The sequence below is a fragment of the Athene noctua genome, chromosome 18, assembly GCF_965140245.1.
Source record: "Athene noctua chromosome 18, bAthNoc1.hap1.1, whole genome shotgun sequence".
Lineage (NCBI taxonomy): Eukaryota > Metazoa > Chordata > Aves > Strigiformes > Strigidae > Athene > Athene noctua.
In genome coordinates, this window is record NC_134054.1 from 2,711,067 (window position 1) to 2,992,146 (window position 281,080).

Consider the following 281,080-nt stretch of genomic DNA (forward strand, 5'->3'; position numbering starts at 1 on the left):
ATAACTCAGCTCCCCAAAAATGCCATAAAGTCACCAGGTCCAGGGACACACCAACACTTCAGACTGCAGCCAGCACATCTCCCTAGGATGCTTTTGCTGCTGTCCAGACTCTGGGTTTCCCCTGGATTTGGGACGGTTAAGTCTGTCCTTAGTCAGATGCTGAGGCCATCGTGTGCTGCTGTACCTGTGGCTGCAGAGGCTCAGCCACCACTGCTCTAGGTGGGCACGTTACTTCCTTCTCCCCGTGTTCACATAATGACGGAGCTTCACAGCCCCAACAGAGCAGCTCGGTGGCCTCTCCCTGCTGCCTACACAGCTTCAGAGGGAAGGGGAAGCAGGATCCACCAAAAAGGGAACAAGCTTTTTCTCACTGGTTCCCCCCAAAGACTTGTGTTTTTCATTTCTCTGGTGAAGCTCAAAGGATACTGAAAGATTGCTCAACCTGAGTCCAACCCTTGAGAAATGAAAATGGGCCATAGACTTCAGTGGCACAGATCTGACCCCAGATGTTACCCTTCCACCTCCCATGTAGGAGGTGAAAATGTAACCTTAAATGACCCGATGTGGCCAAGAGCCAAAGATTTCCTGGCCAGCTCTGGAGTGGAAAGGCTCCAGTGCTCTCACGCTTTTGGCCGGCGAACACTTACCTGATCTGCAATTTTCTGTTCTCCTGCCCCATGCAAGGGCTTGGGGTGCCTGGAGCAAACCCACGCTAACTCCTAGCTCTCTTCCACCTCTTTCTCAGGTGCCTTCTTCCACAGAGAAAGTCTGATCCTGGTCTTGGGAGATCATGTCTCAGCTCCCTGGACTGCCACTGATGCCCTAGGGGACATTCAGCCTTCCGTGCCTCAGTTTCCCACCTGTGAGAAGCTGATACAGTAGGTGTCACCCTGGCTGATTCATCCTGCAGCCCTCAGGACCATTTCTATTTTAATCTCTGAATTTTACATGCTTAAAACCACATGGATGCTTGCTGGAAGCCATCCACGCTTGTCACAGGGAGAAGCAAGATGAGTAAAAGTCTGGGTAAAACTTTGGTGCAGTAAAAACAAACATTTTCCCCACTGTAATATTAACAATTATAGTGGTCATTGTAAGAGAAGGAGCCACACACCCCTCCTGCCCCCATGGCCACATCACACTGTGGTTTGAGTTTCCAAGCCAGCCATGCACTGCTATGCAAGCAGCCAGTGCTCTTTCCAGGACACAGTTTGTAGCTGGCAAAGGGTGAGGCAGAGCTCTGGAAGAGGATGGGGTGCTCTTTGCCTACAGAAGAAACAGGGAAGAACATGAAAGGGGTGCAGAAATCAGAGCTGGGATGGAAACAGGAGACTGCTGGAGCCCTGCACCAAGGCAGAACAGCTGCGCAACCATTGCTGCAGACGTTTGTCTGCCCTGTTCTGGAGCCCGCTGAGGACAGGAGATCTGCAGCATCCCTGGCAATGCCAGCATGGCTCTGTCCTTACTGCTAGAAAGCCTTTTCCCGTGCCAGTCCTAACCTCCGTGAGGCTGATAATTCCCATGACTTCTCTTATTGACCGTGGCTTATGGAGGAGACAACTTCCTCACACTTTGTGATGACCTTTTCTTTGTGTCAAAACATCTGCCTTGGCTTGGTCCTCCCTCAAGCACAAAGCCCCGGTGCTGCCAGGTTTCCCACCCTTTGCTCACCAGACTTGGCTTGGCCACAGCACCCAGGTGGGATGCAGCACCATGGGGACACTTCCCCAGCACGGAGCCGAGCTGAGCAGAGGGTTGGTTTGCGCATCCTCCTCTCATGCCCCTCCGTTCAGCTCCGTCTGATTTGCCCTCTTGCACAAGAGCACGCTTTAGCCGGCAAAGATGCTCGGCAGCTCCAGCTGCGCCCGCTCAGCTGCTGCCCTTTCACCTGCCCCAAGAGCTGCCTCCTGGCTTTGCTCAGTGACTCCTTGAGGTCAGATGCTGCTGCAAAAAGTCCCCTCACATGCAGAGAGCTGGCCCTGTCCCAACCTTGCCTGAACAAAAACCTCACTCCCGAAGCTGGAATCCCCTGTTTCTCACATTTCAGATCTTCCGCGCCTGCTCCAGTTCCCCCAGGCCTTTGCAGCAGGGTGGTCTCTGGGCTGGGTCGCCCCCCCGGGCCATCGGCAGCCCGGGCAAGGCGGCACCGGGCAGGGGCAGAGCCCTGGGCAGCAGCCCGGGCTGGAGCGGCTCTCGCACGGGCTGAGGTTTCCACCCTGTGTCCTGCCGGAGAACTGCAGGGATGGAGGGGGGCTGAGCACCACTCGGGGGGTGGGGGCAGCTCAGCCGTCCCTGGCTGCACCCAGCTGGGCCATGCACCCCTGGAAAGCACCTCCCCAGGGAGGGCTCTGCCTCTGGCAGCTTTCCCGGGGTCAGCCTGGAGGAGAGATGATGTGAGGCCGGTGGGAGTCGGTGGGTACCGTGATAGCTGTGACCATGGTGACACTCAGCCCAGCAGCCTCTGTCCCAGCTGCTTCTGAGCCTCCAGAGCCACCTCCACCTGCCATGTGCCAGAGCTCCTGGTGAACCCTCAGCAGCGCTCCGTGCCTTCAGGTGCCAAAGCCTGGATTTGGGAGCTTGTTCTGGGCACCACAAGTTGAAGACATGCCCATAACCAGTTGGCCTTGCTACATGGCACGATGGGGCTGAATAAACCTTCTGGGAAACCACCAGAGCTGGCTGCACATCGGCGATGGGCTGTGCTGCCCCCAGGCCTGGGGAGATCCAGCCGTGCTCCTGGGCAGCCCACACATCGGGCTGCGGAGGTGGCAGCGTTTGAGGGATGCTGTGAGCCCAGGGCATCTGCAGTCCCCACTTCTTCCCTGCTCACAGCCCTGACACCCAGGGCAGCCACGAGCTCCTCGAGGCAGCACCCACCCAGCCATGCCCACACTCCTGTCACCCCTGCTGCCCAAAGGAAGAGGCACATTCTGAATGCACATTTTGTGATGGACGAGGAAGGCATCAGGTGTAAATCTGAAATTCAGATCAGAGAGTAGAAACCACAGGTGCCTGTGTCCCTCCGGAGCTGGGCTCTGCTTCCCCAAATACAGGTGCCAAAATACCTCTGCAAGTCCCAGCCTGGAGGAGCAGGGGACAGCCAAGCTCCTCAGCCGGGATCCTTGGGGCTCTTGGGGATCTCCAGTGTTTTTGCTCCAAAATGAGCCTGCAGCCAGATCCAGGAGAGTGAGGACAGGGACCTCACCCCTTTCCCGCATCCAGGGGGGGACCCTCCGCCCCGGGCAGTCCCCATCCCTGTCCTGGGGCTGCACCAGGGGCTTCGTGCTGAGCCCCAGTAGATGGCAGCAGGGCCTCAAGGTGTTTCAGTGGATTTATATATATATATATATATATATATATATATATGTACTTTTTTTTTTTCTTCTGTTTGTTTTAAATAAAAAAAAGACACCCCGTGCAAATCCACTGCAGATGCATCTTGGGATAAGCCAAACAAGGAGAGGGACATTTGTCCTGGTCGTCTGTGTCAACCACCTACCCAGGTGACAAACTCAACGTCCCCTGTTGGCATCTGAATTATGTGCCCAGATTAGCAGTGAGGAGAAAATGGTATTTGTAGACAGGGTTTATCTCACCCTCGGGTAGATGACCAAAATGGGACAGAGCTCTCACCTTCTGGACACACAATCCCCCCCAGCCCGACAAAGAGGCCCAAAGTGGGACAGAGCTGGCCTGTGCCAGCCAGGGGAGGGCTCTGCTGCGCAGGGATAGCTCCGGCTGCCTCCCGAGTGAATTGGCGGCACAGACCCAGGTAAAACATGTAAAAGGAGACATCAAGGTAGCAGCAATGCCATTTGAGGTCACTGCTGTCTTCGATGGGAAAGGTTTGGGGCCATCCTGCTTCATCCAGAAGGACAAAGTCCATCAGGCAGAGGTGCTTTCAGCAAAGGTTTCGGGAGGACCTGACCTGCCAGGGGCTGGGAATATGCAGGGGTTGCAGAGGGCAGAAAAATGCCAGTGCACATCTCCTGAACAACTCCTAGTACATACCCTTGCCATGCAAAATCCCAGGTGAAACCTCCCACCACAGGGAGTGAGCCCTTCCCATGCTGGGAATTCAGCTCCCACTCCGGCACATGAGCCACTGCTGAAGTCACACCGACTTCAACATGCGTTCACCCTTGTATTTAATGTTAGGTATGTGCTTTAAGGGCTTTTCTGGAGGGGTGCAGGTAAAAGGATGCTGGGAGCTTTGGGGAAAGCTACCTGTGACAGTAAGAGCACCTGACAAACCTTTCAGGGATACCCCCCAGCCTGCTTACCTCTAGCCCTCCGGCTGGAATAACTCCCATAAAAATAAAGGGAAGGGGACAGGACAGGGACTTGTAGGTCTTGGGCTGGGAAAAGCTGCAGGTGCTGACTGGGAAGCTGGCAGTGGAGGATGCCTGAGAGTTGCCATGGTCAGTACAGGTTCAGCAAGCCAGTGACCAAACCAGGGAGCTGCCTGCAAGCTGGTGGTGACCCCAGCAAGGCTTTCCCAGGGGGACCACACTGCCTGGAGCGAGCCACCATAACTATGGCATTTTCCCAAGCCCTGGTGGAAACGCCATTTAACTTTTCTCCTGGGCTGAAAAACTGCATCACGTTCACCGAGGGAGCACACAACTTTTGGGAGCCTGTTATAAAGATACTAGAAAGTTGTCTCTGCTGAGTGACCCAGCAAAGCCCCTGGAGCAGCCCCTCAGGAATCTTCCTTTGGGGACAACAAGGCAGGAGGGTCCGAGCAGGCAGGGTGAAGGGAGCTGGGCGGGTGGGCAGCGGGTAGCCCTGAGCAAGGACCACAGCAAGTGTAGGACATCTCCAGGCAGGAGACCCCCCACGGACACTGTGCTATCCTTAAATCCTTAAACTTCAACCAATTTGTCACACACACACACACACACACACAGGGCTAGTTTCATCTTGATGCTCTAATTTTCATTTATAGGAAAGCCACTCCATGTTCGGAAAATCCTCTGAGGTTTTGTTGGTGTTTCTAGGCTCAGATTTGCATTTAAACAACATGATTATGCAACCAAAACCGCTGGTGTATCAGAGGCCAGCAAGGGTGGATGTGTTATGGGTATCTCCATAGTCTCCAGGTCTCATGTGGTGCAGAGTTGTGTACCTTCATCTGTGTGTTCTGGGATGGCACAGGAACAGCTTATGCCGTATACTAACTCTCACAGCAGTCACGCTTTATTACATCTGTCACCACACACCTATGGATGCCATCAGGTGACCAGGAGACCTGTGTCAGGGCAGAAGGAGGGAGCAGTGATGCAGGCAGTGAGGTCTTGGTGTGGTGTTTGATGGACGTGAGCTGGTCACAGCTGGAATTCATCCTCTGATGGGTGGCGTCTGAGTGCATTGACTGGGGAGATGGGGACAGGCAGGACCCGGGAGATAAGACTGTTTTCCAGCAGAATCAAACCCAGGCAGTGTGCTGGGAGAATGGTTTTTCTTTTCTCTAACACATGACAAACACTGAAAAACAATAGGGATTATTGAAGCCATAGAGGGTAGGCATGGGGCATTAGCATGCCAGGACAGAAAAAGCAGCTTTTACCTCCTCCTGCCCCTTGCTACTAAGGCATCTGGGAGCAGGGATGAGAACCACAACCACCACAGGCTTCAGTCTGTAGCAGCCTTTGCTGCTGCGCAGAGGAAAGAGTTTTATAAAGGATGAGAGCATCATTCCCCGGCTTAATATCTGGGGATATTGAGACCTACCCGGAGTTGCCCACTTGCCTTCTCTCACCATTGCCTCAATCCCCATCCTTCACACTTCCCAGCCCCTCTCCCCGCCAGCAGTCCTGGTGCTCGGGAACGCCGGGACGTGCGCGGCGGGGATCAGCTTGCAGGCGGGAGACGGTGCCGCTGAGCAGCAGCCGACAGCAAGGAATTCGGCTAGGGAAACAAGCGCTCCCCAGCTGCTTTGCCCTTCCAAGGGAGCCAGATGAGACAGGGCGGTGCCCGCCGCCGGGCACTGGCACCCGCCACGCTGGGGCAGGAGGTCTCCCGCATGGGTTTGGGATGGTGTGGACCCCCCCAGAGCGCAGGAACAGCGTGCAGGGAGTGCTGTGACAGGGCAGTCACGGTGCCCCTTGGCTGTGCTCACTCAGATGCACCCGTCCCCCACTGCCAACCCTCCCATGGGTGCAACACCAATGAATGACAGCACTGGAAGTGTGGAGACAGCCCCTAGATAAGGCTCTGGAGCTCTGCCCCAGCGCTGGGGTGGGCAGCCCTGCGTAGCCAGGATCTCTGCGTACCCCAGCCCGGGGATGGAGCAGGGCCAGGGCTCTGTGTCCTCAGGAGGGAGACACAGGCAGGTTCCTCCGCTGGTGCTGCTGGTCCCATCCCCAGCAGGCCGTGTCCAGGGCTCACACAATGCTTTGCTGCCCAGCCTGAGCCGTGCTCCCGCTGCCTAACTGGAAGTTCCCCTATTAAAGGGTTATAGCCACTCCAAGGCCACTTCATCCCAGCTTAATACATACTTAATTATAATTAGGTTAGGACAGCTGCCAAAAAGAGACCAAATTCTGCAAAGTGCTCTGGGTAAGGCTCCTGAAAAACATGTTTCCCGTGGTCCTGCCAAGGTGACATGTCATCGCACAGGGCCAGGCACAGTCTCAGCAGCCCCCCTTTGCAAAGGCAGGTTGAAGATGCCAGGAAGCCCCCAGCACCCGCCTCATGTCAAGACGATACTTTGCTTAAGGAAGGTGCAAAACCTGGATGGCCGTTTGCATGACCCTCTTTGCCTAGACCCATGGATAAACCCAGCCGTGCTGGCTCGGTTCCTACAGATCCCCCACTTCTTCCCTAAGGGGACAGGATGCTTTCTGGATTTTTTTTTTTTTTTGTATTTTTAAACAAAGAAAACAACGAAACACCCACTTCGTCCGTGATGCTGAAATAAAGCCTGCCCCAGGACTGCCACATGGAGCTGAGCCCCATGAGCCCACTCATCATTTCAAAGCAAATGCTGGAGAAGAGTTAATTATCTGGCAAAGGGAGTTACTAGGTGGTGGGAATTCAGAAGCTCTAGGGACCCACGTTTCAATAATCCTGCTCCTTAGGTAGCTGAAATACACCCAGTCCTGTCTGCCCTGTCCCCAGCCTCAGCCATGCACCCTCCCTCTCCCCCTGAAGCTCTGCCCAGGTTCCATCTTTACCTTACACTGGCTTAAGAAGATCAAATTCCTTTTCACAGCTCTATTCTGAATCAGTGGGGAGGAAAATTCCCAGCAAGATCTGCGTTTCAGCTCCCCGTCCTTTCGTAAGTCCCATATGAAATTATGGTTTTGGGTTCTCCTAAACAGTCTCTGTCAAGGTAGGAAGTGTCTACATGGACCATTTTCTTACACCAGAGACAAAGAGCACTGGACTGATATCAACAGTGTTCATTGTGTCCAGCAGATGTAGGTGAGGAATCATCTCTGCTCAAATTAATTACTTTAAAGGAACCTTACTTATTTTAAAGGAACATTTCTCCTTGTACATTGCTCACTGCAGTGTCCCTGCCCTCTGCAAGGCTGTGGTTTCGCTGTCCTGGCTGCTCTCTCTTTGCTCTGGGCAACGTTTGGCCACTGCCATAACACTGACCAGTTTTCTTCTCCCTATGGGTTCCCTTTGCACCAGAACCCTCGTGTCTGAGTTGCTGCTCAGATTTTGCTCAGAGCAGTGAGTAAAAGGATCAATTTTCTTTGAGTAATACTGCTCTAAACGCAAGAGGAAGACACTTGTTGTCATCCTCCCTAAACAGGGCCCAGGGGCAGATGCTTCTGAATCAAGGCTCTTTTCCTCCCGAAGGGACAGGAGGCAGCTCACGGCAGGCACAGGTGCCTCCGGCCAGGCAGGGAAGCCCTGCTCGGCTCTCGGCTTGGTTTTGCTCCCTCTCTGCAGGAAGCAAAGAAACTTTGCTTTGCTCCCTGCAAAGCCACCACACTTGCAAGAAAAAGTAGAAATAATTAAAAAAATGAGATGTCAGGGATGATTGATGGCTGTGGAGGTCAGACTACACCCAAGGATCCCACCCTGAGTGTCTTCCCTTCTGCTCCGTTTGCTGCCAATTACCCGTAAACGAGAGCAGGGACGGGCAGGAGCAGGATCCCTGCCAGGCTCTTCCTCAGCACAGGAAGGTCACGGTCACCACGGGGCAGCCGGTGCCAGGGCGGTGGCATCCTCTGCCCCAGGGACAGCCAGAGATAGCAGCTGCTGCAAAAGTGCTTGAGCCCACCAAGCCTGGGTCATCTCCAAACAGCACAGATGTGAAAGCACGTCCCAAAGCCTCCTTCCACCGGGAGCGGAGGGGCAGCTGAAGTGAGACACTAAACCCCTCTGCAAAATGCAGGGTGCAGTCAGAGCTGGGTACCTGGGGCAGGGACCCTCACTTGGAGTCCCAAACGGCCTTAAGGCAGGGGACAGAAGCTGAGCTGGGTGGTCTTAGGTGGGTGCAGAGCCTGAGGTCCTCAGAGAGGTCTGTCTCCAGAGACCAGGGACAGCAGGGATTTGGGAATTGCTCTGATGCCTCTCTGAGTCAGGCCCACAAGTAGAGAAAATAGTCCTAAAACCATCAGAAAGTCTTTGAAAAGGGTGGGCTTGCTCCCAGGTCCCCTGAGACCAGGTGGATGTTTTGATCATCTAAAAATGTCAGCAGAATGGCTTCTGCTGCACCAGTAAAGATGTGCAGGACAAACACTGCTCATTTTTGTCCTACCAGGTCTTCCAAAAGCCCAACAAACTTGGCAGAAGTCTCTCTGGATGAAATATTTTACTGAATAATTCAGCTGTCCCCATCCCCTCCTCCCCAAGCAGATCCCCAGCAAAGTTTATGCAAGAATCTGCCTCCTCCAAGCCAAAACCTGTTTTTGTCACCCTGCACGTCCCATATTTCAGCCTGGCAGCAGAGCCCTCCAGATCCATGAAAGTGGGGTCACACCACCAGTACCCAGAAGCATGCAGGGTTCGTTCCCTCCATTGGTGCAGGTGGTCCTGCCAGGCCTCCATCAATTCACTGTGGTGAGGTTTCTTCAGCTGTGCTGGGGCCATTCCCAGCAGAACGAGCTCCCAATTGTCTTCTGGTGTTTTTTTCCCACTGAGCTTGGAACATTCTTGTAAGGTCACTGTGCTCCTCTTGTCCCACTCCTTGTAATATATTGCTCAGAAGAGTAATTTTACCTTGGAAATAGCTTGAAAATACAGGGTAGCCTTCTTAGGGATGCATGAGCAACAGAAGTCTGGAGGGTCTGTGTGGGTTTCTGGGCCATGCCATGTAACATCCACTTTTTCACCTCAGCAGTATGTCTAATGTATGTCAGCATTTTCCGGGCTAAACTGCATTATTTTTTGTTCTGCTACATCTGCACCCATCCAAATTAAACCATTGTTTCTGCAGAGAAGCAGACAAATAAATCACAGGGTTTAACAATTTTACCATCAAGGAGCACCTCTGTTTCCTTGAGTATATTTGGTCCCTGCCTTGCTGTAGCTCTCTGCAGTGGCTGAGCCACCTGCATGTCCCCAAGAGTGCGTGAGCCATTCGGGTACCCGCTCGGTATGGCTGGGAGCTCCCCGGGCTGCTGCGTGTCAGGCTGGTCTGCTCCAAATAAATCGAATATTACACACAGAGCTTTCTAGTCTGCCTGCCCTAAAGAAAACATTTTGCGAGAGAAAATATACTATTCCAGAGGCTTATCTCACTTGGTGGCAATTCTGGGTGTATAATTGAAAACCGAGTTGATCATTAGAGGTTCACAGAGATGCTGAATAGCCCAGTGTTCAGTGGTCTCTGCCAGCCACGGCCAATTTACATTAAAGGCTTGATTCCTTCTACAGCCCACTTCTCAGCCCCTGGGAAATCTCCTCGTTGCTTATTCCTCCTTTGCAAGGACTGTCTAGTGTAAGGAAAAGTCTTGCCTAGCTCTGCTCTCATGCTGCCAGTTCTGCCTGTGGTTTTGACAGGCTGAACCGGGATGTCACTGGCCATGTGCATTTGCTGCAGAAGATTCATCATCAGCCACATGCCCACCTCTCCCCCCACCAAAAATTGATAGGCAGGCTCTACCTACTATTCCCTAAAAATTTTTTTTTTGCACAAAATTTGTGCAATATTTTGCAGAAATGAGAGGAGCCAGAGGTGTGCTTTCCCAGGAAGTGATGAGAAAACTGGATTACAGGCCAGGGATCTACAAAGTGATCAGGGGTTTATGACGAGCTGCACTTGTGTGGGAGCAAAGCTTAAATATTAGCGCAAGAAGAATAATACTAACTGCCTGCCGAGAACCAAAGAGCTTTAGGGTGGGGAATTAAATGTCATGTGCAAGTGTTGTGATCTGTGCTGGCAGAAACATCAGTCCGGGAATAGCCAGCAGTGCCTTCTTGCCTAATTCCCTTGGGACATCCTGGGGCACCGGCCAGCCCTTCTCCCCTTCCTGCGGGGTGTTTCTGTAACGCCCCCCCCACCCCCAGTGTGGGCCGTGCCTCTGCACCGGGGCGCTCAGGAGCAGCATCCCTGCATCCCCTCATCCCTCCATCCCCTCATCCCTGCATCCCCTCATCCCTCCATCCCTGCACACACCCGCTCCCTCGCCCTCCTCCTTCACCCTCCCATCGTAAACCTCGCCGGCCCGCAAGGAGCGACCGGTTGTTCTCTTTTTGCATCCCCGAGCCGGCCCTTCGGAGCTCAGGGAATCATGAAACCCCCCGGGCTCCCTCCGCGGCGGCCCAGCCGGCGGCAAAGAGCCGCGGCCGGCGTGGGGCGAGTCTGGCCGGGGCCGCCGGGCTGCCCCCTCCTTCGCCCCGGGGCCAGCGGGCGGCAGGCGGCGCGTCCCGCCGGGAGCTCCCGGAGCCCCGAGCGAGGACCGGCGGCGGCGGCTCAGCCCTGCCCGGAGGCCCGCGGGGCCCGGCGGCCCCGAGCCCCCCGCCCCGCCGGAGGTAAGAGCTGCGGCAGCCGGCGGGGCCGTGCCTGAGCCGGGGAGGGGGGAGCCGGAGCGGGACTCCGCGGAGTCTCCTCGCCCGCTCCGCTGCCCCCCCCCCTCCTGCTCCCCGCACCTGCGGAGTGAGGCTGGCGGGGGGCACCCCGGGCCGCCCCCGGTGCCCGGGTTTAAAAGATCACGGAGATATTTTCACACCTCAAACCGCCCCCCCCCCCCTTCCTCCCTCCCCTCCAGCCCCCATCGCCTTGATTTAGCCCTTGGTAATTAATTTGGCATTTCAGAATAGCTACTGGGCTGGATAATGGCCTCATTCATCTCCCCAGCCTAATCTGAACAGAATCTGGAAGAAAAGCTTTCAGAAAGACAGAAACTGCCATTCGGCAACTGCTCAAAAGAACTGTCACTCCAGGGGAATAAATCGCTCCTGATTATTTCAACCCGGGTCTTCTCTGCTTTTCCAGCCGCTCCCGGTCCCCGCCGGGGGGACGGCCCCCAGATATTTGAGGAGGGGAAGATCTGGTTGGGTTTTCCCCCTCCCTTCTCCAAATCGCAAGGCCGGGCGGTGGCAGGGGGAGGTGGGCCCGGGGCAGCGCATTGTTCCCGGGGAGGTGGACGAGCTCCGGCACCCGAAGCGATTTGACTTTTAAAAGAGGCTCTGAGAGCCGGGGCCGCTTTTCCCGGCTGCCCCCGGTGGGCTGAAGTAAAGCCCTTCTCCCTCCTGCTCCACCGGGGCTTCTCCCCCGCCAGCCTCGGGGGGAACGGGCCGCTCAGCCCCTGCGCCCGCACTCGGGCTGCCCCGGCCCGGCGCAGGTACCGCAGATACCGGAGATCTCCGCTCCCGGTGCTGGTGCCGGCGATGCTCCGGCCCCGGTGGGAGCGAGAGCGCAGCGGGGTCGCACCGGGGCTGCAGCCGGCGAGGATCCGTGTGTGTCCCCACCCCCAGCCAGGGCAGGCCCGGGGCTAACGAACGGAAAATCAAACCCGAATGGGGGGCGAGCCGGGAGTGGGGGGGCACGGCCCTGTGGCCCGAGCACCCCCCTTCCTCCATCCCTCCGGGACGGCCCCAGACCCCCCCTGCCTCGGGGGGGGCGGACGGACAGACTCGGGCCCGGGCCCCCGGGGAGCTGCACCTCGGTCCCCGCGGAGCTGCTTACACGCATTTAATAGCTCGAGGGCGAGGTAATTAGAGGAAAGCCTCAGTAAATCACGTTAATGACCGCAAGAGCCATTACAAACCCCGGGGGTTGTGAAACACCGAACAAGCCCAGCGAGAAGGGCAGGAGGGAGGCGGCCGCCGGGCAGCCCCGTCCCCCCGCGCTCGGCAGCGCCGGATGGTTCTTAAATTAACACCCTGCTAATGGGATTAATCAGCACCTCGGGTTTGCGGGGGAGTTTCGCCTGGGTCGGGTTTTTTTAGACACCCCCCCTTATTTTTTGCTGCGAGGCAGTAAAGACCAATGTGGGCTGGAGGGGTCGGGGCTTTAAAAAACTCTCATGGATTTTAAAGAAACGCCGAAATTTCTGCCCTGCGGCCGGGGCCGGCGAGAGGGTCGCGGGGGGTCGGGGGCAGCCGGAGCCAAACCCGCATCTTGCCCCGGGGGAAACGCGGGCCCGGGCAGCAGCACCTGCCGCGCTCCGAGCCGGGCCCCGCGGCCCCCCCCGCCGGGCACAGGAGCCGGTCGCCCCGTCCCTCCGCCGCCCCGGCCCGGCTCGGACACGGGCAGACGGATCCTCCGCGGGGAAGAGCTGGTCTCGGACACGCGTGGTCGGAGGAGAAGCACAGAGAGCGAGGGCTCAGACACGCCGGGCGGGGATGGGCAGAGCAGGGACCCGGGGGGTCCACGGGTCCGGGTTTGGGGCGCCTGGCGGTGCCGGGGTCCCCGGGGGCCAGGCAGATGCACCGGCTCCGGCGGGTGTCACCTGAGCAGGCTCGAGGGGCGCAGCCCGGGCCCGCACAGCCGGGGCCGAGGCGGGGAGAGCCCGCATCGGGCGGCCGTGCCCCCGGGGGCCTCCCGCAGCCGCTCCCCGGACCTGTCCCCGGCGGCCCGGGACAGTCTGGTCTGAATTTCCCCACCCCCACCCCAATCCCTCCGTAGAGCTCCTCCAGAGCTGGACGGTACCACTGGCACACCCCCACACCCCCACACCCCCCCCATCCTGCAAAATCTGTCCGGAGTTCAAGAGCGGGGAGAAAAATCTCTCCGGGGCTGGGATACACCGGGACTGGGCGTGTGGGTGACCCGGCTGTGCCGGGCTGCGTCCCTGGGCGGCTCGGATGGGACCAGCAGGACTGAGACCCCCCCCAGTCCCGGGCCGATAGCATCGCCATACACAGAGCCCGACACACACACCCCCCCTTCGGCGAAGGAACAGCAAAGGCAGCGGGAGCAGGACGGAGGGGCCGTTTCCCGGGGAAGAGTTAACAAATCTCGTCAGTGGCGGGGTTGGGGGGGGGATCCGGGGGGAGCGATGGGGGCAGGGAGGCTGCGGAGCCCCCGCTGCCCTGCAGGGAAGGCGGTTGCATTGCCAAAGACGCCCCGCTGGGCTAGCAGGCCCGGGAGCAGATTAATCAGGCACTAATTCAATTTACAACAACCACTTTTATTCAGCTCGGTGGCAAGGAATTCAAAGCGGGGAGAGGGGCGGGCGGAGGGGAGGGGGCGGAGGCCGGCCTGGGGCTCGTCGCTGCCTGGGCAGCCCCGTCCCCTCGGGCCGCCCCGCCGGGGCTCGCCGGGGAGGGGACCGCGCCGCCGTGCCAGGGCCCGGCCGCTTGAGTGACACGGCGTGGGCAGCGCTCCGAGAGAGGGCACCTCCGTTGGAAAAATAAAAGTGCCCTTTTAATCAAGGAGGGAGGGAAGGGGGGCGAGCAGGGCGGCCGGGAGCCGCGGGAGCAAACCTCTCCGCGCCCTCCCGGCACCGTCTCTCCGGGACCTCGGTACCGTCCGTCGGGGCGGCGGGGTCCCCCCGGCCGGGATGAGCGAGCCGGGGCGGATCCGGGGGGAGGCAGCCGTCGGGGGGGGCGGCCCGCCCGGCACCGGGGGGGCCGCTGGGGAGGGAAGGGGAGCCCGGGGCTGGGGCACGGCCCGGTGCGGGACAAGTGCCGCCCTTTAACCCCTTCCTCGCCCCTTCCAGCTGCGCACCGAGGGGGGGCGGCGCGAGTCGGCGCGCAGCCCCTGTGCCCGGGCTGTCCCCGGGGCTGTGCCGGGAAAACGGCCCCTTCACCGAGATCAGCCCCCTCAGACAACCTGCCGGGGGTGGCCAGGCCCCTTAGTTCCCGTGTCGTGCCCAAGGACCGGAGATTTCCCCCAGTTCAACCTCCCCGGCATCGCGGGTTCTTTCTCGGGCCGAACCCGCCGGGAGCCCCCTCGAAGGGGGCCGGTGCCCAAGCGGGCTCCGGGCTCCTGTACTGGACGGTGGCTCTGCCTCGGCCCCCCCTCCCAGTCCAGTTGAGGGGGTCAGGCCCTACCTGGCCTGGTAGAGAAGGGGAGGCCAGCAGCGATCAGCCGGGAGTGGGCCCGATCCTGTCCCTCTCGGCGTCCCCGCAGGCAGGCGGGGGGGCTCCTCCCGGCCGCTCCCCCCCTCTCCCCGCCCCATGTCCCGGAGCATCCCCAGCTCCCGGGGCGGGGGCAGCCCTGGCCTCCCCCAGCCCCGTCGGGGCCACAGAGGGGCAGGGGGCGGGTGGGGGGAGCAGGAGGGCCCTTCCCCGGCTCCTCGGGGCTGCTTGAGAGCCCCGCGGCGGCGCTGGCGCCCATCACCGCGGTGTCGGGGCGGGCTCCGTCCCTCTCCCATCCCCCCCCCTCGCCCTCCCCGAGGCCTGTGCGTGTCTCTGGCTGAGCCGCCAGTGGATGTCGTTGTTCTGTTCCTTGAGCGCGATGTCACTCCTTTAGCATGACCTCAAACGCGGCGGGGGCTGGGACCGCCAGTCATTCTCCGTGCGAGAGCCGGGGCGGGAGGCAGGCGGGACCCAGCCCCGCCGCCAGCCGCACTTTTGTGGTGCCGCCGCCGCCGCGGTCTCCCCTTTCTCCGCGGGGCTGGCCGCGGGGCGGGCGATGCTCCGGGCTCCCTGAGCCGCTGCACCGCGTCCGTCGGCCAAGTCGCCCCGCGGAGCTGCGCGCCAGAGCGGCGGCTCCCCTCCCTCCTCTCCCCACGCCGCGCGGAGGTTGCGCAGGATGCCGCGGAGGGGCGCGGAGGCGCCGCTGGCCCTGCTGCTGGCGGCGGCGTGGCTGGCGCAGCCCCTGCGCGGCGGCTACCACGGCGTGAGCATGTTCGCCGTGCAGACGGCTCAGCCCGACCCCTGCTACGACGAGCACGGGCTGCCCCGCCGCTGCATCCCCGACTTCGTCAACTCGGCCTTCGGGAAGGAGGTGAAGGTGTCGAGCACCTGCGGGAAGCCGCCGTCGCGGTACTGCGTGGTGACGGAGAAGGGCGAGGAGCAGGTCCGCTCCTGCCACCTCTGCAACGCCTCCGACCCCAAGCGCGCCCACCCGCCCTCCTTCCTCACCGACCTCAACAACCCGCACAACCTGACCTGCTGGCAGTCCGACAGCTACGTCCAGTACCCCCACAACGTCACCCTCACCCTCTCCCTGGGCAAGAAATTCGAGGTGACCTACGTCAGCCTGCAGTTCTGCTCGCCGCGCCCCGAGTCCATGGCCATCCACAAGTCCATGGACTACGGCAAGACCTGGGTGCCCTTCCAGTTCTACTCCACGCAGTGCCGCAAGATGTACAACAAGCCCAGCCGCGCCGCCATCACCAAGCAGAACGAGCAGGAGGCGGTCTGCACCGACTCGCACACCGACGTGCGGCCCCTCTCCGGCGGGCTCATCGCCTTCAGCACCCTGGACGGCCGCCCCACCGCCCACGACTTCGACAACTCGCCCGTGCTGCAGGACTGGGTGACGGCCACCGACATCAGGGTGACCTTCAGCCGCCTCCACACCTTCGGCGACGAGAGCGAGGATGACTCCGAGCTGGCCCGCGATTCCTACTTCTACGCCGTCTCCGACTTGCAGGTCGGCGGGCGGTGCAAGTGCAACGGCCACGCGTCGCGCTGTGTCCGTGACCGCGACGACAGCTTGGTGTGCGACTGCAAGCACAACACGGCCGGCCCCGAGTGCGACCGCTGCAAGCCCTTCCACTACGACCGGCCCTGGCAGAGAGCGACGGCCCGGGAGGCCAACGAGTGCGTGGGTGAGTCCCACGCCGCGGGCACGGACGCTCCGGCGGACGCGGGGGGAAGGACGGGGAGAGGGCGCCGAGGTCCCCGGAAGGGCCAGGGAGAGGGAGGGGAGAGCGAAGCACGGGGCCGGGGAGCGAAGGACATGGGGACATCCAGGACCCGGCGAGGACCTTCAGGGACAGGTTGCGAAAGGCACGGGGACACCCAGGACCCGTCAAGGACAGGGAGAGAAAGGCCTGGGGACATCCAGGGACACGGCGAGCAGCGTAGGGACATCCAGGGACACGGGGAGCGGGACGAGGACAGGCAGGGAGACGGAAAGCAGGACAGGGCGAGGACACGGAGGTACCCGGGAGAGTAGGTCGAAGGAGGGGACACCCAGGGACCCAGAACCGCGGAGCAGGGGATGTGAAGGCACTCGGAAGCGCAGGGCATGGGACACCGGAGCGCCCGGCAGCGCAAGGCAGGGGACAGTGGGGCACCCGGGAACCCACTGGTGACAACGCCGAGGGAACCCGAGGTGCAGGGCAGGGGGCACGGGGAACTGGAGACCACCGGGCAGGGGACGGCGAGGCACATGATTTCGGGACAGGGGATACCGAGAGCCCCGGAGGCGTGGCACGGGAGACACCGAAACACCCGGGAGCGCAGGACGGGGGCAGCGGGGGACTCTGGAGCACAGAGCAGGGGACACCGGGAGACTCAGAAACTCGGGACAGGGGACAAGGAGCTCAGGAGAGGAGAAAAGGGACACTCAGGAAATCGGTAAACACCGTTCGTGTCCGGAGAAGTGCTGAGGAGCCCTGGCTGGCTGGGAAGGCTCTCCCGTCCCGGGCAGCTCCCGCCGGGGGGTCCCGGCATCCCGGAGCTCGCCGGCAGCCCTGCTCCTTTCCCCGGAACACAGGTTCCAGCTCGCCCGAGAGGCTCCGTGCCCGGACGGGACGGGGACGGGCTCCGCTCCTCCGGAGGCAGAAGGCGGCCGGGCGCCGGGGATGCTGCATCCTCAGGGGGGCGGGCGGCCCCGGGGGGGGCGGCGGCGGGGACTTGAAGGAGCCCCAGGACCAAATGAGAAACGGGGAGCAGCCGGTTCGCTCCGTCCTGGGAGAGAAACGCGCGCGGTCCTGGCTGTAAGCGAGCCCCAGACTCCGGGCTGTCCCCGAGGGGAGACGGGGCGTCCCTCGACTCTGCCCGGGGTTGCCAAGGATGAACGGTTTAGGGTGTTCGTCCCCGCATATCCCGCCGACGGCTCCCGCCGATCTTCCACCCCCTGCTCCCCAGCGGATTCCGGTGAGCTGCCGATCCCCTCCTCTCCGCGGTTTAGGGGGCCGGTGCCATCCCCCGGGGTCAGCCGTGTGCCGGGGGTGACCCAGCCCCGGGGTCGGGGATGCGCCCCGGGCTCAACTCAGCTCTCAAGACCTCCCGGCCCCGCCGAGCGCGGCCCCGGCACCACGCGCCGCCGCCTTGTTTACGCGGAAAGCTCCGACGACAGGAAAAAAACCTCGCCGAGCGGCCAGGCTTGGGCATTTTTTTTTTTTCTTTCTTTCTTTCCCTTCTACTTTTTTTTTTTTTTTTTCTTTCCCCCCAAATCACAATCAGATGTGCCCCTTGCAGAGAGCAGTTTCTCTGCCGGCGCCTTCAACACCGAGGCACGGCCAAGCCTGGGTTATCTCGCGGGGAGAGGCGGGCCCGGTCCTGCAGCCCGGTGGCACCGGGGCACACGCGGTGGCGGCGCCGGGGGAAGGTGCGGGGGTCCCGGCGGCGGTGCCGGCCCCCGGGGCGATGCTCGGCCCCGCTCCGGAGCTGCGGCGCACGTCGGGGCGGAGCGGGCGCGGCCCCGGGGCGGCGGGAGGCGGCGGGGAGATGCCGTTTCCCGGCGGGAAAGGCGGTGGGTGCCGCTCGGATGCGCCAGCAGCGCCGAGCCGGGGTTCATCTCTGGGTTTGCCTTTCTCCCCTCCCGACGGGGTCCCTCCGCCCGGCAGCGCTCGGGGCCGGGAATCCGCGGGTTCGTTATTTCCCACCGCCGCCCCAGGCGGGCCCGGCGCTGCCCCTGCGCCTGCAGCAGCTCCAGGGGAGCGGGAGGGGGTCAGCCCCCGCAGGCCTCTGTCCCGTCTCAAGGCGGGGACGCGCTCCCTGCGTGCAGAGTTACCTCTGTCGGCGGTGCCATAAAATCTGGTGCGATCTCAGGGTGCTGTTGGACGCCTGGTCTATCTGCAGGGTCACGAAGTTCTCCTAAAAATGCTTCCGTTCAGTTCTTATGCTGGCCCCATGCACTTACCATCCTTCTCCCTTCCAATTTACTTCCAATAAAAAGGAAACAAGTTCCCAGTTTCCAGTAACATGTGTGACTTTTGTGCCAGGCTTTGCACTTCAGACCATTCACAGTCCTAGCCACGTCAGACTTCTGCAAACGAAAATCACTCCATTTCTCCCTTTTGCTGGGAAGTGAATGTTTTGCAAGGATGAAGCTACCGTAAAATAATTTTTCTCAGCCCGTTTCGGCTGCACATTCCCTGGGGCCATACCTATCAGTCTGCAAAACCAACCACGGCAAACAACTGCGTGGCCCTGCCAAGCCCACACTGCCTGGAGTAATCCCCCTAGATAAAGATCACAATAACCCTATTCAGCTCCCACCCACTTGCTCATGACCATCGGCCCACCCTGGTTTCTCTCCTAAATCTGGAGAGAAAGTCAGGCTTTGCGGTCTTCGGGGGCCTCGGACCCAGCCCTCGCCGGGCAGAGGCAGGGGACGAGCGGTGAGTTGGTGGGGATGTTGCTGGCTGCACGCTGGAGGGATCTTCAACCTCTTGAGCAGGAAGGCAGAGGAGGCCAGACCCTCCCGTGCAGCAGCGCTGAGGGGGAGGTGAATTAGCCAAATTAGCCGAATTTGCCTCAACCAGTGGTGTGAGAACTGATTACCTTTTTTTCACTGAATTCGTTCTTTTTTTTTTTTTTCCTGGAAAATTGTTTTTTTCAACCAGGGAGAAAAATGATAGAATGTGTCTGCTCTGCTTAAAAATTTGGGTGTTTTCTTTGGTAAGCCCATTCCCCCTGCCAAAACCGAATCTTTGTTCCTATTCATGCTTATTTGGGGCTGAGAAAGAAACGCGCTGGTGTTTCTGACAAAAAGTCAAAATTTCCCACGGGAATGTTTTTCACGAGCCAGATCTAATTTTTCTTTATCACTTCTTGCTGCCTGCATGAGCCTGTGCACCGTGCATGGGGAGAACAGGGCCTGGCCCAAGGAGATGCTCTCCAGGGACCTGCTCCTGCAGAACGAGCCTGGCCAGCAGAGCTTTTCACAAATTCAGGTTCCCATCAACTTTACCTGGCAAATAACTCATCCACGTAGAGCTTGGCCTTACAGTCCGGCTTTGGCCGGGCGCCTGGGAACTAGCATGCTCCAGGGAGGACACAGCTTGGAGACAAGCTTGGAGGTCTGTTCTCCATCCTCCCTCTCTCCAGCGCTGTCAGACCGGCTCCATTTGCTCAGCGTTGGGCCAGCCCAAGCCCTGTGTCTCCAACCCAGTTTGTCCTGATGAAGCTTCCAGCTCCCCTGTGAGAGGAGACTGCAGCTGCAAAAGGCCTGGACTAAAATGTTGTAAGAGCTCAACTGCTGGTGAGCTTGTGTGGACACATGAAAATGCAGGCAGGGGCTTCGACCAGATTTAGCAATCTCAATAAAATGCAGTCGACACCATTCCACAGTTTCTCACGTTATTTTGGAAAAGAACATGGACAAGCATGGCTTTTGAATACTCCCTTTAGTTTGCGTAAAAGACCTTTGCATTTGCCTTGGCTGGAGAAAGCGCCCTGAGACAAGCCCAGGCTGCAGCCCGCTGACAGGCACTTTGTGCTCGACCTCCAGGCTCTGGGGCTGGCTCTGGGGCTCCGCAGCCCTTTTCCCCACGGGGCCGGGAGATGCACCAGCACCTGCACGTGTGTCTGACGTCAGCGACGTTTGCAGGTGCTGGGCGCCTCTCAGATTTTGGCCCTATGTGATGCCTGGAGAGTGTTTAACAATAACAAGTGCGATTGCAGTGAGAGAAAAGGAAACATACTGTGTTTTCAGATACGGGATTTGGCACAAGGCATACGCGAAGCCTGGTGTTAGACAGGCTCTGCTCCACGGTGTGCACTGCAGTTAGGGTTCCCAGGCTGGGATGTGTCTCATGTCAGAGCAATTTGTGAGCAAGTCTCTCCTCCAGCTAAAAGGAAACTTCATCTCAGACACAGAGGGGACCAGGAACTACCAGAGAACAGCCCGCCAAACACTCCCAATGAAAAACTTCCTTCCAGACAAACCTGGGGCTTTATCGTCTCCGTGGTGGTCTGGGGAGGTATTTGCAGGGCAGTGCTTACTAAAATGGCTGGTGGGCTCCCCTCCACCTCATCACAACCAGGGAAATCAAATCCTTCCTCAGCAGTGAGCTCTCCTCACTCTGGTCCTGCAGAGAGACCGTAGGATTTCCTCTCAGGGACTTCCTAGTGTCCCCTACTAAATTTAGGTGATCTCCTTATCAAATGTAGATGATCCTTTTTCTTCGCCTGCATTTAGCATTTCTACTTAAAAAACCTTCCACGGTTTTTGTTCTGCCTGTAACCATTTTCCATGGGGCAGGCACAGTGGGGTGTGAGGTAGCCCTATGAGATGGTTCCTTCCCATTCCTCTTGGCCTCTAAATGGGACAAGGAGTCAAGCTGGCTTCAGGCCCACCAGAGCATGTCTGCAGCCATTGCTCAGCTGGGAGAGCAGCCCCCGATGCCTGTCTGCCGCGTCACGCAGCAGAGTGGGGGGTCAGGGCAATCCCTGGGGCCACCGATGGGTGACAGTGGCTAAGACCACCCGTCAGGCCAGGAAGGACTGGGCTGGTGGGAGATGTCCTTTCTGTTGTCCTCTCCTGTGGTGATTTAGGACTTTGCAAATGGTCTGTCTCAGAAGGGGACAGAGGAAGAGCGGGCTCTCTCTGGGGCAGAGTGGGTAGTGGAGTGGGACGTAGGACCAGCAGAGTTGGCAGAGACCTGGTGGGACAGGGGCACATCCATTGCACCCTCTTCTGCTTTGGTTCATGGCACCATGGTGGGAAGGGAGTCAGACAGAGGACTCAGAGTTTTGTAAATCCCTCTGTGAGGAGAAGGGGCTGTCTGGGTATCCCCGGCATTTACCCTGCTTATCTCTTCCAGAGGTAGGGGAAGGTTGCAAGCATCCTTTCTCACCTTGTGAAGCAACAATATTTCTTATCTGTCCAAAGAGGCTCTGAGCAGCATTTCTGAGGTGCCCATGCAGGATCCGCAGGGTGTAGCACCCCCCACCCATCCGAGACAGACACTGGGCAGCACAGCACAACTATGTCCCTAACTTGAGCCAGCCAGGCAAGGCTGACAGGTGGGGTTTGGAGCTGCTGTGTGCTGATACTGCCCATTACCTTCTGAGGATACTAGCAATAGTCATAATTTCTGATATCCAGGCTCATCTTGTCCCCCTGTGCCTCAGTTTTCCCATTTATAGAGAGTAAAGGGAGGGTGTGAAAAATACTTCGGTCTTGGGGTGAGAAAGGCGTGAGGCGGTCTCATCGCATCCTTGTGTCTAGGGAAGCACGGCAGCTGGGGCAGCTCCACCAGCGACATGGCACCAGCCAGTGACTGGAACGGGCCCTGTGCAGGCTGGACCTCTCACGGGACCACGTGCTGCCCATGGAGCCACAGGTCCTTTGCACCCCAGTCCTGGGTCAGCTCCCGGTGGGTTGTTCTGCATGGGGAATTGCACGGGCTGTGGGTAACACTGTATTGCTGAGCAGATGGGTGCTGTAGCCATAGAAATATGGGCCCATAAGCTGCTGAGACTCCCATTGTAGCCTCCCAAGTGGGCCTTGCATGGGCAGAGCTTTCTCACAGGCTTTTATTCTCAGGAAGCTTAAAGTTAAACTGATTTCCAACAGAAAAGTTTTTACACCAACAAACAAACAAACAAAAAAGCGCAGTTAAGGCTAAAACAAAACCAGGCTTGGCACTCTGGGTTGGACACTTGCCTTCCCTTGAGCTTGTCCACGGCTAATCTCTGCCCTCCTCTTTCTGGGCCAAAGCATGTCATCCTTATTCAGCCTACGCTGTCCTCGCTTCGGCAAACTCCCCGTGACCACCCGGGGGGACGTGCTGCCTCTCCCAGGACAGAGCGAGAAGCACACAAGGGCTCTTAAATCCCGGCTGCCTGCAGGGATCCTGCCTGTAAAATCACCACTGGGGTTCTGATTTTCCTGCCTGGCCTGTGAAGTGGGGGCAGCTGGGATGCATGAGTCTGTCTTTATATTCTTAATGTATCTTCCCTTCATCCTCGGGGGTGGGGGATGGACTTTCTGACCATGGAGTGTTGCTGCCTTCTTTGGGCCCAGGTCTCTTCTGCCTCCCTTTTGGGATGCCCCATTTTTTTCGTACAGTGTTTTTGGAGGTTCTTGCACATATTACGGGCTATTGCATGCCAGGGCTGGGCTGTGCAAGCAGAGTTTTCCTGGGGATATTTTGGACTATTTTGGGGTGCTGTGATGTGTTTCTTCCCCAGCCAGTTTTGCCTTGGGGGACACGCAGGTCAGAGAAGATCTTGGATCAGGACAACTGGAACCAGCTGGTTACCTTCATAGCATTGCAAAGGTTGCACATCATTTCTCCTTGTGTTGCTGTCAAACAGCAGAAATAAACCCAAACCAGCCTCAGGACACACCAAATATCACATCCAACCTTTCCTAGAGAGCACAGACACAGCTGCCTGCAGCACAGGATGCACCAGCCCTCGATATACTGGGGGGTTTCACAGCCCCCAGACCCGACTCCACCTGGATCATTTATTTATGATATGTTCATGAATGCACCAAACACGTCCCCCCGATTTTTCAGGCAGAAGCAAAGGAGGTAGAGGTTTTGCTGCTGGGATCAGTCTGCACAGACAGCTTAGACCCGGGGTAAGGGTTTGGCAGTGGCAGAGCCCAGCAGTCACATCTGCTTCATCCCCAGGGTGTCTCCGGAGCGGTGGCTGCCGTTTGGCCTTTGCGGCTGCAGTCAGTGGGGGACGTTTCCTTTGCACGACCCAAACTCCCCTCCCCGAGCATCCCTGCCAGATCCCTGCTGCTCCCCGCAAGGCAGCGTGGCAGAGCTGGGGCGCCTGGCACGGCCACGGGGCTCAGCCTGGCTCTGCGGCCAGTTGTTACGGGGAGATGGCGCTGAGCCTGAGCGGGAATCAAAGCACAGCTCATAAAAAAACCAAGCCAGATCCTCACCCGGTGCAAACCCGGCTCTGTCCAGTGGCACTGTCTCACCTCCACTAGCCACGCTCCAAAAAATCCCCTGATGGCTGGGACCAGGCTGCCAGGCTGAAGTGATGGGCAGGCTTTTAAAAAGATATCTGTATAATAGCTTCCATTTATACGGGGATTAGGATGCCCTGGGGACTGATAAGGAGACAGGGAGGCTTTTCCTGCTCTGAGCCAGTGCAGTGGTGGAGGCTGCTGAGGGGAGCGGAGCGGGGAGCTCGGCTGCTCTTGCTCCATCCCGGGCGGGAGCAGCCAGTGTTTGCAGCAGAGATCAGCGGCACGGAGGGGCTCAGCCACACACCGGCTGGGAGTTTGTGTTAGGCTCAGCAGAAGGCGGGGGATTAACGCATGGAGAGGAAAAAATCTTGCCGTTTTTTTAGTGATACTGAAGAAGCAGGTTCTGACCTGGGAGAGCACAGACACCCATGTCGGCAGTGTGTTGGGAATGGAGGAGGCACACAGCTCAGCTTGATTTATGGATTTATTTTGAACAGCGCTGTTTTTAGTGGAGACTGGAGTTTAAAAACTGATGGAGTGATATGGCCAGAGAGACGGCTTCATCCCAGGGCTCCGCAGGGACGGTGCTGGGTGCCCTGAGGACTCAGCTGGCACTGGAGGGACTGCTGCATCGACAGCACAAACTAGGCACAAAACTGCTGCTGCTCACAACGTGCATCTCCTGGGCAAAGGGACCGCTGCATCGCTGGGGAGCGCAGCAGGCAGAGAAAGCAATAGATGGGAAAGAGCCCCGTTTCATGTCCCACACACAGCTGTGAGAGCAGGGAGGGTGCAGGCAGGAGTTTTCCTTTCAGACTTCTTCAAAGTGTCTTATAAATGATGGGAGGATTGAAAATCCTATCTGCATCTCCCTCCTTGATTGAGGCTCCATTTCACTCTCTCCTGGAAGTGCAGGATTTTTCTAAATTATTTTATAATGAAAGGTTATGGGCTGGCAGGGGACCTCTGGTTTTGCACACCAGCCATTGTCACCCGGGCTGTGGTACCACCTGGAGAGGGATCCCCTCTTGTGCTGAGCCTGGCACAGGGACATGGTACCCTGGGGTGTTGTGTGGGGAGCCGCAGCCCCCAGCCCCGCTGCTGTGATGTGCCCCTGGGATGGAAGAGCTGATGATGGTAAAGGACGACCCCAGGAGACCTTTGCCATCTTCTGCCAAAAATGAGCAGTGAGAAAGAGATTGTGTGGGCAGGCGAGTGGAAATGCTGGTGTGTGTGTGTGTGTGTAGGGGTTTGCAAGCAGCCTTGGGGCTCCCTGATTGAGGTCCAAAGCTGCTGCATCTCCTCTGTTTGGAGAGAGAAGGGTGGAGAGCCAGAAGCCTACAGCTATCACTCCCAAATTTACTTAGAAAATGGCAAAATTGACATGAGGACCAGGAGCAGCTGGGGTGCTGATGCAGGCTGTGAGCAGCCGAGCTCTGCAGGTTTGTTTTACAGTAAATTTATTCTTTTTGAGCTGCTGTGGGGAGCTGCTGGGTTGGGAAATACTTTCTGATTGCAGGGAAGTAGACACATGATGGAGCAGGAAGACCACTCCCCAGTTTCTCAGGGTGCTAGGGAGTGGGGGGGTTTCTTTCCCCCACCATTCCAGGTGGGAATTAGAAGAAATGCAGGAGCAGAGCTGCTGGCTCAGCAGTCCCCGTTTTGTGCGCTCGCTCTCCGGGCTGTGTGCCATATCCACGCTGGGTCTGCGAGCTCCCAGCTTGCGTGAGGCGAAGCCCAGCTGTTCCGTCCCTGATCACCATCTTTACACACACTTGTGTACTCCAAGTTCACAGATTTGGATGGAAAGATGGATGAGCAGTCCATGTCATCTTCCCCATGGTATTTCGGAGACATCCATCACCCAGATCCCTACCAGGCTGCACGCTGCATCGCTGCGTGGATTATGATCTGTGTTTCATTTTGACTGAGTATGACTATTTTCATGGCAGCTCCATGGGGCAAATTAATGTCCCTTAATGTCAGCCATTCAGGGTATTTAGGGTCCAGTCTTAGGGTGTGACCATAGTGGGTGAAGAAAGCAAGAACAGCGCATCTGATCAGAAAAAGTGATTTTTTTTACACCACTGGGGATTACCCAGTGCCCAGCAGCCCAGTGCAGCACCTTGGTTTGCTCTCACAGCTCCAGAAGTACTTTTCCTTCAGGGTCCAGCATATGATCTCTGGTCAGGAGATGCTCTGGGAAGGGCTGAGCCATGTGGGCGGGGAGGTGAGAGGGGGTGAGGGAGACAGTGTGGGTAAGCGAGACCTGAATCTCCCTTTTCTCACCTTCCTCTTCTTCATGCTAGACCTTCCCTAGACCCCGCTCCCCATCCAGGGAGGCTTCGGCTCTTCTTGCACCACTGTCCACTGCAGCATGTATTAATGCATAACCCAAGGGAGCCTGTCCCAGAAGCAAATGCAGTCCTGGGGGATGTACAAGAGGTATTGGGACACTGTAAACGGAACAGGGAAGAAGGAAGGTAAAGGATGGGTAGAATTATAGATGGGAGAAAATGGTCTGGTTTTAAAAATCGGCCATCGCAGCGCATGAGGTGAGCAGGGCAGCCCGTAGAGCATCCTCGGGATGGCTAAAGCCAGCTGCTCCCTCCTGGTGCTGGCAAGAGGCTGTTGTTTTCCAGCCTCATCTGATAAGCGGCGCAGAACCAGGCAGGCAGCCGTCATGCATTTTGCCTTCCTCTGGCATTGCAGGCTGTCCCGAGCCAGGCTGTTTACTCGGTCGTCCGCCCGCCCTTTTGCAATAGGGAGTCAGTTCTGGTTAATGTTGGAGATTGTAACGTGATTACCGAAAGTCTCATGAAATTAAATCACTTTGCTTCAAAGCGGCCGGGGAGGGGGAGCGTCTCTCTGGCAGCAGGGATGGCCGAGCGGATATTGAAAGCAGACTGGTAGCCAGTATTGCATCGCACACAATTGGGCTCTGACAGTGTGAAGGCAAATACAAACAGCAGCTTGTGTTTGCACACAAAGGCTCTGTGCACCAGTATCCCCGGCCCTGTACTTTACACCCTCGGCTCTTGGGCAAAAAGTCCTGGGAGGGTAGGAGGGAGGGAAACTCCACTGAATATTTAGAAATGAATTGAACTGTGCAAACATGCCATTGGGAAGCTCTAAGTGTAACGCTTTGGATCAGCTACCCGCCGGGGCTGGAACACAACTGCCGGACTTGAAAGGGCGACTTTCACGCTGAAGCAAAACTGGACAAAAGAAGATAAATGAAATGGGCTCCCGGCGGGGTTTGGTTTGTTTGTTTTTGTAACTCGGCTAATATTCCCGCATTGTTCAGCCCAGCGGCCCAGTGCCTATCCTTCACATGCTGCTCGTAAATCGGGGCTAAGCAGGCAGCGCAGGCAGCAGGCAGTGTGGGGCAGGGAGGGGATCAGCTCCTCCGCTTCGGGTCCCTGGGGACCGTGGGGTTGTCCTCTGCGGCTGTCGTGGTGCAGGGAGTTGGATGTTCTCTGTCTACAGGGTCACAATCACTCTGCGCCATGCCAGGAAGGTCCCAGACGCAGCAGGGATGCCCAGCCCTGTTAATTCCGAGGTGAACCTGGATTTAGCCCCTGGCATTTTTGGGCACAGTGCATCACCTCGCCTAGGAGAGGCAGGATCAAGGGGGTCCAAGGGCCACATAGCTTTGCTAATGGCTTGTTCTGCAGCTGAGTGTGGCATGTCCTAATGATTTCCATGGAGTTGGCAGCAAACCTGCTGTGATTTGCCCGAGTGGGGACCTCCCAGATGAACTGTGGGTACTAGTGGTGGTGTGTCAGCTGTCTCCATCCCATGGTCCAGCAGCAGAGTGAGGAGCAGTGCTCGGCCTCACTGCGCCGTGCCGGGGGATGTGTGTCTGCTGAGCTCGGAGCCTGCCCAGGGCTGGGGGGATGCTGCTTTCCTGGGATGGACCATGTGTGCAGGATCGGGGCATTGCAGGGTCCCAAAACCGGCCCTGGTGGACACAGCCAGGTTAATATACTCAATTGATTTTAAGGTGAAAGGATCCCCAGATGTAAACGTCTTGAAAATTCACTTGCCCCCAGGATTTTAGGCAGAGAAGCGGGTCTAATACAGCGATATTTCTCTAGTTAGCACTGAGTCAAATAAAGCTTAATAACTGGCTGCATAAAAGTCTTGATCAAATCAAATCACAAAAATAGCGATGCCTTTAAAACATTAAATAACATTTAACATGCTCCATAGCATTTAGTTTTCACAAGCCTCTGTGAAACCACCAAATGTTCACAAAAATTTGGCAAACTGATTTCTCCAGAAATCCAACCCCCCAAATGAGCTATTTGTTAGTCTCCACTTCACAAAGTTTTACCCAATCAAAAAAAAAAAAAAAAATCCCAACAAAACCCCAGACAGCATATCACGTGCTTGGGGCGACCAAAGAAATCCCCCGATTTGGGTTGACCAATGAATGTCCCCAGTAATGAAAAGCGAACAATTTGTCGGCAGCCCATGCACTTGAAAACGAATGATCCAAATTATTCAGCAAGTCTCCCTGGATAGTGAATCCATTGAAAGGGGATCGAGACAGAGTCATAAATTATTCATTACCCAAAAGAGAATGAAATGCATATAATCATAACAATAATAATAACAACAACAATCGCAACACTAATAATAGCAACAAGAATTCAGCCAGCTCTGCTGAGAGAACCAGGGAGGCATGAAGACTCACAGACTTTACTTTCCCTTTATTCCAGCAGCCCTTTAGAGCAGCTGTGTTAAATAAAGGAATCTAAAGCGGGTCATCATTTGGAAGAAATCGCCAATAATTTGATTCTCTTGTCTTGACTAGGGGTGATGTAGTTTGTACTCTGGTCCTTAGCAGTGAGGAGGTCCACGAACTCACACCCATCACTGTTAATTGCTTAATATAATGAATTTCTCAGGGTCCTGGACTACTTTTAAGGCGTCTGTGGAAGTGGCTGCAGCAGAGACGTGTACTGTACCACTGTCCCTGGGAAATTTATAGGTGTCCATGAACTGAAAGAGAAGTGGAAAGTGCTGGCCTAACACATATCCCCAGGATTCGACTCTTCCTGGCTTGAATGGGACCTTGATTGCAGAGTCACCCGGGACCCATTGAGGCAGTAAGAGAGCTAAGGAGAGGCCACAACACTTGTCACACAGCCCGTGAGTTTCCTGTTGTCGCTGGCACGCATGTTTTTGGCTGGGAGAACTGTGCTGCAGATACGCCGTGTGCCTGAGTTTGGTGCGTTTCAGCTCTCCGTCAATTTGCTGCCCTTGGGACCTGAGGTTTCATTTGGGCATCTTTTATTTGGGACCCTCTTCCACCAACCCCTTCTGGAGGGATTTTCTCTAAGGGGAGTGCACTGCTGGGCGATGGCCGGGCGATATTGAAGATTCAAATACATTTATATGCTTGCACCGTGTTGTAAAGTGCCCAACTACAACTTTGGCATGCAAATGAATCCCTGTTAGTAGCGAAGGGGCTCAGCCGTGGCACTCGGCCATCTCCCAACGGTTTCCCACAGGTTGCCCCCTGTTTTCAAGGGGGGGGGGGGGGTGTCAAAGGGCTGTAGGGTCCCTTTGCCACCGTTGGGCTTCCTCAGAGCTTTCTCCACCTGCACTATCAGCAAGGAGAGGGGAGGTGTCCTGCTGTTTCATGTATGCAGGAAAAAAGTGGTATTTTTTAAGGCTAGGAAGCAGCAGGTTGGGCCAGAAAGGAGCAAAGCGCTTTCCCCATATGGCTCCAACAGCTTTGGGTGCTGTGGTGGGTGCTCAGCACCCACATGGTTTGGGCTGAATAGGTCAGTGCTGCAGCAAAGTGGGGCAGGTTCAGCACGACAGAGCCAGCCTGTGGCAGCTATTTTGGAGAACGGTGTGTCAAAATACATAGTCATAGAGCCTGATTTTTATTTGTTTGCTGAAATAATCTGCAGTTCAGGCTCAGCCCTGCTCAGGTGGGGGAGGTGTGAGAGGATGGGGGAGAGGCAGAGGAGGGTCTGGGGCTGGCAGGGGCACGGCAGGGTGCCCGTCCGCTGAGCCTGGTGCCAGTGAGCGCTGGGGTCTCGTGGTGTGGTGGTGCCTCTCCCCATGGCTGTGGCAGGAGATCCAAGCTCGTAGATCCTCTACTGAAGGGCAGCAGTAATGCAAGAAGGAGAAGAAAGAGTTCCTGCTGGCATTTTTGTTGGAAGTCGACTGTGTATTAAGTGGAGCACGGTTTTCATTACCAGCTCCATTTTGGTACAATAAATCAAGAACTAGAAAACACACTTTTGGCCTAGATTCTGCCCTCAGTTATGAGTGGCAGTAACCAGAGGCAAAATCCAGCTTCGGCCTCAGTGTTGCAGCCCATATGTTCACCTTTTGGAATTAATTTCTTCTGGTAATTTCTGTGTAATTATACAGCATTGAAGGCTGATTATATGCTTCCTCTCACGGGCAATTAATATTGCTGATCTAGTGCCAAGGGTGCGCTTTGCACTGTACAAACCCATGAAGAAAGACAAGTTCAGCCTCCAGTGCCTGCTGCAAGGTGACAATCTGGACTCTGTTACCTTCAGTGAGGGACTCTGGATCACCCCGCTCCCTGCACTCAGTCCTTGGAGGAGATGGGGCCACCAGCTAGCAATTTAGCACCAACCAGGCACTTGCTGTTCAGCTGTAGAAAGAACATGGAGTGTTTGTGTGAGCTCCAGCTGCTGCTGAAGTATTTGGGAGGTCATTTCTGCCAAGCGGGCTGGAAGAACCTGTAATTGCAACAGATGCTATCCGACGGTGGTAGCCCTGTGGGTGAGCAGAGAAGCTCATCTCCCCAGAGCAATAATCTAATTTATATCTCATAAGACAGTTTTATTTTTCTGAGTTACCAATGCCTTTTTTTGCCAGAGAACTGGCAGATCTGTGCAAACTCCCTGGGGCTTCGGCCGCAGCCCTTGCTCCTGCTTGAGACAGGGGGAGTGGAGAGTTGTAAAAGAAACTTCTCGCATCAGGTTATGGTGCCTATAAAATTAGCCCTGTTAGAAGCTGGTTGCCCATTTAAACAATTTAAATGGATAACAGAGGCATCCCCTTGCAGCTTCTGTAAAAAACCCGAGCTTAACTAGATGTAAAGGAGAACAGCAATAGGTTTCTTGAGTCAGGTTTCTGCGTGGCTCAGATGCTGCTGTGGCGTTGGGATTTGTTTGCTTCTTCCTGCATGCAAACGGCTTCAGTTCTGATGACAGAGTGAGAAAGCGAGTGGGAGGAGGAGAAATCATTTCTAGTTTCACCACTGGTTTCCATGGGCTTTGGACGAAGCCTTGCTCTCCCTCTGTGCAATTTGTTCTCCCCTCCTGGGTTTGGGCAGAAGGTCGGGCTTGGCTGCATGTGGGCTTTGCTCGCGCTGATGAATTTGCTCCTGTTCTGCCAGATGCAACAACATAACCCCGAACGGGAGAGTCTAAAACCAAGCAGGCAAGGGGCTGCCTCCAGGAGTCTGGCTGCCCTGACTGCTGGCGTGTGGGGTTGTCCTTGCAACCCCTCCTTTGCAGAGGGAGGGCTCCCCCAAAGGCAGCCTGTAGCATTTTGCAGGGCAGTGGGGCATGGGCCACACAGCCACCAGCTCCCCCGCGGCTCCGGCTGCTTTCTTAGGCTCCTCAAACGGGAGAAGCGGCAATTTCACCTCCCTTGCGAGTTCCTGGGGCCGGCTCTGCGTCCCAGGCCACAGGGAGACAAAATGCATTCAGATAGCAATGCCCTTTCTGCTCATGCCCTGGTATAGTCCCTCAGCTCAGAGAGTCACTGTCAGGGGAAAATTAATAGAAAAATGTGGAAAAAAAGGGAAGTTTTTCTGCATCTCCCATGCATCCAGCAAAGAGCAGCTCTCAGAATCCGATTCACTTGGTCTGAGGAGTGCAGCCTCATCATGCACACATTCCCACCCCTGCGGGAAGTATTTTTTAAGTCACTCTGTCACATCTGTGCTTGGGAACTTAAAATAAACGCCTCATGCTCAGTCCCAGCTTGAGATCCCAGGTAGCAAATACTACGCAAGCCACAAGTTGTCAGTAGGTTTGAGAGTGAACGCTCCCTTGCAAAAGCGACAGCAGCTCGTCCCTGCTAGCTAGTGCCACCTGTTAGCTGTGATGGCAGCACCCATCCTCAGATAGCTTTCACCCGCCTCCCCAGACCTCAGTTCCCAGGTTCACAGGCTCATATTTTCCTTTACTCCTTCCTCTCACGGTGGCAGAGAGAAGCTGGGAAATAGAGGCACTGAAACCCACATATGACAAGCAGAAAAAATGACCAAACCATCTCACAGGAGAGAAAACCAGCTGCTTTCACCCCACAGCAGGACCGTGCAGCCAGGTGCTAAGACGAAGGGACAGTCTGAGGTCTGTCCCTGCCCTGGGGGGGATACTGGGGAAGCAGTCACAGCCACTGAGCATCTCTCCAGGCTCCCAGCTTCTGAGACAGCCTCCTGAGAGTTTAATTTTTGGGAAGCTTTAACATCCCCAGCTTACCAAGCACTGAAAGAAAGGTCAGCTAATCCTTCACAACGTCTGAATGAATTCAGGCCCAGAAGTGAGATTACTAAACAGGGAAGCGGGAGGCCGGGAGAGCTGCATGGATACAGGGACCCTTCCCATAGTCAGGCCTGGCTTTCTAAAGAAATGGACCTTTTATTTCAGTTCTCATCCCCCGGTAGGAGGGGAGGGGGGTGGGCAGACGTGGCCAAAGCACCCAACTCCCCTCCCCCAGCAGCAGTCTTGCGAGTGCAAGCGCTGGCAGGGCTTGGTGGAGGGGAGCCCAAAAGAGAGCTGAGCAAGGGTCCCCTCAGCTGGGGCAGCCGGGGTGCCCTGTGCACACTGAGCAGCTTCTGTGGCCTGAGCATCCCCACTGGATACCCTGCTCTGGGTCTCAGTTCAAGCGTTTGGGAAGAAAACCCAAAAAAACAGGCTCCCTGTGTCCCTTCTAACTGCTTCATTGGCTTTTGACCCATGTCTCTGAAGGCACCAAGGTCCAGCACTCCCTTTGCCAGGGCAGCAGGCACCCAAATGCTTCTGTGCACAGGGTGATGCTAACCGAACCCATGAATTTAAGGCAACGTGGCCATTTCTGTGCCCTCACCACTTGCTGCTGTGCTTTCAGGTCCCCTTTGTGGGACACCCAGAGAGAGCACCCAAGGGACCGAACTGTGTCAGAGCCTGGATGAGCAGGGTGAGGTGGGTGCCAGGCTGCTCCTTGGTGCAGCACCCCTTCCCGAGGTGCCCATGGCCATGCTGGGGGCTGTGGGGTGGCACAGGCACCCCCTTTCTGGGCTGCACCCACACTCCTTTGTGAACCCCCAGGGCGATGACATGACAGGACCACTAAGAACTCGCTTTTCTTCTGCAAATCAACTGTCCTTCTCAATGCTGGAAGAGTGGAGCCCATTGAATGCAGGCAAGAAGCAGACCCCCGGGGTGTGGATGCACTGTGGATGAGCCATGGTAACCTGGCTACAAGTGAGACAACGCAGACACCCAGACCCCGAGCCTCCCTGCCAGGCTCCCGAGTCTCCCCAGATTGGGTATTCAGGCCACAGGTTTTTCTCTATTGACCTCAAAACACTGTTCTGCATGGGAGAATTTTCTTTCTTTCTCTCTTGGTAACTGCAGAATCAAGTGTTTGCAGTTGGAAACTTTTGCTACCACAACGGCAAGCTGGTAATTCAGCCGGGAGCTGTTTGCCCAGTGGTGGGCCTTCATTCTCAAGGTCCGGGGGCCAGCTAGGAGAAAATGGACAGGATGCTTTTTTCAGGCACACTGTGATGACTCCAGCAACATGGGATGCTGTAACACCACGAGCAGAGCACCCAATACCATCACGTCATGCAGTTGCCAGGTCCTACCCCCGTCCTCTGTCTTCCCTGAAAAGCACTGGGTGCCCTTCCCCAGCTGGCTGGGGGTGTCTGATGGAAAAAGCCCATCCAGCCAACGGAGCTCCAAGTGAACAGCCCCAGGTTAGACCTTCTCCGTAGCTTTGGTTTTCTTGCAGATGCCCTGTAAGCAGTGGCTGAAATCTTGTCTGGCCATGTGATTCCATCAGCACTGGGTGAAGTTCACGGCTGCCACAGGTTTTCAGGTCCCATGGAATGCTCAGCACTTCCCAGCTACTCCAGGAAAAACAACACTGGGAGACTGACATCTTAGCCCCCTCTGGGACTGCACAGTGCTCCCTCGGTCCTGGCAGATCCCCCCTGTAGGGAATAAACTCCTGGTGCTGGGGAATAAGGACCTGTGTGATGAGATGTTTTAATAACAGCTATGGACATAGGCACACAGATCTGTTATAGATGCAGCTGTGATGCTGTGAAATGCAAAGTTTAATTACTCAGCAACTTGGATCTTGAGACTCCTGGACGGTAAATATCCAAATTAGAGCTAGGAAATTCTTAAACTCAGCCCCGAAATTTGGCATTCACTGGCAGGATCATGGGAGGGGTGGCAAAAGGGCTCTGGGATGTGCTAGAGCCACCAGTCAGGAGCAGTTTTTCCCTTGGGTGTGATACCTGTCACAGGCAATAGGCCCGGTGCCACCAGAAGCATCTTTGAGAAGAACCTGCTGGGATTAGCACGTGCAGGCAGAAGGCAGGGGCTCATGCAAGGGGAGAAAGGTGTGGGGCAGTCATGAGCAGAAGGGTTAAAATAAGGCCCATGTGTCTTTTGGGGAGATGTTTATCACTGAATTTGTGGGAAAGCTTCCAACTGCAGGCCTGATTAAAATACATACTGATTCTAGGGTATCTGAGCATGACATCTGGTGTGACATTGCACCACATTGCACAGTACCTGCCCTGGGGAAAATGAGGCACGGGTCGGGGAACTAACCAATTAGCAATGCAGTGGCAACCAGAGAGGCTCTTTGGCCCTAATTCTCCATTCTTTTATCTGATTCTGCATGTTGTTACTCGAATTCTTGATTTACTGGAAGGGAAGAGAGAGGAGACTCATCCTCGCTGTACTGGGGAGCATTAAAGTGAAGGTTGAGGTACACAGCATTTTGGGGGGGTACACGTTTAGCTCAGCCTGATCTCAGACTGGGCTGGCTTCAGGTATATCTGAAGATTCCCATCTGCCTCTTGGCTGTGCCTAAACAGCTGTGAACGTTAACCACAGGCATCTATGAGAGATGCCCAGCGAGTTGCCTATCCCAAGAGGAGGGTAAGAGGTGGGGAGGGGGTTGCCAGGGGAAGAGGGGAAGAGGACAGCTCAGTTTTAGGCAAGATCAGAGGGCCCAGCCCCTGCCCATGTCCTGGGTGAGCGTCCCCTCCTGTCCAAGCCCCATTCCCAGCCTCCCGGTCAGTACGCTACACAGCTACCGCGTCCTCTGCAGACGTTGCCCCCAGCTATTCAAACACTCTCTGGATCATTAAACATATTGAGCAACATCAGTCCTGTGACTGGTTAATTAGTAAAGAGTTGACTAATTAGTTAATCATGTTTACCAAGTGCTTTGAAAGTGCTCAATGTTATTATTTTTAATTATGACTCTGCCCCAGGCACTGTTCACCTCCCCACATGCCAAGCCTCGCAGGGTTCAAACTCTTTGTCTCTGCTACCCGAGGCTAGTTTTAAGATGGGAATTTGCCTCTTATCCTCTGGTTACCAGGTTTCTTTAACAGCCTCTTGTGTGGGATTTTAGAAAAGCCCCTCACAAAGTCTTCATATACCCTGGCACACTTAACTCGCTCTTTCAAAGCCGTCTTATCCATTAAGGAGGCAGGATTGGCTCTTGCAAAGCCGTACACAGTAGTGCCTTTGTGCACACCTCATCTCGCATCCCTCTTCTGACCTTAATAAAAGCTCAACTGATATCCAGACTCGCTCTCCCATCCCAGCCTGGGAGGCTCCAATCCTCAGTGCCACGGACACCTCTGTTTTGGGAGCTTCCTGTCCTATGTGAGCGAACCCAAAGTTCCCCATCAAAAGAATAACAAGGTTATTCCGCATCTGCCTTCAGGCTGAACAGGAGAGGACAATGCTGGTGGAGGGCAGGAAGAGAAAGTGTACTGCAAAGATTTCATCTACTGAGAAGAATGAGAAGGGGGTTTGTTAGTCAGGGGAGAGTCTTGGCATCTCTGAAGAATCAACAAGTCTAATTGCCCTGGGACTTCCTTCATTTGTAAAAATGTCATCAGCTCATTAAACAATGTCATAAAGAGCCCGAGCCACCTCTTATCACTGTGCGATCTGAAGAGGAGTCTTCTAGCACCAGCTGCAGAAATAAGACCCACCTCCACATAGCACTGAGATAGAAGAAAATCTGGAGCTTGAGCAGAAAATAAGCTATAAAAGTCACATAAGGCTGCCACAGGAGCAGGGTTTGGGAATACTTCTGCCCGCATGAGTTTATCAGGGGGGCACATGGCCAGCTGGAGTACATTGTATGGAGACTACTCCAGGATGTGGCTCCTTAGTACTGCTGCCTTCACCCAAAAACTCGTAGTTGGGAGCTCTTGGTTTATGCTCTCTAAAAAGTGCTGTGTTGTCAGGGCTCACCATCTCCAGGTAAGACTCACTGAAATAACTGCTGCCAACCTTGGCCTGTGCTTGTGGTGATGTGGCTGCAGAATCATGGACATGTTGGTTGGGAAGTGGGAAGATATTTCCTCTTGCACTCTGAATTTCCTCCTTGGAAATCCTCCCTCCTTTCACGGCTGCTATTGAAGCCCAGAGACGCCATGTGACTAAAGTGGGCATCAGTTAAAATTCCAGCAATAACTGGGGATGAATCCCAGTCTCAGGCTCTGTAACTGGACCTTAGACTGGCCATACTGATCAGAAGAAAAGACCTGTTGGTGCAGGATCCCGTTTCCAACCTGAGGAGCACCAGACTCCCTGAGAGGGAGTTTGAGTATGGGGCAATCGTGGTAATACCTCGCTAGTGTATTCTCTGTAATTTAGAGGTTTCTGAGCCAAAGATGGCATCCTTGTAATTAGTTTCAGTAGCATATTAGTAGTAATAGTAGTTCAATGGCTTTTGCTTCCATGGATCACACATCTGGGACATTTTCAAGTTCTTTATATGAATTAACTGTTAGGGGATAGGGGCTTAAAAGTGGTTGGGACCATTTGGAGTCCAAAAACTTGATCCTCATTTGTGTTGCATTTTGTGCACCCTTTCATAAATGTCAGAAGGCCATAAGGTCCCCTAGACTCCATTTATGCTATGGCCCCTGCACATTATCTGCCTTAAGAGCAACCGCCCATGGAGCTGCGCAGCAGAGACTGGATTAGTGGTTGTATGGGGGCATGCGGGAAGGGCAGCAGCACTGGGCCTCAATTTAATGTCTTGCCACCAGGGCAGCTTTCCACCTTGTCTGACAAACCATTTCTCTGCTCCATAAAGCTCTTCTTGCAGTGAGCAACAGGAAATCTTCCCCATCCTTCCCACCATCTCAGTGCTGGGATAGGGAAAACCCATTTTCTCTGAAGTACTCCTGTGGCAAGGCAGGACTTCCAGCCCCGCTCCTCAGCCTGGACAGTTGATGGGGTGGCTGGACTGCCACAGCCAGCCATCCCCCCGGGTGTCAGAGCAGTCCCACTGGCCCATCCCAGTTGTTGCCTCAACGTTTCCATCCAGGAGGAGAGCCTGCTAAATCTCTTTTTCTTCAAAAAGAGAGAGAAGCCAAGGAAGTCTGGAAGGGAGGGGAGACAAACACATCTGCACCTGGGAAATGTCATGTTTGGTTTTTCAACTCAAAATGGGCAGTGACAGCAGCTCCGTGGGGGTGTAAGTAGAGGGAGCAGTGCAGATTTATAGCTGTGGGTCATGCTCAAGCTGAGCCAAGTATTCTGCCTAGCATCAGTTTTATGAACAAGATGAAGTGCAGAACCTCAAATGCAGGCGGCCTATTAGAGGAGAAACACTGGGAGAGAAGGAACAGGGAGAGGCCATCCTGCCCCTCTCTCTGCTCTGGTCTGGGTCTCTCACTTCAAAGCTGGATTTGGACGGGTTGGGGATTGCAATGACCAAGCATGACCAGGCCTTCCCAGGTCCTGGGTTTGGTGCCACAAGCCTGTAGAAGTCATGCACTGTAAGCCATAGCAAAGCAGCTAGAGTCTGAAGCAAACAGGAGTCAAGAACTGCCCTCTTTCAAAACAAAATAAAATTCACAGCAATTCCCAACCCTGCAGGAGGGAGTAATGCTAGATCAAGAATTGAAACCTCTTAGACAACTTGAAATTCAACACCCTGTTGGGCATTGAAATTACCAGTTCAAGGAGAAGCTGTAGAGATTGTCACAACACCACAGAACATAAGGACCCAAATGATGCCAGGATTTCCCTTTCTGGCCAGATACCCAGACTGAATCTCTTGTAAATTCAGAACCTCATATAAAAGATTAAGCAAAATTACCGGAGGCTCCCAGTTCTCACTGAGATAAATGTGGTGCAGACCTTTTTCATAGATGTGGGCGAGATTGTCACTTCATCACAGTTTTGTACTGAAAGCTGTGTTTCAGCTGGGCTTTGACGTATAATTGATGAATGATGCAATGGTGTATTGTGACTATAATACCCCCAAATTGTCTTCTTTGGCAATGCCTTTTGATGTACCTCTTCAAAGAAATGCGGCAAATCCTGCCCTTTCCCATATGAAGCAGAGACCTGGAAAGTCTTTGCAAATATGGAAAAAGTGCCTTTAGTGTTGAGGTTGATTCTTCTGCATCCTAAGTCTTTAAGCTGACACAGGTGATGTTTTTTGACTGATACTTTTGCTGCGTCTCCATCAGACCTTGTGTGGTTGGTATAGATGTTGTGGTGGGGAAGTCTGCCTTTTGATTTGGTCCTGGAGTCCAGTGTTTAACAGTCAGTGAATCTATGCAAAAGGCCTCAGCAGATAGAAAGGACAAGACTTTGCAGGGTTAGGGCAGTGTGGCACACTGTCTGATTCTGTATTTCAGTAGCTGGTTCAGAAGTTTCTGCCAGAAGAGCAATATCTTGGTGCTACCACCAGAGACAGCTCTAGTGCTCAAGCATTCAACTTGAAACAATTATGTGAGAAACAAGTATCTTAGAAATGGGAAAAAATCTGCATGCTGTACAAAGCACAGGATATGTAGGGTTCCCAGAGAAAGCTGCAAGCACCCCCTAAATCATTAACAGCCAAAGCTTGGATGGTCATGTACCCCAGCATGGTGTGGTCAGGAACCTGCCAACAGTGTTTGACAGCTTCCAGTGTCGTTGGGGGGGTGTGTCTTTGTTTCCTCCAGTCACTGTTTGGGTATCTGTTTCTCCACTCTGCTAGCTGTATTCATGCTTGGTTTGTATTTGGTGAGGTTGGCTTGGCAGGATTTGTCTGTGAGAAATGGTGATTGTTTCTACTGGAGTTGGAGGAAAGCAGTGGTGGCAAGGGCAGGAGGACACAATCCCATCGTCATTGTTGCATGTCAGTCTATAACAGGGTGACGTGACTGTGGTGTTTCCCACCTCTGCTTGGACAGCAGACCCCCATGGCTACATCCCTCCAAGGGAAACAAACCCCAGCCCGGCTGAAAGCACCTCTGGGTGCAGTGTCTGTCAGTGTGTCTGTCAGCCCTGTCCCTGCGCAGCTGGGCAGAGGCCAGGAGTGACTCTGTTTTGTTAGCTCCCTCCCTCCCCCCCCCCCCCCTTTGTTTTGAGGGTCTCCTGCTCCCAGCACCTCTCCCTTCTCAGGGTGTTTCCCCAGCCCTTCTCTTTACTGCTCTATGTCTCTTTGTGTGGCCTTGCTCCCACAGGACTCCACAGCTCCCTATAGGTACATAAATATTCCTATAAATAGAGGCTTACCCCTATATGTTGGCCTTCCCAACTTCTCCCTATACCAGCTCTTCACGTGGCCAGCTTTGGATGCAAGAGCTGCCTGGGCTGTGCATTCTGGACACCTGAGCGTGCAATAGCGCCCAGGCTGGGCATTGAAGCTGAATTTTTCTATAGGTGTCCCATAACCCTGGCCCTGGGCCCAGCTGAAGCTTCCCTGCAAGCGGTGGCTCATCTCTGGAAGGACAAAGCTGTGCTCCCCTCTGTGTGCTCTCATCATGGGAGTCACCCATAACTTCCCACGTGCAGGAGGGGCATCTCACCATGTAAAGTAGTGGGACGATCAATTTAGTTGTTTGCTGTTAAGTGCTTGACACCCACACAATATGCTGGGCAAATGAAGGGCATGGTGAATCAGTTGTTAATGAGTTAAAAATCCTACGAGCTTTGATACAAAACAATATGAAAATACTGTTATTTATTTATGGGCTTCTAAAGGCTCGTTCCATGCTGGATAAATCTGATGGGAGAGCTGATGGCAGTCTCTCCTCCGGAGTTAATTGAAGCATCCCCATTGATCACAGTGGGAGCAGGGCAGAGCCCCGACGGGAAAATGCCAGTGCTGGGTTACCTGCGCAGCTCCCACCATGCCAAGGATAAACAGAGCGACGTGTCTGAGCAGCGCCTGCTGTACAAACCGCAAAGGGCACAGCTCTCCAGGTGGCCTGTGTTGGTTTCCAAGCCAGCTGAGAGACTCGACAGAATGGTTTTATTTTCCGAGGAAGCCTTAGTCAGAGCTTAGTTCCCTCCAGCTTCAGTTTTAGCTTTTACTCTCCGTACTGCCGTGGCGCCTTGTCAGCACCGCTGACCTTCTGGCTCAGCGAGGCCGGCAAGGACCTTCATTCAAAGCCTGCCAAGGTGCTTTGGGGCCGGCCAAGCAAGGCGGCGATGCTTCTCCAGCCCAGCCAGGGTGGGTGGTGGTGTTCCTCCTGCCCAGCCAGGCAGGACAGCAATGCTTCTCCAGCCAAGCTAAGGCGGGTGGCAATGCCCCTCCAGCCTGACCAAGGCAGGTGGTGATGCTCCTGCAGTGTGGCCAACACCGGTGGTGGCACTCCTCCAACGGCTATGGTGGAGGCTCAGGAGCAGCCGCTTGTCATGCCCCTGCAGCAGGATTTGAACCTGATGTGGGTGGCAGGGTTTCACACCCCCTGGACCCACTTGACAAAGCCTGACCTGTGCAGTGAATGGGGCAGGGACAGTCTGTGTGGCTGGGGAGCTCATTTCTAAGCCTTTGAGCCATGTCCCCTACCAGCACTTGGAGTGGGACATGGGGATGGGTAGATGCTGATGGGGCAGGATGGGAACATGTGTGACTTCGTGCAGGAGCGGGACAAATGAAGCCAGTAGGATCTTGATCCAAGTCAAACAGAAGGAGGTCACTCCTCCAGCACCGTGGGCAAGCTGGGGAAATCCTTGCCCTTGGCTGCAGTGGATGATAGAGGTTTTTATGGACTCAGGGGGAGACTGTGGGGAAAAAGGCGTTAGTTTAGATGCTCTATTGACATCTAAGGCTAGCCTGAGTCTCTCATTGTGTTTGTGCTGTTAGGAGAAAATTGAGCATTGTCTGCACACCTTGGGATTGGGGAAGGGGCCAGCCAGTTCAGCCTTGTTCCTCAGGAGCAAAGCCCAAAGAGGAGCGTTAAGCAGAGGAAAACCATGTCAAAGGGGGATATAACGGCAGATTACAGGGAGCTCCTGGGGTGACATTGAGCTGACCAGCCCTGGTCAGCTCAGGCATTAGAATGCATTGTGCTGGCCATTCCCCCCAACCTCTGCCCTCACAGGAAAACCTGAGCTGCCCCTTCCCCATAACCCCACCATTTGTGCTGGCATGGAGTCAATTGACAGGTTGCCCTTTTATTCACATGATCAGCTCCCCAGGAATGTTTCCGTAAGCATTTTGATCCCACAGCATGTCAATGGTGGCCCGGAAAGGGATGGACCCTGCCCCAGGGTGCCTGAGGTCTGGGGAAGCTGAAGGTCTATTCAGCTGAAGAATACTCCAAGCCAGCAGGTGGGACACGGGAACCCTTAATCCCAAATCATTTTTCTTGCTGGCATCCTTTTTTTGTTTTGAATTATTATTATTATGTCCAGCAGTGAGGCGTGGGCTCGCTGCCTGGGAGAGCGATATTATTCGCCTCCTTTTGTGCATGGTACCATGTTTGAATTGAGAAACAAAGCTGAGCAGCTTGTGCGTCCTGTTGGAAGCCTTCCTATCCCGCTGGGGATCCGGGACCTTTTCATCTTAGCCCATACACTCCATAGGCTTCTGCCTCTTCCCATCTTTAAGTCTTTAGTAAATATCATAAAAGAGAAAATAAAGGCAATCCCCAGGGCTCAGGAGTCTTACCTTCCCTACATTAAGAGGAGAAAAAGAGAAAGCAGAGATTTAGCCTTATTTTATCATTTTTCATGCAGAGCTTGCAGACAGGAAACAGTATTTAGCCCCATTTTGCAGGCTGGAGGCAGTTTGGAACAGGGTCTCTTTTACTCTTTGTGTGTGTATCCAAATTTTGGGGCGATTCGGACCCTGATCCAGGCTCCTGTGCCTGCGGCAGAAGTCATCAGATGCAGCTGTGAGAAGGAAAGCAAAGCACTGCCAGGCAAATATCAGCTTGCGTGCCCCCAGCCCAGCGATGCCGAGGCTGCAGGCAGGGTGGACAGGGAAAGGGGGTGCTCACTCCGCCTGGAAACCAGCTGGAGACAATTCAGCTTCAAACTGGGCACCCAGAAACCGACCCACCCGTTACTGAAATGACAGCAGGCAAAGCAGGGGAGGTTGTGTCCTGGTGCTGGCGGGAAGGAAGTTACATTGCTGCTAATAAAGGAGCTGTTTGAAAACATTCAACTTCTTTTAATTTACTGTTTCAAATTGGATGTGAATGTTTGGAGGAATCTCTTCCCTTTCCATGAAGTTTTTGATTATCTGATGGAAAGCAATTCAAAACAGGACAGAAATATTTCCCTTTTTTGTTTTAAATCCAAACTTTTGGCTTGGCTTGGCTTTCAAAACCCCAAATGAAACCATTTCAATCTGAAATAAACCCAGAAATGTTTCTACTACATTTAGATGTTTTTCATTGGAAAAAAAAAAATGCTTCCTCCAAGAATCTCCAACAAAGGGGTCACTCCTGTGATTTCTGTCTGAAGCACATATACCGTGTAATCAGTTTTAGGTTTGACACCCAGGCAGGTTGGCAAAAGCCATAACTCAGCTTCCCAGCTCTGGTTGTATGCTCTGACAACAACTGCAGTTGCACAACTCCTTGTTATTTCCTATGCAGAGGAACTTCATGGCAGTAGGTTTCTTGGCACAGATATCGGGGATGGCACTTTTTTGTATGAATAACGATGTTCACATGTGGTTGTTGTTCATTCTTTACTCTTTAATACTTCCTTTCTTTCAAAGACATTTCCAGGCCAGGTTTTCAGTTACGTTCATCAGAGATAGAGGAAGAGTCTGTCTGCAGAGCAGCTATTGTTCCTGGTTCTGCTGTGCCTGGAGAGTGGTGGAGGTGCTGGGTGGCTCAAGGTGGGTCAAGGGACCTTTTGAGGGACCCTCACCCACAATGCCATGTCCCCTCTGCAGAGAGGCACCACCTAAGGGATATTCATCTCCTCTCCAGCAATGTCAACAAGGTGGGAACTGGTCCCCAGCTCCAGGACAGCCTAATGCAGGAGATGTGGGGGAGGTTAGGGAAGGGGAAACTGGCAAAGGGAGCTCTCCTGCCGGCACTGGGGCAGGCAGAGAGATACGGCAGCTGACGGAGATCACGATCTCACACCTCACCAAGTAGGCACACAGAGCACAACCCAGAAGCCAAAATTTGTCCATGCAAATAGCTGTATAATTAAGAGCTCACAGAAAAATAGTCCATTCCCAAGAAACCCCTGAGGAGCAGAAGGGCTTAAACTCCTCATGACTCTTATTTTCAGTACCTCATTCAGCTGGCGTGAGCCCAGGTCTCCACTGGTGCAAACACAACTGAAAAATAAATGGATTTACTGCCCTGATTGCTTAAAAAAGTTGCAAGAGAACACATCTTGGTCTGTAAGAGCATAGGAGGAAATCAGTGTTTGCTCTCTCCTGTGAGGGACAGCCACTGTCAGCAGCACTGTCCTGCAGGAGATCTGCAATGTGCGGTACTGCTAATAACAAAACCTGTAGTTGCTTTAACTTAAAAAGTTTGCCTGATATCGTTGGGTTGGTTTAAAGCTTTTCACTTGGGGTGTGTGGGCGAGGGTTCGTGTGTGAGTGTTTACCAGTCCAGCAAGGAATGTAGCTTCAATGGCTTCTCTGAAGGTTTGGATACAGCTCACTAGAGCTCTGCAGGTTCCCCGAGGACTCTAATAATTGGTACATTTGGTTTGCTTTTCCTCATTATTTCTAAGTTTTCCAGCTCTAACGCCAAAGGAGCCTGTATTCTATGTAATTATTACTCAAAACTTTGAAAACATTAAGTAGGAAAAATAGGCCATTAAACAACTAAGAAGCAAAGTAACAAGTGTGAATTATGGCTCTGCCCTGTGGTTTGACTGTGATGGGTTTGTTCCACCCATGGAGAGATCTTGGAGAAGGGTAGGTTGAGTGGGTTGTTTTGCTTAATCTCTCTGCTGTCAGAGTTGCAGTCCCTGGAGAACGCAGATCTATAGAGAAATGTGCCTACCCTTTGAAACGCAGCGCACATGCCCAGCTTCCAGCAAAGAACTTTTGTTCTGCTCTGATTTATACAGTTCTCCGGGGCAAAGAGAAGTGGCTGTCATGGTTGCAGGGATTACTTGCTACTAGAGGGAAGGGTGGACTGTGCAAGAATAATTTGTTCTCTTGACTAGGCATGGAAATCCCACTCTCCCTTCCCCAGTCTCCATCCTGCTGCCCCCCATCTCTCACCCACAAGAGGATGCTGACCCCCAAGGTCCTGCATGCTGCCCCGAGGCTGGCCAGAACCAGCTCTGTTCCCTGATGTCCAGGGGGTGGGAAATGCCTGACAAAGGGTGATCCCCTTCCCCTCACACTGAAAAATAACGTGGGGACAGCTCTGCCCCATGCTCAGGGCTGAAAGGGGGATATCGAGTCCGAGCATCTCACCCAGAGCGGTGCAGAACAGCTATTGCAGACAGCAGCTCATTGCACCCCTGAGACACCTGCCCAGGGGTGAGGTGCAGCACCCTGGAGGTGACTGCTTCTCCCCTGTGACTCTGAAAGGGAATTTGGTGGAATGTGGTGAAATCTAGCTCAGATGTAACCCACATGGCTACCAAAACACAGACTGTAAAGCATGGGGGCTCTCACCGTGTCCACAGTTTTCTTATCCACTACCACATTTAGTGCAAGTTCTCCACAATGATCTTCTAAATATATACAGTGCTTAGCACAGTGTGGCCCAGCTTGGGCTGAGGTTTCTAAGAGCTACTTCAATTCAAAGAAAGCCTGTGGGCCTGCTCCTGGTGTAGGGATGTCCCAGGGGGCTCCTGGAGGACTTGAGCCCCTCTGGCCATGGTGGTGGGCCCGGGCCCATCCCATAGAGCATGAAAGCCTCAGAGGGCTCAGGTTATTCATCCCAGGGTCACTTGCCAACAACGGTAACTCTTTCATTCCAACGGAGGACATGACTTCACGTATCTGCTCCCAGGATTTTTCTGCTTGTTTGTTTTGTTTTCATCCTCCGAGGAGGACAGGGAGGGTGATGCCTCCACATGCACAGGGCCAGCCACCTCTGAACCCCAGCACCAGAAGCCCTTTTCATGCTCTATAAATTTTATTGGAGAATCTGTTTCGCTTGGGGGAGGGGGGGTATTTTTTTTCTCCCCCAGTAATGCACCATGAAAAGGCTCATTAAAAAGTGAGCTCCTCGTTCTGATTAATCCTTCCAAGCAGGCAGAGGTGACACATGCTAATGACATTTGCAGCCGGGCTTGTCCCCTGAGACGCCTGCTGCTATTGCAGGCCGAGTACTGCCGAAGGAGACAGCGTGTTGGACGTCGGAAAGGTTGCTCTTGGCTGCAGCATTCATTTGTAGTGGAGAAATGCCTGCAGGAGCCAGGCAATTTCTGTCTCTCCAGCAGGCCTAGGAGACTTTGTTCTCCAGATGCATCTCGCTGACTGTCCTCCTGCGGACATAGACTGTTCACGGCCTCCAGAAGGGCTTGGGAAGACGAGGAATGGACATCCCTGGCGTCTGCAGAGATCCCTGCGGCACGTACCAAGCTGCTGACTGAGGACTTCTCCAAGGCACCAGAGCGCCTGTCTACACCAGGTTGTTTTGTTAACCTCAGACTGCTGCTTGGCCCCTGCCAAAGCTCTGATGTTCTTGGAAGACGCCAGGCTAACGAGACGCCTTTCCAAAACAACAGCTGACTTAACGAAGCAGCCGGCCATTGGTTTAGCAAGCACTGATCCCCAGAAAATGGGAGTGAGGTGATTCTCATTGGATCTCATGACATTCCCTCTCCCCATCACTGCCTGGGTTTGGTGACAGGGAGGTCTACCTTCACCCCAAACCCTTCTCCACTACTTTCCTTACAAGCCAAACACGACTTCTTGTCTGGGATGCAGGTCCAGGTTAAGTGTGGTGAGAACCCAGACTTGAAAATTTTTTCAGCCCCTTCCTGTTGGAAACCAAGATCCCTGTCCAGATGGAGAAAGGAACAACCAGGGATGTTCCCAGACTGGGTCATGGACATGCCTGGGGCCACCCAAGGTGTGCCGGATGGAGGGCAAACCCTGCTCAGGAGATGCCGAGCAGCCTGAGCTGTGCTGACATTTCTCTGCTTGGACCCAGCTCCATAGTGACACAAGGCAGAAAACCATCACAAGAAAGCTCTTGCATCCTGCCAGCTTCCCTTGCCCTTAGCAAACATCCAGTCCTTAATGCACAGAGTGTTTCACGTAAGCTTTGACATGTACCAGCGAGATGTACCCGGCACTGACTCTCAATGGCTTTGCTTTTCTCAGAGGGTCCTGGCCATCGTGGCCAAGAAACATAAGGGCTCTGTAATGCTTTGTTGGGCCAGGAATAAAGTGAATTTGTTGAAAGAAGGTTACCATGTTATATAAGTAAGAAAAGGGGAGTTGTATTTAAACTGGCACAGGGGAGTTGTTTTCACTTAAACAGAGCTATGCACAGAACATAGCTCATGGCTTCTTCTTCGGTGAGGTCTTGTTCATTTTGGCCTGAGCAGCTCTGGGTCAGGGAGGCAAAGCTGCAGTCCATCCATGGGGGAGGCAGGAGAAGGGGAGAGATGCAAAGGGCAGGACAGAGCATTCCACGTGGCTGGAGCCGGGAACTCGTCTGGCACGAGCAGACACGGCCCCTTGCCGGCTCCTTAGCTGCCAATGCGGGGTCCAGCTGGGGCTGATGCAGTGCAGTCCCAGCCAGCATTGGGTCCAGTGGCTGCCCTGAGCTTCTCCCTCCCAATCCCAGTCACTCCCAGCTTGGTAGCTCAAAGCATCCCTTGCAGATGAGCCAAGCTGGAGCATTCCCAGTACTCCCCTGGTGTGAGTTTGAGGTGAATTCAGGCTCCAGCACAGAGAGGATGAACTGGAGCTAATTTTACTGTATCAGGGCTTTCACCAGTTGAAGGTGTTTGAAATCAGTAGGAGCTGGACATGGAGGTGGTGGAGCATCCCTGACTTGGCTGCTCAGCACAGTGAGTCCTCATGAGCACAGTCAGGTGAGCAGGCATGAGGGCTGCTGCTGCAGGCAGGGAGGCCACACCACCCAGCATTGTGGTCAGCAGGCAGGGATTGTCCCTAACACAGAGATGTGCTAATAGGGTGCATATAGCTCTTTTCTGGCTCCACACTGAGTAGTTTCTATACAAGCAGGGCAGCTGAATGCAGCAAGAGCTGGATTTGGTGGGTATGCGGTCACCTCCCTACTCAGCATCACCTTTCTACAAGGCAGCTGATGTGCAGCTGGGGCTCAACTCTGACTGTTCTGCCTCTGCATCCCCTGTCCACATCAGGAGCAGTGCTGCTTCTCAGCCTCAGGACAGCAGTCTCGTCTGCCAAGAGGCCTTCAGTCATGTTGGGGGTCTTGGGAGGGTGCAGAGCAGCAGATCCACAAACCAGATCAGCCAGAAAAGGTTTATTGAGAGTTTGCTGTCTAAAATATTTGTAGAAAACCTGAACTGAAGAAACAAGGCTTAAATGTGATGCTTGGTATATTGTGCTCTCTGCCAAGCAAACTATTTCAAAAGGCTCACCATTTACCTTGAAATTGCAAAAAGACACGCTGTCTCAGCAGGTCAGTTGAGCTCAGAGCCACGCATCAACATCTTTTAGATGAAGCGTACAAGGTGTCTCCCATTTATTGCCACAGAGATGCACTACTGTCCCAAAGGAGCATTTATAGTTAAATGGGCAATGTAACTAAGGCTGGAGAAAAAAAAATCACATTGAACTTTGCCAAAAGAAGCGGTGAAAGGCACTGGTTGTAGGAGGGAGTAGGACATGAGACTTTTTTTCTTCATGTAGTTGAAAAAGGGTGGCAAGAGCATGAGCAGCTTTGCAGACGAACCCCCCAGGGCCATGGAGGGGTCTGGTGGACCTTTCCTACCTCTTCCTTTGGGGTCCTGGCACAGCGAGCTGTGAGATCCTTCCCTGCTTTATCTTGGGTGGCTGAACCAGCCTGTGTTAAAAGGAGATGAACATAATACAATAGAGTTCGACTTTGTTTCTGTGCTGTGCGGTTCATTCAGAGGGATTACAGGCGCTTTTCAGCCTGTTACCACCTGGAGAGGCAAATACAAGGGAACGCTGGTTCAAATAGGCTACCCACCGAGCAGCCTTAGTTCTGCCAGAGCCAAAGTTGCAGAAGGTTAAAAATGATCCGGGCAGGATCCAGACCGAACAATTGCCCAGAGCAGGGGGACGTGTTGGGCGCACAGGGACGCCAGCCAGCGCTGCCTGGGTTTGTTAGCAAAGGGTTTGGAGTCGTTGGCTGCAGACAGTCAAGGGGGCAGCATGCTGGGGTGAGGCCCTGAGTGGGATGCAGGCATGAAACCGAGCTTAAGATGCCTTTAAAGGAAGTTATCTCTTGCATTTTTTAAAGAAAAAAGAGTTGCATAAGGAGTAAGGTTGAAGGTTGATGGGGCTGAGTTAAAGACCTGCATGGTTGGTCTGTTTCTGCCCCTGTTTCCTGCTGTGGGTATTATGGCTGAAGGGATAAATGCATCAGGGTGTAGGGCCAGGTGTTCAGACCTTGTCTCTTCTCCATGCTGATGCGTCCCCAGATGCAGCATCTCTGTGTCCTACAAGACAGGATGGAGTCACCCCGAGCGCCATGGGGTGGGGGGAGTGAGCAGTGCTCCTCCATCCCCTGTGTTGCTGGGGCCGATGGAGAGAATCCCAAAGGCCCAGCGCAGGGTAGAAACTTGAAACCCCCTCTGACATAGACCAGCTGAGCATCTCAGACCCATGGCCATTTCCCTCATCTCCAGTCATTCTGAAAGCAATGGTTTTTCCATCCAGGTGGAGTCCCTGAGCTTCAGTTTGAATAATGTTTATTTGGGGCTGTTTTGTCTGGCTTTTCAGTTTATTAAAAATGTGAGCTGAGTGTCAGGGAATACAAATATTGTTTTCAAGGCTTTATTGCTGATGAAGCCTCACTAGAAGTATGCATTCTATGTCTTTAGGGTGATACACTTGCAAAGTCCTTGCAGCTCTGCTGCTGGGCACAAATGAGACAAGAAGCAGGGCAAGCAACACCCCGTACCCACTGGATGCTCTTTAGTCCACAATCCCCTCAAAGAGCTCCCAAAGAAAAGGTCCTGATTGGGTCAACATCTATTGCTTCAGTCTCATCTTGAGCAGGTGATGATGGAGGGCAGACACCTGCTTGTAGTGGAGGGGGCTCGTGCTCCTCTCTTTAGTCAGTGCTGCACAGGCTGTGGTTTCACAGTCCCTGGGGCAATTCTGCTCACAGGCTGCTGGCCACAGCCACACAGTGAACAGATCCAGGACTGGAACCAGTGATAAATGACCCAGCAGAAGTTTAAAAAAAAAGAGACCAAGGTCTTGTTTCTCAGCTGGGATGCTCTCCCTACAGCTGTCCAAAGAGAGGGGAAAGGACCTGTCTGTGTCCGTGCTGCTCCATCACTCAGGAGGGCATCAGGGGCATGGTCAGGACTTCTGCCCAATCTCCAGCATACCATGGGGGTGTCCCATCCCCAGGACACTCTGAGTAGTCCAGCACCTCTGCCTATACTGCCAGCACCACGCTGCACCCACAGCAGTCTGGTCCATCTGCAGGAGCAGCTCCTGCAATGAGCTGTGTGGCTGCAGAGGACTGCTGTGTGCCATCAATCTTAATCCAGAGAAGATTGTGCCCCAGAGACCGGCAGTTTGGAAGCCTGCCCAAGCAGCAGCCAGCAGTGAGTAGCTGTGCTGCAGCCCTCCCAGCCACCCACCACTGGTGCCCAGACAGAAACATCCCCATCCCATCCTTGGGGAGTGGCTCTGAGGTTGCATTTGAAACGTCATGGGAAAACATCAATTTTTATGTCTCCCCTTTGCTGGCAAACACAGCTGAAAGGACCTCGCATGTGCTGCCAGCTCCAGCGCTCCTATCCCTACGTGCCGGTCAGTCGGAGGTGGGGAAGTGTCCCGGGAAGGGCTGGATGTCTGACAAGACTGAGCTGTACCCAGAGCCCAGCTGCTGGCACCAGCTCAACTCTCACCCACAGACGTCTCAGTGTGAGGCTGCAGTAGATACTCTGATTTCAGATTACAAGTGTCAGTTTAGTTTAGCTTGTTAACAAAAGCAATAAATAAATCCCTCTCACTTGCACTCCCCGAAATAGTGCAGCTGGAACAAATCTGCTTTGTTGCTTTCAAAGGGAGAAGGGTTTTCTCCCTCTGGGAGAACGTGCTTGGCCATAGGTGAAGAAGACTTGAGCCCCTGGTGGGGAACACCAGAGAGCTTTAGGAAGATTGTTCAAGCCTGGTTTTAAAAGAAGCAATGTTTGTCCTGGTGAAGATAAGTTTGTTGCTCTGCTTGTGATTGGACGTCCCCAGGTCTTTCAGGTGAAAACACGTCTGTTTTCCAAGTGGAGTCAGAAACCATCCCACTGTTGACTGCCAGAACCTCAGTCCAACACCCTGCATGGCAGCCAGAAAATTCTAAGGGCCAAATTCAAGCCCATAAGAACTTAAAAGAGCTTCAACCACTAACGCAGGGCTAAGAGCCATGTCCCCTTTGCCTCTCAGCTTCTCCTTGCTGTACCACCCTTGCTAGACTGGCATTTGCTCTTGACCACTCCTGCTCCTCTGGGTCTGACAGAAAGGTGATTTGGTGAGTGTTATGGGTTCGTTTTCCTCATCTCAACCCCAGAGTCCCTGTTTTTGCGGTTTTCAAAGACATTGTTTCCTAATGTAGGAACATCCCTTTAGGCCCTGAGCGTTCCCTGACATCAGCGCGAGCGCGGCGCAGCCCGTCAGTTTACAAACATCTGGGTTCCTAGGAAATGCCGCATATTCCTGCCGGTACTCTGCTGTCTGTTAACGCTTATAAAATTATGTTTATTTCCTGCCGTGGGGATCAGGCTTCAGCTCAGGGTTATTTCCAGGGCTGCGGCGAGCTTTGTGCCAGAGATACAAACCATGGCAAAAAAATACTTAAAAGCCTTGTGTTCAGCAATGGGCAAACCACAGACACTTCAGAGGTTTCGCTTGGGAAACTGGTTGCCCGAAGGCAGGCAAGAGAGCTGATGTGCATAGGAGTCCCTGAGCTGCTCTGGGGCTGGGTGCAGTGTGGGGATGATCATCCTGCTCAGCTCTGAGACCGTGGCTGATGACGTGGTACCTGGCTCACGTGGGACAGTGGCACCCATCACCCCTAGGGACGTGGCTGGGCTTCCCCATGGAGATAGCTGGTGGTCCGCATAGCAGATGGCCCAGAAACACAGCCAAAAACTTCTGTGGGAGGGATTTTGCACATCAGCCCCTGCTGCAGTCAGGCTTTTGGAGCTAATATGTATCTGGGTCTCCCTGAGACGTCCAGGTTTGCTCTGGAGCAAGCAAAGGCAGAGACAGGGTGTTGCTTCAGGCCACTCTGGCTCATCTAGCTGGGGTGGAAAGGGTGGGTTTTGGGCAGTCGTCTCTGTTCTGGAGGGGTCTCCCATCCCAGGGCGTAGCTGTGTGGCCCTGCACACCCTGGGGGGGATGCTGAGAGTGGGCGAGTGCCTGCGGCTCGGGCCAAGATGGGAACTGCAAAAGCTTTTCTGTCCGGAGGTGGGCTTGAGCTCAAGCTTGTTTCCTTTTCCTTGCCAAAGCATCTGCTGTCTTGCACATTTCCCTTCCCCCTTTCCCTCCAGGATTTCAGGCCATAGAAATGTTTTATCTGATCCCCCACCTCAAAACTCCCTTTAGTTTGATCATCTGTGGCTTGATTTCCCTCCTCTGGTTGCCTTGAGGTGACCTCAAGGGCTTTGTGGTGCCCTTTCACAGCGGAAAACCAAAATGCTGCTTTTCAGAAATGCCCAGATGGGTATTTCCAATGACCTAACAGGAAAAATCAGCATTTCTTTACAGCTCAATCACCATGACTTTGTGAGCAGCTCCAGCTGGTCCCAAGCTGCTGTAATCAATCGATAATTTGTTTGGCTGGAAAATGCCCCTGGCTGGGTTGGGATCCCGCAGTCTCAGGGCTGGTGGGTCTGGGTCCTGTGACGATCACTGTGGTCCAGCCGTGCAGGACTGCAAATTTGAAAATTGGGCTGTAACAACTGTGAAAGTGTGATGCCCAGTGAGGAGCCTGTTAACCAGGAGCACTCTCAAGGCTGCTGGGGCTGAGCAAGTCTGGCTGCTTCAGGGGTATGGCAGATATTTTACCTAGGCAAGGGCAGGACTAGACTTGCCACCATGGGAAGTGGCTGTGAGATGCATCATCTCACACACCCCCAGCCGGCCACATCGCTTATTCAAGGTGATTTCTGTTGAAGTCAGGGGTGGAAGTGGAAGACAACCCCAAAACGCCCACTTCTCTCTGCAGTAGTACATATAAACTTCTGTCACCGTGTAGCCTTGGGCTGCAGGTGGCACAGTGTGCTGCATTTTGGGGGACACATCCACCCTCGAGGGTGGAACTGGAGGTCTTCCCCCTGTCACTCTATCGTAAACCCTCTTTGAGCTGCATGGCTCATCTGCAAGACATCTGGAAGGCCTCGCCTCCTGCTCACGCCACGTACAGCTGGCTCGGGCCATGAGGAGCCCATTGCCCACACCAGAAACGCTCCTCAGCCCAAAACGCTCACAGGGGATTCAGGACAAAGGACAAGCAGGGATGTCATGGAGGAAGAGTTTGGGGAAAAAGGGAGCAGCTGAAGTTTGAAACACCAGAGAAATCACTGGCACAGCAGCACCATGGACCCAGCACTTGGGGTCTGCTCCCGAGGCACTCAACATCCTCAGCCCCCAGCGAAGCCAAGGCAGTTTCCATCTGCCCGAATCAGGCGTTTCACTGACTATGTATTGTTATGGAAAGCCTCTTGCCGGGCCCTGTGAAGTCATTTAGACTCATTTTGTGGCCATGCTGGAATGCACTAACCAGGAGTTGTTTTGAGGTCAGAAAGGAATAAGTCTTTTGCAGACAATTGATGTTGTTATAAAAACATCCACGAGAGAGGAGGGGGGAGGGAGGTCCTCTTTCCTGTTTGGGAAATATTTTCTCACTGCATCCATCAAGCAAAAGAATCCTGTATGAAAAATTAATTTTTAAAAAAGTTTCTGGGGCACACGCGCCTGAAAATGAACCACAGCAGGATCAGAAGTTTGGCTCAGAGCAAAGTCCAAGACTCAAAAGTAGAGGTCAGATTAAAATACAGGCCTCCTTGCTCCCAGCCGGTTGCTGTAACTGGAGGAAATGCAGTTTCCCTAAAAGAAATGCAATCTCCTCTCTGTAACACTTGGGCAAAATTCATGAACTTCAGCTGAAACCTGGAGCAGGTCTCCCACTGAGACAGACTGGGTCTAAGTCTAGCGCAGCAGCTGGGACTTCAGGAAAGAGGGGATCACTGCAGAAAAGAAAAAAAAATCCAAGATAAAGGGATTAGTACTGTCACCCTGCCCTCCAAATAGTTAATCTTCCAGCCCAGGGCAATCAGCTTTTCCAACCCTGTCCCGAAGCAGTACGATGTTAACCCAGGTGTGACCTGAGAAGCAGCTGCATCATGTGGCACTGTCACACTGAGGCCACCCCCTTGCCATGAGAGCTAAGCCTGGCTTTCCACACCACTAGAACGACATGCTCCCTGGCACAGGGCTGGCCTGGACCAGCTTCCTCCAAGTTTCCAGACACAGTGTGGAGTCATACATCCAGAGACCCTTCCCATGGGGCGTTTGTGATGGAGAGAAAGGTGGAGCAAGAGCATTCTGGACATGAGCTGAGAAGTGTCTCTGACAGGTTAGATATAAGCTATAGGCATAACTTCAGGGTATATTTGGTTGGGAATACGTTATAATGGCTGGCTTCAGGATCTATGGGGATGTGGCTCAATTCTGCCTGTCCCCAGGCTGCCCCATGTCCACTTAAGAACCTGATCATACTCCCTCCTTGCTGTCACCACAGGGATGGTCATGGACCAGGTTCAGATCCAGAAGTCTTCTCTCAAGGTGGTGGGATGGGCAATTTTAGGGCCAAATGGCCCATCCCTTGGCTCAAGTGGCACAAGCCCATCTCAGAGCATCCTCTTTGCCACCACCAGCGTCACCACTCAACCCTGTGGTTTCCCAGGGATGTCTACACATCTGCAGCCCTCATTTGAAAGGATCCAGACCTGAAGACTGTGCCGGGGCAGTCTGAGTTGTGGAGCTAATTGCCCATGATAAGCTAATTAAAGGAGTCTGATAAAATCTGCCTGGCAGTACCACGAGCATGTGGCCCAGATCTCCCTGAGGGCAGGGAAGAAGGAGGCTGCTGGAACACCCAGCGCTTTGTTAGATCCCCTGTGCCATCCCCTCTCCTCCTCCCCTGCCCTCAAGAGGTTGTCAGCACCTTTGCTTAGGCCTGGGGTTGACATTGCTCAGTCACTTCTCTGCCCCAGGGTGTTTTTTGGCAGTGACCCTGGGGTTATGGGTGTGAGCACTGGATGCTGACAGGGGCTTCATAGCAACAGCCCAGTGGAGAACAGGGAGCTTGGGAGATGCAGGTGATGTGACATTAGGAAAGGAGGGACCCCAGCATTGTCCTCCTGCTACCAGGAAACTCACCCCTGGGCACGTTCATTCCTCAAGTCTTAGCTAAAATGAAAAGCAAAGAGTTTCTACATCTGAAAACTTCTGCCCCAAAGCACGTGCAGCTTTATGTGTTTGGGTGTTCATGTCAAGCTCCTCTCCAACGACCTGCCCGGTTGCCATGAATGCTCTCACATCCAGGGATTAACCGTGCTCTTCAAACAGTTCTGGTCTTTCCTGGACCCCCTGAGTGAAAGGAACAGCAAGGGTCAGGCCAGCCAAGGGCTGTGGCATTCATGGGAGGTACACCCCAGCAGAAAAGCTGGGAAATCCCTGTGTTTGACTAGCTTTGATCTGGATTAAATCCTTCAGAGAGAAACAGAAGAACAGCCCAGTGTGTTTTGACACCATCAAAGTTTGCCCTAAGCGACCCTTAAAAGTGTTCAGGTAGCCACAGGCTCTGGGCTGGGCAGTGAAGCGCTGCTGCATTTCCAGGTGCATTGTCCTTGCCCGAGGGGGGCTGTAGGGCCAGATTTGGTGTCTTTGCTTCAGGACTGAGTACGTGTCTGCCTGCTTCATCCTTGGTGATGCTGGGTCAGTGGGATACTCCCAGCCCCCCACCACCTCAGGGCTGGGCTGAGCTGGGCAGAGGTGGGATCTGAGCATCCTTCATGGGTGTCCTCTGGTGCTGGCAGAGTGTGTCCAAACCCACCCATTCCCCTTGTCCTGCACCAAGCATTTTTTCCATCCATGCCCTCAGGACTATGCTCAAGCACTGGCTTAAGGTAGAGGAGACTTGTCTTGAAGTCCCTGCCCTACACTGTCCAATAAGTGCCATGACCCCAAAGATACTTGTATTTCCAGCTCATTGGTTCTTTCTGTAAGGAGCCTAACACCTCTAAAACCCCACACTATAACCCTTTCACGCCTTGGTTTCACCATTTATAAAAGTGAATAGCTGTTTGTGAGGATGAGCACAGGCAGACCATGAGACTCCTTGAGATGTTGGCATCTAAGGACCAGCAGGCCTGCTGAACAATCAGGTAATAGCCCATCACTTACCACAGCCCAGACTGTCTCTGGAGTGAGATTTCACCCCGTGCAGACTATCACTAGTCAGCTGTGAAGCAGGTGAAAGGAAAAAGAACGTATCCCGTGGCAAGCAGAGAGAAAGTGAGAAGGTGAAATACCATGTTCCAGATGGACATGTGTGTGGGACATCAGAGCTGACAGCTGTTCCCCTGCAGAGGGTGGGATATGACCTTTTAACATTCACAGGTGCTGGGGTCCTGATGTTAAACATTGCAGGATAGCGCAGGAGGGTCCTGTTCACGTGTGGGATCACAGAGCTGCCTTCGCAGAGGCCTCTGCCGCAGGCAGAGGATGCTGTGCTCATCCATGTCGGCCGCTCACCCTCCCCAGTGTACTCGAGCCCAGGCAGCAATCAACATTTTTGCCCAGAGCCTGTTACAGAAAACCACTAACAGTAGCACTGCTCCCCTGATAAGGCAGGATAAGTCTGTCAGCTTTTGATAAAACCCCAGTCTCCAGGAAAATACACCAGTGCCTTGCAGGGGAGTCCTGGGACTGCCCAGCCTCGCTGGGGAGCACCAAGCAGAAAGCTGCCATCCTGCAGCAGTGGGGGTAGCAGGGCAGACAAGCTTGTCCCAACACCTCCATGAAATACTTTCATGTCCTTGCCAATGATAACGCCGATTGGGAGGTCAGGCATATAAGCCAGAGTTTTCCTTCTTTCTCAGATCCCCCGATAACATCCCGGCGATAAGATAGCTCTGTTTACTCGGGCTCAGCCGTGGCCACAAAGGAGAGCTTTGTCCACAGCCCCAAAGGTGCAAATTTTGCTGAGCAAACACAGGCATCCCGAGCAATTCACACCTGAATGGGGTTTCAAATGCCAGCCCAGAACCAGTACAGGGTCCAGGTGAATGTGGGACGGGTGGTGGGTGCTCGCCCCATCAGCCGCTGGGATTCATGTTCTGTACTGTGTGGTTGCAGCATTAGCTCAGGTTTTGGAAGACTTGGAAGCAGAATTTTAACCCATCTCTGTTGAGGTTTCCCAGCTAGAGGTGAATTTTTGTAACTCATCTAACATCTTTCTGCAGACCCATAGGCAATTTTGGCTCCTGTTGCCCAGAGCTCTTAGTCTTTCCCACAACAAAACCCTCTCAGGGTTCCTCTGAGGCATGTGCCCACTTCCAGAACAAGGAAAGAGAGACACAGCGGTGTTAGGCAGCTTGCCCAGGATTGCACTGGGCTCGGTAGCAGAGCCATAGAAGTACCTTCTCTGCATCTGGTGGCGTTGGTTCATGTGCCAGAGCACTGGGAAGGGGATGGTGCGGCTGCATTTGTCACCAGCTGTGATGGCCCAGGGAAGAGTGTCCCCACACATCCGCGCAGTGTGGGGCAGGAGTGGGCTTGGAAGAGGGGATTGCTGACTCTGCTGGTTGCCTTGGCATTGACAGCTACTGAATTTTGGGGTGTTTGTAGAGCAGGAACAAGGACAGGGCAGAGGGAACATCCATGTGCCAGTCATAGGCTTCCCACCTTCCTCCAGCCATGCACTGGGCGTTGGTGGCCCTTGTTTTCATAGTCACTGTAGAACTGATTGAATGGAGATTAATTTGCCGCAATCTACTGCATTTTATTAGCATAACAGGGAGGTGTTGTGGTGATGCCTAGCCCCCAGGCTCCTGGAATGATGTTTCCCATGTACACTTCTGCCTCAGAAGAGCACTTTGCAGATTTGCAAGGGCTCATACCCTTTTCAGGTTTGTTTGCTGGTGAACCAAACCAGGCTGAAGTGATTAAGGAACATCATTGCCAGAAAAACAGAGACCCACCATGCAGGGAAGAAGACGACTTATTTTGGACCAGTGGTGCTTTATCTCTTCTTTTCAAAACAGTAGTTCTTCACTGCACAACAGCTGATGCAAGAAACCAGTCCTACAAAGCACTCATCTGTTTTGAAATGCATTCATTAATATAACAGGGTTGGAAAACATTTTCAAAAAATGTGTGACTCTCAATCTCAGTTCTGGCAGCTTAGAGTTGCTCAAGGCTTTGGTTTCTTATCTGGACCTGTGTGTCCTTTTCAACACAGACAGGGCTTTGTAGTTGGGGATGGCATGGGAAGAGATGAGTTTTTCTGCCCCTCCCGCTCTGGCCTCCAGGCTGGGAAGGACCGCTGTGCTGGGGAGCATCTCCTCACCAGGGAAAGAGCCACCGAGCCAAAGTGGCCAAGTCCAGGCTGCACTGCATGGAGGGGAGACAGCCTGCATGACCAGCCTCTCCACGGCAGCACAGATGCTCATCCCTGCTCTGCCGGGTGGAAATGAATGCACTGAGCTGCCAACTGCTCCCCTGAGCCAGCTCGGCCTCAGAGAGAAACCAAAACCCTTCCCGAGAGCCGTCATCTGTCAAGCTTGTGTTACTGTCTGGCACGTCAAGTAGCCAAGCCAAGATTTGTAATTCATGGGGAAGGGGAGGAGGCCGTGGCAAGTGCTCCCAAAGCCAACCTGTGCTCCATCTCACAGCGTGAGGCAAGGGCTGGAGCAGCATCTGCAGGCACAGGCAGCACCATCTCACCGTCTCCCCAATGCAGGGGACCATCTCTGTGGAGAGTCCCTATTGCTGGGGCTTTTGTCCATGCTGTAACACAGCAGCTCCATGGGTCACTTGTGGGAGATGCCTGCAGGGTAGCATCCTTTCCTGGCTCTGAGAGGATGCTGTCTTCTCAGGCAGGGGTCCCCTTTTCCTTGCTGGCACAGGGGTAGGGGGTTCTGGGAGAGTGCAAATACCCATATGCAGCCACTGGCACTGCCTGGGGTGATGAGGAGATGCAATCCTGACAGAGAGGAGGGAAGGCAGCATCGAACCGATGTCAGGGGAAGGACAAAAGGGTCATTCACAGGAGAAAGTGGTGCCAACTCATCCTGCAAGGGGAAATCAGGTCTCCATAGAGGTGTTTCTGGCACAGGGACCCAGACTCCACGTCACCTCGGGGGGGATGCTGCTGGGTTTGGGGGGAGATGACCAGCCATGGGTTATGTACAGCTTCATGACAGGCTCTGGTGCAGCCCGTAGCTCCCAGCCACAGGGTCCTTTTGGTAGCAGGTCTGGCTGAGGCCAGTTTAACAATTCCCCTGGCCCTGCTCCAGACAAGATTGGGAAATGATCTAGGGTTAAAAAAACACAACAAGTTCCTGAACACGCTTTGTTTGTTTTTAAACTAGAGCCCAGCATAGCCTGACCTCACAGGCAGTTGAATGAGCACAACCGGAGAGGCAGTGAGTGGGCACATGAGTGGCATCATTTTAAGCTGGGTGTGCCCTGGAGGAATCACAGGCTGAGCTAGTTTAAAACCGCTTTGCATTGCTTTAGTTTTCTGGCTCCTTGGGGCAGTGATAGAAGGAGAGTTAAGACTGTTTGTATCCCTGGTCCTTTTAGGCTGAGCATTTTTAATACAGATTTTTAAATCTTTTGACTCTTTGCTGGGTTGGTTGCATTATCAGGCCTTTTGCATTTTGAGTAACCTTTGCTCTGAATGTGCAAATTCTTTCAATATCTGTTTCTGCTGTGACATTAACCTTCAAGTGGCTGATAAACTCCTGCATCAGAAATGTAGGAAAACTTACAGGAAGGTGTCTTGTGCTGTGCTGTGGTAGTGATGGCCTGGGTACTGGGTGTGCTGGGTCCTGTCCCTTGGTCAGGGCTGGAGCATCACTTTGAGGTTTGCAGTGCTCAGATCCCCATCACTATGAGCCTTTCTTTTTGAGCTGCGGGGCTCTGGTTTTACAGAAAGAGAAAAGTATTGATGAGACCAGGCACTCAGGGACTGGGATGCTGATTTTGGCACCTTGAAAAGCATCTGCTCAACCTGCAGCAGTTCATAGCTGCCCATTGAGGTTAGCAGACTGGACAGGTAGGAGGTAAGCACCACCACAGTGTAGAGTAGGGAGAAGGGAAAGGTCTTCTTGTAAAGTACCACAACCCCTGCAGCAGTCAGAGGAAAGGTGCTGCTAAGATCTGTACCAAGATAAGAGGGAAACCATAAGGCCAGAGCCTAAGTGGATAAATTGTTCCCAAGTGGATTCCCCTTGGGCTCTAAATAGACATCGACACTTAATGAGCACCTCAGAGCTTGGTTAGGGTGGGCAGAGGGGGGGTGGCCATGTGCTTTCTCTAATAACCTGTAAGTTGTTGGGTGAGCTCTCCCAGTAGCTCCTGCCTTTGGATGGCATCTGGATGAATTACAGGATGCAAACAATTAATTTCAAAGTATTTACAGTCTCAGGAGGCTGGATATGGATAGTGCAATTAAATGAAGCAAACTGATGACAGCCTGAATTCATCTCCCAGATTGAAATAAAGAGTTCACTTCTTGACTTTTCCTTTCTCAAAAAAAATAATTAATTAAGCTCTTCCCAGGCTGAAGCCTATCGGAAAACTTCCTGCACAATACCTGATTTGCAGGGAAAATCTCCTGGTCAAATCCCACAGCTACTGAAGAAAACAGAGCTGTTGCTAGATCACCTAGAATGTGCCTGTGAGTGCCACCACTTCACTGGCTGTGCTGGGGCCTGAGTGTGGGTTCAATGTGCTGGCAGTTTCAGTGCGGGCCAGAAGAGCCTGGCCCATGCCCTGCCCATGTCCTTCCCAGCCACAGATCAGCCCCCAGATGAGGTCCAGCCCTCAGAGATGGTTTCTCCAGTCCTTGCTGAGGCAAACTCTTGATGTAGACTATGAGGCTGGAGCCCTCATATCCAGACAGCTTTCAGAGGTGCTCTAGATGGAAGAAGACTCCAGTCTCTGTTGAAGGGCAGCCGATGTCCCCTCCCAGCACACTGGCTGGAGTAAGCAAGGACAATTTGCAACCCATTTCCAGGCACTGTGTACAACCCTGTGTGCTGCACCAGGGCTAGGCTTGCTTTGTGATTTGCATCCTGTATTGAGTAAGACTGCTTTTGTCTTGAGAGAAAATGCCTTGGGTGAGAGGCTGCCACAGATCTCAACATTTCAATGCAATACAACAGGCCCACAGGTTTTTCATTCATCCTTATTGCCTGCTGATAGACAGTCAACTGCCTGGTGGCTTTGAAGGAGCCATCGAAGGTCACTGGAGATGTCCCTGGGGGTTCAAGTCAGGAATACACAAGTCAGTGGGACCTCGACGGTTTCAAGCAGCTGTTTGCCACGTGTGCCGGCTAGCAATGGGGAGATCTCCACTGCTCAGAGATTGTTAAAATCTGGCTCATAATCTGAACATCTCAAAGCTGTAAATCTCCCAGGAATAAGCCTTGCTCTTGCTCCTCTGATACTTCCTGCAGGGCCAGAAATACCATGTGGACAGCCAGGAAATACCTAGTGAGATTTCAGTGTTCCAGTCCAGTCTGGAACTAATAAATGTGGAAGCAGTTATGAAAATATTTCCCTCCTTGAAATTAATAAAAACATGTATCAGACCACAGTCAGGTTCACGTCACAGGTTAAGTCACAAGTAGTGTCTGTTGCTGTTGAAACCAGTTCCCATGGTTGGGGGGCTGCAGAGGGACGGAGAAGCAGCCACCATGCCTGGTTTGCATCAACTGCTGGGTGCTCTCCGAAGGGATCTTGTGCTATTGGGAAGAGCTTTGATCTCACAGCACTGGAGAAAATTTGATAATTGTGAGTGTCGACAAAGTAACCCTCAGCAGCTGATCTGATGGGACTTGTTCTTTCCTCTTTTGGGTTTGGTCTGTGAGCAGCTCTGCACTTTCTCCCTATATCTGCTCTCAAAACCACACGCCAGAGATTACATACTGGTTGTTGGCTTTGCCAAGCTCTCTGCCACCCAGTTTTGAGGGCCAGTGTTTGAGCTGACTACAGGTGCTGATGGACACCTGGTTCACCATGGATGTGCCTGGTTTACCCCTAGTGTCTGCTGGGGTGAGGGCAACCCCCAAAACACTTTCATGGATTGAATCTGTCAAGCTCTGCTGTTTAGCATTTGCTCTTCCTACCCACTCCCCAGCATGTGCTGAAAGTTCACCCCTCCTGCTGACGGGCCTGCCAGTGACCACCTCTGCTGGGGGGTCTGATGTAAGGAGGTAGATCTCGTACCAAAGGCAGGAGGGAGAAATGCAGGTTGGCACTGCTGGACTCAGCACCCAAGAGTCCAGCAGCAGGACAAACATCTACTGCCCTGTCTTACAGGCATAGTTTTGAGCTTGGTTTGGCCAGTGAAAATAAGATCTTCGGGGAATTTAGCTGCAAAATTCTATCAACTATGACCGAACATTGTCCCCCATTCTTCCGTGAGTCAGAAACTCAGCCGAGCTTGAGCAGTTCTTCCTAGAGACAGCAAAGGACACATCCCTACCAGGGAGCAATGTTTTTCTTTTTAAGCCTTGGCTTCAAATATAAGGGAAATAGATTTTCTTTAAGGAAAGAAATCCCCAAATTTGTTAGCATTGGCACAACACTGTATTTTTCACTAGCCTTGTTTCTCATTAGCAGTTGAATCATTTTAGCAGGAACTTTTCCAGAAATATTCAGCCTGAGTCAGACACCCGGTCTCAAACATTTCAGCCCAGTGTGTTTGGCATTTTTTTATGTAAAAGAAAATGAGGGTCTTATAATTGGAAATCTCAGGCAGGCGTAAATGTTGCTGTTACCAGCTTGGGCGTCAGTACTGCAGAGCGTTGTTATACTTTGCAGAACCAATGTTGACAGGGGGCATCTCCAGGGCCTCCTGGTCCCTGGGGCATGTAGAGGTTTGGGAACTGGGCAAAGTGGGAAGTGAAGGGCACTTGGAGCGTGCAGCATCCCCAGGGAGGTCTTGGGTCACTCTGATGCCATCTTGTCTACAGCTTTTTCGCAGAATACCATTCCTCAGGTTTTTCATGCATGGAAAAGTCTTCTGTTCCGCAACCCCTTTTTATGCCACCGGGAAGATTTTCTCAGCATGTTTCTCCACAGGATCTCTCTCTTGCTTCACCTACATTTGCAGTTTGGTCTTTCCTTTCTCTTAGGGGTGTTTCTCATGGGTGGAGAGGGGTGAGAGGGATCTGGCCTCGCAGGGAGCAGGTCAGAGTGCAAGGCGCTGCCCAGAAAGCCTCCAGCCCCAGCAGTGGGGGTCTCTGGGATGCATCAGCAAGGATGGGACTTTCCTTCCCACACCACCAGTGCATACTTACTTTTGCTGTAAGACAGGTTTGTGGCTCCTGTTTCATGGGTGATGCCAGCCATAGCTGCATATTTTGTGGTGTGTCCACACACTTTTCTCCATCTTTTTGCTCTGACTGTGGGGGAAACCTGGGGCCTGGCGCAGACCCTGTGTCTCCCCCTTGCAGCCACAACACCTCGATGGATTTCCCCCTCAGTGGATTAGCTTGAGCAAACCAAACCAATTTCCGATCCTCCTCCTTACTCAGACTTAACAGCGCACGCAAATGAATTTTCCTGAGCAAACGTTTTTGTTTAGTGTTGGCCAACTGGGTCTGTGGTGGGTGGCAGCAAGCCACACGGGATGGCATGGGACCGCCTGCCCTGCAAGCAGAGATGGATCTGGCTGCTCAGTCCCTACGGCTCCAAGCTCCTGGGGCCGCGTGCAGAGGCTGTACTGTACAGGACTTTGCTGCTGCTGGTGTTCATCCATGCTTTGCCATTTTGACGCAGCAAGCATGGACAGAAAGCCCCTCCCCAGGTCAGGCAGCATCCATGCCCCCCAGGGGACATCCACCGGGATCACTCACTGGGCACAGCCCCGCAGCCCAACACACCACAGCCTGTGCTGGACCAGAGGGGTCTGGTGGCGTGCAGCAGTGCAGGAGCTCATCCAGCACCTCCAAGTTCATGTCCAGCTGCTCCAAAACCTCAAACCAGCTGGCAGCAGGCTTGAAGGGACATGATGCTGTAGGGGACCAGGGACACCTTCCCACTGTCTGCATTTCTCTTTACCTCCCAGTCCAGTAAGTAGATAAGTCTCTGGTCTCAGGTCTCTCCACTGTCCTCTCTCTTTGACTTGTCTGTTTGCTTGACCGTTATGGCCCTCAAAAATAATATCCCTGAAGAAATCTCCAGGGGTGCCCTGGGAGCAAAGCCCCTCCACAGATGGGCATAGGCAGGGTGCCCTTCTCAGTGGCTGGGACAATGCACGCAAGGCTTGCTCCTGCAGATGAGAAAAAATGGCTCAGGCTGAGCTAGCAATTTTCTGGCAAAAAAACTTATCTGGGAAAGGGACAATTTTAAGGAGAATGAGACTATTCATAAATTCAAGTAAAATTTAGAGATTACTTTCAGCCCCTGGGTTCTTCTATCCTCCCTTTTCCCTTCCCCCCTCCCCTGAATTATTGTTTGCAAAAATTAAAACAAAATGTTTTGGGGTTTTTGTTTGTTTAAAAAGTAATTTGCATTTTTAAAATTGCCAAAATATAAGTTTTGGAAGGGTGGGGTCTTTTGAAAGGGCAGCATTGTCATTGCTGAATGAAAACTGTGGAGAGGAATGCGTCCTGGGAGACACAGGGCGCTGGGACACGGGGCCCGGGGGACACGGCAGCGGCACAAAAGACCACAACCATAGCTCCCACTGCGCAGCTCCAGCCTGCGCCCCCCATTCACCTATCTCCTTTTGTTCTCCCAAATGGAAAATCCTGCCCGCCTTGACCTTCTTCGATGGATTCATTTGACCAATTCACTGTTTTTAATGTGGAGATGCCTGTGCTGCAGTTTCTTCACCCAGCTCCAAACTGCATTTCTCCTCTTTTCCATTCTGACTTTCTCCAGTTTTCTGAACATCTGCATTTAAGTGATATCTGGTTATTCATATCGGAGCTTGGCGGCCCAGGTAGGGACTTATGAAGCACTGTACATCTGTGCACAATAAAGTCAGTGAACAAAAGGCTTGTGAGGTCCTTGGCAAAATAAGAAAGAAGAGAGCAGGAGACATCAGCACTGAGTTTAGTTGAGCAACTGGAGCCAAAACCTTTCACTGGAGAGGTCTCAGCACCTGGCACATGTTTTACCCAGAGCTGGGTCTGTGCTGGGTCTGCAGCCTGTGCAGGGGTATCTTCCCCATGTGAAAAGCAAAGCGTGTGGAGTGTAGGTGATACCAGTATTGGGAAGTGATTTTTATTACAGCCAGCAAAGGCATTCATAGAAAGAAAAGATGGGTTGCTAAAGAGCAACTTACTGTGGCAGGGAAATTCAAACCAAGAAGCACTGGCTGGAAATTAAAGCCAGGCCAATTCATGTTAGGAACTAGGCAAAATGCTTTAGCACAGCAGGGGATTAACCGTTGGGCTGAGGGAGAGGGTGGGCGGGAGCTGCGTTTCCTGAGTGCCTCCATCCAGGGAAAATGTGGCCGGGCAAGCCGCACACCCTGCCTGCGGCTCCCGGGGATCGTGCACAGATTTGGAGTTGGGATCCAAAAGCATCATGACCTGCTGCTGGGTCCCTGCTGGTCCTAACATCTGGCCCCCAGCGATAGCAGTGTGACCAGGCATTGCCACACGCTTCTCTGGGCCCCCGCTGCCGATTTTCTCCAAGGCTGTAGCACCAGTGTGATGGATCCCATCGCAATGTGTCCCAGCCTCATCCCCAGCAAGGTCTTTGATGCCTAGATGGGTCATTTATTGCATTGCCCTAATTCTTCCATCCCTATGTGCTACTGTCAGGAAAAAATAGCATAGCTATTTTCCTTCAGTCGGACCAAGACTCTCCCACTGGGCATCTGCAAACACATCAGGCTATAGGCAGAACTACCAGCTAGGCCTGGCTGGTGGCCAGTGGTGCACAACACTGGCCATTCAAGACCAGGGTGAGCACAGGAGACAGTAATTTCAATTAAAATCATTCTTCTTGAGTCAGTTTGGCCCCTTCTGACAGCACAAGCAGGTAGATCAGGAGGGGGTGAATGATGGAAAAGCACCCGTGTACATGGGGTTAGGAGGCAGTCGGTGCCCAGCGGATGTCCTCAGAGCCCTGGGAGTGCAGGTGGAAGGAGGGCACAAAGCTGAGGTTAGGCTGATGGAGCCAAAAAAGCTGGAACGTTACAGTGGTGGCCATCACTCCTTTGCTGCTTGCGGTGCTTGCGTGGAGCTCGCAGGGAGACCAGGTGCAGGGATGCTGGAGGTGGAGAGGGGCTTGACCAGCCCACACCTTCTCCCAGCTCATTCACTCCCTCCTGGAGGGTTTATACCCCGAGGTATAAAATCACAATGCACAATCTTTAGGTTGTTTTCTCTGGACGAGGACAGGGACGGCCGTTCTGGGGGATTCCTTGCAGCTTCTTGTGAGGTTCAGCTTCTTCCCTTCTCCAGACACTGGATTTTCCCATCCCTGGAAGATCAGTGTAAAACTGATCCCAGGAGCAGGGCTGCGAGCAGCTCTGCACACTCCACTTATTCCTCCACATTCCCGCACAGCTCTGCCCTGGTGGGACCAGCACAAATATTTGCAAAGATCTTGAGAAAATCCCAGGAGTTCTTCTTTCCTGGCTTTGTAAAAACATTTCTGCTTATCAAGCAACCCAAAGAAATGCGAAGATTTTCACTCGCTCTTCGGGTGGGCTCAGCTTTGAATTTTAAAAAGGCATTTGTCAATGCAATCTTGCAAAATACTTGAGTACCAAGTCCAGCTCTTCTAAAATACAAGTTTTAGGAGGAGGTGAGCTTTCATGCTCTTTGGAAAACACACATTTCTGCCAGATTAAAGGAAGAACTAGGTCTTCTGTGAGGCCATGCCACCCCCCTGGAGAAATGTGTCCTCATATTGGTCAACAGGGACTAAATCCTGCGGTTTGTAGCACCAAAGAGAGGGTTGCTAGTGAATCTCGAGGCTTTGAATGATAGAGGCGTGCCTGCACGGTCACAGTCTACAGCAGGGATGACAGACCCTCAGACTGAGGGACTTAAATCTTCTTTTCCTCTGCTTGAGCTGAGTCCTCAGGCCATGCTGTTGATACAGGTGTTGCCTCGGTGGTTAGCTGTAGCCAAGAGGACATCCTTCATGTTGCAGCCCTGTTGCACCTCTCAGCCAGTCCACGCCTGGGAGAAGGCTCTGCCCTGAGCCAAGGAACCAGCCCTCAACGCTGTGCCTCCCGCATGCCTGGTAAAAGGGTTTAATCTTATCATCTCGGTCGCCTCTTTGTAAAACAAGGATTGGGACTTCAACAATGCCACGTCCTTCCCGAAAGCTTAGCTCATGTGTTCTGCAGGGCAAGAATCACCTCTAACCCTCTATTTGTACAGTGCTGACTGCAGCAGAGCCATCGAGGTGGCAGGGGTTGCTCAGCATGCCATGAGAAAAGGAGAACCCATAGCTGAGTGGCTGCTGGGCTGCTCCTGGCAAAGCACGAAGTGCTCTTCCCGAGATTAAGATGGAAAGGGAAAAACTCACAAGGGGGGGATGAAAAAAGTGCTGGGTGTGTGCTCCCGCACTTCTATTAGATCCAAACAGTCTAAGTGTGCTCACAGTGTCACAAACGTGTCTGTGAGACTGGCCAGATCTAAAAAGCAACAATTCGATCTGCATGCAGGAGCTGTGTCTCCGGTCTCCTTGATGGTCATGTTTTGGGAGATGACAAATGCACCCGCAGGCTGGTGGGCTCATCTAAGGAGAGGCAAACCGCAGTTCAAAGTCGTGGCCTCACTCGGTGTCAGGAATCTCACTTTCTCATGGCTGGTAAACTGCCCTCGGGTCACTCTTCTCACCATTAGCATGTTGGTGGCTGCTTCTCCTGCTCTGTCAGCGTTTGGTGGGGACGCGACGTTGGGCCTCACCATGTCAGCCAGAAGAATTCAGATGGCAAAGCACGGAGAGAGCAATCTCCATCCCACTGGCTGGACGTGTCTGGAGGATTTTGCTCTCCCCTTTGCTTTCATGTCATGAGTTAGCTAGGGATTGTTCCTGATAAATAATCCGGAACTGCACTGTAATTTTCTGGGCTGAAATTTGATAATTAAGCAAATATAGCATGTCTTTGTCTTGGGTAAGCACCATAAGGTAAACAGGAAGGAATGAGGGATTAAGACATCTCTGCTCTAAAGGAAGGTGACAAGCCCAGAGCCGTGACACCTTCGTGCCGAGCCGAGAGGCCCAGCTGTGGGTTGGCATTGCACAGATGCATTGTTCAGGGGTGAAGAGCAAATAAAAGCAAAGGGAAAAGAAAACAAGCTGTAAAATTCTCGGCAAAGCACAGAGCCCCAGCAACTGCCTCTTGATGTTCCTGTGACAGCTCTGGGGAGAGGCAGGCGAGGGGTCGAGCTTTTGAAGTCCTTAAGTTGTCCTTTGCAAAGGCCCCCTGTTAAAATAGTCCCTGTGTTGACATTAGGCTGCATATGGTGGAGAAATTGGACATCTCCCGGCAGGTTCAGTCACAGCACATGCAATCAAATCAGAGGGGGACTTTTTGGCGTTTGACTAACTGGGTGTCAGGCTGGCCCGGTCCCAGTGGCAGGGTGAGAGATGCGGAGGCAGAGGTGAGATTTTATCAGCATGCTCAGGGCTGCAGGCGCGTAACAGAGCCTTGAGCTACGGGTACCAAGGGCAGGAAGGAAAGCTGGGGAAGAAGGTAGCTGAGAAGGTCTTGAAATTATCTTTGGAGCCCAAACACACACATGCGTTGGGACTGGTGAGAGTGGACATACTGAGAAGATCAGGCAGGTGATGTTGGAAACCCCCTTTCCCTCCGGGTGCAGACAGAGGGGCCTCTCGGGGTACTGGGAAGCAGGGGGGGTCCCAATAGTTTCGGGGGGAGCTTTGCAGCACAGTGTGAAACACCACAGTGCAAGAGCAAATGAGAAGGGAGATGACCAGCGCTCACATGGGGCAAAGCGGTTGCAACAAAGCTGGGGGAGCAGCCAGGGAGTTGTGCATTGCCATTTCCTAACCAAGGATGGGCTCCCTCTGCTCACAGCTCTGCCTGCACTCAGCTTGTGATTCACACTAAGAGTGGGGAGAGGCAAAAAGGCGTATTTGTTGCAAGTCACAATGGTGAAATGAGGTCTTGGTGACCTCAGCTTCCCCTCCAAAAATCTGGAGTCACCACATAGTACTGGTCAAGGAGGGATGCAGGTTAGCAGTTGGATTCCCTTAGCCAGAGGTACCACCAGAGCATCCCGCCCTGTGACACCCCCTCTGCGGTGGGGCTCCCCAGGCAGGACCTCGAGGGTGTCCAGCCCCATGCACACAGGCTCCCCCGGGGTTGGCACCTCCGTGGCTGGCGCAGATGCTGACGGTCTCTGCTCTTTGCCTCTCGCAGCCTGTAACTGCAACCTCCACGCCCGGCGGTGCCGCTTCAACATGGAGCTCTACAAGCTGTCGGGGCGCAAGAGCGGTGGCGTCTGCCTGAACTGCCGGCACAACACTGCGGGGCGGCACTGCCACTACTGCAAGGAGGGCTTCTACCGGGACCTCAGCAAGCCCATCTCCCACCGCAAGGCCTGCAAAGGTACCGGGTCAGGGGTGGGATGGCTGGGACCGCACAGCTCCTTCTCCTCTGACCCCTTCCGCTGTCCCTGCTTCCACAGCTCTTGCTCTCACCAAATTCCTGCTGCTCGTCCCTCTCCCAAACCAAGCCCCTGAAATTAATTTTCTTACCCCCACGTTCCCTGCTGTCACCTCTCCTTGGTCTCCCCAGCTTCCCGGTGAGGACAAGGCCACCAAAATACAAAAAGTCCTCACTGCTAAGGAGGACTTTAAATTATTTCAAGTTTTATCACCTATAAATCATGCTTCATCTGCTCCGATAGCCACAGCTAACTTCGTCATCACATATGTAAGGGCGGAGTTGCACAGAACCCCAGATACAGGTTTAGACGTAGTTCCTGTAATTCAGCCTCCTCCAAACCCTCTCTCCTGCTCTCACCCTCCACCCTCGCCCCCAGTGCTGCTCGGGGCACAGGCAGTGGTTAGCCCATGCACAAAATATTTCCCTCCTTGGGATGAGGTGAGAACAGTAAAACAAACGGGAAACAATTTTATTTTGAGCTCAGCAAATGGAGTTTTTTGAGGTTTCCTCTTCGGCGGTGGATGTGAAGGCGAGCAGGGCTTCAGCTGGGGTGGGAGAAGCAATAAGAGCAAATCCCACAAATGAACTTTTTTAACTCTCTGCTGTCTGCTGGAAGAGATCTCAATCCTGAACATGAGACATAGCTAAAGGAATCAAGCAAACACTAAGAAGCCAGATTAGAAGATGCTGGGATTTCCTGCAGAAAGCTACAGCTCTTTTTCTCTCTAAAGATTTGTTTCAACAAGAAACGGAAAGCTTTTTGGCCCGAGCTGCGTATTTTTGGCTGGAAAGCTTTGGGTCTTCAGCATTTTCAATTTTTTAATGAAAATGCTTCTTCATGGTTTTTTTTGTTTTTTTTTTTTTTCCACTGAAAACAGACACTCTTTGCCAAAACAGAAAAAGAAATTACTTCTTTAGACGGCCCTACTCCCCCTTTTTTCACCTTGTAAAAACTATTTCAACGAGACGTTTTTGACCCGCCCTGTGCTGAGGCTGCTAACAAGCTACAGCTTCAGCCGACACGCGGGCTCGTGGGATGTGAACCCAGCCCGTAGCTCTGGCAGGGAGAGGACCTGTCGTTTCAGGGTCCGGGGAGCCAGAAGGTAGGGGTGCAGGGGGGCTGAGATGCTCCCACGCCAGCCCCAACACCCAGCATCCTGGCCGGACCCCCACTCCAGCAGCGAGCTGCCTGCGGCGCGCAGCCGCGCCTTGCCCCTGGTCCCGAGCGGATATGTGTCGTAATAAAGTTCATATTTCTGCTTTCATGGCCGGGTTGCAGCTGAAGTAACAGCGCGTTAGGTTGAGGCAAACAAAGGGAAATTGTGAAGGCGTGGGTTCTCCTTGAGTGGGGCTGGGCAGTGATGCAGGCGGGCATCCAGAGGCGCTTGCTGATGTCCAGAACCTGATTTTCATTTACCTTCCCGCTCCCCAGAAAGGGTTTTGGGGGTCTGGGGCAGTGGTGGGAATTCTAACCCCTCCTCACACAGTTAACTCCTTCCCAGGGCTCTGATTTATCCTGGCTGCCTCCCCAGCGTGGAGGCTTCTGGGGATGTGGTGGGATTTGGGGGAGAGGAGTGGTCTTTCCATGGGGTCATTGTGCATCCATAGGGATTCCAGTCCTCTGGGATCAGCACAGGGAGCACGGAGCAGGGAGGGGATGTTCAGCTGGAGGGTAGAGCAAATCCTATCCCCTGTCCATCTCCAGATTTTATGTCCCAGGAAATGCAGTCCCTGCCCTGTGTTGGCAGTGATGGCCACACTTAAACCCCTCTGTCTCATTGATCCTGACATTTCCCAGGACCTTCCTCATTCCTGCTTTTCCCAGCTCTCCTGCCCATCCAGGCAGCCTGCTCCCGCTCTCCTGCCCATTTATTCTTGCTGGTCTCTGGCCCCTCACTCGTGCATTACTCTCTGTGGCTGATAGCACCGGGGTACTACCCAAAAAGCACAACCAGGTGGCAGATGGGAAATCTCAGAGCTGTGCTGTGCCTCAGTTTCCCCAAGCGAGCTCCCAGGAAGATGCTCTCTGGCCTTCACGAGGGACTCTGCAACATTTTAAGGCTGAATTTCTCAGTTGCTGGGTCATTCACTCTATTAAATGCTCTTTGCAATTGTCGTTTTCTCATCCCCCTGCCTTCTCGAACCGCTCCTGCTCTTGAAATCTGAGATCGCCAAATTTAAATAGTTCTCCAACCCCCCATGGTTTATAACAAAAATGTGGCTATTGGAGCTAACAGATACAAAGGTATGTAATAAATATGCTGGTGCATGAACAGCTCCCCGACTTGCAGACTATTAGCACAATTTCACAGTAGTTGGAATGGTTTATTGTTGGCGTAATCCATCGTCCTATACAAAAGCGGGTGAAATGAAGTTTCCTACAGCAAAGGCATTCCTTTGAAAACTCGTTTTCCTGAGCTCTGTTTATGACACAAGGGATTTTATGTTCCCTCTATTTTTCTTCCCTGATTCAGATACTGTTCTGAAATAATTGTTGAAAACCGGCATTTTTGAAAAACAAACCCTACCATCTAACAACTTCAGTCATTTCTCCATTGATAACAATATTAATTTATCATCTCACCAAGCCATCTGCCGATGGGCAAAGCTCTCCCAGAGTCTCATCTAGACCGAATGTGTTTAGAATTAGGGAATTAACCACCCTGTAGCATCTGCCATCTCCCTCACAACTGCCTGACATCTCATCTCACCCAGCAGATTGTGTTTTCTCTGTAAGACTTGATTCTTTCAACCACCGCATTGCTCCATTCATGTCCTACATGTAACACATTGAAACAAATGCATATAATAGAGCACTGGTGCCTTGTGAGCCGATAGAGAGCTGCCAAGGAAGCATGCAGCACACTTAACCACCCTGGCAAGCAAGCCTGAGCTCAGGCGAACTCACAGCAAATGTTCCATGAAAGAGCTGCTGAAGAGATTTTTGTATTAATTCAACTTCATTAATTCAGTCTAACAGACATGTCCAGCTAAACATCTTTCCTCTCACTTGTGTTTTTCATCTCTCACTCCATCCTATGCACTAGGTTATGTACCTCAATCCATAATGCATCTAAGGTCAGAAAATTAGAGAGGCGTGAGTTGCATTGGTTTAAATGGTTGGTTTGGGTATTTGTGCAAAAATACTACATTGCAGAAATGTTTGCACAGTACCTTCTTTTTTTTTTAACTTGGAGAAAAAGAAAATGCCACACACTTTTGCACATGTTGCAGGGCATGGTGAGAGGCTCAGGCAGCAAAAGGTGAGCAGAAAGTAGAGCAGGGCAATGCCCTTCTGCCTGGGCAGAGGGCTGGTTGGTTTTCTAATAGACAAATCTATAATAATTTTTAATTAAAAGATTTTTTTTAATGATTTGAAATTATCAGGTGAAGGCGTAAGTTGGGCTTTAAGGACGACTTTTACGCTGCTGGTTAAAAGTGATGCAGCCATGCCATATTCCTTGCCTCTGCATTTGCTTCCAACTGTTTTCTTGCAAAAGCGATAAAAGCAAAAAAGTTGCAGTGATCAGAGATGCCCTGTCGCAGAGCCACGCAACAGGCAGAGCATGGCATGAAGCCTGCAAACCACATGCAAAGGAATTGATGACAGATGGAGCAGGGATATTGCATGAAGTGGCAACGCTGGGTGCGCGCCAGAGCCTGCCAGGCTGGAGCCGGGAGCTGACGGACGACCGTGGCTGCTGCGGGTGGGTGGTCAGGCAAACCCAGGGACACCAGTTACTCAAGCGAGGGCTCGGGCTCCCCCGGCATTTTGAGGTCAGACTGCACAACTGATCTCTGCGTGGCCCCGGACGGGGACTCTCAGCCTGGACAAGTCCGGCGGTAGTGCCAGTCCTCCACCGTGGGGGGTGGCTGTGCTCATCTCCAGGGGCACCAGCGTAGGATGCCCTTTGCACTGGCACATAGATCAAAAGCCTGGTCCTGCTCACACCCCTTAGGTGTGTGGGCTGTCCCAGGAAACCACAAAATCCTAGCTATAAGAAATTTTGCATGTTCATCTTTTAAAACTCAGAACAAGGGCAAATTGTTCCTCTTTTCTCACTGATTTTTGTGAGAGCATGAAGAGCTCCCAAAGCGCTGAAGTCCTTCTGCTTTCCCTCTGCTCCAAATGATGTTGCAAGTGACATTCCACATCTGGGTCCTGCAAACCTCCGTCCTCTCTGCTCTGTCGTGGGCTGCTGTAAATCAGGGCCCTAGTGTTAGTTCTTTTGATTAAATTCACTCCTGATATTTGCCAGATTATTGGCACTAATGTAATTCTATTGGAACAGAGACTCTGCAGGATTTTATAGTCTGGCTGTAAAAAAGCTCTGCACTTCAGGGAAAGGATTTACACACTTTTTGATGAAAAGATGACAAATGATACGCATTATGAATGCACTTGTGCTGAGGCTGCCAGTGTAAACCCCTTGCAGAGGGGCAGGATTTGGCACCTGGAGAGGTCACATTCATTAGGACTCAGTGTTTTGGTAAAAAAATAGGATTGCTTGCCTCCCCGGTGCTGTTGCAGTCCCACACCCATGCCTAGCCTGGCAGACTTTTCCATCAGCGTTGGAGAATTATTTAATGGCTCATGAGAGAAAAAAAAAAAAAAAAAAAGCACTCCCAGCCTACCTTGCCCATCCTGGCTTGTACCCTCAAGACTTTGACATTTGCCTTTTGGAGAGTTTGGGTTCAAGCAGAGAGGATGAATGCTGTCCCCGTGAGCTCAGCCTCTGGTCCATTATTTCATGGGTGCAGATGCAGGTTTTCTTCCCACCCAGCTGCAAGCATTTAGTGGGGGGGGGAACACTAACGCATCTGAACCCCTTTGGCCCCTTGTGCTGCCTGGAGAGGAGAGCAGAGCCCCTGGTGACAGGGACAGTGGGAGGAGTCCCCTGTCTCTCTCCACTGACTATAGAGGGAGCTGCGTGACCAGCTTAAAGCAGAGAGCTCATTTCCACAGGGCTGGAGCCAGGGCAGATGTAACCTCTTCTTGCTGCCCGGAGCCCCACTGAGAAGTTGGGATGCAGGAGGCAGCCGCGATAAAACCCACATTAGACAGCAGAGTCTGAGTATGGGCTCGCTGCACCAATGTACTGGTGTCCCACGGGCCACGTCCCAGTGTAGGGCAGCAATATCAGCCCGGCCATGGTGCATCTCTGCGGGTTTCAGTTGTGGTCAGCATCCCTCTGGCCTCAGAGATGTCCCCTGCCACCACGGTCCCCAAACCACAGCTAGGTGGGGGGTAGGCAAGCTCACAACTAACACATCCCAAAGCCATAGGCATGGTCTGGCTAAAACCCCTAAATCAGGGCTCCCTGGGGCAGCAGGGCCACCAGTGGTGGCTCCTGGCAGGGCTCCTGTCCCCAGCCTTTCCTTGTCTGCAGCGAACACCAGCTCCCACAGGCTCCCTCCTGTCACTACAGGGACCCTGTCACTGCTGGACATCCGTGCAGGAGATCTACCCTTAGTGTCCACCTTAGGAGGCAGTGAAGTGCATCCTAAGAGATATGCTCCTCTCCCCAGAGCAACTTCATTTTGATGCCCATCTCTAGTCCAGCTCATTTGTGGTTTCACAAGGCAAAGATCAAGGCAATACTTTCTATGAATTCCCCCCAGGGAGTTGTCCTTAATTATCAAATTTCCTTCTCTTCCTTTTCTCCTTTTCTTCCTCTTTGAAGACCAGCTGGAGCTACAGTTCAGACGAGAGATGAGCCAACTCGTAGTGCTGGCAGGGCTTGGACCGAGTTCTTGTATCAAGGCTTGGTCACCTCTGAAAAATCACATTGCTGGAGAAAATCCAAACTTCCAAGGCACTGATCTACCAGACACAGACTTTATCTTCTCCATAGGGCATGCTCTTCCACTGCTGTGAGAACAATTTTCTAGCTGTATTTCTATACTGCATTTGTTAGTGGTTATGCCTTAGTCACCCCCTTCCCCAAGGCCCCATAATTCTTTATATCGATATTATTCCAAGTGCTGAGCACTGATTTATGGTTTCTACATCTAAAACTTGTCATCAACAACCCCCAGGCACACACAAACCAGTCAGAGAAAGTTTATAGAAATGCAGCTTTAAACTGTCCCACGCACACGGGTCACTGCATGGAAGTGTCACAGGTCAGTGCAGGAGGCTTGAGTGCCACTGCCACCCAGTGCCACCACCCCCGTGGCACCTCCAGAACCCCGGGCAGAGTTGCACCATTCACCCGCTTGGGCTGGAAAGGTCCCAAAGCAAAGAACGGACATGATTATTGCAGAAACTCTTAAACTGTTTTGAGTGAGTAGTGTGAAAACATGGAAAAGGAGTGATTTATTTTTTTAAATGAAGACTTGAGCTCAACAGAAGACGTCTACCTGGCTATGCCAGCTTTTAAACATCCATGACTTTAATGACATATGAGCAGCTATGTCAAGTTAAGCAGCTGCTTCTGTGAGAGACGGAGTGGGAAGAGTTTGCTGTGTCACAGCAGTGGAATATTCCTGTGGCAAACCCAGCAATTGAGACACTTTCTAATTGTTTCAAGCCAGATGGGGCTCCATGTGCCAGCCTTCACCCTGCTCTCCCTTCCACGCGTGCCTTCCAGTTCCAAGGATTTTCTAATTAAGCCTGATCTATGTGAGCCATCAGTGAGGAACAAACCAAATGTTAGAGCCACGCACAGCCCTTTCCTCCAGCCCAGGGCAGCTCCACCACCTCCACGCACTGCATGGGGATGATGCCACACACTGAAGCACACATTTAGGGACAACAAACATCACATTCCAGTTTCATATTTGCAGCCACTGGTGATCTGAAGGGGTCATAATTTTGGTCCTCTATGTATCTGCCCCTGGAAGTGCTCTAGCATTGGGGCTGGTTCTCCATTTTGGTGCAAATTAACTGGGACAAGGGTAAAATCCTTCTGTCTGGTCTTTCCAGAAACTCGATGCTGACTTCCTCCTCTCTCTGGCTTACAGAGCCACCTCCCACAATACAGCAGCACCTAAACAAATACTTGCTTTCAGTGGAATATATTTTAGGCAGTCTGGGATCAAAACCTGGATGGTCAGAGAAAGCACAAAGGACTGGTAGGACACTCCCCTCCCTGGGGGCTGGCAGAGCACCAAGGGCCATTGCTGTGGGCAAGGAGGCTCTGCCATCCATCTCCCAGGTGAAGTGCACATACCAGGGGTCTCTGGGCTGCTACAGTCTCCAGAAGTTGGCCCTGGAAGTTTGGTCATTAACAAAAAAAGAGAGGAAAAAAGAAGGGAAAGGTTTGTCTGTGCCTGGTGTTAAGATCAGAGCAAAACCACCTCCATGCCAAAAATTTCCTTAAGCTGCATCTGTCTTCAAGCTCCAAGGAAGTCAATAATTTCACATATTGCTCCCACCCAGGCGGGTTTTGCTGCATGATTTGACTCCCTGAAAGCCCACACTCTTGGGGCCACTGGGCTGGGCAGAGGCTGTGCCCCCCAGCCCCGCTGCAGTGCCAAGGGAGGGGAGCTGCTTCACAGTCTGGGCCCCTGGTTCTCCTCCAAAAAGCCACATCAGCACTTCCAGAGCTCTTTTCAACAAAGTTTCCCTCTCTTCCAGGAGCATCTTTTGGACTTTGTCAAATCAGTAGAGACTAACTTCAATTTAAAGGCAAATTTGAAACAAAATCAGTTTAGGGAAGGGGAAGTGAGGAAGGGGCTTTTGACATATCTTCCAACAGACTGGGAAGACACCTGAAAATAAACAAGGCAACATCTCATGGAGCAGGACCTGACCTGCAGCACAGACCCTGGAGTTGGATCCGCTTGGCATCCCCAGGCCAGGCAGGAGCACCCGCTCCCCCAGGAGATGCAGCCAGGGCCCCGGCCGTGCCCCCCATGTCGTGCTCCCGCGGATGCTCTCCCACAGAAGCACCCATCACTTGCTTCTTCCACCCAAATGACTAAAACCAGGACCTGAAGCACCACCTCCCAGGAGAAGGACAACACCAGGTGAGCTGGTTTAGAGATGCATCTCCACTGCAATGGGAGACCTCCATCACTTTCAGCACAGGACAGAGGAACAGCCCCACGAAGGGATGAGCTGAAAAAGCATACAGAAAGGGTAGAATCCATGGCAAAAACTGCCAGCACTGTGTGGGGCTCGCAGAAGTTGGGGTGAAATGCTCTGCTGACTCCAGGGAGCCAAGACATGTGATGGAGGCATCTGAGCCAGAGACCCTCTGAAGAACCCTGGGCTCTCCATTGCACCCTGGAAACCCCCAGCAGCTTCTGAGGGCAGATACAGCTCACAGCTGAGTCCCAAATCCATGTTAGACATTTGGATGACCTAGCTTAATAGGAAAATTTAGACAGTGCTGACTCCCTGACAGGAGCTCTGCCTTTCTGAAAAATCAGATCCTTGCAATCGTGGTGCCTGAGAGGAGTTTTACTGGCTAAATTTGGAGCTGACCACCTTCAAAACTGTGGTTTAGGTTTGGTCTTTCAGCAGAAATACATCCATGAGCAATCCTGAAGGGCAGGTTTGGACTGTGGTTTTTCAGAAGTGGCAGGGTTTGACACAATAGAGGGGAATTTGCACCCTATTAGAACGACCCAACAAACAGACTAAAATCCAGTTCTCCATCACAAGTCTCAGACTAAGAACAAAAGTTGCTAAATTCATTTGTGCAGCCAGACCTTTGCATATCTCCAAGACAGAGGAAAGAAAAGGAATAATATGCTTTCCCCATAAATATTTTCAAACTGTTGAGATAATTTCCTGCTTCAGATCATTTCCCAAGAGTGAAAAGTCCTCCAGGCTCTCAGGTCTTGAACATTAAAACAAAGTTCAGTCCTGCTCGCTCATTCATGTGCCCTGTTCTGATTTTAAGCATACTAAAATGAAAAGGCTTTTTTCTAATAGAAAAAGAGGCATTCTCCAGTTAAACATACACTTCTCAGAGCATCACAAATCGGTGGCCTGGATTTGTGCCCCAGGAGCTCTCATTACAATTTTTCACAGGCACTTGGGGTATTGGGGGGCTCTCCCCACTGTGGATGCTTTAGTGTCTGGTAAGGGCTGTGCACACCAAAGGGATCCCTCTCTCCTGACCTTCTTCTGGAGTTTCCCTCTCATCTACCCAACTGCCTCAGTTTGTGAGGCTTGTGGCAACCTCATTATCTCAGGCTTCTGCTCCGTTGCCAGATTTGATTGAAATATTATTAGTGAGAGAATACGCTTGTAGGAACCTCATTTCCTCAGGAGCCAGGCTAAAAATGCATCAGGGGGAGAAAATGTTTGCTTTATTTTTTTTTTTTCTCTTCAAGAAAAGTATTTTCCAGCCCACTCTTTCTCATGCAGTGTCTCCCATGAGAGCAGGTTGAGCCTTATTTTGCTTTAGAGCCATGAGGACACCATGCCCAGGGACTGTGCCCCACTAAGCTGCTCTCTGCCTGGGCAGATCTGTCCCCTGGGGGTCTTTGACCAGACTTGACTTTTTTAGATGGAAAAATAAAAGGGATGGCATCCTCCATGACAAGACCCAAGTCCTGCCAGCAAAGCAGGGAGAAGGAAGCCCCAGTGCTCCATCCCTGAGCACCTCAGCATCCCCACCACTCTTCCTGCCAGCTCCTCCAGCTCTGCTTCAATCGCTTGAAAGGTAGAGCTCCAAGACAACAGGGGAATTTTTACCAATTTTTTAACAAGAGGATTTTCAAGCATTTTGGAAAGTGCTGCCATAATTGTCTTATTGTCTGTATCACTAATTCCTGCCCATAGCACGCCTGCCCAAAAAGTGGATTTATTACCGTGGTTCAAAGCCCCCTCCGGATTAGCGGCGACTCTTGCTCAGTGGAGGCATTGTGGGCCCCGTCTGTTACTTGTTATGGAGAAGACAAAGAGAAGGTCTAATCTGTGAAATTTGGCCCAAACCGCAGGGCGCCAAAGCCCTTGGCTTCCCTGAGTGCCAGTTCAGGAGGAAGAAATGGGAGAGCCCTGAGAAGTGGCACAGGAGGAGGGACACTGTGAAACGCCAAGAGATTATTTGGCTTTGCCCGATAAAAGGGGGAATTCATTTTCTGCTGGCAAGAAACCTTTAAATCTCCAAGAGAATGTGCCGAGGGACATTGTGCGTGAACATGATCCTTTGGAGAACTAAATCCAGTTCACAATATCACAGACAAGCTGACGATCTCATTGCAAAGCAGTTAACAGTTAATATTTAAAGCCATTATTAGTATTCAGAGTTAACACAGAGACATTTCGACCTCTGCGTCTGGTTAGCGAAGTAGCTGGGGCCAGACTGGGTGGGTACACACTAAATACAACAGTTTCTCTTCCACATGACATAAATCTGTGAGATTTGTAAGATGTGCTGCCTGTGGCAGAGATGCTCTGCCATTAAAAATGGTCTCGTCCATCTCTGCAGGATCCTGTCCACAGAGCCAGCATAAACCTCTCTGCACCATTCTGGTACACAGATATCAGATCATAATGCTCCGCGCTCATGGACAAATAACGAGGGTAGGTCTCCAAAGGAAGGAGCACCGCTTGTTTTGAACTCTTTCCCCAAAGGCAGGAGCCAAAGCAAATCCACTAGAAAAAACTTGCCCCGGTCAGGTCCTTGGGACAGCTTCAGGGCTGGGGTCACCTTTGAGATGGATTACAGCTACAGAGGGACAACTGGACCCACCCCGGGGGTTTCTCACACCTTGCATTCCCTGGGCAGATGTGTTCACTGGAACCAGAATTTAAAGTACCAGAGTTACTAAAGACAGTGGAGCAGGAAAAAAATAACCATGCAACTATAAAAAAGCTTGCTTAAGCAATAATATCTGAACCATACCTCTAAATACTAAAACATAAGACTAAGTGAGATATGTTTACTGCATCAAGGATGACTCCGGCTGCATTATTGAAGCAACAGGCAAATTTCAGCTGAGTTGTTTTGACATTTTGCTGTTAAAAATATTGTTGGAATCAAAGTGTCCACACAAGAAGTTTGATTTTTGGTGCATTTTCTTCCAGCAGAAAGCTTCTGTATATCTACATTTTTTACTCCAGTTGAGGTCTTTGGAGGAAAGAAGGAAAGCAACCAAAGGGAGGCAATTTTGGCTATGATTCTGGAAAAGCATTTAAAAGCATGGTTAAATATAAATGTGTACCTAAGGCACATTGGCTATGTGGGACTTAAATTCATACTTAGCACTGAGCGTGATTTCCTGAAGAAGGTTCTTTCTCAATACAGGAACCTTCATCAATGACTAATACAAATTAAGGTGGGTTTTTTCCAGTTTAATGCATTGCTGTTTTACTGCTTAGTGCACAGACTGACGCAAAGCAGTCACGCTTTGGGCTTTTAAATCTAGAAGCCCTGTGATGTATGTTATCATTGCAGATACAGTGTGACAAGAGGAAATCTGGACACCCTGCAAAATCATCCTTTTTCTGTTGTTCATTCAAATGGATTTTTCATCATTCTGAAAACCTCCCAAGGAAACAGCTTCCCCGAAAACAGGAGGATGTTAATTCTCAAAAAATGCAGGTCCTTTCAGGTACCTTCTCAGAAAATGTCACACTTGAAGAGAGCTAAGCCTGGAGATTTATCCTTCTGTTTACCTTTCAACACACGTGTGGGGGGAAGATTAGCACCTGGGAATCCCTCCGACCAAAATTCAGGGGTGGAAAAATATTTGCATTTTTGTCATGCTATTTGTCAACCTTCGGTGGGCCAGAGACATCCCAGCAAGTTCAGCCACTTTTCCAGGGCATTTTGTATCCTCTCATGCATGGCCCTAAGATTTGCTTTCAGGTAATTTTTTAACCCAAATCCAGCCAAGCGTAGACATGCACTGTTGCCTATGCTCGAGCGGACGATGGCCTGCCCCAGCAGATTCGTGCATATAATAGTGGCTTGTCTTGGAAGCTCCAGACAGAGATATAAAACTCTACGACAGACAGTTTTGCAATACCATGCCCTCAGGGGAAATCTCTTCCTAACTGCAGGCAGTTAGTAGCTGGCTTGGAGTGCTTATATCCGTATATATATTAATCCCAGCTAATGTAACTACAGATGTTCTCATTCATAGGCCTATCTAATCCTGTTGGGTCTTTGCCATGGTGTCTCGTAGCATGAGTTCTACGAGTTAATTACGTGCAGTGCAAAGAAGCATTTCCTTTTATCATTGAAAAAGGTTGCCTTTTAAATGCATTGAATGTCCCTTTGTTCCTGTATTTTAAGGACTAGTGAAGAGGAGCACCTGTCTGACCTTCTCGGCGCTGTGCATTACTTGGCATCCCTCCATCGTCTCTTGGCAAGGCATTTCTAATCTTTTCCATCGCCCTCAGATGGGTGCCTCTCCGTGCCTTTCACTCCAGTTTCCCAGCTGAGGACGTACTATTGATTTCTATAGTGTCATGATATTATATTCAGCGTTACTCTCTACCCCTTTCATAACACAACCTACTATCTTGTTGCTCTTCTGAGCTCCGTTGCAATCAGCCAGATGTTTCATTGACTCCTAGATCTTTTCCTGGAGTGGTTGCAGTTAATTGGGACCCTTCAGCATGTATGAGCCATCCTGTTCTTCCAATTACGCCTCCTCCTGCGCACTGGTTTTTGTCTGCTATCCCCTCACCCATTTGGCCAGTGTGGGTAGGTCTCACAGAGGACCTACGTGGTCTCCTCATGTCTGGAGTAGCCAAGCTGAAGGTGGTCACCTAGAAATGCTGTTAGGTCCTGCTTTCCAGGTCATGGTTGTTATATAAGAAAAATCAGCTTTTGTGGGCAGAGGCACCCCTATTGCTGCCCTCATTCACCATTAAACCCCCACTGTATAACCCTGCTCTTTGTTTTCTCCTCCAAAGCCAGATTTTTCCACACAAAATAACTTTATTTTTTGCTAGTAATTCCCGGTCATCTCCGCCACAGACATTCATTGAAGATTTTTCTTAAAGGCTTTCTGAAGCACTAAATCATGGCAGTTATTTTCCTTCCCCCTGGTGCTGTGTGAACTAACAGATTAAAGACACTTCATTTTCTTACACCAACATCATTCCTGTTTGCTCCTCTCCCAACTCACTCACTGCACCATTGCATCTTCCTCTATGGAGTGACTCTTTTAAGCAAGGCATGAGGATACAGTGGATAAATCAGACATTATCCCCCTTATGATCTCCAGTGATGGTCCAGGCACCCTCCTTTCCCCACCGGTGAGGTTTTCTCAGCTCGGGTGCCTCACGGTCTGTGCTGGGCTCAGTGCAGAGGACTGCTGATTATTCTGCATTGCGGTGGGTGACAAACACTTGCACCCAGGGAAGTTTGGGCATGAAAACATGCTATGTGAATTAAATTGTGCCTATCAGAAAGGCAGTGAGGATGCCAAAGGGATGTTTGCCTCCATCACACCCCCTCTGAGACTCTAGTGAGTCTTCCCTCAGTTTGGGGTTACAACGCAAAGGAATTTGAACGATACTGGAAAAAACAGCATTAATCACCAGCAGTCCAGCTACTCCATGCCTGGGGAAGGAGAAGAGCCTGTAATTGCTGGCTGCAAGTGTTTGCACTGGCCAGGGAACTGCAAATTGCCTTTAATTGCTCATAATTGCTGGCACTGGTTCAGTTCCTCCGGGACAGGGACTGCAAATGTACATCTGCAGACACTGCTTAGACCACCTCCTGCCTCTCCACGCCAGGAGGGTTGAGTTGCTGCTGATTCAAAGAGTTTTCTGGAAGATAGAAAAGTCAAAATGGGGTCAGACATTCAAGGAGCAGAGTGCTGCTGCCCAGGGCAGTCGTCCTGGACTCACAGGGCCCTGTGTTGCAACAAAACATTGGGGACCAGTGGGAGAAAGTACATCCCTACACCCAGAGAGGATTTTCCCCACAGAAAATGTGTCAGAGCCAGCTATCAGTGATCAGCCAGAGGTTTCTCCTGGTGAGGTCCTGGACCAAGGGCTGGTGAGTCCCAGCTCCTCCGCCACTTGCCTACTCTGTAACCTTGGGAAAATCACGCGTGCCCATGGGGACACAGCTAATGCCATGCTGCAGAGTCCTCACAGGAGCCCGGCTTGGGAGGCAGTAGACAACCTCAGACAGATACGGCTGTAAAAATAACCACGGCAGCTTTGGATGAGCTGTGCCGAGTCATTACCTCATGAGGGAAGGAAGCAGCAGCATCGCTATTTATTTATGTGGTGTCCAAAAGAGTGCTCTGTGCTCTGCAGCCTGTCCTCCAGGAGACTGATTCTGTAAATCTTACTCATCACGAAGGCTTTTTTAACTTTTCTTCCTCGTTTTTTCTTCCCCCTCTCTTCCAAGTGGTCCCACTGAAATCAGAGCAATTCGTTCACATGGGGGAGGATTACTCACAGGATGGGGGTTTGCAGGCGATGCCTGAAACCAGCACAAGCAGCCCCAGAGGGGACGCCTGAAACATGAGGCATGTTCCTCCCCATCCTCCTGCCCTTTGCCTCTTCTTGTGTAACCTTTCCCTGATTTGCTTATTTTTGTATTAACTCCTGCATCTCTGCTCTTCTTTAACTCTTTTCTGCCCTGTTCCTTCTTCAGGCTCTTGCTTAATATATTTCTTTTTCCTCTCCCCCAGCAATGTTGAAGCCATCTCTTGGGGCTGCAGCGTGCAGGTTTTCCCACCTAAATGCCGTTCTGCTCTGTGTTCATCACCAGCCACACTGACTTAATGTTAAAACTTTTCCTGTGTTTGACTGACATAAAAAGAAAGTTTTCTGCTGTGAGCAGGTATGCAAGTGGCTGGTTCCCAGAGGCAGCTCAAGGCAGGGGGGGAGTGTAGGACTTTTAATCAAAAACCTCTAATCAGAAGTGTTAGGGAAGGAGGAGAAAAGAAGAGAAAGCTTTGTTGTTTGGTTGGAGTTTTTTCCCTTCCCATGTGAAAAATCATCAGGTTTTGGCAAAGCTCAGTCTCTTCCCATCCAGCACTGGCAGAGCTGGGGGACGGTGGCAGTTTGCTCATGTTCTGGGGTGGGCTGCACAGGGACAGGATGCCCCGTGCAGGGAGGAGGGGACATCCCAGTGCAGGGGGGCTCCAGGCACCATCCAAACCCTGCTGGGAGGGTGACCAGCCTGGGATCTGCTGCCCAGTAAAAGTCAAACTGGGGCCTGCTGGTGCAGGGAGGAGGAGCAGGATGATGCTGGGACAGGTTGGAGGGAAGGTCCAGCCAAACACCAAAACTTGGACATCCAACACAAATTAAGGTGAGATGTGATCTGCTGTCCCCAAATGAGGCACATTTGGGGTGTTTCAGAGCCGGGGGGGGGGGGGGGGTTTGTGGTGCAAGACAAACCAAGAAACATTGTAGGGTCCAGCACAAACCCTCATGGGAGTGACATGCTCCATTTGGGGGATTTGGGGGTGTTTGAAAGCCAAGCCCAGCTGCTGCAACCCGTGGAGACACCTTGTGCTGGTCCTGACCCACAGACCAGCCCCCTCCAGGTTTTGGGCAGTGGGGCAGGTTTTCCCCCAGACCGTCTTCGGGCAGGCAGCTCCCCTGAGGGCAGAAGGAGAGCAGGATCAGTGCTCCCCAGGGAGGGTTTTGGCTGGCTCCTTCCCGAGGATGCTGCACAAGAAAAGGAAAGCTTTCCTGCCTCTCCCTGCCACCGCTCAGCAGGGGCAGACCACAGTCTGGCACGGCGCTTGCAGCTCTTAGAAATCAGGGCTGTTAACAAATGTGCGAGGCCATAATCCTTTTGGAGCAGTGATGATAACAAGCCCCGATGCTTGCTTGCTTTTTTTTTTTTTTTTTTTTTTTTGGCTTTTTTTTTAACAAACAGCTGCGCCGGTAAGTCCCACTGTGGGAAATGAGATGGTGAATGATTTCAAGTGTAGTATTTACATCCCCTGCCAAACCCTTCACATCTGCCCAGCTCTGCCGTCAAGCCTCCATCCATCTGGCCAGGAACAGCAGGTCCTCCAGCCTGCCTGCATCTCACAAGGGCATTTCCTTCCTGCGCCCGCAGTGCCAGCTGCCAGGGATGCTGCTCAGCGGGGAAGAGCTTGAGCAAAAGCACTGAAAAGAGAGTAGGGTTTTTTTTTTTATGTAGTGCACGTGAAATGAATTGCCAACATCTCTGAAAGCAATTACTTCCTGCCCAAGATCTCGTGTGCTAAAGGGGTGATGAAATGCTCCTTGATTTTGTACCTCTTCCTTACAGCCCCCCCCCACTGCTTCAGGGAGCCCAGGGGAGTTTGAAGTTGACTGGGGTGGGGGCAGTGGGTGCTGTGGCTCCTGGAATCCTCCAGCGGTGCTGCCTTGCCTGCTCCCTTCCTCTTCAAGTCCTGCAAATTCTTCATCACAGCACCCATGGGATGAGGCTGTTGCAGTGTCCACGGGTGGGTATCTTTGAGTGGGGACATCCCACGCTGCCTCCCTAGATCTGCAGAACACACTGCTTTGTGCACGAGTGGAGCTCCATCTCCACAGCGGGACTGGCTGTGGCTGGGCCAACCCCTCTCTGGTGCCATCCCTCTGTGCCCAAGTGACAGCTGCGTGCACCCCCTCTGCCAAATACCACCGCTGTTTCAGGTCAGTGCAGTCTCTAGCTGGACGGGATGTTTGCTGGAGGTTCAGTTCCAGCTGCAGAGATGGTGGAGCCGTGATGAGAGAGCTGCTAGCAGCCCGCAGTGCCTGTCCTGCTCCCCGCCGACACCCCAACACCGCCTGCGCCCGCTCTCCTCTCCCCTGACCCTCTTGTTGTGTGTTCCCCCCACAGAGTGCGATTGCCATCCCGTGGGCGCCGCCGGCCAAACCTGTAACCAAACCACGGGTCAATGTCCCTGTAAAGACGGTGTCACCGGCATCACGTGCAATCGATGTGCCAAAGGCTACCAGCAAAGCCGGTCTCCCATTGCTCCCTGCATAAGTAGGTGGATCACTCTTTTGATGTCTGTAGATTAGAGATATTAACCTTTATAAACCTGCAGGAGCCGCTCCCCAGGCTGCGTGGCTACTAACCCCGAGGGGCAGTGCTCGGGGGACGGGGCTGCCTGGGTACCCCTGCCAGCTGCACTGCCTGCAGTAGGGCATATAGTCCAAAACTCACCCCCAGCTTCCAAGTAGTTTGTCTCCTTTATGGGGTGGGTTGTGTGAGTGCATCTACAACCCAATTTGCCAGTCATTTGATTTTGCTTCACAGAGCAAAGGTGCTCCAAGAGCACATTTTCTTTGCAGTACCACATCAGGTCTGGATGCTAAGGCAGATCGCTATAAACAGGGTTTTTCTCTCCAAAATCAGGCTGTGCTGCATTAGCGCAGAGCTCAAATCAGAAGAGCTGATGGTTTGATGCTAAAGGGGATCTTACACTCACACAACCCACCCAGAAACATGTTTTACCACTTGCTTCCCTGGGTTTGATTTAAGTTTGCCTTCCCAAGGCTGCTCTCATCTTCTGCTGTTAAAACAACAGCAGCAAGCACCAGGTGCGGCTCCCAGTCTCTCCATTGCAGCATTTGCTCTGCAAACACCCACATCCCCACTCAGCCCCTGTTGAGCACTTACTGCCTGGGCAGGGTGTGCTTCAGCCCAGTGCCTCTCTCTGCTGCCTGTTGGTTTTGCTGTTCTTGGATCTGTCAGTAGCTCGTGCACCTTGTGAGAGACATCTCCACCTGCCCTAACGAAATGAAACATCAAAATAATGGTGCCTGGGACAGGCTGGGAAGGAGGGGCTGCTCCCCTCAAGATTGACTTCCTACTTCTAAAGGGGAAAAAATGCCCAATGGGAAAAGAAAAGTGAAGGTTGAAAGAATCAAGCCTTTGTTGGGAACCCATAGTCTGCTCCTGAACTGTCCCCTTGCAGCATCTGCCTCTCAGAATGGCCATTGCCAAATTATGGAGCAGATAACCTTTCTCCACCTTCTCCTGCTGTAGAAAACATACATTCCAGGGTGGTTTTTGGTCACTTGAGATTCATTCTTCCCCATGTCGCAATGGGACAGCAAGAGCTCAAACCAGATGCTTGTTTCCCCAAGATGTTACAGTCATGGCTCCGGTATGCTTTGCAGCAAGTATGCGCAAAGGTTTATCATTAATCATTCCCCAGGGTCATGGTAAATCACAGAGTAAATTGTTCCTTGCATCACCTCCCTTGGGATTCATTGCACTAAATAAAGACAGACACAGAATTTCAACATGGTCCAACCAGGCGTTCGGAGCCGGGCTGTGCTCATGCCAGCCGCCCAACTGGGGTGCTCAAGGCTGCCTGCTGGTGTGAGCCTGGCAGGGCTGAACTGCCCTGGTTTAAACCCAGACACCATCCGGGCACCCATGAGAGGCCCTTACTTCTGTGTCACTCTAAAACCTCTTCTCCAACAGGCCACAGCTTTTATTCAAAATGTGTTTCAAGCAATGCTCTGGCCTGGCTATCAAGCCACTGAGCAGTTGTTGGAAGTTTAATCTGCACATACGATGCTAAAGCAATTAAATTGAGGATGTGAGCAACTCACAATTCTCTCATCCTAGAAAAACCCAAACCAGCACATTTTCATCCTTGAAAAATGTCAGTCAGCATGTATCTATGTGTGGGGGGGGATGTAGTTCACACATACTTTATACATGTGTAGTGAAGGGCATTTGCTCTCCATCCCCACCCACACATCTGGCACGGGGAGGGCACCGGCACACTGCAGCTAGCGAGGGGCTCTCCCCCTTGTCTGCAAGAGCACAGTTGCTCTCTGATTTACCACTGCTTATATTTTCCTTGTCCCAAAGACTTATAGTCAAGCAAAAATCACCTCATGGGGAACGAACAAGACACCAGTGGTGTCTGCCTGCACTGCAGCCCATGCTGGCAGGCACAAGCACCCATCCAGCTGCCAGCTTCAGGATGGCTGTGCTGGTTGTTCATGTACTGCCTGACTACGGACCGTGCATTTTGCATGGGTTCATACCTGTGTTTAATTACATGAGATTGAACGACTCAGTCATCTAATGCTCATTGGGCTGCACCCCTGCAATCTGCTCTCACTGCAGTGCAGACAGACCCCAGCAAACCCTGCCTCTGTGGCCAGGCAGCTTCCTGAGAGCAAAAGCAGAAGGAGGCAGATGCTGACCCCCAGCTCACGCCTAAATTCCGCTTTCAAAATGGACTAGTCGGGTGCTCCCCTGCCAGGATTCCAGGGATACACAGACATTGTAGCACTGTGCCCTAAATGCACAAAAGATGTCAGTAATGACAGCTGTGTATGTGCACTGGGGAAAAGTGATGATCTTGCCAAAGTTGGGACCATACAACGTGCTCCATCTGCAGTCCATCCTTTTTAACATCAGCAAACACAGTCAAAATTGGGCATGAAGATCCAGAACATTATGTGGTTTTAACTGCAAAGCCAGCCCGCTATCAAAACCAGGGACCATTGCAGTGGCACCAGATATATTTCTTTCTTTTAAATGTGTGAGGTGACACTTGCATCTCAGCAGACAGATGCAATACTTTCCCTGCATCCTACCTCCCACAGGAGTGGTATCACTGCCTCAGACATGGGTTGAAACAACAGCTGGAAGGGGCAGCCCAGCGACAGGGAGAGGCAGCAATGCTCCCATAGCCTGCTGGGGCTGGCCCGGCACAGCAGGCAGCCACACCACCCTGCCTGGCTTACAGACCCTCCGAGCCCCTGCAAGAGCATCCCTCACCCTGGGGCACAAACCAGGACCTAGCAGTCACAGCAGGTTGTGTCTGGGCAGAATAGAAATTGCTGGCTGTGGCACCATACCAATTATCTGACTGGCTGCATCTTCTTTTATTTTTAGCCACAAGACAAAATATTTGGTTTGAAAAACCCTTTCCAACACCCTCTTGGGAGGCCCAGTTCCCCAGTGGGTATGGTCCTGGTGTGCTGGCTTCTGGGACTCTTGTAGAGTCCTTGCTGAAGGACATGGTTGGGGAATACCCCTTGCTGGTAGACATGCTTGAGAAGGGAAAATGTGGTGTGTGCAGGGGCCAGGTTCTTTAGGATCTGGAATAATACCTCCTTCTTTTATTTCCTCTGCTTTCCTGTCTGCTTCTCGGTGTCCTGCACAGAGATCCCTGCCGCTCCCCCCACCACCGCTGCCAGCAGCACAGAGGAGCCTGCAGGTATGTTGTCTCTTCTTTTAAAGCATCTTCGTGGTAAATGTCTTTTGACCAGTCATCTGCCTGAGATGAAATTGCATTAAATTAATACATAATTTCTGTTGTTTGTACTGGGACAAGTGGTTTCCTTTCATGCCAAAAATGTTCAAGTGTTTGAAACAAGTGTGCAGTATCCCAAGAGATGGGTGTTTCTAGGAGCACATGGGAGTGTAAAGAAGATACAGAAAGATTTTCCTAGAGGTGCTAAATCTATAAACCCACAGGGGTTACCCAATGTGGAACCAATGCTTGATGGAAAAGAGGTAAGGACCCAAGACCACCGCTGGCTGATTATTGAATTTAACCATTATTTAATGGTTACCTTCTCAAGAGGCTAAGAGAACTGTTCTGCCAAGTTTTTCTGGTGGAGAAGGACTGGAGAACCAAAAACACTCTAAAAGAGAACAACAAACCAAAGTGTTGCTTAGTGCTGCATATGAGCATTTCCTTTATTTGCCTAGATCTGTGTGTTTCTTGTGCTAAACAGTCTTAGGAGCTGCTGTGGCCTCTGTGTGTTACAGCAATGTGTCTCGTGTCCAGCTCTGCAGGTCCTTGGGTGGGACACAGCTGTGGTTAGTGGCACTGGTGGGGCCAGTTGTGCTCAGAGGTGTCTCAAGGCCAGTGACTGTAAGAGCAGGGGAAGCATCTTAGCTTGGAGCGGGAGGTCCTGCAGCTGTGGGTCCTGCAGTGAGAGGTCCTGCAGTAGCGGCTGGAGCCTGGGGACAGCAGCACAGCCCTGATGGACTTGGATCACCACATTTATGCCAACTGCAGTACAGAGGATCGTCCTTAGAAAGTTTTGGCACATTACGGTGCGTGTATACTCCCGTTTCCCCCATCTTGTCCTTGAGTCAAACACGATCCGTGCAGTGCCTACCCAGGGGTCAACATGTATCTTCATACACCCCATCTCCACCACCACATCTGCACCAACACCCCGCCATGCTCCCTCATGATTTACACCCATAGAGAGGTGGACACCTGCCCTGCCGTTTCACTGAGGGACTTTCCTGTCCCCAGTTCCCTTGGGTTGGACAGGTCTGAGTAGGGGAGGACGGCAGGAGCCAGAGGGCCCTGAGAAAGGGTGACTTATCCCCTTCTGCTGCCTGCAGATTCCCAGGGTATTTGAACAGTGCCACAGCTGTGAAGCACACGAGGTGTAAAGGCTGTTTACTTTTGTCTCACCAGTGTAGGAGGGTTCATAAATTAAGGATTTTGTACTAAAAGTGATGGACGTTACCTTGAATTGAACTCTGAGCCAAGGCTCATCGCATGGCAGAGCTTTTCACGCAGGCTGAGCCTGTTTGATGCATGCTCAGGAGCACTTCCCGGGATGGGAAACCCAGGGACAAAGGGGCAAGGTCTTCAGTCTTCAGTGTCACAGTAAGATAAAACCCAGAGTTTTCTGTAGGACTGATTTAAAGGACAAGTTCTGCCACCTGTAAACACAGTAGCAGCAGATTGTGTTTCAGTGTCTTCCCTTAGGTTGGTACGAGCAATAGCTCGCAGCCTTGGCTTTGTGCTTATCATTTCACATGTGTGTCTTAAAGTGCCTCCACTGACATGCAGGGCTGAAAGGAGCATGAAGACACACCAAAAACCTGCTGCAGCCAGCGTGCTTCCAGCTCAGGTGCTGGTGATCAGCTCTTTTGCTGCTTTGCCTTATAAATTTGGTACCAACATGAGATGTGTAGTTGGGTGAGTCCATCACAGTGAGGTATTTGGCTGTTAGGAACAGAGACTGTCCCACCTAACCTGAAGCCCAGCAGGGGCAGGTCTTCTCTTCCTTACAACACTATTTCTGACAATACCAGCCTCTGTTACCTGCTTCCATTAGGAGAAATCTTCTTCCCTAACTCCTCAGGAGCTAATTACGTGCCATAGTGCATCTCACCATCTTTCAGCCACAGAGAGCTCATCCCAAAAGCTCTCACTGAACGTCCCATCTTGCTCTGGCTGTAAGGGGATGTCCCCACCTTGGCCAAGACACTGGGCAGGCACACCCCGAGTTTTCTCATGATCGTTGTCAGAGCTGGCAGCTCCTGCAGCCTCTGCAGCTCTTTCATTGATCCCAACACCACAGCTCAGTGCAATGTGTAAGTGCATCCCAGCAGTGCCAGCTAAACGTGCTGGATGCACGAGCAAAGCAGGCTTCCTGCTCCCCATCTCGTTCTGTCAGAGGTAAATTTATGTCTGCAGCTCCCTGCTTCACCCCTTGCTATAAAAGAAGCCCATGGCCTAGCCAAGACTTTTAGTTGGTTTTTCCCATCCACAGGGACTGTGCTGCTGATAGATGGAAGATTTATAGGCAGATAGAGTGTATCAGTTAGTGGTTTAAAGATCAGTGGGACCTCCAGAAAAACGTGCCTGCTGCACTGCAGGAGAGGCTCAATCCCAGCTGGTCCCCTCTGCAGCAGAAGGTGGATGACAGCAGAGCAGGGTCTGAAGGGTTTGCCTGGATCCTACTGGGGTGAGCTCTGCTCCACAGTGTCGTAACATTAAATTAAGCATCTTCACCTGCCTGATTTACTGACGCATCTTTGGGGATGGGGCCTTTGGCACTTGGCATCACAATTTCCAAACTGGGCATGTTGAGTGGGGAGTCGAGCGCTACTCAGCCCTGCAACCCTGTGAGGCAGTGCTTTCACCCTCCGTCAGGTAATAATAAACCCTAGCAATGTTTAAATACAAAAAGCTTAAGAGATTAAACACCAGATTTCTCACGGGCTCCTGCTATTTAGCAGGGACTTGCAGACTAAATGTTCTGTCTCATGGCTTGGGAACACTGAGATTTTGTGCTCCACACCAGGATTTGCCTGTTCCTCCCCCCACAGCCTCCAAACTTGCTCTGTTCCCAGTCTGCTGCAGGGATGGCAGAGCAGACACCTTGCACCACGATAACACCAGGCTTATCACAGGCTCTGCCAATGAACGTGAAGGTCTGGCAGCCGAGGAGATGCAAAGATGTCTTCTCACAGCCCTTTCTGCAAGGAGCTTGGCTCCTGAGATGAAGCCCTGTGTGTGGAGCTATAGCACCTCCTTACTGGGATCTCCTGGCACCATTGCTGTCCCAGGGAGCAGAAGCAGCCTGGCACTCACGCTGGGGACCTCCCAGCTAGAACCTCATCCTTGCTGGAGCCTCCTTTCCTTGGGTTCCTCGCTTCCAGGAGCCAGGATACATCCCACCCTGTGCAGCGGCCCCAGCCCCTTCCTAAGGCAGGACCTGGCGTATGCCAGCCCCTACCTGCTCGCGACCAGGTTTCAGGGCACAGGTGAATTTCTGAGTGAGTGGCCGATTGCATTGCCCATCGCTGTGGTGGGAAGCGTCCCCGGGGTCAGTTTTACATGCAGCTTGCCCTGCTAAGCCAGCCTTGGAGCCGGTGACACTTGAGCAGTGTGCCTGAGTTTGAACTGGCCACAGGGATCTCTCAATGTCTTTTTGCTGCTGTTAGGAGCTCATTTATCTGGGTACATTTCTATTCATGAGTCCAAAGAGGCCTTTCTGAGGACATTCTCTATTATTCATAGTCTTTCCCTGCCAGTCCCCATGTCCTCTCGCATCTTGCCAGAGCGTGACCATGAGAGAGGCTGAATGCAGGCAAGGGCTTGGAGGAAGCAGCGCTTATCCACATCCATCAGCCAACATCCCAGCTTGAAAGAAAGAGCTGCCAAAGCCCCAGCCCCGCTGTCCCCCATGTGTGAGGACTGGTTTGGGGGTGACACATCTCCCACCTCCATGCAGTGTGCTCCACGTGGATACTAACACAGCTGGGGAAACAGCTCTGTTCTGTGAACTTCCCGCACTGTCCTGGGCAAATGCCAACTGGGGCAGCTGCATTCGGCCATCCCAAATTCTACTTGCCACCTCGATTGGCCACAGCCCTCGTCAGCGCCTGCCCTGAGCTGATGCGCTGTGGCAGTGTGACCCGCAGCAGCCCCGGGCTGCATGTCACGGCCACCAGCTCGGCACCAGGCACTGTGCCGCAGGGCTGGGCCCTGTGCCCCTGCGGCCCCTCAGCTTGCCAGTGAGCAGGGCCAGGGTGAGCAAGGCAAAAGCATAGAGCCTGCAGCCAAAGGACCCTTGAGCAGGACCAGGGGGTGCACATCCCATTTTAAACACTGAATGTGGACACTTTGGTGAAGAGCAGGTCCCTGTGCAGCCGGTGGGCAGAGCCTGGTGGTCCCTGCCACCCCTGCACCTCCCTGGGTGAGTACTGATCAGGATGGCTGTAGAAGTCAGAGGCGTGTCAGTCAGGACATATTGCTCACCTTTGACTAAGGCTTTGGGTAGGTGTCTGCAACATTCTCCAGCCTTGCTACAAAGGGACTATCTTGCCCTAGTGCTGCTGGCCAGGTTGCAGACCCAAGTCCCAAGCCCTGGCAGATCCTGGCAGCAAACGACCCCATCAGCAAAGGAGCAAATCCCATAACTCTGCATCCTTGTTGTGGAGAGAAGGTTATTTAGGGATCTGCCCAAGTTTCCATAAAGCCAGTATTTGAGAACATGTCAGCAGAGTTAGAGACCTCCTCTCAGCAAAGGAACCCCTTGCTGGAGGCTGGGAGAGGGTTATCTGCAAGCTGGGAGCGAGTCAGGCATCCTGACAGCCTGCAAGCCATGAGAAATGACTTCTCAGTGTCTCTTGGATCCCCGTGTCCCTGGAGGGCCAGATGTCCCCACTCCCTGCTTGGAGGGGCGACCAGGGACCAATCCATCTCACCAGGAACTGATCAAGCCATCTCCTCGTGAAAGCCCAGCAGAGGCTGGGCTAAGCAGAGCAATCTGATGGGCCCAGCATCCGATCATAATTCTTCTCGCAGTGATTTTTATTAGACTTTTTTTAGCACCGCTTTGTCCAGGGATCCTGAACCCTCCGTATTTTATCCCTTCCCATCAGCAGGGAGCATCAGGCGGTCCTGGGTCTTGGCATTGCTCGGCCACCACCACCACCCTGAAGCATCCTGCTGAAATTTGTGGTGTTTTCATGACAGATCCTTAAATCAGTATGTCAGCGAGGCAGAGCTCCCATGGTACGGGAGCAAAAGGGTTATAGAGATGGAGAAAAAATTAGTGGGAGGCTTTGGGTGCAGCCAGTTCTCGGAGAGATGCTGCTTTATTTTCTTTGCTCATAGCTACACAGGACAGAAAGCACCTTCCTCGCCAAGAGCCAAGTTATCATCACCACTCCTCTGAGTCAACAAGAGGTACATTTCAAAAGAGCAGGGGCCAAAGCTGGACTTGGTAAAAGGTGTGGAACAGTGTTGACTCTGGTGTGGGAGGTCCTGCCTGGCGCTGATTAGTTCTCAGAGGTCCAAATCAATTTAGGGAAATGGTCCAAAACTGAATTGTTTAGATGAAATGCGCTCCCATACCGGGAGACTGGAGGATGAGGAGGGGGTGCTTCTCATTTTTGTGGCCAGATGAGGAAAGTTCTTGCTGCCATCCCATCCTTTCCTGGTCACACTCAGAGATGCAGAAGGGGCCGCAGCGAAAGGGGAAAAAAAACCAAAACAGTGGGGGGGGAAAGATTTACAAACCTGCCAGTCAGATGTTGTCTTATCTGAATTGAATCCAGATTGGCTTGGAAATGATTATCTTAGGTGGATGATTTCAGCTAGTGGGCTTAAATAAAAACAGGTGATTGGATTGATGCAATTTTGCTTGGTTTTTCCCTGGAAATTGGCCTCTACAGTTTCAAAACCAGATCTGGACTTTCCAAAAGTCATTTGGGCTCAAGGTGTTGTCTGGGCCCTTTTGTTCCTGGCTGGTGGGGAAAAGGCTGGATATAAGTGCAGAAAAGGGAAAAAAAAAACAAAACCAAACCATTCTTGGCAATCTCTGGGGCTCCCTCAGGAGTGCATTGACCTGAAGCAGCTTGGCTGCAGGTTGCAGCATTCCCAGAGTGCAGAGGCAACCCAGCGAGGAGGTGGATGCATGCTGCGGTATGCGAGGATGATTAATATCTTCCGGAAGCAGCTCGGAGAAGGGAGATGAGCAGTCAGTTCTCTGCTCTGGAACAATCTGGAATAGTCTCAAGGAAAAAAGAAAAAAAAAACAAACAACAAAAACCAAACGAAAAACAAACCAACAAATCCCATCGGCTGTCTGAGCCTTTCAAGACTGTTCCTGCTTCTGTGTCTCACTTAGAAAAACACACGGAAAGGTTATGGCTTCAGTCAGGGAAAATAGAGACTTTATAGGAAATAGTAGAAAACATTCACTTGAAAACATTCGTTCCCCCAGGGGAGAACTCTCCGTTCGCTTCACACAGCCGGCAGCCCCAGTGCCATCACGGTGCCGAGCCCCCACCAGCATGCCACACACACCGGGGGCATGTGCCTGCACGCTCATACCCCTCCCAAACCTCCCCCTGCAGCCTCTCTGCTGCTCTCTGGACCCCTCGCTGCCCTGTACCCATGTCCCAGATTTGGAAGCCCCTCCAATGCCTTCCCATCCTGTCCCATGGCAGAGCTGGAGGCTACGCATCCTTCTCAGGCTTTTCACTACTTACAGACTTGGGCTTTGAGGTAAAATTTCAAAATTATACCACAATCTTCCACTGAGAGACAGGAATGGGGAAAACTGGCCTCTCTGATGAGTTGGTACTCCTGTTTCAGCATCATTTGATGGTAGAGTCAGAGTAGTGCTGCCCTAAAAGTGTTGTTTTTCTTTTGTCTGAGGATCAGAAGCTTTAATTTTTTGCCTGCACATGTTTAGATGAATTGAGGCGATGCAAAGCCACCCTCAGAGAGTCCCCTGCTGCCAGGTACACACCATCACCCCTGGGGCAGCACAGGAGTGAGCAGCAGGAACAGGGTTTATCCATCCCACAGCAGAAGGGCAAAATGCAGATTTCAGAGGGTGGCCACCAGGATTAAATCTGTCTTTGTAGATTGACATGGAGGAAAAGGGGTCCCTCCAATCTGCTGCCACCAGCACTGGCATTGCCCCAGCAAAACCTCACCAGGAGCTGCTAGAAGATGAGTTAAATCACTTGCTCCCACCGCAAGTGAGGGCTGGGCTTGAATTTCATGGCTTGGTCAGCTGAGAACCCCCTCCTTATTTCCAGTCTCCTGGCCAGCTTGTACTGGTGCATGCCCCTGGTAATGTGGTCTTATTGGCTCAACAGCTCCACTCGAAGCAGAGGTTGTGGACCACTGTCCCCCCTGCTCACGGTCACATAAACACTGTGATCATCACTGCAGCAACAGCTTCAAGGGAGAAGTGACATTAGGAAAGGATTAAATGTACCGTAGCTCCTTTTAATGAGCTGCTGGAAACAAGGAGTCAACACCATGTGAGCCGCCAGCTTCCTCCACAACATCTGCGAGGGGTGCGAGGCTTGCTTGGAAAATGACAGCGTGGGGACGGGCCGCTGGCATTGTGCAGTGGCTCCGGTTGGGAGGGGATGTGGGGCCAAACCTCTGGTCCCCAACCCCTTCCAAAACGCTTATCTAAACTGCTGGACCAGCTCCATCCCCTGGTGAAGTCAGTGGCAAATCTCTCCCTGGCATTGTACCCACAGGGGCAAAAGCAATGAGTGCCACCAGCATGGCTGATCGCTCTGTACTTGGGCACACGCATGTGAACGCAACTCTTGGGTGGTGTCCTGGAAGGCTGGAGGAAGCAAGTCCTACACCATGCTGAAGTTCACATCTTCCCTCCTTCCCAGAGCACTGAGCGAGCAGGGAGGGAAGAGGACAGCTCTGCGCCCGCGTTGCACCACAGTCATTGTGTTTGGATGGTGGCACTTGCTCTTGGCATCTCGCTGACGTAGGCTAGCAGGGTGTGTCAGAGGGGCCAGGGACATGTCCCTTGAAACTCCACCTGCCCCTGCCTCCCATGGCCTTGGGCCCCCCTGAGGTGATGGTTGGGCTGGAGTCTCTCCCTGTGCCATGGTTTTGTCTCAGAGGTGGCCCCAAACCGACCTTGCCAGCGTGCATTGAACACTGCAACCCTCCCAAATCTCAGCCGGGCAGCCTCAGGCACAGTCACCCCAGCAGGTCCAGGTCTCTGCTCAGGCTGGGCTGGCTGGCTATGAGCCTCAGCTGCTGGGCACAGCGCAGCCACCCGACCTCCTCCAGCCTCCTGCCAGCCCCGGGGTGGCTGGCCCGGCCGGGTGCTGTGCTCCCCAGGGAGCTGCACTGCCACAGGCACCCCGCCCCATGGAGGAGGGATGCTCTCCACCAAGCAGAGGGAGCACAGGGTCCTGTGGGAGGCTGATCCTTGGGGGAATCTTTATCAGAGGTAAAATGTAAAAAATAGACCAAAACCCCCAACTTCTGTAGCACCTTGCACATTTAACATGAAAGGGACTGTCAGAAGACATTGTATTGGCAGTGTGGGGTGTATCAGGAGCAGCAGAGTGGCGCAGTGGGAGCGTGCTGGGCCCGTAACCCAGAGGTCAATGGATCAGAACCATCCTCTGCTAGCTGGTTCTTTGCTGGGTTCACATAGTTCTTAGGGATGTGGCGAAGTTGAGAACAGTCACTGTTAGTTTAATGATTCTGTGACATTATGTATTGAGAAGGAAAAGCCAGGAATGTGTCTGATTACATATTAATTAGATTTGTCTCCAGACTAACAAAGGAAATCACGAAGCCTTAACTCTAGAATTGCAAGCAGAGTGCCAGCTAGCCTTAGTTTTTCTCTGAAGGAGTGACCTCTTGATAATCACCCAGCTCTGATATTCAATGAAAAGGAGTGTGCACACTTGTGTTAGGGCTCACACGTCTGGAGGGGATCAGCAGCACAGGGACTGGCCGGAGTCGGGTGCAGGATTCAGCAGCACTCGCATCCTGCCTGAAGGACTCCTGGCCAGACTGGGGAGGAGCCGCCAGGCTGCAGGCACAGCCCGTGCCTGCTCTGTCTTGGCAAGGATGCTCCCAGAGCCTGGGATGGGGTATGGCCAGGGAGTAGGCTTTTTTACTAAAGTCTACTCTTTGCACTGGTAGAGAGAAAAATCACAGCTCTTCACCGTAAAGAACTGCTAACGGCAAGCACAAGCTCTGCAGAGAGCTGGGAGCATCCCGCAGGCAGGGAATAAAGGTCTGCATAGCTGCAGTACAATCAGGAGGCGAAATTCTCATTTCGGTACCCTGGTGTAAGTCTGGGCTCAACCTGGGGGGCTCTAGCTTTGTACTCATCCAAATGAGTAATTAATTCAGCCCGGCATGGGTATTATCTCACTTGTCTCAGGCTGTAAGCAAGGTGATGGATTGACTGTGTGATTGATTGACTGATTGATCGGCTGCAGCATCCAACTCCCTTCTGAAAAGGGGTTTCTCATGGTGATCTGTAGTGAATGGCTGTGAGTACAATAGGGGTGAGGGGCTTCCAGTGAGGAATCTTCTGGTGACTTCAAAATATTTCAGAAAGCCTGTGGAAAAAAAAAAAAAAACCAACACAAAACAAGCCACCACAAAACTTCTGCTGAAATGCAGATAAGATTCACGCACAACTGCATTGTGCCCTTATAACCCCATCTCAAGGCTTCCTGCATCCCCACATCCTTCCATCCCCACATCCCTGCATCCCTGCTTCACTTCATCCCTCCATTCCCACGTCCCTTCATCCCCATAACCCTCCATCCCCAGGATGCTGTCATCTCAGGGACCATCCTTCTGACACCGGGGGGACCTGGGTGCCCACAAGACCTGGGCACTGTAGCCAAGCCATGAGCTTCAGCACAAGGACTTGCAAGCCCAGTATCACTGCCAAACCCACCTAAAAAAAAAAAAAAAAAAAAAAAAAGTTAAAAAAAAAATTTCGAAGTGAAATGAGCTGATTCTCTCCCCATCCTGGGACATTTCCAGATGCTGTTTCCCCTTGGCAAAACAAAGCGCTTAACCCCAGCACCGTCTCTCCGTTGCCGTGTTTCCCCTAGAGCGGAAAGTCTGATTTGCCCCGGCTCTGGTTACATCCTGCCCCACATCCCGCCCAGCGCCCGCTCGGCCGGGGAGCTGCTGTCAGGCCGGGAATTTATAAGGTGGCCAACGCTCTTGAAGACAGATGGTTTCCTATTAACGTATTTAATCATCTCGACTGCGGCTCTCGGCAGGGCTGTGTCCTCGGGGGTGCTGGGAGCGGCAACCCTGGAGTTCATCAGCGGCCAGGGAAACGTTTGCTGTGGGGAAGTGCTGGGTGGGGATGAAGCGCTGTTGGGGATGTCACCCCACGTCCCCCGTGTCCCCTGGGGCTCAGCACTGGGTTTGTTCCTGCGGGGAGGGGTAGGAAATGTGCTGCCAGCCCCGGCTGCCAGCCGCTCCCAGGAGAGGGGCGAGGAGGGTGTAGAGGCAGGGGTGGATGAGCCATAAAGCGCCTGTGTTTATGTGGTGTTTGCCAGTGCGTTAAGTGTCTGGCACAGCTGAGCTGTCCCCACTGTGTCACCAGAGGCCGCAGCCTGTCTCCTCCCTCCCTTTATATCTGGGAGAAACTGGGATACAGGTGAGGTCACGGCTGCTATGGACACCCACGTCCCAAAACACAAAAACTGACTCAGGCCCGTTCCCTCCCATCCCAAAGCCGGCATCAAGCAGCTAAAGAAACAAGGAGCAAACTCACCCTGACCCACACTGGGCTCGGGTGGTGCCTGGGGGTGGTTTCCCCTCCGACCGCAGCGGTCAGGGGTCCCAGGGCCGGACCAAACAGCCAGGGCCGCTCCCGTGCCCTGGCAGCACCCAGAGCGTGGCCGGGGCAGCGCATCGGGCCAGGGCTTGAAACGGGGTGGCCAAGCATGGCCGGCCCCAGCCAGGGCAGCCCCCCAGAGGTGGTGGGCAGCCTCGGCCGCATCCCGCGGGGTGCTGGTGCTCTGGCCAGAGGGGCCGGTGCCAGCTGCCCCCGAGCCGTGCTGGATGCCGCAGAGGCGAGAAGGGGGCTGCGGGCTCTTGCTAAGCGCCCGCCCCATTCTCCACCAGCTCCAGGCAAGAGGCTTTAATCTAATTACATGCTTTATTTGCGCCAATTTGTTTTTCAATCAATCTTGTTCAGCCAGAAGAATGGAGGCTACTGTGGGCTCATTTGCACCTTCTTGTTCCAAGGGAGAGGTTAATGGCAGTTATCCTCGCAGGAGATGCCTGCGGAGCTGCGGCAGGGCTCTCCCTTTGCAGGGGGCTGCCGGGCCTGGTGCACGGGAGGGCTCTGCCCATCCTTGCCCCCAGCACCATGCATCAAGTCCCCAGCCTGGGCACTGCCTGAGGATGTCTTTGACAAACTCTGTCTTGTGAGGATCCCTTGCAGCCAGGGACCTGCCAACGGCCCAGGCTGTGATGTGCAACATGGGCTGCAGGCAGAGCTGAGGATCCTCCTGCCAAGTGGTCCCAGGGAGTCCTGGCACTGTCCTGCAGAACAGATTTTGTATATCTATTGCCAGGGTTTTCAACAGGGTCCCAGGGAAGTGTTACGATCTACAGCTACCAAAAAAAAAAAAAAAAAAAAAGAAAACTGACCACACTTTTCCTGCCCAGACAGGGCTGGCAGAGCTTGCTGCCACAGCAGCTGTGCTCGTTATAGGGTAGGGCTGGCCTCAACCCCTCACACACGTGCTGGTGCAAAGTGCTTCTGAGCCTGCTTCAGAGACCAGAAGATGCTCCGGTGCCTGAGCAGGTGCCTCTGCCTTCACACGTAGAGCAGCCGGGTCACAGACCATCTCTGGGGCTGTCCCAGGAGCTGATGGGCCAATTCCCTGGCAGCTCCTTTTCCCAGGGCATGTTGTGGGCACCACTGCTCCGAAGCCAACTGCCCCAGGCCCACTTAGGAGGTGACCGAGGACAGACAACAAAGTCACACGGACACGTGGTTAAACGTAACCCCATGCCAGAGGCTTGCGTTGCACTAGGACTTTGCACAGACCGTCTGGGAGCAGACCCAGGCCCTCAGGTTCCCTGTCCACAGGCTGAGGAAGGGACCGCTTCAAGTGTGGGGACCATTTTGCAGATCACACAACATGCATGACTTGAGCAGCCCAGTCCCTGCTCATCCCAGGTCCAAGGCTTTACAAATTATGTGCCTCCCTGTACCAGATCCCAGCTGTGCTGGAGAGATGGCCAAGGTCACCCAGCCAGAGGCCCTGACTGTCCTGCAGCTAGCCCCAGAACGAAGATCACTAATTTGTATGTTATATTTACAAGGGCATCATGCACGATAGCTGGGTCATCACCAGACTTGGGGAAGAAGAGCTGATTTAGTCATAAGACGCCCTGCTCCGTCCAGTGGCTGGGCCAGGGAAGGCGGCTGCAGCAGAGCACAGGAGAACAGATCGCTGATCTCCAGCGAATAGCCTGGGATGGATTCTCTGCCTTAAATTTCCTTTTATATTGAAGAAGCCTGCTCTGAGACAAAGATGCCCACTGGAGTCCAGTCCAAATTAAACTACAGCATCAACCCCTCACAGTCAACGTGTGCTCTGCAAGCCAGATACATTGCAGCCCCTGCCATTCGTCCTGCGGGGAGAAGCCCATCCACGCTTCCTGTGTGAGGAGAGAGCTACTCCAGAGCATCCTCTCCCTTGGGACACGTGGCCAGCAAAGGCCAAGAGCTAGAAGCTTGGAACAAGCATATTTGGCCAGCAGAGCTGGCACTCTCCAAAATGACTCTAACAGTCATTTGCTGCTCGTGGAGGAGATGTTAAAATAATCAGGATGGAAGCAAGCGGTTGCTTCAGTGATGTGGGAAGAGAAACACGATTTCATGGTCACCTGGGGAAATGTTCAGAAGTCCAAGAGCCAAAGGCATCCGTGCTATAACTGCTGCAGGCCAACCCTGGCACAGGGTCATCGTCTCTCCTGTCCCGATGCTGGGCAGTGGTGGATTGTATTTCATCCCCCGTGTCACCCGGGAGCATGGCTTCCAACTGCCTTTGGGATGTTTTGAGACGGCTTATAGAAATGTTTTCATGCCCAGCTTGGCCACATCAACCACCCAGATGAGCCCATGCTCAACCGCAGAGCAGAGACAATGGTTCACCCCTGCTCTGCCCAAAGGCTGACTCCCTTCAGGCACACCTTCCAGCTCCCTGTGCTTTTTTCCCATGCTCTCATCTGCAAGCTGAAGACGCTGTGTTGCTGCCTGTAAAGGGATTGAAGATCTATTTCCAGTCTGAACAGCTTGGAGGAGCACTCAGTCCCATGGAGATGGGGCAGCCCAAAGCTCTGCAGGCCCGTGGAGTTGTAGGCTGCTGTACACACTGCCCTGTATATCCCACAGGACTACAGACTGTGGCAGTTCTGTGAAGCACCTGGAATAATTCTGTGGTTGTTGGATGGACTCAGAAAACATCTAGATGCAGACAACACCCACATCAGGGCTTTCGCTGAGAGCACTGTTGGCTCAGCTGCGAGGTTTGGGCATGAACCGCAGCCGAGAGTTGGGATTCCCTGACTCCTGGTGAAGGAGGGTTCGCTTGGCCTCATCTTCAGCATCGCTGTGATAGCAGAGCTCACAAAAATGCAGCAGTGAGACATTTACCTTCCTCCCTGAGGGCACTCGTGCAAAACAGCGCTGATCTGAAGGTCACATCCCTCAGGTGGGGGCAGAGCAACTTCAGGAGCTGTTAGAAAGCCAGAAGCAGCAACAATGCTGGAGCACAGGTTTGGAGATGCCTGCAGAGGAAAGGTTTAGCGGTTCTGCACCAGAGCCAGCATTTCCAAGCACGGATTTGCCAAGAGCTGGTGGGGACCTGGGTGCTGCCATGTCCCACCACAGTCACCACTGCTCTCTCCCACAGCCCCATCACGCAGGGCAGCTCAGGCAGCAGCTCTGTGCGGGGACACCACAGCCCACGAGCAGCCCCCAAGGGAGGATTTCTGACCAGTAAAGCTGGGGAGGAAGACAAAAGAGAAGGGAGGTGAAAGCTGTTCATCACCATGATCTCCTTGCATTAGAGCAAATCAAAACAGCTCCATTGATCTGAATTGCCCAGTTCTGGGGGTATTGCAGACTCCAAGCAGATCCCCACTTCCATCTTCTCAGTCCTGCTCTCTCCAGCAACAGGCTCATGGATTTTGAATTTGACGTTTGGATCTGCACCTTCACCTTCATTTTGCAGTCTGGTTGCACATCCCACCCAGTGCCAACAGGAGATGGGGACACCCAGGCCCCCACTGCAGAGCCCCAACAAGCAGTGCAGCCCCTCGGGAGCACGCAGACAGAAAGCAGGCAAGCACCCTTCACCCCCTGAAATGCTGAGGCCAAACTGACAAGGCTGGGTCTCCCTTTCTAAGCCACAACACCTCCACTTTGGATCCCAGCCCGCAAATGTATTTAGGGCCCTACCTGGGGGAAATCAATAGGAATTTAGCTGCATAAATTGGGATTAGAAATCTGAATCCCCTTGGGGATCTAAGCCTTATATCTGCATTTTGAGTTAGGTACCCAGGCCAAGAAATGTGGCTTTAATCGTTCTATCATGTCAGAATCAAGGGGCCTTTAATTTCCGTTACCGACATGTGGCTTTCACAGAGGCTTAAAGCTCATTTTGGAACTGCAAGCGCAGCAAGACACAGTCTCATGCAGCGTCTTCTTGGGAACGCCACTCAGCACCCTGAACTCCAGCTGCCGGCACCTTCATCCTGCCCAACCCCAAAAGCATCAGCACTCTGGCAGAAGCAGGGTACGTTAGCAAAGCATGAAGGGACCAGGGCCCCAAGCTTCCCGCAGCTTTCAGTCTCATGCTAGCAGCCCCAGTCTTGCTCAAACAACCCCTCAAAATAAAGACTTGTTTTTCCAAAAAAATAAAATGCAACTTTTGGAAAAAAAAAGAAAAATCAAAACAAAGAAGGTGTTTAGCTGTGAAAACTCTTTGCTCAGCCAGAGAATTAGTTATATCAAGGGGATGGGCTGAGCTGCAAAGCTGCTGAAGGCTATGCTGACACATTTTACTAAGCTGCGACCGACACGAAACAGCCGCCCGCCACCTGCTCCCAGCCCTCTCTGAACAAGTAGTGTCAACCGCCTCTTCCCAGATCCCCTCCCGCTCTGTTTATCCGGGAAACGCAGAAAGTTTGTGCTGTCCTGTAGGGAAGTGCCGGTTGCTTCTAGCTCAGGAGACACGGCAGGGGAGTGTAGAATGTGTCCCCTGTGGGTCACGGCACGTTAGGATGCGATGATGAAAAAAAAGCACTAGAGTCTGGTTGTGCTTTGGGTTTGCATCTCTGAAATGGGGATTTGCACTGAAATATTTGCGCAGCTGAGCAAACTCAGGGAGGAAAGCACTGGGAGCAGGGGGAGGAGGGTGTTCAGATATCACCACTCCATTTCTCCCACACCATGGTTCTGTAACCAGGGGTGTTGGAGCCCTTCAGAAGGGGGTTGGCCAGGACAAATGCAGGCTAGGAGGGACTCTGGGAGGTTTCAGGGTCTGTTGAGGGCAGGCAGGCTGAGAGGACAGGTCTGCCCAGGAGGAGGAGCAGGGCAGGACAGCACCAGGGTGAGGCCCAAGCCTTGCTCTGCACCCCCTGTGCAGGGGACACCTGTGTGCGCCACCATGGGGCAGCAAGCTGGGGCTGGCCCCGGCCACCGGTCCTGGGGGGCAGAGCCAAGTGGTGTCCAGCCCATCACACCTGTGGGACCTGAGTGGACAGGACCTGGACACTTACCACCCCATGCTTCAAGTACCAAGTTGTTCCCCATCCAAAAGGAGGCCTCTGCTTCAGGCAGTCTCCTTTTATCGTCAGCCTGGCCTTTTGGTCAGACTCTGCCATTCTAATGGCAGGTTACCCAGGCTGATCCTCTGCAACCCCACGGAGATGGGCGAGGGGGACCTGCGGGACAGGAGCCTCTCATGCAGCCAGGACAAACAGCACCTGTCATGAGACTCTGGAGGAGGTTTGTAACAGAAGAATCTGGGGACAAGTTCTGCAATAGCCTCACATCACACACGTGTCTTCTGTGCACATGCAGGGGTCACTAAAACAGCATTTAGAGCACTTCAGGCTCCAAACCAATTCTCTCCTCCCATTTCAGCCTGCTGCCCCCTCCTTCCTCCCCAGCCTTTGAGCTTGGCTCTGCCATCATTTTCTATCAGGGGACCAGGAGATCAGCAAACTGTCTCCCAGAGCCTAAACTGATGCAATGTCACTTGACAGATGAGAGCAAGGTATTTTTTAAGCATTAGGCAGCATTGAAATAATATCCTATAATATCCCCTCTGTCTACTTTACCTAAGCAAGCAGTGGTCTTCCAGCATCACCCCACACTGCTTACCAGCAAATGCAAACTCAGTGCTTTGCTCTGAGAAACACCATTTGCCCTCCTTAAGAGGCCCTAGAGGACCTCCAAGTCACCCAGGAGGCAGGAGAGCTCTCCATGTAGAAGACAAAGGAAATGAAGTGGGGCAAATCCCCCACCCATGTAAATCAGCCCTGGCATCTGGTGATTTATACTGATTTATACCAGCTGGCTCTGGCCACATCAAGTTCAATTTAAACCAGCTGAGGCTCTGGCACAGTCTGTGGGGTTGGGAGAAAAAGAAAGAGAAAGGGAAGGCACAGTAAGGGTTGTGTTAGTAAGAGGAGGTCAGACCTGGGCTGTAGCTGGGTGTTCTGAGCTGCAGCCCTGGTTCTAGGTTTGCACCCTGGGATCAAGCAGAGGCTGTGGGGTGAGGTGCTGTCTGCAGGGTCTGGGGGGCAGCTGGGTGGTGCCCCATCACCCCACAGCCTTCCTGCATGGGAAAAAGTGCTGGGATGGGTTCCTAGCAGGTCAGTAATCTCAGACGGAATGGAAATATGATGGCAATAGTGTAAGGATTGGGAAGCTCAGATGTGGCTAGGGATGTTTCCATGGGGAGAGGCTGCTGAAGAGGCTTGAGCTTGTTCTTGTGAGTGGTCTGGACTGAAAAGCAATGATTTCTGTCTGATTGTTATTTCTTGTGGCTAGATCCCAGAAGCAGTGTTCAGTTTTGGTCACTACAAAAAGGCCATTGAATGACTCAAGCATGGCCAGAGAAGGGCAACGGAGCTGGGGCAGGGTCTGGAGCACAGGTCTGCTGGGGAGCGGCTGGGGGAACTGGGGGGGTTTAGTCTGGAGAAGAGGAGGCTGAGGGGAGACCTCCTGGCCCTCTGCAACTCCCTGCCAGGAGGGTGCAGAGAGGGGGGATGAGTCTCTGGAGCCAAGGACCCAGCGCCAGGCCCCGAGGGAATGGCCTCAAGCTGCCCAGGGCAGGGTCAGGCTGGCTCTGAGGAAGGATTTCTGTGCAGAAGGGGCTGTTGGGCGTTGGAATGGGCTGCCCAGGGCAGGGGGGAGTCCCCATCCCTGGAGGGGTTGGAGAGTCGGGTTGACCCAGCGCTGAGGGATCTGGGGGAGTTGGGAACAGTCAGGGTGAGGTTCATGGTTGGACTGGAGGAGCTTCAAGGGCTTTTCCAACCTTGATGATTCTGGGATTCTGTGCTGTGGGTCTGGAGGAGAATCTGCTCTCAGTGAGCTCTGCCAGGTTGGCTGCTGGAGGCCCCTTGCAGATCCTGAGACTGAGACATGAGACATCCAGGTGGGAGCTGCTGCCCACCACTACTGCTCCGATCCAGCTGCTTGCCAGCGTCTGTTTGTCTGACTTAGGTCTGGCCAGGGAAGGAGAGATCTGCAGGCAGAGTTGCCAGGTGCTTGCTCCCTGCCTGCCCCTGTGTCAGCCTCTTCTGCAGATCAGCTACTGCGCAGGGGCCGAGATGTAGCAGCAGTGATAATATCTATAGATATCTGTAGAGCTCCAGGATTTTTGTGCCAGAGAACCATCATCATATTTATCATAACCACGTTAGTGTCTTGAAAACATCATCAATATGCAGTTAGGCAGAACAGTGCCAGCTGCCTGGTGAAGCAGCCCGATGACCTGTCTCTTGTCAGTCCCCTGCTCCACCAGGAAGGTGGGGGAAAGCATCCCTGAGCTGTTAGGTCACTGCGTGCACACTTATTTTCCTTACAGACTTTTTCTTCGATGTTTATGGCCAGGAACACCTTACCAGTAAGTTATTTCTGTTTCCTGGGCTTGGTGACACCAGGCAGCCATGTCCCCACTGCATGATGGCTGGGACTCTGCTAGCAAATCTCTATCATCTGAGCTACAGTTTTTATGGCATATCCACTCCTTTTTCAGTGCATTTCAAGTTTTACTTGATATTCAGGGTTGTGTTAGATGAGAAAAGCAAAGTGAAGGAGTTGGCTGCTGGAACCCCTCGGTTGTCAGCTCAGCTCCTGGGTTTCTAAGGGCTTTGGCTGTGTTGTAGCTGGACAGAGATCTCAGCTGGGACTCTTAGAGGAGGAAGGTGCCCCGCTTCATACTGTAGCTTTCACTTTTGGCCCTGGCTAGGTCATACTGGAAAAGTGTGTTACTGGGGGTGCTCTCCTGAGGAGTGGGAGCAGCAGGCAGCGGTGGGGCAGGAGGATGATGCTGAGATAAGGTGACTGCCTGGCTGTGTTGAGAGGGGCTGGGGCATGTATGGATCAGAGGAGTTGGTACTTAGGTGGTACCTGATGATCTTGGGCTGTGCAGCTCTCTGGGTTTCCTTCTCTTGTTGGTTTCCCCCTCAAGCTGAAAAAGAAGCTGCTGCTTGGCTCAGGCTGGGTTTGGCTCTGCTGCCAAGGGGAAGTGTTGGATTTCAGGTCCTTGAGACCTTCTGGAGCATCTCCTCTCTGCCTGAGGAAGCTCCCCATGTTTCTGAACCCACCTCGCATTCCAGGGACACCTCCTGTACTGAGGCTGGAGAGCTGAGAGGGTGTAGAGCACCCCGTGCACCATGTCTGCAGCCCTCAGTGCCCTCCTTGGGCTGTCTCTGAGCATCCACCGCTGGAGACCACCTCCTCCAACATGGCCCTGTCCCAGAGCTGGCCTCATACCACAGCCCCTCTGGGCACAGCAGAGCTGCAAGCAGAGCTATGGCCAGGAAATGCTGGAGCTGCTATAGCTGTGCAGCCACCTCTCAACTCTGTGCCTCAGTCTTCCCCTCCATCTGCTCAGTGTCAGCTTCTCTAGGAAGGAACTGCTTCTTGCAAGGACTCTCACAGTACATATAAAATGGGGCCTTAAGCCCTGCTGAGGCTGTGGCACATGCCACCCTGGTGTGCGACACAGCTGTGCTAAGGGGGGATGCTGCACAGCCTCTCCCCCGGGGTTTCAGGCCCCAGCCATCCAGAGTGTGGGGTGTTGCATGGGCAGGTGTGGTTCTGCTCTGGCACTGCCAGTGTGGCCTGGGGCAAGACAGAGGCACCCTGTGTCTGCTGGCCATGGGGTACCAGCAGTCCCCCGACGTGCCCAGCACCCCTCCCTGCTCACAGAGCTCTGGGGCCCCACTGTGGCGTTTCAGCAGGTTTTCACACCTGGTCTCCTGGTGACTGTGGAGGGCAGTTGGGAGAGGTGGGGATGTCCAAGGGCTACTGCTGTACCAAGGCCCCCTGCTGTGGCCAGATGTGCCCCATTTTCCTACAAATATGAGGTTTCCATGGTGCTGAGGGCTTCTCTGTAGCACGGATGGGTGCTGAGGAGACATGGGATGTGCATGGAGAGCATGTCCGTGAGCCAGCCCCCCCTCTGGGAGCTGGCATGCGGTGGCACATCTCCAGCCACTGTGGCACTGCCTGGCCGTGGTGCCACCGGGCTGCTCCCAGCAGTGGCTGGAGGGCACCGACCACATGATGCCGTCCGGCTGCACGGTGCCATCCAGCCACATCTCTCCCAGGAGCAGGTCCCCGGGCAGCAGCAGCTACCGGAGCAGGGCTCAGCATCCCCGCAGCCGCCCGGGACTGTGGCCCGGCTCCAGCCCAGCAGCCCCGCGACGCTGCCAGGCTGCCGTGCCAGCGCTCCCGCCTGCTCGCCACTGCGCCGCCCGGGAGAAGCCAGCGTGTCCCAGCAGTGGGGGCCCATTAGAAATGAAATGTTCCTACTGGGGTATTTTATTTGCACACTTCAGTAGAGTGGACACCAAAAGGCTTTGCTAATGCTTCATGGGCTGCTAATTTCCTCTCTGACCCGCATTGTCGGAGGGTGACCCCAGCCCGAATCTCTCGGCAATGAATGCCAAAGGCTGACACCGGCCCGGGTTAGGGGTGACAATGGGGCCTCTGTGGGCTCCGGGCAGGCTCCAGTTGGGAGCTGGAGAACAGGGGGAATTTGTGTGGCTCTCAAAAGCCCTGGGTGGCACAATAAGGGAGGCCCCCGGGGTCTCCCAGGAAGACAGAGGCAGCCCAGGGAAGCCGGGCTGGGGGAGGCGGGCGGGAGGATGGTTTCCTTTGTGAAAAGCTTTCTTTAGAAAGGAAGGTTTTTCTGAATGCCCCCTTAGACGACCCAATCGGGGCCTGGCAGATGGATATCACAGGCACGCTGCTTATTCATGGCAGGCTGCAGCTTTGAGCCGCCCCCCCCTCCCCCAGCCTTTTATTCATTTTAAGGCTAATTTGTTTTGTTAATGTTTTCTTGCCCTCCCCCTATCTCCTGTGCAGATTGTGACTCATACTGCAAAGCCTCCAAGGGGAAACTGAAGATCAACATGAAGAAGTACTGTAAGAAAGACTATGGTGAGTCGCCCCTCTCAGCTGCTACTTCCCAGGGATGAACGGATGCGAAGGGAGGCAGAGTAGCAGCATCTCCCTCCCGGGGTGTCCCCAAGCCCACCCAGCCCAGCCAGGGCCAGGCAGCTCCGCTCTGCTTCACGGCAGCTGGGATGTGTGCAGTGCGGGGTATGGTTTGTGCTGGGTTTGGACAGCGGGTAGTGATGCTTGGTGGAGCAGTGATGCAATGCTTGGAAAATATGAGTCTGCCTGCAGATGCTGATTCAGTCCCCAAATCAGGGTCCATAGTGTCCTCATCCCACAGTGTCTGCTGGGCTACAGTGACACCGTGTCCTGTCTCTTCTCACTGTGCTGTTATGTGCAAGAGCTTTTCAAAATTGTGCTTTGCTGTGGGGGCAAGCAGCAGGTCATCTGGATCCATCCTCTCTATAATTCCCCAGCAAGTTCAGAGGGTGGTGCAGCCCTGGGACAGCCAGGCAGGCTGTGGGATCCCCATCCTTGCTCATACTCAAGATCCTGAGCATCCTTCCACAGCTCCGGCTTGGAGCAGGCATGTCCTGAGCTCCCACCCCAACACTCTGCTCCTGGGATTATTTTTAATGTGGGTCCATTCCCAGTGTGGTCCATGCAGGAGGTGCCCAGGGTGACCCTGGGAGGGGATTTTCTTCCAGCCACACCAAGAAGCCCCTTGAAGCCCTCCCTGGGCTCAGCAGCCCCTCTCCATCCCAGCTCAGCCATCACCCGCTGGCACAGGCAGGCAGGGAGGGATGCTCCCGCCTGCCCAGAGGATCACCCTCTTTCACCACCGTGCCAACACTGGTGGGATGAGTTGAGCATCGAGAGTGGGACTGAGCTGGAAAAAGCAGGTAGAGCTGCTTAAATACAGACACTCTGTGCCAGGGGATGTTTAGCATTGCTGCTAAACATATGTAGGGGCTGGAAATTATCTCACCCCACCATGGACTCTAGTGGGGTGGGGACCAAAGTGTCTGCAGGAGGGACCAAACATGAGCCTTTGGGTTTGACCCAGGGATGAGGAGCAGGTTGTGTGCAGGTGAGCCTGGCTTTGAGCTGAGCTGTCAAACGTGTGAACAACTGGGGAAATACGAGGCACTGTGGGACAGGGTTCAGCATCTGCTGGGGCTGCAGATGCCCCAGTGTCTGGCAGCCCTTCCCCTCTACAGCAGAGGTATACATAAAAAATATATATATATGTATCTGTGTGTAGATATCTATTTATTTGTATATACTTTCACCAAACAACCAAGCGAAAAAACTCTCATCCCATCTGTATCAAAGCATCAGGAGCGGAGATACCTCCTACCTCCTTCAAACACGCTCACAGCAGCAGCTCAGCATGTCCGGGAAGTGTTTTTGAGAGCAGAACGAATCCCCATTTAACAGCCCATCCCTGGACAAGGCGCTTCCCGGCAGGGCCGGCCAAAGGATGCTCCGTGCTGGCTTTGTGCTCTGGCACCTCCCTGTGAGCTCAGCGGAAGGAAGAGGGCTTGAAGGCAAATGTTTTATTTGCATTCCCATTTATTCTTCCATTATCCACACAGCAAAATGGTTGTGGAGAGCATCCCTCGGCAAGGATGAGCTGCCAGGGCTGGGGCGTGCTTGTGGTCCCCATCCAGCAGGGCCACACCGAGGTCTGGCCACACTTGCAGGAGCTGCCGGAGGTTCATCAGATGTTGGAAAGGTCCAAAGGATGTCTTTTCCCTTAGAGAAAAGGGTTTAATTGCATGTGAGAAAGACACTGCTAAAATATGAGGTTATTAAAGATGGGAGCAGGGCTAAGGACCAGCCTATTAAAGCCATGGGGTTTCTTGCGGGTGGATTCTCTGCTGGCTAATAAGGTACAAACGCATTTTCTGCATGTAGCATGTGCATCCCTTCATTTTCCCACCTGGCTTCTCCAGCGCCTCCTAAGGGCTGAGCTCATGCTGGAGCATTTGCTCTCTGAAGAGGGGAGGAAGCAGCCACTTGGTTGCAAGAAACTTGGAGCTGTCATGACCCAAATTGGCCCTGGGGGTTCAGATGATGAGAGGGAAGGAAAAAAGGCACATGCATCCCCCTCAAAGCACACTTCCATCCGAGCAGTGTTATCTTTCCCTGTGGCTCTTGGGGTGAGGGTTGTGATGCTTTGGTGGTGGCAGTGCTTGGCCTTTGCTTGAGGGGCAGTCCCAGCGTGGTTTCACTCCTTGGCTTGTCCGATCTCTCTGGGGAGGTGTTTCTTGGGGGTTCAGGTGAAAACTCATGGTGTTTTTTGTTTGAGGCTGTAACATGGGTTTCAACAGACCCTGGGGAGATAAGGGCAGCTCCAGAGCTATCTTGGGCAGGAGATACCCCTGGAGCAATGAATAGGGGTGCAGGGAAGAGCTTTTCTTTTCTCTTTTATCACACAGCATCATTTCTGTGGAAGCACAAGTGACATAAAGCCCTTTGCTGGGGTTGGTTTGGGGTGAGCAGGCACAGGCTGTCCCAGCACGGGAACCAGGGTGCTCCCACCTGAGTCCTCCTGGCCTTGGGGGTGTGTGTGTGTGTGTGGGGGGGGTGTCCCCAACCAGCCCACCCTGTCCCACACCCGCAGCAAATTTGCTTTTTCGGGGGCAAACCAGCCTGGCAAGGCAGCAGGGTAAGCAGTGTCAGAGCCAGCCGTGCCGGGGCAGCCCATGCTTTCGGCAGGGCCAGGGAGGGAAAAAAGAGTTGAAAAGGTGCGGGGAGGGATAATAAAGACTTTGGGACTGACACCCCAGCAGGAAGCCAATTAGGAGGCTCTTTTCCTCACCGTTACGCCGGCATCGCTGGGCTGAATGTCCTAAAAGGCCCTAATTAGCTTGAACAGAGTTACTTCTCCCGCGGGCTCAATCGGGAAGCTATCATCCGCCCCGCACTTCTCAATGGGGCTTTTTAGCTCCCTGTTTCATTCAGCAATTCAAAGAGGATATTTTCCCTTATTTATTTTTCTTATCTGTTTGTTTTTGTTGGTTTTGTAGGGGTGTTTTCTTTTTATTTTAAATTGGGCTTTTTCCCGCGAGATGGGTTTTGGTACAAATATTTGGATTGAAACAGGGCTCAGGGAGGGCAGGCTGTAAGATTTTGGAGGGGGGGGGGGGGCAGGCAAGAACAGAAGCAGTAAAGGTTTTTCTGGGTTTATTCTGGCTGCTTGATAGAGTGCAGGGGTCGCTTGGCTCCCAGAAAACCAGGGGTAGAGGAGGGGGTTCACTGGGTTTGGGGCAGTTAAAATTAGCCTGGTGAAGCAAAGGGGAGATCCCTGCTGAGGATGGAGATTCCCCTATGGCCCCAAAGGAAAGGAGATTATTTTATTAGTGCAGGTGATGCTGGTCCAGGGGAGGAGGGAGCATCTCTCACTCAGGTGCCACTGTTTCAGCCCGATCTTTGAGGCTTTTCCCACTGTCAGTGTAGTGTGGTTCATCCAGATGGGATGGGCGGCTGCAGTAAAGGAAACACAGAGCTTTTTAACCTCCATTTTCCCCTGACCCTGGATTCCCCACACTGCAGCAGGGCCTGATTCTGTGCAGACAGTGATGGAGTTTTTTGCCGAGTACCTGGACCGTGGTCCTAGACATTGCCCCCACACCCTCTCCATGTCCCCAGTGCAGCATCAGGGAAGGGATGGGAGTGAGGAGCAGGATCCTCATCTGAAAGGTGAGATCATCTGCTCACTTCATCCTTTCTTGGAAAAAAAAAAGTTGAAAAATCCTTCCTTTCATGGAGACTTCACTTAGTCACCCCCTTTGTCGAGAGGAGTTTGGCAGAGGCTGGTGGAAAAAAGCAAAATGTGTTTTCAAAAGGAGGCTTGAAAAGGGGGGGGGCGGGCCACGAAAAAACCCTGAATCCACAGAAAAAAACAAGGCGGAGGGGAAGCACCATCCCTGGCTCATCTCCGGCTTGCAGCCCCTTCCACCACCCTGGAAGGTGGAGAAATCCCGTTCTCAGAACGGGGAAGTGCTGAGCAATCCCTCCCTGTAAACTTGTCCCAAGGGAGTGAGCCGGGGCAGCGAGGGGTCCCCTGGCACCACAGGGAGGGACGGTGCCAGGCCAGGCTCACCCAGGTCAGCTAGGATTAGGGGTCATAAATCTCCAGTATTAAACCAGGAGGAAATTGGCAACCAGAGGCAGGCGAAGCCACTGCCATATAATCTAAAAATTAAAAAAAGGGGAAAAAAAAATATCCCATTTTAACACTTTGCTGCAGAAAAGATCCAGCCCTTTCCATTCCCAGGCCCAAATGGTGTTGGGGTCACCTTTTGCTGGTCATTGGAGTAAAATCCACACGGGCTTCACTCTGCTCATGCAGCGAGAAGGGACCTGAGTCTTTGGAAAGCCCCAGCTCAGGCTGGGCCACCTCCATCCACAGCCACTGTCCCAAGCTCCCGTTTCCATCTATTAATATTAAAGACTCTCTTGTCTCTCCCAACAAACCACTCTACCCCTGCTGCTCCCCTCCGTGGTCCCTTGGGATTCCCTTGGGTCCTTTCTTTCCTCAGGCCAGCACAGCGATGCTCCCCATCGCTGGGAGCTCCACAAAACTCCAGCTCCCACAGCCAGCTCGGTGCATAGGATGCATAGGTTTGTCCATGCAGCCCAGACCCAGGTCAGCTTTGGCAAGGGAAACCTTAAAATCAGATTTATCACAAGCCCCCAGAGTAAATAAAGAAGAAAAAAAAAAATTTTCCAGCCTCACTCTTTTCACGGCAATCTCATGATTTTTGGGCCCCTGACTCATGGTCTCTGAATGCTGAGAGGCGCTGCTTTTATTTAAGCTTTTACACAGCTGCCCTCAAACATGTTGTTTCGACGGTTTGGGGTTGGTTTTTCTTTTTATTAACATCAAATCCTCCACCCCTCTGCTTTCATCTGCAACATCAAGCCTTCAGGTCTTTTTTTTGTGGCTGGAGGCTCCCAGCCAAGCCTTGAGGAGCCAGGCAGCATCACGGGCCCAGAGCTGAGCACTGGGGGTAGCTCTGCCCAGCACCCACACCAGGGGGTGCAGGAGAGGACCAGGGACACCCCATCCCCTCCCACAGGCCAAGGACCACTCAGCCACCTCTTTTTCTTAGAAATAATCATGATGTGGTGAGACTTAGATGCATCACCTGGGCTGGTGTGACTTGTAAGGCACCATCGAGCGGGATTTGCTGTTCAGCAGCTCTGGTGTCAGGTGGGATGCAGTTATGGGGCAGCCCCATGCACTCACCAGGGCTGAGCATTTTCCCCTCGCCCCTCGAGCCCCTGTCCCCCAGCTCTCCATGCCCGTTTGGTAGACCGAGGGCTCCCTTGGGGCTGATGGGGAGCAGAGCAAGGCGCAGAATGGAGAACCTGGAGAAAAATCTCCAGTGCCAGGGGGGTGCCTGGGGGCGCAGAGCTCAGTTACTGTTTGCAAAGCACTGGGAGGAGCGGGTACAAGGCACAGGCAGAGCCAAGGCACTCTGGAGCCCACCCTCACTGGAAACCGATGTCACCGGCCCTGGCTGGAGCAGCTGCACTCTGAAACCTGCAGCTCTTTGATTTTGTTCTCCCCCTCCTGAGCGCGGCTCAGCCTTGGTGCAGGGGTTCAGTGGGTGCCTCAGCAAAGTGAGAGCAACTCAGCCAAGCTTTGCCCTAGGAAACAGCAGGTGAAGGACAACACCAAGCACCAAATCCAGCTTTGGGGTGGTGGGGTGCAGCTGAGCCTCCCCCACCAAAATCACAAAGGAACTAAAACCTCTTTCACGAGAAACGATTGCCTAAATCCCCGGAGATTCACTCAGGGCAGCCACCTTAGGTGCTTCCAAAAATTCCTCCTGGCACCTCTCTGCATCTCCGCATGTCTCGTGTCCCTTGGGAGCTGCTGGAGAACCCACCCCATACCCCAAATACCCAGGCGAGTCATCGCTAAACCTGGGCTCTGAAACCAGGCTCAGGGGAAGCCACGCGTCCTAGATGCAAAGTTATGGGCAGAAAACTCACTGTCAGTGAAGGCAGCTGCGGCCGTGCCAGCCAAGCCTTCACCAAGCTTTCACTCCTTCCACTTCATTAATAAAAGGGGAAAAAAATAAGAGACGGGAGCCTTGACATCAAAAAAATACAGACTGTGTATTTTAGAGCGGAGTTTCCTGTAACCACCTCTCTCTGGTTCCTTTTCATTCATTTTCTCCATTTTGTCAGTGTGGACCCAGGCAGGTCAAAGGTTTAAGCTTTTTTGGAAAGATTTGTTTCCAAAAAATAAAAATTGGCTAATCTTCACATTTTGTTACCTTCACACCAGACTGGGAAATACATGGTCAGAGCTTAGGGTTGTTTTTTTACTTTTTTTTTTTTTTTTTTAATGAAAGCATCTGGCGTCCATGACATGCTCTGAAAAAAAAACCCAAACCAACCATATATTTTGCAACGTGTTAAAAATCCTTGCTGGGCTGCAGAGCCCCACTTCCTTCCATAGCTTGAAATCAGTTTGCACGTTGTGGATTTAAAGAGAGGGCGATGCTCCTCCACCGCTCCAGAGAGGTAAAACTGGGTTGTTACAGGGCAATTGGAAGAGTTTTGCCTGGCTTTTTCTGAGGTTTCTTCTCCCTCTGTTAATATATACCAGCAAAATCAGACCCACCAGGGACTGGCCAGATGGCTGACAGGCAGGTGGATGGGCAGGGGGGTTATAGCTCACAGGGCATGGAGGGGAAGTGGGGGAAAAAAGGGAAAAGCTCAAAAATTTGGTCTAAAATCTTAGTGATTGGACTGCTCCATCCTGCACAGTGCCACCGGCCCTTGCCTGCTCTCCTGGGCAGGGCTGGCATCACCATCTGGGTTCTTCCTTCTGCTCTGCTGGTGGGGACTCCTCATCCCACAGTCAGCAAACAAATGCAGGAGGGCTGGACAGTCACTTCCTGGTGAAGATACTTTCCTGGAAGCCAATTTTTAGTGAGGAGGAATGTTCAACCTCCCCGGAGGATGCAATCTTGGCCGACTGCTGCCCCCGTCCTCCTCTGCTGCCCCTGCACCATGAGGGACCACTGCGGGGAAGCCACCCACTGGCATGGCAGGAGCTGCCTCCAGGCCTGCACCTCCTCCTCCTCACCATGCTGTGGGGCCAAACGCTCCCTTTCCCATGCGAGTCTCCATCCTCCCCTGTGGTTTGGCCCCGAGTCTATGGATGTGACCTGGGAAGGGCACAGCAGTGCCCACTGTGGCAGGGATGTGGTCCGGCATGGGCGGGGTGCCCCAGGAAGCAGCCTCATGGAGGAGGGAGGAGGAAGAGCAGGAGGAGGAGGGGGGCTGGCAGAGGTCACCACTGCCTGCTCAGGGACACCTGGGCTGCAGCCCAGGGCTGCCCCACAGGACAAAACCATGGTGGCTCCAGGGGCTTCTGAAATCAGCCGTGAGCATGCTGGTGTCCATCACCATCCCAGCTCTGCAGCACCTTTGCAGACAACCTCGCAGAGTCCTCTCCCACCCAGGTCACAATGCCAAGCCACCTCTTTGCTCTGTCCCTACGGGACTGTGAGCCACCACTCCTGCAGGGATGCTGGTGGGTGCAGGGATAATGTCACATACGAGCCGTGTTTCAGAAAAGAGCAAGGGGTGGAGTGGTGGAGGACTGAGTCCTCGCCAAGTTTTCTCAGTTCATATGGCTACAGATGAGCTACACGACATCAGCCACAGGCTTGGAAAACATCATCTTGCCTATGGACCACAGTTGTCCTCCCATCTCAGTCTTGCTTTGGGAGCTTGTTATCCCCCGGTTATCTGCCAGGACACACACCATACCAAGATAACTCCTTGAAGCCTGATGTTGCTATTCAGTATTCAGAGATGCTCGGGTGAGTCCGCCAGACCCAGAGGCCAGCTTGGACACTGCCACTGACCTCTCCTTACGATCCCTCAGTTCTTCACCCATGCTTTTTACCAGCAATGTCTTCTTCCACAGCAAGCAATGAACAACCTTGACTCAGGAACATCTAGAAATACACGAACAGCAAACCTCCCTGTTTCCAAATCCTTTTGTAGGTTTGAACCCATTCAGTGTCCTGCTCCAAGACTGGGCGCTCACGGAGAGCTGTCTCCTTGCATTGGTCCAGGGCGGACATACTGGAGACCCCTTATAAGAGGTCTTTCCTATCTCCAGAGGCCAAGCGCTTGGAGATATGGACCAGTCCCAAGTGTCTCACTCTAGATTTTGGCTCATCTTCTCTTAAAACCTGGGGCTGCCTTAGGGTCCTGGTGCAGATGCACCAAGATCCAGCAAGGAAGGGAGAGCAGAGGGGCTGAAGGAATGGCCCATGCAGAAACCCATCCTCTGGCTGAAGCATGTGCTGCTCTCTGGCCATGTGGTCAGGAAGAAAGCTTGTCCCAGGTCCCACAGTGCAGCCTGGGGTTTTGGCACTGCTGATGGGGACAGGCACCTACCCGCCCTACCCACTGCAACGCACACCTGGCACACAGCCCTTGGACCCCCACCTGGGGCTGGAGGCACAAGTCCTCTCTGGGTTTGCTCATTTTCTCTGTGCTTCCTGCTTCAAGAGAAAAGGCAGGGCCCAGTGTACATGAATCCACCTGATTTTTAAAGATCTTCTTGATCACTTTAAGAGTTCGCAGGTGCTGGTGCAGATATTGCTGCACCAACAGCCCTGGGGAACTGCTCAGTCTGTGCTTGCTTCACAACCATGTCCTGGGAGATAATGGTCCTCCCTAGAAGGAAGCAACCCACTCTCCACCTCCGCTCTGGGTAAGCCCTGCGCCATTCCCAGGGCTCCTAGCACAAGGAGTGCCATGGTTCCCTCCCCTCCTGGGGGTCCTGCAGTGCCTGTGGTCCTTGGGTAGCCATGCCCATGCTCACTGGGCACCCAGGGGGCCATCTCTGTGATGACCAGAGCTGGAGAGCATCTCCCAAGTCACAGTAGCTTTGCTGAGACCCTCTGCCACCAGCACTGGCGGCTCATGGCAGATGGCCTGGGGACAGAGGTAGTTTTTGTGCAGCCACCACCCTTGGTTGTTGCTCCCCATCCTGGGCTCAGGAGACAAAATCTCTTTTCCTCACACAGCCTGTTAGGTAAGACTTGAAATTCATTTTCTTCTTGCCAGCTCAAATTGTAACATCTTTTCCTTTCTTGCCTCGTGCTTTTTTTTTTTTTTCCAGCTGTCCAGATCCACATCCTGAAAGCGGAAAAAAATGCTGACTGGTGGAAGTTCACCGTCAACATCATCTCCGTCTACAAACAAGGGAGCAACCGGATACGGCGCGGAGACCAGACCCTGTGGATCCACTCCAAGGACATAGCGTGCAAGTGCCCCAAAATCAAACCCATGAAGAAGTATTTGCTGCTGGGCAACAACGAGGACTCTCCTGACCAGAGCGGCATCATTGCAGACAAAACCAGCCTGGTGATACAGTGGCGGGATACATGGGCTCGGCGGCTCAGGAAGTTCCAGCAACGGGAGAAGAAGGGGAAGTGTAAGAAAGCCTAAAGGAGGAGAAGGCAACGGAGCGCACGAGAGGGAGAGACTGACTGTGCATGCTGCTTTGTGTAGAGCTGGGGCGGGCAGGGACCGGCGATGGGGACGGTGGGAGGAAAGTCGTGCTGTCGGGGCGGGCGGGGGGGGACGGGAGGGATGGCAATCACAGCTGTGGGGCTGTTAGGTTTGCACCTCGAATTCTGGGAGAAAACAAAACAAAAAAAAACAACAAAAAAAATTGCACACGTGAATATAAAACAAGAGGAGTGTGGGTGCGGGCATGCAGCACCCCGTGCATCCCGGCTTCTTGCTGCCCTGTTGGCTGAAGAAATCAGAGACACCAAACTGCCTTCCAGCTGCCAACGTCTGCTGCTTCCAAAGCATGGCATGGAAACATCAAACCTGTAGGAAACTAATCAATAGTGATGATGGAAATTAACTCCCCATCCCCCAAAATACATATTTTCAGCTTAGGTTGAACAAGACGTTAGAGGAGACTAAACAGAGACTCCCCACTGAGGACAGATCTGAGGATCGACTAATGGGTTATTTGAAGACTCTTTGGTATCTGATAGCTGTAACGATCAGCTGCTGTACGGTACTGAGGAGCAGCCGAGGTCTCCAGCCGTGGCAAAGCTCTGGTCCCAGTTAGGCACAGCAAAGAGGAAACCACATTAGTGGGTGACCTCCATGTGGGCAAAACTTGGGGAGTTTGCTCCGGCCCTCGTCCCCTGAGGAGCACTGACCTCCGCTGCCACGCCGAAGGAGCATGAGCCCACGGGATGCCCTGGCCTTCTCCCAGCCACCAGTTCACAGTCGAGGAGTTAATAACCAGGATCCCCAAGGAAACACCCAGGCATTGCAAAAAAGTTGGCATCCCATTCCCATAGGTGCCCTGGAAGATCTCTCCCATCGCAGCCCCTGAGTCTCCGCTACGGCCACCCCTGAGACCTCCGCCATGGGCTTGGTCCTCTGCTGCTGTCAGCAGACTGATGAACCCTCAGATGATAGAAAATCCATGCAGATGACACCCAGGTCCCGGCTGGCCACTGGTTTCACTCCCAAATTCAACCAGCTCTCCCGAACGCACACCAGCTCTGCCCTCACTCCCTCTGGAGCTAAAGCTCCCCGGCAGCCCTGCGTGAGGCGGCCAGCCCTTGGGAGGCAAAGGAGGTGGGACAGCGAGTGCCAAGGGACTGTCCCCATGGGCAGCAGGGCCAGCACAGAGCTCTGAGGCCTGGCCAAGTTACAGCCAACGCAGCGCAGAGATGTGCCCCAAGGGCAGACGTGCTCTCAGCCAAGGACGGGACAAGCAAGGTGTGACCCATCTGGAGCTCCCCAAACTGTTCTCCTCCTTCTGCTGGGTGTGAAAACCAGCAAATCTAAATTTCCCAATCTCTAATTGCTAATGCACTAAGCAAGGCAGCGACTGCCTCACCTGGGTCTCACAGGCTCACACTCCACGCCCCAGCCCGAGGGCTGGAGTATCTTTCCCCGGGGCACTCTACGGGCAGGACTGGCTGTTGTTTGTTACCCAGACATTGTGTCCCAGTGCCAGGCTGCTCCCCCGCCACACCGGCCCACAAGGAATGGGGATATCTGAGTTCACCTAATCGATGGAGACAGGCAATAGCCTGGGCGGAAAGGCAGGGAGGGCAGGACGGGTACCTGGAGGAGAAGCAAACATTAGTCGCTATGAAAAGCAAAACCTCCCTGATATTTTTCCTTTTAGGAAACTTGGAAACATCTATTTTATGACATTTTCCAGTGGTTTTGCCTTGTTTTATAGCAATTGACAATATTTATATAATGACATAAACCACCATAAAGCGAGGCAGCCATGTAAATAGGTGTAAAGTGGAGGGCTCCCAGGGAAGCACCGGCCAGTGCCGGGCTGCTGGAGACACCACCCGGAGGGAGCGAGCGCTGCTGAGCCTCCGCCTGCAACTGCAACGGCTCCGAAATTAGTTTGGCTATTAGGAGAGAAATCCCACCCTGGATGCAATGCCCCCAAGACCATGTTTTCTCCCCTTACCCAGAGCAGCCTCGTTTTTCCTTACTTCAGAACTCAAAGAGAGTCAACCATTTTGCAGTCAAGAGAACCCAAGCCATCAAGTTTTGAAGGATTAAATCTGACCTCAAGTGTCTAAATGGAAGCTTAAAGCCCCAGAGTGGGTCTTGGATGCTCTCCTGCATCAACTGCATCTCCTGCATCAACTGATGGTTGGAGATAGCTTTGCCTCGGTTAACTGGATGTCCTTGAACCACGGGAGACCTTGAAATGGCCTAGAAGTAACCAGATCCAATGCAAAGCCAGTTCTACACTTGGAGAGCAGGAAGGCAGGACCAGGGGACGTGGGGACTTGGGAACTGCCCTCCAAGCATGCCTAGACACCCAACACTCACTCCCATTTTCCAACCTTGGCACACGCAGCCGTTGTCCCTAGCACAGCCTTGACACCCACCAAACCCACATAGGGACAAGCCCCAGCCCCTTCCCAAATCCCACCGGTTTGGAGGCTGCAAGGAGAAACACCACCCACTCCGTCCCATGGCCAGACCCCTCCAGGCACTGACACAACCCAGGAAATCAGAAGGAACTGGAGTTTGCACAAGATGTGAAACAACTCGGAGCCCGCTGCAGCCAGAGCGACCCCCCAGAAAGAAGCAAAGTCCCCCCATCCCTGTCCCCCCAGGACCCCATCCCTTGATCCCTGCTGGAGTTCTGCGCTTTCCAACCAGACTAGAGAAGCCCCTTCACTCTGTCCACAGTCCCCCAGTGCCCCTCTTGCGCTCCCAGTAGCCTTGACCTGCAGGAGCTGCCGATGTAACTGGTGCACAGCCTTCCTCCTCTGGGGAAGGCAGGGCAGCCCCGTTTTCAGGGTGTCCAGGGATGCAACTCTTCCCTGCAGCCACCCCTGCTCCTGGTGGGACACCTCTGTCCAGTCACCCAAAGAGGGACAAGATATCACCCCTAAAATGAACCCCCATGGCCGGGGGTGCAGCTCTGTTGGGGTACCAACTGCATTACAACCAGCGAGGGCCCCAGGCGCCCACCCATTGTCCCGGGGACAGGACCGAGGTGCTTGTGGGAGCGGAGGGGGTGGCCGGGGAAGGGGATGTGGTGCCTTCAGCGCGGCTTCGGAGAGCAGCTGAAATGCCAAAACAATCATCACTCGACGGTAGCACCTGACAAAAGTCGTTTCGTCTCGTTTCTGTTCGTTTCGTCGTGTCCATGCCCTCCCCCTGCACACCCGCCTCCTCTCCCCTCAGAAAACCTGTGTTCGTTTTGGGGTTGGTTTTTTTTTTTGGTTATTTCTGTTAATATCTTGAACTGTAAATGTTGTTTAGTTATGACCATTGCATACTGCTTTGGGCAATGTTTCTTTACAATGCATACTAATATATTATGGTTATTATATATGAATATATTTAATGACACGTGAAAAAAGTTGTGGATTTTCTTATTGTTTTTCCAAGTTGTTTTTTTTTCTTTTTTTTTTTTTTTTTTTCCTCTTTGTTTGTTTTGTTAGATTGGCTGTAACTGAACCTGAAGGAGCTTGTAACTGTTCAGCACCCACTCGGTAGAACTAAAGTCAGAAACCAGTTGAATAAACTCTTGTAAACTGTAAAAATCTCCAAGGATCTCTGCTTCCTCCTACCCCATGGGTCAGCGAGCCCCAGGGATGGGGACCTGGGTGGGGAAGTGATGGTGTCTCCTCCACCTCCCTTGGTCCCCTTGGCAGGCTCCGAGGGGGTCCGCAGCTATTTCTGACCCGTGTGTCCCACCAGCACCCTCCCAGCAGCGCTCCCCGCCAGTGGCCACAGCGACACTGGGGTCACTGCGGGCTCACAGCGGGTGGGATGGGCGGCCCCCACCAGCGCCTCTGAGATTGCTGTGAGCTCTGGACCGGCGTACGCCCCGCCAGGCTCCCCACCCTTCCTCTGCTGCCAGAGGAGACTGTGCCCTGCAGTGGGACAGAGCCAAGGGCAAGCTGAAACCCACGGGACCCCGCACAGGGGAGTGGACAAGCATGGGGATGGGGGACAGCCAGAGCCTGGGGTCAGGGCAGCTGCCAAACCCACTCCAGACCCATTTTCTGCCCCACCCACAGGCTGCTTGCCAGCGCTGTCCCATCCATGGCCGGGGTCCAGGCTCCATCACCCATCTCCAGCGGCACTTGCAGCCAAGGGCTAGAAAGGAGGCAGGGGGTGTGTGTGTGTGTGTGTGTGTGTGTGCGTGTGAAGGGAAAGTGAGGCAGCAAAACACTTCCAGAGAGAAAAATACAGGCAAAAGGTCCTGCAAACTGCTGAGGGGTCAGCCTGCCTGACCCAGGCCTTTAGCGTCCCTCGTAATTTATGAATTTGAAAACATCTCAGAGGTCAGAAATCTCAGATCTTTATTGCGGAGACAAATGGGTCACAAGTGCCACCACCTCTGCTCCAGGGCTGTCACCTGTGGCTCCACGGAGAAGCAAATGGGTTTCCCAGATTGCTCTGGCTCCACGTCCTCCTGGCAGGCAGCTGGTTGTCCAAAGAAGCCACGATGGCTCTGAAAATTGGGGAAGGACTCCTGGGGAAGGAGCGTTTGCTCTCAGCCCGGTCCCACCAGGCAGCGGGAGAGCAGCCGCCCACTGTGCCCAGCTCAGTGCCAAGCCCACACCCAACCTCCAGAAATAAAGGCATGTGAAAATAAAGGCCCAGCAGCCTTTCAAGATCATCTTTATCCTCACGTAGGAGCTAGGGACTTCTTATCAAGGGCACTTGGACATGTAAGGGCCTCTAACACATACCAGGCCTTACCCCAGCACTTGTGTTTTTGATGAAATAACAACTGGAAGCAGCTGAACTCCTGAGCACGTCCTCTGAGAGACATGGAGATGCACAGGAAGGTGAAGCCTCTCCAGGAACATTCCAGGGGAAGAGGGAAGAGCTTTGCTTGGAGAAGCCACGGCAGTGACTCCAGCAGCCCCATGGCACAGATTCAATGGGCAGCTTGAGCATCCTTTGCCCCGTGCCTGAAAATCTGAGCAGCCAGCAGCATGGGGAAACTGCACTGCCCCCCCTCAGCAAGCTGGGCTCTCCAACCCCTCTCGCTCAGAGCCAAAACCCAGCAGTTCTGATATTTTAACCTTCCTTTTTCTTTGGTGGGGCAGGGAGACAGAAGAGCTTTCCACAACACAGCAGAACGCTGCCAAATCCACTTCTTTTTAATAAAACTCCTCACCCACACAACACATTAAATGTTACCTAAAGGGCAAGTCTGAGAACCCTTTTGTTAGAGATTTCAGCAGAGCAAAGCCTCGCGTTTCTACCTTTCCTGGGCACTAACAGAAAAAATGTGTTTGAGGACCCAACAGGTCAGAAAACATCTTTTTAAAGCCTCTGTCAGAACAAAGTCACTATGTCACGTTGATCAGGATGAATTACACATCTATCCTGCACATCCTGGGAATTCAAACAAAACCTTAATTCCCTTCGTAAACGACAGTTTTAATTAGAAACTCAAGTCCATAGTCTCATCTCAATAAACCATGTGTTATTCTCCTGCTGTCACCAAAGATCCACGGCGCTGCAGTGGAGCCCTGAGTGAAATCCCATGGCAGGGCTCGGGCACAGGCTGCTGCTGAGAAACAACTCCAGGAGTTCCCAGTGTTGGTCCCTCCACAGAACTGCAAGAAAGCACAAGTTCTGAACATATCTCCAAAGTCACCCGTTATTTGTTTCCAGCTGCAGCAGCCTTCCTTAAAGCTCCATTTCTAATCTGAGATCAAGCAATAAACTAATTAAAAACCTGTTGTGTCCTCTTGAAAACCACAAGAACATAAAACAATCTTTTTTCTTCCCTCCCCTCCTCTGAAGATAAAGCATCTCTACAACGAAAAGCAAACAAGAAGGCACAGAGGGAAACAAGTGCCAAGAGCCAGCTGAGAGCTGTGAAAGGCTCCACCACTGCAGGTGAGGACCAGCCCAGGGCTGGGAAGTCTTGTGGATCCACCAGGAAATGTATGTCATGACACACATGAAGTCTGACAGGAATCGTTTTTTTCCTTCTCTGTATCGGCTCTTCAGAAATGGAAGCGTTGGAAAAACTGTTCACACACAACACAAGATGGTAAGAAACAATAAAAGCCCAGGCAGATAAATTGTATACAAATGGATCAGGTTTTATTCAATATTTATTGCTTGCTCTATCAATTCTGAAATCAAACTGGCACATATAACAAAATAATGATTTTCTTGGCCAGAAGCGAACATTCAATACTTCTTTTTCATTAGTTTTGAAATAGGTAATCCTTCCTCTCAGTTTTAACAGCGTGTGAAAAGTTATAAAAGAAAGAGGCAGAGCTCGTTTGCTGAGATTAGTACATCAGTGCCAGCGCGTCTCCCGCGGTCAGCTGGCAGAGCTCGTGGGGAGCAACCTCCCTCACGGGCACCACGGGGCCAGGCCTTCCCAGCTTACACACCTGGTTTGAGACCTGCTGCTGTTCATTTTTCTACCTGGGGAGATCAACACCGATAACTCCCCCCCAAGGGCCTGGGGCTGACTCGTCAGCGGCTCCTCGCAGGGCTCCGCGTGCTCTCGCTTCCCATCCTGCGAGCGGCCGATGCAGTCGCTCCCCAAAACTCTATTCCTCGAGAAAAGTAAGCATTTTCATTCCGAAGGAAAGTATCAGGAAGGAAAGGAGCGCCACTGCTGTACTCCCAAACCACACCTTTATTTTAGTATTTTAAAGCCCTCGGGATGTCTGAGGGCCCAGCCGAAGCGGCAGCACCCCAGGCAGGCAGCACCCCAGGCAGGCAGCACCCCGACACTAGCGCATGCTCAGACGTGGATGCCGAGACGTTTCTTCTCTTGTGCAGCCAGCTGCAGCCTCCCGAATGCCAAAGGAAGGTGGGAAGAGAGTCCTTTTCAAGTTCCAACCCTTCAAATCACGCAGCGCTCTTCAGCTGTGCACCGAAGGAAGAGCGGATGTCTGCCGGACACAGCTTCATTCTAATACTGTTGAGTTTATTTAAAACACAGAAGGTCTTTGCACAAAGTCGGTCTCTGCTCCGAGTCCTCCGCGCTCAGCTGTCGAGCAGCAGCTCCGACGGGCCCCAGATCCCCGTTAGTGTGTTGGCCAGACAGCGACCACAGCAATCGCAATCAGCAGCAACACAATCACCACCAGCATTCCTGGAAAAGATGAAACGACGTTAAGGTTGCTGCCTTCATCTTTTACAATTGGTCTTTTGCAATTAAATTCTTCCTCTGAGTCCTGCTCCTCCTCCCAGCTGAGACTGATTTCCCCCGCTGCTCACCCCGTGCAAGGCCCTCGCCAGATCCCTGCACGCCGATGACCTGAACAGAGATGTGGACTCGAACTCCACATTGGTAGAGCAGTTCTTTCTCTTCATGACCCTTCAAATTAATTTTTTTTAACAGTGCCTGAAGGGTATCTTCTTACTTAAAACATCTGCCTTGCAAAGATTAAGGGATATGTTTAACTCATGGCAAGGCCAGTTAAGCTTTTCTAGAATCCCTCCGTACCATCCCACTGGGGCAAAGGATTATTCAGAAGGAAATCCAAATTGCATCAGGAAATTGTTTCCAATACGAACTGCTCCTGCTTTCAGACAAAACCATTTGCAGAGCAGAAGCAGGGCTTTCGTGTATGTACCCAAGTTGGGAAAATGAAGATCAAGCAGCATTAAAGAGCCTAACAGTGCTCTGCCCAATCGTGCAGCTCCGTGTGCTCCATCCTGCCCCAGAACCGTACCCGTTGCTATGCAGAGTTAATGACTAATATGATCTTACAAAACCTCACAACTACTTTTTAGGTCAGGCACACCATGCTGCTCTGAAGAAGGATGGTGTTAAAAAAGTAAAAGTTATGGATCGTTTTGAAGACTGATCCAGAAAACCAGCAAAGCAGATTTTCTCTCTCTCGACTGAACGATAGTGATAAGGCAGCACAGCTGTCAGATGCCTTCTAGAGGGAACTAATTCTTCTTAGTTCCCCCCTCCTTAGGGGGAACTCTCCACTTTTTCTCCCTGTTCTTAGAGGAGAGGAAGAAATATTTTACTGAAAATGGACTAGATCCCTGCAGTCCACCCCATCACCTCCCTGAGCAGCCCCAACACCTGAACTCCTCACAGAGCCGGCTGGACCACTGCCCGCTTCAGGCACTTGGCATCACGCACACAGGCATCCCTGGGGTTAAAGGATCTTTTAATTAGGAGGCTTTTGTTTTTGTTTAGTATCTGCTCTGTGCTATCCCCCTGCCTGAGCTGTGGGAATATGTTAGGGCTCTGACAGCGGAAAAAATGTCCCTTCATTTGGTCCTCTCACAGATGACTATTACTCAACCACTTACAATATTTACAAGTCCAGCTCATGGCAATTAAGAAAGGATGTATTAAAATAAACTCTTCTTTCCAAGCTGGAAAAGGATATTAGACATTGCTTTTTGTAAATAGTGTCATGTTTTCTGTGCAGAAACTGTTTCTCTGCCAGAGGTCCAGGATTTTTTTTTTCCAGGGAAATAAGAGTTGCCACCAACAGTATTTTTTTCTTTTATGCTCAGCTGAAACAATTTGTTATCTGAAGTGAGCTTGAGCTGTGCTCGACTGCACTGGCTCACACAGGTCTCAATATTGAGCCTTTCTTTTCCTTGTAGGAACAGCTGACTGCAGAGGGAGACGGCTCCATAGGCTCCACCCGGGATGCCCAAGGGCTGCGGCAGGACTCAGCCCCGCGGTGGGGTGTGGGGACAAGCTCTTTGGGTAGGCAGGGACAAGTCCTGTGAGCTGCATGGTGTGTAGTTACTGCATCCTTTGGAGTAGATGGTTTGGGGGTGATTTTTTTAGAGCTTCAGGCTAAACCTGGATGAAACCGCTTATTATTCACATCAAACGGGAATAAACTAGTAAAAATGCATCTGTCTGTTCCTGCTGCTCTCTTTGCAACCCTAGCAAGGGCTCAGGTTTGGCTCTGACACCAGAAGGCACCGGGACCACGCTGCCCAACGCCGCCTTTCCAGCTGACAACCACCCTGCTTGCACCCAGCCCCGTCCCAGCAGCGCTCGCCAGCGCCCACTCCCTCGCAGGTGAAGTCCCCCGGGAGCATAGGGAGGATGCTCCTGCCACTGGGCTCCCACAGAGCCTAGCCTAGCTCCAGATCCTCATTCCAGGTCAGTGTCTATCCATGTGAGTCCACAAGTATTTGACCCAGCTGAATCTCACACTATACACAGGCTACTTGCTCCAACCTACCAGAAAGGCTGAGACAGGGATATCGTTCCATTCTCAACCTCAGCCAATCACTCAGCATCACCCAGCAACACAAACTGTTAGATTAATACATTGGGAACGCGATCTATACTTTTACTGTGTTTCTAATCTCTCGCTTTTTACATCTTCATATACACTTTGAGGTCTTCAACAGAGCCAGAAGCAAATAATTTGCTTAAATTGAGAAGAAACAAGATCTGATAAAACTGCTGCATTCAGATTCTCTGTTATGTTTTGCACTGGAGGGAAAAGTTTTAGGGGGTGCAAATCCTTAGCACAGTTTCAGTGTAACACAGTTTATGGACTTCAGCAATTAAGAGACAACCGAGATCAGTTGCTTGGAAAATACTCTATAGGTGTGAATTAGTAATGATACAAAGTAGAGTTAATGGGGCGTAATTATTCTTTGACAACTCCCAAGAAAAATTGCACATAAAACCAGAATTATTACACAGCACGGACAGGGGAAGGTGGGGGACTAATAAAGTATTGCTAATGGGCACTAGCAGAATGAATAGGAAACTTCAGAGGACATTCAGGGCAACGAGAACGGGACAGCACAACAAAATAAACTTTGTTTTATTCCTGGAAAGAGACTGGCATTAAAAACCTGGAGCCACTTTTCAGTTTCCAAAAGCAGTGGTCAAGTACTTACTCCCCATGTGAGAGACAGAGAAGCAGTGATGGCACGTGTCAATGCAATATAAATCAGCAATCCACCAGTATTAAAGGCTTATCTGATCCGTGCGATATGCACAAAAAGAATAGGACGAACATAAATTGGCAATAGCACACAAATTTCAAAGTACCTCTTGCATGATAGAGACCAGATGTTATGCACATTTTTCCCCCCTATACTACAGAATAGCAGATTAGAAGGATCTGAAGCTTTTAAACCTGGGTGTTTCACAGAGTACAACATGCTTTCCTAACAAAAACTGTGGATAGGATCTGACAGTAATTATGCATTCTAGATTCCCTGCCTGCTTTGCCTTTTTTTGCTTAAGTCCTATGAGATATAAATATTCCCCTTGACAAGAACTCCTCAAAGAGAAGTTCAGGAATCAAAGCCACTAACAAAGTAAACAGAAGTCAAAGAAGACAAAATAAAAGATTCCTGAACAAAAGAAAACAGTGACAGGAATACAAATTTGAAATGCATTTCTCAGGGAAAGGTGGAAAGTGCAAGCAGAAGTCTATGCAATTACGGAGCGATTAATTAAGGCAGGTTGGAGAAAGTGCAATGCTCCTGAAGCTCCGTCTACTAAAGAGCCTGAGCCAGTGCTGCTGCTCCAGCTCGGAGGAGCAGTGCAGCCACGCAGAGGGCAGGTTCTCAGCTCAGGTGCAGCCACGCAGAGGGCAGGTTCTCAGCTCAGGCCATGTTTCGGGGCAGGGCTGCAGGACACGGGGCCCCCCCGCTGCCCCCGCCAGTGCCGGCACTCCCGCTGCTTCGCCGGGTCCCAACCTCAGTCCCCAGAGCCGCCGCTCAGCTCCCCGATCCTGACGCCGCTCCTGGGGCAGCAGTGGGGTTCAGTACTCCAAACCCAGCAAAGCCTCTTCCAAAAAAGCCAGTTAAGATCAAATTTTCAGATATAAGATGGAAAGAAAAGGTACAACATACGTAATTTATCACTAGGTTAAGATTGCTCTCCAGCCTGCCTCACCTGCTATCTGTCCAGCCGTGAGACCAGAGGATCTGGGGTTCATACTACAGCCCACCTTTCTGGGGTCACCTGGGGCAGCCCTTCTCCAAACCCCAAATCTAATCCCTCTTCCCAGGATTTATCAGCTTTCAGCGTCACTGGATTGGGGTTCATCTTGGACCCTCTTCCCAGAGCCCCAAGTTACTTCTACGGGAACAGCTTCCCAGATGGGGTTCACATGGAAATGCAAATAATTCCTCCGGGTCTGAATCTGCCCGAAGGAGTCTGGGCATCTAGAAGAAGACTCCCCAGCCTCAGTTTCTACCTCAGTTTCCAGGGGGTTAATGAGCTGTGTAAATACAGGTGATGGCTGAGGACTCCTATTGCCTTGTGCCTGTTCAGCCAGATAGTAACTACCCCTGCGCAGTCAGGATTGTGTAACTCGAGGGTGTAAGTTCTCATTAGACCCCACTTAAAGTCCACGCTCTCTGGTGCACTGCCAGCCCCCCTCGGCGATGACAAACACCAGTCACATAGACGACAACTCCAATAAATCATCTCATTTCCCTCTCTTCGTCCCAACCTTTGCTGTTTTCCCATCGCAGAGACCCCAGACGTGGCTTAGAGCCACTCACGCTGAGCAGCGTGCAGGCCATCACACAGCACATCCCTGCCCTCGGGAGCATCCCCCTCCTCTCCGTAGGGAGCCCACGCCGCAGGCGCTGCCCGTGTGTCCCAGCCTACGCTGTGCTGCCGAAATCCTGGACGTGCTGCAGAGCTGAGAGAGGACAGAGAATAATTAACATTTCTGGTTTGCGTTTGCATGAAGTTACAGGGTGCCATGTACTAAATAAGCCTATTTGCCTCAAATAACTGTTATGAATCACAAATAACACTGATGAATTGGTTTCCTCGGAGAAGAGTGGATACCTACCGTCAGCCAGCAGCCGGCTTTTGTGTTTGTGATTAATCATCGAGACTTTCCAATTCCTTCTGCTGACTGTTCAGATGGAGGCAGCTGAGACTCAACGATCTGCTGTTTTCTTTAAAGCGTTTTTAATTCCTAATGCTAACGACGGCTGGAGCCCAACAGAAATTTCTGCTCACAAGCCCCGCCGCCGACGGAGAGACGAGCCCTCGCAGCACCCATACAAAGCGGCCAATTGTTGCTTGTCAAATGGGTGCTTATGCCAGCTTTCTGACAGGGCAATATTTACTGTGAAATATCCACTTATTGTGCTGAATATAACTCCTGGGAATCTGAGCGTGTTTAGGATCTGGCAGGGGTTCAAGTGCCTTTGAACAAGCAGCCAGGAACTTGGTCATAAATACATCGTGTTTTGACAAGTCCCTCTTGAATAAGTGTCAAAAGATTTCTGGTCTGCTTCTATCAGACTATTGATTTACCATTAAAATCGCTCCGTAGCCACGGAGTGGTGGCCACTGAGATTTAATGCTGTATCAGTTAGAGCACGCAGGTTCCTACAAGGTGTCTCGTGTTACAACTTCACACAGGGAAGCCCCCCCAGAGGAGACCGTTGCACCTTTCTCCTTGGCATCCCCTGCTCCAGTAACAAGATCCTGGTTACATTTTTATAAATGCACACTGGCAAGGTATATTCCAGGGACTGAGGATACTCTTGTTTAACGGCACAAGCGATGCCAGCCCCTGGCAGCCAGGCACTCCTGTGTGCGAGGAGCTGGCACTTGATGTTGCTTCACAAGGCTGCCCAGCACCCCAGGCCAGCAGTGCAGCAGGCAGGTGGTCACCAACGTGCTCCAGCCACAACCTTGACATTCAAGAGTGATGCCTACACTCACCCCAGCACAGCCCCATCCACTGAAGGTAGGGATGTGAAAGGAGCAGGTAGCGGCTGATGCACCCAGGGCTTCGCAGGTCACGTTAAAGGTCTCCAGTGGCAACACTGATCTGTCCTTCTGCCTTGGAGGCATCTTCCAGTGGAGCACCACGTCTACTCTACTACACTCTGTTCAACCCCAAGGCCATCAGTAGGGACACAAGATATCCACATCAAGATGCTCACCCGCTGCTGTCTCTCTGAGCATCAGCCCAGCGTGGGCTGCCACTGGAAATACCCAGTCACCGGGGAGAACATCCTAAACGCTTTCAAAGCATGCCAGGAGGGTTTATGAATGCAAGTGCAGAGCGAATTTGCCTGTGATAGCTGAGGTCTGGACTCAATGAGCAAGGAAATCTCTTCCAGTTCCTGCTGCTATAATTAGTGCACAAAGTATTGGATGGTCCTTATAAATAGTATAAGTAAATATGAGCATATGCTAAGGACTGATGTCTTGTTTTCACGGGGTTTCTCCTTCAGGTTTGAAGCAGACTGCTCTGGCAGCAGGGCAGACCCTCCCAGTCAGGGAGCCAGCCACAGCCTTGCGGACATGGACTTGACCAATGTGACCCCCATCTGTCACCCCCAAATCTGCGTCAGCTGGAAGCCCTGAGATTTGGGAAGCGGCTGTTCTGTGGGTGAGCTGTACGGTTTTGTGGGCTCAGTGCTCTGTCCGAGTATTGAGTGTATTCAGAAAGCAAACACAGCCATGCATTGGCTGCTTGCTGCTTTCTGGACGGTGAAGTAAATATTGATTTCAGCTGATTAAAAAAAAATTTCTAAGGCATGTGCATGTGTGTGCGTGTCCAAGTCATCTGCCCTGACTTCAAAAGCTGAAAGGTTACATCCAAGTCCATTTCAGCAACGTCTAAGTTGCAGCTGGCGAATCCCACACAAACAATGAGATGTGCCCCAGCGCTCACTGCCTGCAGAGAGAAGGCACGAGGAAAGGAGCCCTGCAACGAGCCCCGAGCATCCCTCAACACCTTGTTGGTGACTGTTTCTGGGAACGGGAGTGTTGCTTTCCCTATCTTTTCTGATTTGAGGATAGTATCATTCTCAGTAACGGTGAAGGTTCAGCATTGGTGTCTTTTATAGATTATAAAATAATAATAAAGAGCATGCTATGACTTTAAAGAGCCTGGTATAGCATTACATTATCTGGAAAAAGTGGCTTGTTTTATGCCAAGAAAGTTATATTCCCACAGAACTGTCTATCCAGAAGTTTATGAATAAGTCTTCTTTTATAAGTGACACGGAGCGCTAACTTATAAACACATAATAGTTGTTTTATAGGGTAGGAGAGAAGCAGGGAAAAGATGGGAGTTTCGAAAGAGGCTGTAGAGTCATGGCTGCTTGCTTTAAGGACTTGTTTTAATGTCATAGTTTAAAAAAAACCCAAACTTTATCTGCTTTTTCAGTAAGCTAATTTTAAGTCCGTGTTGCCAGATATATGGCAGAAACCCTGCCCAAATCTGTTCAAACCCCTGATTTTCAAGGCAGCGGAGAACCAACTTGGAAGGCTGGCTCTGAATCCAACACACATACCTAAAGCACTACTTTAACATGGCAAGCACCCGAAGAAATCCATCTTGCTGTCCTTTACGTTCCCTAAAAAAAGCCAAACACTTTCTCCCCCAAAAGCTATAAAAAAATCTTTCCTTCTAACATTTTCCTCGTTTCGAGCGAGACGGGGTATTCAATTTGTATTGCATTAAGAACCACTTTAGCATAAATCCCACGCTATTAAGCTGGCTTGTATGTAAATACACTCCCCAATTCCTACACCTGCATCATTGAAACCATCTCTCTGGAGGCTTGTTCTTTATTAGTTTTGTGACAGCCAAACTTTTTCTTGGGCGATACGTCTGTGTAAAACGCTGCGATCGCACATTATCCTACGCCCCCGCCCGCCCAGAGGAACCTGGACGTTATTGCTTTTGACCTTCCTTTTCAACTGGTCTGACTTGAGAAATTTAACACTACAGTTGTACCTCTCAACTCTGACATCAAAATCATTGGCAATTCTCAAAGAAATCAAGAACAGGCTCAGCGAACAGTTATTAAAGGCTCCAAACGCCCATGTGTTTCATTGGGTCTAGAGAAGAAAAAAAAAAAGACACTTCTCAAAAAAGCTGAGCTCTTTGGAAACAACAACTATTGCATTATTAATTCCTTATTTGGAAGAAAGAAAAACCTAGGTCATTCCTATGTAAGATGAAAAACCTCTTCTGAGTTATTCCACATTTGAAGCTATTCATGAAAAGCTAGATTAATCTGAAGAAATTATTTATCTGAATTAAAAGTAGAGATTTTGTTTATACACATTAATTCCTCAGTCAACTTTATTTCATATATTAAAAAATCGCATTTTTGCGTTTTTCTGTCGCGTCAGGGTGGAGCTACGCTTCCCTCTTGGGCACACAGATGAGTTTGTTATTAATCAAGCCTTTGATCAGGGCATGAAGATACCTTACATTACTGACAGCAAGACCTGCTGGCAAACAAAGCGTGGCTAAAAACCAGCAAGATAAAAACCACCAGTATCGGAAAACAAATGTCAGATTCAGTCCCAGAAGCAGCATGGAATGAGTTTACATCCAAAACGTTTATTGCTTCAGCAATCAAATAATCCCGAGCGTTTGGGTCCCAAGCCACATGCGCAGCCCGGCTGAATGAAAGGAAGTGAGATAAGTGTTTCTCTTAATCCATTATTGTTATGCTTCAATTTGCTTCTTTTTTAATCTATTTTTCAAATTACAAATGCACGCCAGATAGTATATTGAACTACTTCCAAGCACAATCGCAAAGAAATCCCACTTTTTTTCCAAAAAGCAATATACGTTGTACAAACCCAACCTCACATGAACCACAACAGTCAGAGGAACAGCTCAAACAAATTTGGTCGCAGCCTTCAACTGCTGCTCATGTTTCAACATCCCGATGCTCAGCTGGTCTGTGTGGAGGTAATCTCCTACCTTTGGCAGTGGTTGGAAGGTTTCAATCCAACAGTTCAAGATGCTGCATAATACACATTTGACTGTATGTCCGTAAATCTACACAGTTCATTAACCTCTTGCATTGACCTTAGAACCAGACTAGAAGAAGGGCAGTTGAAAGACAGAAAGGTTTCCTAAGGAAATTAAGAAATATAAATAATTTTACCTTCTGATCCACCAGAAGTGAAGCTCAGAGACAGGCAAGATATTTGTTTGGATATAAAGTCAAGTCAAGAGCACAGCAAGAACTAAATTGTCACAAGTTTTAACTTTCAGAGAAGTCTGCAGTAAAGGGAACACTTTGAGCTAAATTTGTATCTACTTTAAATAGCAGAAGGTAGTTCACAGAGGACAACCTAGGAGAAATGGTTCGATGTACCACTGAGATAGAATTACTGAACCGAGGAGCTTTAAAGCAATTTATACACATACTGAATAATACCTTTCTGCAAAAAATACTTGATAATAAAATAATTTATTGAACTCATCACTGCACAAAGAGCAAATGTAAGAGGCAACAGCTTATCCAAGTTACTTCCCACTCCAAAAAACCCGACGTTAACTGGACCCTTTATACACCCTGGTATACCAAAGGAAAGATCAAATGTCTTTAATGAGAAATAATAACTCTGCAGCAGCTTCTCTCTAAGTTTGTTAAGAATGGTAAAGGGAGGTTAAAAGAAAGCCCCTATAGAGCACAATCTGTCTTTTGGGGTAAATGCGTGCAGGACCTTGCACCCGTGCCCAGCCAGAGTTGACAATTTAAGGCTGCATGTCTCCTCGAGAGTCACCTTTTGGTGTTTTCCCACATGCCGTCTCTTTTACTTCAACTCAAACCTGACACCTCTGTCTGATGCCCTTTTCTGATGGGTGTGCTGGGGCAGCACCAGGCACAGATGTCCAGAGTTGAGCAAGAGATCACCCAGCTCCCAGCAACCCAGAAACTGGAAATATTCTCATGTTTTTTCCTTTTGTTCTTCTAGAGTGACTTCACAGACTTTCCTTGCTCGTCCCCACACTGCTATTATCAAACTATTTCCAACCCCAAAGGTCATCGGCAGACATGGTTACTGGATTTTTTTGCATGTGGCTTATTTTTCTCCCCCCCCCCCCCCCTTTTTTTATTAAATAAGCACGCACACTTTCCAATTTTCCCTTCTCCAAACTCTCTAGCATCCTTTCCCTTACACAAGCGATGCCAAGAAACAAGATCAGTCAAGCAATGTGCTGCATTTCTGAACAACTGTGTTACAACTTGGAACGGGACTTGTGAAAGTTTCAAAAACCTCAATGTGCACTAAAGGTTTCCCAGAAGAAAGGAAACAAAACAAGCTCAAACAAGATCACAAAGGTTCTACAAATCTTTGTCTTTCAGAGAAGGTTCACCTCAGGTGAGCTCAACCAAGCTGTAAGTGTCACCTGAACCCTTTTGTTCTGGCATAAGCTCAGCAAAAATCAGCATGAAAGGGTGAGAAAGCGCAGGTTTAACTGGGCTTAGAGCTTACTAGAAGTTACCGTCCCCATGCCGCTGACGGTGATAAGCAATGAAGAACAGAAGTGTCTGGCATGGCCCACAGCTTCATGAACCATGGTGGAGAGAACAGCCGAGCGCTGGAGAGTGTGAAGGAGAGTCAGGTGAAGCTGCAAATGACCTAAGAAAACCCAACGGTTACCTGCCATCAGGTGGTCCTTCAGCTGCACAAGTCACAGGTCACTAGAGACTTACTGCGTTAGAAATGTTGGGAGATTCACCAGCCCGCTGCAGCGCTGGCACGTGAAGACACCAACCTGGAGACACCAACCCAGGGCCAGGTTGAGTTAAACCCCAGAGGCAGGGCGCTTGCTGCCTCCCGCAGTGCCCTGATGGCTGCTGCTCCTCCTCACACGCACGTCCCAGCGCCTCCTCCAGCTCAGTGGCACTCACCAGCCCCTACTCTAGCGAGGGATGCAGAAGCCACAGCCCAGCAGGCAAACTCAAAATTGTTTTCCTGAAAGAAAGAGTCTGCACCAGGCAGCAGTGTACCCCGGAGCCGGTACCTGCAGCAAGCAGGGAAAAGGCAGAAGACATGACAGATGATCTCAGCAGGGGACTGTTGTTCCTCCACTACTTTCTCCAGTAAAAACAAATGGGAAAAAAAAAATAATAAAATGAAAGGACAGCTCTGCTGGCCTGGCACAGAAGGGGACATCTGCCCGCGTCCATCTGCCATCAGCCTGACACCCCGGTCTTTGTTTTTGGTAGGGTCAGTTTTCTACCATTATAGCTCCCTGAACTGCCTCACCAGGACACCAGTGCCAGTACAAGGAAAAAGATGGGAACATGGGGAGAGGGAGCAGGTAACCACTCGCTCTGCTTAGATGCATCAGTAAATTGTACCATTGGGCTCTTAAATCACTTGAGAAAGTATTATCTTTTGCCTCTTCCTTTGTTTTTCACTCGAACAAATGCTGGGATTACTCACTCCCTAGTTAGATGGATATATTACAGCCCCAGAACACTTCCAAAATGTTTAAAACATCAACAACTAAAGTTGCACATGAAAAAAAAATGAAATAAAAATAATCACAGCTCAGTCAAATGAGTGGAGTAAGCTGCAGTAACAAAAGTACAGTTTTACTGGTCTATCTGAACCCACGAAAGGAACTCCACTGGCAAAGCACTGATAAAGGACAAAAAGTTAAAGCAGAAAAAAAAGCATATAGTGTTCATACCAAGTCATTTAAGGTCAGATTAAGTGTTCTTGAAGTCTGGTCCATGTGTCTTCTATTTTAAAAAGTGCCCTGCTTGCACAGGAATTGTAAGAACTTTTGAAAATGGGATGCTGGCTCCTAAGTCCCTTGGATACTTGACCGCGTGGTCAGGAGGGTTGAGATTTACATACAAATTGCAAAGCTTCTAAATGGCTTCCTCAGAGCAAGAAATGGGGGTGGAAACAAGAGAATATTTAATGATTAGTTCCTTATGGCTCTGACATTCTTGAAGCATATTTCTTGCAGTCCCTGGAACACTCCTGCATTCTTGATTGCAAAATGGCAATAAGTGATTTCCTTTAAAAGCCTTGTCTTTTATTGGAATACTAAAAATACCCCACTAGCCCCACTCCACTCCACTCTCTCTCTTTCCTGGACAGGCACCATCAACCCTGATGTATTCTATTTTGAAGACGGCAATAAACATTTCAGCATGGGCTGTTCAATCCACTTCATAATAGATCTTGCATTTCCAGTGGAGCCCCTACTAGCACCATAAATCATCTTTACACAGACTTAAGTATGAGAAACTCCAGCTCAAAAGCAGCAAGGTTTTTTTTTTCTTTTTAAAAATTAAAAATGGGCACAAAACAGTCAAGAATTAAATGACTGGCAAGTTTAAACATGACACTACTGGGAGGACCCTGTAAAACAGGGCTGTCGTGATGGTTAGAGCCACACTGTGCAGCGCCGCTCCCCTCAATTCACTTGACATAAACCTACCTGGAAGATGATGCTTGGTGGGGTGAAGTTCAGAAAAAATTGTCTGCATATGCATTATATCTGAACAAACAGGGGTTTCAAAGCTGGGATAATCTGTCTGTTGCTGATTTTAAAAGCCACAGATGAAGATTAATTACATACTACGTCTGAACTAGTTACACACATCTAACACTACTTTTGTTTTTCCAATCTATACGGACTTACAGTCTGAACTGTTCTCCCCACCGCTTCGCTCATTCTGTCTCTCTCCATCTGCTACAGACCTTAAGAGAATAGCTCGTACATGACGAGGAGGCTACTGCATAAGTCAGGATTTTATCATTAATGTTCTTAGCTGAGTTGAGGAGCTTCTCCAGTAAAAACGTTCAAGTGCAATCATGTTCAAGAACTAAGATCAGGTAAGTGCAGGATGCAACCAGCCTTCCTCAGCCTTAATCATCAATGTCTTCACATATTCAAGAACCCCTGGCTCCACAGTCCAGCAGTGGATGATGAGAAGGGTTTCCCAAGCATCAATCTCTGTTAGGGGGTTTGGCTGGACAAGGTGACCAAGCGACTCCCAAGCCAACCCAACAGTGTTGGCCCTGGCACGAATCCTTCTTTCCACATTAAGGGAGTCTGTTGGGAAATCTGACCTCACTGAACAAATCTGCTGGTCACATCATAACTCTGCTACAGCAATTGCCCTCGAGTCACTCCACAAACTACAGGCAGCTCAGCAGCCACAGGCTGATGCCCCATGTATTGGATAAAATACAAGCTGTAGCTTTCACTTGAACACAAGCCTAATAAAGATGGGAGATGATTATTTTTATAACTTTTGAAGTCCCAGAGGGAAGTGAAGCTAACTTTGTTGGCAAACTCGGTTTTGATCATGCTTGTGGCTCATTACCTGCCAAGTGCTGTCACACAGACAGTAAGCTCTCCGCTCCACAGGATACAGTTAGCAACAGGCTTTGCTTAGCATCACCTTCTCTTTCTTGGATAAATCTCACTTCACTGAACCCTTCTCCACCTGCAGCAGGTTGCAAACAGGAGAGTCTGTGTAAGGAAACCGCACTTATTTTTGGTTGACTCATCCCATGAACGTGATCTGGGTGAATCCAACAGCAAGACCTGGTGACCACAGCAAGGAGATGTTGTTCTGGCTCTTAAGACAGACAACTGGAGTCATCAGGCTGAAAGGGACCCCGGCAGGTTCTAGTGCAACTCACTGCTCCAAGCAGGGTCAAGTTAGGGAGCTGGACTCGATGATCCCTATGGGTTCCTTCCAACTTGAGATATTCTATGACTTTAAGACCAGACTCAGATCAGGTGGCTCAGGCCTTTGTCAACTTGAGTCTTGAAAACCTTTAAGGGTGCACAACTGTTCAGGGAGCACACACACTGCCTTCTCCACAGATGAAACCAAACCAGAAGATCTGCTTGTTTTCACAAATAGGTAGTGCTAATCTGAGAAAGGTATTTACTAATCCACTAAAACTCCTTCAGGAAGAACGGCACTGTACGGACAACCCAAAAGGGTAACAATGAAGTGGGCAACTGCTTATCATCTCAGATACAATGCTGAGAAAAAGGAGAAAAACCTTGACACCCTTCAGTCTGGTTCTTTTAACATGTAACAAGATGCTTAGATGATACTTCATTGATTTTAAAGTCAATACTAATCTGAACAAATAAAGTGTTTCGCCCTAGTTTCTGAAGAATTGTATCAGACTGCATGTAAAATTCTTGACACAGATATAGCTTTTTTGTTGAGAACAGTGTTTTCACAATTCAAAGAACAATCCTTCTTTTAGAAACTTGCTCAACCTTTGGCAATCTAACCTAATCAGCATACAAAACTGCAGAAACCAGCAACCAAATACTTATTAATACCATTTACAGCTGCTAACAACTATAAGAACCTTCTAAAAATGCCAAGGGAAACAGGGTGGGTGAAACAATCCCTCACAAACAACCGAGCCAATAAATACAGAACTGTGATAAGAAATTAGGTTTGACTTGCATAATCACTTTTAGAAGTTTTTGGAAAATGTAGTCTGAAGAGCAGGAGGCTGATAAAATAACATAGTTCAGTAGCAATGTGCAAGTTTCAGGCCGATGAAGTAGGGAATTCAATCCTTGTTGAATTCTTGAAATCATTTAGATGTTAACAGAAGTTTCTTCTCCAAAAAAAGAAGGCAAGGCATCTCTTAAAGCCCACACACAGATCTCTGACTCCTATATGCTGGTGTACTACACAAAACTATTTTGGTTTTGGAAGACTGCATTGTCTCAAGTGTCAGGACGGCTATTTTATTTTATTTTACTTTTAAACTTCTGACTTGAGCAGAGCCAAACCTGTACAATTTATACACGTGCAGTACAAGAGGTCCACTCTCATTCTGTATTTAAAAAAAAAAAAAAAAGAGAGAGAAAGGAGGAGGAAACCCAACAATATCATTTCATCTCAGTACCTTCCTAAAACTTGAGAAGTTTATAAGCTCTTAATTCCAGTTCTCTTCTTTTGCCTTCCCACATGACGGCTACAAGCTGCCACAGCAGCTGCACAGTAAACGTCTTCAAAGGAAATAAGGAAATAATTGCTCTCAGAACAAAGTGCAGGGGCGAAAAACGGCCTGGGTGACATGAGCACTGCAGGGCTGAGCGGGCTGCACCCAGGGGAGTGAACGCAGTGTGTGTCACTGCTACAAGCAACCTCTCTGCATACTCACACGGCAGAGGAGGCTTCTGCTCGTAATGGAGAAAAGCAGCAAAAGCAGAGGAGCCCTGGGAGAACCTGCAGAAGGCAAGATGTTTCGGAAACCCATCTTCATATATTCTGCATCATATCCTCCTGTTGGAGAATGTTTCCTTTTTTCAGCTCCTTAAGGTTATTACTAGACACATGCGGGGGTTGACACAGAGAAAAAAAAATTATATAAAAAGAAGAAAAAAAAGGTTTGTGTAAGGAATGTAGCCTGTTATCAAACAAACAAGGATAAAAATACTTCAGAGCAAAAAGAAGTTGGCTGATTTATTAATTTTTTTTTTTCCTTAAATCTAATCCTACAGTTGAATCTACAGATCTTATTCCCCTCACACTTTTAGGGGGAGAAAAAAAACCACACGGCAAAGAGGCATATAAATCGCCCTGGATCATTTGTCTGAATCTTGCTCCTGCCCTGAAAGAGGGACGATGCTCCATATGCTTTTGCAATAGCTCTGTTTTGATAGTATTACCAGGAGTGTCCCTTATTAATCATGTTGCCACTAAAAGTCTCTCTGGAGTATTTGCTTATTCTATACTTTTCCAAACTGTTTCAGTTTCCTCTTAATTTATTAAAAGCCCACTGAAGATGACCATAGTTAAAGCTAACCTCTGCTACTACAAAAGTAGAAGGAAAAAAGGGGGGGAGAGGGGGAAAATCACCTTTAACAATGAATTTTCCTCTACTGCCCAGAAGAAACTCCCCCCCCAAAATACACTGTTTCAGTCTTTGTTACATTTCTCTGACCAGTTCAAATTGTAAAGCCTGAGATACTGCTATTTAAGGTAGCATTAACATTCAAGAAACACTTTCCTGGATGTTACTATTTGAGTCAGGATCATTGGAAGAAATTTGGTATTGGCTCAATCCTTCAGTGCCCTGAAATCAATGAGCTTATTTCAGCCTGTAAAGTGTTCTTAAAGACATGCTTAAGGGCTTTGCTGGATGAAGAACAAAGCACTTGGCACCCCGCAGAACTGAACCCTGCTGAGGTGCGAGGCGTTTCCAAACATTTCTAATTAACTAAAAGAATCCACAATTAAGAAAGTCGCAGTCACTTGGTTGACAGAATAAAGGCAATGTTTTGCAAAGCATCCCGTGTTCTCCACTCCGGCAACATGCACTCCTGCACAATACCAGACACGGGAAAGAGAAATGTGTCCAATAGTAGGTGGACTACAAAGAGGAAAAGAGTATCTGGGTGTCCTTGGGCAATTCCGCGGCGGTGCCGAAATCCAGATCCACGCCCAGGAGCACTAAGGAGACGCCGCCTGCTGGAGCTGACCACTAGACCCTGCGAATCCTGGCTTTGTTGATGCCATGGATCAGCAAGTCCTGCAGGAAAGTTCTACTCACTTCAAGTGCAGGCAGTCCCCACCTTCTTCTCTTAGATCTAAAGATGGGCCTAAAAGAAATGAAAAGCGGTCTCTACAGTGCAGAAGAAAATGTTAGGTATGAAAGCTTCAGTTTGAGTACATGTGGTCTTTGGCTTTGTATAGATGATCGGAAAGATCCCCATTTATCCCCTAGATTTTTGCCTTGTTTTGAGGATTTGCTGCCTGCAAAACATTAACTCAAACCAAGCTGTACAATTCTGCTAAAATTACATTTTCAAGCCAACTACGTCTTTCTGAGTCAGAAAACAAATAGGTTTTTCAATGCACTTTTACAATTGCAACATTAATTTCATTCTTATTTTCATCCAGCTTATACAAAGATTAGGTAAATTATTCTTCCTGTTTATCTTTTTCCACAAAAAACACAAATCACCTTGCTGCTGTGCCAACAAAAGCCGGACTTATCTAGGCACCGGACATCAAGGAGAGGCCACTCTCCTGGTCCTGACCCTGCAGCCTGGGCAGTTCCATCTGTGGTCAGATGGACTCCGCGTGGATGCAGCCATTCAGGGTGGGAACGGGAGGCAAAGCCCTGAAGACGTGTGAAACAGAGGATCAGACCGCCTTCAGTAGGAGAACTCAAAGAGGGATTTCCCACCTGTGGTCCACGGCTATTTCTAAGGAGCCTGAGGACATTGGTCAGAAGCAAGGCTACTCTAACCAGGGTCTGAGTTCAACTATAAGGATTGTCTATGAATTGTCCAGCACAAGAACAGAAGCAACAAATTAAAAATAGGTTCGAACCAGAAAAACCAAGCTAGTTCAATGTTAAGAAGAAGGGGCTGAACCTCAACATCTACAACGACCTTTGCAGCAGCCCTGAGTTGGAGACTGGGGGGGATGTGGTGTAGGGGAGAACTTTGCAGAGTCGGGCTGAGGGTTGGACTCGATGATCCCGAGGGGCTTTTCCAACCTGAATGATTCTGTGATTCTGTGACTGGAGTGTGGCTTAAGGAGACAGATGCTGATGTAGAAGTGCCTGCTGCTCTGCACGCGTGTGAAGCTCTCTGAGATGATCTCCCCTCTCAGCCAACAAGGGGAAAACATACACTGCAACTCCTGTGTAGTGTCACCAGGTAGAGCGATGCATGAACCACTCTAAAAGATTTTTTTTTTCTTTTAAGGTTTCATCAAATCCTGCCTCAATCACTCCAAAAGTTTCAGACTGCACACACAGCATTATGGCAGAAATACGGTCATCTGCAAATGGTTAATGTAATGCATATTAGGTGCAAACCACCGGGTCTACAGTAAGATGCTTGGCAGTATTTGATTTCAGGAAAGCCACAGAACATGACAGTAATTTAAATAAAACCCATACAGTTTATCCAGAGCTTCCCATCCCTTTGCTCCCAACACAGTCTCTCTTTCTGTCTCCTCTGTTCCGGGTGCAAGCTTGCACAAGCTGACCACATATCATGGAGCCTATCTTGAAGCAGGAATTTTATTCACAGTGTTTGGCTTTAGGAGGAGGCAAATTAAGAACAGAGATGAAGGGATGCTTATCCTTTTATTTTAGCACAATGAAGGTCTGGTGTGAGGGGATCCTAATAAAATTTAGAAGTCAACACTTCTGATGGAGCATCCTTAGTTGCTTTTAAAAAGAAGATGTGGGTGCAGTGATTAGTTTTTGCTTGCTAGGAACTTTTTTTTAATTATTTATTTAAACATTGTCCACTGTGATTTTAATGGCTTTGAGGGGAGATTTTTAGTATGACCAGCTGCCAAGAAACATCTCCCAGTTAGCTGCTTTGGTCATCAGTCAGTAGCTGCCATTAGCTCAGCAGTTTCTATCTGCAAATCCAATAATCCTAGAACTACCAAACATAATTTTCCCTCAAGATTAGTTTTGGTGGAGAAAAACATCCTTTGGAAGGAAAACACTTTTTTTTTTTTTTTTAGCATTTTAGCTATCAAAACACATGGTGCAGCCTAGAATAGTACTCCCCATAAAAGCCGTTCTCCAGCTCCACTCCTCACCCAGCCTGCCAGTGAACATGGGAAACCATTAACTCAAGCTGCTACAATTAACTCCCAGCATCTTCTTCAAAGACTCAGACAATCCCCAGCTACTTGTCATGCAAACAACCTGTGAGATTCATTCTCCTGGCAAAGTAAAAGGAGGAGTAAATTACTGAGTTAAGTAGATTACCGGGGAAGGAGTCACACTCAGCAGCCTTATGAGATGATTAGACCCTGGGAAATTCATACGCCAAATCCCCAGGCCCTGATAGCACACATTCATTACCAGTTTCAGGATCAACCGCAATCAAGAACCTTCTCTGGCAGCATTAAATATTCTTTTCCCAATGAACTTTCATTTAGCTTTCCCTGAAAAAAGGAAGACTATGTTTAAAATTTTACCATGGAAAAAGTTGTAGCAGCGTTTAGCAACTCGGCAGTTCACCACTAAGATGACTCTTTATTTCAGAGAAGCATCACCATTTTCGAAGCAACAATGCTACCAGCACCACCACTGACATAAGCGTTAAAAAACCTGAATGCCGTTGCTCTGGGGGTGTATGTGTGCAGCACTGCCAACAGCAGCACCCAGGGACTGCAGAGGGGTGTCTGCAAAGAAGACAGAGAGCAGCAGTTATCTGTCATGTGCATTTAATAAATCCAACGTAGCAGAGCAGCTTTCGCAATCCAAAAGAGGAAAAAAAAAAAACCCAACCAGATTTGTGGCAAGAGAGCCAGTTGCTGTAACAGCAATGGGAAACGGCCTTGTGCCTTCTGGAGGAAGCTGCAGGAGCGAGTTAAGACGGCGAGTTCCCCAATTAGGGTCCGTTTGCCCTCGCGGTAGATGAGCGATGCCTATCTGTGTACTTCACTGCCAGAGTACACGGATTGAGGCTGGGAAATTAATTGCCCAGAGTATTGGGTAAACAGGCAGCAATCATTATTTTTACCCCACTAATGACATTTTGTGAGGAACACTGCTGGTAGCGGCAGGCTGTGAGAGAGGCTGTTCCACGGCGTCTTCAGACATGGATTTATAATAATTTTCTTTTTAAAAGGCTCCTAGTTTAACACGAGCCTATACAGCATTATTCACCAACCCTCCATTATCTAAAGAATTACAAATTCCCTATTTTCTTGATCTATATAAAGTAAAGGGCGTAACCCCATCACGATGGAGAAGGTGAGAGTGTGCTGTGAGTTCTCCCTCCTACCTGAGGTATTTTTATCAAAGAGATGTCTTTAAAAATATCTCTCAGAGAAAGTCTCTTATGCAAGAAGTTAGACGGTTGAGGACTACTGAAGTGCAGTCTAGTTTGATCAAAGGAAACTCCACCACAAGTGACTATTTCATGCCCTGGTATCTCAAAGGAGGCCATGATAAACTGCAGAAAACCAGATGATCAACCTGATGAGAAGGGCTAATCTTCTCAGAAAGCTGTGAGAGGCATGATAGCGATGAAGAAGGAAAGTGTAAGGATCTAACAGCGGTGAGGGGGGCACCCTGAAAAACACTGGGTTTACCAAGCCATCAGATGAGGTCACTAAGATGCATTCCATCACAGATCAAGTCATCTCGGCAAAGTAACAAGGAAAGAAGCCCGCCAGCAGGCTCTACTAAGTAGGGAAGCCTGAAAATCAGCCACGTCCACACACCTGTGGCTAAACTACAACTGTTAATGCATCAGCTGACCAACCCCAAAGTGGTGCTTGCCGACCTGCAGCAGCAGAGGGTTGATAAACTCCAGGTCCCCAAGGAACAGCTCCCCCAGTTATCCCCACGCTCCCAACCTGCAGGATCCCCCTGCCCGGGCCTGCTGCCACTCCACACAGAGGGCTACAAGCAACAGCCAAAGGGGTTTTTTGATCTCAGACTCTTCATGTGACAAGCACAGCAGAGACAAGGGGCTGTTCTTGCCTGCTGCATCCCCACCTTGACCTCGGGTGGCATTAAGAGAACGTGCCTGCGGCTGTGTCAGCAAACTGAGAAGAAACACCCAAGCAGGCACTTCTTTAGAGCAGTCTGGGAAGGACAGACAGGTTACCTCACAGGTATTCACAGTTCATCTCAGCAAAGCGTGATAAGTTCTGGATCACGTCCCTGAAATCTGACAGCTTAACTCCAATTTCTGCAGCACCTCAAAGTCAGATGGTTGGAGAACAGGCTGACAGCGATGATGCTCCAGGCAGGCACAGAGGACCCGAACACAGCCAAGCCACAGGCACTCAGATGGGGACAACAGCACTGCCCTGTTCCACAAAGGACAATATATATGGTAAGGAGCTTCTAAGATGGGTCAACCACGGCAGGATGGGGCTAGCGCTGGCCTGGCAGCAAAGGAGAGCAATTCCTCACAGCAATCACTGCACTGTTACTCCCAGTTCCTCCCTTCATTCCTTACAGCCACGAGGTCTTTTTTAGCACTCACCTTCCAAGAACCTTGGCAGAAGAGCACAAACCCTACAGGGAAGGCAGAACCAGCCACACAAGTCCACAGAGATGGGAAACCTGCCTAGAAATAACACATTTCCTGTCTTCCTGACACCCCATTTCTTTCTTGACGAATGCTGAATGAAGGCTTTAAAAGGAGACAGGGGTCCTCCCCACTATCTCAGAGTTATGGAGCCAACTTGATGTCTCAGGTGAGCTAGACCACCACTAAAACCAGCCACTGAGCAGAACGGAGCCAAAACTACCCCTTACCTCACGCTTGACTCTCCTGCAAACCTTGCCAAATTAAGCAAGGAAGCAGACGACTGGAGCTTGTACGTTGTAAAACTTGTTCAGTCATAACCCATAAAAATACCTGAATGCCCACCTACGGACACACCGCACCTCCCTTTGGGCTCCACCACATCAGTCAGGCTACAACCAGCTCAGCTTAATAAACCATTTAACACCTAAATACTCCCCAATTTCAAGCCCTTTGATGACTTAACCATCTACTTACTGCTAAAATTAGCAAGACAAAAGATGACCACCAAAAGGCTATCAGCACCCCTTGACCTTCTCATTTACACAGTAGCAAATGAAAATCAGTTTGATTCTTGCTTCCTTGGAAGATGATCTCTAGTGTTTGGTTCCTCTGGCAGCCCAAGCCAAGCATGCATCTTTGCAGGGGGAGCAAGCCATCTGGACATCCCAAGGGAAAAGTCAGTATTTCATGCAATTACAAAGTACCAGAATTCAACCTTCCTTATCTCAACAGGGCGTGCAACAGAGCAAGCCTCCAAATTCACCAACTCTTTTGTTTCAAGCAGAATTTAAAGACCTAAAGCATGAGTCTCCTCCTGCATGGACTACACCACAGCCTTCAGAGTAGCTCTGCGGATACAGTCTGAGCTGGAGCGAATCCCGTCGCAGAAGAAAAGTCCCAGCGGAGGATCCCAGCACAGAACACAGGAACAGCTTTTCATCAGTGGGCAAGGCTGACTGATCTAAACTCAAGATATTCATTTTCAAGAAAATTTCTCTCCTAGACCATTAACCACTAATATGCATGCATAAATATGATATGAATGCTTAAATGCAGACAGCAAAGTACACAGGAGAACAGAACTTATTCTGCATTCATCTACATAATTGCATTCAGCTACCAAAGCAATGAGCATCTTTGAAATACCAAAGGTGATGGTAAAGAAGCATTAAACACTTGATTACATAAGAAGCAGTATAGAGGACACGGCAAAGTAGTCGTGCATCCAATGGAAATATTAATAATGTGGTTATTAGCAAAGTAACCAGTAAAGTAGAAGCAGCAACACTGGGAAAGACATGAAGAAATTAAAGAATTTTAATTTCAGCGAAAGGCTGAGGTGCAAGATGAAGTTCTGAAAATCCAATTCTCCACCTCATCTCTCATCCAAACCTGAAGTTCTAACAAAAATTGGAGATCAACTTTAAAGAAACATTTACCCAGCTCCCAAGGTATTTGAGTATCTTGTCAAAACACCCTCCCAAATAGTGTTTCTGAACAGAAAGCACAGAATGAAAAAATTCACGAGAAGAAATCAAATCGTCTCATCTCAGGAAATTGGAAATGTTACTGTTTATAATGCTGTGTTCCCTCTGAAAGCATGCTGTAAAATACTCAGTATGAATCATTTGGCACTGCTAGTGTTTTTGTAGAAGGCCTAAACATTGGGCTTTTTTCCCTCACTTCTGAGTCTTTAATTCAATATCAAGGTGCGAAATTAATATTTTTGCATTTTATTTAAATGCCAGAAAAACATTTGCTGCTTCTCTAGCAGGAATGAGTCACTTTGGCTCTAATAAGGTGCTTTTCCGAAACATTTTAGCAGTACTGTCGCCTTGCTAATGCTCTAGAGCTAAATACAAAACATTGTCTGCTGGGATCCCCAAAGACTTTATAAACCCTGCAGTAGTAAAAAACCACCCAACCCTGCAGGAGTGGTAAATCTTACAGTGCTAAATAAAATCACCAAGCACAGGGAGAAGCAATATAGGAGGAATAAAGCTGGGAATCGTTTCGGTTCTGGAGACTTTATACTTTCCAAATTCCTCGGATTTGGTAGATTCAGGAAAGTTATGCAAATATGTCTACTATGTTAAAAATCTAACCCTCATGATATGGCATTGTGTTGTACAAAATACTCACCTTTTCTCATGGGCAACCAGAAGCAAGCGAGAAAGCAGAGTGGCAGAGGTACTAATACCAGTATAATCTACAAATTCACTCCGCTCCTGCCTATGTTGGTGCACAGGGGAGGGGGCAAGAGAGAGTAGTTATCACCTCCACACAGGGAACCACTGCCCAGGATGTGTGTCACATCTGAATTACAGCCACCATTCTGGAATTCCTCAGCTGAGAAAATAAAACAGGCTTACAGAAATTACTGATGGGTGGACGCTATGCCCATTGTACTCTGCCTCACACACCACCCTCAAATCACAGCTGGCAAGTCATCATCCCCAACTACGTCTGCCAAGCCCCGACAGGCTATGCCAGGTGTTCTCCAACGTGTGTAATAAGTTCCTTGGTCTCAACATCCATCACAAACTACTGTCTGGGCTCTGTATCTCCAGGCAGCCCAACCATCTCCCTCGCCCATCCCAAACTGGTACCAAGGCTTCCCCTTGGGTTAATTGCAGTCTACCAAAAAAGTAACAGAGCAACATGATGAAGACCAAGTGTTTCAGTTTGGATCCAGAGACACAAGGCTTCTCCGAATGCACGCCAAAGGCCACCTCCAGCTGCTGCACCAGGAGTACTTGGCCACTGGGCTGGGAGCAAAGGGAGTTGATGGCTGTAGATCATGCAGCCCCAACTAACCACGAGGCTTGGAGACATACCTTGAACTCGAGTGGAAGAAACACTTTACTAGACACTTTTTAAGCCCTGCAGAAGTGAAAAGACTACAAAAAACTTAATTTTAGTAGTCCTGTGTTTTCTTCCTCAGGTGATTGCATTTTGCTCCTCATTTTTTGAAACCTTAGCAGCTGACTCTGTCGGTGCAGAGAGCCTGGCCTGACTCTGGCCTGCTCACTGCTCCTGTCTGTGCTAGGCTTAAAGTCTTCTCTCCAGCTGTCAGCTAAAAGGAAATCAAATCAGCGTTGACCACCACGATCAAGAGATCTGAAGATGGTGAATAATACAAAGGACCGTGGCATTTACTTGCAACCACTCTGGGCAAATAGGATGATTGCTGACAGCAATAGCAGGCATATTTGCTATACCACAAACTTGAAAACAAGTCTGTTATTTTGGGTAGGTTCAATTCTTTTAGGTGATTTCCAAGGCCATTAGCATGACCCACTGCTCAAGCCATCCCTCCGACCGCTAATCATCCAGCCAACCCATGAAATTTCAAAGCTGATATTCCTCCCCCTGTAAATACACACACAGGCACCAGCTACTCAAGAAATAGCATTTGCCCTTTTTTGGTGTAGCCTCTGACCCCCCATTAGGACTGATGAAGGATGCTGTGGGACACGTACAAAACTCTTCCTACCCCCCACGAATTATTTTTGTTTGCCCATACAGGCAGTGTAGGAAGGTTGGTTGGCTCTGGGTCTCTAAGAAAGGCTTTCTGTGGTGGGAGGCGGGTTCACTGCTGCACACAAGGGATGACCTCTGGCAATGCCCGGCTCACACTTGCTACTGTCTTCAGTTTGGCAACACGGCACAAAAGCGGCGTGCATGTGTGTACCCCCTCCCGTCCCGGCCCCTCTTTGCAGGGGGCCAGAGCTTCACACGTTAACGGGCCCCCTTGAGACAAAGCCCGCGAGTTTCTTAATTAAGTCGAAGTGAAAGACAGCCTAAAAGCATCCCACTTACATCCTCAGAGTACCTTCAGTCTGGACTTCAAACACAGGCAGTGCACTGCCTGTCAAACCATGGCCTTAATAGCTGGCTGATGATTTTTCTCTTGTAAATGGGGAATGCTGTGCCTTCAGCCCAGCCTCTTCAGCCTCCTCTCATCTTCCCTCCAATTTTAGACATGTCTCTGGGATATAGAGGAGGAAACAAAGGGACTGCTTGTGTGTCAGAAGCCCTCCAGAGGGTCTGCGTTTCAGTCCACCCTTCTCCAAAGCAGGGCACTGTCTGGAGAGCTCTTTAGCAGTTTTTGTCTCATTAACATTTCCAAGAGGGATCAAAGAATATATTAAAAAAATATCTAAGTACAATTCCTGCTATGGAACAAGAATATATAAAAAAAATCTGCTCAGATGCCTTTCCCTGATCCGTTGCATTCTTATTAGATAATTGTCTCTTCACAAAACCAGCTTTTATTCCCACTGAACCCTGAAAAAGTCTCCACAGATCTGTCCCACCGAGCCCCTGCTCCCCCGTACTTTTTCCATCGTTGGGGCTAGGTTGCTCTATGTTCCTCCCAAACAGAACCCAATTATTCCCTGGCAGTAAGTCACCAGGAGCAGGACTTGCTTTAATTTTGTCCCTTTGAGCAGCTGCTCGGGGTGGGCTGGGAGATGGCTGCGGCCACGGAGCTGGGATGAATACTAAAGAAGCACTGAGGCATCGCGTCCTGCGCGGGGGGTGATGGGGTAGGATTTTCTCCTTGGAGGAAGCAAATCAGTGAGCTTTACGTGTCCAAAATGAGCCTTTTTCTTCCCCCTCCTTGGATATTTGAATGCCCAAACCCTGCCAGTGTGAGAGTTGCAACGCACCGGAGTGCCTTGTAACATCTTCAGCGGTGGTGCTGAGGCGGGGGAGTGGTGCCCACCGCCCTGGCCCTCATCGCTGCAATTCTTCCCCTTCTCATTAGAAATGCCCAGCAACATCCCGCAGACAAAGCCACTGCAAACAAAGTGCAGGGAGAAGGGGGGAAGGGGAGAGAAGAGGATTTTTTTCCTTTTTTTTTCTTTTTTTTTTAAAGAAAGGAGTGCGGAGGAATTCTTCATTCACTGATCTGTAGAATACATTAATATCCCGAAGTGTTGGCACAGCCTCCAATGCTCGGGGGACCAACAATGCAAGCAATGACTCCGAGTCTGGGATCTTCAAATAAACCACCCCTGCTGTCATGGCCACCGGGAAAGAGAATAACAGCAATATTAGCTGACCTTCATTTTGTTGTTTCTCCAGACCTGACTGCTAGACCTCTGTTTGCCTGTTACTAGGATTTCTTGGCTGAAAAATGTGAGCATTTCCTAGACGATACAAGAGGCAGTTTATTAGGTAAATAAACCAGGCCCTAAGCAGTCGCTTCTGCTTGATAATGAGGAGGGAAGGAAAGGAACAGACCTCCCCGCACCACCTAAAATAACCCCAATCAAGGCTCTATAACTACCAGCACATGCATATTTTTCAACAGACAGTTAATGAACAAGAGAAGGTCATTTTAGCCTAGCCAACTTGTGAGCAAAACCATTTGCTCAGAAAACTATAGGCCATAAAAATCACAGCAGGCACTGTCTGTATCATATAAAACTGTCCATCTATGGAAGCAGAAAGAAGTTTAAAATAAGTGCACTCTTTCAGGCTTCTGACAAAAGAAAGCATCGAGGGGAAAATGTTTATAAAGGAGTCTGGCACGGAGGGGTGAGAAGGAGAGCGCATGGGACACCTCGCACCTCCCTTCTTAGCTGATCTCCAGGAACCACAGTGATAAACGTAATTAAATTATCAGGCAGACAACGACCCAGGGACAACAATTAAGGGTGATTTGCAAGCCTACAGCACCTCCTGCAAAAGGCTACTGCAGCAAATTAGAGGCAAGTTTTACAACATTTCCCAACGCATCTCACAGATAAATGTAATAACCAGACAGTTTTAGAAAGCATGGCTTGGAAAATAAAGTTTCCACTGAAACAGAGCTAGTGGCACTGTTTTCTTTGCCAAAAAGGCAATGCTCTAGTGCATTTTTTTATATATAGAAGATAAGTATTACACAGTAGCTACTGTGCGTTACAGTCCAAGCGGGGCTGTGGTACAAGACAACCATAATGCATCAAAAGCCACACGAGGCACAACCTCACACCTGCAACTCATCTGCAAATCCCAGTGCTCACTAGAATTTCACAGCAAAGACACTAGCACAAGCTGATCATCCTGCAGCAGAAAAAAACCCCTTCCCTCCTTCCACCCCAAAGCAAAAAATTATTCCTGAAGTAGACAGGTTGTATATTGAAACAGTGAAATCCCACTTTGCTGCTGCAGATCCGCGCACAGGAAAGCGTTCCAACATCCAACCTGGTTTGCAGACAAGTGTGACATTCTAGTCACACATCTCTGCTTTCACCACAAAGGTTTAGAAGTCACTGGAAACCCTAGATCCAACACCAGTACAACAGCATCCACATGAGCCCTGTGTGTGTATCACCTCTGTGTGACACCTGGCAGCGTGACACTGAGCAAAGCGAAGCCACGTGAAGCCTTGGGCAAGCAGACAGGTAGCCCACGCTAAAGCCACCTTAAAGGCTCCATTCACCTTCGAGCCACAGCAGAGCGATGCTGAAGCCATGGACTGTAATCTGCAAAAACTACATTTAAATACAGCGTTAAAACTGGGGCTGGTTTATTAAGCTCACAGCTTAAAACCCCACTTCACATGGTTTTGAGTTCAGAGAAGCAAACAAGGCTGTGACTGCACGTTCCCCAAAAGGAGGGTGGTGAAGCACCTTCCACAGGCAGCGAGTCCAACTCAGCTCATTGTTGCCAGATATGAAACTGCCCTTTCTGTAGCTGTACAATCTTCTATGAGCTTAAGTCAGTGAAGCAGTTTTTCCCCTGGAGCCCCGGCAGGAGGTTAGGTGGCTGTGGGTGCTCCTCCAGAGCGCACCTCACGCCCCGCTGGGAGGTGGCTATCAAAGGGGATGGTCCTGTTTAAGGCACCACCCTTGTCTGCGCTGGGTCTGGCAATCCTGCAGCAACAGCACAAATTGCTCCTGCAGACTGACCCGGTGGAAACGTCCATCTGCTCCACAGCTCGCCCCAGTGACACGAGTGTGAGGTCCCACTCAGGACAGGCAGCAGGACAGTGCCTGCCAGCAACCGCAGCTGCCCCCCCGCCTGCGAAACAGCACCCACCAGCACCCACACGCCAGCCCAACCCTGCCTCCGTGCTGGTGCTTCTGAAACCCTCCGTGGGGCTTTTCACCACCCAAACCCCAGAGCCCCAGCATGAGGCTGAGCTGCTTTCAGCAGCACCAAAGACGGCGCTGGAGCACCGACACTCTCAGGCTACGACTGCTCCCCCGTGCTTTCCCAATACGAAACCACCAATCCCAGATGTGCAACATGGGTTAATTAAATTAACACTCCTGCTGGAAGCCTGTAACGCTTGCCACTTGAATGCTTCAAGACCAACACTGCATGAACATATTTGATTTTTACCTTAGTATTTTTTTTAAAGTAACACCAGAGACTTTGGCCAACCCCTATCAGACCCGACATGCTACCCCTTCAAGGGCAGAGGTTTCTTACTGCTCTTCCCATCTGCCCGAGGGAAGTTTTCCTCCAGCCAGAGTTAGCACGATTGCTGGATTCCTACTACATTTTTGCAAAACAAGAAAGATTTGAGATCAGAGCCCCTGTTGATTTATATCCCCAACTTCTGGTGGAATCAACATCCTCCACACATCTCAGAAAGCCCTGAAGAGACAGCATAACCACTTGGTCCCTAGCAAACTAATTTCTCCATTGACCACATCCTCCATGTATTGTTGTGTCCCTCGAGTGCCCGGGGCCTGTGAAGCAGGATTCCAGATGCTGGACCCTCTCTCTGCCCGGACTGTGTTTGCAGCAGCATTCTGCTCGGGACAGCATCTTTTGTTGGGGCGGATTTGGGGTAACAGAACCAAGAGAGGCTAGAAATGGCTTGCTTAGGTATTTGGGAGCCAACGATTAAGGCAGAATTTCAAAGTTGTAAGAATTAATACAAACAGTTAACCCAGGTAATTTCCCCCCTAATTTAGTTTCAATGTGGCATGAAATCCCCAAGCCAGAACACCGTTGTATTTCAACTCCAGATCGGGTAGAGCAATTATTTTGTCAATGAGCATGTTAGGAAAGAAAAGGCAGAAGGAGGCAAGTTTCAACCTCTTTGGTAATGTACAAATTAACACATTTCAGCACCATTTTCAGAAATATAAATTAATGATTTAATTCTGCAACATGTATCCTTGGAAACCAAGCTGTAAGCAGTTGCCCTTGGATATTTCACACAATTCCAATTTTTTTCAATATTCAAACACAACTAATTGCTTGCCCTTTTGGAGTGATGGACAGCTTGGGTGAGCAGGGTGCCCAGGGGCTTATTTTACCACCAGATTTGTACAATCCCGCTACATGGGTTGACAACAGCTGCTCTAAATCTCCTGATAGGTATGAACAAGCATTGATGAAGTTCAGTCTGTTTGAACAGCTGCATATGCAAATGTAATTAAGAAGATGTCTACTGCCTTTTGCTCTTCCCATCCATGCCCCTCCCTCTCCCCTTACTCTGTCTCCTAATGGGGAGGGATGACATTTCATAGCTTCAGACTTGAACCCATGCCTGATTTACATCTCACAACCGAATCCCAGAAACACCGCCCTCCAGCCCTCTCTACCATCATTTGGGGTGTCCATAAATTTAGGGCTCAGCTACTGAACAGCCAATTATTCTGCAGCCTCGATGGCTATGCATCGACACTGTCAACTTAGAAGCAAACCCCTCAGTGTATCACAGCCAAGCAATTTTTCCCCATCTCATTTTACGCTGATCAGTTTGTGACTGCCCTTCATCCCTTATTTATACTATACTCGCTGTGCAGCCTTAAGTGAACCTTTTCACTTGTGTCTCTATCTGCAAGTTATCCAGGGAGATACTCTGGGGGTCACCAGAGCCAGAAAAAGGCACGTGGGAAGATGTGGCACAAGTGTAGAAGACCCAGACAAGTGATCGCTGGTTGGATCCGCCAGCCCAGGGCTGGGTGGGAGCCTGGAGCGGCTCAGGGCTCCAGGGCAAACTCATTAAATGAAGCAAGCTGGTTAATGAAGCCAGGTGGACTGATGTACACAGAGCTTCAGGTCTTTGCCTTCAAACTGAACATTATCTGGGATCTGTATCTCAGAGCGAGGTGGGCTGACCTGCAGCGGCCTGTCCAGCACCAGAGAGGAACCGCGGCATCCGCACAACCGCACTGCGGAAAGGAAAAAGTGATGTGAGCAACCACAAGCCTGTCCGGGTAACCTCAGCAGGATGGAGGCTCTACAGCAAACTGAAGAAAGACTAATTAAAACGTGAAACTAAACAGTAAACAGGGTAGAAAACAATGGGACCGTACTGAAGGGAAATCAGATCAAACAGAGCTAATCAAGTTAGCTCAATAAGATAATGAATTTTCTAGACAAAGGATGCATGACAGATCCCTTCCACGCAGACTTCAACAAAGCATGTGATATAGTGCCATGTGGGAAATTATTAAATGAAAAAGATGGGGATTATCAGAACTGTAAAGCCAGAAAACTGGTGAAAAGCGAAGCAGCGTTGAAAGAAGGATCAGAATGGATGGAGGTCACCGGCAGAGCTCCTCAAGGAATGATCAGGAGGCTGATCTTATTAAATATTTTTATTAATGACCTTGGCAGAAAAAGTAAGTGTGCTAATGAAATTTGCTGATGACACAAAGTTGGAAAGCAGCATCAGCACAGAGGAAAGCTGGGACAGCATGTAGGAAAAAAATGGGTAACTCTGAAGATGAATGGAGGAAGGTTGAAATTCAGTGGGATGAAAGAGGAAGGCATGCACTTGGGACAAACAATAGTTTTGGCTACGAGTTGGAAAGAAAATGAACTCAGGTGGAAAATGTTCAAGAGTGAGAAAGGCCCAAGCAAACAGCTCAAAACAAAACTGACTAAGGCATCAACATGTTGTAATTGAAGTATTTCCAGCAGCCAGAGAAGTGCTAGAGCCAATGGCAAGTCATTGTGAGAAGGCTCCAGGGATGCTGCGGTCAGTCCTCACGGTTAAAAATCCAAAAACTTTAAGTAGGAAAGTGTAAAAAAGGGCTTATCAGAAAACAGAGAGATTAATTTAGGAGATTAAAATGTAAAGACACTTGTTCAGCTCCACAAACCAAAAGCTGGGAACAGAGTGATCTCTTAGACACACACATTTGGGGGAGTAAAATAAAAAAGGGGAAAAAAACTATTCAAGACACCAGAACAAGGGTTGCACGTGGGCAACATGAAGTATCCCTGACAAGTCTAAGCTGGAAATAAGTTTATGATCACTGCAGCCTTCCAATAGGAGTAATGGGGGGGAAAAAACAAGCTTGTTCTCAGAAATTTATCTTGAACGGATTCTATGACCCAGAAGGCTCTTCCCGTCCTTTCCTGCTAAACACACACAGAGCTGACACCACCACCAAACACTGTGGTCCTTACCTGGAAAGAAATTAATAAAACAACTCCAAACAACCTTTTCTTTTTTTAAAAAAAAGTGTTTATGACTGCTTAGGTCCATCCTCTTTCATGAGCTGAATCCATTTCAACATCTCAGTGTGAGCAATTTTAAGCCAAATATTTAAGTTGTGAATATAGTGTCTGTGAGGAGGAGGAGGCACAGAGAGGCCACGAGCTGGCTGGAGGGTACAAAGGTACTTGGGGGAGCGAGGGGCAGGCTGCTGGGCATGTGCCACCAGCAAAGGTATTGTCTCAGCACCATGAGTGACCTTGTTTCAGTGTATTTGCTGAACCCTTTGGGATGCTTCTTCACCCCGTTACTTATCCCATGAGCACCTCACCTGCTCCTCGGGAGCTCTGAGCTAATGAAGCCAAGCAAAAGTGTTTCATATTATGGGGAAACAAGATGGCAAGACAACAAATGAACCAGAAGTCTTAGGTTAGCAATGCACTGAAATTATTGGACCAGTTTGTTTAAAAATTGTTCTATTAACATAATTAACGAAGTCACATTTCCCACAGTGTCCCTAAGATAATCTGCTTTGAGGCTTCTCTGGTGTCTAATGAGACTTGAGCTCACCCTGCCTTCCCCTCCTCAATGGGGCCCTTAATTGGGTCTCTCTAATGAGGACAGATGCCCACGTAAGCTTGTAGTAACTTCTTATCTTTGCGACCTCTATCTCCAACTAATTTCAGCTTCAATTAGCCAGCGGGTTCAGAAGTCAGTGGGGTAAGGTGGGAGGAAGAGCATGGCCACACACATGCAACAGGGCTGCAAACCCATTGGTTCCTCCCAAAATCAGGTTCACCCCCAGCAGATCCCCGCTTCCCCCACGTGCAGCTGACCTGCGCTCTCACAGGGAAGGAAAACGAGCTGTATCAGAGGGAGAAAACACTTCAGAGAGCTCAGACGAGAGCTACAGCACAAGGGAGGATGATGCACAAGGTAACAAGACTAGTGGAAAGCTAAATCATGCAGCAAGGTCTGTTGGACTCCTGATATTCCCCTGGCTGGCAGCAAGAGAGGGCTGCAGGAGAAGGGAATGAAGAGACTTTAGAAAAGCCCAGATGAAATTCCACCTTCAGTTCAGCCACCGGTAGCTGCCCCTTGGCCACCTCCCTGGGCTGCTCTGGTTCTAGGAGGATGGAAGTGTCGGTGCATTTAAGAGACTGGGGGTCAGTGAAGACACCAGCAACGAGTCCAATTTAACCAACAGATTCATCATTCTTCTGCTAAAGCTTCTTTTCAAACCTTTCTCACAGTGGTAACAGCTCAGAACAAACTTTTCAACATCTAATTGCTTAAAATGGAAGAAACTGAAGGAAGGAAAAAGAAAATTAAAAATCAGGAAAACACATAACTTGCCAGGCCAAGAAAACTCATCCCATAGAAGCACGGACAGGTGACTCAGAGCCAGTGCTGTTGTCAGAGCAGCACTGGGGAGGAATATCAGTGTAAATTCTCCGAGAGTCAGATTGCAGGAAAGGTTGATTTAATGGCACACTACCCCAGCTTCTCCACTCCACTGAGAAAAAAATAAATGGATGAGGACTTGCTCATCTAAACACACAGCGTACGTCAGAGGAACAAGCCTGAGTAACTGCTATCCATAATTTATAAAACAAATTAAATCCATGGCAAAAATAACTATAACTTAGAACAGAGCGATCGTAGAATCTGGCAGAAAAAGGCCCCAGCCTGCATGAATCATTATTTTCTAGAGGAAACCTTATACAATCCAAGCTACTCTGTTTAAAAACAAATTAAAACCTTCCCAAAACTGCAATTAATAGGTTTAGCAAAGCTCTGACGTTAATTCAGGTATTTTGGCGATTTGCTAAGATTAAAAAAAACCTACCTGGTACCAACTAACTTTATGGTAGTCTACAGCCTGCTTTCAGCATCTCCAAAAGCCTCCATCTGAAGGCAAAGGGGAGATGAGAGCATCTACCTGAGCCCGGAGGAAGGCGATTAGATTGCAATGCCATCTTGTGGAACAGGAGAAAACGAAAGACGAAACAAAATATTGCTCAGCTGCCACTTTGCAATTGTATATTATTTTACAGGACACAGATACCGGTCCAGCAGGGTATACTTGGTGGTTGTTTCTCATTTTCCTCATTTCTCTGAAAGGTCAGAGGGATGCAGGCAGTGATAACCTCAAAGACATGGTCTGCTTCCCTCATGCTGTTTGGAAGGGGATGGGTAAAGCTGTCAGAAACAGAGTTTGCTCTCTTTTGCTTGTTTTTACTACGACAAAGTGATAATTTTCTGTGTTGCTTTCCCAGGAAAACAGCCTTTTGCCACGGCTGTGGGAGAGCCATCAGAAAGAGTGACTTGGGTAGGATCATCAGTAGGACCACATCGATCCCCCAGATCCCCTCCCCAGTTCATGGTCTGGCTTAGCAGGACCTGAAGAACACTTCTGACTCTGTGCATCGCACAGCTTGGCTGCAACCGCCTCTGTGGACCTCGCATCTGATAATCAGGCTCCCAGCTGTGTCCTGTGTTACTAAAAATGCCATAGCTTGTTCAGACACAAACACTTCACGATGCTCTTATTGCAAACAAAGCCTGGTTTAACCATCCTTTCTGTAGGGAGATGCCTACTTATGTCTTTCGGTAAAAAATATATAGTCTACACAACTCAAGGATGGGGGAAAAATTACCAGAAAGCACCATCCAGGTAAGCCAGGATGTAGCTGGGGACAGTGACAGACTTTCTCCTCTGTGATGAGGCCAACTGCAACCCATGGGCAGGGAGGAAGAGCCATGAACTCTTTGCAGACTCATGACTAAAACTAAATGCTTGAGCCTGATATGAACAGAAAAAACCCCCAACGTCCACAGCTGCGTACTGCGCTGAGCAGCTGTGTTTTGGGACCCCCCACAAAATCTGCACCCACTTACTCGCAGTGTCTCAAAGCGAGGAACTGTTCCCTGAGCCCTTGGGGCCCTGGCACAGTGGGGCAGCCGGTGCTGGGGCTGCTGGAGCCTGGGGACTGCCTGCACAGGGGAAGGTTTGGCGCTGGCCGGTTCTGCTCAGGACGGTGCCAAGGACACCACGGGATGAGCTGATGCTGGAGCCCAGTGCGGGGCAAGAGAGAATTAAAAACCACAGGAGCTGCACAGTGAAGCCAAACAACAGGGTTGCTGAGAGTCTGACAGCAGCACTCATTTCAGGGGACTCATCTTCCTGTAAATAATTATCTTTTATTTTTTTCAAAATTGGAAATTTTGAAAAATTTTGGGAAATGTGAAAATTTCTTCCAACTGGAATTGGAATGTGATGGGATCACAGTTAGGCTATCTCTACCCAGGAAAACCAAAAATACTGAAGGAATCTTGAGTATTGCATCATTAAGGTATTGTGGCATTTGCCACATCATCAGGTTGTTCCAGCTCAAGGGTTTGTTTGGGGTAAATTTGTTTCCCGCCCCCATGCTGGTTTTGGCTGGGGCTGAGTTAATTTTCTTCATAGTAGCTAGTATGGGGCTGTGTTTTGGATTTGTGCTGAAAACAGTGTTGGTAAGCCAGGGATGTTTTCATTACTGCTGAGCAGAGCTTACACAGAGCCAAGGCCTTGTCTGCCTCTCACCCCACCCCACCCGCGAGTGGCTGGGGGGGCATGATGAGCTGGGAGGGGACACAGCCGGGACAGCTGACCCCGACTGACCCCAGGGATATCCCACACCATATGGCATCGTGCTCAGCAATAAACTAGGGGGAAGGTTGGCTGGGGGCCCCTCCCCAGGGACTGGCTGGGCATCAGTGGGTTGGTGGTGAGCAATTGTTTTCATTTGCATCACTTGTCTTTCTTGGGTTTTATTTCTCTTTGTTATTTTCCTTTTCATTGTATATTATTATTGTTGTTGTTGTCATTGTTATTATTATTATTTTTCAATTATTAAACTGTTCTTATCTCAACTCAGTAGTTTTCTCACTTTTACCCTTCCGATTCTCTGCCCCATCCCACTGAGGGGGAGTGAGCCAGCAGCTGTGTGGCGCTTAGTTGCTGGCTGGGGTTAAACAACAACAGTCCTTTTTGGTGCCCAGCGTGGGGCTCAAAGGGTTTGAGATAATAACAAATTGACCAGAGTGTATTAGAAGGGATTTATACCTGTTAACAGCTGCAGGTCACGATATTGATTCATCTGTTCTGGTATTAGTTTATCTGATCTGCACCATGCTCTTTTTTTTGCTGCCCGTGTTAATGATTGGTGCTGGTTTTGCAGCTTGCTGTGCTCTGGTAGCGATCAGTGACGTTTTGCCTGGGAGATCTGTTGTTTAAACACTGACCTTGAGCTTAATTTGGTATTTGGGCTCTGTACTGAAACCACTGCTGTATTTCAGGTACCATCTCATGGAGACAATTAACAATTATACTTCCTCTGAGAGGTGTTCTGTGCAGGAAGTACAGAATGGCACCTTCACTACCTTCTTCTGTGGTGTTTTCTCCCTCCTTACAGTAACTTCTCAGTATCTTGAGCATCCTTGGGTAGTTAGAATACTTCTATTGGTATTTCTTAGGAATATTGCTTCAGTTTTGTCTAACAAATAATTTAGGAATACTAAGACCTAGGCTCTGTGAGGTCGTGGGTGGCACAGCATATGGGCAGGTATCGAGAGAACTTCTCACCTCCAGTGGTCTGGAACCTCGCTCCCAAAGAACTACAAGGATCCTGATGAAGTGACAGAGTGCTTGAAAAAAAATACCGTGGCTATTCCAAAGAGGCACAGCTTACCACACTGTGCTGGGCCCTGGCCAGCATCTACCACACACTGCTTGGTATTATCTAGCACTCTCCGGGAGAAGAGAGGGAAAACAAACCAACAGACACTCTGGCTAAACCAGACACTGTATCAGTCACCCCTGTAACTAAAAAGAAACAATGGAAGTGGAAGTCAGCTCGTTTAGTAAGGGATGAAGAAGCTTCTCCTAAGAGGGAGCAGGAGAAAGAAGAGGCAGCCTGTTTGGCAGCAGAGCAGCCACAAGACCAGGAGGAGGAAGAGACTGAAATCATAAAGGAGAAACCACCTGATCCCTATCCCTCAGTGAGCTGTGAGACACGCAAAAAGATTTTAGCCATCAACCAGGTGAACTAATTCTCAGCTGGTTACTCCAATGCTGGGATATTGGAGGCAGTAGTCAGGAATTAGAGGGCAAGGAAGCTTGGCATCTGGGATCCTTTGCTAAGGATAAGGCCACTGGCAAACGGATTGGAAAAAAGGCAGGACTCCTCAGACTCTGGCAGCAACTCCTGTCAAGTGTGAAGGACAGGTATCCCTTCAAGGAAGAACTTGCAAATTCTCACAGCAAATGGACTGACACTGGGTGAAGTATCTGAGGGAATTAGCTGTGGTCGAGGTGACCTGTAACAACCCAGATGACAACCAGGAATCCAAAGACCCAGATGAAATCCAGTGCACATAGTCCATGTGGCAAAAGTTTGCCCAAAATGCTCCGACATGATACACCCACACCCCGGTGATAATGAGCGGGACAGACACAGAGGCACCAACTACAGATGAACTGGTCAAACAACTCCAAGAATACAAAGATAATCTCGCTTCCTCCACATGGGCCTGTGTCTCAGCTGTGGACAGACTGACCCAAAAAATGTCCAAGCAAGCCAAGAAGGGGAAGTCTTCCTCATGCACTCCAACCAAGGCCTCAGCTGCTACAAGTCAGCCTTTTTCAGTGGTGCACACCATGTGCAACCTTGAGGCTCCTTCCTGCGTGACCAGTGGGAGGACATGAGGAGGTGGGGTGGTGAGAACCTACCTGGAGGCTAGAAGCTTGGGTACAGGAACTGCAAGGAAAAACAACAACCAAAAAGCATCCATCCAGGAAAGTTACTGCTCCAGTGTCTGCTAGGCAGAGTAGAAAGGCTGATCGTACTTTTGACCTGGATGAAGAGACTTATGTTTTGCAGTTACAAAAATCAATTAACAAAGATTCTGACCAGGAATAGAGGGGCCCTGCCTTTGGTCAGGTGGAGGAAAGGCACAACCACGTTTACTGGAGTGTGTGGGCTCAGTGGCCTGGCACATCAGCCCCCTGGGAGTATAAAGCACAGTGTACTCTAATACCATCAGATTACAAAGGGGCAGAATCCATCTGTGTTTCCAGAGTGACGGGAAGATCCCAAGAACTGTCTGTGTTGGAGGCTGAGGTAAGCCTAACTGGGAATGAGTGGCAAAAGCATCCTGTTGTGACTGGTCCAGAGGCTCTGTGCATCCTTAGCATAGACTATGTCAGGAGAGGGTACTTCAAACACCCAAAAGGGTACTGGTGTGCTTCTGGTACAGCTGCCTTGTGTATGGAGAAGGTTAAACAGCTGTTTAGCCTGCCTGTTCTCTTAGAGGATATCTCTGTGGTGGGCTTGCTGTGGGTTAAAGAACAGCAGGTACCACCTGCTATCATGACAGTGCACTGGCGGCAATATTACACCAGTTGAGTCTACCTGGTTCCCATCCATAAGTTGATCCAGCAACTGGAGAGCCAGGGATTGATCAGTAAGACTCACTCACCCTTTAATGGTCCAGTATGGTCAGTGCTAAAATCTAACAAAGAGTGGAGCTAACAGTGGACTATCAAGGCCTGAACAAAGTCCCACCGCTGCTGAGTGCTGTCATACCAGACGTGCTAGAACTCCAATATGGACTGGAGTCAAAGGCCAACAAATGGTATGCACCAACTGCTATCACCAACGCATTTCTCTCCGTCCCTCTGGCAGCAGAGTGCAGGCCACAGTTTGCTTTCAAATGGAAGGGTGTCCAGTACACCTGGAATCGACTGCCCCAGGGGTGGAAACACAGCCCCACCACTTGTCACAGGCTGATCCAGACTGTACTGGAACAGGGTGAAGCTCCCGAACACCTGCAGTACATCGATGACACCACCCTGTGGGGCAACACAGCAGAGCAAGTGTTTGAGAAGGGAAGAATAATAATCGAGATCCTTTTGAAAGCTGGTTTTGCTATAAAACAAAGTAAGGTCAAAGGACTTGCACAGGAAATCTAGTTTTTAGGAATACAATGGTAAGATGGGTGTTGTCATGTCCCAGTGGATGTGATCAATAAAGTAACAGCTATGTCTCCACCAGCTAAGCTTTCTTAGGTGTTGTGGGTTTTTAGAGAACACATATTCCAGGTTACAGTCTGACTGTAAGCCCTCTCTATTGGGTGAGCTGGAAGAAGAACTGTGAATGAGGCCCTGAGCAGCAGCAAGCCTTGGAACAGATTAAACGGGAGACAGTTTGTGCAGTAGCACTTGGGCCAGCCTGGACAGGACAAGAGGTGAAAAACATGCTTCACCCCTCAGCCAAGGGTAATGGCCCCACCTGGAGCCTCTGGCAGAAAGCGATGGGAGAGACTTGAGGTCGACCCCTGGGGTTTTGGAGCTGGGGATACAGGAGATCTGCAGCCCGTTACTCTTCAACTGAAAAAGAAATGTTAGCAGCATATGAAGGAACCTGAGCTGCTTCAGAAGTAATTGGTACTGAAGCACAGATCCTCTTGGCACCTCGATGGCCTGTGCTGGGCTGGATGTTCAAAGGGAGGGTCCCCTCTACACATCAGGCAGCTGGTGCTGTGTGGGTTGTGCTGATCATGCAATGGATCGGGGTGGGGAACCCCGACTGCCTGGGAATTCTGGAAGGGGCCAGGGACCAGCCAGAGGGCCGAAACTTCAGAGTGTTGCCAGAGGATGGGCCTCTGTATAATAAATGAGCAGAAAATGAAAAGCAATATGCCCTGTTTATAGATGAATCCTGTCATACTGTGGGAACATCAAAGGTGGAAACCTGCTGTGTGGACCCACGCAACAAGTGACAGAAACCGCTGAAGGAGGTGAATTGAGTTGGTCTGCAGAGGTGAGAGTCATCCAGCTACCTTTAGATATTGCTGAACGAGAAAAATAGCCAGTGGTCTCTATACCAACTCATGGATGGGTGGAAAGTGCTCTGTGAGGGTGGCCACAGCAATGGAAGCAGAGCAACTGGCAGCACAGAGGCAAACCCATCTGGGCTGCTGAATTACAGCAAGATATTGCTGCTCGGGTAGAGAACCTGGGTGTAAAAGTACATCGCGTAGATGCTCATGTACCCAAGAGTCAGGCCACTGAAGAACATCAAAACAATGAGCAGGTGGACCAGGCTACGCGAATAGAAGCGGCCCAGGTGGATCTGGATTGGGAACATAAGGGTGAGCGATTTACAGCTTGATGGGCCTGTGACACATCGGGACATTTATGAAGGGATGCAACGCACAAATGGGCTCGTGATCGAGGGGTGGACTTGACTATTGATGCCATCGCACAGGTTATCAATGAATGTCAAAAATGCGCCATAATTAAACAAGCTATGAGGCTCAAGCCTCTCTGGTATAAAGGACAATGGCTGAAATATCAGTAAAGGGAAGCCTGGCAGAGGGATTATATCACACTACCACAAATTTGCCATGGCAAGCAGCACATGCATACAGTGGGGGAATTGACTCCTAGATAGTTGAAAACATACCCCGAGCCCCATGCCACTGCCAGGAATACTTTCTTGGGCCTTGAGAAGCAAGTTTTATGGAGGTCCAGCACCTCCGAACAAACTAAATCAGGCAACAGGACTCATTTCCAAAACAACCTCACAAAGGGCTGGGCCGAGGAGCAGGACACTGACGAGGTGTAGCACATCCCCTATCGTGCACCAGCCTCCAGGGAAATCAAACAGTACAATGGGCTGTTGAAAATGACACCGGGAGCAATGGGTGCCGGGACACTGAGCACTGGGGTACACAGTTAGCAGAAGCCACCTGGCTAGTTAATACTAGAGGATCTGCCAGTCAACCTGGCCCTGCTGGTCAAAACCCCTGTGCGCTGTGGAAGGAGGTAAGAGCCTCACAGTACAGAGAAGGAACTTGCTGGGAAAAACAGTCTAGGTTATTCCTTCCTCAGGAAAAGGTAAACCTACTTGTGCGATTGTTTTAGCTCAAAGACCTGGATACACTTGGTGGGTAATGCAGGATGGGGGAGCCCAATGTGTGCCGCAGGGTGGTTTAATCCTGGGTGAAAATTATCCATTATTTGAGTTGCATGTTATGGGAATGACTATAGCAGGAGCCCCTTACTGCCAGGCCAGGAGCAAGGGGAGGAGTTCACTGCAATGTGAAACCCTATAACCTGGCCCAAAGGGACCAGGGGTGGAGACTGTAATGGAAATACCTTTAAAGTGTTGTAACCTAGGATTTGAGTTGCATGTTACAGGAATTACTGTAGCAGGAACCACCTGAACCAGTGGAGGACACCCCTCGCAAGTGTACAGTGAGGCCTGAGGCGGCTTTGGTGCCCAGTAACTCCACCCAGTGCACCACCTTCCGTGTCCTGAGTGACCACCACAACAGATGGAGACCAAAGTCACAGACTACATGAACTCAGTAGACACCTGTGAACATTTTACAGGCATTTCAAAGGGTGGTCCAGAGACCAAGGGAATGATATCTGTGTATTGCACCGAAGGATGGGAAGGTGGTGGGGGTTAATGAGGATGTATTGGATAGTGTGGGACCCCAGCATGACATAAATGGTATGGAATAAGGGGTGCAGAATGTGCTGGGTTTGGCTGGGGCAGAGTTGATTTTCTTCATAGTAGCTAGTATGGGGCTATGTTTTGGATTTGTGCTGAAAAAAGGGTTGATAATACAGGAATGTTTTAGCTAGTGCTGAGCCACGCCTACAGAGTCCAGGCCTTTTCTGCTTCTCACACCACCCCACCGGCATACTTGCTATTTTCATCTGCATCACTTGTCTTTCTTGGGTTTTATTTATCTCTCTTTGCTATTTTCATTATTAATATTGCAATTATTAAACTGTTCTTATCTCAACCCACAAATTTTTCTCACTTTCATCTTTCCAATTCTCCTCCCCCCATCCCTCTGCAGGCGGAGGGGGTGTGAGTGAGTGGCTGCGTGGTGCTTAGTTGCCAGCTGTGGTTAAACCACAACCACCTCCCCCCAGCATCTTAACCTTAAGTATACTTTCATTTCTTTGCTTATTTTTAAATGCAGTTTTTAACAGGACATTCTGAGGGTTAGTTTCTAATAAAAAAAGTCAGTGAGAAATAGTTAATGAGTGTTATACTTTGTACAAAAAAAACCCCTAAAGATATGCAAACTGAGAGAATGGGGACAAACCAACCCAAGAGAACCAGTGGTAAAACTGAAAAGTCAGGATTGTGCATGCAGACATTATGAGCAAATTTGGCAAAGGCAGCCTAACATTTGATTAATGATGTACATGTACATTTTGGTGAAAGCTCAATGCAAATTTCTGAAATCTAAGAAATATGTATGTCCTAACATCCCTCCTAAATGCCCAGCATATGCCAAAAAGAAATAAAACAATGCCAAGCAGCGTGCAAACATTTGCTTGCAGATGACTTATGATTTTCAACAATAATTTCATAAAAGCAGCAAACTTGAGTATATCACATGATTATTCTTCCTCTGCAGTCCCTGGGAGTTCCCAGTGACACCAGTGTGGGGCTGCCCGGGGCCACCAAGGGAGATGGGCTCCAAACGGGGCAGCCTTCGTTGGGCAGCAGCAAGGGGTGGGATTGTCAACAGCTCGAGTCACCAAGATAAACGGCATTGAAAACAAACTGCAAATGAAACAACCCACCCAAAACAACCTGAAGGTTTCTGCCAGGACTGAGCATGGCCAGCGGTGCAGATGCTGCTCTCCGCAATGCTTCTGTGCCCAGAGGTGCTGGTGCCAAGCAGGTAGCACCGAGGGCTGGTCACTGGAAACAACCTCCAAAGCCTGAAATGGTGTTTGCATGAGAGCAAGATGTTGAAATATTGATTAAAGTTGGATTTCATCAGCAATACTTTGATTTTATTATTATAATGGCTGCTAACAAAGACACACCCATTAATGCGTTGCATTCTTGCTCATAAAAGGGTGATTATTCCACTGTTCACGCCAGGCTGCTCTGCTTGTATCCACAGCCAGTGGCTCCAGTACAGGCACTCACCAGAAAAAAAAAAACAAAAAAACAAAACAGACATTATGATTACAGAAATGAGGCAAAAACACGGAAACAGGCACATGCTGGAATAGTGCGGAAACTAGGTCCAAGCAAACGTCTGCATCCCGGGGAAGGAAGGGTGGGCAAGGGGAAAGACTGAGCACTTCACCCTGTTTAAATCCAAAGTAACATGCTGAAACCAAAGAGTTGCTAAAGATTTTATCAATTTAAATGAAATGTTGGAAGGGAAAAAAAAGCACTTTGAAAAAATTACCTAGCAGGTGCCAGTTTCCCTGCTGCTTGGCTTTATTCAAGGAATAAACTGTATGTATGCAGAGGGTTTTTCTCATCTTAATAGGCTAGTTAATTTTCAGAGCCAGGGATAAGGGTGGAAAAAAGTTGGGAAGAATGCCATCAAAGCCTGTCTCTTCCAGCATTATTGTTCTAAAACTCATGCTTAGACAGAATAAAACAGCTATCTGAGGCAATATAGTGTTTACATATGCCCAAATTGTTATGCAAACACAGGAAGACCTATTGGAGCAGAGGGAACAGGCACCGAGAGGCAGCGCTTCTCACCACCCCTTGCAGAAAAATGTTTTTCAGTGTGGAAAGGGTGAGAGAGGTCACCCCCAAGGAATCCAGCCCCGGATCCTCCCAGCCTTCCCCTCTCCCATCCTCCTCCTCTCAAATTCCCCAGTGCAGCCAGTATGGGCTTCAGAGTTAAAGAGACAGGCTCATTATCCAGCAACTTTGTCTGGGGGCTGCACTCACATGAGGAACCTAAAAAGGGGGAGAAATACCCAAGGAGGGGGAAGCTGTCCTGTATGAAAAGGGATTCACCACCTGCCCTGCACAGGCATTTTGTGTTGTGCTTCCCTGTCTCGTGTGGAAAACGAAACCACTGAAATTAAGGGGAGACTCCAAAGGGACACAGGGGTACTTGGCATCATTCAAGTGCAATTATTTTTTGATTAAATCCATCTTGTGTCAACATTAAAGATCTAAAACAAAAAAAACAGTCATGAACTCTGGAGTCACGCCTTTAATTCCATCTGTAGCTGGTACAAGAGAAATCATAAACAAATGCCTCTGACATATCAACTTTAACCTCCAGAAGAAGCCACAGATTTTCAGCAACCTATATCAACCAAACTTTCAAAAAGTTATCAGTGACGGAGAATTAAACAACCCCTGAAATATATCCTCAGTGCTTGAAAAATGTCTCTTTGCCAGTCTGAGCTCAGTCACTTTTGCTGCTACATGATCGCTCCACAGAACAAAAGCCTCCCACCAGCCAGACAGTCAACTTCTCTTTCCTGAACTACATAAACCAAATTTTGTTAACTTCTGGCTACAAGTCAAATTTCTGCCAAGCATACATGATTCTTGTTAGCATTCTGAATCCTCTAGCGTGCCAAAAACAAACCATGGACACCAAAAGCAGAGATGCTATTTCCAGAAGAGTCTCACTACCCCCACCTCCCATGGACATCCTCCCCTCAGTGCCACTCATCCTCCCAAGGCAAAGACATTTGCTGCCATCACCCACAGCATCCTCCAAAAAAACAGGAGCCGTGCATTCGCTCTATTGAGATGTATAACCTCGCTTTGGCTATATGAAAAGAGAGTCTAATTTAGCTTTACTGTAGTTGTGTGGAGCTTGAAGAGCCACCAGCAAGGATTTCATGTCTGGCAGGCTGTGAATGCCACTTGGTTGAGAACACATTCCTGCAGGACACTGCCAGAAATGTCCCTGCAGCATCACTCCCCGCTGTGACCGGTTTGTGAGAGCTGGTAGCTCGCAAGTTTTTTAAACCTAATTAACACGTACCACACTCATTTCATACAGTTCTACAATTTCCAATCAGAATATTGTGCAATGCTGGAGTCAAATGGCTGAAGGAAGTTAACTATAACAACACACAGCATGAGCAGCGAGTCAAACCTCCAACAGCAGCTAAGGTCGTGTTTGAGTTTGGAGAGGTGGATTTTTTAACTTTTAAAAGCAGCTGTCCTTTGGGGGAGCACATTGCACACAGCCTCTGAGCACTAGACTGGTTTCTCATCATTTAATAACAGGGCAGGATTTGTGCTCAAGCCATTTCCTACCACAGGATGTTGATTTCTTATCCACCATCTTCACATGCCGTGTCTGGTTGCGAAGCTTGTCGTCTGTGTTTTCAACCAGGTTAGTGAGGTCGTCAATGATCTCTGGGGAAAGAGAAACATGAGCATTAATCTTCAAGCCCTGCAGCATCACTGCTTAACAAGCACGCTCCTGCTGGAGGCTCCAAAATGGAAACCAGCTGCACCCTTTTATTTTCCAGTATGACAGACCAGTGATCCACATGCACTGAAAGGTCCAAATCGTAGGAAATACTACAGAAGAGACTTCGACTTCAGCTTCAGTGCACTCCTCTACTGCAATAGTGGAGGAAAAAATTATAGCCTGAAACAGCAGGATCAGTCTAGGCAGCCATATAAGATGATGGCAGCCACAAAACACTAGCCAAAGTGACAGAATTAGTGTGCATGCGAGAGGAAATATGAAATTTCAGTCCCTGGAACAGAGCATGTCAACACTTGGCCATTAAAACATATCCAGAATCACCATCTTCACAACCACTTTTGAGAGCACTCGGTGCGGACCCAACCAAGTGACCGCGGAGGATATGGTCAAATCCCACCTTGGTTCAGTTACTAAGATGTACAGATGGCAGTTCTGCTTGCAGCCCAAACGATCCTCTGGGAAAAAGAAAGTAAACAAAATTTCCCCTACATCTATTTTTAATACGGGAGAAAGGAAAATTTCAAGCCAACCCATCCTCAACCTCATACAACTGAGGACCTTATTTTTGTCAGGGAAATGGGACCAGGTGCAAGGCTCACACCAAGACTGGTAGTTAGGTTGGTATTTTTTAACACTGAAAACTGGTGCCACATTCAGGGACCAAGTTTCTTTCTTGCTGACTGTTACGCTCTAATTTTCTTGAAACACATAACCAGTGCTTCTTGCTGGGTGTATGAATACACTGTGTTTGAGTTGCTTTCTACTCTGCAGGTAGGAATGGCTTTTTTTGTGCATGATAAATCAGGAGGAGGATAGCAGCCAAAACCTGAATGCTATTGCAAAGCATCTTGCTCTGGTTACACTTCCAGCACTTTCCCCACTATTGATCACTGTCTTAATAAATCTAGTCTGCCTTTTGAGATCAGGCGGGGGACAGCAGCCATGCCAGCTGGCGGGTGCTGCGCTCTCAACTCATTTGTACCCTGGCAGATCCCAGCACTGCATCTCTGCTGAAACCTTTAATGGACTGTAAGCAAAAGCAAGAGCGCACAGCTTTCAGTTAGCAAGAGATACTAATATTCTGTTCGTTTTTATGCATCATAACCCTATATGCATGCTGGTTGAGGGTTAAAGAAAACTAGTTCTATCAACAGGCAAGGGCCCTTATTAATTAGCCTTTACTGTTTTGACTTTATTCCTTCAAACAAGATTTCCCAAATATTTCTACTAGGAAAATGGGGATGACACTAAAAAGGGCCTTCCTTGTACTTCCAAAGCTTCCCTGTGATGCTAGAAAAAAACCTTGTGCTTGCAAGGGTCGTGCCAATATTCTCGTAACTTCTCAAGAGCACCTGCACACCTCTCCGGGCTACCGCTTTTACACCAGCACTGAAAGGGAACGGCTTCCTCCATAATTCACCTTCCCACAGCAAAAGATGTTAGTTATGCAGGGTGTTTACGGACTCAAATCTTACCAAGTAACAAGGATTGTATCTAGATACAGAGATAAAACCTGTTTGATTGCACATACAGGTAACAAAAAACAAATAGAAAGTAATCAAAGTTCCAAAGACACAGAGGAAATTTTCCAAGGTATACGTGGCACCGAGGTTTTACTCTCCCCTAGAGATGGGAGATTTAAGTATCATCCTTCTAATGAATGCTTTTTATGTCTGCCCCACAAGCACTCTATCATCTCCAGTGATTCCCTATGTAAAATGATATCTGCATCTAAAAAACCCTGTACTTTGAAAATATGCATCTTTCTTAAAACGTAAGCTCCGGATTCACGTCCTGCAGTCTAAACCATCTCAGGATTCACATGAAGGGAGGGCAGAGGGCAAACATCAACTGCTTCTCTGTGCGTGCAGCCTCCGCTTTATCCGATAGATCTAAACCAGTCTCCACTCCTGCGGTTAAGCAGCATCACCCCACCAATACTGCCCTATTCCAGGCACAAACTCACATAATTATTGTTTATGACAGTCAAGATTTTATTGTTCATCCTACACCAAAACACATTTTCACAGGTGATGGAAGGCACTTTACTTGAACTGCAGTATTTGTTCAGTTTGCAATTCAGATATTAATCCTCCTAACCCTCCCACCAAGCTTTCCCAGGTCTAACATCTGCAAAGCCAACATCATTTTGGGGAAACTTTATCTGTCTTGTGTGATTCAGCCCACAGGAAAACCAGTACAATGCTGCCTGCAAAGGCAGGCTTTCTCATGTTTGCCTCTAAATGAAAAAAAAAAGTGCCGAAAGTTCCCATCGTTGTCAAGGACAAAGTGATAAGCACGCTTGGGAAATAAAAGACTTTGCCAACACTGACCAGACCCTCCTTGAAAAACATCCTGGTGAACAAGCTGTAGCTAAATGAGAACAAATGCAAGCAGGAAAATTTTCTGTCATCATTTCAAAGCCCAAGGCACTGCAATTGGGACTATGAGCCTCTCCTTTCCCATCCCCCTGCACAAGCAATGCATTCCCCTGTCAGACCAACCAGCACGAGCCATTTCTGAACCAGAGAACTGGACTGTATGGCTTGGGAGAAGCATTTCTCCATTCCTGTATGTCTCTTGATACAGTCAGGTTTCAGGGGAGCAGGTCACTTCACCAAGGCACATAGCCCAAAGCTCAACAAGCAACCAGTCCTTTGATGTAACATGTAGTCGAGACCAGGAGAAGTGCTGGCATGCTCATGGCACAACCAGGAGGTCTGAGCAAGGTCTTCCCCTCCACAGCAGTGCTGGGGCTGCTGTGAGGAGAAACCCCAGGGAGGTTCTTACCCCATCACCCGTTGACTCAGAAGTCCAGCCCAGCAGGTGCCCTTGCAACCACCAACACCCTGCACAGAAACACCCACCCACCCCCCTACCCCTATCAACATGCTGTTGTGGTGACACTCGGGTCCAGAGCAGCTCTCGACCTTTATGTAAATTAAAGCATTTCTCCCCACTCTAAAGCAAAGGAAGTATGTGCTGTATAAGGCAGAGTTGAAAACTAGTAATGAATTTCTAAGGCAAGCAGAGCTGCTGCCAGAGAAAACTAACTCCACAGCTAAGAAAGTCTTCAGAGCACTAACAGTCCTACGCTAGCTCTCAGTAGGCTCCTGAGGACACCTCTTCTGACAGATGACCCACCTGCAACCCGCTTTGCCCTTCAAGCTGGCAATTACATTCCGGATGAAAAATTTTCGATCATCTCCCATTTACTCGACTATGCAAGAAGCAAGTTAAAAAAAAAAAGTGAGAAACCTGAAAAAAGGGAAGAAGCAAGGTTCCCCCGTTGTGAGGGAGCAGACGGGAAAAGCAGGCTGACTGCTGAAGGGCTGCCAGTGACCTTACAAAGGACATTTCTGTAACACTGCACTGCAAACTACATTTAAACCAGTAACACAAGTGAAGCCAAGGTCTTCTTTCAGCAAAGCAAAATCTTGAAGCAAAAGATAAAACCTACTGCACGACCAAGCATTAAAATTGGAGTAATTTAAGCCCAGCTGAAGTGGGAGAAGTTTGAAGGTTGCTCATCTGTTGGAGATGAGCTCAGACTTAAAAACTTGTGTCACAGCCTTGTTTATCCCTGCAGATTTGCTAGGGGGACAGCCATCAGCCAGGCTGGCACGCTGGCTGCTGAGCTCACCAGCAGACAAAGCAGCCAAACACACCAAGCACAAAAGCAGCAGGTTTCTACAGGAAGGCAGAGGCAGGTGTGTGGGCATTACCAGTTCTCCTCACCTCGTCCTTGCGAGGCTGCAGCAGTGAAACACAAACCCATTTCTACAAATCTGGATGCTTTTCCTGGTGATCAAAAATTAGGGTTGGAGCCCTCAAAAGGGAAGGATTTCTTCAGAAGCCTGGTATGTATCAGACAGCAAAAATAATGGTGGGCTTTACAGATCTGAGATCAATATGTGCATTCCTTAAACCAGGACAAAAGTCATGGAAGGTCTTCATCTGTATACACAAGCCCATCTGCAGTCCTGCCCTTGCTCCTCTGGCTACAGGGTCAGGGACGGAGAGGGCACGGGCAGCCCTTCAGGGAATAGGGATGAATTCCATGCAGGGGATTTTACAAGCAAAGAAAATGCGCAATGAGGAAACAGCGAAGCAAGCAGATGACAGGGAAAAAATGTAGGTTGATATATTCTGAAATATCTGGCTTTTTTTTTTTTTGTTAGAAAACCCACAGCAGCAGGTTTTGTTCTTAGGCAACATGTGTTCTGGAGCAATGTAGAGCGGCCAGGCTGAGCATGGGCCCAGGTGGGAAGAGGTGGAAGCAGCATCCCTGGAGAAGAGGTGGGAGAGGCTGGAAACAGCAGCCGTACGGTCAGTCAGCCCTCTCCAGTTCCAACACTAATTCTACCTCCTGGGGAGAAGAGAAGCGGTTACTGCAGTAAGCGTGAGCAAAATAAGGAAAAGTTCCTTCTGTTTATTTTTTTAAAAAAACAAACACCAAATAAATTTTGGTTTTGTTTAACATCTTGCATTAAACTTGAAACATATTTTTACCCATAAAAACAAACACAAAAATCATTTAATCAGACCTGAACTTGTCACTGCATCAGCTATCACAGCCAAAAACTTAAAGCTTCTATGCTGCAACTGAACAGGAAGTGTTGAAAAAAAAAAAAATTGTTCATTGAATTGCTTCAATGGTCACAGCAAGCTGAAGCACTATCAAATCAATACCTACAGTCAACTTGTAAAGAATCACGAATCCATTGATTGACCTAGATCAACACAAGACTACTCAGAGATGCAAGCACACAGGTGTTAAATATTCCTTCTCAAAGTTCTATTGACACGGAAAATGAAAAGTGAAGCAACTGGTCTGAACTCTGGATCATAAGCACTCTCCCCTTTGCCCTATCATGCTTGGCTTCGCAATCTCAAATGATACATTAAAGGTTGAGAAGGTTGAGAAACATCTTTATAAATCTTTGCATTAAATGGTTGCATTATAAGTCACACTAGCATCCCATTTTGCTGCTACTGATTTCTGGGGTCCATTCATGTGCATTTGTGTATGTTCAGAAGGACTGTGCTAAAAGTGACTACCAGAACATAAACACCTTTCCTGAAATTGCAGGGAAAGAAGCACCTGGTAGAAGCAGTAACAGTGTATTTATACATATCCTTAAATTGCATCTGCTAATAGCTAGAAAAATAAAGATTTATGCAAAGGACACCAAAAGAAGATATATGATAAAAAACTGACCAGAAGAAATTATAAGTAATCCTAGGAATTTCTCAGGAAAAAAGCTCATTCTTCATATTTTTCCTTCGAAGACTTTGCCGCTGCCATGAAAACGAGAAATTTTCTGTTTTAATTCCTAAAAACACCAAAAAAAAAAAAAGTAAAAAGCTGGTTCTGCTTCTCTCTCTCTAGCCACGGAATGGATAATTCCAGAGCCTCCGGTGAGATGGGGATCCCACCCGTCAGAGCCGTAAGTCACCTCTCGGGGAAAGGGCCGTACATCACCCTGCCGCTGCAGCCTCGCGCTGGACGGGAGAGCAAAGCCTGAGCTGAACCCAGGCCAGGTGCTAGAGCAGTCGGCTGCGTCCAAATGGATCCTTTGGCTTTTCTCCTCTCTTCCTCCTCAAAGAGGCTGCAAGCTTCAGGCACTGGATTTGCCTACAGTCCTGTCAAGCAGCACAACACAGAGAGCACAGGTCCTCCATCACGACCACCATCTGCCTTTCCCATATTCCCATCTTCTCTGTTGACATTTCTAACGTTTCCTATGGGTTTGAAATCAGACTTCTCTGGCAGCCCCATCTTCTGTGTCAACTCAGCCATCAAGTCATTCTACAGCTGGTCAGAAGCTTTCCAAGGGAACAGTTTCCACTGGAAAACTGACAGATGATAAAAACAGGACAGCCCTGAGCGCTCTGCACGCCTGCACCTTCAGCCTTTCACCTCCTTGATGATGCCCTTTATGCTGAAACACATCCCTGATCAGCCTGAAGCGAATAACCAGCTTTCAGCTTGCAAATGAAATTCTCAGTTTTGACAATAAAACGAAAAGCCCAAATGTTTCCAGAGAGCAAAAGCCCCTTTTTCAGCCTGTTCAGTCACTCTATCTTGCCTCCCTTCTGGCCCCGGTGCCAAGACCCCGCCAATGCCCAGCCAGCCCCGCTCTGCTCCAGCAATGCTGAAGACAGAGGAGCAAGTCAACTGCTAAGTCATGAGATCATGCTAAGGCATAAAAATTAATATGGCATCTTTTTCTGCAGGGACTAAACAGCAGCAAGCCATGCCAGTTATGGCACATGCATCAATGCTGCACGTTTTAATCAAAAAAGGCATAATTTATGAGATTACAAGTCACAACATGAAGTGCAGCTCACAGACCTGGAGGAGATGATCCTCTCCAACAGCTATGGATGCTGCTGCTCTCACCACCGTGAACCAGGCCACCATACCCCAGAGCCCCCCTTGCTGTTTCTCCCATTAAGGAGCTCATGAGAGAAAGGCAACTCATTACAGAAAAACGTGAAGCAGACCATTAAGGGAGTGAAAGTCAGGCAAGAGCTGGGCCATTTCAAGGAACACTGTTTTATTTTGCAGGAAAACATGTGGGTTTTTTCCTACTCTTTTTCCACTCAAGAGCAGGAAAATTATCGGGTTGCCTTTCCATCTGATGACTCCCTGTTTCTACCCATACCCCACACGTGCACCATCCTGTGAAGGCATGGGATTTTTTTAAAAAATAATTCTCCTTAACTCATGGAGGCCCTTTAGAAGGATGAATGTCTCTTCCCATATAGTAGAACAGGCTCCTGCACAGCCAGAGTTCTACTTTCATACATGACTTTACACTAATTGTTTTTTTATGTTGTTTTATTTAAAACATGTAAAAAGCCTCACTTGGTTTTGGCAACTCTATCTTTGAGTTACACTCATTCTTCTGTGGAGCAAGAAACCCAAAAGCCAAGTGAAAGCAGCCACATGAAATACAGCACAGGCAGAAAGAAACAAATCTGGAGTTTGATCGCAGTTCAGCAGAACGGTGCTGCTGACCAAACATTTCCTCGGAATTGTTTGGATTTTCTGTGGATTTAAATTTACAGATCACTCAATAGTATTCACTGATGAGTAATGCATCTCCATGGTATACCCCACTGTGAGTCATGGAAGACTGCAGTCAGCCTTAAGAAAAGCATATAGAAAACTAAAATCCACAATGGTTTATGCTATGCAAAAAAATTACAATAAGGTTGGAATTTAGTAGAGAAGCCAAGCAGGCTCTCCTTTCCTCCTTCAGGTCTCTGGTGCCTCAAGAGAAGAGCTAGATACCAAAGAAATGAATCATATATTGAATGCCAACCTCTATATGTCCAAACCCCATAATTACATATTAGTAAGAAAGTAAGCATTGTTCAAAATGCCAGTGGTATGAAGTGAAGATTGCAACTAATGTAAGTACATCAAAAAAACCTAAAGAACCTTAGCACGACGTGCCAGCTGTAATGTCAAGGCAGAGTGAAAAGAGAAAAACACAGTAAAAAATACAAAGCCAAGAATCTTAATTTCTCTCCATCGCTGCTAGCTGTGCCCTGGTTTTGCAGCCTCTCTGACGTGCGCAGGCTGTCCGTGCCACAAGCAATGCATTAGTGCAGTCATGGGCTGCTTCTCCTCACTGTTCAACTCCAAGGTAATACTCAAAATCCCTCTGGTGTTCACGCTGATCCAAGCTCTATGCTGCTCGGGATGCTGCGATACCAACACTTTCTGCTGTGATGAGTTTTGCATTTCAAGCAAAGACCAAGATTCCTCCCCCACCTTCCCAAATTTAACTGATGACATTTCATCTCTTCTTTGGCAGAACTTCATATAAGTATTAAAAAACCCCAAAATACTAACTTCTCCAAGGGAGCAAACCAACTTGTTCCTCTGTTTCAGCTGTCTCCCTCTTTAGCTCTTCTAATTTACAAGGGCTTGATGGTGCTTGGAGACAGTCAGGTTCAGAAGATCTCTTCTGGCCTCCTGTTGGGTAAGTGTTTTACAACGTGCCGTGTGTATGTAGCAGTCCCGCTGCTACAAGGAGGCAAGAGTGGATCTCACCTCCCGCTGCTTCCCCTGCAGCTCTGCTGTGGGCCAGGCACCATGGAGACATCGCTCGCCCTTCCCTGTTCCCGACGGGCTGTGCAGTGGCTCTGTTGACAAAGCGGAGGGCAGCTGGGCTGCAGGATCTCGAGGCAGAGTGGGGCAGGAGCTGGCAGGCTTGGTTTGTGTCCAGGAGAGCAGCTAGGGAAGGACAGCTCTTTCCCCTTGCACAGCTGGTGACCAGCCCCAGCCTGCCCTCCACACTCACTTCAGTAGCCCGAGGCACTCGGTGCATCAGCCATGGCAGTAGAAACTTGTCCTCCTCCCAACATCCCCCATGGTCTCCGGGCCATGCCAGCTCTCCACCCGGAGGAATCCTTGCAGATGAACTCCTTCAGGACCTGGATCTCCCGGTTCTCTGAGTTCCTGACAACAGTGGAAAATGCAGACTGGAAAGAACAAACTGCTCCAGAGTCCTACAACCTCTGCCTGGCCTTCGGGAAGCAAAGAGCAGCACGAGTGCCCAGCTCAGAAGGCCAAGGACCAGCATACCTCCAGCAAAACCCTCTCCCACTGGTTCTCCAAACCTTCAGCATCTTTAAGGATAACACTTGCTGAAACAACAGGAAACTATCTGTTCTGCCACAGAAAACCTTGCCATCTGCTCCAAGGACTAAGAGGACATGTCCAGCACCACCCTTTCCACCACACACCACCCTTCACACCACAGCCAAGCAGCTTCAATCATCCATCACAAAATATGTAAGATTATATCTGGGTCAAACTTTGATACCCGCAAGCGACACAGAATGCTTCATCCTCTCAAAAGCAGGTCCGGAGGCAGCAGATGGTGATTTGAAAATACACAGTAGTGACAAAGAATCATCCCAGGCCATCAGCTGTGGAAGTGCTCATCAGATCACTCACAGCAAAAGAGCGACACTGAGAAAACAAACAGCGGTATCGATTCCAGCAAACACAGTTATTAGTTAGAGTTGTTATTTTAAAAGCACACACTGAGAAGTTTTCCCTTTTCCAGCTGCTCATTTTGTTTTATTCGAACAAAACCCATGGACATTAATTTTAGCTGTACTTAATTGAATAATTTCTCTGGGGAATAGTTCAGGGAGAATTTTAAAGCAGCCTGTTTCCAAGAGCCATTACTAATTGGCATATACCACAGCGTCAGTGTGCCAACCAAAATAGTACGCTTTAATGTTACTGGAACTACTCTCAGTCCAGATGTGTTGAGAACTCGCAGTGATATAAGGCAGGCAATAACTATATTCACATGATATCGTATTTTGAGTATCCTTCCCCAGTTATCTGGAAGGAGATAACAGTCTCCTTCACTAGAGGTACTCGAGTGTAAAGCCAATTCATTTGTTCCTCCCATTTACTCCCCACAAGCAACCTTTTGCTTACATGTTTAAAGCAGACCCAGCACAGTTACCTGTTATCAAATGGACATTAATGTAAAAAAAAAAAAATCCCTCTTGTAAGAATTATAAAAGGTTGCCTCCACTTACAGCATTCATTGAAGTCAACATTGCCATATACCCACCACACTCCGTTCAGCAGTGACACACCAAGCCCACAGCACGTACTAGCTCCTTGTATTTGTAGTCATCTCATTTTTATTCAAATCCAAATCCAATCTGAGTGGTCTAGCAACACAGAGATTTTTAGACCAGACAATCAAAACTTCCAGCAAAATCTTCAACTTACAGGGACAATGTCATTAAACTATTTTTCTACAGACTTGACTTTGAGAGAAAGCAAGGAAACACTGCTAATAGATAAAACAATGGTAAATTCTGCATCTCTAGGAAAGCCCAGAGCACTTAAGAGACTGGAAGCCTACTTACATTCGTATAACAAAACCCTGCCAATCAAAACACCTTTCCTGTTATATGTTTGTTTTCTGCAAACTTATAGCAGAAAATGAAAGGAAAGAAGCTACTTCAGACTCCGTGTTTGTTTTCCCTTCATCCAAAGTCTAAGCAGGATTTTCAAAGTACTGCCTTCAGAAATTCTTCATAATATTCACTCCTACTTTCTTTTGGTAACTCCATTTTTTCCCAAGTTTGTACACTATTGCAGTACTTTTCCATAAATATCAATAGCTTTAATTATAAATACACATCAGTTTCATAATTACACTAGGGTAGAACATATAGCAATTTCCCATAAAACACCACTTGGCTACTAAACACTGCAAGTTTAGGTTTCCAGTCCATTTATAAAAAAACCCCACTTAAATTATACTCCATGCAGACGTTGTGACTTTAAGATCTACTTAATAATTACTACTTCTACACCCCTTAAACTGTGGACCCATCACAGTAATGTAACGTAATGTAATCCTTGTGGGTACCAAAGAACCAGGCCTTAGTGTCACTGGAAAAAAAAAAAAAAAAAAAGAGACAGAGCATCTCATCTACTTGGGTCACAGCCATCTTGATCCAGATACACACCTTTCTTCCATGAGATAAAAATCAATTCTCATCCATTTTCACAACGTTGGCAGTAACCGTAGTTAATGCATCTATGGGAGGACTTTCTTAAAAGCCAGCACGTTGCCTACTAAGGGTTTACTCACAAGAGGTGCTCCCCATAAATCCACCCTCAGTTTGCATGCCATCCGTCAGCCCAACAATACATCACAACTGCCCGACCCCAGGCCGGCCAGTGAGACAGGGCTGTGAACGTCTCTTTGATGAACTGGGGCAGTGAAGGACGCGGCAGCACGCTGATGGATAACCCTCCCAGGCCGGCTCCTTCCTCCCGGACAAAGGCCCCGTCACTTGGGAGTCACAGCAGAAGTTTCCCAAGCACCTTCGAAAGAAAAAAAACTCATTTCTCAAAACCTGCCTAAGAGACAGCCCCAGCTCTAAGGCGATTTAAAGTGATGATTATAAATGGCTAATGTCATTTTGTCCCCAGGAGAAAAATCACCAAATTGTTCAGCTTTGCTGGGAGCGAGGCTGAACAGAATTGCCCCACTCTGTGGTGAGCGCCTTCAAAGAAAGAAATACTGAAATTCCTGAGATGTCTAGCAGGCTGTGCAGGATGTATAAACTCATTTCTACTCAAATTAAAGAGAACTCAATCCAAAAAGCAGGACCAAACCATCCCTGAAGTGTTAACTGTAACACTATTTCCAACCCACGAGAACGTCCCACATTTTTCACATTAAAAAGCTTAAAAGTTAGTGAAACACTTCACTGCTGCCACAGTCCCCACTATTGAGAATTATTCAACAACGGGAGATTAAGTGCTCTTGGTTTTGAAGCAGATTAAGGAAGATTGGAAAAAATGACCAGCAGTGTTCTTGCATAGCTGGAGACCAGAAATATATTACATGGACTGCAGTTTGGGGAGCAAAAAGGGAATACAGCTCGACATGCTGATGTGATGCTGACTTTAGTGGTTCAAGCTGAAGTGGCACGTTCCCTTCCTCCAGTTCCTCTCATTTTATGAAGGGGCAGTGCTGCTCAGGTGGTACAGACACACAGACCAGTGACCCACCACACTCTGGAGGGCTCCTCAAGGTGAGCAACACAGTACAGAGCTCATCATCCACCGTTAACCCACACCCTTCAAAGGAACATGGGTTTTGCCATTTGGGGTTTTTTTTTAAATGCACTTTAGAAATCTGATGAGTACCCTTCCCCCAGACAGGCCCACCTAAGCCTATACTCTGTCTCTGAACAAGTGGTTCAAATGCCCTGAGCTCCTCACCAATAACCTCTGCAGAACCTCAACATCATGCAGCAGCAAATGCAAAATTTGAAAAATTCCACTGGTTAAGTCCTGGCTCCTAATCATGGGAAGGCTTCCAGTAGCCTCAGATGGGGCTAGAAGTTCACATAATCTTTTGAAAGCTCTTAATGCGTAGCCCTAAGGAAGATGCCCTTCAGCATGCCCATACCCAAGTGATGGACATCAGTGGCAGCATGCTGGGAACACGCCCAAAGGTTTTATGAGGCCAGGTGGAAAGATTTTTTTCTATACCCATAGGAGCTGACAAGAACTCCAGGAGAGTTCACCAGAACCACACTCAAAACAACCAACCATCTCTGCCAACTGCTAAAAGCTTATTTCTAGCAGCCAAGAGGTACTGCCAGTCTTCCCTGCTCTATATGTCCACAATTAAACCTCCTCTAAAATAACTCACTCTCACCTGAGCATTAAACGACTCGTTCAGTTTTGCTCAAGGTACTCTGAGAAGAAGGAAACACAGAATCATGTATCAGTGAGTTGTTAAGCCTACAAAACACAACTGCCATTTTAATAAACATTCAGACTGGTAATAAGCCAGCAGAGCATCACAGTATTCACCACAAGAGCATCATGCTGTGGACAGCTGCATGGCATTATCCTCTTGGATCACAAGTGAGGAGGAAAGCCACTTTAGAATTGGTCTATCAATCATGGGAGGAACCAGAAAACTTGCAAGTGCTTCATGGTTACAGTATTGAAAGCAGCTGATAAAGTGAAGGTCAACCCAGGCACCTGGGACTAATCTCCAGCTGACATACTTCATCAAGCTCTACTGGAATCAACAGTAAATTGACTAAATTAGCAAGAGGAATATATCATCTAACAACATCTTCAGAGCCGAGCAAATACCAGGAATCAGACACTCTGCAGTGAAGGCACTCCTCTGATATTGCTGGAATTATTTGTGTCCCACCTGCCCAGTCACCTGCCCAAAAGTCTAAAACAGACCAAAAGTAGAGAAAAATGTCTCTTGAGCTGACAGCTCAAAAATATTCCATTCCAAGTCTGCAGTCATGGAAAAAGTTGAGATTACTCAGAGTAGTGGTTAAAACAACAGAAAGGGTGGAAGAAGAACTTCCACAGATAAGACGACCTCAAGTCTACGAGTCCTGGTTAGTCTTAGCTAATGATTTTCTTTCTTCCCACTTCCTTCCACCACAAGTTGTGCCAACTTTCCACATGCCCTCCCATGGATTTTCTGCAGATGTGGCTGAACACTTACTGTTTAGCGTGGCTCTGTGCCCGTGGATTTTTGCAGAGCAAGGAAAGGCTGTTATACAGAGGGAGCCCTTATACAGCTGCTCCGCTGCTCTATGATTTTCTCCTTTCTACAGTTCATTTGTTGGAAGGACCAAAAGTGATTAATTGGCAAAAGCTGCACAAAGCTGAGGGTTTAGTGCCACTAAGCAACATGTCTGTAAGACACTTCAGAAGACCGTGGCTAAATACTGGTTTGATCTCAATGCACGAGTTCTGAATTCCAGTGTGACGAACTCCAGTGCAGGAAGGAAACCTTAAGCCTCCACTTTATCAAGCTATACAAATACGCGGTTTATCAAACTGAAGAGATTACTAGTGCTTATTGTGCTTCTCCTGCAACTGTTTGCAGAAGCTGTTTGATTGCTCTCAAATGTATGGGAACAAGTCAGCACACTACCTTACTGCAGCAGCAGTACATACAAACATTTCCTCCAGCCAAACTACTTTGTTTTAAAAAAAAAAAAAACAACCACCCAGAAAAAAAAAGGCAAAGAATGCGATTACATACAGGGCAAAAAAATAACTCCTAGCTTTGTGTGCATTCTCAAAGTAATTATTTCTAATGACTCAACTTACAACATCCCACTTTAAAAAAAAAATACACAATAATACAAAAGGCAATTTTAGCTCAGGGGTTTTATTTTTTTCCTAATTTTTAACTAAGGAAAATGCAAGCCATTTTTGTCATTTGTTAAACCCAGTTCTTAACATACTTCTACTAATCTGTTGTTCCACAACATGGTAAAGAGGCAGAGATCTTTCTGACAATAACAAATATCAACTGAATATACAAAACATGCCTCTTTACTTGCAAAATTGCTGGTCTACAGAGGCTTCCTAAATCTGGCCAGAAGAGAACACCAATTGGATTATTAGTCCCAAATAAAAAGCCACAAGCTTTTTAGTTTTACAACCCCAGTTTCAATAAGTCACAATGCAAAGCTCTACCATCTCTACTTCCTTACATTTCTCAAGGCAACTTGAGAAAGATCTGCCCTTTTTAACTTGTGAGGCTAGGAGTTCAATTTTAAGACATCTGGTAGTACAGGCTCCTAACGTCTGCTCTTTCCATATGGGCTGGGAGAAAGTTACAGATGTTTTCATCTTTTCTTTGAAAGGACAATGAACTTTTGCTGCATCACTTCCAACCCAAATAATTCTGAAACCCAAACGGATATTAATTGATAGATGCATTGTACAAATCTTCATGAGCACAAAGGATCAGATTCAATGGCTTGGCTGAGGCCATTATGTTTCTCTCAAAAAAAATGTTTTGGACATTAAACACCACTATTATACCCTCTTCCAATTCAGTGATGCTTTAGAGAATCCCTGTACTCTGGTCAGACCCTTCACCCTGCAATGGGGATGATGGTGCACAGCCGCTCCAGACCTGCACCACCTGGGCCTGCTTCCCTGCACCCTGGAAACAAGGATAACCCTATTTATAGGTCCCTCATGAAACTGGGGGGGGTCAATTTATCAAACCAGAAAGCATGAGCTATCTTTACTGGTGAATACTGGGCAGACACTTTTGTTTCCAAGTGAGCCCCTACAGTTGTACCCCATCGCTACACAAATTCTAGCAGGAGCAATACCCCAACCGTTCTTCAACGTGCACTAACTGCATGAAGAGGCATAATTTGATGATTTGACATTTTGTAAAACCTTAGGAAGCATTTGATACGGGCAATAACAGGTGTACGAAAAGCCAGAGGGGACCTGCATCCTGGCCAAAGATGACACACTTTCAAGTCTCTGGATTTTGAAGTTTCACACCACCAGCTAACAGCAGTATTTTGAGACTTCAGATGTTAGGTTCTGGGTGTCAATCTTAAATTATTTTTTCAAACCCTCTTAAAACACATTTAATCCTTTGTTTTCTTTCCGAGGAGAAAGGTTTCACATCTGGACTGTCAACCTGCATTCCAAAGTATTAGCCTGGCAAATTAAAGCAGTTGAGCTGTAAATCTCCAGAAGAGGACTTGTCATGGAAATAGCAACTCAGCATTAACTACAAGCCCGGTTCAGCAAGCAAGCCAACAGAAAAAGCCCAACAATGCAGGCAGCCCCAAGACAACTTTGAAAACAAATCCTGCTGTCTGATAGAGAGCAAGCTAACCTAACCAATCCAGACTTGTAGCAGCATCTCTGTACCCAGCTTTGATCTGAAAGTCACATAAGAGCCCACTGCGAGCAACCACCAGTTACACAGATGAATTCTGAAGATCCTTTTTTACAACCAGCACCCCAATTTGATGAGAAGACTGTAGTTTACAAACATGCCTTCTAAGAGCTGAACGCTCAGTCCCCATGAACTCTAAGAGAGCCGAGGTCCTTGTTCCCTTGGACTGCCAACTCTAAGGGCTCTCTTCTGGCTATGAATTACACAAGCAATAAGATAGGAAGCAACCAGATAAGCTCCAAAGAATTAAATTCCTCCAGTCATGCTTCAATGGAAATCCAAGCACCAGCAACACAGACGCAAAGTGGAACCAGCAGCAAAAGGGTGCAAAATGGTAAAACTGATAAAAATATAAAAAATCATAATCTCCCCAGCGCCCCAGGATAACGGCATGTTACTGAAGTGTCTCAGCTAATGTAATAAAAAAGTGTTAACGTAACATTTTTTGATCATTGCACCATTTATTTATTCAGATTTTTAGATTTATAAGTTAGCTGCTAAAAAGAATTCCATTTTTGCTATTAAATTTTTTTTATTCCTTTAGAGGGAAAGCAGTTTTGGAAAAAAACAACTTCAGGCTTAATTCAGCTCTAGAGCAGCTTGGAAGAAAGGACTGGCTGATCCACAGAAGACATCTAAGCAACAATGGTCTGGTTGGTTAACTCTTCTGTCAGCACTCACTTCACAAAACACTCCACAGTCTAACTCAATTACTTCTTATACTTTATACTAAAGTACTTTATTAAATCTCTCTTCCTACCAAATATACAATGCAGATCTTTGTGTGTCGGACTCTTAAGATTATTTCATTCTTTCAGCTCCAGTTCCTTGACTCTATCTCTCCTGATCTCAGCCACATCAAGCGTGAGTTCATCTCTTCACCTTCACTGCTGAATGCCATGGCCAAGTCCTCTTTCTTCTTCCAAAAACTGGACAAAGGTTGTTCACGATCAACTCAAAACAGTTCTTCTGATGAATTAACAGCATTACTGCAACGCTCTGCTGCTGCATAAAGTCTGCCAAAAAATACCCTTATCCTATAACGACCGTAACTGTAACGTAGCCAGCTTGCTGACATATACAGTTACTAGAATCACACCGAGTCTTTCCTGTCTGGTTCCTAAATGAACAGGAAAACACACAGAAGTTTTGCTCCAAACTAAGACAAGTACTATTCTACAAGTACCTTGATACCCAAAGCAAAAACACTGTGTAGGAGCGTCTTGTTATCTACCCACATTACCATCAGCATCCTGGACCACCACAATGGCTTCTTCTACTATTTTTGTGATATTACCTACTAACTCTTCCCACTCAGCTCCTCATCTGTACTCTGCACCTCCCCTGCACTGGCTCAGTCAGCTCCAGGCTAAACACACACGCGTGTCCCATGTCCGCCTGCTCCCGAGGCCATCGGAAGCGAGAGGTCAGGGGGGAAGAGCCACACGTGGCACCTGACTCTGCCTTCCCCAGAGGTGATCCTGCCATGACAACACTGTCTGCATCCTTCTCTAGGAGGTGCTGGAGGATTGCCCAGTGTCTTCTATCTGCAGACCTCTCAACAAAAGACACTATTATAAGATTAAAATCTAGTGGAAGTAATTGTGTGTGGAAATTCCTTTTATTAGGGCTGTGGATCGAGTCTTATCAGGTTTCACGGCTCAGAGCAGACTCTGGAAGCCAGGCACGTCTGTTAATAGCTATTCCAGCTGCAGCCAACGATTGCTGCTCACCTGGTTTTTGTCACAACAGAACAAGACACACCACCATGTTCTATGATAGATATTTTCTTTAAAGCAACACATTTCTCCATCACTTAATATCAAGCACTCAGCATAATTAAACTGGTTAACACAACACCTCTGCCATCTAGCACACTCAGATACCCCATTCACTACTCATGACACCAGAGCGCTGTGGCTTATTCCTGGCACAGGTTGGAAAATGGAAAAAAAGATGGATAAGCCATTAGAGGAGTATCTGCTCCAGTCTGCACTTCAGAAGCAGCTATCTAAAAGTTCAAGTCAACACTTGAAACAGGACAAAAAGCATTACAACAGGCAAAGGACAATAAAGCACAGGCAAGCATCTGACCAAACGACACAAATGTCTCCTCTGTAGAGGACTGCACTACTGCAGCTGAGAATCGGAGCAGCTTCAAGGAAGCCCTCCAGGCCAGGAGCTTCAGGCAGGCTAGGACACTTACACCAGCAGTGACCACCTTTGTGGTGGTATTCAGTGCCCAGCTTAAATCTTGTCATTGCCAAGGTCTAACACTATATTGTACTATATAGGTGAGCTACCAGGTACCAGCTGGAAGGTATATATACCATGCCACAAGAGAGACAGCAAAAAGATAAGAAACAGCGATAGAAACATGGAGAAAAACAGAGAAGAGAGGGTTGAGGAGAACAAATACGCTGGCAGAAAGAAAAGGGATGGCCTAGCAAGCTGGCATGTTCCCTGACCTCAAACTTGACTGCCCAGATTGGTTCAGACATTTTGATTTTCTACCTCAAGCTGTGATCACTAGGCATCAGTTCCTTCTCAAGGAGGCTTAAACAGAGCACTGAAAACCCACCTGTCAAAGCCTGATATCCTCCTACCAGCATCTGAACACACAGCCAGCCTGAAACACATTCCTCTGAGGTAATACCCAACACGTTTGAAATCTTAGCTGAGCAAAACCTTCAGGTCACCAACTTCCCTTTCCTCTCCTACCATCACCTATTTTCCAAACTCTGAATGTCCTGGAGATGCTGCTTACAAGAGAAGGCAGACAGAAAACATGCTGTCTGATGAACGGCTCTGCTGTCAGTGTTATAATGTGCCACATGAAAACCTAAGACAGCACAGCCCAAGCCAGACAGTAGTTGTTGCTTTACTCAGGGGGCTTCAGCAGCCTCAAAGAGACGACTTCTTGGAGCATACCTCCACAGAAGCACAGCAATTTTTCTTATTTCTGGTCCTCAGTACATTTACAAAAAGTCCAATCTGGCTTCTTAGATGCCACTGTCACCATCACGTGTGGGGTTCAGCTACTTTACATGCCTTTAAAAGTTGGTTGTTCTCACTTCCAGCAAGTTCCTCACCATCTACTACAGCTGAAATTTTAAAATGCTGAAACACCACATATAACTTCACATAACCCAGCAGGATTTAGCACTTAACATCCTTGCAGAAGAGGAAGGCAACACAAGGCCATGTAACAATCCCAGAGCTCATCCCACAAAATCCCCTACAGCCAAACCAAACCCGCCTGCTCCCAGGTTGGTACTACAGCAGGATGTAATCCACGGTACCAGCCCAAATCACCATCAGCATCACATCCAAAGGGTCATCAGCACTGACATACACTATACACCACTGCCCAGAGTTCAGGCACCTGCACGGAGTTGCATCCACCCCAAGCAGTGCTAATGAAACCAGAGGCACCAAGTTCCCGTGTTTCAAGCTCACTAACACAAGCTTGGGCACCTCCACTCCATCCAGCCCCAAATAACCAGATATATGCCCTCAGAGGTCTTTGAAATGTTATCCTTATAGGTTTAGGGCTGCAGGTGTTTAAACAATTAGCAGAATATCATACATGCTCTAAGCATCCTTCTTGCTTCAAGTTTTCTTCAATCTCTTGGCCAAAGGAGCACGACATGTGCACCCATGGATGCAGGGAGCAGGTTAAAGCCCTGAATCACCCACCAGGTTAGCTCAGCACACAGACCATCTCCTCCTGTACGGACCGATAGTACTACTTGTACCGGCCCGTCATAATTCTGGAGTAAATGAAAACCCAACACCAAAATGAGCACTCATTTTCTGATGTTTATTGGCTGAGGTAATGGCTCCGAGCAAGAAACGTCGCTTTCACAGGCAGAGCACACTGTTTATAATGCAAGCTTTTGAAGTCCAGAAAGAAAAAAAAAAAAAAAGAGGGTTTTGTTGTTTTGTGTGTGGGGTTTTTTCCCCCCTTCTTTTTTTGAACGATGTGATACAAACCAGCTTGACACACAAATTAGAGGTGATCTCATCAGTCCATTAGCCCAACTAAAGCAAGACCATCACTTGCGATGGGATGTGCTGGCTAGATACTACTGATTGGCCTGTGAGAAGCATTAATATGGGGGTACAAATGCAGCCTTCATTACACAGGCAAGGCATGGCTCCCAGCTTTCAATCTGCTGCAAACAGTTTCACTGTATTGAAACGTGGGATTTCAGAGTAGCGTCTCACACTTACCACTCCAGTATTTAGGCAGAGACTATGGCTGGTATTGCCACCTCTCTTGATAGAAGGAAATGACCTACAGACATCATATGCATCGCTGATTCACACGAAACAGATGCCTTGTACAGAGTGTCAGCCCCTGAAAGGAGGGGAGGAAAAGCACTTGAAAATTCTGTAAGAATAGTAAAATGTGGTTTCGAAGCTTCACCCTTTCATCTCTCATAAACTAGAACTCCATCACATCTTTCCACCAAGTTTCTTTTGATTTCTTTGTTGTAGAACAAACAATGCTTGAAAGCTAAGAAAGTCTCATTTCTAAGATGTTTCTGTTTTCAATCGTGCAGCAGAACTATTTATTTTCCTAGCCAGTGATGGAATTAAACAATTTGTCTTTGAAAACTCTATAAGCCTTCACCCTGACAACCCCCCCATCTGCTTTTCAGATTAAGGTACTTTGATTTTTACCAGCTAAAGGTTTATGAACTGCTGTATAAACCCAATTACTCTCCTAGTAAATTATTTAAAGCTTACATGTTATTTTTTAAATTTTTCCCCACGGAGTACTCTGGAGATTCAGAAAACGAAAGGCTCACTAGGGCATTTTGAATTAAAAACGTATAACAAGGAAAACCATGGAGCTTCCAGAAACTCAGAATAAAAAAACCCCTCAATGTAGTTAAGTGAGGATGAGACACACCCCAGGAGAGACTTTTCACTGTAGGACTGTTAAAAAAAGAAAAAAAAAAAAAGATCTGTTTCAGTAGGAAGGAGTTCTTTAAAAACAGATTAAGTTTCATGTGAGTAGTATTTATTCCTTAGCTAGTCTCTGCCTCACTTCCTGATTGAAAACAGGGATGGGAGAGATCTTAGTGTACTTGCTTTGGATGTCATCAGCAGAAAACACACGGTAGACAATGTTTCATTTTAAAAGTAAAGCTGCGCTTGGTGCTCACTGTCTCTGTTTTAGCTGTGTCCACAAAGTCCATCCCAGGAGCAAACAGGCCAGGCTGGAGCCCCGGGTGGGATAATGAGGGAGGCCACGTGGAGCATGGGACAAGGACTGAACCCACTACTGCCCCTCTGAACCAGGACTGATCTAGAAGAAAACAAATGAGTCCCTGGGAATAATCACAATATAATACTAGTAGGAGCTAATTCGTTTTCTGGTCATCAGTTCTGGGACAATTTGCATTGCCCAGAGAAAGTGGCAGGACAGCCACTGTTGCTGTCCCAACAGCAGCTCTCCCTACAGATCAGTTCTGGAGCCCAAATTCACCATTCTCTGAAGCCACTTTTCTCCACGGAGGCACAGAAATAAGCACAAAACCTCCCATTTGCAGTCACAGTGCTTTAGCAAGACTACTGCAGGGATGGTATTTCCTTGGCTATGGTACGATACAGTGTTATTTGGAGACAGCTGGCAACACACCTTTATCTTCTGCTATACAGCAAAATCTAAGGAACGATTCCCAAATTACATTCTTAGATTTAGGACAGTGAGTAACTGTTCACATAAATTAGTATTTGTCATGTGCAAACTGTTTGAGAAAGTTATAGTCTTAGGCAAGTTAACAAGAGTGACCAGAAGCTTGCAAGAAGTGTCCCTTCAGGACGTACCCAAACCAGGGCACAAAGGTGGGGGAACAGGCAGGGGAACACCCCACTTTCGAAGAGCTGGCATTCACAGCCGTTTGCTCTGTGCAGTTCTCTTCTGTTACGTTTTGTCATTTATGCACTCAAGCACACCAAAAAAAGTGTGCTAAACCAGCATCAGAGCAACACTGAGCGATTCACTTGAGATGTCTGGTCTGCTCGTGCCTGTAGTGCAAAAGACTGATTGACGTGACCAGAGCACTGATTTCCAGCATCCCAACCTACCGATCACTCTCCCTTCTGCCACCAGCAGCAGCCAGGTGAAATGACTTAGTTATATACATTTGTTAGGGAAGAAAAAGCAACAGCACTAACTCCCAAAAGTGTAACACAGCTAAAACAAGCCGATGCTTTCCTTCAGAGCTGGTGACTTCCCTGAAGCTTAGCAGGACTGACTCCAGAGGTTCATGCCATGTCCCACGTGGCGTTAGAGGAATGCCAGGGAAAGCAGGCAGCTCGGACAGCACAGGGACTAGACCTCCAGCTGCAGAACGATAAATAGTTTCTCAAGAGCTGCTTGCTGTGAGACTGGCCCCTGCTGTCAGACCAGCACCAACCGATTTCAATTGAGGGTGGTTACCCGCCAACTGGCCCCCAGACAAGGAAGACCAAGGTGCCGAGTTCAACAGCTGCAGCTGGTTCAGGGCAAGGCAGCAGTGCTGCCAGCACAGACAGTCTGTGCTGTCCGCCCAGCCCCGCAGAGCCCCCGCCGGGGCACAGGCACCCCTGCCTCCAAAGAGACACCCATCCCTGTGCCAGTCTGCAAGGCAAAACAAGGAGTAATTTTCAAAGTTGTTGGTTTTCTAACGTAAATCGCTGGCATCTGCACAGGAAAGAGCAGGTAGAGGGGGGCTGCAGCGAAGAGGGAGGTCTGAACACGTCTGGAGGACAGCAAGGAGCTGTGAGCCACGGAGATGTACTCCATGGCACTGAGCTGGTACCAAAGGCAGGGAGCTTCCACCCCTCCACAGCTCCCCATGAGAAAAGTTCAGAGGCAGAGCAGAGCTCACTTCGCATCTTCTCTTTATGGTAACCCCTACCAAAGACAAGATGTGCTGCACAGCACCTTGCTTTTCCAGGCAGGTGTCTAGAGAATGATAAAACATAGGAGAACAGTTTAAAAGCTCTTGAGAGCACATGAAACCCAAGAGAGGATGACCAGAGCTTGCTGCACTTTGGCTGCACTGTGCCCTCTGGCCAGCCCCAGGTTCTCCCTGTTTGGGTCCCTCCCCTGCTGCCTCCAGATGCCCCAAACCTCAGCTCAGCTGCTGTGAGGACACAGCCCCAGACACTTTTACCACCAAAATTCTGGAGTTCATCTGACTGAAACTGAGCCTATCACTCTGAATCAATAAATCTTTTATCTTCTCTTCACAAGCCTTTTTTTTTAATTTTTGAAAAATTGAGTAATTTTGGTATACTCGGTACATTCTCTCCTTCAATTCACCTACACCTACTGTACTATATCCCTTTGTTTCAGATCTCTCATTGCTAGTGGGAGTCAGTCTCATGAATTTAGGACACCAACAGAACTTAGCACTTGTCCAGACCAGGAAAGGAGTAGACAACACTTTAGCCTCTGACCCCAGCATAGATCCAATCCAAGATTAAATCTGTTTGTTGGCTGGCTTACCTTCTGACTGCTAGTCTGACTGAGGCCAAGGACACTGATACTGGTCTGAAGTACTGGGTCACGTACTTTTATGACCGACGCATCTGTGTCAGCTTTCAAAATTTCTGCAGAACACTGTGCATGCTTATCACACTTTTAATAAAAGCCATGATGTAATGTTTCCCAGAGCAGTTGCAAACCTCCTGCCAGGGCCCCACAGAGAGCCAGCACTCTGCCAATGTTTGTGCCATTGAAGTTCCATTAATCTTGTTATTTGCAGCAATACTAAATTCACAATAGATCATATCATTAGGGTCTTCCCCAGCTATGATTATCTTTCAAGTCCCTGAAACTCTGAACCAAGAGAAGACCATTTCTGCCAAAGAGGGCAGTGTGCCAGAGGCGTCTGCAGGTTTGCTCCCAGCCCTGCAGCTCCCCAGGCTGGGCAGAGCCATTGCTCGCCCACCATCACTGAATATTGCTCTACCTTCCAACTACTTCAGAGGGGTTTTTTGCTTCAGGATCTACTGCTAAAGCTTCCATCTTTAAGGCCCCTCCCAACGTAGCTTACAGTTCCAGTATTCTCTACCCTCTTCCATTAAGGCTCTTCTGTCTTGCACTATAGTTTGCTATAGGAAAAAAACAAGTATTCCAAAATATATTTTGAAAGACAAAATTAATATTATGCAAGCCCTCTATTATGCAAGCATCATAATCTTGATGCCAAATACATGTCTCTCGTTTCTAGCATCTGTAATGGCCAAGTTTAGTCCCTCTATCAAGTGAACCTCCCCTCAAATCCCCAATTAGTGATGGGAGGTCCTGTCCATGCCTCCCTTTTGTGTGCTCTGCTCACAGGAACGTTTTAGGAAGTTTGGAAAAAAAAAAAAAAAAATCACTGCCGTGGCAGCATCAAGCTGTCAACATCACCACAAGCCTACTCTGTTTATGAAAGGGATATGCTGTAAAATAGTTTCTGCAACAAGGTGTTAACACTGCAGAGCACAGCGCTCTACAGCCCAGGACACAGGGCCTCTCAGGAGCTTCTCAGGAGGACTGAAACCAGCAATTCTTGATTATAAAGTCAAGCCCACGTGCCAGCAGTAAGTATCTGAAAAACTGATACAGACTATGAGAAAAATTGTTCTGGAAAAGGAAATAAAAAGCTTTTGAGCTCATAACTTAGGAGAGAGTTGAGAATTGGAATACCTACAAAAATTTTGGCTTAGCCATCTAATAATCTCAACAAAATATTTGAAATAAGCTCTATTTTAGCTAGGAAGTGTGTGACCACCATAGGGAACATTTAGCTGTTGGGGGCTAAAGGTGCCTTACAAAAAAACTCAGCTCTTCCATGATGCTGCTCAGAAGAGACCACCACGCAGACACTGCTCCAGGCACAACACAAACCCACTAGAAGAGACATGCTTGAAAAAAATAAAATATTAAGAATAAAGCAAGAGGAAATACGTAATGGAATATTAGAGATGACAAATTAAGAGAGAAGTCTCCCTTTTTTTTTTTTTTTTTTTAAAAAAAAAAAGGGTTTTTTCCTCTTTTGAAAAGAGCAGGAAAGTCATTCTCTTATGCAAGATGTTTTAATTCACATTATTATTCTGACATCTCATTCACAGGCCCACCAAAACAACACAGGGAAAAGGTCAGACACTGTGTAATAGCTATACATTAAGCAGCAATGAAAAACAAGAAACATCCCACACTGAGGACACACTAATGGCTCTTTTGAGTCAACACATACCTAATTCATTTTTTAAGACTTTAAGTTGCAAATTTTTATTCAGCTTTCACAGCACAAATAGCCACAAGAAAGTTACCCAAAACCCCAATTTGCCAAATCAGGATTATTTGATACGAAGGTCACTTCCTCCAGCCCCAGGCAAACTGCTTTAAACCCCTTAACAGACAGAAGTAAAAAGTACAAGGAATACTTTTATCGATTTTAGGATACAAGACACAGGTCAAAGACTGAGTGCACAAAAATAATTCACGCTTCTAGGGGAACATAAAAACACTAAATACTCAGAAGTGCCCTGTGCTGGCATCAGTGGGGTGCAACAGCTAATTTATTAAGACAGATTAATGCACCCACAAAACCTACAGCGCTAAGGCAATTTTGACCTCTCTAGATTGGCTGCCAATATGATATAGGTCCAAAAGAAATTACCCTTTTCTGCTGCGACAGAACAATAAATTGGCTTCCTTGAATACAGTGGTTAAAGAATCTAAGTTCCTGACCTTGAATGTTTTACTAGTAGTATGCTGTGCTGTAGGGAACAATCAGGATGACATTTGCTGAAATGTGTGGGATTTATGATATAATAGGTTGCACATATGTGCCAAAAGAGAAAAAAACCCTCTTAAATCCAAGCAAATCAAGATTAATTAGCTATTAAAATAGCTAAGAGAACACAGTGCAGTACAGGTGGTACAACAAACCATCTTACTTTCTGTACACAGTGACTAAACTTATTTTTGAGGTTACATCGTACGTGTATCTTCGATCACACTCTCACTGGGAAAAGCAAAAATTGCTGCTCCTTTGTAAACTCCTGCTCTTTGTAATTCTGTAGATTTGCACTTTCATAAACAAACATTATGCAGTCCTTTTATAGGAAGCCCCACTAAGACCACATGAAAATCCCGTATTGTCTGGCTTTAATCATCAAGACAGACTGAAAATTAACTCTGGTATTTTTACAATGATCCTCCTATTAAGGGAGAGGACACGCTGCACACATTTACCTCTCCACTCTATCAGATTCACTCTAACTTTTCCCCCTTTCATCCAGTCTGGTGACTTTTTGTTTTATTGTTGCTAATTGCAATTACAGGTGTTCAGAAACCAACAGCTGACAGATGCCTCATACCTTAAATGCCACTCCCACAGCCCAGCGCTTTGCTGGACCATGTCTCTCCAGCAGCACCGAGCAGGCTGCAGGATCACAAAGCAAACATTCTTCTTTTTTTCTTCCTACTGCCCCAGGAATGCGAACAAGTTGTTAATACCCTGCAATCTGCTCGGTTTCCCTCTTAATCCTCATTTTAACCAAGCCTCTCCTTGCAGGAGATCATATCAATATGTCCCTAGCAGTCAAACAATGCGGAAAAGAGCCAATGTTATTGTGAGCCTGAGGTGGAACGACTCGATTCCCAGCAGGAGATCAATTTGTACAAGGAACCAGTGAGTTTTTCTCTAGCAGGGGTAACCACTTCACACGAGTCAGACTCCCTGCAACAAATATCCTCGCTGGGACATGCTCAGCTAGCAAAAGCTCACGTAGGAAGGCTGCTGTTCCCTTTCCACAGGTCAGGAAAGTGAGGTGCATACATCAACCCTCCTCCTGCACAGGTCTTCAACTAAGACACCTTTATGCAGCTTTTTACATCCTGCAGGCATCTCTTGACTCTGATCAGGGACCACATCTCAGGAAAAGAGGTCCCACAGCTGCGCTCTTTGTCCGCATCAACCCACAGCCTACAAATCTGACCCACATCCTTCCTGCCAGGTACCTTCGCTCTAAGTGTGTTATTCTGCAACACGGTAAACTACCAATTGAGTTTATTTTCACACAACTTTTAGTAGCTCTCAGTTCCCTACCAACTACACAGTTAAATTCAAAGACATATCCAACACCGACTGCACCTCCCCAGGGCTACGCACGCCTTGGTCTGCTGTACACAGCCCAACCACAGCATCCAAGAAAACCAACGGAGACCAACTAACTGATGTTGCAGACCTACGTTGGCCATAATACCCTTTTGTTACATTACCCCATTCTGGGAAAACTGAAGTTGTTGACAGATAAAATAATTAACATGAAAATAATTATAGAGCAGACTAATGACTTGGAGAGGCAGAGGCCCAACTGATGCAGGGCCACTTGGGTACCAAATTGGTAAAACCTGAGCAAGAGAAAGTCCCTCCTCTCCAGGTTTTCTGAAGTCTCCTTTAATACTCCCTTAACTTTTCATTGGCTGTTTACAGGATAGTTGAACTATCTGTTAAAGACTCAACATCTTCAGCCACTTAACCAGAGAATGGAAAAACCACTTTATCCACCCTGGTAGGTACCAAAGAACCACCCTGAGCAAGCTAGGAATTGATTTACACGAGAAAATAGCTGCTCAGCAAAAGCCTCCCACATGAACACCCTGATCCCAGCTAAGAATATTGACAGACAAAATTAGCACAGAAAAAACATTACATTTTCACCAGACCTGATTTCTATAAAGGCTTCCCTGTTTAGGGAAATGTGAAGGGGATGCAGTCAAAGTAAATACCCCTCCATCACCTGAATATTGTCAAAACACATTCTCATTGCTCTGCATTTCCCAAAAATACAACAAAAAAGCGACAGAGAATTCCTCATTACCCAGTGCGACTGTTGAAGAGGCTGATGGAGAACAGCGATACGGCAGTACCTATACACTGGTATTATGATGTTGTTACTCTCAGAATTGACAGACATATTAATTGGAGACAGCTGCAAGGAAAAATATCCTAACGACATGATTCATTAGTTTTCATAGATAATTACATCTGCTCATGGCCTCACAGTGAATCATTCATTTAGGGAATTTTTGGGGTATTAAATTTAAATGCAGTAATCAGATTTGTTAATCTGTGGGACAAGGCAAACCAAACAACATTTTATTCAGGGAATTGTTTATACTTTCAACATTGACATTAATTCAGCAGCAGGAAAAAATTAGCAGCATAATGTATGCTCATGTAGGTTAAAAATTATTAACAGTAATCTCCTTCACTCCCTCCAGTGCCTGTAACGAGACTGTACAGCTTTCTTCAAGGCAGCCTGGACTGCAATATTTTTCCCTGTGTGCATCTTAATGCATTACACAATCCAGTGGCCTTCTTAAAAGAAATAGATATTTTTGATAGAACGAAAGAATTAAAATAATTGATACTTGGTTTTGCCACTCTATGGACTCAAAATACACCTGGTTTTCAATTGCTCTTGTATTACACCTTTAAAAATGAGTTTAAAACATTATTTAGCTGGGTTTGTTACTTTGAAGTAGCAGCACATATCCTCAGATGGAAACCCTAGAAAAACTTGCAGATCCAGGCCAGATCCCTTCCTATCGAGTCACAAACTCTTTAGTGAGCTGAACTCCACCTTAAAAACAGAGAATTTTTTGCCCATTTCTCCTCCTGGAACCCAATCTGGAATTTCCTAGCTCTCCGTTAAAAAAAAAAAAAAGTCAATTTTCTTGTCTGTAGTATTTATGGTCAATTTATTCCCAATTTCTTGAACCAATATTCCTCTTCATCTTCAATAGTCTTTTTTCCCTCCCCGATATTTTACTGCCAAAACACGAACAGAAAGCAAACCATATCTCCTATCCATCCACATCTGGCCAGACTACACAACCAAAACATCGGAGCCTCTCTCCATGCTATAAGCTTTCCTTCACCCTCCACAGCCTTCACTTCTCTGGGCCCATTTCTCCTAAAATCCATTCTTCCAGGACACAAATTTGAAGGGTAAAAGAAACTTTCACAAAGCTGTGTCCAGGTGCAGTGACTCCAACTGCCACGGTAACCCCAAGCACACTTGTCACCTGCTCCACACATGACACTGATTCTCTCCCCATTAAACCAGCAAATATTTGGGTGGATTTAGGACAAGCTGAGGTCACACTCAGTCAATTGCTGCATCTCACCATACCAAAGATAAACTCAGGGCTTCATCCTCACGACCATATTTTAGGAACTCCACAATCATCAGACAGTGATTTGAACCATGTTGAAGAAAACATGAAGGATCAGGCAAGAGGTATCTCATGGCATATCAAAGAATCCCACAGACCTTTAGCAAACTAACTGCATACAGCTTTCAAAGAAGAGCAGCTAAGGTTCACAAGCATCACAACAGGGGAAATACCTTTTTTTTGGGTCAAGAAAGAAAGAGCAGCACCTTCCCCAAAGACATGAAGTGAGTCCTAGGGTAAGCCAAGAATTAAAGTCCCAAGTTCCAACCACCAGACCACAACTATTCAATAGCAGCCACAAATGGAGTTGTTCCTACGTGTATGGGAGAGAGCACCTTTGACATCACAGCTTGGACTTCTCTAAATGCACGTGCTACTGTTGAGAATCAGAAATCAATGTGCAACTTGATATCTTCTGCTTTGGTGAAGCTGCACCTACGCAGTTTTATTTTTCTTCATTGAGGTTTAGGGAACGGGGGTTGCTCCATAGAAGCTGGAACAAATTAATATTTCCCTGAGAATTATTATTTTAAGAGGAAGAACCAGCAGAAGTTAAAAGGTAAGCCAACATCTTCTATTTTCTTTTAGTTAAGTGTCTTGACAACACACAGTATATTTTATTCAGGATCTAGGCCCAAACACTATATGGTGATAAGCTCCTTGTTAGGCACACTCTGTTACTGGAAAGCATCCCAGGCTCTGCAAAAAACGTCCCAATTTTTGCAATACCTACAAGCTTAACGCCCATGTCACAGCCGTGACTTCGAGAAAGACCTTTCCCAAAGAACGACATTTGGGGTCTCCACTCACCTCTCCCAAAAACATGCTGTTCAGCTTTAGCTAGTGCAGCACCACTTGTTTGTGTAACTGGAGAAGTGTCAAGCCCTCTCTTCCAGTGATTTAAACTCCTCCAGTGTTAGAAGGAAAACAAAGAACAAAGATGCTGAAATATCCATCATCTTGCAGAGCGCCCACAGGGAGTAGCTGGAGGAATGCAGCGCGCCGTGCTCTGCTGGCCTCGCTTCCAGGTTACCGCCCGCCCGGCGCACGCAGACTCCCTTTCCTGTGCGTACGGAGAGGACTCGGGAAAGAATTCACCTTGTCGGCTCTTCCTGACCACGCAGGGCTCAGCATCCCCAGGAGAAGCTGCCCGAGCTGAAGGCATCAGGGACTGCTCGGTGCCATACGGGCACAGCAGGCTGCTGGACCCTGCACACCGCACAGGCAACGTGTGCTTCTGCAGAGAAGGCAGAGGCATGCCTGTATTATTCTTGTAACGAATTCAACAACTTGAAAACAGCAAACCCAAGAGCTGTTTGCTAAGAAGGGCTTTGGTTACTAAATGCAGAAACCCACACAAGACATTTTTCTCTCATTCCCCGAATTTGGAGATCTCATACACATATTTTATTAAATCCACCAGCTACACAAATGCCAAGAAGAGAACTCATTCCCAATGAAAATTAAGATACCAACTTCCCTCTCACTGAGAAAAGGAAGTACAAGCAAGGAGATAACTAAAATAAATTAGATAAATTAAAAAGAAACACAGCAGCAAGAACACTGAGCAGAGCCAAACAGGGGTCAAACACTGTCCTCGGTAACCCCAGAGCACAAGGGCCATGCTAAGCACTGAAAGCTTCAGGATGGGTACTCCAAGGTAACGCAGACACAGCCACCCAGGGCTCAGGGTCCCTGTCCAAAAGGGGCACGAAACAACCACACAGCTTTTGGTCAACAACGCAGTCCCCATCAGTAGAGTCACACTGAGCTGAAAGCAGTTTAACCGAGAAGACGTGGATGCAGAACATTAGTCCTTCCCTCATTTACTTTATTGCGTTTTGTCACTGGAGAGGAATTCATTGGTGACAGTCATAATTCAACTCAAGGAAGAAAATAAACCACTCAGAGCTGTTTTCAGAAGCAGGAGAATCAAATGAGCAGAGTCACGCTTCTGGAGGAGCTGAGCCACAGCGTTAGGGAGACACACAAGCGTTACAGCAACGCCAAACCTTTGGCTCAGCACACTGCAACGCACACCCAAGGTGCATTAAGTGCGTCTCACCACCAGGATGGAGAAAGACACCCAGGAGACCAGTAACCTGCTCCCAGAGTAAGGCCAACGGGGAGAGGCTCTTCGCGACTGAGTAGCTGGATGTGCTGACCCTGCTGCAGCTTCCCTGCCGTGCCGCACTCGGATGGGAAGCAGTGCTTCCATCTCCGCCTCCCCTCCAGACAGCACTTTTTTTTTTTTTTTTTAACAGTTGGGCAATTGTTTTGAGGATAAGTCTAGAAGGGGAAAAACACATTCCTCTGAAACAGCATCGCTGCCAGGCACCGGACTGCAGGATCATCAAACCTGTAGCCACTTGCTGACCCCATACTTAAAAAGCACCTTAGAAATAGTATTGCCTGAAATAATGCATACATGTTAAGAGCAAGAAGAAAAGCAGTGTCTTCTTTTTACAAGGGATAAAATACACCTTTTGATTTCTAACTCTCCTCTTTAAACAGTTTATTCTGTGCTTCTCTCCCACATGGAAAGGATGAAGAATTACTGGGGAGGGTAGTGGTTCAGGACAGTTTAAGTGTGCATGAAACGGCTGTTCACTCTCAGCACACCACTTGTGCTCTAGTGAGATCGCCACAAACCCATGACACCGTTCATTTGTTCAACAAAGTTTCATGAATTCCAGCTGGAGACTCCTTTTTTCTTCCCCCAGGGCCAAAGGGAAACTTACTGATATTTTTCATGTTTAGGATGTGGGGAAAAGCACACAGGAACATGGAAACATATTAAAATGTTGGATTTCTCTTCCCCCAGTCCTCCCCCTTTTTTCCAGAAGAAGGGAGTCTTCCAACCCCTAGCACAGATCAAAAAAGCAGACTGCATGTGAATAGCATCAGCCAGCACTGAATTAATTCACCCCTCTGAACCCTCATTCTCTATATAGAAGTTACCATACACGCACAGCAGCAACAATCAGCTCGACTCCCAACTCCTTTCAGCTGGCATTAAACAAAGATTTAGTTTGGGGGTACAAGAACAAGAGCATCCCCTGCGGGAAGAAACACAAAACCAGAGTGATACACCAGTGCTCACTGCAGCAGTCGTGACCGCAGCTAATCGGTTTTCAGCTTTGGGCAGAAAAAAAAAGCAGTGTCTGAGCTACTGCCAGCAAGGACAGGTCTTCCTAATTTACCTAGGATCTTCTGAGTATAGCTAGATTTGGAAGATTCAGTGGTTACCACCACTCCTTTGATCTGAAAACACCAGAGGAGCAGCGATGAACAACCCCAGTTACCAAGGATGGTTTGGGCAGGACAACTGTGCAGTGTCTGCAGCTTATTTTCATATAATAACTGTTAGTGAGAACTGCTGGAAAGCTTCCTTCCTTTCAAAAAACAAGTCTCTCACTGAAGTGAACAGTGCCAGTCAGTTTATTAAATGTTTTTATCCCAGAACTGAAGAATGGCTTTCTGCTGTGTTTGTGTTTTGGTGACACCAGTACATTCAGATTAGTCAGATAATATCTGCTGCTTTTAATGCCCAGCTGCTCTATTTAATCCCTGTTAAAACTGGTTTTCCCCTTCAAATTTCTTTAAACATTGTATTGGGAGACTTGTTTAAAACATATTCCTTATAAAGGCTCCTGGCAACTCTGAAATGAGAGTGTTTTTCTTAATTTTCTTACTAACTTCAGAGGATAAACTGTTCAGCTGTCACAATTTGACAGCGTGGACAATATTAACAAGTTGGATGAGAAGCCAGACCACAAAACTCCTGAGGTCCCACACCACTTCCCTCTGTCTTGATTCAAACGAGGTCTACTGACGTGCTCTGACAGACCAAGTGTCACTGAGTCATGCAGAATAGCCAAGCACCTTCAGTCCAATAGACAGCCAGCAAACATTTACTAATTCATATCTACTAATTAAGTTCCTCTTAACCAGGTAGATGATATTAGCAAATGTCCACCAGGGCTTGTACAGCAGAACAGAAAACAGTTCCTGGGCATTTTGTGCATAAAACTATTTACCTTCCTAGAGAGACGATGGCTGTACCTGTCTGACAGTTAGGGTCAGGTTCACACCTGCATTTTGTCTTTGTAGATAAGACTGTTGATCATCCTTCAACTCAGTTGCACATCAAATACATAACCACCTTTTTAGTTAAAACATATCAACCAGGCAAAACTCCACACACACCCTAAATTATATAATTCAGCTTGTTATCACACACAAGTTGAAAACAGCACCAAAGCAGAACAAGCCTGGCACATGCTCTCTTTAAAAGGTTGTTCCCCAGCCCCCGTATTAATGGGGTTTTTTCTATTATTCACAAAAATCTGAAAGCTTCTCTCTCAGCAGGGACTGAGTAGAAACTACTGCCTTCAGGATAAAACCATATAGAAACACAGCTATTCAAAATAGCTGTTGGCTGTCATTGATCTGTAGCCTCAGCACCACACTAAGAGCAACAGAAGACAGGAAAGTCAAGAAACTCTCAGATGAGGCTTGGCGACGATGTATGTCCTACTGAAAACAGTGAATTAGCACAGCCATTTTGAGAATGGATAATTTGAGTTTCTAATGAGCTGGAACATCACTTTTCCTACCTATCAGGACTCCTATTATAAGGAGATCTCTCAGCCTTAAAAATTTTGGTTGAAGTGCCATCACAGTTGCACTGTGACTACTCAACAGAAAGCAGAGTGAGAGATTTGCCTTACGCTTATAATAAAGCTATAAGAGCTCTTTTGAATTAGCTTTGATTATTGAGTTTGATCTGTTTGTTTCTGAGGGGTAAAACCTTCCACCACTTAACAAGACTTCTCTTGCCATTCTCTTCCAACATGAATTCCAACTTGATATAGAGCCAATGAGGAAGCATACAGCAGATTTGGTTGGGGTTTATTTCCATTTTCAAAGAGTTCCCTTATACTAGGAAGTGAAACAGAAAAATGCTCTTACATCTAACTACAACATGGGAAGACAGATCACAAGGGATTCTGTCCTGAATGCTGACACAAGTCAGTGCAAAAGTGGACAAAATATGCTGGTTTCCTTCTTCCAGCACCTTGCCTGAAAGATAAAATCTGTTCCAAGTGTTAAGGGAAGGTGAAATTGGTCTCCAACTCAGATGTTGGTCTCTCTCATTTGCTTTCTGTTTTTTAGAACAGCCTTCCAGGGGAGAATGTGATACAGCACTATAAAAACTGATCCCCAAAATCACCAGGACTGTTGACAGTCCTGCCAGGCAGCAAAGCTGCAGTTCTCAGGATTCAGTGGTCCCTTGCTGTTGAGGAGCCAGCAGCAGCAATGCTGCACTTGCGACTCTCATGCTTTAATTATTACTACCACTGCTAAAAAGCCATACTAGAACTAGAAAGCATAAACTTTCACAAAATGAAATGAGCAAGAGTAAGAGAAGCCTAAACTGCCATCACTCCCTCCCTACAGCATTTCTAATCATACTTTTTGGAAAATACGAAGAAGAAAGCTCAAGTAGCCCCTTTCCCAGAGATGGCTGGAGACCCCAGAAGCGGGGACCAAAGACAGTGCCTGCAAACAAGAGCATCCTTACACACCTCCCACTCCGCTTCCCTGGGGGTTCTTTGTGTCCCATCACGAACGGCTCCATGGTGAGGAAAATGAGTTTATTTGCTATGAGGAGCACCCCAGAGGCACAGCAAGCTCAACAGGTTGTCAAGTGCTGTGCTAGAAGAAGCCACCAGCCAAGACTCAACAAGCAGCACTAGACCACCTTTCCCAATAGATGTTACCACACATCAGAGCCACCCACCCCACCTTAGTCCTGCCACATCTACACATCAGCAGACTTCAATTTCAACAAATGGATGCTTAGTAAATACCCTACAATGGCCCAGCTTGCTCTGGAGGTAAGCAACACAGAGCTCAGTATGGAAAACCAATATCAGGTTAAACGTGTTGTCTCTTAAGTTCTGGTCTAGCAGACAAAAACTTTGAAAACAAGTTACAGAATGAAGGGAACAGAACCGGAGGGGAGGGGAGGGATTAGACAAGTCTCCGGAATGACAATGAATTCGGGAAGAACAGGAGGTTATTAAGAGTCATTTACTGAAAGTCATTTTCAGTCCACACAACACCCAGATGTGAAGAACCTCTCCTACCAGTGCTTTTCTACCTCCTCCATGCTCACTCAACTCACCGATCATTCAACCTCTCTGCTTTAAGAGCAAGCACCAACCATTGTGGATGAAGGCATAACCCTGTAACAAAAAGGAGGGATACACTGATTTTACATACAAACCTTCAGACCCTCCCTTACAAAAGTCCTGTGGTCTCCAACTATGACAGTAATTTTCCTTTCATTGAAAACACACCACCCACATTACCCATAAGCAAAACTATTATAGTTCCTATTGTAACAAAGCATCAAATGGAGTTTTTCAGTAAGAAGTGAAGTCACAACATCTTAACTAGTGGAAAGTACTACACTTAAGCTAAATAGGCTCTATTCAATTTTAAGCACCGCTACAATTACCTATGATTAGTGAAGTACCCTAAAACAGCAGGAAAAACCCAAGTGGTCAACACTGACCCCAGCTGTCACGCAGAGGCACTAGTACCAGCAAATGCATAATCCAGCCCAAATTCTCACAAGCTCTTTGATCATTAGCCTTGCCACAGTCTTCTCTCTATCCACAGGCTGGTGCTCTGAGGCAGCTTGGTCCCAATAATAATTTCCAAGTGAAAATACTTATTTATAATGGGAACTGTTACATAAAAAGTAGTCTATGTCCTAAGCTCGACCAGAAGGAAGCTTTCCTCCCAGCTTATCTGATTTTCTATTCATTTAAAATATCATGTTTCGGAAGGCCACTTTAGAGTTCAATACACACTGCTAATTTTCTTTGGCAAAACCCCACGTTATCTACAAACACTGGTTGAAAACCCAATTACAGTAATGTGATACCCACACCCTGTTGCATAGCAACTGGATACACAGGGATACAGAAAATGTTGATATTCCAAAATAACAGCAGGTAACAGAGTTACTTAACTGCAATCAGAGCTACATGAGTAAGCTGCCCAGGTGGGATGCAGGAGTTCAGGAGCTAAGGAACACCAAAATTAAAAGAGATGCCAGCCCAGTTCCCCAGCTTGTTTCGGGCACTGTCCCGAACTCCCAAGCCTGGAACAATCCCTCCTTGTGACATTGTCCCAGCTCACAGCTCATTCCTGCCAAATGCTGCAGTGCCAACGGGCATCTCCTGCTTCCTCTCCACCTGCTCCACACTAACCCAGTCTCTGGACCCAGGAAAAAAGGTAAGGTTCTACTCACCCCTGCAAGCCCAAGGCAAAGCTTGCTCAGGGAAATGTTAGCCAGAGAAAATGCAGTGAACAAATGAACAGGTCTCTTATCAGAGCAACTTCAAGGAGACTTCAGAGCTCAGCCAAGTTGTGAAGGATTTTTCCCCAAACTAAGGACCATCTCAGAGGCTAGCATCAGCTCCCTCCAGCATTACATACCTATGCTACAGCACAGATACCAGACCCCTGCAACATAAAAGCAATTAAGAGTTTCCATACAATAAAACATTCCTGAGTTTCTTCCCAAAATCACCGTGTTTTCCACTATAATTCTCTCACACCAAAAAAAAGCCCTTGACAAACAACCAGTAAGAAACAAAAATCTTATATCCACCCCCAAAAGTAAGACTTTGCTCTGCAGTCTTTGCAAAGGGAGGAATGGGGACACTGATCACCTCTCCACAATGCTGCTTCAGGACATCACAACCTTGTGCATCTGCAATGTGTACTAACACAACCATCTGGCTGGCTTTGTCAATGGTAGTTGGTTGCCTTGTGTCACTGTTCTCTCTAGTTTCAACATGGTCTATAAACAGAAAAGTCAGAGTTATACAGAAAAAAATATTTTGGGAGTTTATGCCAGATGTCAGCTTATTTTTATGTGGGGTCTGCCCAAAACAGACCAAAAGCAACCTTCTGAAATATCTGCCAGTACCCGAGGGCAACGTTCCTTTCAGCATTTCTGCTAACACCAAAAGGAGACTGGTGCAGCAGGTTCAGCTGGGCAGCCCCAGAGAGTCTCTGGTCCCCAGGCCAACTCCTCAGGCATCTTGCTTCAGGACTGGGAACCCCGTGGCCTCGTTATCCCAGGGCCAAATTCATCACTTTATCACAGACAAAGGTCTCTCTTGAACTCCTACCCTGAGCTTGGAAAAAGGCCGTCAGACCCAGATGTTTCAGTCTAAAGACTCTGGACACAAACCAGCATTTTTCAGCAAAACTTGGTTCTATAAGACAATTTCCAACAAAATTTTGAGATCAAACACCACTGAAGTTACTTCAGAACAATGCAGTCTACACAGCCAAAAGATATATTTGATAGTGCCCCTGCATTTTGATGCCAGCCAGTTCATATTACGGTATCTTTTTTCAAGCATGTGGTTTACTCCCTTCGTGCTAAAATGTTTCTTACAAAACTCTGTTGGGAGAAAGTAAAGAGGAATTTTGTCTGCTTCCATGTCCAAGACTGGTACTATTGTCATACTGGAGGATTATTCTAGTTCTTGATGTCTAACAAAAAAAGCAGTTCACTGGTGGCAACAAGTACATCACATCCACACCCAGAGGTCATCAGGGCAACAGAAAAGGACTAGAGTTGGGTAGCAAGGCAGAATATTTTTCACAATACATGGCACAAACCAGGTATTATCTATATAATCTAATTTGTTTTCAGATGCATAGGGATAAAATATTTTAATACATCAGCAATTCAAAATAAAGGTTATGCTCATAAGACTTATTCCACACGAGCTTGCAAGAAAGTTACTTTCTTTCATTTTTTTATTTATAATAATTATAGTACAATTACTTTATCTGTTTTTAAGTGATCTCAGGATGCTTTAAGATATCAACTTCACCATTTTAAAAGAATCCCAGTTTGTGTCACATTAATTACGTTTACGACTGAAACGCAGCTTTGAGCAAGCAGCTGTTCCCAGCACTCTTATTTCTGCTGACATGTAGTTGTGATGAACTCTGTATACACGTCCTGCAAACAGGTAGCCACAGGGCCAGCTTCAGCGTGTGAGCACAGCCAAGTACTACCTGCCATTTCCAGGCTGGATCTGACAGCAGATTTTACAAATATCTAAGCAGTATTTAAAAAGCAAGAAAGCCACATTACCCATTCAAATACTGCACAATAGAGATCCATCTGCACGCAAGCACTTAGAGCAACCAGCTTTATCCTGCTTTCTGTTCTTGCTATGGTTAGAGCATTGTAAGACATTGCACTTCATTTTCTGGCTTTGAGAGGTGCTGATTACCAAAGCAATTCCATATGTTACATTTATTTATTGCAGAACAGATCAGCAAAGAACTGAGACTGTCTGGTGGCTGATAAATGTGATAGGGTCTATCAATTTTCAATACAGATGCCTCAAGCAGATCTGTTTCAGGTCTGCTTGGTGAGAGAGCAGGGCTGGAGCAGCCTCAGCACCAGGCTGGAAGGGATTTTCCCCAGCACCACTGGGAGTAGATGGTATCACCCTCCAGGCTGCATCCACCCAGGCTCTCACCCGTGGCTGCACACACTTTGAATGTTTCACTATACATCACGCACAACCGCTACAGGAAGGGTTTCCCTCGTCTCAACCTACCTCCAACTCAAAACCTGAGCCCTGATAATTAACAGTATATCCTGCTCTACCACCTCACCTCCACTCCACACTACTGCATCCAAACTCCTTTTCACACTATAGCTACCTGGCACTAAAGAAAAAGGTGTAACACAGAAGAGGCTAAAATTCTCCATAAAAACCACCTCCCACAAATCCTACAGACAAAACTCTGGCACTTAAACTTTCTTTAAACATCCAGCACTTAAATTGCATGACAGATCTGCCCACAGTGCTGCACCCCTGAATTGTTTATGTTGCCTCACTCCAAGCCCAACTTCTTCAGGAGCAACAAATGCTGCTTGATATTGAGCTGTGTTGGCCACTAGTCTAACGTCCAACAAGTTAAGAGCAGTGATTTCAGGCACAATAAACCATAATAACCAGAGGACTTAACACAAGTACTAGAGAAGCAATATATTCTACTGAGTGTCTAGGAAAACAGAGAGTGTAGTTTCTCCATGAAAAGACAGGAGAGATGAGCTGGAAGCACACTTGGAGGTAATGGGAAAACCAGGAGAATCTACTGGAGAGCACACGCCAACCCATTTGGTGGTGAGTAAATCCAGTTCAAAGCACTTTTCAGATTCCAGCAATACCTCACGATAACAACATGCCCAGAAACATGGTTTTCTTATTCTCTCCTGTGTTGTAACCGTTCAGGTTTCGACCCTACAAGCTTTCTGGGAAATCTATTAAAAGCCTATTAAGCATCCAACAGCCCAATCACTGAAATCACCATGACGCAAGAGCATATGGTTCCTACCAAGCATGACTTTCTTTTAAGCCTGAACATCACATTCTTCCAATAATGCCTAGGCAAGCAAGTTACAAACTGATGAGGGACAGAGCAGTCACCTACTTCTTCCCCTAATAAATCCTCAAAGTCTTCTGAAAAGGGGAAGCGACAGAGGAAGCACTAAAGTTAAAATCTTTTAAAGTATAAGCAAGTATAAACCCTCAAGATGCATTTCATTGCCACAAATAGCAAACATTTAAAAATAAAACATTATTTTTAGCCTTGATGATTTGAGGATAAAATATTGCCCAGAGACAGCAATATGTCACCATTTGAAAGCGCTGAAGCAGCCGTGTCCTGTTCACACCAGCTTACGGTAAGAAGTGAGAAAGCATCTGGGACCCTGCCTCTAACATGCAATTAAAACCTTCCCTGACCCAGCCAAAAAACAGAGGGACAGCACTTAAGGAGAATAAGCCAGATATAATAGCTTAGTATTATCTATGAGGGTAAAATAAAATTATACAGAAACTCCCATGACAGTTTCCTAGATCTTCTAGCAAATGCTGTTCTGCAAGGGACAATTTATTTCCTGCCTTTCCTTTCTGCAAGCAAAGACTATAAGGTCAGGATATATAGTTTCAGTTGCTCACAGACAGGTATGCGATTTACCAAAAAGGGGCTGTAAAGGAGAACAGACTGGATTTGTGCCTTTCTGCTTCTTTACGATGCATGACAGACAGCCACCCTAAGAAAGTAGGAAAGCAGGCTAGGAAAATAAATCCTCTCTCCATGGTCTCAATTTGAGTTTTTTGAACAGGGGGAAAAGCTAAATTAACACGGAAAAAAATCATCAGAGTGTTGAAATATCTACAATTACAGCTAGGTTTTGTTTTCTTTTTAAACAGTTTAAATCAAATGCCTGAAGCAGCAGATGGGAAACGCTTCTGCTAAAAGTTGAGGCTTACATCCCTACTAGAGCTCTCCATAAGCGCTGCTAGAAAACTAAAGATGAGACTTAACAAACAAGATGTTTAAGACCGTAATTCTTACCGAAAAATGCTGACAGTCTTTAAAAAAGTTAGAAACTTATTTTTCCTTAGCGGTATTTCTCCAGCATTTCTGATCACCGTGAAGACTGATGAAGGAAGACAGTTTCCCCCCTCCCCACTGCAGTGTGGGTGAGGTAGGGATTGACTAACTGTGGAAAAATCCACATAATTGAGAAGACAAATGTTGAACAGTTATTTTACGGCTTGAACTATTCAAGGAAAAACGTGAACGGTGCCAAGAGGCCAGACAGACTCATTGTGTGTGTGTGTGAGTGAGTATGTAGGAGCCCAGTCACATTTCAGAAGCGCAATGCTTTTATCCTCATCCAGGTTGTGCCTTGCTGGTTTATCTGTTTCTGTAAGCGCTGTGTCAAGCTGTAAAAAAAAAAAACACTGAAAGAAAAAGTATCATCACCCAGTATTATGTGTACATAGAGTGTAACAAAAATACACACACAGGCTCGGTAGCATGACTTGCTATTAAGGCCATTTGTTCCCTCCCATGAGAAGGCCCTATTTTCGGTTGCTTAAAATGATGAAAAACTTTTAACGACTCAGGCTCAAGATTCCCAACTTGGATGTCTGCTTCCAGATGAATTAGAAAAAAAAGTTTCAGCCAAAATATCTCAGCCATTTCAGAACAATGCTGGTTTTTACACGTTAAGACTCTCCAGTGGCCTCAGGAGCTACAGTACCCCAATGCTTTCACATTAAGACACACAGAAGTTAGAGGGAGATGGAAAAGGACCCAGAAGGGGAACTAATTGAGCAAGAATGCTGGAATACTGATGGGCGGTTTCAAAAGTGAGGATTAGACATTCAGAAGGGGAGATTAAAGATCAACTCAATAAAAGCAGCAGAATGAGAAGTCTGAAGGAAGCCAAGTTGTAGAATAGAGAAGAAAGAAAGAGCTAGAGAAGGCCACAACAGAAAATAAGTTGTCTAGTCCATCTGCTGCTGTAACTCAGCTCAAGCTGTCACAAATAATACATGTTCTTAAAGATGTCCCACAATAGGGACGTCCCAACCTCCTGACATGGGCCACTTCACTGCTGTTAGAAGAATTTTCCTGTTCCTTTTGACCTCGACTCAAGCCTATTACCAAAAGCCTTCTCCCGCCCCTCTCGAACCCGCTCGTTTCATTCTTCAAGAACACTGTATTCCCATCTCAGCCTTTTCTTTAAACGCAGCTACCCCAGGAGTTCGTCTTTCCTGGTGGCTCACGCCTCAGTGCTTTTGCCTACCCTCTGGGCCCTCTCCCAGGTCCACCATGGCCCAACCTATATGCTGTCTCCTCCTCGGTGCCAAGCGTAACAAAGGATCACATATTCTCCAAACACTGGCTTGTACAGAGCCTTTTCCACAATATTATACTGTTCATTCATGTTTAAGAATTGACCCTATACACTATACTCATCTTTAATTTGATTAAACCTTACAGAAGAGTCATCCTTTGCAGGTAGCCTGAATTTCACTCTGGTTTCTCAAGATCATTTGGAGGATGTCAGCATTACTCCCAACATAGCTGCAGTCTTTCCCACCTTTGTATTACACAGGAGTTGAGTAAGCACACTGTGTACTTCAGCATCCACGACCTTAACAACAGTGATGAACAGAACCAGACTGACCCACGCAGCCCAACTCAAGACGTAGTTCTATTCCAACTATGTACAGCCAGTTCCTAATTTCTGAGCGTAATTATCCAGTCAACAACACATCTATTGAAGATTATTCATTTGAACCCCTGCTTCCTAGACTACTTACAAGTTGTTCTCATGAGACAGCATCAAAACTATTCTTAAGTCAAAATGACACCCAATTCTTCTTCCCGACTCATAAGGCTCTTCCACCTATTAAGTCCAAACTCATTTGACACAACTGACTCTGAGAGCCACTGCAGACTTGTCATCTCATCAATACGCACAAATAGTTTGGTTTGCTGTACTAGAGCTCTCCCAGCAGAGAGACTGCTAGAAACCTATCCCACCAGAGCCTGATGCTTACTCCTTATTACTGAGCACAAAGATGCTTACTCCTTATTCCTACCTCTGCTGTCAGCAACCGTACGTGAAGCCCACAGGCAAGACATCTCACACCTCTCGCACGCTGTTCCACATCATCCAACACCGGGAAAATTACCCTGTCAGCCTACGTTGCAGAGGTCCCTGTGTAGGTGTTCTCATCTGGCTGCTGACCCAGGCTTGGAGACAGATCCTTACTGCAGTGGCTTCCCTGGTTTTTTCAGTTTTCTTTTTTATAATACCAGGAAATTTTACAGATAAATAAACACTGGAAACACTGAAGCAGCAGTTTCGGAAACACTATAAATAATACTGTTTTGTGTAGATACATTTTTCCAGTCCAATGCAAACTCAGTGTAGCCTTGGTTTTCATTACACAGCTCCTTCAGCAGTCAGCACAGGCAGGGCTTACTTCCTTGACAGATGCATATTTTGTTCCTCATCATCCAGCACCAGGCTGCATTCCTAATGGACTGCATACAACTCCAACTCTGAAGAGTTAAAAACTTCCTCCCAGATCAACGATGGCCCTCCTGACAGTAAGTACAAGTGTATTTTGATTTTTGACAGCTTCCTTGGGAGATGAAACACTATCATGCCCAACTCAGAAGGAAAAATAAGAAAATTAATAGTTAAGGTTTATTTTGAATGTTCAGTAAAAGAGGGTTTGAACCTCTTTTTAAAAAGCCACACATAAATCAAACCTTATCTATCCTTCCAACCAATATTTAATATATTTTCATATATTTCAAGGACATGGTTTAGTGGTGGTCTTGGCAGTGTTTGGTTATGATTGGACTCCTTGATGTTAAAGGTCTTTTACAACCTGAATGATTCTATGATTCTGTATTCCCCAGTATTCATGGGGGATGGACTAGATGATCCTTAAAGATCCCTTCCAACCGAAGCATTCCAGAATTCATTACATCCAGAGCACAGCCCACGCCAATTTCTGTTAAGTGCCAGTGCTCAAAACACTGGTAAACCAGATCCTATGATGCCAAGTCAGACACACAGAAGGGAATCACTTCTGAAAAAGCTTAGTTGAGTTAACCACCATCACAGAGCCCCTGGGCAGGAACAGAGATAGTTTTATGCTCTAGGGCAACGTTTATCTGCTGCTGCCACCACAAAAACCTCTTACAGCCCTTGCCTTAATCACTAAACATTTTCCCACACCTGGAAGGAACGAGACAGAGACCTTACAAACTGTTTTTGTCAACATGTATGCTCAATTCAACCCCAGAAGAGATCGAGTCCTACACATAAAAGGAGACAGGACCTGCAGAAAACAGTATGCAATTGTCCTAAGCCTAGAAATATATGCTGAAGTGCCACCTAGCCTCAGTGCTGGCATTCCTCAAGTTCTGAGTGTTCATATTGAGACTAAGAATTCCACTATTTAGATTGCTCATTACAAAAAGCGGTATTTTAACATGGGTGTTAATTTGTCCCCTAAGAAGAGTTAAATCCAACTCAACAGCATGCAATAAAGACAGATCATTTCCCCAGTAAAACTGAAGTAGTTTCTATTCCATACAATAAGCTCGGGAAGCAAAATAAAAATCTATCTGCATAGTATGAGGTCAGTCAGGCTGTGGATGGTTATTTTACATCTGAATATTAAAAACACATGCTTCTCTGTAGAGATTTTTCGAAAACTTGAACCTGCTGGTGCTCAGCCTTTCTCAAGGAATGCTGAACACCTACCTTCAAATCCCAGTGACCAACAGACTCAAGCCATCTCAGAAGGGGGTCAAAGCATGCAGAGTTGTAACTCTGTATGATGAAAACATATATTGTTTAGACAAGATGGTGAACATTTTTTAAAAATTTAATCTTTAATCATTTCTTATTTACAAACTAATCCTAACAATGATGTAATATGTCCACAGCCCCATTGGTTTTAGTCTCATAACTCAAACATATTCCATACACAATGCTAATTAGTTTGTATTATAGCAAAAATGTTCTTAATAAACAGAAATGTGAAACGACTTCAGGGTTCCTTTTTTGATTATGCAATAGCCATGTAAAATAATCTTTAGGAGAAGCATTTACTGTACGTATCCTGACTGGGCTATCTGCACCAAAAGCGATAGACTTGTGGTTGAACACTGCCCTAGGAGAGATTAATTGCATCTTGGCTGCACTGTAATTTCTGATGCTGTTTTCAACAAGTCTCTGCAACTCCAACAATACTTTCACTCACTTTCTTTGATTTTACAAGAATACTTCTCTAGGTGTATACAGAGCAACAGCTAGAGCAGGGCTCCAGTCTCAAACGGAGTCTCTAAATTGCATTCTGATGGAAGCATGTCAGGTTAACAAAAATCATATCCCAGGCAAGTCACAGGCTTTGACTATTGAACTGGCACCAAATGAAAGACAGAGCTGAGTCCACCTCGGAGGCTTGTGTGCCACCCACTATGACCAGAGTGACGCAGCAACCTCCAATTGCAAAGCTATAAAAAAAAAAAAAAAAAAAAAAGAATACATAATGCTTCAATTTTTGGTTGGTTTTAGAAATTTGATTTTTACAAGAAATTTTAAGTGTTACATAACCATGTAATTAAAGCCTGATTATGAGAGATCACTTACTTAAAATGATCCATTTAGGTTAAGAGCATCCTGGATATTTACTCTGTGTACAGCATCCTCTTGACCAGAAAAGTGACATAGACAGGTCTGGTTTTGCAGCTTATCTACTCATGTACATATTTATGTTCGGACATAAATTTTAATGGAGGCAGAAGCAAAAGAATCCATCCTTAGTGGTGTATATCAAATGGAGAGTAATGTGGTAAAAATGCCAAACATGACAAATTTTGCAAGCTATCAATATTTACCATCCATCACAGAGTACTATATTCTCATGTAAGCATGTCACAATGAGAAAACGACATCTCTATAAGGGTAAAACAAACAGCATTCAGAATTTCTGAAAGCATTCTTCCAAAATTATTGCACTAGATTAGATTGCCTCATCAACAGGGCCAGAGGCCATTTACACTATTTTCTTTCTTTTTTTTTTTTTTTTTATGTAACAGATGAAAGGATTACAGAAAGCTTTCTGGGGCCAAATTTGGAACTAATGATGGGAAAATTCTTTTGCTAATCCCCCATCTCTCCCACTGCTAGCAGACTCCTGAGGCCAAAAAAACCCAATGTCTTCTGGTACTCTGCTTCAACTTTGCTCATCAGTGCAAAATACTACGTACTCAGGACGTTTGAAAAGGACCATCAGCTTTGAGTAGAGCCGTAAAATCACAGAGACAGAGGTATACTGAATATTTGAGTAAAGAACATGAGACTCCAATTAAAACTTGGACACATTACAACAAAATCAAAGGATGAGACTCATCTGCTCAGGGCAGATGTCTGCAAAGCAGCCACCTCTATCCAAGCCCAGGCTCGCTTTATGATCAGTGGGGAAACATGGGCTTTTCCAGGCCAGGCTGTGTCCTGCCCCAAGGCAGATGTGTCAGGCAGGCTGGAGGGATCACACCTGAGCAATCCCTGTTGGTGCCTACAGAGGAAGCTCGGAGAGACTGGACAGGAGATGGGCACTGGAGAGCACAGCAACCACCGAGTCAGGCCTGCCTGTGGGATGCCCTCTTACAAACCTTGAACCTTACTCCTCATCACTGCTTGTCAGCCCACCAGTGAAGCAAATCCAGATACCGCCAAAGTAACTACCATTCTAAAAGCAAAGTTTAATCATTTTTCAGTCATTTAACAAACACAAAAGAATTTACATGTACCAAGTCTACTCAAGAAGTAAACTTTGCATAATTAATCAGGATGCCTCCAACACTTGTGCATCTGCAAATGCACAGCTACACCAACTGGCACTCAAGGGAAAATGCCACAAGCCACCTCGAAGAGCTGGGAAGTGCAAATATCTCAACCAAACAGAGAGCTTGAGCTGCAAGGGAAGGAAAAAATAAGTACAGTTACACAGCTGCCTGAAGTCTGTTTTGTTAACTATCAGACATTATCAGCTACTTCTGAATTAATCCATATTTTATCATGACTCCAGAACAAGCTAAAGGCACCTAATTAGTTGCAGAAGGTGGGAACATCCAAAGCAGGCCAGGGAAGTGGAAGTCAAGCTTCCTGCAGAAAAGAGCACTTTGATGGAAAATTTGACTTGAATAAAAAGAAATACTGATGCAGCACTTAATGAAGATGAACTTCCCCTGCCTCCCCACAATACAGACTATGCCATTATCACACAGCACTAGGAAGGAAAGAGATTCCAAGTAAGGGGAAATTACAGGGCAGTTATCCTCATCAACCTGACCATGTAACAGTGACACAAGATTGGCAGAGCGCCTGAGAAAAGTCTGTAGATAGTTAAGCACAGGGCATGAAATAAGATGTGTACAGGCAAAGTAACCCCTGGAACATACTGCTAAGGACTTCAGCTTTTCCAGTGTGCTGGTGGCAACAAAATGTCTGACCGTATTCCCCTGTATAAGAAAAAAAAAACACTATTCCCCTGTATAAGAAAAAAAAAAAACACAAAAAAAACCCCACCAAAAAAAGGGATTGTATAAAGTCAGAGAAAATATGGGAGTTCCACTTGCTCAGTAGCGAAGAAGCCAAGCCCTGAGCAATCTGGTTGCCCGTCTGTAGTCAGACTATTTCCCATCTTTTTCAGAATGCTTAAAGATCTACAAACGATGCGCTCTGCATGGCTGGCAGGTTTTATTCTTGTGATTCTAGGACAGTGAAAAGCAGAGGCAACTCAGTGTTTTCTCCTCCCCCAGGATCTGGCCTGCCGTCAGCAACAGGCAAACCTCACCACTTCTTTCTCCAAGCACTTGGGAAAGTTTCCATCTTTCTCAAGAGTTGCCTTAGCTCAAAAAAGAGCTCACATGAAAACATTAAGAATTCTGCTCTAGGTTTTGTAACTATCTGTACAACAAACAAAACTGGCATTATTTGCAAAAAGGAGGGTTAAATGCATTCCCAATTTCACAGATGTTTCAAGGCTTCATTGCTAGAAAAAGTCTGGCAGGGTCACGCAGCAATGCGATGGTACAATACACATTACCTTCAGGGTCCCAAAACCATGAGGATTTGGGGAACCTTCCCCTACCCCCAACAGAGGGAAACAGGACATAGATCATATAGTTTCCTGATGAGAAACCAAGGTTTCACAAAGAATTAGTAAACATGTTCATGCTTCCCACCTGTTTTCTATTTAGAGCAAAAAAAGCAATTAATATGACTTTTTAAACAACAGTTAATAGAAGAAACTTATGAAACCGAGATTTCTAATTGAAAATGTCTTTACTCACATAAGGCAGAGGATCAAAATATGACAAGACCACTAAGCATAGTTTCTCCCAGCTGCGCAAACCATTTCTTAACAACCTTAAGATTAATAAACAAAGACATATTCTAGACATTTCATATCCCTCCTGGATTTAGCCATGTATGAAAGGCAAACATGAGAAAGCTGTCCTCTTACTTCACTCTCAGTTGGAATGGAGCTCCCAAGTAGTACTTCGTGTTATGTGATTGTTAACACGGGAACCCCCTCACTCTGAGCAGACATGCATAGAAATACAAGGGGGAAAAAAATATAGGTCCAGGAAGAAGCCGATTTAAGCCTATCATTTATTAGCAAGTAAAAGGACATTTACCTTTTCAGTGGTTAAGAACAACACAACCCAAGGATAAACCATATGGCTCAAGCCTTTGTGCAAGGGAGAAAGCTGGCAGGGTTCCAAGGCTCTAATTGAACTATTACCATATTGTAAGAAATGAAAAAGTCAGAAAGACTGGAGGATCTGCTCTCCTAGGGACAGTTTATGTCATGCGAACAATTAAGTGAGTAACAAAGCATATTTAACAGGAGAGCAATTCCACCATTTAGATACTGGCTCATTTTAAACTCTTCTAGTTCAATATTGCACTTAATTTGATCCTGCATTCAATGCCATGAAACCTTCAAAATCCAAATCATTTGTAGCAAACAATACAACATCTCTCCTTTAATCGTTGGCTCAAGACTTTTCCATTTAGTCAATAATGAAAGACACAGAATAAGAATGCTCAAGTGAAACCCAGCAACACAGAAAAGCTTACCTTAAGAACTGTCATAAAACTGAAAAATGCAAAAGATCAAGTACAAAATTAATTTTGTACTTTGTACAATAGTCACCAGTCTTTTCTTTCAAGAGGCAGACTTGATAAAAATATACCGAGTGTTATACATTGTATACGCACAGGTTATGTAGTCAAACACAATAAAACATGTAATGAATGGATAGAATCTGTAGTGGTTGTTCGGATATAAACATTTACAGTATCGTCTTGTTACTTTGTGGGCAAAAAGCAGTGCAGTTGTATCAGCGAAAAAACAAATAAATCACAATCTTACACAAAAATGAGGCAAAATGAGTCTCTATGAATCTTGTTCTTACCATTCTGTTCATCCAGCTCATTCCCAATTTCCTGCCCCATTTGCTTTTGCCGGGATATGATTGAAGAAAGAGCATCAAGTCCAGCATCTTGCTCTGAACCAAAAAAATATATATAAAATTCTATGGAAAAAACTGCTGATATGCCAAACTATAAAAGATGGAAAAGTAAAGAAAAAGATCTACGCTGTGCTTGAACAGTTAAAATGTATTAATACATCAACACAACATGAAAATTAATCCTTATGGCAACAACATACTTAAAATAATGTGAATGATAGGTAATTAATTTGTCTGCTCTGGCTGGGACATTTAGCTGAGGGTGTGTGTGTACCAAAAAAAAAAAAAAAAAGCAATAATTCAACATTCAGCTGTTACTCAATCATAAATGCAGGAGATTTTCTGGCAGACACAGAGAGATCCCTGATTAGCCTTTTTAAATTTTCCAAGAAACTTTTAACATGAATAAAAGACAAACAGGTGATGCAAACACCAAAGAATTCAAACAGATTTTTAAAGCTGCAAGAGGATACAGAGTGCATGGAAGAGAGCCTGAGAGAGGGGACACAGGGAAGGCAGCTGAAGTTTGATGTACTCCCCCAGCTCTGCAGACACTCCTTTTTTAAGAACTGTATCACCTCTGCTATTCCAGTTGGCAGGTACCATGCAGTCCTTAGTAAGCACCTTAACCAAACTGTGAGCCATCTTTACCCAAAGTTGTCAAGCAGAACAAGAAGGGATGCATGAGGCCGGGCTGTCAGTGGTCTGACAAAATACAAAGCAGCAATGTCACACAGAGCAAGACTGCCAGCCAGCTGCAAAACTGCACAGGGCAGCCAGAACCCCCTTCCCTGTCACAGGATGCAGGTCTGCTCCCCAGTACCTCTTCCAGCCTCCTCAGACAATACCCATGGTGTAATCAAAAACAGGAGCTTGAGGTTTCGCCTGGACCATCCAAACAGAGTTTATGCCATTCTCTTGAACTGCAGCTATAAACGTTGCTTCACATGCAGACTGAAGCGGCCTTTATCTGGAGACTGATTTCATTTGATCACTTCCAATACTTAAATTGCATAGAAATCACCTCATTAACCACCTGATGTCTGCAGGCTGAGGTCTTCCAACACTTCCAAAGTTAGAGATTCCTTACAGATGCTGAGGGCTAAAAATCTAAAGACCCTTTTTAGATTAGTTAATCCTTACCTTGTTCCAATTCAACAACACATCTAATGCACCCCAGCCTGAAGCACAGCAGGAATACCACTACACTCAGTGCAGTTAATGAGATCTCTACTGCAAACCAAAACCATGATTATGGTCAAAATCAGGGATGCCCTGTAAGGTCTTTGAAAATCTGATTTAAGAAGATACTTCCAGTTAAGAATACTGCAAGCACAATACTGCTGCAAATACAGAAAACAACTACCTGGAACTATTAAGTTTGACATCTCCAGATAATAAAACTTCAGCACAGGTTATTGTATTGACTTTCTAACAAGGGATCCTCACAGAGTCCTAGAGATGCTTAGAAAAAGCAGAAAGACTCTTCTACCTTCTATGATCCTTCTCTGCTGTTGCCTGAGATCATCGAAGCCAAGCCCTCTGGTTTCCTCAGATTCTTCCAAGAGCCATGGGTTGGTTACACCTCGTTTGATCCCTCCCGTCATTAGGCTGGATCTGAAAATAGCTTCAGTAAATAATTCTGAACACAAAATCCACTCATCATATAATTTGCACTTACAAGACTGGCTGACAGAGACAGAAGTGTACATGTTTGCTGCACTCTATGTGATTCTCTGCAACCATAGAAGAAATTAGCCGAAAAGAATCTAATGATCTCCAACAACAAATACATCTCAGGCTCCATAACACTGCCTAGGGGTGGTAAAGCAGAGAGAGAATTCATTTTACATTGAATAATTAAGCTGCATGGTGAAATGTATACCATATATTCATATTGAATATTGCTTGCATGTAGAACACACATCATTTAAAACTGCTACAAAAAGAATAGGGTTGCTTGGAATATACATACTCATGTATCTGCTATGTGATCAAAACACAAACTGATAAAACCAGTGAGGTACAGGCTGAAAGATTCAAACAGTAAAAGGATAAACATGTTAATCCAAGTGCAAATCAGATGAGACCACTAATTTTATGCAATCCTGACCAAACCTAAAAGGGAACATTTCTGCATTTCAAAAACTGTAGATGGAAGTCACACAGTTACTCTTCTGCATTTCCTAGTCCGGCATCAACATGAACAAGCAGCCAGGCACACACACTCTTAAATGAAAGAGTAATCAAGTTACAGGTTTTCTTTTAAAAGAATTATGACTTGAGGCTGTTCACATTATAGACACTTCCCTGGTTACAAAGGAAAACAAGTTTTTCATGTCCAGGGCACATAAATTCAAGCAGTAAAATGAAATGGCACTTAAATATTTCTCTCAATACCAGATTTCTGGATTCCACCCTTCAACTTTTCATTGATTTCTCCTACAAGAGAAATATATGACAGACTGTGAGCCACTTGAACCCAAAACTGCAACTCAGATTTGGGGTGAGAGTCATCATAAGATGAGTTCCTCAACAGCAGTACAGAAATAAGAGTTTTGGCTTCCAGTTTTGCTTTTTTCAAACTTTATTTCATTCTCATTTTTACTTTTGCCCTGTTCTTTTCCAAAGCCCTTCCACAAACAAAACAAGAACAATGAGCATTTTTAGGATCTCTCAAATTCTCAACATTTTTTCATTACAGTAAGACCTAAACTTTTATTTTTTAAAAATCAAGTCCATGTCCCTTCTTTGTGAGGTACACTCAAACACTGTGTGGTACACACACATGCTCAAAATCATTTTGCGGTCAAAACCCTGTATCAAAAGAAGTTAACTCTGCACAAGTATCAGTGGAGCTAGGAGGAGTTAATGCACCCTGCCAACACAGGGTCCAGCTCCCAGAGGGATGACTGAAGTCTTACCAGCCAGGGCATTCAAGCAAAATACAGAACTTGTGTCTGGCAGTCCTTGAGGAATTATGGTGAACTAGAGACATCTCCTGGCCGTGAGATGAATCAACACTGCTGAAAAATAATTCATCACCACAAGGGTTTTGGGCCATCCATAAACTAGGGGCTCATCTGTTTGCAGAGCACTACACACTTCATACAGCCAGTTACATTCAAGAAACTTAACCTCTTCTCACTTAAAATTTTAACATGTTCATTCAACTTCATCTCAAAGTAACAGATTTATGAGAATCAAAAGAAAAAGAACTTTTTTGCTACAGGACTAAAAGCACTTACTGTAACCCTGGAGCAGAACCCAGCCCACCCCGCCGGGCCAACAACCAGCTGGTGCTCACAAGCAACATCCCACGGAGGAGCTGGGATTCTTCTGTATTCCAATCCTTTGCACTGCCCTTAAAACCTACCAGTGTTTATTGAGGTAGGGAATCACACTTGATTAGACAAAGACACACAACTGAAACACAGTTTTACACATTACCTAGCTTTCTTCATTGCTTTGGGGGATTAAATACACTCTTGTATTTTTTGGTCTCACAGTGACTGCTACCAGGTTCACAAACCCAAACACAACGGCAGCATTACATTTCTAAAGATGCAAAGATCATTACAGTCTACCCACTTCAGCAGTTCAATAAGCAAGCACTCAAAAACTAATGCTAACATCTGACAAAATTACTTAAAGTGAAAGAAACAAAGCTCTCTGCTTTTTAAAAAGAGCATAACTATTTCTGCCGGTTAAAAAAAGTCAAGGCAAGCAAATTTGAAATAATTTGAACCACTCACTCTCTCCCTCCCCCCTAATAATCTGCCCTGTTCTTGTAGGTTGGGTCATGACAACTGCTCTGCTTGTTACAATAATCTTTTTGACATGTTTGGTAACTACCTTCCCACACAACACAGCATAACTTCCTACTTCCTCTGATCTTACCATGTTTCACTTTGGTGGTGTGAAGATTAAAGCTTATCCAATTAGCCACCCACTGCCTCCGCCAAGTTAATCACGTAAATCTTTGAAACCGTCACAGAGCAGTGGAGTGTGCGGATAGCTTTTGATTATAGGAGCAGATTTAACTAATTATGAGGCTTAGCAATGCACCCAAGTATAAAAGATGATGGGTTTTAAAATCAGGGAGCTATGTCACTTCTTAACAAGGAAGGGCTTATCTTCCAGAAGGCATTGTTTCACTGATAATTCCTATAAAACTTCCCAAGTAACTTAGATTAGTCAACCAGCACTTACTTTAGACCAAGGCCACACATCAAGGCTTATGGCTTTAGAAGACTGATCAGCAAGACTGAATTTTAAACAAAACCTGGGTCATATGACAATTGGTTGGATGATCACTTGAACATTCCCTTAACGATAGTTATACAGTGGGGCTCTTTGAAGTGCCCAGGGCACCTCAGCTTGGCTTCACAGGTCAATCTCCAAGGCCACGGTGAAGAAGCAGGGGTATTCTCTCACTTATGATTCAATTGCTCACACTGGCAAGCAGTGTATTTTAGAAAGCGCCAAGCTAGTAAATAAAACAAGTATAACTTTAATGTACAAAACAAAAGGTCTCTCCTCCTCAGAAAAACCCAGGAGAAGCCACACGAGCACAAGCACATCCAAATCCCCTCCAGGTACCTTCCCAGGTGGAGATCTCCCCACAGGAACCACTCCTGCTGGAAAGCCTACAGAAGGGGCAGCATTTCCTGCACTTGGCAGAAAACTTCCCCGGCTCCACCAGCATAAGAACCAAAAGCAGCACATCTCACGTTCAAGGAAATGCCATGCTGCTCTTGACCCTCTTTACCTGCGGTGTTAACTGGTCCTGCTGGATTCCATGAGTGGATGCTGCACAAGGCAGCAGGATGCCGGACAGCGACTGGCAGAACCGGCCACTTTGTGGCACCTCCAGGACCACTAACTCCTGCCCACAATGTAGGCACAGCTGCTCCTGCCCTCACAGCGCAGAACAAGCATCTCCCAACCACCTCGTGCCTGTACAGGACAGCAGGTGCCCACAGAGGAGCAGCACAGAGCGAGCTGGATGTGTGCTTGGCACACTTACCTCACACTAACACGTCCACTCAAAACGCTGTCTGGGTGGAGGGGTTGTGGCAAGGAGCTACACAGAGGAGGTACCCCTACACCAGGGTTAGTGTCCCCAGGGAAGGTTACCTTTATAACAACATTTACACTCACACTTTTTTTCACAGCAGTCTCACTTTCCTATGCAAACCCTCAAAATACACACCACTAAACATTTTCAGAGATTAATTTTGCTAACAAATACTACCATTTTCTTTCTACTTTCCATGCAAGACTGGATGTAGCACAATACTAAATATATTATAAAATAGCTTGCATAGCCCTCATCAAAACAGTCTCACTTCTACCATCCACTTGCACTCCTTGGGAATGAGAATTATGAAAAAAGAATTCTTTCTAGAAAGAACCTGCACCTTGTATAATTACATCCAGAGAAAAGGTCAACGGACAGATCTACTCCTGTGAGACTAACTGTTCATTCACAAAATGATCAACTTCATCAACTGCAACTCAACTCTGCACCCAAGACAATGGGCTCCCCCTTCAGATGCCTTTAAAATTCCTTCCTGATTTCCTTCCTCCCTACCAGTCACTGTTGGAAGCCCTTCTGGCTGCGGCGTTCTGAGGTGGGATGCGATTAGCCTTGTGTCTAGGAGAGGTTAGCCTCCTAAGTTTGCCCAAAACTACCTGGAGTTTCCTGCCCGAGGTTGTTTCTGCGCCAGGAGTGTCACTGTGTTCTCTGCAGACCCAGCACACCCCCATCAGAACAGCAGGAAGGAGTTTTAAAGGCACCTAAATAACTATTTTTAATCTTATTTTCCAAAAAGCATTTGCTTCTTCATAAACAAGAGCCAGATTCACAAAAGCATTTAGGCACCTAATGGCTTATTGATTAAAGTCGGGCACTCAATGGCTATTTGGCATTAGGCAGAACACCTGTTTGGATTAAGACCAAAATACCTTACATCTGACAGAAAAGTATTTGAACAGAAAAAATGGTAACCCACATTAAAGAAAAAAATAATATGGACTCTTCTAAAAGTTATCTACAGTAGCTATTACTTAAGGTGTTTTGTGTCCCACAAAATTGTTCCCCCTTTGAATTCTGAGAAATCCAAAGAAACCCAAAAGGCATGTTCAAGTACACACAATTTATTACAGGTGACTGATGTATACTTCTACACACTGACTACCCGGTCAAACAGGAAGAAAAATATTCTTGATTCCTTTGCCTCCACAAATGTTTAAAGACTCACAAAATTTTGATATTGTGATTTCTAGAAAGTCAACGTTTTTAGCTGCTTTTTTCACTTCTCGCTTTCAAATAGTGTGAAGCCATGGGGATTTCTACTCCATTAAAATCTGTTAGAATAACCTGCACAGATCTCTTTCCAAGGAAAAAAGAGGGGAGAAGATAATGAAATTTCCTATTGAAAACCAATTATAGAAAATTTAACTGACCCTGCTCAAGCAGAGTTACATAAACAGCACCACCTTTCCCCTGGAAAATTCCAGTTGCATCTTAATTAAGGCCGACAACGCCGGAAGGTAAACTAACGCTATACCAAAGTAATGTAGCGTCCTGCCCGGTGTTCTGGCCCGAGTTGTCAGTTAGGATAAATACTAAGAGCATTAAGGCCACTGTACTTCACAATCAGAAATAGCTTTACAGCAGTTTTCAAAGGATGTAAAACTCACTGAATGGTGACCAAATATAAACGAAGATTAATTCTAGTGAAACCCTCACTGTTATAGGCCATGGGGACAATAAATTTGTGATCAGTGGTGCAAGAAGGTTAATGAAAGGAATGACTGCTGGAAAGAAAAAGACTTCTGAAAATGTGTGCTGTCACATCAGAGATGGATTAGATACAGAAAACCAATACAAAACCAGAGAAAAGTGTCACTACTAGAACTTAATCAAACAAATATGTGCTGATTTTTCTAATGCAGTGGGAAAAGCTGACTTTCAGGACTTCAGACACACTGAAGTAGCCTTTACCACTTACTAAAATTCAACGCTGTTCCAGAGCTCTGCAACAATTTTAGAGAAACCCAGTGCTGCAAAAAGCAGGTTAACCCTACCAGAAGCTGTTGTCTTCCGCCCCTACAAGCAGAAGGCAGGCAGGGGAGACAAGCTCCTTCCCTACAGACCCACGTGCAGGCCAGGCTCAGGGAAGAGAATGGTTTGACTTCCTGACACAAGATTCAGGCCCTGGTTACATTTCTGCACTGAAAACAAGATCTACAAGGGAGAATATGGAAGGGGTGTGAATTCATCATGCAAAGAACAGTCAGCATAGTTGGCACTTCTAATTAAAGTTAAGAGAACTATAGAACTTCAAGTCTTGCAACACTAGCAAATACTGTCTCTGATGTTACCTTGTGATGGAAAATACAGGTTTCCCTGATCATTTCTAACAGAGCTTGAAATTATCATGGCATTTTGATCTTTTCCTCCCACCTGCCTCAACACCATTATGCCAGGGCAGCTCTAGGTTGAATCCCTGCCCTCTGTCCACTCCACAGCAGCCACGTGTCAATGCTGCCCTGCTGCAGGGCCATGCTTCAGAAGGTCAGAGCAGTTTATGGACTGCTCAGAACAAGTGACACACAAGAGCTTTCTCATACTGTCAGTCCCCATAGACATTATTTGCTATTTTACAGGTTTCAGTTGACTTAGCGGTAGATGTGAAAACCAGCATCAACGCATCAACTGGGTTTGCACTGTGCTCTGGAGAATGCCTAGTCTAGAACAATTAATGGATTTGATCAAAGTCTACAGTTTTACCATCCACAACACGTGTTGCATTGACAACATCCGGTTATGCAAAGACAACAAACCACAAAGTGAAACACATGCTTCGGCTGTACCAAACACCGCACTGGAGAACAAAACTGAGAGAAACCAACCTCTACACCATCTTACTGAACAGACCCTCACACAACATGAACACATACATGAATACAGGAAACCATCAGTTAAACTTTGGGTAACTCATACTCTTATACTTGCTCCAAGATACACAAAGTAACAAGTACAAAAAAAAATAATCCTACTTTCAACAGTTATGGTAGAACACAACACTCACATTGTACCCAGTTTTTTACTGTACAATAGCTTCAAAACTGTGTCTATCTTTTTCAAGAGCACAGCACTGAAAAGGGACTGTCTCTCAGAGAACATCAGCAAAAAGGCTCGTGAATTTCTTCAAGTGTCTCAGAGGTTAAAAGTATATGAAGCTTTGTTCTGTTCCAACACTGAGCACTGACACTGCACAAAGGTGAGAAACTTTCTCAAGAGGACTCTAACACTCTTCCACCCACAAGTAACTTTATCTGTGCATGTATAAAATGCAACACTATGTGCTACAAAAAAGGTCCAGTGAATATAGTGTATTAGAAAATGCCTGTCACCTAGAAGCACAAGCTAAAAATTTTTATTAAAAAATATGTATTTCTATCACATGTCCATATCACAGAAGCACTGTTGTACCATTCAGGGCAGATCTCACTACACCACAGGTCAGCAGAGGTGAGGAAGCTCTGCTCAGCCACATGGTATGACCCAGAGCACACGTGCAGCATTGTGCAGGGCTTACAGAGCAGAGCACAGCCCTTTGCATGACCCACAGCCAGTCTAAGTCTGTGCCTGCTGCATTAAAGCTTCCCACCCATCAATAAAATAAGTGCTCGGGGCCAACAGCCCTGATTCATATAAAATTTCTGAGGATGTATGTTCACTTTTTCAAAAATGAAGCTTTAAACCAAAGTTGTACCAATTACAGTCTACACTCAAGAGTAATTTCATTGACCAGGGGAATACAGCAAGCTCTGCAAACCCAGAGACTGCAGCTCTGCTCCCCTTCTGCACCGTTATGCAGGGCAGAAGATTATCTGAATCTGCAAAGGAAAAATTAGGAAGAGCAAATGCAGTTACTGTGCTGGAATTCAGCCAGAATGGTAACTCTCACACAGAGCAGTATTTAGTGACCTGCATGGCGTCAGGAGGTAGGTTAAGTCATACTCTTTGACAGAAGGGCTTTTCATTTTTTGCATGAATGTTGGCTCAGGTCTAAGAGATCAAAAGAAATCCGCTAATGAATCATGAGGATGCTTCTGAAGCTGTCCTTCAACACAATTCTGACATACCACCACCCTAAACCTGTACTAAGGTGGTAGATCTGTGACTCATTTGCTTGCAGAAGGAGGAGGAAATGGCAGCTTCATTTTGTTGTCTGTAGCCTGGCTACCAGCTTAGGAACAGGCTTATTTATTGCTACCCCTTTTTTCCTCTCTCTCCTCCAGCAATTAATTAATTGGGGAGTTTAAACATGTTGAAAGAAAAAGGAGTCTAAAAGAAAGAAAATGAACTTTCACAACACAGATGGAAGAGGCAGAAGAAACAGAGCCTTATTAGCAGAGCCTTTAGACCATCTGTAGCATGCGCAGAGCTCCAAGATGAACCTAAGACACTCTCTCAGCCAGTGGGGATGTCACTGAAAACACAGGGGGACAGAGGAGGAATGAGGAGAAAAGTGAGGGTGGGTTATGCTATTGGAATTGGGGAAAGAGAAGTGTAACAAATCCACAGGAATCTCTCAATTCTGCTGCTCAGCAAGCATTTTTAACTCGGTATTTCAGTAAGGTATAAAAGCTCCTGAATGTAAAGTAGCTGCAAGGAACTCCTCAGCAAGACGCATGCATGCTCATGCAGAAACCGAAGCTACCAAAAACTCTGAAGTACAGCCAAGGGGAGCAAGCACTCATGAGTGAAATTCCACAGGCAAAAGCTGGTGCTGACCTAACTGAAAACAGACACAATTCAAAAGGCCATTAACAAAGCACTAGAAAAAACCCATCCTTCTTTATTCCCCTGCACACCAAGGTTGCAGGATTGCAACATCTGCAGTAAAAGATGTCTTTTTATATAATTATATACCAAGTCTGTGCCTAATATGGTTTCTGTGTTACAGACACAGCACCTGTGTGACTCCCACTAAACACAACTGATGCACTCCTTAATTATTAACTCAGACAAGAGGCCTGAATTTCACACTTCAGGAAAAGGCTCTGCCTTTCTTCCTGATCAGAGACCACCAGGGATGGATTCTTTCTAAGAACCTGTTAGAGATGACAAATATAACCCAGTAGAAAGGGACATGAGAACTGCACAACTTGAAGGCTATTAAATATAATTATTTTTCCCAGCTGCAAAGGACACACCAAAATGGAAATTTAAGTGTATTCTATTTGAAGGCCCCTGCTGACTGCTACAAAGTATGATCACTGGGGACTGTTTGAAGCTTAAGCCTCATCCTGACATTTTTCCTTCCCACAATTCACACAGACCATGCACAGTGGGATCCATCACTCAGTGACTGACTCTACTAGATCACTTAGTCAGCTATTACCTCTTCCAACAATTCTACATTCCCTCGTCCTTCCCAGCTTTGTAGACATATATGATACTGTCACTAAAAAAAGAACATGATTTCTAAGCAAATGAAACCACAATCTGCTACATGTAGGGGCAATTTAGTTCAATGGATGCATTATCTTCAGGCATACTCAAAACACAAATCACATTGCTCACTGAGGTGACAATGCCATACCTTATGACATCCGGTTCTGTGCCTTCATTCTTGTAAGATGCCTGAAGCTGTTTCTGTCGTGTGAGAAGGTCATCCACCAAATTCTGCCTCCTGTCTCCCTCCATCTGCGTGCTGATGATACTTGGTTAAGGACCAAACTTAAAAACACTGGAAAACTGTTTTGTTATACAAAATAATATCTGTTATACATTCGTAAAATAAATTAGATCTCCTGGTCATCAAAATTAACTAAAGTCACTGTTTTAACTCAAGAAAAGTCTGTAACATGTAAGAGAAGGATAGGTCACAGGTTTCTGAATGAAATCTGATGTTATTATAAATGTGTTTCTGAAGTTTATATATCTCAAAGAAAAAGTTTCATACAGTGACCACAGAGTGATCTTCAGGTCATCTTCTCAATAATAAAGAGAACTGGAAGGCTGTTTACTGCCAAGTTAGCATAAGTATTAAGAATAGTATTTCACCCTCCAAAATCCAGCAAAGTTGTTCTTTCTTTTATTCCTAAGAAGTCCTACACAGTTGATCTCTTCTGTAACACTGAATGTACAACAGTACTGCAGGGGTTAAGTTCAGGAAGGATGATGCTTCTCCAAAGAGCTCCAGTTTATACTGCTATGATATAAACGGGGCAGGCCCAAACAGAATAAAACTTTTAAAATCAGCAGGGTACTTCACATCTTATTTCACTGGAGGCTTGTAACACAGACCAGGTGAGCAGCGCCTAGCCAAGTGACAAACAATCAAAAAGTTACTTTGAGTATCTGTTTCCATTTGCAATTCAACAGCAGAACACCCCAAATAGCCACGGGTGCAGCAGAAAAACAATTCATGCAGTATCTCTGAACAACAAGGTGCCCTGAAGTGCTGCAGCTTTGACAGAGAACATGTGTTTTCTCTTTTTAATCAAACTTAGTGACATTTTGAAGGACTACTCTCTTCCAAGTATTGCTGAGTAGATTATGCAATAGCTGAACTGATTTCTGTATGTCTTCTGCCACAGCAGTAGCATTCGTCTGCTCTCAAGCAATCACTGGGCAGGAAAGTTTTACCCCTGGGCATCAGCACAGCACTCGGGGGCCTGTGCTTAGAAAGGATTTCTGCTATAGTAAGCTTGAAATTAAATATTCTTTCATTAAACCAGACTGCTGCTGGGTATCTTCAGGGAGATGGATGTACTTCTCTGACTCCTTAAGCCTGACTATCCCAGCATTCGGAAGGAGCAGCAAATCCAAGCCAGGCCACAGGGCAGAGAAGAAAACCTCTGATTTCTTTCTAAGGCATATTTTAAACTGTTTTTGACATCATTCTGAAGATGCAGTCAGTCCAGGTCAGGGCTGCCACATTCCTGCCCACACCCTGAACAAGGCTTCATCCTTCCTTTTTGCCATCACTGGCACTCCTGCAGCCAGCAACTGAGCCAAGACAAAGTATCCATTAGAGAGTTTTCTGGTAGACAAGCTCACAAACCAGCCTCTCAGTCAGTGTCAGCACAGTGCACAAGGCAAGATGATGGCAGCCCTGAGACTATTCAGACCATCTTGTTAAGCTTCTCTGCAACACAAAGACAACCAAGCCAGCTCCACGGCCACCACACCAGGGCTGCCCAGGCTCCCAACTCTTCCTGCACTACAGCTGCAATGAAAATATTAAACAGCAGCACGGACAAAGTTCTAGTGACAAAGTCTTCTAAAAATGGAATGAAGAAAAAACCCTAACTGTGTGGCAGAACAATTAAAGCACATTTTTCCACTCTCTCCCACAATACAGAGTGAGTTGATGTTTACACAGATACATTTGGTGTGTTGATACAGCCCGAAGCAGTAAGTCCTTCAGCTGATCAATCTTCTCTTTGAGATTCTGCAGCGACGATCTGATAATCACATTGAGCTGAAGGGGAAGAAAGAGATGTTGGGGTTTTTTTTAATCTGAGTTACACTTGCATAAAATTTAATACTACTACGCGCAGGTAACAATATATTTAACTTCAGCTATACTGGTGTGCAGGATTCCATTCTCAACCAAGAAAGACAGCCTCAGAGCCACAGAGGGAATGGTACAGTTAACTGGTCTGACTGCTTACAAAATAATGAGACAAATAGTACTAGTTTCACAAACACAGTTCTAATGCATTAATGCTGTTTAATATGAAGAACTTTCTTTCAAATCTTTATAAACATGCTCCTTTATATGGGCAAAAAATTTCAGCACATTTTAATAGTTTCCAGTTAGTTTTCCAGTTCTTTTCTCTGATCTTTAATACAAATACAGGCGCCAGCTTCTTCCGCCACCAGGTTTCTTTCCCAGCTCCCAGGATTAGAAGGAAAGTTGCTACAGGTTCAGACATTCTCTCCACCAAACTCTTTCAGACTTTAAACTAAAGATCCCCAAAAAATTCAGATTTCCTCCATTTCCCTTCTCAGCAGCACCTATGACTCCCGACCCTCTCACGACTGACTTGCCCAAGATTCAGATGCATCTGCTCTTACTATAGACATAGTTACGCCATTCACATTCTTCCCTGCTGCAAGCAAGCCCAAGTTTTGTGGCAATCCTCCTCCTCGCTCCCCACCCCTTCCCAAGTTAGGCTGACATTATCCTCTGGGTTTTTCCTCTTTAAGTGTTATTTCTTTTCATTCCAGTTATGTAGAACATACTAGGAAAAAACATTGTAACTGCAATTAACTATGCAAGTCATCCTAATTAAGACTTTATGTGCTTCTTATTTACAAGATATTAGCCTTGCTGTGGATTTTAATGGTTAGCAATTTCAGATGTTCTGTGTGATGAACTAGTAACGGAGAAGAATATTTGCTTTGACTCATTCCTGAGCTCTTGAAGACACAGAGGCAGTGGCCAGACACCAGAGTCTCACTGAACAGTCACCATGCTGCAAGGATCCTGCCTACAGCTAAACTGCACTTGCTACCTGCACAGGGATGGAGCAGGAGATGCCAAAAAAATCCCCTGATAGCAAGTTTAAATCTCTGACTCGGCAACTTGTTCTCAAACACTACTGAATACAACGATGGAAAGAAGATGCAACCACACCGAGGCAGCCTTGAGAGCACGCAGCCAACACCCACCTTCAGACCAAAAGCAACCGAACGCCACAGCAACATTTCCGAAGCCAGGATGGGGTATAAATGCTGCCAAGAAAGTTCAAGCTGCTGCATATCCTCTAGCTTTGCAACCAGGTAAAAGGTCTTTTCATTTCACATGTACTCATGTCCAGGTGGAAAACGCTGCATTTAATTGACCCGGAACAGCAAAGTAACATAAAGGTATAGATGTCCAAGAAAGTCATCTAACATACAGATACCCTCTGCTACTCCGGTCAGAAATTGCAGTGTTGTTACAAAAGATTTCACTTCCATTAAACAGAAACCAATGGAAGTTTTACAATCAGCTCCATAGGACAGAGTTCATAGATGGTAAGTGCTGGCTTGAAATCTTTCCCTATAGGGTTTGGGGTTATTTCCATTTTAAATTTTATGCTCTATTTTTGCCCAGCAATAAGGGTTGTTGTTTTTTTCTTGTAATAAGCAATAAGTTTGGTTTGGTTTTGGTTGGGGTTTTTTTGCTAATGGCAAAATATGATAAAAATAAAAACTTGTTTACATTCTCCCTACCAGGCAAATACTGTACAAAGACTTTTTCCTCTGTTAAAACATTCAGGAGTCATAGAATATATGACTGCTCAGCCATGGATTTCTCAACATCCATTTCTGTTATGAAAACAACTCTCTCATTGTTGGAAACTTGTTTACAGTAGAATCAAACACTGCCAAATATTCATCTTTAACTGTTAATGGATTAAAGGGAAACTGCACTTGGAAAACACAGGGCATGGAACAAATGATTTTATGAAGAAATAAGTCAACTGTGTAATGTTTCCATAAAACACAACCTAGGAGAGTTACAGTACAAGAAAAGCTTCAAACAACACTAATACAACATTTTGTTGGGGCTTTTTGGAACACATCACAGATTGCAGCGATGCAAACAAAGAATTTTGTGCTCTATAAATACAGATGGATTAAGCAGCAATTTTTATTAGTCTTCTATTGCTTGAGTGTATCTGTACAATTTCTAAAACTTCATCATCTTGAAAGCAGGGAGTTTAATCACCACCTCTAAACAGTCCTCACAATTCTACAGCTAGAGAAAATATTTCTCTCAAATCCCACTTATTTGGGCGTTCTGAAACCTCTTTTCAATTCATGCCAAATTTGAGTCATTCATTAAAAAGCACTGATTATTGTATAAAGCCTACACAGTTTTCTTCAACATTTCTTTAAAAGAAGCGTTTCAAAAATGACATTTTATTTTAAAAGCTATCAGCAAAGAGACCAGCAAAGAAGATACAGTGATCGTGTGTCACCTTGCTATAAAGAAGGGCAGAATCTACAAAATAAATCAGCTGGGTTTGAATTATGCAAATTATTATAAAAGACCGACTCAAGGGCTTACACGCATCTTCAACTTAACACAGTCAAGGGAGAAGGTAATGGCACGATCCCCGGGGTGTGCAATCAAGCAGGCTCCTACGCTTCTTGAGGGGAAGGACAAGGCTTTTAAACCTGAAGAAGGCAGCCTCCTGAGAATCTTTTTATTTTACTTTTTAAACAGGACATGAAAAGGTGGAGAACATAATATTCCTGGGTAAGGTCTAACTTCTGCTTCTCATTCATATTTAACTCTGGTCTTATATTTTGCTAGAAATGTATGAAAAAAGGCTTCAAAATTCGTATTTCATCTGATCTACAGAAAGGAAGCAAGCCAGCCTCGTGTGGAAAAGATATCTATTCAATATTTACACAGACAAGAGTACACAGAAGCTGACACGCATCCCAACATCTCTCAGACTCAGGATCTCTGAAGAAAGCTCTGTTCCTGGCAGCGACAGCCCTGAACAGTCAGCAGCATGTGCCCAACACTCCCACGGCTTCTCCTTTTCTCATTTTGTAAAACCAGCATTATTGCATGCATAAAAGATCCATTACTGTTAAACCCAAGATTATTTTTATGACACTACAAACCTACTGTTAATTCAGAAACCGTATTCTGCCATGAAATGTAACTTTTAATCTGCAGATGCCCAGCTGGCAGCAAGGGTGACCTGACAGAGCCAGCACTAACAGGGTGCAGGAGTGTCACCCCCTGCCCATGGCGCTCTCGGCCATATCACTGTGCTGCCACACCTTCCAGGCTTCCCTCTGCAGCCGGAGGGGCAGGAAACTCAGGACTTGCAGCTTCCTAGACATCTGACTGCTGCAAATTTAATACTTAACCAGTAATTCTAACAGTAAAAGCAAAGTCTGACTAACAAAAAAAAAAAAAAAAAAAATCCACGTTCACAAACCGCAGTGAGTACCTTGGCTGGATTCTCCCCGGTCCTTTGGCACCGGTTACGCTCCTGGATTTTCTCGGCGACCTCCTGGGCGACCTGGCAGGCGGCTCCGTGCAGCGAGAGCCTGGAAGAGAGGCGGCAGCTGAGCCCCCCGCCCTACACCTTCCCCGCCCGGCCTTTGGTACCGCAGCCCGACCGGGCTTCGCGGGGAAACCGCCTGCGCTTCACCACCGCAGGTGGGAGAGCCAGCGGTACGGCCACAACTGCTCTTTAGATTTATCTACAAGTAGCTTTTTCGGGAGAAAAAATCCCTCTGTAAGGAAAGATTATCCCCCAAACCTCCCCACCAAACGCTCGCAGCCGCCCGGCTGATACTGCCCGGCCCCGGCCCAGCGGCGGGCCCGCAGATACCGCGCCCCGGGGCGGGGGGCTCGGCTCGCAGCGCCCGCGGGCGGCCGAGAGCTCCTGAGGCGGCCCGGGAGCCGCGGGGCGGAGGGCGGGAGGGCAGCGGCAGCGCACCCAGCCCGGGGAACCGGGCTCGGCGCTCACCAGGGGTCCGGGGCCATCGCCGCCGCCGTCCGGAAGAGCCCCGCGCTTCCGGCTCGGTCACGTGACGACGGCGCCTGCCGAGGCCCAAACCCCGCCGTGCGCAGGCGCTGGGCGTGGGGATACGGGTTGGGGGGGACTATGGGGTGCGGAGGTACGGCTGTCCGCAGCACTGTGCAGGGCTTCGCTCTCCCACGGCCCCGCTGGGCCAGACGTGGTGCCCGAGACACTGAATGACTTGAGCGTGTCCAGAGAAGGGCAACGGAGCTGGGGCAGGGTCTGGAGCACAGGTCTGCTGGGGAGCGGCTGGGGGAACTGGGGGGGTTCAGTCTGGAGAAGAGGAGGCTGAGGGGAGACCTCCTGGCCCTCTGCAACTACCTGCCAGGAGGGTGCAGAGAAGGGGGATGAGTCTCTTGAGCCAAGTAATAAGCGATAGAACAAGAGGTAATGGCCTAGACCAGATGTCAGGAAGGATTTCTGTGCAGAAGGGGCTGTTGGGCGTTGGAATGGGCTGCCCAGGGCAGGGGGGGAGTCCCCATCCCTGCAGGGGTTGAAGAGTCGGGCTGACCCAGCGCTGAGGGATCTGGTGGAGTTGGGAACGGTCAGGGTGAGGTTCATGGTTGGACTGGAGGAGCTTCAAGGGCTCTTCCAACCCAGATGATTCTGGAGTTCTGTGAGATGCGGCTGCTGCCAGCCCCGAGCTGCCCCCTCGGCTGAGGCACGGGGTTCAGCTGCCCACACCATGGGTGAGGCCAGTGCAGGCCGGGCAGGAGGGGTAGAGCCCTCCCAAGCATGGGGCAGCTGAAACCCCTCGTCCCCTCATCCCCAGCCATGTTTCCAGAGCATCGAGTTTAATCTGCAGCCAGGGCCCCCTTGGGAACCTTTGCAATCTCTTGGGGCGCTACCAGCACCCTCAGGGTGTTCGATGCTTTTCCTAAAGCCCAAGGGGGATTTGGGATTTTTGCAGCACGCATTCAGTGATGCTGCTGCAATGGGAGGGATGCAGGGCTGTGCATCAGGCTGGGCTCAGGCTGTGGCACACCTCTGGCCTTTGCTGCTGAGGAAGAAGGAAATCCTTTACATTTTCAGTTCTGGATGTCAGTGGTGAGCTTTCAACTTGGCAGCAGCTCCCCAGGGCATGACAGTCTCTGCCTGCACCTTGCATCTGCCTTGGGTGCCTTGATTCCATTGGGGCACCTGTATATTGCTATATAATATTATGGTCTGGATTAAAATGTACAGCTATAAGCATGGCAGCAAGGGAACCTTCAACCCAAAGTGTGCCAGGGGAGCTTTGGCACAGTGGGTTGGAGAATAACTGGGACAGAGAAAACCAGGAGGCAGGGAAAGTGCAGGGACACAGCCGGTGTCCTCTAGGCGGGGGTATCCCCACACCCTCAGGAACCTGAGAATGGCAGGAAGGTGCTTGGGGCAGGAGCAAAACTACTTCCAAGTCTGTTGCTTCTTCCTGATTTTCCAGGAGCCATTTTTCAGCTACTAGAAAAGCACAAAATACACTGGAAGGTGCAAAGATCCAGCCCAACAAAAGGAGCAACTGCTCAGTGCTTAGGCAATTTTCCCGGCCTCTGTAATTCTGTGAAATAACAGCCCTGAGTGTCAGAACAGTTCATTTCTGAGTGGTGAAGTCTGGAGGGACCAGAAAAGTGCTGGGAAGCAAGAATCGATACTCTGCATCCCAACAGTGTTATCCTCACATTATTGCACACCAGGATCCATTGTCATGATTTGTAAGTTAAGAAAGGAGTGGAGTTTTTTATGAAAAAAAGTTGCTTTTTTTTGTTTTTTCAGGGTTTTTGCACCAGTGTTTTAATACCAGTGTATTAAACTGGACGAGGAGCCTCTGTGCCTGATGCCCCAGTGAGGTGACTCATGGTACCGAGCCCTGAGACCGTCTAGCACCATCCAGCACCACGTGGGATGTGTCCAGGCACTGCATCATCCCAGTGAGCTGTCTGCCCTGGTTAGCACCTCTCTGCAGCAAACCCACCCTCCTTTCTTCCCCTTTCCTTCCTTCTTCACTCCCACCTTTCCTTTTCTCCCACCTTGTCCTCCCTCCCCCCTCCATCCTCTCTTCATCCGTCCTTCCTTCCATCCTTCCTTCCTTCCCGCCTCTCCCCTTCCTCCCCTCCCTATCACCACATGAACACAAGGCCCAGCAGTGGATCCTCCTGTCCCTTTCCCACCCTGGGCTGCAGCTCCTCATGTTCAAGGGTCACTTTAAAACACCCCTGTGGTGCCACCCGCAGTGCCCCGACACCTCCCTAGCCACTGGCCCCTCGGGCAGGGCTGCTCCAGCCCCATGGGCTCCCTGTGACCTTTTCTCCCTGGGTCCTGCCTTTCCCTTATGGCAGCTGCCATTTCTGTTCTCCACATCCTGAGCCCATCCCCTGTGTCTGCCCACCTCCAGATGACCATCGCTGCCTCCCCCTGCCCGCGCCACTGTCCCCCTCGTCCCTGTCCCCCTGCCAGCAGCAGCGGGCAGGGCTGGGCTGTCAGGAAGCTGCTTGACACTGGATGGTGTTGACACTGTCAATGTTTTGGCTGCGAGGGGCTCTGCAGTAACCAGCTGGCTTTTACAGCAACCTCCATCCAAGCTTTTCCCACATGTGAGGATTTGGCCTCTCGGGTTGGGTTTTTTTTTTGGGTGTGGCTGATGATGCAAATCAATGCAACGTCGGTACAGGTGCCTGAAAAGCAGCACCAAGGCACTGATAGTGATGTTTTATTGCCCTCACAACATGGGATGGCTACCACACTGCTGTGCGTGCCCCGGTAAGGAGCGTGTCCTCGTCAGGGTATTCACAGGCAGCTGCAACACCCGCTGTGCTCCCACCCAGCTTGGACCCGCAGCAAAGCCCCTTTGGCTTTTGGGCGAGGAGGACGAGGAGCTGCACGTGCAGTGGGGTGCAGTGCTGCCCGTGGGGTTGGGGAGGTGCTGAGCACCCCCAGGCACCACCTCGCCTCACAGCTGCTCCCCTGCAGCGGCTGGGCAGGGCTGGGACGAGCTGGGATGGGGAGCAGGGACATGTCCCCCTCCTGCTGCGGGACAGGGCTGCCATGGAGGGGCGCAGACGATGCTCTCGAGACAGGCGCTCGGAGCCGTGGCCGAGGAGGATCCACGTGCCAGGAGTGCCCTGGGCACCAACGGGGCAGCTCGGGGAGTCCCACTGGCCATGGCAGTCCCCGCTCTCAGCTCCATCCCGGGGTGAAGCTCAGCTCTTTGCACGTCCAAATGGGGCTGGCTCCTCTCGCAGGCAGTTAGCATGAAACATTTATGGCCTTCAGCTGTGTGGCTTGTCCGGAGCCTGCACAGCCTCTACATATTTAATTTTTTCACCATTAAAAACACATGAAGCAATGATTCATTTCACACCGTCCCTAATTCACTTCCATCTCCTCTCTCAGTGCGAGCGGAGTGTCTGTTCAGGAGCAGGCAGGAGGGTGGGGGGGCTGCAGGAGGTTTCAGAGCTGCTTCAGTCTGGCAGGGAGAGGCATCTGCTGTACTAGAAAAAGCAAACGAGGAGAAGACAGCCAGCAGGGTCCTGTGGAAAGGCAGGAGGACTCACTGCTGTACAAGCCTGAGCAAAAGGGTTTGAGTTGGAGGGAGAACAAACAACCACTCAGCACCAGGAACCAGAGTGGGGTGCAGCATGGGGGCCCCCTGGGAGCCCCAGGAGCAGAGCTGGGGGTTATCACTGCCCCTGCAGATGCAGTGTGTGCAGCTCAGCCACCCGTGGAGTGCACAGACAGGCTCTGGGTGCAGAGGAGGAGCCTCCCGCTGGGAAAGAGGCCCTTGGCTCCCTCCCACCCAGCACGGCACCCTGGGGGGCCCTTTGCTGACATGGCCCCTCGCCCCCACTTCCTCAGGCTCCCAGCTTGCCAGGAGCAAAGGAAGGAGAGGGGCAACAGGACAGCCATGCCATTCTCATCAGAATTTGGCACATCACAGAGGAGAAGCTTCATCCAGGACAGAGAGGGTCTGCAGAGGGACTGCTCTTGCTTGGCGGCAGATGCCCCAAGACCAGTGGTGCTGGTGGATGTCAGGGACGTGCTGCAGGTGCAGGCAGACACTGCAAACCCACAGGCAGAGAGGCAAGGCAGGAATGACCCACAGTTACTGTTATCAGAGGAGAAAACAATCCATTTTTTAAGGAAAAAAACATATTTTAAAACTTTAAGATGCCTATAAAAATGCTCACTTTTAAGTGCAGTCAGAACTGTGAGTTCTCCAGGTAGCAATGTGGATTGGTGCCATGTTGCTGAGAGTGTCTCTCAGCTGTTGGAGGGTACTTTTCCTTCAGCTCAGCTCTTTTGTCTGTGAATACAACATACAGTTTGTTATTCTGCAATGCATTTTGAGGCTGAAAGTCAATCAATACCCATTTCAGAGGGGAGGACAGATTGGAAACGCTGAAGCACCAGAGCTGTGGCTGCAACAATCGTATTTTGTGCTCCTGCTGAGCAGCTGTGCACATAGGAGGCCCCGGGTGCAGCAGGGTGCACGTTTGCATCACCCCAAATTGCCCCTGGTGGTTTTGCCAGCCAGTGCCACAGAAGTGCTGCAAACACGGCTGGCACAGCCCCGGCACACCCATCCCCAAAAAGCGTCCCTACGTGTGCGAGAGGCGGTTGCAGAAGGGCGTCACGTAGTCCTCGTGGCCCTAGTCTCTCCCTTGTCACCCGACTCCTGGCACTAGCTGCTCACATGCTTCTCTTTCCGACTCCTCCGGGACCATCCAGCAGGAAGCGGTTGCAAACCCACCGGTTGTGTTGATATTTCCTTTGTTCAAGGACGGGCGATTGCCCTGGCAGGGCTGTTCAGCTGCCCTGGCCCTCCCTGCCCCGTGACGCTGGCAAAGGGAGTGAACCCCAGAGTGGGAAAATGAAGGTTATCCTTGGGAAAAATAAATGATTAAATTTAATGGTTGTGTTGCTGGTTTGATGGCTATCGCATCCCACGGAGTGTTTATGTTCCCCTCCCTAGCCTTGGTGCAGAATTGGGGCAGGAAGGGGTGACACGGGCGTAGGAGCTGCTCCACCCCTCACCCTATTTACACCAAATAAACCTCCTGTGCTGGCGGGCTGGCACTCACCTTAAAAGTGAGGGCAGGTGACAGGGACAAGAGGACTCAGCCACGGGGTGCACCAGAGGCCGGGCACATGATGCAGGTGGGGCTCAGCCTGCCCCGCTCCCCCGGGGGGGCGGCGGGTGGCTTCCCTGTGGCCGAGCGGGCTGAGGGCCACAACACGGGCCATGGGCAAGGTGAGTGAGCTGCAGCGGGGGACCGCCACATGTCTCGTGCTGGGGAAGATGCAGGAGGCTCTCGCTGGCCCTGCTCCTGCCGAGGCCACAGCAGAAGAGAGGGGGCTGGAGCAGACCCACATTTCCTTCCCCAGCATGTCCTGGGGTGGGCAGAGCTGCAGCCACCAGCCAGCACTCTGGGCTGGGGCACCGGCAGCCGAGTGGGCTCAGATTGATGCTCCTCAGTTCTTCGGGCAGGGCAGCATCCTCATGATGTGGGCAGCTGCGAGGACAAGGGGAATTTGGGGACCGCAGTGATGCACACAGGCCTGCTGCAGCCCCAATGTTTGTTTTAGCCTGATTTCTATGGCTAAAAGCCTGTGTGACTGTACTCAGGGTCTGACTGTTTTCAAAGCAAGAAGTCAGCAACCCATTAAAACTGCTGCCCTTTCCCTGAACCAGAACTGAACCTAATCTGCTGGTTTTGCTGAACTTGAGCAGGGGCCAAACTGAACTGGAGAGCATGAACCAGAGCTGGACTCAGCCTGGGAGCAGCCCAAATCCCTGGACCCCCTCAACGTGCCACCATGTGCTGCCACACATGCAGCACATGGGACCAGGACAGCGCTGTCCCCCTGTGTCCCCTTGGGGCCAGAGCAGAGAGGTTTGGCTCACTGCAATCCATCCTAGCCTCCCCAACCCAGCTGAGCACATCCAATACAAATACTTCAGAGAACTAATGTGTGAACTAACCGACTTTATCCTTGCCAATTTATCACCACCCAGCAGATCTCACTCATGCAGACATAACTCCCGTCTCCTTGTACAGGGTTTGGAGCTGAGCTCTTGCAACCCCAGGGAAAATGCCTCTCACTTCTCTCTAGGAGGAGCTCAAACTCTGCTCTTCCCAGCACCGGGCTGGCGCCTGTCCCAGCCTTGCCATGGTGCTGTGTGACGGAGCCTCCCCCGAGGGTCCCACGGGGACCCTCTGTCCCCAAGGGGCTTCCCAAGATGCTCGCCAGCCCCTGCGTGCTGTCCCCTGGATGGGGTCTCTCCAGGTGCACGGGGGCATGCGGGAAACGGGGACCCTTTGGCACCCCGCAGACCATCCCTCTCACTGCAGCATCTTCTCCTTGCACCTTCTCTCTGACACCCGAGCGGCCAGAGGGGTGGGGAGACCGTTGAGGGAGGCGGTAAGCAGGAGGGTAAACACCTGAGGCCGGCTTTGCCTGCTCTGTCTATGCCCGTAGAAGCCTGGTCCTGTGCTGCCAGACCCGGACAGGACATTGCCCCCCGGCCCTGCTCTGTCCTTGGGATAGGACACAATTCAAAAACGGTCCCTCTTGCCCTCAGCACTGCTTGAGCCCCCACTGCCCGTGGGGTCCCTCCTCACCCCTTCAGAGCTGGGCTGGGATTCCTGCTCGTTTTCCTCGGGGTTGTAACACTGCTGTCTCACAGTCATCCCTGGGGGACAGGGACTGTGTCCCTGCTCTCTGCACCCCCCTCTCAGCAGGTCACAGGCTAGGAATTCAAGAGCTCTTTTGAAGGCTGCAGAGCCCCTCTTGGTGTGGAGAAGCAGCCCTGACACCCAGTTTGTCCCTGACCCTGTGCTTCCCTGAGCCCCTGGACAGCAGTTTCACCAAGGGGCTGAGCAGATGTGAACAGGTGAGGGCAAAGCAAGCAGCTCCAGCCAGGCAAAGCCTTCTGAAGACTTCCCTTTGCAGGGGGGAGAATAACTATTGAAATACAAGACGTTGCTGTAAGACTACAAAGTGCCATCAGCCAGGGTGAAACGCTGTCAGCTGGGGCAGTGAAGCATATTGAATAAAAGGTCTTTATTCTACAGAGATGTTTGGCTCATCCCCAGTCACTGTCGTGATCACATCCGAGGCTGACACCTGGGACATCGATGCCTCCTCTTGTCTGGGCTGCGGACAGTTTGTGGATTGGGACAGGATGCCAGACCCGGAGCAACAGGCACATATCCCCCGAGACATCCTCAGCAAGCCCCCGAAGGAGCTGAAGAAGCTGGCAAGAGAAGGCTACTGGGCAACGAGCCGCTCTCTCAGAGCTCAGGTCTACCACCAGCTCATCCAGCAGGTCGCCTGCCGGCTTGTCACCCCAGATGCTCTTGTCTACAGGGACGTGGCGAATCGTCTCTTTGGGAAGCTGAGTGTGAGCTCCCACCCTTTGCCCGAGTTCCTAGAAGGATGCTCCATGCCCACGTACTGCCTCAACCTGGAAGGGGTCATGGCCTTAAAGAAGATCCTCATCTGTGTTGGCAATCTTTTCCCTGACATAACCTACAGCCCAATCCTCCCCTCTCTGGTGGCTCTGCTGCTGCACTACAGTGAAGATGAAGCTCAGTGCTTCGGGAATATCTCTCGCCTCATCGCCAGCAATGCTCCCCACACCAGCTACATTGACCAGTCCTTCCTGGCCCACCAGGCCTCCTGCATGACTTTTGGGGACCTGGCCAACAAGCACTGCCCAGCAGCTCACAAACTCATAGCCAGCACCTCTGAGAACGTCTTTGAGGTCTATTCTGAATGGCTCTCATGGCTCTTTCATGACCTCCCCTTCAATTACGCCATCCGTGTCTTTGATGTTTACCTGCTGGAGGGGCAGAAGGTCCTCTACCGCATTGCTCTGGCCTTGCTGAAGCAGTACAGGCTCTCGGTGACCTCCGCTGAGCTGGAGGGGACTGACATAAAGGCAGACCTGCAGGCTTTCGTGCAGAACATTGCTGAGCACGTGACTATCGACAAACTCCTAGAGAGAGCCTTTGGCATCCGGCTGTTCTCCCGCAAGGAAATCTGGCTTCTCCAGATGGCCAACAGGAAGGCGTTAATGGAGAGGGGCATAACCATGGTGCAAAGCAGGTAAGGACACCTCTCTGTTTGCCAGCTCTTGGGGCTAAGCAGACAAATTATGAGTTAAAGTGGAGATACAACCCAGGGGGAGCTTCTCCGGTAGCTTTGGCTATGCTGGGTGCCTCACAGCCCCCTGTGGGGGAAGCACTGTACAGTTAGAGCTAGCAATGTTAACAGACAGCTCACAATGAAAAAAGCATGACAAAACCTGAGGCATGGGGGCTGCACCCCTAAAAGCAGATGGTCACCCCAGCTTGGCAGTAATGGATGTCCTCCCTCGCACAGGCAGTCCTTCCACCTGGCTGTGGACATGCAGAACTTCAGCTCCACTATTGTGACGGCTCAGGAGATGCGTATCATCTGGTCCTGGATCCCTGAGCGCTTCTCCCTCTTCCCCCCGCTGCTGCTCTTCTCCACCTCAGAAGATGGGTGCAGCCTGCAGAGGTAAAGCGTCATCTGCCTTTTGGGTCAGGTGGGGTCAGGTGGGCCAGGCGTAAAACTGGGCAGAAGGTGGTGGTGTAGAAAGAAGCAACAGGTCTGTGGGGCACATCTGAGGTCTCCTGAGGACTCATCTGTGCTCAGTTCAAGATCTGGGCCCATGCTGTCTGTAGAGAGGGCCGAGGCTCAGTCAGATGGCAATCAGCAACTCGGCACTTCATGGGGTACACGGAGCCCTGGGGATGTGCTGTGCAGGGGGACATCCTGATGTGCCACGCCATGCTGGGTGGGCTACAATCGGCCAGGTGCAGCCAGCACAACATCCCCAGGGCTCCAGCTCCCTCACAGCGGCACGCAGCACGGGACAGTCCTGAGGCTCAAAACTGAGCTGGAAAATGAGCTTGCCATTGACTTCCCAGGCTGCGATGCAGCAAAAGCCTTCCAGTGGGATGAGGCTGCCTCGGCATGAATGTTTCCAGGCAGGAAACCCAAACCTGCTCCTCTGTAGGGGCACATTAAGCTGAGAGGTTGCACTTGCAGAGCAGGCAAAGCTCAGGGCTATGGGGAAGACATCAAACCCTCTAAACGCGATTTAAGAGAGCCCAGGTGTCATGACCAATAACCAGAATTACAATACAAAGACCAGTGTCAGCGCTGGAGACAACCCAGGGCCCAGTGGCACACACTGCCACAGCCATGGCGCAAAGGGGGGGGGGGAAGCAGGGATATCCCCGCAGTGCTCAGTTCCGGGGTGTTTCTCTGAGATGCGGCTCAGTGCAGAGTGGGACGGGATGCCAGGCTGTCCAGGAATGGGATGCTGCCCATGACACCCCATTTCTCAGGGTGTTTGAAGGTGGGGCTGTGATGGTAGTGTCTCCGTTAGCACACGAGCGTGCTCCCCCAGCCCATGAGAGGCAAGCAGTCACCCTGTGGCACAGTGGTGCAGCCCCATCCTGGGAAGCACAACCGTGCACCTTTCCAAGGCAGCAATGTGGTGCAGAGCCCAGATTATGAAACACATCCGGATTAAAAGCAAACTCATTTGGTAAAGTCCCCCCATGACGCATTCCCCCCAGCCTGGTGTCTGATGGTAGTAGGGTGGGAGGATTTAGTGTTCGGATTAATCTGAGCTATTACCTGCTTCACCAAGCAAAAATGATGACTCGAGAAGTCACATAAGACAACTCCCTCTGTTCCTGCATAAACACTGAAGCTGCTCGAGCTACATGATTATGAGTTTCTGCTGCTGTCCTTCCCCGAGGTCCCTCGGGCCAGCTGCCAGCACAGCGATAGGCTGAGAAGAACCACCACCATCCTTTACAGCCTCGTGCTCACCGCACACCTGGGCTCGCTGTGCGGCATGCTGCTCCTGGGTCTCAAACCCCCACCAACCCAGCCTCCTTCTTCATCTCTTCAGGTTTTACACATGTTGTGAAGGCTACGAACCAACAGTGCTGCTCATCAAAACAACAGAGGGGGAGGTAAGTATTTCCCAGGCAGAGAAGTGGACTGCACTGGTGCCCATGTCGGGAAGGGGACAGGGTGGTTGACTCCACCGGTACTTCTTGGAGCAGCCACGGGGATGCGTGGTCTCTCTCCTGCCCTGCTCCAGGGTTTGTCCCAGCTCCCAGGAGAGAACAAACTGCACCCCCTGGCACGAAGAGCCACTTTAGACACAGGCTGGTCTAAAGGGTGCTGCTGGGGGGGGAAGAGAGGAGTCAGTGAGATGGAGGGAGGCCACGAGAGATACTCTTTCATTGTAGATACAGACTAAATCATGAAGTCCTTGTTAAGCAGACTTTCCTGAAGTCAGCAGATGCTTTGCCTGAGCCAGGACTTGCTTTCAGTGTACTAAATACTAGTATCTCTGTCTAATTGCAAGAGCAGCCACACAAGGGAAATGGAGGAGAAATAAGGACAGATTCTACAATACTTGAAAGTCATGAAATAACACAAAAAAACCCGAACCAGGCCTCTTCCCAGGGACTCTGAGCATGGCTCATAAACCCATATTTTATCTCTCCATTCTTCATCAAACAGCAGAGGCAAGTTCTGTAAATTGTTCAGGCATCCCAAAGATTTATTGACCTACTAGTCTTGATTTCCCAAGCCTGACACTTCAGCGTGATGCGGAGATAAACACCCTGCCACCCCCTAGGGCCTTGTGCAGACAAGAGAAGGTGACTTATAAAACCTTGTTTCCTACATATTTTAGCTCATTCTGTTCCTTAGCTAGTATGAAGGATGGGCACGAGTTCCCACCTCTCAGCCACAGTCAAGCCAAGGACGTCCACACCGGGGTCAGCCCGACTGTGTGGACCCCTGGGACTGATTTAAAGCCTCATAGGTAAAAAATATAGTGTTACCTGAGTCTTTGCCATTTTAAAACACATCTTCTCTAAAGACTCATAAAACAAGCAACCACCTTGCCACCATCTGGGGGCCAGCTGAGGACAAGGGACTCCTAGACCCCTGTCCATAGCGTGCTGCAATACTGTTCACACACTTTGAGCCACACAGTTATTCTTTTCCTTTTCTGGGAGCCGGACTGGGCTGGGGGGTGGGAGACAGCTCTTGCTTCTGAGCCTGGGCCAGGGAACACACCAGCACAGCCGAATCGGCCCTGCTCAATCAGCCAGCACATAGCTCACTGCAATCACCTCTGCTGTAAAAGAGCAACCCCCCAAATGTCCCAGAGCCCCCCCTTAGTCACTGAAGCTGGGCAGACTCACATCCATAGCACCAGGGACTTGTCAGTGCAGGATTTAGCTGGTGTATCAGAATTTGGCTCCGATTCCCCCAGGGGCCCTCACAGAGCCTTTGCCCTCCTGCATGCATGTGTGACAGCCAATGGTTCTGGGCCCTGCTCTGGTCCCAGGCTCTGCCCCGCTGACGGCTCCCTCTTCTCTCTCCCAAAGGTGTGTGGGGCGTTTCTCTCCTCCGACTGGAGTGAAAGGAAAAAGAGTGGGGCAACATCAGGCTTTTTTGGGACAGGGGAGTGCTTTGTGTTCACCGTAAGTCACATTTTATTTCTGGGTTTATGCTTATGAGTTTGTTAATTACTTTTTCCCTTACTCTTCTGACAACTCAGGGCATGGTGGCACTGAGCTGCTTCCTTACCACAATCTCACTGCTACTCCTTAGCTCTGGCAGGAGGCAGCAGCACAGAAATTGCTGTGCTGGATCAGAGCAAACAGATAAAAAACTGCTGCCTTGGGTGAGCTGGTTTGCCCCAAGCCCCCAAGGCAACACGCAGTAACCATGGGTGGGTCTTGGAGCATCCTCCTGGGATGGCAGCAGAGCAGCACGTGTGGTGGGGTGGGTTTCTGCCCTGTATGCTCAGGGCAGCTCCTGGATGGAGCATTCCAAAATCAGCCCCAGCGTCCCTGCAGAGGGAGCGGGCTGAGTTGGTCCAAGAGATTCTGGGGGCAAAGTCCAGCATCCATCCAGTATCCCACCAGCATCCATCCAGCACCCACTCAGCAATGCGGGCTGACCATGTCTGCCTATCTCCAGCAGCGCCTGGCAAAGACAAAACCAACTTCTCAGCCACAGAGTCCTCCAGAGCATCCCTGGAACTGCCAAGACACCTTTTCCCTTCCCTGACCGAAGTGCAGACCTGACACGCAGCATTTGGCCCCCAACCCGCCTGGCCAGGCAGTACCATCTTCCCCCAGTAATGGAGAGGTGTCAGGGCTCACCATGTTTCTCCTGCTTTCCAGGTGCGCCCCGAGACAGAAAGGTATGAGTGGGTGTTCATCAAGAAGCCAGAGCTGGCCAAAGCTGTGCCGCGCTCACGGCAGCGGTCGCCTTCCCCCTCTCCCACATCCCTCCTCAGCTCCTCCCCGGAGGGCCGCAGCACCAGCTCAAACCGTCTCACCGTGCCAACACCGCAGAGGAGAAGCCGTCTCTCCCCATTTCTGGCCATCAGGCATTTCCTTCTGCCTTCCAAAACAGCCTCCATGTTCATGTCTGGGTCACGGGAAGGGATCATTATCGGTAATTACTGAATGGTGGGCACCCACCCACCAACACATCGCTGCTTCAGCTGGAAAGAGCTCTACTCCAGATTATAATTATGTAGAGGCAAAGACCTCCTGGTTTAGGATATAAATGTAAAGTCAGGGGAGATTAAGTCAGCCACCTCTTCCTCAAATAAGCATGAGAGTGCAAAACTGCACAAAGGCAAGGATGCTTCTTCTGAGAGCCCCAGAGGGGCTCTGCCAGCCGAGGGGGAGCACCACAGACCAAACCTCCTGGCGAGGTTTGCACCCTTGGGGCTGGCATGTCCTTTGCCAGCCCTTTCCTCTGCTCTGTGCGGGATGCAGAGGAGCAGCAGGTGGGTATCAGCCCAAGGAAGGGCCGGGCACGGTCCTCCGGAGCAGACATGCCAGCTGCCTGCCCATGCTGGCTTGGGCACAGGAGTTGAATCTTTGTGCCCCACCACTGCCAGGAAGGGTTCAGAAATGCCTGCAGCACAGCCTCTACCTGCCTTTCAGCGCTCGGGAGCAGGTTCAGGGCAAGCCTAGCTGTGGGGATGCAAGGAGCTTTTCCTTGTTCTGCAGCTCTCTTAGCAGTTTAATAATTCAGTTTGTGCTGCCAGGGCAACCTCTTGCACTGGCTGCCATGTGCCAGCTGCCCTGCAGAGAGCCCTCCAGGGGCTCTGCCTCAGTGCGGACATCCTGATTAGCAGGGAAGGCAGCTCAGGGCAGCCCCAGCCCAACTCTGCACTGTGGCCAAAGGAAGGAAAGCAGAGAGATGAGCACAATCCTGAGACCTTTGCAGGTGGGCCCTTGAGCAGCAAGGTGAGGCGAGCAGATCCCAACTGTCTCACTTGCTTTTGCAGGTGGGGGGGGAGGCCAAGCTCTGTCCCTCGACGCCAACCTGCTCTGGGGACGCACGGAGCACTGCGAGACCTTCGACAACCCCCCGCTCTGCCAGGAGAACTTCAAGGTGCAGCTCTTGGAAGTGTGGGGCTTTCAGAATGCCTAGGTGCTGTGGGGGACAGCCCCTCCCAGGCCACTGCTGCAGTGTCTGCTGGCAGTGTAGAGCACCTCTGCTCGCCATCCTCCCCTCCACGGTCAGCCGTGGCGGCGTTGTGGAGAGAGGGACAATGCAGCGCCACGAACAGGACTGCGGGCACTGCCTTAGAGGACATTTGAGGTCCCCTTCTGCAGTTTAGAACCAGCCTGCTCCACCCAGTCTGTCCCAGTTTAGGATGCTGGAGGGGAGGTGAGCCACTCTGGTGTTTCTCCCACCTCCCTGGCCTGTTTGCAGCTTGGGGCTCAACAGCAAACCAGTGGTACCACAGCACAGGCAGATTTTATAGAAATTAGGCAAAACTCAACACCAAGGTACAAAGCTCACCAGAAACACTCTCAGCCCCCGCTTCCCAGTGGTCCCAAGCCTAGCACCACCCTTCAGTGCAGAATTTTGTAGCCTCTGCAGGTTACCATGACTCCCCTGGGATCACACACTGATCACCATCCAGCACAGCGTGAGATACTTTTTGTCCATGGCTGAAACTGCTCATCAGTGATCAGCAAAGTCCTACCTGGTGTTTATACACCAGCCCTACCTGTGCACCTGCCTTGTCATTTTTGTATTAAACTGAACATCTATATTCACCGCAAAGGGCTGATGATGTATGACTGCAAGCAGTGAATACATATGAGCCTTAACCAATGTGCCCTGACTACCAGGGGTCAGGACTACGAGAGACGTGACATTTTAAAACATGAAACGTGAACGTGTGCGTGTAGCTCGGTCAGACAAGGCAACCCTTGCAGGAGGGCTGTAGCCCATAGAGGTATCATTCTGACTGCAGGATGAGAACATCTCCCACATCCAAATATACTTTCCACTTGTGGTTTCACCTTAAATATATTCCACTTTTCGAGCTGTTCAGAGCAGGAGGTATCGTTGCCTCGTTGCTTCCAGTGATGGCAGCAGGACACGGGCAAGAGCTGGCGACGGCAGCAAGCTCACACAGGATCAGTCATGCAGCAGACCTAGGAAGGGCTCGTAGCCTTCAGAGGGCACCCAGGGAGGGTGTGGAGGTCAGACACAGCCCTCAGTGCCCCCGTGCCTGGCTTTCACCCACAGAGCTCAAATGAAACAACACTGCAGAATTACCCTTTCCCTTCAATTAAAAAGCTCTGCTAGGGTGTCCTCAGTATTTCTCTCCTCCCGTGATCACGTACTGGGCTTCTGTCCAGCTGAAAGTTTCCCACGGGAGCCCCTCTGCCTTCCCAAGAGGCTGTTTCACCTCTCTGCCCAGAGATGCACAAGCTGCACGAGACGCCTGGAAATGCAAAGCCCTTCGTTAGCAACCCGGCCTGACCTCCTCGCAGAGTATTTCCCTGTAAAGGGCGAGCAGGCCTGTCTGATGTATTAAACCTCCAGGGGCTGGGCTTGTATTGTGCAGGCCGGGGGTGTCTCTGATGCGGTGGCAGAGCCTGCGAGGCCCTTGGAGGCCCAGCCCGCGCTCCCCGCGATTCGAGCCGCCCCTCACAAGGGATGTCAGGGCACTGACTGCCTTCGCTGCCTGTGATCTGCTGAGTGCCTCTGCCACTTCTGAAAGGGACGCTGCAGTCCTTTCTTCTTACGCTTTATTCCATTACTGAATAAAGTTCAAAGCTCTCGGAGAATAAAAAAAAGACCCCGAAACCACGCAGGGGAAGCGGAGGGGATGTGTAATGGGATATAAAGAGATCTTCATCCGTGCCGTGCCGTCCCTTGCCCGCAGCGGGCTCAGCAGAGACCCAAGCGCCGCTGTGAGGTCCCAGCGGCCCAGGTGGAGGGGCCGGGAGCGGGGTGAAGGGCAGCACCACCCGCCGCCGCCGCCGCGGCCCAGCCCCGCGGGGCGGCGGCCGAGCCCCCTCCCCGCCGCCGCGGGCAGCCGAGCCCTGCGGCCCGCGGCCGGCAGGCGCAGTGCCCCCCGCGCCCCCGAGGGCAGGGCCTGGGGGCCTTCGCCGCTTCACCCTCCCGCGGCAGCGGCCGCGTCCGGTAACGGGGCGGCCCCGGCCCGCGCCCGCGCCAGGGCAGGGGGAGGCGCCCGCCGCCCCACAGCGCCCCCTGCCGGCCGCGGGCGCGGTTGCCATGGCGCCGCGTGCCCGGCGCGATGGCGGCGGGAGCGGGAGCGGGAGCGGGGCAGCTCCGGCTGCGGGCGGCCATCGGCTTCAACGGTAGTGAGGGGAGCAGCGGCCCCGGGGGGGCAACTGAGAGGGGATGGGGCACCGGGGGGCGGCAGCTGAAGGCGGCTGGGGCACCACGGGGGCAGCTGGGGGGTCTGGGGCACCACAGAGGGAAACTGAGGGCGGCTGGGGCACCACAGAAGGCAATTGAGGGGGACTGGGGCACCACAGGGGCAGGTGGGGGCGTCTGGGGCATCGTGGAGGTGTGGGAGTGGGGTCTGAGGGCAGTGTGGGTCAGCTGTGGGTCACGGGGTGCCAGCACACAGGCTGAGGGGAGGGCAGGGCACCGTGGGGGCAGCTGTGGGGCAGCCATGGGTCTCTGCTGGGGCCGTGGTGCTGTGGGGTGGGCCAGGAGCTGGGGGTGCCAGGGTCCCTTCGGCCCCCCTCGCTGCCTCCTCCTTCTCCCCATGCCCAACATCTTGAGAGACAGATGCAAAGTTAAGAGCAGGAAAAGTTGGATGGAATAGGAGGATTTTTAATTTTTTTTTTTTTTCTGGTAATTACCCAGCTTACCAGAATAAGAGTTTAATTTCAAAATAAAACCAGCTCGTTGCATAAAATGCTGTCGTAAACACTCCTGTGACCCAGGGATGGGGGCTAGGCACCAGGGTTTCTCCAGCCAACTGCCTTCTTGGGAAATTTGTGGCTTTGCAGCTGTTTTGAGGCAGGTCATGGCGACGTGAACTGGTGATGTGGCCCCATAAATCAGCAGGTGCTGCTGGAGAACCCTCTGTGCTGAAGGGCTCAGACCTCTGGGCCAGTGAAATCTGGTAGCTGCAGGAAACACAGCACTGTCCAAAACGCGTAAAGGTGACCCTGGAGTTTTGCACAGGGTTGTTCTGTTGAACGGTTTTGGGGAGAACTGGAAAGCTCTTGGTTTTGCCCTCCTTGTGGGATAAACCTTAGGGAACATACAACTTCCCCTTAGGGAGTGCGGTAAGCAATCCTCTGGCAAGGAGGTGTTGGGGAGAGGTCAGCCTGCTCCGGGGACTGTGTGCTTCAGGCAGGGGAAGAGAATTTGCCTGCAGCCCCCAGAAACCTTAAAGCCAGCAGATCTTTCACTCCTTTCTCTTGCAGGGCATGTACCCTGTGGCCTGATCTGCCACCCTGATAAGGAGCACGTTCTCTATCCCCTGGGATGTACTGTGGTTATTCAAGAGCTGGACAGCAAGCAGCAGACTTTCTTGCATGGTCACACCAATAATGTCTCCTGCGTCGTCGTGTCTAGGAATGGGCTGTACGTTGCTTCTGGACAAGTCACTTTCATGGGCTTCAAGGTGGATAATGCTCTATTTCTAACTACATAATACTGACCAAAGAAATTGGAGTTGGCTTGCCAGTGCTGGGAACACCTTTTGTCTATTTTTTATTTTGTTGGAAAACAACAAAAGAGGGAGGATGTTGCAGAAAATGGGAAACTGTGACTAGTCCATTGCTGGATGTGCCTTCATGTTTTTGTACTTCTCCCTAAGACTGGGATAACTAGATTGAGCAGTCTCTTAATTATGGTCCTTTTTATCCAAAGTGCGCACATGTGGCAGCCTAAATTTCATTATACATTCATTAATAGATGCTGCATTTAAAGTGGTACCTGAGTTCCAGAGCTGCTTGGGACATTCAAAAGCCCTTGACAGGTACTTACCTGCATTTTTAGACCTCTAAAGTTCTTTATGGTTTAATTTTTTTCCTATTTGAAAAGACCCTGAGACATCTGGAAGGAAGCAAGTATTAGTGGTTTCAGGGTAAATTTTGATTCTGAAATGAAGTAAAGCTATTCAAGCAGTAAGCTGGAATAATGCTTCTTGCAGCACCTAATTTGAAGCAGTTTTGTGTCAGTGGAGCGCTGGTCTGGATAGAAGCTAACCTCAGGCTGGGCTCCTTCTAACAGCTTTCCTGCCTTTTTATACCTAATCCTGTGTGTTATATCTAATGCTCTGGCTTTGACCCCTCTGCTTTGCACCTCAGGCAGACATAATTCTGTGGGATTTCCAGAGGAAGGAGTTACTTGCTCGGCTGTCACTTCACAAGGGTAAAATTGAAGGACTAGCGTTTTCTGCAAACAGCCTTTATCTCCTGTCACTGGGAGGCCAGGATGATGGCAGGTAATGATTTCCACTTCTTGCCACACAATTTCCTACAAGGTTCAGGGCTTTGAAGAATGGGCTTAGGGAGTACTCGCTCCTCCCTCTTCTGGCAGTCTGACCCGTGCTCCTGCTGGACGTCTCTCCTCAGCGATCCCGCTCTGTCCGATGGGAGCCGGCTGGGGACCCTGGGCAGGGCGCAGGGCATGGGGGAGGATGAAGGCAGCAGCTAATTCTTAAGCTGGTGTCATCACCCAGAAACCTCATGAAGCCTGCACAGCTGGGTGGCTTAATGCACTGCCCTGACAAAGTGTAAATTTTACCGAGGGCTTGCTTTGACACACAGACAAGTACCAGTGGAATAAAAAGTTCTTTTAAATCAGATTTTATGCGTGGCCTAAGATGTGATTTGAGTCTTGCTCAGCAGAAGGGATCTAAGAAATACACACACCCTTGGTTTAGGAGCAGGGGATGTAAACTGCAATTCCACACACTTGTGATAAGCTTGTCTTGGGTGAAATCTCTACGAAGTGACTTTTATGTGTATCCTGGTGGGAACAAACTGCAGGAAAATGTTTCATCTTGCTTTTGTTTTTAAGTAATATCAAAAAGTGAAGCTGTTTAAAGCCCCTCCTTCTCCTGCAGCGTGGTTGTGTGGCATATTGATAAGAGAGAGGCTGTCTGCGGGAGCCCTGCCTCGGCATGCAGCGCGGGCAGTGCGACCGTCGTGGTGTGCTCCAGCCGCAGAGACGAGATGTTTGTCACTGCTGGAAAGTAAGGCTTTATTTAGATGAAAGACCTGTTTCCTTCTACAAAGAGTCTTTACTCAAATACAAGGAAACTTAAGCAACTGTGTGCTTGTGTTTTTTCTTTTTGCTCTGAATGGACCCACGAATATCCATCAGCTTGTCCCTTTAAGGCATTTCTGCTTGTTCTACATGTAACACTGTGCTTTCAAAGCAGCACACAAGGATCCACGTGCGTCACTTCTGTTCCTGATAGCAGGATTTTGTACTTAGCATTCCCCATGCAGTATTTAAAATATTTAGTTGCCAGTGTTTACACAAGAAAAGCAGTCAATGAGTGGCTCTGAACAATGGTTAATTAATGTAGAAACAATGATATCTTGCAGGTTGTTGGATCATCTCCTATCCTCACCAGAAGTGATGTACAATTGGTGACTGGCTTGTAACAAAAGTGGGTACAAAAAGTCACATTTTGCATGGATTTGAGACAGCCCCCGTATATTTAGCCTGACATCTAAACGTGTTGAGGACCTGCACCTCTTTAAATCAGGGAAGGCTTTGGATGCCCTTTGCTGCAGCTGTACTTATGAGTGCCAGTCTTTGCAATTTTAGCACTTTGTTAAATGTAAGGGCAACTGTGTGTAAAGATTTTATATTGGCTCCTATGTTGTCAGTTAAATTCTGTTAGAAAACAGTTGAAAGTGTCCTGTACTGTTCATTTCCCACTTTAGGAACTAAGATTTCCACAGTATGTGGAAATGAAGTGTCAAGGTTGTTACATACTCCTCCATAATCCTTGTATATATTTTTAATGAACCTTTAAGATTTTTGATTTACCTGAAAATGCCTTTTCCACTGTCTCTTACAGCAACTGAGACTTTCTTCTGGCCTCTCTGTTACTGTTCTTTTCCTTCTTATTAAAATTTCAGAATAATGTAGCCTTGTAAAGGCTTTTTAATTCTTCTAGTAGTGAAAAAACTTGGATATTTCTGCATATATGGATTTGATCCCACTATATTCATTCTTATAGTGGGACCATTCGAGTATGGGAACTGGATCTAGCAAATAGGAAAATCCACCCGACTGAATGCCAGACAGGGCAACTGAGAAGAGTGATCATGTGTGTTAAGGTAAGTTTCAGCCAAACGATTTGGCTAAACCAATAAACTCTCTATGGACTGCAGAAAAACCACAAACTTTTATGGTAATGCTAAAAATGGCCATCACAACTGCATGATGGCAGTGGAGTTACTAAGTGTTGGCTCATGGCAGATGGTCTCCCACAGTTTCTTTATCCTCGGAAAGAGTATTTTGAATGCTTCTGAAGAGAAGCAGCATGTATTTTAGTCACAGGCTCTAGCCCCAGAGAATCCTGCTTCTGCTTCAAAATATTATCTAGATTTCATTAGAAAATGTCTTGCATTCAGCAGTATTATGGATCTTTGAGTGTGATGGCATGAAAACATTGGCTGTATCCCCTCAGATTAAGTCTTGGCAATACACTGAAATAAAGCTATTTATGCAGCTCAGTGCTAGGCTTGGGACAAGTGTCTCATTATCTGGACCATGATCTTTTTTTTTTTTTTTTATGCTTTCCTATAGGTGGCAGATGATGATAATTATTTCTATGTTGGCACATCAAGTGGTGATATTCTGAAACTGAATACAAACAACAAGCTGATGACTGACTACGGGCCCCAGAAGGAGAAGTTTAGCTTGGTGAGTAGCGGCTCTGTGACTTTAATTTTCTCCTTATCCTCCTCTTCGTTAGTAACTGAAAGTAGGGCAACCTCCAGGAGAACCATTACAAAGTTGATTCACAGACTAACCCTTCTTCTGTGCTGTTAGTTCTTTGTGAGTGTCTCAGTCTTGATCCTGAAGTCTGAGACTGTGAGCTTGGCTTTTTTCAGTTTCAATTGGCTCAGAATTTGGGTTTTACATGAATCTCATGGGTCATCCCACAGACTTTCTCTTATACTAAATCTGATAAAAGTCTTAAAAAATGAAAAATAAGCATGAAAATGGAGTAGCTCCTGAGTTGGTTTATTTTTAGGGAGATACTAGCTGCAGTGAGACAGAGGACATTCCTAGGAAGACTGGTAGAAGTGTTTATTTGAGAGGCTTTCCCACACTGACGCTATAAGGTCTTATATTCAGATCTTACAGATTGGTTACATTGTCTGGGCCAAAGTTTTCCAAGACCAGTGTTTGCCACAGGAAGAGTATTTTGGAAAACTATTCAAAACCCTACAATTGTTCTTCAAAAAACCCCAACCCCCTAGATATTTGTGTTTGTTTCACGTACCGTTCCTCTTCCTTCCCTTCAGGAGGTCATCTTTTGGAAATTCTGATTCTGCCACTGATGAGGCAGAGGTCTTATTGAAAAAGGTAGGCTAGATAATATAGTTAAAGTGTTTATTAAAATTCATATTGGGACAAAACAAGGTTACACAGGGTACATTGCTTCTATTCCTTTTCAACTTCTGAGTGCTTGACTTCATAACCCCAGAGTTCTTTTAACTTTGCTTTTTTGTCTATAATTGGACTCACGGATCTTAATATGAGGATCCCGAGACAGGAGTATCACCTGAATAAGGAACTTTTGGCCTTTAATTGTACAAGAATCCTACATGCAGGGAGCCGTAATGGTAAACGGTCAGCCCCAGATAGTACACTTGCTCTTGATTTCTCTTTATTTGTTGCTGTAAAAGACTTCTTGTAGCTTCTCAGGTTATACCCAGCAGAGAGCATGATACCTAAGGAATTCAAACAGATCCCTGAAACACTTTCCTGCATAAGGTTGAATGTATTTTGTGATTCTGTTATCAGTGATGAAAATCAGTGGGCAGCAGTGCAGATGGAAGTACCAAACGTACTGTTAGGGATGCCGTGGGGAAGCTGTCCTAGAAAGAAGCAGATCTTGTCTGAGTATAAACAGAAGACTAACAAGTTCTGTAAGAAAAATTCAGAAGTAACCCCCAAAGAAAAAGCTACAACAGACTTGTTTCTCCAAACCTCCTGAACTTTGCTTGTATCAACAAATGTACATACAAACCACACGCATGCCCATTCAAAATGGAGTGTTTCTTGTGCTACAAATGCATGCCCACATCTCTGGGATAACTTGGAGCCACAGAGCAATTTGAAATATATTTCAATGTTTATTCCAGTAGGTTGGAGATGTCATTACTCATTTTTCCCATTTGCATTGTAGGAATGTAAGTAACGTAATTCTGTGCATCAATTAAGTGATGTCTGTATGTATTTTGTTTTCCTGATAGAAATTGTAAGTTTGCTGAAGGCGCATTAAATCTCTTGTGGGTATCTCTGTACTCCACGCTGTTAAGTTAACCTTCTAGCAGGCATCCTGCAGGGCTTTGCATCCACACGGGACCCATGTCCTGGCTGATCTCTGCTGTCTCCTATGCCAACGTCTTGATGACTGAATATCAACTCCCCTTTTAAATGCTTGTATGCTTTGAGTCCTCCTACATCCAGTGGTGCATGTACCTTGCCTAGAGCTGGATCTCACAAGGTCCTGAACTCCCTTGCCTTGATGGGTGAAAGAAAGGTGCCAAATGCAATCGAAACAAAACTTCACAAAATATATACTTCCGAGGCCATTGCTAAAGAAACGATCAGATAGGGTCATTAGCGGGAAGCCAGGAAATACAGGGGTTGAAAGAGGGCCTAGGCACTCTTAGAGAAAAGCAGAGCTCAAAGCCAGACCACAGTCCAATCCGTACCGTGAGGGGTTTTATCGTAAGGCAGATCCCTGGGAACCGCAGTTTGTGGCAGAGACCTTTGGAACATCGTAAGCTTCAGCTGACATTGCTTCTGATAGTGAAAAGCTGAAGAAAAACAGGATCTTTGACTATGCAAGAGACTGACAAGATGCTAGGGAGCAGAGAAGATCCAGAAGTGGATCTTGTCACAGCTGCCTGCCAGCCTTGTGGATCAGATTTGAGCTGGTAGGCATTAATCTGACTTAAACTTTGTTTTTTAAGTATTATGTAATGGCAGCTACTTAAGATACACCCCTGGTCATTTTGGGAGAAGGGAGAGGAAAGGAGACATTCACATTGGATGGAAATAACAAGCAGTCCCTCCAATCTCCTCCTTTACCCTGTTGCTTAAAAGGGACGTTTCTGCTCAAAGACAGGCTTTTCAATCAGACACATGCAGACCCCTATCACCCCTTCTCCTCTTGCTTGCTTCTTCCCTGCTCTCTTCTATCACTCTCACCAATGCAGTTTCCAATGCCAAAACGGGAAATTCATCAGGGCAAACCTGTATTGTTGCAGTCTGCGAGGAGGTACTAGTACATTTTTATCTCCAGCTACTGTCAGATCCACTTTCATCCTTTCCATTTCTCCCTTCCTAGCTCCGTACTGTGATTCCCTTCCCACCCACCCATTTCACATCTCTGCATGCAAATAATACCTTGTCACTAGACTGTCAACAAGTCTTCGCTGAACACATGTAGGATCTAATGTTTTATGGCAGAATTTTCCAATTGTAGCATAGCCTTCAATGACAGCAGAGGTATTTTGCAGATGTTTTTTCAAGACAAAACCACAGCATTTATCAAAATGAAAGTATTTGCATCCCTGTTTCTACACAATTTAGTACATTGTATTGCTAACCCTAGGAGAAGTGTTGATTCTTATTTCTTTCCCCCCTGCAGAGCTCTTTCTTGAAAAATGTAATGTAAATGTAGCATATTAGTACTTGTAACAAAAATTCTCCCCTCTCTCGCTGTGCAAAGCAAAGCTGCCATACAGCTGGTTTCAGAAGTGAGCCATGCTCTGGCAAGGCAGGCGTGGCTGCTCCGAGGCATGGCTTTTGGGACGGGCACTGCCTTTCCTAACCGGGCATTCCCTGCTCCCTGGCAGGGAGGTCAGCCCTACATCCTCCAGTGGTGGAACTGCCCCGGCCTCCCTCCCCGTGGAACCATTTTCATCACTTTGTTGCAATTCTGACTGAAAAGATGCATGTTTGTGAACGAACATTATCAAGTATCTCTGAAAATCTTGTTCACTGGGAAATTACGAACCCGCGCCGTACCATGAAACTCTAAACCTGGAATCCACAGCCACCTCACGATGAGCTTATCTTTAAAGAAAGAGTTTAGACACTGCTTGGGTGAGGAGAAGATATTTATTGAAAATAAGTTTGGTCAACCTTAAAGGAATTTTGCCTTTAGATATGTAAGAATGTGTTTATTACGTAGGCATGATCTGAAGGTTTGTTTGTTTCTGTTTTGAAGAGGAGTGGCAGAACACTGCACTGATATGATGAAGCAACTTGTTTTCCATCTACGTGGAATTAAGTTTAAGTGCATTTCTGTAATGTTTATAAATACTGAAATAAACAACAAAATTAATTTTTATCCCTGTCACAGGCTTGAGGAGCTATAAGGCACCCATTCAGATGCAAAGTAGGATGTACAATTGCAAATGCACTTTCAGAAATAGATGGAGTGATTTGCATTGTTAAAAAAAAAAAATAATAATGTTTGAAGGAGGTGTGGAGGTGTGCTGGAAGAGTTCATAGGGTGCTCAAGAACTTTGCGAGAGATCAGAATGGGCCAAAGAGCACACACCCCTGCAGGGGAGGGAATGGGCAGGCTGGATTTTTGTTGGTATTTTTATTTATAATCATACTTCAAAGCAGTGGTTTCTTTTTGTAAGAAGTAAATAATGAATGGTGATATTTTTAACCTCCTGCATTAGACTCTGCATTTCATCTACAAGAGGTCTGGCAGTATGTAAAATAGAGTATTCATCACATCGTTAACGTGAACTGCTCGACTCCATGAATAACAAGTGCAACACATAAAGCTATCTGTTTACTCATGGTGATTCAAAGAACAGACTGGACAAGAAAAAAGGACAATTACCAAGTTAAGGTTGAAATCAAACTCCGATGATTTTGAGAGCCTGTCAGTGGACCCTGGCCACTTTAAGGTGTTTTTTTTTCCTGTCTTAATAATACCCGCTTCCCTCTGACATTGAAGAACTGAAGAGGATAGCTTGGAAAAATCAAAGCAGTCTTGGCAGCGCTGCAAAAACTCTAATTTATTAGCAAGTAGCAGGGAGCTGTAATCAGATAAACTACATAGTCAGAGGTTTGGTTTCTAATGCCGCCACCTGCCATAATGCTCCAAAGGGCATTTGAGGTGGAAGGCTTTTACAGGAAAAACTGCAAAACAGTAGATCAAAAGACAATTGATGGGCCTGTGATAACAGAGGACTCACAAAATGCTGCCAACACCTCATCGGAAATTTTTTTAAATGTTGTTCAGAAACAGTTCTGCTTGTGGATCATATTTCTAATTAAAAAGAATCCCTTTGTTCTCGTGCTTTTGCTAAGAATATTTGCATGAAACCTGGCTGCCTGCCTGGTAGTGTTGTGATAGTATGGCATAAAATCCTCTCTGGAGGTTGTGTTTTGCACAGTGATCAGTCCTGATATTACAGGAGACTGGATATGCTACTGGTGGAGACAGATTAATGAAGAAACCCAGTGTAATTAAATTACGAATCAGGATTTTTTTTTCTTTTTTTTTTTTTTTTTTTTCCCTGCAATCCACATTTATTTGATGCTGAAGTTAAATAGTCCTTAAGCTGATGGTAGGTGGTTGCAAGGCTGCTTGTTTTGCCAGCACTGGAATGTCCAATTACATATATGGTGATTATTTTTTCTTCAGAAAGTATAAACAAGACTTTAAAAACAATCAGTTACTTCTATTTGGTTGGACAATGAACCAAAATAATTTTTCTGATTTCATCAGACCTTGTCTGTGGCTTTTGCAACATCCTTTCTGGGTCTAAATAGCTCAAATGTCCATTTTTGGTTTTTCTTCACTTCCTCTCTCATCTTCCTTAGAACTTCAGTCCTTTACACACCAAAAATCAACACTGTCCACCTTTCATTCTTCTAAAGACGCTGAAAGTGTTTAATCCTGAAAATTTACTGGGGTTAGTCCGGATTAATGCTTGAAAAGAATAGGAATGCTGGGTGGTGCTGCTTAGATGTCAAACTTTACCATAAAGTGCTGACACCTGTATTTCTGTAAAAATCACAAGCCAAGCACATGACAGTGATTTCTTCCTAAAGAATAAATGCAGAATTATTCTGATTTGCTTCTTGGTTACTCTTTGAGAATTCACCTCTTCATGCTTTCACAACACTAAATGCTAGAGGTGTTTTCTTTTTCCTAGAAAAAACATCAAACAGAAATTGTTATTTTCACATATTGGCTCTATGAGCTTGGGCTTAAAGAAAAAATCGTAATACTGTGAAACTGCTGGTACTATCACAGCAGTTGGCAATGCTGCTTATTAAGCTAGGCAGTGGCAAATGATGCTGCAGTCTGTATTGCAACTTAAAATGTCAAGCTCAAAAGACACCTTACAAGTCACGGGGAGCCTGGAGCTGCTACCAGCTGGCCTGTGCCTCTTGTACACACTTGCTTCATGACAGAACTTAGTTTTCAGTCCAAGTTTTGATGGCATAATGCTCCTTTATTTCTTTTTCTTTTTACTCTTTCCATTTCATTCATGTGTATCTTCCCCCAAGATAGTAGGGATATTTTTCTGAGTAAGAATATCGAGATTTAACCCCACAGAAGCAGTTTCACCCCTCTTGTAGTCTGTTTTGGGGTCTCTCAGGTTTTCAAGAATTAATCAGTTGTCTTATATACAGAAGAGTAATATTACTTAACAGGTAGCAGAACTGAAGCAGAGACTGACTTTTCTTATACTTGAAATTTTGTGGCAAGGCTAAGGACAGTTTTTTAGTTTTTTGCTGGTTTTGTTTGGGTTTTTTTACTGTAGTCTGGTACTTCATCCACAGAAAACCATTTCTCCTTTTTCTAATGGCTGACCTCCTGTTGATCCACTCATCTTGGCAAACAGCAGAAACCCATGCTGACAAAGGGCTGACAAATGTGTTTTATTATTAATAGGTGGGAGATAAGATTGCATCTTTCAGACAGGGAGAGAGACCTGGGACACAGAGAATCTGTCCTAAAAGCAGCTGTAGAGAAGGATGCTTAGGCTGAGTTTTATCCTCAGTTGTTTTTGTGTCTGATAGATGAAGAACCAGTGGAAGGAAAAGTGAAGGCACTAATAAGAAATTTATTTATCGTGTGTATTGTTGGAATGAGGTAAGGATATGAAGGCTCATACGTGGTCCCAGCTGCTCTGAAGGATCCATGATGATGCTATTTACTTGCTTCTCATACTGTAGTAGTTCATATATACCTGTAATTAATAACTCCTCTCCCTTCTTCCTCTAGAGAGTCACTCTTCAGGCTAGGTCAGTCGAATACTGATAAAGGTGTATTTGAGTGACATAAGCACTGCCATCGGGACCGTGATAGAGACTCCGTTGCGCTGTTCAGCATGGCTGCAGCAATAAAGAGACTCTGCTTCCATCCAATTGTGTTTTAATCCTGTTTTCTCCTAGGGAGTCACAGCTTTGCTTTTGCTGAAGACAGGAGATGTAATCGTCGGCACCGGAGGAGGGATTGTAGCTCTCTGTAAAGGCTCAAACTACAAAGTAATGAAGTGAGTTTGTAGATGGGAGAATCAGGAGGGTAGAGGCGGTGCTTCCCCCAAAGGGTCACACTATAAGAACCAATCATTTCTACATAAAGGCATAATCCAAATAAATCTGTTTTTCAGTCCTGCAGACAAAATAGACAGTATGGTTCCAGCACAATGAAGTTGAAGCAGACTGAAAATTACTGCATGCATTTGCACAGAAGTGAATTGCCCTACTCATCACTCACTTTAAATGACCATTGTTCCCTTTTAGGCATTAGGAGTCAGATCCTAAATTGATGCAAAGTGAGACAGGTCTGTTGAAGTCAGTAAAATTACACTTATTTACGCTGGCTGAGAAAGAGCAGTATTTGCCATCTAAAAAAGGGTTTATTGGAGGACATGGGATCATAAAGGAGGGCTCCACTAATGTTATACTCACGTGTCTGGAAGTGCTGGAGTACGTGCAAGGCTTTTTTCTGCATACAAAATAGAAAGCTGCAGGTGTTGTTTCCCCGTACGTGATTTGAAAATTGGGCCCGCAGCTATTCATTTGGCATTGCTTGAGTAGCCAGCTTAAGTGTACAGTTCTGCAAGCTTAGCATTGTACAACTGAAACTATTCCCAGAAGATGTAAGCTGTCTGGAAATATTCTTGAAGATGGGATATTTCAGTGCACTTGAGCAAGAATATCAACAAAGATGTTGTTACCTTAGGCCCTGGTCCAGAAAACAAAGTCTCCAAAAGACTGCCTTTGCAAGCCCTGGCAGAGTAGCAGATGGAACAGGCAAGATCATATGAAGTATTAAAATGTGACTGAGAATGAAATGTTAGTCCTGACCATGTTCTTGCGTATTGATATCACAGCCTAGTGTGGAGCTTTTGGGGGAAGCAGGGAAATAAGACTCTATTATTGGAAACTGGAAAATAAGTACATCAAGGTCAATGTCAGGCCAAACCTCTGCTTTCTCTTACAGGAAAATACAAGTTCAAGGTGCTGTCACTTCCCTGACACATAGAGGTCAGGGTCACCAGTTCTTCGTAGGGACAAATGAGTGCCAGATTTATCGAGTCAACTACACTGCGTTTAAAGAAGAGCTGATTGCTGCCTGTCATAGCGAAGCTGTCCACGATATCGTTTTCCCTTGGTGAGTATGACTGGCTGGGATGCTTTTGGCTGGCAAAAAGTTTGAGTAAGGTGCCAGTAAGGTCAGGATATCTACGTAAACACCCTTTAAGCATCAGGAACCCAGAGTTTATTAACATCCTTATGGGATGATTTATACTGTAACCTACCGGTGAAGTGCAAGGGCGATGGTGAGCTGCCAATTGAAAACAGAAGGCAGCAGTTCAGTTTGAGAATTGGAAAAATCATCGATGTACAGGAAGAATTCTAAACAAAAAGACTAGAATTAATTATGTTTGGGTAACGGCAGTGATGGCAACCTCCCCTTTTCTGCTAGGGTTGGTGCTATGAGACTCGGGCCTCTTAGTCTGCCAGCAGTGTGAATCTTCAAAGTCTGCTTTTGTGTACCCTGTTGCAGCTACAGCTTGTAGAGGCGTCTGCTTTCCTACCCACCTGTACCATCAGCTGAAACCTGACTAACAGAGCTGTTCAAAGAGGCTTTCTGGGTCTCTCAGCCTCACTTATGATTTCATGTTTGACAATATGTTACATTAAATTCTAGGCTTGTGATGAGAGATGCTGGGTATGCTGGTGTGTCTTCTGTCTGCTTTTGTCTTGTGAACAGACAGCAAACATTCCCTCTTCCTGTGCACAGTAGGATCGTGACACTTTATTTAAAATAAAAATCACAACGTATCAGTTGTTTCCTCTCGAAATGGAGAATGGGAGTTTGATCCCGATGAAAGTTTTTATTTTTGGTGTGGTACTGCATTGCTTCTTGACACAGCACAAAGGATTAAATCTTATCAAGGTACAGCAAAGTGCACAAAGCAAGAAGCACTCCTCCCTGCTTGTCACCAGTCTAAAAAATCCACATCCTTCTAATTTAATGAGAAAATCATTTGGAGCTTTAGGGTAATATGATGCTAATATACCTGACTGACACATCTGTGTCATAGATATTTGGATGAGCTGGATTTAGTGATGATTGTAAGGAATACAGTACTACATCCTTGCACAGATGTTTAAACTTTTCATTTATTGAACAGAGCATATCACTGATTGGGAAATACAGTCTTAACTTCCCTGTTCTGGCTTATTTCAGAATACTTCAGTAGCTGATGTTATAAAGCATCCGTACAAGCTGGGCTTGAAAGGGGCCACACTTTTTTTGTGCCAGTTTTCTCTGTCCGGGTTCATCTTTCCGGACGTTGATGGTGATGTTGAACAAAAGCTTGTGGTACCTTTCTAGATTTCACTTTCAGTCATATCCCTAGGATGTATGGTTTAGAGCTTATTTCAAAGCATTCAGTCCCATAGCTTTTGAAATGCTGCAGGTCTTTTTTTATTCAAACATGTATAACAAGTATATTGCGAACAGGCTTTTGCCATCATTTCTATTGCCTTCAGTGATGCTGAATAGGAATCATCCAGTAAGCAAGATAAAAAATGACATCTTTATAATATGAGGCTGCTGTTAGTCCCTGATGTTGAATCTGGGCAGTCAGCACCTCTACACCCACTTTTGTATCTATTATATACAACATGTGAGGTTGTTTAGAGATTGAATATGGGAAATAAATGTCACAACTTGCAAAAAGTAGAAAGAATTCTTTTAGTTTCACTTTAAATGTTCCTTAAAATGAATCTTTGAGTAGAATCCAGACCAGGTGAATTTTGCATGAGAAAGGTAGTCCTACGAAAAGGGCCTTTGTCTTAACCACGATGATCCCTATTGGGAAAATTACAGTTGCACATTAGAAACAGCTGAGCTTCAAAGGATGATTTAAGGTCTAACAAAGAAAGAAGCATTTTCTGTATGCACCTCCTCATTATCTCTCTGAATTCTCCAGGGGAACTTCTGACTTGTTTGCTACCTGCTCCAAAAATGATATTCGAGTGTGGCACACCCCAGAAAACAGGGAGCTCCTACGAATCGTCATCCCCAACGTGATCTGCCATGCCATAGATTTTATGAGGGATGGCAAGAGCATCATTTCAGGTAATGGGCAGTCCAGACCCACAGTTGAGTCCAGGCTTCAAATGATGCCAAATTTAATAGACATCAGTATGTCAGAATGAAAAGAGGATTAAATTGGAAATGGGTTTAAATTCAGTTCATCACTTGACCGAAAGGCCTCTTTGCTTGCAGCTGGTACGATGAACTTTGCTCACAGCCCCATTATCCCAGTGCTGTAGTTACAGTGTACATGGAAGGCAAGGTTTGGAGACCTTGCTTCGGGTGTGAATTCCAGCAATTCAAAACACAGTTCAGTCTTATTCAAAAGACCTAGTTCTAAAATATTAACCTTGTTGTATGCAACAGCTTAACCTGTGATGTACCCCGAGCACCTTTTGCATAAAGCTGCTACCCATCGCCATATGCAAATCATAGGAACTACTGCAGTCCTAGAGGAGTGGTGCAGTCACCCCATTGTTACCAAACCAATTTGTCCATAGCCAGAATCAAAAAGAAATTACATTTTAATAGTTTATTTAGGGACTATAGCTCTGCAGGCTCATCTACAGTACAGTGGTTTTTACTTATCTACTGGTGATCTAACAGTGTGGGCTTTATAGAGGAATTTAATAAAACAAATGGGTTCATTTGGAAATGAAAGAGGGGCAATAATATGAGGAAAGTCTGTGCGCCTGGGTAATCTGTTTCTTTATATTCATCAGCTTGGAATGATGGGAAAATCCGTGCCTTCATGCCAGAGAGTGGACGGCTAATGTATGTGATTAACCATGCCCATAGCTTGGGAGTGACAGCAATTGCTGCTACAAGTGACTGTAAACGGATCATTAGTGGAGGAGGTGAAGGACAGGTAATTTTTGCTTAAAAAACCTGGAGCAGCTCTGTGCTCTCATCACAGGGCCTGCGAATTGTCGGTAAGTGCTTAGTCAGAAAGTGAGCTATTCTTAGCTTTCACTTGAGCAAAGGACCGAGTTGGAGAATATTAGCCTTTGATATATGCAAATCTCTTGCTCTCAGAGGGCATAATGTAAAACAATGCCCCGATTTCTTCTGCCATGGTAGTCTTGGAAATCCTTCTTATGCAGAATATGCTCCTAATCCTCTTTGTTCATTTGTCTCTCCCCTATATTTGACTTATCTGCATTAGTCATTGTCTGCAAGCCTCCATCTAACTGTGCTGTAGCACAGATTTTCTTTCTGTCATTGCCTGGGAAGTCTTAGTCCTGTCCCAATTGAGCTGTATGAACTCATTTAATAGCACAAAGTTCACTTTATATCGCTATAGTGTCTATGGGGTAACTTCCTGATTTTCTGGGATGGTGCTATCTGGTTTAGGTGATGATGTTAATAAAAGACTCTGATAACAGCTCAATTTCTAATACAATTATGGAAATGTCCCAATACAAATAATGTTAAAAATCAGAAAATTGTACTTGTGCAGTTCAACAATTTTTTTCTGTCCATGCAAAACAAACACCACTTCCTTTTATTACTTCATGTACTTCATATAATTGTGGACCTTTTCAGTCTGTAAAAGTGGCACTCTTCTCCTAATGTTTAAATAATTTAAACACCGGGGGTTTATTTATATTAAAAATAAATAATTAGACTCGGAAGGCTCATTTTCAGTTTCTTTCCTTGCTTTGGACTTCCTCTTTGCAGCCTGACAAGCACTCCGAACCAGACATTGAGCTGCACATGGATTCCTGACTGTGATTTAACAACCCTGTGTTTTGTGTACCCTGATCTCAAGTGTTCCATGTGCTGTGCTGGAGATTGCACAGGAAGTCTTGAAGAGTGAGGAATTGAATTGAGGTCTTCCAAATCTCAGGCTAATGTCCTAATCATTGAGCCATCTTTCTGAATCATTCTGCACCTCAGCTCTTCTGTAAAGCAGCAGTGCTTTATCTCGCTGCATAAAGACATTAGAGATGATGAGCCACTTCAACCCTTCACTAATAAAAGAACAGATAAGTACGTTGGATGATTAGCGCTAGAGGATGCAAAAGATGGAGGGCCTAGATTCTGTATCAACACACACAGAATGGTGCAGGCTCTGGTTAGTTGATCTCTGAATTGAAAAAGACAGCTGAGACAGAATTACAGCTAAAGGTTGGTTAGGTAAAAATGAGAACTGGAGGGGAGCACTTGCAGTATTCATTCAGAACACACAAAAAAATGTGTTCTGAAATGCTAATGGTTCTGTCAAAAGCAGTCATCTGAAAGCTGTGACTTTCAGGGTTGCTTAAGGAATCTGGATCCTCTGATCATTTAGCAAGTGGGAATTAGACATCCAGATCCTGTAGTTAACAGCATCAGATTTGAAAACTTGGAAGGTCAGCCCACTCTGTTGTCATTGTCTAAATTTCTAAATTTTCACTAGGATTTGTCCTTAGTGGAATGTAAAAGTGAATAGATATCATGAAGTTTGGCACTAGTGAGACAGTAAATGCAAGGTGTGAAGGATCAAGTCCTCAAAGCAGAAAGATTTTTGCTGTTACCACCACTGGGAGCAGAGGTGCTTTCAGGCACATATTTCACATCAAAGACTGAAAGAACTGTTTTGTATTTACTGGCATTATATGTAGCACAAATAGCAGGTAGCTTTTTTTATATTCCATTTCAGAAGCCTTGCTCTTTGATCTTTAAAGCCCTGCTGGAAATATATCATGGACTAGATGCTTCTTTCTGATCAAGAGATGAGTAAACTGAAACATGGGAGAATGGGGACTTGGCAAAAACAAGGTCTGGGGTTAATGGTCAGGAATTCCTGAACCAAGTGGATTACACTCTCAAGAGTTCAGTTTTATGAGTCTGCTGCATGAATAACCCACAGGAAAATAGAGACAGTCCGTTGAGAATGAGTTGCTGTATGTGTTATGAGAAAAAAGAAGAGTTCAGGAAGGCCTGGACATCCTCCTGAGCTCAGTCAGAACCAGGTGGAGCAAGACCAAATGCGCTGTGATGGTTTGACTCTGGCTAAATGCCAGGTATCCACCAAGTCGCTCTATCACTTCCCCCCCCCCCCTTCCCTTTGTTTTCTCAACAGGGTAAAGAGGGGAAAGAAGATAAACTAACCCTTGTGGGTGAAACAAAAGCAGTTTTAATATAAGCAAAGCAAAGCAAAAGTCCGCGCGCGGAAGCAAAAGCAAACAGATTTATTCTCTCCTTCCCATGAAGAAGCGATGTCGGGCCTTCTCAGGAAGCAGGGCTCCAATACGCGTAGTAGTTGCCTCGGAGGACCAAGGGTGACCCCACCCCCTTCCTCCTTTCTCCCAGCTTTATACTGAGCAGACGTCATATGGTATGGAATATCCCTTTGGTCGGTTTGGGTCAGCTGTCCTGGCTGTGTCCCCTCCCAAGATCTTGCCCACCCCGTCCCACTGGGGAAAATATCAGAAAGAGCCTTGGTGCTGTGTAAGCACTGCTCAGCAGCAGCCACAACACCAGGGTGCTATCAACACCCTGCAGCTCCCAGCATAAACCACAGCACCGTGAGGGCTGCTATAGGGGAAAACCGATTCCAGTTCAGCCAGACCCAATACATGCGCGTTGCTGATTTTCAGGTGAGGGTCTGGGAGATTCGTGAGAGGATTCACAAACTGGGGGAAATTCTGAAGGAACACGTATCTGCTGTGTCCTGCATTAAGATTAAGAAGGACAACCGAGAGTGTGTCACAGCCAGCCTTGATGGGACGTGCATCATCTGGGACATTGTGTAAGGAGACAGATAAGTATTGCAAGACACTTAAAATGCTGGTAATGTCTCTGTTGGGTCACTGACCTCTTTGGGATACCACATAACGAGGGGGAGGGGAAAAAACTACCAGAAAAAACAATCAAGTCATGGAATGTAGAACCTCCAATGCTAGAAAGCTTCAGAAAAGTTTAGCAAACATTTGTCTCAAGTTGTTTTCTTGTACTGGATCCTGCTTGGCCAAGCGGGTGGAGCAGGTGCTTTCCTAAGTTTCCCACTAGCTCTATTTTCCAGCACTTTATGACTCTCATCAAGCTACTGCAGACCTGTAGGTAAGGATAAGGACATTTTTGCATAGTGAATAGCACCTAGAAATCTTTCTAGATTAAAAAAATCATTTCATGTGACAGCAGATCAAAAGTCTTACAAGGCAGCTGTGATGGGGAAAAGAACTGCTGACCCTAACAGGCTTCATGAAACCCTGAACTGAACCTGAAAATATCCAAGCAGAAGATCTGATGTATAGCACAGCAGAGATAGTTCAAGCAGTCAAAGTTCATTTTTTGACCCTATTGCTCTATCCTGTTTTGGGGCTGTTTTGCAGGCGTTTTGTAAGAAAACAAATGATTCTAGCCAACACATTGTTCAAATGTGTGTGCTATCATCCTGAAGAGTACCAGATAATCACCAGTGGAACAGACAGAAGGGTAAGCAAAACTGCAGGAATTCTGTCTGCAGGAATTCCAAAACACAAAGTCTGGCGCTTGTTACGTGATGAAACTCCTGTACCTCCACAGAAGGTTGTGTTACAGGGCAGTGCTGAAATCTGCCTGCTCTTGATGCACAACTGAGCCCTCCTCTCTGGTCTGCTCTCTAGATTGGATACTGGGAAGTGTTTGATGGCTCTGTGATCAGAGAATTGGAAGGGTCTGCATCAGGTTCCATCAACGGAATGGACATCACATCAGATGGGGCATACTTTGTCACGGGTGAGTGGTGGCTAAAACTAGAAAAGAGCAGGTCATATTAAGACCAGGAAAAGCAAGGCAGTGAACCAAGGATCTCAGTAAAGACAGAAAAAATGGAAAGGAGGGGTCAGCTAAAGGGGGAAATAAAATGAATCATTGAAGAAAAATACTTAGAAAAAGTCTGTGGTTCAGACTAGGAACATACTGTGGTTGAGTCTTACAAGGTGTAATGTAAAGGTGAAGACAAAGTTCAGATGTCTCCAAGGGAGTACAGGGTTTCATCTTGCCCTGCGCCTTATTTAGTTCAGTGGTGTTCCCCGTGCACTTGACTGATTTGCTCAAGTGTCCGACTCCAGAAGCCTGGCAATCTCTGTCACTTCACAAGTGGGAATGGCTCCAGGCAGCCGCAGGCTCACACGTTCCCTGCCCTTGCGACATCTCCTCTGGGAGCCCAGCACTAGCACGGAGGAGCCACAGTGTTGTGTATATTGGCTACCATTAAAAACCACGGATTTGGTGTCAGTACCAGTTGGTTTAGATTGAACTGATAAATGAATGTTGGTTAAGAGCATTTCGAAGGTCCTCTGTGTTACTGGTGCCGCTTGCTGGCTGTAGCTCCCTGTGATCTGCTGGACACTACTGGACACTGGCTCTCTACTTCAGTTGAAAAGAATTTGGTTTTACTATAATGCCCAAGACAATGTTTCCCACCTTTCCTAAATGAAATGAATGCCCACGTATTCCCCTTCCTGCCATCCGGGAACAAAGAGCAGCAGAACTCTGTGTAATCTTTTGTTCTTCCTTTGTGCCCAGTGCAGGTGGTGATGACCATCTGGTGAAACTCTGGGACTACAACGAGGGCGCAGTGACTCACACCGGAGTGGGCCACAGTGGCAACATCAGCCGTCTCAAGATCTGCCCTGGGAACAAGTACATCGTGAGCGTGAGTGCAGATGGTGCCATCCTGCTCTGGAAATACCCAGACTCGCACTAACAGCTGGCACAGGAGCTGGTAGGCTGCTACTTCCTCCACCAGTCCTAGCGACTCTTTTCTCTTACAGCTGAGTCTGTTTTAAAGCATTTGTACTATTAGAGGAGATACTATTTTTATACTGTCTGGTATGCATTTACCAGATCCTTCAGATATCCTTGCTAGTGCTGAATAAATAGGTCTGATTTTTTCAGGGGGCTAAGATTTTGCTGTTCCTTTTAGATTGGTGTGAAAGGATTTGTCACTTCTGAAAATCATCTTGGCTGTTGTTATAACACTTGCATGTTGTTCCTGCCACCTTTCCTGATAGTCTCCTAGCATAGTCTTACTTGTATGCCTGCTCATTTTTGTGGGCTCACTCTTGCTTTCACGTGGTCTTCCCCTCTTCCCTACCCCCTTCTGTCGCTTTCTTTAATGAATAACTTGTTGTGTAAATTCAGTCTTCTGTGTTCATTTTAATTTGTCTGGTCCTGAAAAAGCCCTCAGCTCCAACTCAGGCGTTTAACTGGGAAGCTCTTTTGAGTCAAGCTTTTAAATCAATGTTCTCAAAGGAATACAAGGATGTTGGGGCTTCTTCATTTGCGGTGTCCAATTTAAAACTCTCTTCAGGGGCCTAGTTTTCAAGGGTGAGAGTGTAGTCATTTCTAAAAATGCCTGGATGTTTCCAGCTAGACACACTCAAATTCCTGGTCACTGCCCTATTTTTTCGAACAGGCTCCAAATTTGCATGAAATATGTATTTAGTCTGAGAATGAGTACCCGGTATCGTATCTAGTATTAAAACCAACAGCTCTCAAGATACTGTTTGTTTAAAGATCAGTGTAGGCAGAAGCCTGTGAAGTGATGCAAGTGAAGTAAATATTTCTTTTGCAGGCACTGAAGGCCTGTGAGAATTCTGTCATAAATTAAAATGGCAGCAAAATGTTGCATTCTTTAATGCTAAGACATACAAATGTTTTAGTTAACTAAGAGAATGATTTAAAGGCAGAGTCAGGTAGATACTGTCCTACTTCTGTTGATAGTATTAGCTGTTCTGGTCGGCAGTGGGGCATAGGAATTTAAAGGTACGATTGCTCATTATTCCTTTTATGCCACTAAAAACATTTACTACTTGCAGCACAATAAGGGTGGATCCTTTTGGACTGGCTTGGAGGGTTTCTGTGCACATATGCTGTCCATCAAACGCTGCACAAGTCATATTCCTTCTGGTTAAAATATCTCTGCTCTTATTAATGGAGTCTTTAGAAAAGGAATTAAGTAATTCTTTCCTCTTTTTCTTTGGAGTCAAGACCTGATGCTATGCAGCGATAAACACTCCAGCAGGTTTTACAAGCTCTGCAGCAATGCTTGCTGTGGTTTGGAAGGCAGGATCAAACCTCCGGAATGTGGGACAGACAGGCAAAACATTTGTACTTACGCTAGGAGAATGAAAACAGAAGTGGAGCCTGTGAGAGCTAGCCAGGCGGTCCCGAAGGCCCACGTCACCGCCAGCTCCCCACGCTCTCCGAGGTGCAGGGTTTGAGATGTAGGCAACTGTCCAGCCAAGTTCCCTGTCAGCAAAGCAGTTCTGTTCCCATCAGATCACACCAAAACTGTCACTACAGGTGGGAGAGGAATCCAGGTACCCACTGCGGAGCCAAAGTCTCCTTTTGGTGTGGCTGTTCTGGGGTGTAAAGACCAAAGCCCTGTGTGCTCCTCCTGCACTAGCTGGTTCTTCATGGCTCGGAGGCAGCAAAGCGAGTCAGGCTGTCCTGACTCACCCGGTCACTGTCACCCGCCTGGCTCTGCAGGTCAGGAGTTGGCATGCTAAGAGTAAAGGCTGCTAAAGCACCCTCTCTGTTACAGCCAGCCAGGAGGCTCAGGCCCTGTGTCTGCCACCTTGCAGATCTGAAAACTGAGAGCGCACGTTCTCTGGAGAAGTCCTGTCCTAGCCATCTTTCTTTTCTGTGTGAAGCAGCACCACTGTATTAAAACCAGCCCAAATTTTAAGCATGGACACCAGCTGAATGTGCTTGCTCCAGGGTAGCCAGCCGATGTAGGTCACAGCCCAGGGTCGTGGCTGTAGCAGCAGCACAGCATCTCCCCTGTCACGCTGTGCTCTGTTCCAACCCCACCCTGGTGCCCATGCCCAGAGCTGCCCCATCACACCCGTCCCGCTGGAGGGGACCATGGTCTGGGCCACTGCCCCATGTACTGTGTAGGAAATACAGGCGATGACCACAAGTGACTGCAAGTAGCCATGTGACCTTTCAGTCTGGGAGTGCATTTGGAAAAGACGGGCCTGTGGCCGAGCCAGGCGCTGGCCAGCTCGTCGATTTTCCAAGCAGCGCTCAGCTATGCAGCAGTGCTCGCTCCCCCAGCACAACCTTTGCCCCTCCCGGCACATCTCACACGAGTGCTCAGAGCCGTCCACGCTCCTCACCACCTCCCCAGGGTCCCCCCGGAGCTTTACAGGGGGATGTGACCTCCATGAACAACGCCAGGAAGCAGACTTGCAGAGCAACCTGTGCTGCTCTTCCACCAGAAAGCCAATTGTGTTTGGAAAACGTGAACTGCAGTCACAAATTTCCCCATTATGCATCTGCCTGATGGCAGGCACATTGTATTTTACAGCATGAATGTATTCATTACGCTATCATTAGTCATGAAGAACAGCCTGGTTAATAATGGAGATCTATAACACTCGCACAGAGAATCAGCCGTAACGAATGTGTTGTTACCATGAAGCGCTGGGGAGTTTCAGTGCCCTCCTCCTTGCCGAGGCGAAGGGAGCTAATGTCACATCGGCAAAAGCAAAGAGGTGTTGCTGGCAGAGGGCGGGTTTGCGTACCCACTGCGCCTGCTCCAGACATCTCTGCCCCTATATGTAGCCGAATTCTCATCGGGAGGAGGAGCAGCCAGGGACAGGGCAGAAATACACGGGCACCCTGGTTGCACAAAGCTCTCTCACACTGCCTTGATTGACTCCATGTTAAAGTGGAGATAAATTCTGGTCCCTGTTGGCCGGGGGGAGGGGATGAAGGGAACGTCAGTGAAAATCAGGCATGTGCCGGGTTTGGAAATGGCTTTCTAATCCTTATTGTGAGGGAGAAAAAAAGAAAGTTATGTTAAACAGACTTCAGTGATGTCTGGCTCTTGGTGAAAGCAGTCATCAGCTTTACGGCATTGGGCCATGAGTTGGGAGACCCGGGTTTCCAGCTGCACCATCAATTCACAGCCCAATGCTGGGATCAGAGCCCTTTACCACCAAGAATTTGGCTTCCAACCCCCTGATGCTGTTCCCCCTCTGTGAGCTGCTTTCTCCTGGGCTCAGGCCACAGACAACTGACATACAGTCCTGCAGCAAGGCTCGCATCACCCTTCTCGCCTTCCTGTCTTCAGCACAAAAGCTTCACTGTAAGGTTTTTTAATGCACTAGCATCTGAAGTTAATTTTTTTGGTTGTTGATTTGCACATCCCACAGCGCCTCAGGGTGCCTGCTTGTGTGGAAATGAATACCCCAGTACCCGAACACATGGCTGGGCTGGGCCCTGCGCTGGGAGAGGGGGAGCCCAGCCCCGGTCTCAACAAGTGTCTGAGAGATTCGGCTTAGCCAGACCTTGCCAGAACAGGTCACAGCACGGAGCTCTTGCTGGAGATGGCACAGCGCTGAACAAGGGCTTTGGGGTGAAGGTCAGCAGGAGACACTCCTGGGCCTGTTGGTGATGAGCAAGGTCCCTCCGCTCGCTCGCTGGGGCTTTGAGCGCTGCCCTCTGCCACTTCTGAGCAGGCTGGACTTCACAGGTCCTTGAAGAGCTTCTCCATGTGCGTCCTGACCTCCTCCCCCATTACACCAGCCCTCCTCTCTGCCAGGGAGCGGGGCACCGAGGCAGTGACAGCATTTGCTCAGTGATCCTCCAGACCAGCCAGGCTAGGAGCTGGAGCTGGCAGAGCCGGAGGCAGAGCGGGGTTTTGCCAGACCTCTGGAGCAGACACTCCGTTCCTGGTGTGTCGCTGTGTGCTGGGGCTCTGCTGGGACACCTCTGAGGAATTCCACTGGTGCCTGGCCCCCAGCAATGGCTTCATGGAGATCCTTGCTGAGTGCTGTGCCCGTGCCCAGCCCCGTTGCCGGTGACTGTGCTCTCGGGTTATATGAGCTCCCCTGGGAAAGGGGGAAACCGCTGCAGGCTGTTACAACCTCAAGCACCTACAGCTTCCTCCTCCTCCTCCTCCTAGACGTACCTTCCCCGGCCACCGGCCCTTAGCTGAGTTCCTGGAGACCTGGTTACTGTCAGACCTGACTCAGCTCCCCATCCTTCCTCACGAACATCCCTCCCCTTGCACCAGGCCGGGGCTCTGCTGCTGATCCCCGGTCTGCCCCATGCCCTGGAGACACCCCGGGTGCTAGAGGGGTGAGATGAGCAGAGGGGCCCTGCCTCCCAGCACCAAACTGGTGCTTTCCCAGTCCCTCAGCGAAGAATGAGATTCCTGGTTGAGCAAACATGGAGTTTAATGTGTGTGGCTGTGTGAGATGGTTTTGTTTATTCTGGAGGTACCCAAGGTGTGAGGCTGGTTCCCACACAAATCCTCTGAGCTCCCCCAGCCTGGCCATGACACCTGGGAGAGCCCCGGGTGGTTTCCACAGCACAAGCCCGGCCCGTCACTGGGGTATCGGGGCTCGGCTTTCCCTTCCCACCCCCAGTTTCAGTGCCTGCTGCAGAGATCACATCGTCTTAGTTCAGAGGGGATAATGGATGAAAATAGCCTGGAGACACCTGCTCAGTGAAGCAGCCAGGGACCATACATATGCATTAAAACAAAGCAAAATTGCTGCAAATAAAATGCAGAAGTTCCTGCAGCTCAGGGTTAGCTGCTGGCCTTTCATGTTCAAAGCCGATGGAGCATGTTCATCGCTATTCATCAGCATGGTGCAGGATCCCTGGAAAAGCAGCATTTACCTGCCTCAGCACTGTTCCTCCTCAAACATGCTCCAAAACCAGGCAGGACCCATGCATCTTTAATAGGGGTATTAAATAACTTAGGCTGCTATCTATAATTTTAGTTGGAAAGGGTGAATATGGAGGCATCTTCTTCAGGAGGACACTTTCTCCTTCTGCCTTAAGCCATAACATCAGATGTCACCATTAGATGGGGGGTTGCTGGTGATTCTGTAATTATCCCAGTAACGATGGGATCAGATTATCAGCCCTATTTGCCAACAGATCAGCATTACGAATTTCCTTGGGATTTAAAGAATGTCTTAAAAACCACCTCAGCCTTCAGTCACTCTTGTGCCCAGAAAGCACTTGCCGTTACCCAAGTCTGCAAAGCCCTGCGCCACCATCACCGCCCCAACCTGCCCGGTGCTCGGGCAGCGGTGTGGGCACAGAGGCGGGCAGTGGTGCAGGCAGCGAGACGGGCAGCAGCTAGACCACACTGGTTGTCCCAGACCCACCTGGTCTCCCCCAGCTCACCCTCACCTGCCCTCGGCAGCGGGACGGGGTTGTTGAAAGCACATTTCCACTCTGCTGCACAGATTTTCCCAGCCCGTGCCAAGGGAGCGGGAGAGGCTTAAATAAAGAAAACATTGTCCTATGGCAAAGCCCAATGAGCATGTACAAAGATTTATCTTTTTTTTATTATTATTGTGATTTGGCAGCATGAAAATGGATTTCTGCTGGGCCTGAAGCAGCTGAACTCAAGATCTATTAATGATTTTTTTCTTGCGTTCATCCTAATATCCAAGTGCCTCCCTGGTGTAGAGACTCTTGCCCAGTCAGAGGAGATGTTTCTAATGCTGTCCTGTCACCACCTCTCCCTAATCAAACGAAAACTATCCATGTTTTTATATTCATCCCAGCCGTCTGGTGTCCAAGGCACTGGGACAGTTCATGCCATAACAACAAGGAATTTTCCACAATACTGAACAAGTATTTTCCCCCCTCTCTTTGCATTTGACATTTAGATTTTCCCCACCCTAAATTTGCTCCAAAGTCTAAGTCGGGTATGCAGAAAACAGCAGCTTGAAAGGCAGAAGCTGGAGACAGCCAGGAGCTCCCAAAAAAGGCATTTTTAGAGAAAAAGTGCTGACGCAAGCCAGCGCTGCCAGTGTGCTGCAGCACCAATAAATATTTGATTTAGCCTGACTAGGAAGGCATCGTGTTCAGAACAATTTGAAGAAGAGGAAAGATTGCAAAGACAATATTATTGAGAGGAAGATTAGCCCAGTGAGCATTCCTGGTGCTCACTCCAGCGTGCGAATTGCTTTGGATTGGACTAAACTGGCGTTACCTGTCAGAAAGGTATCGCTGCCCGCTGCCCGCTGCCTGCTGCCTGCCTGCTCCAGGAGCCGGGCGGGCTGCGCTGCCGGCCCGCGGGATGCCTGCACCCCGGGGCTAGGAAAGATGCTGCTAAATAAAAATCCGAGCAGAGTTTTAAGTCGTTGGCTGACGTGTGCTTTTAACATTCCCTGCATTAGCATCGCGGGGGGCAGCTGGGAGTCAGGGACTCTTGGTGCCGTTGAGCTGCTGCTCTTTGTGGCAGGTTGCCGGGGGGCCCCAGGAGAGCGCTTTCATTACCTAATGCTTTCTAATTCTGGCAGGTTTGGGTTTTTTTGGCTTGACTCCGTTTCACTGTCGCATTTTAGACTATTTCCCTTTCATGTATTCATCAGGTCTCACTTTCTATCCATCCTCTTCTAACAAATGCCTGTTTCTGATCTGACTCTCAATCTGGCTCCTGTCTCTTTGACTTTCTGGCTCCCCTAGTTTTTTCTTTAGGCTTTTCCTTGCTTTCATTATCCAGTTGCTTTGGATTTCTGGTTCCACTGAATTCAGCACTAAGCCCTGCTCGGGTTCCCTCTCTCACTCCCACCACTGCTGTTTTGGCTTGGGTGGGATGCTGCCGGGCTTGATCATCCAGCCAAAACCAACTAGAGAGAAACAACAAATACTTCTATTTTCAACGAGCCAGGAGCTTTCTAGATTCAATAAACTCCATTCTTCCCACACTGCATGAAGCACAACCTGCTTCTGTTAAATAATTCAGACAGAAAAAATCCCCATATCCTCATGCAAATGCTCTGGTGGATTCCAGTTTCCATCTCCAAGGGCTTTGCAGCAGGGTTTGCAGCAGGATGGTGCTGTGAGCAGGGCCACGAAGTGGCCAGGAGTTGCAGGGAGCTCTTGGGACTTTGCTTTATGGATTGTGACCTTTGTACAGGAGAAAATAACTTAATTTTAAGGATGTCTTTCCAAAAGGAGCATTTTACATATTGGCTTTGTAAAGATGGATTTCATAGCTCTCTGGCCAGGAGGGTGCTGAGAGATGAGCTTTAACTGTGGGTGCACAGCCAGTTTGAGAGTCAAACCTCTGAGCTTGGAGGTGTTTGTAGCCAGAGCTTTGGCTCAGCTTGATGCTGTTCCCTGACTGGCCGAGACAGCGAGCCCCTCCTGCAGCACCAGCAGCTTTCCTCAGCCCCCGCCAGCCAACACGGTGCAAGTGGGTTTCTCCAGGGCCAGATCCTGCATGGAGCCATCACACCTCACCCCACCAGCCTGCCCGGCCCAAGCAGTGCTGAGCCCACGTCCCCCAGGTCACAGGAGGGGTCAGCTCCATCGCACCAGGCAGGGCTGCTGCCCGCCTCCATCCCCACCTCACTGCGAGGAGAGAAAAGACCGAGTGCCCAGGCTGGGCCCAGGGCAGCAGCCCCCCAGGACAGAGATCCAGCTCCTAGGAGGGGGCTGCTTCCCTGGGAGGCCGGGCAGGGGGGGCAGGGGGTGCCCCCCAACAGTGCCAGGCTCTCCGGGGACATCCCGTACCCATCAGGGCCAGCTGCTCTGGGGAGGAAAACTTCAGCTGGGCTCAGTCCTCTCTTCTCTCTGGAGAAGCAGCTCCTGAGGCTGCCGGCACCCGGGCTCACCCGCAGTAGAGCCGTTCCCAGGGGATCTGTGGGCGGCTGATCCCCCTCCGCCCGCTCGGCATTGCAGGGCTGTGATGGATTTTGTCTGAGATCACGTCTGGCCCTGGCGGCAGCACATAGCCCTCTGCCCGCGCCTGCCCGCTGCCTCTCCGCCCTCCTCCCTGCCCACCATGCTGACAGCGCCAGTCTGGCGTCCCCCGGGGGAGGTCACCTGCCACCCCCTCACCTGACACCCTGCCTCACGGGGAGGAGGGATCCTGACATCCAGCAGCACCTCCTGACTCTTTCCCCATCGTTTTGCTCCACCTTTTCTGAGCCCATGTCACCTCCAGCCGCCTCCAGGGCTGGGCTTGCAGCACGTCTCTGGGCCAGGGTTGCTGGTGGGGGGAGAGCTGCCTGGCACAGCAGACCCTTCCCTGGGGTAAGAGGAGAGGCTGCTGGGTGCTACCGTGACCTGCAGGGATGGACGAGAACCTGCAGCACCGGCAGCCGAGCTCAGCACCCCAGGGACCCCTCCCTGGCTCAGCATCAGCCTCAGCAGCTGCCCAGGGAGAGCAGAGACACGAGGCCACAACGGAGCCACTACAACACCCCTTGCCCTGCAGCAAGGTGACACTTAGTGGCACCCCTGCCTGGCAGAGGTTCCTCCTTCCCGCTCCATCCTCCCCAGCCCCTTGGCCCCGGTTAAGGATAGCAGCTGCCCGAGATGTGCTTGGGCTCCTTGGCGCACGGGGCAGCCCAGGTGCCTCCTGTCTCCTCTCGGGGCTGTTATCTCAGCGGTCTCGTGGGAGCTGTCAAAGCAGTCCTGGGCCAGAGTTAATCTCAGGGCTGTTGGCAGAGGCGAGTCCCAGGCTCACGTGGCCAGGCTGGGTTGGGGCATTGAGTCTCCCAGAGCTGTTTGAAGAGCAACGTGCAGCCGTCGGCTCGCAGTCGAGCGGAGGGTGAGTGAGTTGCTGCAGCATTGTCCCATCCTGCTGCAGCCCCCTCCGTGTGCCAGTGTGGTGCCGTGGGACGGGTCCAGCTGGACCAGGGAGCTGATCCGGCTGAAAACCCCCTGTAAAAACCACGGTGGGTCCCCCCGCTGGCAGTGCTGCGGGTGGAGAGCAGGGAGCTGACCTGGTGGCCTCAGCCACGCTGCATCCCCCCGATGCACAGGGACGGCTGCGTGTCCCCGCGGATGGGGGAAGGTGGCACCACCCCGCCCCGGCCAGGCTCCGCTGGACCCCAAACCAGCACCCACACGAGGCAGGAGGTGGCCGAAGCCTGTGGGCTCTGCCAGCGCTAGGTTGGCAACACACATCCTGTGGCTCTGTGTGGAGGGGACCACATTAGCTCCCAAAAGCTCGGGGGGGGGGGTGGTAGAGGAGTGACCCCTGTCCCACTGCCCCAGCTAAGAGCACCCAGAGGGGGCAGGATTGGGGCACCTCACAGAGCTGTGACACCCTGGGGTGATGCTGGGGGCAGCAGGGCAGCACCCGTGGGCCATGGCTGGGACTCCCAGGAAAGCCCTGGGGCGGTGCTGGGGGGCGCGGGGGGGGGATGCCGGAGGTGGGGGACGTGGCTGGGAGTCCTGGGAAAGCCCTGGGGCCATGGGCGGGGGTGCCCTGGGGTGATGCTCGGGGGGGGGTGGGCACGGCTGGGACTCCTGGGAGAGCCCCGGGGGGTGCTGCGGTACCCCGGGGTGACGCTGGGGACG

The 281,080-nt window shown here is 48.9% G+C and overlaps 4 protein-coding genes across 5 annotated transcripts; 3 read left to right on the forward strand and 1 right to left on the reverse strand.

Moving 5' to 3' along the window:
* The first annotated feature begins 15,098 nt into the window (after nucleotides 1–15,098).
* Nucleotides 15,099–122,719, forward strand: NTN1 (netrin 1). Its single transcript, XM_074922239.1, has 6 exons — nucleotides 15,099–16,133; nucleotides 68,676–68,864; nucleotides 85,634–85,783; nucleotides 88,938–88,991; nucleotides 109,447–109,521; nucleotides 118,655–122,719. Exons 1-6 carry the CDS (start codon nucleotides 15,110–15,112, stop codon nucleotides 118,981–118,983), a joined length of 1,821 nt encoding a protein of 606 aa, XP_074778340.1. The 5' UTR covers nucleotides 15,099–15,109; the 3' UTR covers nucleotides 118,984–122,719.
* Nucleotides 122,720–125,131: 2,412 nt separating this feature from the next.
* Nucleotides 125,132–235,633, reverse strand: STX8 (syntaxin 8). Of its 2 annotated transcripts, XM_074922000.1 has the most exons (8): nucleotides 235,579–235,633; nucleotides 235,054–235,153; nucleotides 231,472–231,566; nucleotides 229,680–229,790; nucleotides 220,547–220,671; nucleotides 218,998–219,090; nucleotides 170,343–170,444; nucleotides 125,132–126,151 (listed from the first exon to the last, which is right to left on the reverse strand). In XM_074922000.1, the coding sequence occupies exons 1-8, from the start codon at nucleotides 235,593–235,595 to the stop codon at nucleotides 126,084–126,086; spliced, it is 711 nt and encodes a 236-aa protein (XP_074778101.1). In that variant the 5' UTR covers nucleotides 235,596–235,633; the 3' UTR covers nucleotides 125,132–126,083. The 2 variants fall into 2 exon arrangements, with proteins under 2 accessions (XP_074778101.1, XP_074778102.1); XM_074922001.1 differs by lacking the exons at nucleotides 125,132–126,151; nucleotides 170,343–170,444 and adding an exon at nucleotides 216,361–216,485.
* Nucleotides 235,634–239,775: 4,142 nt separating this feature from the next.
* LOC141968029 (TBC1 domain family member 24-like) lies at nucleotides 239,776–249,141 on the forward strand. Its single transcript, XM_074922363.1, has 8 exons — nucleotides 239,776–239,815; nucleotides 240,698–240,859; nucleotides 242,685–243,720; nucleotides 243,997–244,155; nucleotides 245,567–245,630; nucleotides 247,068–247,163; nucleotides 247,872–248,148; nucleotides 248,996–249,141. The coding sequence occupies exons 1-8, from the start codon at nucleotides 239,776–239,778 to the stop codon at nucleotides 249,139–249,141; spliced, it is 1,980 nt and encodes a 659-aa protein (XP_074778464.1).
* Nucleotides 249,142–251,272: 2,131 nt separating this feature from the next.
* CFAP52 (cilia and flagella associated protein 52) lies at nucleotides 251,273–271,867 on the forward strand. The gene is made up of 14 exons (XM_074921841.1): nucleotides 251,273–251,336; nucleotides 252,423–252,622; nucleotides 253,311–253,447; nucleotides 254,072–254,200; nucleotides 255,203–255,302; nucleotides 255,775–255,891; nucleotides 262,648–262,748; nucleotides 263,702–263,872; nucleotides 265,704–265,852; nucleotides 266,533–266,678; nucleotides 269,395–269,546; nucleotides 270,130–270,232; nucleotides 270,403–270,514; nucleotides 271,312–271,867. The coding sequence occupies exons 1-14, from the start codon at nucleotides 251,273–251,275 to the stop codon at nucleotides 271,485–271,487; spliced, it is 1,857 nt and encodes a 618-aa protein (XP_074777942.1). The 3' UTR covers nucleotides 271,488–271,867.
* The last annotated feature ends 9,213 nt before the right edge of the window (nucleotides 271,868–281,080 follow it).

Coding starts and splice junctions, on each gene's coding strand:
- LOC141968029 (XM_074922363.1), top strand. CDS start 239,776: ATGCCTATAAAAATGCTCACTTTTAAGTGCAGTCAGAACT. Junction 243,721..243,996: donor ATAACCATGGTGCAAAGCAG/GTAAGGACACCT, acceptor TCCCTCGCACAG/GCAGTCCTTCCACCTGGCTG. Junction 244,156..245,566: donor GATGGGTGCAGCCTGCAGAG/GTAAAGCGTCAT, acceptor TCATCTCTTCAG/GTTTTACACATGTTGTGAAG.
- NTN1 (XM_074922239.1), top strand. CDS start 15,110: ATGCCGCGGAGGGGCGCGGAGGCGCCGCTGGCCCTGCTGCTGGCGGCG. Junction 68,865..85,633: donor CCACCGCAAGGCCTGCAAAG/GTACCGGGTCAG, acceptor TTCCCCCCACAG/AGTGCGATTGCCATCCCGTG. Junction 85,784..88,937: donor TCCCATTGCTCCCTGCATAA/GTAGGTGGATCA, acceptor TGTCCTGCACAG/AGATCCCTGCCGCTCCCCCC.
- CFAP52 (XM_074921841.1), top strand. CDS start 251,273: ATGGCGGCGGGAGCGGGAGCGGGAGCGGGGCAGCTCCGGCTGCGGGCG. Junction 252,623..253,310: donor TCACTTTCATGGGCTTCAAG/GTGGATAATGCT, acceptor TTTGCACCTCAG/GCAGACATAATTCTGTGGGA. Junction 254,201..255,202: donor ATGTTTGTCACTGCTGGAAA/GTAAGGCTTTAT, acceptor TCATTCTTATAG/TGGGACCATTCGAGTATGGG.
- STX8 (XM_074922000.1), bottom strand. Junction 220,672..229,679: donor ACAGAACCGGATGTCATAAG/GTATGGCATTGT, acceptor AGCTATTTTCAG/ATCCAGCCTAATGACGGGAG. Junction 170,445..218,997: donor TGAGCTGGATGAACAGAATG/GTAAGAACAAGA, acceptor CTCTTTCCCCAG/AGATCATTGACGACCTCACT.